At 50.1% G+C, this 268,541-nt stretch overlaps 88 protein-coding genes across 88 annotated transcripts in view, besides 3 other annotated features; 54 read left to right on the plus strand and 34 right to left on the minus strand.

Moving 5' to 3' along the window:
- Positions 1–2,778: 2,778 nt before the first annotated feature.
- On the plus strand, positions 2,779–6,295 carry N7462_009583 (DUF1765 domain-containing protein; the record flags this gene model as incomplete). The annotated part of the gene is made up of 4 exons (XM_057081297.1): positions 2,779–3,394; positions 3,441–3,645; positions 3,701–5,275; positions 5,329–6,295. 4 exons carry the CDS (start codon positions 2,779–2,781, stop codon positions 6,293–6,295), a joined length of 3,363 nt encoding a protein of 1,120 aa, XP_056930134.1.
- A 659-nt stretch (positions 6,296–6,954) lies between these two features.
- N7462_009584 (alpha-keto acid decarboxylase family protein) lies at positions 6,955–8,682 on the minus strand (the record flags this gene model as incomplete). Its single annotated transcript, XM_057081298.1, has 1 exon — positions 6,955–8,682. One exon carries the CDS (start codon positions 8,680–8,682, stop codon positions 6,955–6,957), a length of 1,728 nt encoding a protein of 575 aa, XP_056930135.1.
- A 224-nt stretch (positions 8,683–8,906) lies between these two features.
- Positions 8,907–9,312, plus strand: N7462_009585 (Zn(II)2Cys6 transcription factor domain-containing protein; the record flags this gene model as incomplete). Its single annotated transcript, XM_057081299.1, has 2 exons — positions 8,907–9,058; positions 9,135–9,312. The coding sequence occupies 2 exons, from the start codon at positions 8,907–8,909 to the stop codon at positions 9,310–9,312; spliced, it is 330 nt and encodes a 109-aa protein (XP_056930136.1).
- A 74-nt stretch (positions 9,313–9,386) lies between these two features.
- N7462_009586 (fungal specific transcription factor domain-containing protein) lies at positions 9,387–11,115 on the plus strand (the record flags this gene model as incomplete). Its single annotated transcript, XM_057081300.1, has 4 exons — positions 9,387–9,849; positions 9,912–10,296; positions 10,374–10,662; positions 10,729–11,115. 4 exons carry the CDS (start codon positions 9,387–9,389, stop codon positions 11,113–11,115), a joined length of 1,524 nt encoding a protein of 507 aa, XP_056930137.1.
- Positions 11,116–11,469: 354 nt separating this feature from the next.
- On the minus strand, positions 11,470–13,277 carry N7462_009587 (MFS transporter; the record flags this gene model as incomplete). Its single annotated transcript, XM_057081301.1, has 2 exons — positions 11,470–12,395; positions 12,458–13,277. The coding sequence occupies 2 exons, from the start codon at positions 13,275–13,277 to the stop codon at positions 11,470–11,472; spliced, it is 1,746 nt and encodes a 581-aa protein (XP_056930138.1).
- Positions 13,278–14,267: 990 nt separating this feature from the next.
- Positions 14,268–15,426, minus strand: N7462_009588 (carbohydrate esterase family 5 protein; the record flags this gene model as incomplete). Its single annotated transcript, XM_057081302.1, has 2 exons — positions 14,268–14,630; positions 14,746–15,426. The coding sequence occupies 2 exons, from the start codon at positions 15,424–15,426 to the stop codon at positions 14,268–14,270; spliced, it is 1,044 nt and encodes a 347-aa protein (XP_056930139.1).
- Positions 15,427–16,998: 1,572 nt separating this feature from the next.
- On the plus strand, positions 16,999–20,029 carry N7462_009589 (hybrid sensor histidine kinase/response regulator; the record flags this gene model as incomplete). Its single annotated transcript, XM_057081303.1, has 2 exons — positions 16,999–17,502; positions 17,555–20,029. The coding sequence occupies 2 exons, from the start codon at positions 16,999–17,001 to the stop codon at positions 20,027–20,029; spliced, it is 2,979 nt and encodes a 992-aa protein (XP_056930140.1).
- Positions 20,030–20,989: 960 nt separating this feature from the next.
- On the minus strand, positions 20,990–23,650 carry N7462_009590 (M28 family metallopeptidase; the record flags this gene model as incomplete). The annotated part of the gene is made up of 3 exons (XM_057081304.1): positions 20,990–21,172; positions 21,246–22,445; positions 22,484–23,650. The coding sequence occupies 3 exons, from the start codon at positions 23,648–23,650 to the stop codon at positions 20,990–20,992; spliced, it is 2,550 nt and encodes an 849-aa protein (XP_056930141.1).
- A 516-nt stretch (positions 23,651–24,166) lies between these two features.
- N7462_009591 (uncharacterized protein) lies at positions 24,167–24,758 on the minus strand (the record flags this gene model as incomplete). Its single annotated transcript, XM_057081305.1, has 2 exons — positions 24,167–24,596; positions 24,643–24,758. The coding sequence occupies 2 exons, from the start codon at positions 24,756–24,758 to the stop codon at positions 24,167–24,169; spliced, it is 546 nt and encodes a 181-aa protein (XP_056930142.1).
- A 786-nt stretch (positions 24,759–25,544) lies between these two features.
- erg13 (hydroxymethylglutaryl-CoA synthase) lies at positions 25,545–27,094 on the plus strand (the record flags this gene model as incomplete). Its single annotated transcript, XM_057081306.1, has 3 exons — positions 25,545–25,604; positions 25,664–25,766; positions 25,881–27,094. 3 exons carry the CDS (start codon positions 25,545–25,547, stop codon positions 27,092–27,094), a joined length of 1,377 nt encoding a protein of 458 aa, XP_056930143.1.
- Positions 27,095–29,236: 2,142 nt separating this feature from the next.
- Positions 29,237–31,264, plus strand: N7462_009593 (uncharacterized protein; the record flags this gene model as incomplete). Its single annotated transcript, XM_057081307.1, has 1 exon — positions 29,237–31,264. The coding sequence occupies one exon, from the start codon at positions 29,237–29,239 to the stop codon at positions 31,262–31,264; it is 2,028 nt and encodes a 675-aa protein (XP_056930144.1).
- Positions 31,265–31,817: 553 nt separating this feature from the next.
- N7462_009594 (uncharacterized protein) lies at positions 31,818–33,482 on the minus strand (the record flags this gene model as incomplete). Its single annotated transcript, XM_057081308.1, has 3 exons — positions 31,818–32,437; positions 32,511–33,218; positions 33,293–33,482. 3 exons carry the CDS (start codon positions 33,480–33,482, stop codon positions 31,818–31,820), a joined length of 1,518 nt encoding a protein of 505 aa, XP_056930145.1.
- Positions 33,483–33,999: 517 nt separating this feature from the next.
- On the minus strand, positions 34,000–35,959 carry N7462_009595 (FAD binding domain protein; the record flags this gene model as incomplete). The annotated part of the gene is made up of 4 exons (XM_057081309.1): positions 34,000–34,538; positions 34,602–34,688; positions 34,760–35,274; positions 35,358–35,959. The coding sequence occupies 4 exons, from the start codon at positions 35,957–35,959 to the stop codon at positions 34,000–34,002; spliced, it is 1,743 nt and encodes a 580-aa protein (XP_056930146.1).
- A 671-nt stretch (positions 35,960–36,630) lies between these two features.
- On the minus strand, positions 36,631–37,689 carry N7462_009596 (SDR family oxidoreductase; the record flags this gene model as incomplete). The annotated part of the gene is made up of 1 exon (XM_057081310.1): positions 36,631–37,689. The coding sequence occupies one exon, from the start codon at positions 37,687–37,689 to the stop codon at positions 36,631–36,633; it is 1,059 nt and encodes a 352-aa protein (XP_056930147.1).
- A 954-nt stretch (positions 37,690–38,643) lies between these two features.
- N7462_009597 (NAD(P)/FAD-dependent oxidoreductase) lies at positions 38,644–39,912 on the plus strand (the record flags this gene model as incomplete). Its single annotated transcript, XM_057081311.1, has 1 exon — positions 38,644–39,912. One exon carries the CDS (start codon positions 38,644–38,646, stop codon positions 39,910–39,912), a length of 1,269 nt encoding a protein of 422 aa, XP_056930148.1.
- Positions 39,913–40,759: 847 nt separating this feature from the next.
- N7462_009598 (imidazoleglycerol-phosphate dehydratase) lies at positions 40,760–41,539 on the plus strand (the record flags this gene model as incomplete). The annotated part of the gene is made up of 2 exons (XM_057081312.1): positions 40,760–41,045; positions 41,121–41,539. The coding sequence occupies 2 exons, from the start codon at positions 40,760–40,762 to the stop codon at positions 41,537–41,539; spliced, it is 705 nt and encodes a 234-aa protein (XP_056930149.1).
- Positions 41,540–41,643: 104 nt separating this feature from the next.
- Positions 41,644–42,980, minus strand: N7462_009599 (uncharacterized protein; the record flags this gene model as incomplete). The annotated part of the gene is made up of 5 exons (XM_057081313.1): positions 41,644–41,776; positions 41,843–42,026; positions 42,076–42,646; positions 42,712–42,809; positions 42,896–42,980. 5 exons carry the CDS (start codon positions 42,978–42,980, stop codon positions 41,644–41,646), a joined length of 1,071 nt encoding a protein of 356 aa, XP_056930150.1.
- Positions 42,981–44,052: 1,072 nt separating this feature from the next.
- Positions 44,053–49,001, plus strand: N7462_009600 (WD40 repeat domain-containing protein; the record flags this gene model as incomplete). Its single annotated transcript, XM_057081314.1, has 4 exons — positions 44,053–44,472; positions 44,633–45,083; positions 45,197–46,753; positions 46,963–49,001. Coding segments are annotated over 4 exons (4,467 nt in total), but the record flags the coding sequence as incomplete, so codon positions are not given.
- A 305-nt stretch (positions 49,002–49,306) lies between these two features.
- N7462_009601 (uncharacterized protein) lies at positions 49,307–50,179 on the plus strand (the record flags this gene model as incomplete). The annotated part of the gene is made up of 2 exons (XM_057081315.1): positions 49,307–49,447; positions 49,775–50,179. The coding sequence occupies 2 exons, from the start codon at positions 49,307–49,309 to the stop codon at positions 50,177–50,179; spliced, it is 546 nt and encodes a 181-aa protein (XP_056930152.1).
- Positions 50,180–50,390: 211 nt separating this feature from the next.
- N7462_009602 (peroxiredoxin-like family protein) lies at positions 50,391–51,068 on the minus strand (the record flags this gene model as incomplete). Its single annotated transcript, XM_057081316.1, has 2 exons — positions 50,391–50,812; positions 50,906–51,068. The coding sequence occupies 2 exons, from the start codon at positions 51,066–51,068 to the stop codon at positions 50,391–50,393; spliced, it is 585 nt and encodes a 194-aa protein (XP_056930153.1).
- Positions 51,069–51,837: 769 nt separating this feature from the next.
- N7462_009603 (Gfo/Idh/MocA family protein) lies at positions 51,838–53,496 on the plus strand (the record flags this gene model as incomplete). Its single annotated transcript, XM_057081317.1, has 1 exon — positions 51,838–53,496. One exon carries the CDS (start codon positions 51,838–51,840, stop codon positions 53,494–53,496), a length of 1,659 nt encoding a protein of 552 aa, XP_056930154.1.
- A 398-nt stretch (positions 53,497–53,894) lies between these two features.
- Positions 53,895–55,714, minus strand: pgmA (phosphoglucomutase PGM2; the record flags this gene model as incomplete). Its single annotated transcript, XM_057081318.1, has 3 exons — positions 53,895–55,204; positions 55,301–55,602; positions 55,662–55,714. 3 exons carry the CDS (start codon positions 55,712–55,714, stop codon positions 53,895–53,897), a joined length of 1,665 nt encoding a protein of 554 aa, XP_056930155.1.
- Positions 55,715–56,205: 491 nt separating this feature from the next.
- N7462_009605 (oligoribonuclease) lies at positions 56,206–56,821 on the minus strand (the record flags this gene model as incomplete). Its single annotated transcript, XM_057081319.1, has 2 exons — positions 56,206–56,721; positions 56,774–56,821. 2 exons carry the CDS (start codon positions 56,819–56,821, stop codon positions 56,206–56,208), a joined length of 564 nt encoding a protein of 187 aa, XP_056930156.1.
- Positions 56,822–57,565: 744 nt separating this feature from the next.
- N7462_009606 (uncharacterized protein) lies at positions 57,566–59,438 on the minus strand (the record flags this gene model as incomplete). Its single annotated transcript, XM_057081320.1, has 3 exons — positions 57,566–57,952; positions 58,022–58,341; positions 58,403–59,438. 3 exons carry the CDS (start codon positions 59,436–59,438, stop codon positions 57,566–57,568), a joined length of 1,743 nt encoding a protein of 580 aa, XP_056930157.1.
- Positions 59,439–60,902: 1,464 nt separating this feature from the next.
- Positions 60,903–63,168, minus strand: N7462_009607 (sugar porter family MFS transporter; the record flags this gene model as incomplete). The annotated part of the gene is made up of 6 exons (XM_057081321.1): positions 60,903–61,155; positions 61,211–61,325; positions 61,398–61,745; positions 61,808–62,841; positions 62,939–63,010; positions 63,065–63,168. The coding sequence occupies 6 exons, from the start codon at positions 63,166–63,168 to the stop codon at positions 60,903–60,905; spliced, it is 1,926 nt and encodes a 641-aa protein (XP_056930158.1).
- A 2,075-nt stretch (positions 63,169–65,243) lies between these two features.
- On the plus strand, positions 65,244–65,855 carry N7462_009608 (uncharacterized protein; the record flags this gene model as incomplete). Its single annotated transcript, XM_057081322.1, has 2 exons — positions 65,244–65,484; positions 65,539–65,855. 2 exons carry the CDS (start codon positions 65,244–65,246, stop codon positions 65,853–65,855), a joined length of 558 nt encoding a protein of 185 aa, XP_056930159.1.
- Positions 65,856–66,858: 1,003 nt separating this feature from the next.
- N7462_009609 (glutathione S-transferase family protein) lies at positions 66,859–67,702 on the plus strand (the record flags this gene model as incomplete). The annotated part of the gene is made up of 3 exons (XM_057081323.1): positions 66,859–66,989; positions 67,058–67,263; positions 67,329–67,702. 3 exons carry the CDS (start codon positions 66,859–66,861, stop codon positions 67,700–67,702), a joined length of 711 nt encoding a protein of 236 aa, XP_056930160.1.
- A 1,374-nt stretch (positions 67,703–69,076) lies between these two features.
- N7462_009610 (uncharacterized protein) lies at positions 69,077–71,809 on the plus strand (the record flags this gene model as incomplete). Its single annotated transcript, XM_057081324.1, has 4 exons — positions 69,077–69,112; positions 69,161–69,283; positions 69,340–71,379; positions 71,450–71,809. The coding sequence occupies 4 exons, from the start codon at positions 69,077–69,079 to the stop codon at positions 71,807–71,809; spliced, it is 2,559 nt and encodes an 852-aa protein (XP_056930161.1).
- Positions 71,810–72,553: 744 nt separating this feature from the next.
- Positions 72,554–74,262, plus strand: N7462_009611 (MDR family MFS transporter; the record flags this gene model as incomplete). The annotated part of the gene is made up of 2 exons (XM_057081325.1): positions 72,554–72,850; positions 72,919–74,262. The coding sequence occupies 2 exons, from the start codon at positions 72,554–72,556 to the stop codon at positions 74,260–74,262; spliced, it is 1,641 nt and encodes a 546-aa protein (XP_056930162.1).
- Positions 74,263–75,515: 1,253 nt separating this feature from the next.
- N7462_009612 (uncharacterized protein) lies at positions 75,516–75,837 on the plus strand (the record flags this gene model as incomplete). The annotated part of the gene is made up of 2 exons (XM_057081326.1): positions 75,516–75,518; positions 75,589–75,837. The coding sequence occupies 2 exons, from the start codon at positions 75,516–75,518 to the stop codon at positions 75,835–75,837; spliced, it is 252 nt and encodes an 83-aa protein (XP_056930163.1).
- A 910-nt stretch (positions 75,838–76,747) lies between these two features.
- On the plus strand, positions 76,748–78,928 carry N7462_009613 (uncharacterized protein; the record flags this gene model as incomplete). Its single annotated transcript, XM_057081327.1, has 9 exons — positions 76,748–76,910; positions 76,984–77,023; positions 77,088–77,570; positions 77,627–77,751; positions 77,804–77,998; positions 78,050–78,288; positions 78,350–78,406; positions 78,464–78,547; positions 78,605–78,928. The coding sequence occupies 9 exons, from the start codon at positions 76,748–76,750 to the stop codon at positions 78,926–78,928; spliced, it is 1,710 nt and encodes a 569-aa protein (XP_056930164.1).
- A 109-nt stretch (positions 78,929–79,037) lies between these two features.
- On the minus strand, positions 79,038–80,765 carry N7462_009614 (putative MFS transporter; the record flags this gene model as incomplete). The annotated part of the gene is made up of 3 exons (XM_057081328.1): positions 79,038–79,964; positions 80,023–80,256; positions 80,337–80,765. 3 exons carry the CDS (start codon positions 80,763–80,765, stop codon positions 79,038–79,040), a joined length of 1,590 nt encoding a protein of 529 aa, XP_056930165.1.
- Positions 80,766–81,903: 1,138 nt separating this feature from the next.
- Positions 81,904–83,393, plus strand: N7462_009615 (OSBP family protein; the record flags this gene model as incomplete). The annotated part of the gene is made up of 4 exons (XM_057081329.1): positions 81,904–81,975; positions 82,073–82,404; positions 82,474–82,528; positions 82,605–83,393. The coding sequence occupies 4 exons, from the start codon at positions 81,904–81,906 to the stop codon at positions 83,391–83,393; spliced, it is 1,248 nt and encodes a 415-aa protein (XP_056930166.1).
- A 1,343-nt stretch (positions 83,394–84,736) lies between these two features.
- N7462_009616 (putative RNAPII degradation factor Def1) lies at positions 84,737–87,409 on the minus strand (the record flags this gene model as incomplete). Its single annotated transcript, XM_057081330.1, has 2 exons — positions 84,737–87,027; positions 87,121–87,409. 2 exons carry the CDS (start codon positions 87,407–87,409, stop codon positions 84,737–84,739), a joined length of 2,580 nt encoding a protein of 859 aa, XP_056930167.1.
- Positions 87,410–88,038: 629 nt separating this feature from the next.
- N7462_009617 (uncharacterized protein) lies at positions 88,039–89,307 on the plus strand (the record flags this gene model as incomplete). Its single annotated transcript, XM_057081331.1, has 1 exon — positions 88,039–89,307. One exon carries the CDS (start codon positions 88,039–88,041, stop codon positions 89,305–89,307), a length of 1,269 nt encoding a protein of 422 aa, XP_056930168.1.
- Positions 89,308–90,115: 808 nt separating this feature from the next.
- On the plus strand, positions 90,116–91,038 carry N7462_009618 (uncharacterized protein; the record flags this gene model as incomplete). The annotated part of the gene is made up of 2 exons (XM_057081332.1): positions 90,116–90,161; positions 90,329–91,038. The coding sequence occupies 2 exons, from the start codon at positions 90,116–90,118 to the stop codon at positions 91,036–91,038; spliced, it is 756 nt and encodes a 251-aa protein (XP_056930169.1).
- A 485-nt stretch (positions 91,039–91,523) lies between these two features.
- lys1 (saccharopine dehydrogenase (NAD+, L-lysine-forming)) lies at positions 91,524–93,213 on the plus strand (the record flags this gene model as incomplete). The annotated part of the gene is made up of 9 exons (XM_057081333.1): positions 91,524–91,584; positions 91,684–91,764; positions 91,835–91,851; positions 91,932–92,375; positions 92,438–92,534; positions 92,594–92,616; positions 92,683–92,729; positions 92,790–92,864; positions 92,928–93,213. The coding sequence occupies 9 exons, from the start codon at positions 91,524–91,526 to the stop codon at positions 93,211–93,213; spliced, it is 1,131 nt and encodes a 376-aa protein (XP_056930170.1).
- Positions 93,214–93,687: 474 nt separating this feature from the next.
- On the plus strand, positions 93,688–93,934 carry N7462_009620 (uncharacterized protein; the record flags this gene model as incomplete). The annotated part of the gene is made up of 2 exons (XM_057081334.1): positions 93,688–93,717; positions 93,743–93,934. The coding sequence occupies 2 exons, from the start codon at positions 93,688–93,690 to the stop codon at positions 93,932–93,934; spliced, it is 222 nt and encodes a 73-aa protein (XP_056930171.1).
- Positions 93,935–94,412: 478 nt separating this feature from the next.
- Positions 94,413–96,315, plus strand: N7462_009621 (putative ubiquitin C-terminal hydrolase; the record flags this gene model as incomplete). Its single annotated transcript, XM_057081335.1, has 2 exons — positions 94,413–95,896; positions 95,994–96,315. 2 exons carry the CDS (start codon positions 94,413–94,415, stop codon positions 96,313–96,315), a joined length of 1,806 nt encoding a protein of 601 aa, XP_056930172.1.
- Positions 96,316–98,096: 1,781 nt separating this feature from the next.
- Positions 98,097–99,579, plus strand: N7462_009622 (fructose-bisphosphate aldolase FBA1; the record flags this gene model as incomplete). The annotated part of the gene is made up of 4 exons (XM_057081336.1): positions 98,097–98,204; positions 98,370–98,480; positions 98,654–98,956; positions 99,019–99,579. 4 exons carry the CDS (start codon positions 98,097–98,099, stop codon positions 99,577–99,579), a joined length of 1,083 nt encoding a protein of 360 aa, XP_056930173.1.
- Positions 99,580–101,791: 2,212 nt separating this feature from the next.
- Positions 101,792–104,719, plus strand: N7462_009623 (putative DUF221 domain protein; the record flags this gene model as incomplete). The annotated part of the gene is given in 3 exon segments (XM_057081337.1): positions 101,792–101,878; positions 101,937–103,514; positions 103,529–104,719. The coding sequence occupies 3 exon segments, from the start codon at positions 101,792–101,794 to the stop codon at positions 104,717–104,719; spliced, it is 2,856 nt and encodes a 951-aa protein (XP_056930174.1).
- Positions 104,720–105,589: 870 nt separating this feature from the next.
- Positions 105,590–107,336, plus strand: N7462_009624 (Efflux pump; the record flags this gene model as incomplete). Its single annotated transcript, XM_057081338.1, has 2 exons — positions 105,590–105,739; positions 105,864–107,336. The coding sequence occupies 2 exons, from the start codon at positions 105,590–105,592 to the stop codon at positions 107,334–107,336; spliced, it is 1,623 nt and encodes a 540-aa protein (XP_056930175.1).
- Positions 107,337–108,480: 1,144 nt separating this feature from the next.
- Positions 108,481–110,665, plus strand: N7462_009625 (uncharacterized protein; the record flags this gene model as incomplete). The annotated part of the gene is made up of 8 exons (XM_057081339.1): positions 108,481–108,803; positions 109,049–109,483; positions 109,550–109,627; positions 109,681–109,913; positions 109,977–110,088; positions 110,159–110,263; positions 110,337–110,518; positions 110,592–110,665. The coding sequence occupies 8 exons, from the start codon at positions 108,481–108,483 to the stop codon at positions 110,663–110,665; spliced, it is 1,542 nt and encodes a 513-aa protein (XP_056930176.1).
- Positions 110,666–111,214: 549 nt separating this feature from the next.
- N7462_009626 (uncharacterized protein) lies at positions 111,215–111,705 on the plus strand (the record flags this gene model as incomplete). The annotated part of the gene is made up of 2 exons (XM_057081340.1): positions 111,215–111,280; positions 111,340–111,705. The coding sequence occupies 2 exons, from the start codon at positions 111,215–111,217 to the stop codon at positions 111,703–111,705; spliced, it is 432 nt and encodes a 143-aa protein (XP_056930177.1).
- A 599-nt stretch (positions 111,706–112,304) lies between these two features.
- On the minus strand, positions 112,305–113,478 carry N7462_009627 (homoserine dehydrogenase; the record flags this gene model as incomplete). The annotated part of the gene is made up of 2 exons (XM_057081341.1): positions 112,305–113,380; positions 113,445–113,478. The coding sequence occupies 2 exons, from the start codon at positions 113,476–113,478 to the stop codon at positions 112,305–112,307; spliced, it is 1,110 nt and encodes a 369-aa protein (XP_056930178.1).
- A 319-nt stretch (positions 113,479–113,797) lies between these two features.
- Positions 113,798–114,892, plus strand: N7462_009628 (CCDC174 family protein; the record flags this gene model as incomplete). The annotated part of the gene is made up of 1 exon (XM_057081342.1): positions 113,798–114,892. The coding sequence occupies one exon, from the start codon at positions 113,798–113,800 to the stop codon at positions 114,890–114,892; it is 1,095 nt and encodes a 364-aa protein (XP_056930179.1).
- Positions 114,893–115,963: 1,071 nt separating this feature from the next.
- N7462_009629 (NRPS-like enzyme) lies at positions 115,964–117,673 on the plus strand (the record flags this gene model as incomplete). Its single annotated transcript, XM_057081343.1, has 1 exon — positions 115,964–117,673. One exon carries the CDS (start codon positions 115,964–115,966, stop codon positions 117,671–117,673), a length of 1,710 nt encoding a protein of 569 aa, XP_056930180.1.
- Positions 117,674–117,877: 204 nt separating this feature from the next.
- Positions 117,878–118,578, minus strand: N7462_009630 (uncharacterized protein; the record flags this gene model as incomplete). Its single annotated transcript, XM_057081344.1, has 3 exons — positions 117,878–118,224; positions 118,303–118,365; positions 118,428–118,578. 3 exons carry the CDS (start codon positions 118,576–118,578, stop codon positions 117,878–117,880), a joined length of 561 nt encoding a protein of 186 aa, XP_056930181.1.
- A 1,137-nt stretch (positions 118,579–119,715) lies between these two features.
- Positions 119,716–121,507, plus strand: N7462_009631 (Multicopper oxidase type 3; the record flags this gene model as incomplete). The annotated part of the gene is made up of 2 exons (XM_057081345.1): positions 119,716–120,640; positions 120,702–121,507. 2 exons carry the CDS (start codon positions 119,716–119,718, stop codon positions 121,505–121,507), a joined length of 1,731 nt encoding a protein of 576 aa, XP_056930182.1.
- Positions 121,508–122,893: 1,386 nt separating this feature from the next.
- Positions 122,894–123,427, minus strand: nhp6 (high-mobility group nucleosome-binding protein; the record flags this gene model as incomplete). The annotated part of the gene is made up of 4 exons (XM_057081346.1): positions 122,894–122,923; positions 123,008–123,132; positions 123,208–123,303; positions 123,376–123,427. The coding sequence occupies 4 exons, from the start codon at positions 123,425–123,427 to the stop codon at positions 122,894–122,896; spliced, it is 303 nt and encodes a 100-aa protein (XP_056930183.1).
- Positions 123,428–127,642: 4,215 nt separating this feature from the next.
- N7462_009633 (centromere protein H) lies at positions 127,643–128,581 on the minus strand (the record flags this gene model as incomplete). Its single annotated transcript, XM_057081347.1, has 3 exons — positions 127,643–128,012; positions 128,101–128,272; positions 128,404–128,581. The coding sequence occupies 3 exons, from the start codon at positions 128,579–128,581 to the stop codon at positions 127,643–127,645; spliced, it is 720 nt and encodes a 239-aa protein (XP_056930184.1).
- A 142-nt stretch (positions 128,582–128,723) lies between these two features.
- atg11 (autophagy protein ATG11) lies at positions 128,724–132,832 on the plus strand (the record flags this gene model as incomplete). The annotated part of the gene is made up of 3 exons (XM_057081348.1): positions 128,724–128,791; positions 128,872–128,983; positions 129,086–132,832. The coding sequence occupies 3 exons, from the start codon at positions 128,724–128,726 to the stop codon at positions 132,830–132,832; spliced, it is 3,927 nt and encodes a 1,308-aa protein (XP_056930185.1).
- Positions 132,833–134,186: 1,354 nt separating this feature from the next.
- N7462_009635 (uncharacterized protein) lies at positions 134,187–135,239 on the minus strand (the record flags this gene model as incomplete). Its single annotated transcript, XM_057081349.1, has 1 exon — positions 134,187–135,239. One exon carries the CDS (start codon positions 135,237–135,239, stop codon positions 134,187–134,189), a length of 1,053 nt encoding a protein of 350 aa, XP_056930186.1.
- Positions 135,240–135,793: 554 nt separating this feature from the next.
- Positions 135,794–138,241, plus strand: N7462_009636 (uncharacterized protein; the record flags this gene model as incomplete). The annotated part of the gene is made up of 1 exon (XM_057081350.1): positions 135,794–138,241. The coding sequence occupies one exon, from the start codon at positions 135,794–135,796 to the stop codon at positions 138,239–138,241; it is 2,448 nt and encodes an 815-aa protein (XP_056930187.1).
- A 937-nt stretch (positions 138,242–139,178) lies between these two features.
- N7462_009637 (isopenicillin N synthase family dioxygenase) lies at positions 139,179–140,321 on the minus strand (the record flags this gene model as incomplete). The annotated part of the gene is made up of 2 exons (XM_057081351.1): positions 139,179–139,870; positions 139,934–140,321. The coding sequence occupies 2 exons, from the start codon at positions 140,319–140,321 to the stop codon at positions 139,179–139,181; spliced, it is 1,080 nt and encodes a 359-aa protein (XP_056930188.1).
- Positions 140,322–142,183: 1,862 nt separating this feature from the next.
- Positions 142,184–144,898, plus strand: N7462_009638 (ankyrin repeat domain-containing protein; the record flags this gene model as incomplete). Its single annotated transcript, XM_057081352.1, has 1 exon — positions 142,184–144,898. The coding sequence occupies one exon, from the start codon at positions 142,184–142,186 to the stop codon at positions 144,896–144,898; it is 2,715 nt and encodes a 904-aa protein (XP_056930189.1).
- Positions 144,899–145,797: 899 nt separating this feature from the next.
- On the plus strand, positions 145,798–146,517 carry N7462_009639 (flavin reductase family protein; the record flags this gene model as incomplete). The annotated part of the gene is made up of 1 exon (XM_057081353.1): positions 145,798–146,517. One exon carries the CDS (start codon positions 145,798–145,800, stop codon positions 146,515–146,517), a length of 720 nt encoding a protein of 239 aa, XP_056930190.1.
- Positions 146,518–152,708: 6,191 nt separating this feature from the next.
- On the plus strand, positions 152,709–153,092 carry N7462_009640 (alpha/beta-hydrolase; the record flags this gene model as incomplete). Its single annotated transcript, XM_057081354.1, has 1 exon — positions 152,709–153,092. One exon carries the CDS (start codon positions 152,709–152,711, stop codon positions 153,090–153,092), a length of 384 nt encoding a protein of 127 aa, XP_056930191.1.
- Positions 153,093–154,894: 1,802 nt separating this feature from the next.
- N7462_009641 (Zn(II)2Cys6 transcription factor domain-containing protein) lies at positions 154,895–156,438 on the plus strand (the record flags this gene model as incomplete). The annotated part of the gene is made up of 2 exons (XM_057081355.1): positions 154,895–154,961; positions 155,072–156,438. 2 exons carry the CDS (start codon positions 154,895–154,897, stop codon positions 156,436–156,438), a joined length of 1,434 nt encoding a protein of 477 aa, XP_056930192.1.
- A 297-nt stretch (positions 156,439–156,735) lies between these two features.
- On the plus strand, positions 156,736–158,178 carry N7462_009642 (uncharacterized protein; the record flags this gene model as incomplete). The annotated part of the gene is made up of 1 exon (XM_057081356.1): positions 156,736–158,178. One exon carries the CDS (start codon positions 156,736–156,738, stop codon positions 158,176–158,178), a length of 1,443 nt encoding a protein of 480 aa, XP_056930193.1.
- An 862-nt stretch (positions 158,179–159,040) lies between these two features.
- Positions 159,041–161,365, minus strand: N7462_009643 (uncharacterized protein; the record flags this gene model as incomplete). Its single annotated transcript, XM_057081357.1, has 1 exon — positions 159,041–161,365. One exon carries the CDS (start codon positions 161,363–161,365, stop codon positions 159,041–159,043), a length of 2,325 nt encoding a protein of 774 aa, XP_056930194.1.
- An 8,231-nt stretch (positions 161,366–169,596) lies between these two features.
- On the plus strand, positions 169,597–171,525 carry N7462_009644 (hydrogen/calcium exchanger domain-containing protein; the record flags this gene model as incomplete). Its single annotated transcript, XM_057081358.1, has 4 exons — positions 169,597–170,551; positions 170,643–171,184; positions 171,277–171,419; positions 171,513–171,525. The coding sequence occupies 4 exons, from the start codon at positions 169,597–169,599 to the stop codon at positions 171,523–171,525; spliced, it is 1,653 nt and encodes a 550-aa protein (XP_056930195.1).
- Positions 171,526–178,285: 6,760 nt separating this feature from the next.
- Positions 178,286–181,186, plus strand: N7462_009645 (putative C6 transcription factor; the record flags this gene model as incomplete). Its single annotated transcript, XM_057081359.1, has 1 exon — positions 178,286–181,186. The coding sequence occupies one exon, from the start codon at positions 178,286–178,288 to the stop codon at positions 181,184–181,186; it is 2,901 nt and encodes a 966-aa protein (XP_056930196.1).
- A 1,578-nt stretch (positions 181,187–182,764) lies between these two features.
- N7462_009646 (fungal specific transcription factor domain-containing protein) lies at positions 182,765–184,636 on the plus strand (the record flags this gene model as incomplete). Its single annotated transcript, XM_057081360.1, has 5 exons — positions 182,765–183,159; positions 183,254–183,498; positions 183,566–183,700; positions 183,761–183,842; positions 183,916–184,636. The coding sequence occupies 5 exons, from the start codon at positions 182,765–182,767 to the stop codon at positions 184,634–184,636; spliced, it is 1,578 nt and encodes a 525-aa protein (XP_056930197.1).
- Positions 184,637–184,814: 178 nt separating this feature from the next.
- On the minus strand, positions 184,815–186,554 carry N7462_009647 (cytochrome P450; the record flags this gene model as incomplete). The annotated part of the gene is made up of 2 exons (XM_057081361.1): positions 184,815–186,346; positions 186,401–186,554. The coding sequence occupies 2 exons, from the start codon at positions 186,552–186,554 to the stop codon at positions 184,815–184,817; spliced, it is 1,686 nt and encodes a 561-aa protein (XP_056930198.1).
- Positions 186,555–186,963: 409 nt separating this feature from the next.
- Positions 186,964–188,471, plus strand: N7462_009648 (Cytochrome b5; the record flags this gene model as incomplete). Its single annotated transcript, XM_057081362.1, has 2 exons — positions 186,964–187,194; positions 187,251–188,471. The coding sequence occupies 2 exons, from the start codon at positions 186,964–186,966 to the stop codon at positions 188,469–188,471; spliced, it is 1,452 nt and encodes a 483-aa protein (XP_056930199.1).
- An 846-nt stretch (positions 188,472–189,317) lies between these two features.
- N7462_009649 (uncharacterized protein) lies at positions 189,318–191,302 on the plus strand (the record flags this gene model as incomplete). The annotated part of the gene is made up of 2 exons (XM_057081363.1): positions 189,318–189,967; positions 190,042–191,302. The coding sequence occupies 2 exons, from the start codon at positions 189,318–189,320 to the stop codon at positions 191,300–191,302; spliced, it is 1,911 nt and encodes a 636-aa protein (XP_056930200.1).
- Positions 191,303–191,990: 688 nt separating this feature from the next.
- Positions 191,991–193,095, plus strand: N7462_009650 (D-mandelate dehydrogenase-like dehydrogenase; the record flags this gene model as incomplete). The annotated part of the gene is made up of 3 exons (XM_057081364.1): positions 191,991–192,139; positions 192,249–192,298; positions 192,356–193,095. 3 exons carry the CDS (start codon positions 191,991–191,993, stop codon positions 193,093–193,095), a joined length of 939 nt encoding a protein of 312 aa, XP_056930201.1.
- A 2,490-nt stretch (positions 193,096–195,585) lies between these two features.
- Positions 195,586–195,639: a sequence feature (Protein overlapping with rRNA (N7462_009651, KAJ5674212.1) was converted to a misc_feature.).
- A 165-nt stretch (positions 195,640–195,804) lies between these two features.
- Positions 195,805–196,027: a sequence feature (Protein overlapping with rRNA (N7462_009651, KAJ5674212.1) was converted to a misc_feature.).
- Positions 196,028–196,089: 62 nt separating this feature from the next.
- Positions 196,090–196,127: a sequence feature (Protein overlapping with rRNA (N7462_009651, KAJ5674212.1) was converted to a misc_feature.).
- Positions 196,128–197,031: 904 nt separating this feature from the next.
- Positions 197,032–198,246, plus strand: N7462_009652 (uncharacterized protein; the record flags this gene model as incomplete). The annotated part of the gene is made up of 1 exon (XM_057081366.1): positions 197,032–198,246. One exon carries the CDS (start codon positions 197,032–197,034, stop codon positions 198,244–198,246), a length of 1,215 nt encoding a protein of 404 aa, XP_056930203.1.
- A 1,235-nt stretch (positions 198,247–199,481) lies between these two features.
- On the minus strand, positions 199,482–200,114 carry N7462_009653 (ankyrin repeat domain-containing protein; the record flags this gene model as incomplete). The annotated part of the gene is made up of 2 exons (XM_057081367.1): positions 199,482–199,573; positions 199,634–200,114. The coding sequence occupies 2 exons, from the start codon at positions 200,112–200,114 to the stop codon at positions 199,482–199,484; spliced, it is 573 nt and encodes a 190-aa protein (XP_056930204.1).
- A 125-nt stretch (positions 200,115–200,239) lies between these two features.
- On the minus strand, positions 200,240–205,759 carry N7462_009654 (uncharacterized protein; the record flags this gene model as incomplete). The annotated part of the gene is made up of 1 exon (XM_057081368.1): positions 200,240–205,759. One exon carries the CDS (start codon positions 205,757–205,759, stop codon positions 200,240–200,242), a length of 5,520 nt encoding a protein of 1,839 aa, XP_056930205.1.
- Positions 205,760–208,988: 3,229 nt separating this feature from the next.
- Positions 208,989–209,347, plus strand: N7462_009655 (uncharacterized protein; the record flags this gene model as incomplete). The annotated part of the gene is made up of 2 exons (XM_057081369.1): positions 208,989–208,999; positions 209,071–209,347. The coding sequence occupies 2 exons, from the start codon at positions 208,989–208,991 to the stop codon at positions 209,345–209,347; spliced, it is 288 nt and encodes a 95-aa protein (XP_056930206.1).
- A 3,006-nt stretch (positions 209,348–212,353) lies between these two features.
- Positions 212,354–212,998, minus strand: N7462_009656 (uncharacterized protein; the record flags this gene model as incomplete). The annotated part of the gene is made up of 2 exons (XM_057081370.1): positions 212,354–212,782; positions 212,960–212,998. 2 exons carry the CDS (start codon positions 212,996–212,998, stop codon positions 212,354–212,356), a joined length of 468 nt encoding a protein of 155 aa, XP_056930207.1.
- A 3,199-nt stretch (positions 212,999–216,197) lies between these two features.
- Positions 216,198–217,034, plus strand: N7462_009657 (uncharacterized protein; the record flags this gene model as incomplete). The annotated part of the gene is made up of 1 exon (XM_057081371.1): positions 216,198–217,034. One exon carries the CDS (start codon positions 216,198–216,200, stop codon positions 217,032–217,034), a length of 837 nt encoding a protein of 278 aa, XP_056930208.1.
- Positions 217,035–220,524: 3,490 nt separating this feature from the next.
- On the minus strand, positions 220,525–222,596 carry N7462_009658 (H(+)-transporting V1 sector ATPase subunit B; the record flags this gene model as incomplete). The annotated part of the gene is made up of 9 exons (XM_057081372.1): positions 220,525–220,841; positions 220,904–221,091; positions 221,153–221,183; positions 221,258–221,846; positions 221,902–222,063; positions 222,120–222,155; positions 222,237–222,256; positions 222,345–222,429; positions 222,498–222,596. The coding sequence occupies 9 exons, from the start codon at positions 222,594–222,596 to the stop codon at positions 220,525–220,527; spliced, it is 1,527 nt and encodes a 508-aa protein (XP_056930209.1).
- A 3,536-nt stretch (positions 222,597–226,132) lies between these two features.
- Positions 226,133–227,743, plus strand: N7462_009659 (glycoside hydrolase family 72 protein; the record flags this gene model as incomplete). The annotated part of the gene is made up of 1 exon (XM_057081373.1): positions 226,133–227,743. The coding sequence occupies one exon, from the start codon at positions 226,133–226,135 to the stop codon at positions 227,741–227,743; it is 1,611 nt and encodes a 536-aa protein (XP_056930210.1).
- Positions 227,744–228,726: 983 nt separating this feature from the next.
- On the plus strand, positions 228,727–230,994 carry N7462_009660 (tryptophan synthase; the record flags this gene model as incomplete). Its single annotated transcript, XM_057081374.1, has 3 exons — positions 228,727–228,862; positions 228,954–229,257; positions 229,320–230,994. The coding sequence occupies 3 exons, from the start codon at positions 228,727–228,729 to the stop codon at positions 230,992–230,994; spliced, it is 2,115 nt and encodes a 704-aa protein (XP_056930211.1).
- Positions 230,995–231,304: 310 nt separating this feature from the next.
- N7462_009661 (Major facilitator superfamily domain general substrate transporter) lies at positions 231,305–233,067 on the minus strand (the record flags this gene model as incomplete). The annotated part of the gene is made up of 4 exons (XM_057081375.1): positions 231,305–232,030; positions 232,100–232,642; positions 232,728–232,874; positions 232,954–233,067. The coding sequence occupies 4 exons, from the start codon at positions 233,065–233,067 to the stop codon at positions 231,305–231,307; spliced, it is 1,530 nt and encodes a 509-aa protein (XP_056930212.1).
- A 1,824-nt stretch (positions 233,068–234,891) lies between these two features.
- On the plus strand, positions 234,892–239,501 carry N7462_009662 (transcription factor domain-containing protein; the record flags this gene model as incomplete). The annotated part of the gene is made up of 9 exons (XM_057081376.1): positions 234,892–235,389; positions 235,469–235,510; positions 235,646–235,816; positions 235,866–236,216; positions 236,328–236,435; positions 237,069–237,155; positions 237,201–237,311; positions 237,415–238,125; positions 238,176–239,501. 9 exons carry the CDS (start codon positions 234,892–234,894, stop codon positions 239,499–239,501), a joined length of 3,405 nt encoding a protein of 1,134 aa, XP_056930213.1.
- Positions 239,502–240,093: 592 nt separating this feature from the next.
- N7462_009663 (putative C6 transcription factor) lies at positions 240,094–242,649 on the minus strand (the record flags this gene model as incomplete). The annotated part of the gene is made up of 4 exons (XM_057081377.1): positions 240,094–241,159; positions 241,242–241,879; positions 242,081–242,204; positions 242,264–242,649. The coding sequence occupies 4 exons, from the start codon at positions 242,647–242,649 to the stop codon at positions 240,094–240,096; spliced, it is 2,214 nt and encodes a 737-aa protein (XP_056930214.1).
- A 2,510-nt stretch (positions 242,650–245,159) lies between these two features.
- N7462_009664 (uncharacterized protein) lies at positions 245,160–245,753 on the plus strand (the record flags this gene model as incomplete). The annotated part of the gene is made up of 2 exons (XM_057081378.1): positions 245,160–245,333; positions 245,358–245,753. 2 exons carry the CDS (start codon positions 245,160–245,162, stop codon positions 245,751–245,753), a joined length of 570 nt encoding a protein of 189 aa, XP_056930215.1.
- Positions 245,754–247,183: 1,430 nt separating this feature from the next.
- iml1 (GTPase-activating protein IML1) lies at positions 247,184–252,691 on the plus strand (the record flags this gene model as incomplete). Its single annotated transcript, XM_057081379.1, has 1 exon — positions 247,184–252,691. One exon carries the CDS (start codon positions 247,184–247,186, stop codon positions 252,689–252,691), a length of 5,508 nt encoding a protein of 1,835 aa, XP_056930216.1.
- A 710-nt stretch (positions 252,692–253,401) lies between these two features.
- Positions 253,402–255,921, plus strand: N7462_009666 (putative sugar hydrolase; the record flags this gene model as incomplete). The annotated part of the gene is made up of 5 exons (XM_057081380.1): positions 253,402–253,434; positions 253,498–253,612; positions 253,669–253,732; positions 253,795–254,728; positions 254,782–255,921. The coding sequence occupies 5 exons, from the start codon at positions 253,402–253,404 to the stop codon at positions 255,919–255,921; spliced, it is 2,286 nt and encodes a 761-aa protein (XP_056930217.1).
- Positions 255,922–256,258: 337 nt separating this feature from the next.
- N7462_009667 (uncharacterized protein) lies at positions 256,259–259,888 on the minus strand (the record flags this gene model as incomplete). Its single annotated transcript, XM_057081381.1, has 1 exon — positions 256,259–259,888. The coding sequence occupies one exon, from the start codon at positions 259,886–259,888 to the stop codon at positions 256,259–256,261; it is 3,630 nt and encodes a 1,209-aa protein (XP_056930218.1).
- A 648-nt stretch (positions 259,889–260,536) lies between these two features.
- N7462_009668 (pre-rRNA-processing protein ESF1) lies at positions 260,537–262,789 on the minus strand (the record flags this gene model as incomplete). The annotated part of the gene is made up of 2 exons (XM_057081382.1): positions 260,537–262,638; positions 262,723–262,789. The coding sequence occupies 2 exons, from the start codon at positions 262,787–262,789 to the stop codon at positions 260,537–260,539; spliced, it is 2,169 nt and encodes a 722-aa protein (XP_056930219.1).
- Positions 262,790–263,142: 353 nt separating this feature from the next.
- N7462_009669 (uridine kinase family protein) lies at positions 263,143–264,919 on the minus strand (the record flags this gene model as incomplete). Its single annotated transcript, XM_057081383.1, has 8 exons — positions 263,143–263,626; positions 263,688–263,919; positions 263,975–264,016; positions 264,071–264,184; positions 264,241–264,283; positions 264,341–264,485; positions 264,553–264,680; positions 264,749–264,919. The coding sequence occupies 8 exons, from the start codon at positions 264,917–264,919 to the stop codon at positions 263,143–263,145; spliced, it is 1,359 nt and encodes a 452-aa protein (XP_056930220.1).
- Positions 264,920–265,354: 435 nt separating this feature from the next.
- Positions 265,355–266,593, plus strand: N7462_009670 (glucose-induced degradation complex GID8; the record flags this gene model as incomplete). The annotated part of the gene is made up of 3 exons (XM_057081384.1): positions 265,355–265,434; positions 265,651–265,846; positions 266,054–266,593. 3 exons carry the CDS (start codon positions 265,355–265,357, stop codon positions 266,591–266,593), a joined length of 816 nt encoding a protein of 271 aa, XP_056930221.1.
- A 729-nt stretch (positions 266,594–267,322) lies between these two features.
- N7462_009671 (putative NADH-ubiquinone oxidoreductase 64 kDa subunit) overlaps positions 267,323–268,541 on the minus strand; it is a gene marked incomplete at both ends in the record, with an annotated part of 2,297 nt that continues 1,078 nt past the window's right edge. The window contains 4 exons of the mRNA XM_057081385.1: positions 267,323–267,339; positions 267,400–268,131; positions 268,186–268,336; positions 268,392–268,541. The exon at positions 268,392–268,541 is cut by the window's right edge and continues 191 nt beyond it. Of these exons, the coding sequence (XP_056930222.1) occupies positions 267,323–267,339; positions 267,400–268,131; positions 268,186–268,336; positions 268,392–268,541 (1,050 nt within the window). The remainder of the gene's footprint in view (positions 267,340–267,399; positions 268,132–268,185; positions 268,337–268,391) is intronic.

The raw sequence follows: 268,541 nt of genomic DNA on the forward strand, positions 1-268,541 counted from the left end.
CCTCGTCCCGCTTTTGTGTTTAAGGTTTGATTCGGGAAGGGGTGAGCTTGTTGTCATGATCGTATACGGAATGCCCGAGGGGGGAGGGGTTAATCCGTCCGAGTCAGGTGTCACCACTACGGGGGCTCGCAATTCCTCTCCTGGTTTCTGGGGGAGGGAGGGGGCACGTCGTCTTTAGGGCTGACGAAGGTATCATCGGGTCGGCCGAAGCGACATTCCTGGGTTGCATGGCGTGCATCGATACGAGGGTCTGGAATGTGCCTTGTGCCTGACGGTGCCTTACTGAGGCAGCGAACGGGCGAGAACGAGAGGTCCCCAGAGTCAGCCGGTCCAACGCGGACACTGAATGTCAAGAGCCTGCGAGAATGCGCGGATTGGCGGTGGAGACCAGTGTGGTTATTGAGGTGCGTGTTCATCATCGCGATCCTCATCAGCGCCCTGCATATATTCCTTGTACCTCTTTGTGCCTGGGACCCAAACGCAAAGAATCCATGGATCGTCGGATGGGCGGATGTGGCGGATCAGGGAACATGTCTTATAGAACTCTTTCTCCAGGGGACATGATCTTGAGGAGCCGGTGTTTTGTACATCATCAACATATACGGAGGACATGGAGAGGCTCCTGGGAGGGTAAGATCGGCCTGATTGGACAGATCGGTCAGAAGCATCGAACCGGGTTCTTCAATCGATGTCCAGTCGTTTTGTATACCCGATGTATAAAAATTCTATACTAATTTCCGTCCGGGGGAAGGGGGGGGATATCACCACCACAACAAGCGAAAAAGCGAACCTGCAGATATACATCGTCCCTGCGATCGGTGTTCCTCCCCGTGTCCAGCAGCACAATGCTCCCCCCTGTAGATTCCCTAATCTTCCGGAGCGGCCGCGATTGGTGTTAGGGCTCGTCATCGGGGCTGAGAGTGCGACCGAGATGAATCAGACTTTGTTTATGCACCAGCTCTGCAGAGGACCATGGGCGCGGGGTGATACAGAAAATACTCAGCCTCCCCGGGATGGACAGGAGGGACAGGAGGGACCGGATTACGCGAGCCTGATACCTACTGCGCGCGCGGATCCGTGGATGGGCTGATAGGGGTGGAGAGTAGAGAGGTGAGAAACGTTGGGGGGGGGGGGACGTGGGGCGACTGGAAGCCCGATGTCCCAGAAGGGGGCAAAATGGGTGGACTGGATGTCTCACCTGAGATCAGGCTATGAATGAGATCAGATTCTTGTGCAGAGGTATGGCTCTCGGGGACTGCGAGTCGTGGTGGCCGCGGCTGTCGAGGGTCTGGGGATATGTGATAACAACGTAGGCATCGTGAATGAGGCGCAGAGAGGCTGGAGATGTGATCTTGGACCGGCATTCATGGGTGCTTGTCAGGAGGGGATCCTGGCTCGAGGATACTGGAGGAGAGCATAGAATAAACCGTCACAAGTATGACGTGCCAGTCGAGGAAATGAAGTCGTAGTTCGTAGTCGTCGACAAGGGCGAGTGGGAGAAGATGGAGTCGTCCAGCGCAGCCAGCGCAGCCAGCACATGCGGAAGAAGCATGAGAAAAGCTTTGATTGTTATGATTGAATGGCCTTCTTTTCGCATTGCCTTCTTTTCAGCTCTTTTCAGCTCTTTTTTCTTATTTGTCCTTATTTGCCTCCAGATGCTGCGTGCTGCATTGGGTATTTTATGTTGGATAATTCAATGATGTATGGTTTTGCCTAATTCGTCCTCACACGAGAATTCTCCGTCCCGCTTGCTTTTCCTCTTTTCTTTCCCATCTTTTTGCTTCTTCTTCTGCTTCTGCGTCGGCTTCAGCTTTAGCTTCAGCTTCACTGTGCTTCGCTACCTCCGGACGACCGTGAGAGATTTGCCTGTCCAACGAATTGTTTTCCCGCGCCCCCCGATTTGCCGGTGGATACACACCCGCATCCCTTCCTAGCTTTGGGGCCAGCTCGCAAGCCGCAAGCCGCAAGCCTCCAACGACTTCACTAGTCCCGGCGTCTAAGTGGGCGTGCTTGGGCTCACTGGCTCACGAGAACCATCTCAAACGAGCTGGTAAACAGGCGCGACGGAAACCAACTTGCCAACTCGCCAACTCGCCAACTCGCCAACTCACCAACGCACTGGCGATTCCCCCCTCTCCCCAAACCCCCTTCCATCCCCAGTTCAATTATTTCCTTCCCTGATACTCCCTCACATCCGTTCCGCTCTCCCCCGCCGCCTCGGACGCGCCCCAAAGAAACGGAGACCCTTGTTCACCCTGAACCCGCCCGTTTAACCCGTTGTAGTCTTTCCAGCCGCCGATCGCTGGCTACTTCGGTGGCGCCCTTCGAAAAGTTGCAGCTGCAGAGGCGATCGATCTATCGTTCCTAGACCGACTCGGACTCTCGGATGTGTCTGCGCTGCGCTCCTTCAAACTTGCCTCGATCCACTTGCCCTTCTCCCCCTCCCCCTTCTTCTTCCCCCAGCTTCAGACGGCAGACAACCCTTAGCGGCCACCGTGTGACGGGTCATCCGGTGACGACAGTCTGATTGATCTGATTTGATCTGCCGGGCTCCGAGAATAGTGTTGTGGCTGGCCTGCATTGTCTCCGCCCTTCCGCTTTGCCATGCAGCGCGTCTGAAACTGTCACCGGGATTTCCACTGGCTGTGTATGGAGGAGCTGGTCTTCTTCGACACCATTTTCGTCCCAGCCTGCGCAGTCTCCCTGAGGGAAATGTGCGCTTGTCGACACCTGTTTCCCTGACCGCGTCTCCCTCCCCTCCCCTCTCCCCGCAAGACAATGTCGTCGCCCTCCCCCGGGACCACCGAGACGACGACCAGCAGTTACCCGAACGACGATCCGAACGGCGTGCTTTCGCGGGCGGCCAGCTATACCGACCTCCCTCGGCAGAGCTCCCGAATCCGGTCTCCCAGCCCTCCGGCGAACCTTCTCAGACCACGCCGTGCCCACCTTGGCCGAGTCGCCGACGAAAGAAACCGTGGCCGCTGGAAAGGACATTCTGCGCCGAACCTCCCTTCGCTCGAAGCACAAGGCCGACAAGTCGCCAACCGCCGTCTCGCATTTCACCCTCTCCTCCTCGGAAGATCTGAAGGATCTCGGCTCGCAGGATGCCGCAACCAAGTACCCCGAGACAAGGGCACCAGAGCCTGTGGCTCGGCCCTCGAAAAGCCGGTCGATGTCCGGACGAATAGTCAGCCTGGCACGGAAACCGTGGGGCTCGTCATCTCGATCTCCATCCCCGGCCACCGCGAAGAGGGCAAAGCAAAGGTTGGAAGAGCAATCTCCGACCCGGCTCGGACAACAGACGGATGGGACGGACTCGGACTCGTCACAGCCCTCGCGCAAGCGAACCATTCTATACAAACGACCCCGGCGTCCAATGGTTGCCGTGGTGGTAAAGGGGCACTCGGACAACCCAGATTCACCAAGTAGCCCGTCAGGCAGCTCGCTACGGCACCGATCCTCCTTTGAGAAGTTCACAGCATCCCTCTCCGTGTCCACACCGGTTCTTCCACCAATGCCGAAAGGTGCAGCAGCAACAGCCGCGTCCTTTTCTCAGAATGCTCACAGTGCTAATGATCACTCTCCGCGAAAGAAAGATGAGCTCTGGGGTATCTTTCGGGGCCTCGAAGCAGACTTCCAAAAGTATGCATGGAAATCTACCTTTCTCCACCTTTATTTGCTAATCGAATTCCGACAGATTCCAATCTAAAACGAGCTCGTTGAAAGCAAATGTCATTCGCTCCTCCCTCCTCCCATTTCTCGGCCGTCACCATTTGCATGCATCCTGCAAGAATCTCCGGCCAGAAGATCTAGATCGGCGGGTCAACATTCTCAATAGATGGTGGATTGGGATGTTGGAGATGCTCAATGGCAAGAACAATCAATCGATTTCGGGCACGGACCGAGCGGTCTTTTTGGAGGCCGTGGTGGGCATTATGACCCGCCCAGAATGGCGTATCCCGTTCCCAACAGCGCAACAAGATGGTGGACCTACCGACTCCTTGAAGTATGCTTCAACCTCAGTTTCAGAAACCTCCGAAGGGTCAGGCTCCTCCGGATCGGACTTTTTGGTTGAATCGATCCATCACAACATCCGCAATATCTTCGTTCAGAACCTGATCTCCCAGATGGCCTTCGTAGTGGAGCGGATGTCTATGAGAAATGCCCCCGCTAGCCTGGTGGTATTTTGTGGCAAGGCTTGTGCGTACGCCTTCTTTTTCTGCCCAGGAGTTGCAGACATCTTGGTCCGTCTGTGGAACACTCCACCCACTATGTTCCGCCGTATCTTCGCAGAGTCAGCAGAGTCCCGCGCTGGCAACATGCGAGCCTACACCCACGAGCTTGCCTTGAGCTTTCCAGCATCACTTCGCCCGTTAGGATTTCACTCCCATGCGCCTTTGCTGCGATATTTGCGTCAAAAGCCAGATGCGCCGTTGAATACCACCAATATTCCTTGGCAGGGTCCATGGATAGCCCGCTGGTGTGGACGTGACAAGGATCTGTTCTTCGTGTTTGTGAAATTTATCCACATCCTGTACGCTGAATATCTACCCGCAGAAACCCCCAAAGCGAAACGAATCCTAGCCCCTGGTCTGCTCTTGATCCACGCACAACTGCTTGTGGCCTTGGAGGATACTATTTACAAACAGTCTTCGCACCAACCCGAGCCTTACACAGCTGCATCCATCACATTCGACGACCTAATTGAGTCCCCAGATGCTTCTGCCTCATCCCACCCGCTGGGAGCGGGCAGAAACAGTCACCGTTCGATGGCAGAGAATCGGCTAATCATGATTTTACGGGACTTACTTTCCGAATCGTCCTCAGAGCCCAACCGGGCGCGTTTGCTGTATGCCGAGACGTTCTGCGGTCTGTTGAAAGTTGCTGCTCAGCGGATTTCTCTTTTTGATCACAATGCATGCTTCCTATTGTGTGACTTTGTGGAAGAAGTGATTCCGATCATCACACGATACGCGCATTCAATTGAGACGGAGTTGTTTGATTGGGGCTTCTGGCTGGAGGTTTGTCGGCAGATGATGCAGAGCCATAACTCACTGACCGAAGTGCGAGTGTTTTCTTTCATCTATTGTCTTTGGGGAACCTGGACGTCCACAGAGAAGCGGAAAGCAGAACTATGTTTAGACTTCCTCTTGCACGAACGGGTGTTCTACTATTATTTCAACCACTGGAGTCCGATGGTGCGCGCCTACTTTCATCGTGTCCTGTGCTGGAGAGTGGGTCGGTTCAATGGCGATCCCTCACCGTTCGACTCGTAAGTATAACTCGGCCCTTACTGTTGATTTTTCTTCTAACAAATCCACTCAGAATCATATATGAGACTCTCTCTGACCGACTCCTGCGAGTGTGGGAGTATTATATCGGATTTCAGTCGAAGGCCGAAGAGGGGCTCACGGCACCATTGTCTTCTGCCCCCTGTACGCCAGCGCCAGGCCGAAGAATCATCATTATTCGATGTGATAACCAACTCTCCCCAACGGATCTCTTCGTATCCTTTGATAGAGTCATTCCTCCAACTCCACCTGATCAGGTCCGGTCCCATCGAAGATCTAGTTCGTCTGATTCAACCAATTCCGACGGCCAACCATCTAAGCGCCGGTGGGGCCTCTTACGTGCTATGTTTGGCACCTCATCTGCCAAATCGGGGGATAGTGCGGGGGCAGATAGTAGCTCTGATGAGTCTGATAGCGCCACTACCGATCTGATCGTGACTCCCGCTACCCGATGCCTGGATGACCATGAACCAACCCCGAACAATAGCTCGGACGACCTTGTCCGGCCCAAAACACCACACCAACCGTTTTTCTTCAAATTCTCTCTGGAGTGGATGGACCGGCCACAATGGCCGACAAAGAATAAGCGTCTCTTTACCCCTTGCTTGCCTGTCGCGTCTCAGCTACATGTGCAGCACCGTCGATCCCCAACCAAGTCTACTGAGTTTGATGATGCATCCGAAACCATAGACGAGTCTGACAACACCGGCCACAGGAATGGGCCTGACGATTCGAGAGCTGCGACAGACCCAGCGCCAGAAGCACTCTCCGAGAACCAGACCAGACACCCAACTAGCAAGGACTCTCCGCTCCCAGAGCTGCCTTACAAAACTTCTCATAGCCACCTTGTGGCCAGCAAGTACGCTGGCCGCGCTCTGGCTGAATGGGCACATATTGTTTCCGAGTGCGATAGCTTCTTCGCACGCCGGCGCGATGAAGGTGTGCCTACCGATCGCATGGTCGAGACTCCAACTCTGGGAGTAGAGAGCTTCCGGAAATGAGAGGCATGCCAGTCCTCGCCCTCTGTTTTCTTTGATTCGAAATTCGTTTGGAATTTTTGATCCAAAAATCACACATAAATTTCCTCCTTTCCCTATGACATCACACCAAAAAAATTGACTTGTCCTTTACCCGAATCGAATATAGACGCCTCGTGGCTCTCGCGAACAGAAAGGAGAAGCCGTGTTTAATAATCTGGTTGGCTCTTATTTCCTTTTGTTTCCCATTCTCATCCGGTTTTTTCTTTTTGTTCTTTCTACTTCGACACTGCACCGTGTGCATGGCAGGATTTGGGGCATAGGGCACCGGCGTTTCTTCAAGCTGACTACTTCTTTCTATTCTCTTCCTGGGCTGGGCTATTTTCTCTTGGTTTTTTGTTGTTTTCTTCTCCCTTTTTTTTCTCTCCCTACTGAGGCGTTTTTTTTTCTCTCTTTTGTTCTTTTTATTGGAAGCGAAAGGCGTGCAATGCCATGGTGATAATCATTAGTGAGATCACTCAAATCACTTGAATTCAATTGGAAGATTACCCTGATGGCTATATTGCTGTATTCCCAACCCTCACACTAAAACGAAAACCATTATGCATCTCAAATTTTCTCTTGTCTAGACTCTGGTGATCACACTGCTCCTCCTTGTACATGCTCCCGGACTTGGGTATACATTATTGCCCTTCTGTTGCTGCTGCCTCCTCTGCTTTCTGCTTGTTGAGGAGATACAATAGTGGGCCCTGCACATCTTCCCGCTCCATCAAGACCTCCACCAACCGAACTCCGCTTCCACTGTGCACGCGCTCGTTCTCCAGAACCTCTTGTAGTTCGCCACACGTCCGCACCGTGAAGATGTTGTTCGCGACAGCATCCTCGTCCGCACCGAAGTAGCGCAGCGCCTGGGTGTGCCGCCAGAACGGCACATCGTTATATGCCTGTTTTCGGCCGTGGATGACCCGCTCGATGGTGTAGCCCTCGTTGTTGATGATAAAGATGAGGATGTTCAGCTTCTCCTTGATCATCACGCTGATCTCCTGCGCGGTCATTTGCAAACTGCCGTCGCCGATGATCAGCACCGTCTGGTTGCTGGCACCGCTGGCCTGGTTGTGTTCTCGCTTAGCAAGAGCTGCGCCCAGCGTGGCGGGCAGCATGAAGCCAATGGAGAGCCAGGTGACGGCGGTGAAGAAACGGGATCTCGGGGGGAGTTTGAAGGAGCGGCCGCCGTAGGAGGCGGTACCTGTTTCGGCGAGGATGATGTCGCCTTCGCGGAAGAGTGGGTTGACGAGGCGGTAGAAATTGGTTTGCATCATGAGGTCGGTGCTCTTGATGTCGTCTGTAGTGACTTCTACTTTCTCTGGACCGGACGCTTTGCATAGACGGAGGGAGTCTAGGGCTTCTAGTACCTTGTCCAGGACATCCGGGGCGCACATATCCCGGTAGATATCGTTTTCGATCTGGATGGTGTGGTCTTTGAAAGAGATTGCGGCTGCTGATTTGGGTACTGTTGTGTAGAAGTAACTGTTGGTATCGCTGTAGTGTGGGCCGAATGTTAATATGAGATCTGCGGACTCAAAATAGTCCTTCGCAGGCTGGTCGCCGAATCCTGCGGCGTAAAGACCGTATACATTAGGGAGCTGTTCATTGACAAGGCCCTTTCCAAATACAGTGACCCACGTTGGCCAATTGGTTGTCTTGACTAGCTTCTCAATTTGATCCAGGATACCGAGAGACCGGCTCTCACCATCTACCAAGATCAGTGGTTGCTTCGCACTGTACAACCGTTCTAGAATACGGTCGATGACCTTGGGCTCGTGGGAGGGACTGGGCACCACTGGAACCCGGATTGGGGTTGCCAAATTGGCCCCGGAGACAAGAACATCAGGCATGTCATCTGGAATCTCGAGATACACAGGCCGGCTGTGGATCAGCGCCTGCTGGAGAATCTGATCGATCTGATCCGGCGCGGAGATGGAGTTCATGATGTTGGTCTGGGCGACAGTGATGTGTGTCGACATGGCTGCAAAGCGGCGGTATTCGCCATCTGAGAAGGTATGATGCATCAAGGCGCGCGAGCTCTGAAGGGGTCGGGGCGGAGTCCCGACAATATGAACAACGGGAGATCTCTCGGCGTATGCGCCAGCGATGCCGTTGGCTGCCGAGAGCTCTCCGACACCGAAGGTTGTTACAACCGCAGAAAGCCCGTTCATACGGGCATAGCCATCGGCCGCGTACGCCGCATTCAATTCATTGCAGTTGCCCACCCAGTGTAGACCCGATGGGACGACGAAGTCCAGCAGGCGCAAATTATAATCACCCGGGACGCCAAAGACTGAGTTCACCCCAAGCTGGCGGAGACGCGTGAACAGATAGTCAGCGAGCTTAATGGAATCCGAGGCAGCCATAATGGGATGTTGGTATAGTTGGATATGGGACCGGGGGGAGGAGGATGCAGGTTGTCGATCTTCTTTTATACCAGGCTGTGTTCTGTCCCCGCTTCGGGCCCCGCCTTATCTCTTATCGCCGACTGGCCGATGCGGGCACGCGGGCCCCGCTGGTAGCCGCCCCTCTTTTTCTCTTCTTCACCGGACAATACTCCGACGCGCGCGCTCCAGGCTGCTAGTCCTCAATGGCATCGCGCCTGGCAGCTTGCGAGGCTTGTCGCAAAGCAAAGCTCGCCTGCGATCACCAGCAGCCGGTGTGTTCGCGTTGCCGCAATACCAAAGGGGTCTGCATTTACCGCACAGCGCCGTTCAAGCGGCGGCGGGTCGACAAACCGAGGTTCGTAAGGCGTAAGGCGCATAAGGCGCAATGCAACACTGAAAGCTCATACTCATGCTCATTGCTCGAAATATAGTCTTCCATCCCCAGATCCACCGTCAGCATTTGAGCCTAGACGCAATCCATACCCCAACCCGGGGTATCTGGGCTCTTCCAGCCATGCTGCCATCTTTAAACATATCACTCCGTCGGCGGACGGCGATCTCGGGACGGGCAGCCAGCATGCTGGCACAGAAAATGCGACCCCCAATTGATAGGGGATAATTATCTTCTTCTACAAGGTGCAGATGTCTTGCGGCATCTGCTAACCAATTACACTCTGCCTGCCATGAAGGACTTAGTTCAATTTTGGCTGGACAAGGGGACCAATCTTGCGCTCGCCGAGCCGTTTGTTGCACAATGCGCAAACAGCGTCAGCCAGTTGTTCATGTCCCACGACGAGCACTGGCACCTGGTCTATGCGCGACGCTTGCTGCAGAACTCGGCCCAACCGCTCGATATCACCGAATGCTCAGATCTCGCGAGTTTCTCGACGCAATTCTTAGATCATTGCTCTCGATGGGAAACTCTCGGGGTCTTCTTTACAGCCGTCAGTCGGGCCACCATTGACATCCCGTTCTTCCCTCTTCTCTATCATACGGAAGTAGAGCAGTACGCTCTTTCACGACTGGCGACGAAGTTGAGTGATTTTGCCCTGGAAATTTCGCTTTCTCTGGATTGCTTGAATGACCTGCAGCTCATTCTGCAATACGAAAATTTTATCCTACACTCCTATGTGGATGGCGACCAAAGTGCATATTCTCTGCATTTTCCTGAACAAATCAAAGCATTCATTGACTAACCCTTTTCATAGGCTATCACTCATGGCGCAAACTGGGGGACGTAATATCTTCCATGTATGCTTTGGGCTACCACGAAAACCTCGAGGCAAAGTCTGATATCTCGCCGTTTCTGGTGACATTGCGCAAGAGCGCATTTGCTCGAATATACTCGGCTGACAAGAATATTGGGATATTCCTCGGTCGACCGCCGCGTATGAACAGGCGTTTTTGTCATTTCCAGATCCCCTCATCCGAGAAATATGAGCATTCTCGTGGTAAAACTGAGGTTTGGAGCCAAGACTCTAAAGCTGGCTATCGAGCAGACACGATATGGTCTGCTCTTTGTGCATCACTGAAGGAAGAGGTTTGGGAGCTGCTTCAAGATAAACAGAATGGCGACTGTGCACGAAAAGCGAGGTAAGATTCTTCCTCAAATCTATCCGATCTCCAATCGAGAATAGAGAGAAGGAAAAAAAATTAACACTTCTCCTTAGCGCTATAGAGAAGAGAGCAATGCAGCATTGGAAAGATCTCCCATTCCATTTTCGGTTAGAAGGGAGTTTGAAACAGACCGCATCAAGTCCGTTCGATCGAGACTTTTTGGCCCATGTTCGATTGAACCATCTCCATGTTCTCTTCTTGCTGCGTCTTCTATTATTGAACACGCTCACGGAGCCAGATATTCCTATTATAGAAACGGCGGGCCAAATGCTTGCCTTGGTGGTGGAATGCATCCTTCTTCGTGAACAACTAACTAATTCCGGTACTGGTCTTGTCTGGAAGGTATGCGCTCCGAGCCCAATCGTCTGAGATAAACGGCCCGCGATATTGATAAAAGTCATGAACTAGGTTGCCTACTACGGACTACCCGCTGCTGGGATCATCCTCCTTGCCCTCCTGAAACAGCAGACACACGCCACAGCAGGAGTATCACGCACGAAAATGCTTCGCGACCTTAGCGTTTTTGTCGCCGAGGTGCAGATCGGCACGATCGTTCGAACCGGGGACCCTAATTATGCACTGCTCTCCAAGGCCACGCAAACCATTCAGCGATTCCTGGATTCTTTTAATTCCGATGCAGTGCAGCCCCTGATCGATGCAGGACATGATGAGGGTGGTGACGACTGGGCTGCACTTTTAAGGCAGGATTTATGGGATTTCGAGGCTGGATTTTGGCAGAGCCTGGCAGACCACCCGTCTCTTTTAGCGTTGGATCCCCAACTGCCGAATGTATAGTAAGGTATTTGCATAACTTGAATATAATTTTTACTTGCAAGTGAGCAGGGCGTGGATGCTGTGGTAGTAACAGGGGATGTCCCCAGCTTTTATATATCATACTCAAAAAGAAAGACTGTCCCATTAGAAACTAATGCATCGTTTAGGGCAATTCTTATAGGCCAATTGATTAATATCATTAACTATATTGTATTGTTATCGCCAATAAAATCGTAAAAATCGCTAGATGTTCTTCGGGCCTGTTCAAAAATACAAAAATCAAAACATTGCCACCCCCTTGTATGACTGTCTAGCCACAACGCCCTATCCTTTCATTTTGTTCGTTTCAAATTGGAGTCATACGAGAGACCACGTTCACTCAGCCTCCGTTGAAAGCGCAAACTTGCTCAACGCCCGGAGACGGGCCCCGTAGATGTAAAGTAGCCAAATACCCACTATGCCGATAACACTCAAGCCGCCGAGGAGACTCACACCCCGTGCAACGCCCAGGTTGTTGAAGAGCGGGTGTGCAAACAGCACACTGCCGCATGCAAGCGCACTGCGGAAGAAGTCGTTTGCTGCGAACAGGCTCGCCGCGTACATTGGATAGCTGAGCGGGATATAGACGAATAGACATTGCATGACGATGAAGACAGTGGCACCGTAGATGGTAATGCCGATGGTGGGTGCAATCCAGTGGATAGAGGCGCGCGCGGTCCAGGCGAAGAGGAAGAGGCCAATCGTGGGACCGACAGCGGCAGGCAGGGCAGGTATGAGGCGGGATTCTTGGACAGGGAAGCCGAGCCGTTCGATGCGCGGGTTCATCCAGAAGTAGAGGTAGGAGAAGTAGATGGCGATGCCGATGATGCACGAGACCAGGATACAGAGGAAGACGAGGCCAATCTCACCGAGGTTCATGTCGTAGTAGACTGGGTAGACCAAGGGGAAGACCTCGAAGAAGGAGTAGTAGATACCGTAGATGATGGCTGTGTAGATCTGAACAAACAGCACAGCTGGGTCTTTGATGGTGATCTCGAGTGGCTTGATGAGGGCGTCAACGGCGACGTCAGAGACCTTCATGTTGTGCTGATTGATCTCAGATTGGGACATAAAACGGTCATTATTGTAGATCTTGCGTAGGCGTTCAGCGCGGCGAAGCAGGATGGTCGCGCTGCTGGTTTCGGGGAGGAAGAAGAACATAAGAAGAAAAACGGGGGCGGATGCCCAGATGGACTCGTAGAGCGACCAGCGCCAGCCCTCGACAGGGACGGCGAAGCCACTGAGGAGCGGACCCAGGGCAGCTGAATTGACAATGTTAGTATTTGACAACAAGATGGTTGGATGAGATTAGAGGTCGACTTACGTCCACAGTAAGCCGCCGACACCCACGCCATCATGGCATACGGCAAAGACATGAGGCTATACATGTCGCCAATCGACGCACCGCCAGAGGCGAGACAGGGTGAGCCGAAGAAACCTTGCAGGAATCGTAGGACCATAAGACCGGGAAAATTACCCACCAGGGCAGTGGGAATGGAGATAATGACGAAGAGAAACATGGTGATGATGTACACCGGGTTGCGGCCAATGACGGGGATCTCACTCAAGGGCGAGAAGATCAAAGGCCCAGTCCCGTAGCCCAGAACGTACAGAGATAGACCGAGTGTGGCCAACAGGTCGCTCACTCCGAATTGTTGCATGATACCCTGAACGGAGGAAGTATAGATCGCGGATGTGGTATAAACAACGAATGTGTATAGACAGATAAGCGTCGCCATCAGCGCACGCTTGGTATTCGACCAGTTATGGGGGTTCTCCGAATCGTCGGTATAGTACCAATCGACGAGGATGACACCATCTTTAGTCTTCTTGGGAGCGATGGGAATTGACTTGACTTTCTCAATCTCATGTTGTTCGTCGGCCTCCAGACGGGATTCGGTGAATGGGAGAGTATTTTGCGTGCTGGCTCGGCTAAGGGGTTCGCTGAGAGGCTCACTGCTCTGACCGGAGTCGTTCCTAGGTGTCTCCTTCTTCTCGTCCGAAGTGACTGACTCGTTCATGATTTGAATCCATGGTTCGGGAAGTTGGAAGTCGGGCTTCTCTTCAGGATATTGGAAGTACTTTTTCTTGGTCAAGAACCGTACGAGCTGCCCGAACGGGGCATCTCGTAGAACATCTGCCATGATGAATATAATATATAATAGAAAGGAATTGAGAAGTTTGACCCGCGTCTCGAATGTTGAGAATTGGAGACTAGTTGGGGGTTGTTCCGGCGATACTTTTTATACTTCGGAGCTGTCCACTTAGGGCTGAGTCGTGGCAGGAGAAATATCAAGGTAGCACGGGAATTGCCAACAGCTGCTTGTCGATATCGACCCCAGGAAGACCCTGAAGAACCAGAGAGAGGGTTTTTATAGCCTCATCTTCCATGGAAAATATCAATCACATCACGCCCTTAACGCCGTGGAATCTCTCCGAGTAGCCTTAACGTTATGCGGCGCGTCATTCTACATTACCAATCGACAACCATTTGCCAGATTTGGGGGCTATCCGCTGCTCAGGTAAGCGATCCTCAAAATCCACATCCTTTTTAACGGAACTCAATCTTCTGGCGAATGATAAATCCCCATCCATGCGCATCGCACCTTCAGTCTGGTTCCTTCTCGTTCTCAACCAACGCCGACCGCGTGTCGTGAAGCTCTTCGCATTATTCATCCCCATTATAAATCAGGCCTTCCGCCAATGAAATCTGTTGTTCACCCACGGCTGGCCTAAGCCGCCCCACATCTGTCAAGGGTGCATCATCGAATTGTCCCGACCCCGAGCCGCGCTGTTGGAACCACTTGAAATCCGTCTTAAATCCGGACAAACTTAATCTACGCTCTGGACGAAATACACGGATGAAGCTTAAGACGGGAAATGGCATTAACACGAGCTCTCATCCATGATTCATCGCACGCCATCCTCGCCTATCTCGCTCTCTTACCTCGCCCGAGCCCATCACTCTCCCGATTCCCGGTGATAACGTGTAAGGCCGACAGCCGAAGATGTCGGAAACAAAACCACAATCAGATAACTAAATGGCCCATTTGACTCATTCTGTACGTCGCCGCTTGGCAGCTCGCCTGGCCATGGCTTATCGGAAACCACTTATGACCTGATGTCCAATTATTTCAGGACGAGGCGGAGATGCCGGCTGCCTGAATCAAGAACTGCGCGGCTTCATTCGCATCAGAACCATAGCTCAAGTGCGCCATCACATTAAATCCGTTTTCACAGACGGGATCTCCCGACGCGCAGAATTCCTTTACTTTGCTGCTTGAGAGCTTCCCGACCGCTTCCGCCTTGAAAGGGTCCCCGAAGAGCACGGCGCCGGCCACCTGGGTCGCGGTTAATCGGTTCGCCGCATTGTGCACGACCATCGCGCCTTGGGAGTATCCACCAAGGACAACCTTGGTATCGGGACATTGCTTGAGCGCCTGCTCGACCAGGTTCGCCATGATTGGTCCGCCGTTCGAGCCCATCGCAACGTTGCTCTAAAGGATGTGATTGTGGTTAGTCGGACCTCACCACGAATAACAGCTGCACAGATGGGGGCCAGATCGTTCACACACAGTGGCGAGATGACAAGGCAATTATTGATCAACTCACCTCTGCAGTCGCGGTATAGGTCACGCCTTGCACAGTGACCTTGTTACCAGTCAACGAGTTCAGCTGGGTCGCGACTTCTGGTCCAACAACGGACCCCATATTGCCCATCTCATCGCTTCCACGGGCGAAGATGAAGGTCAACTCCTCGCAGCCCGAGTTCTCAGTGACACCATTTTGGGTTATCGAGCCTGATTGGCGCTTGGTAAGACTCCCAACGCTGGGGATGAGAGAGGATAGCGCACCAAGACCGCTGCTACTGCCACTTGATCCGGTAAGGCCCCCAAGACCCTCGAGGCTGCTGCTTCCAGAGGGAATAAGAGACTCCAACGCTCCAATACCGCTGCTACTACCAGATTCACCTAGCCCGCTACTGCTGGAGGGGATGAGGGACTCTAGAGCCCCGAGACCGCTGAGACCACTCAGCCCGCCACTGGAGCTCGGAATTAACGACTCAAGAGCGTCGAGACCACTGCCACCAGAGCTCGGAATGAGAGAGGACAGGCCACCAAGACCGCCGCTGCTAGAGCTCCCCAAGTTGCTGAGTCCGCCCAGTCCGCTGCTACCAGAACTTGGGAGGAGGGAAGACAAGGCACCGAGATCACCCAGCTGGCGCTTCTCAATGGTCCTCGTGGGTGCCGCCAGAGCAGCACCCGCGAGGTAAAGCAGGACAGTAGACTTCATGATGTAAAAACGAAGGATTTGACTGTAGATAAAAAGAACGACGAGAGACAGAGACCAGCTCTAGAGCGTATAGGAAGCGAATGAATGAAAATTTGATTGAAGCTGAACGGTGAACAGATGTCGTCTTTTTATATTGAATTCCTAGTCCTCAATGACGATCGCTGATCCAAGTTTTCTCTTCAATTTAGTCTTTTTGATTTCTCTACCGGCTCTGAGTTGCCCCAAATTTGTTGTATACTCCCACTTTGACCAATCGGGCATTTGGCAGGGCTGTTGAAACGATGGACCCTGTTTTATGGACCCGATGTTTCACCGTGCGACAACGACAAAGTTTGTCGAGATTCTCACAATCCGTCATAAGCCTATGCATTCCTCAATTTTTGGGAACGGCTTTTGATCCTTTCTCGTCTGAAGGATGTTGCAAGTTATTGAGTGATTGTCCTTGGCGATAATTTGGTCTTGAAGGGAGCGTGATTGAGTATCGTGGGGGCTATCGTAAAATGCTACTGACAGGCATCATCAATTCTAAACTAGGAACAATGAACATTAAAATTCTCCCAAAAGCATTAAAGGCATTTTTAACAGATCAGAGAATGTTGAAGATTTTGGACCTGCAGATGCAGGGTGATGTTTCCTCTAAATGAAAGGGTCTACACAGAACGACTCAAAATTGAGTTATTCGTGCCAAATGGGGAAACCCGGCCGACGGCCCTAAGCCCGAGGCTTAGGCCCGTTGGGCTAGTTGGTGATCAGTCACAACACTCAAGAAACCGAGGAGTCCGGCAGTTCGAAATTCGGTATTTGGTGAGCCGAAAGTTGACCCTTAATTAGCTTGTTCCAAATTTGAGATGCTATCTGCGAAACTTACCTGTGAATTCAATATCAGGACTATCTAGTAGGACTGGTAAAATATAGTTGCGGGCGATCTATAGCTAATAATTTTTCAGGATGTTCACACGAATAGGATATTTTTGCATGTGTTGAGTACTCTGGCTCTTGTGCATTGTGGTTTATGAAACAGTTAAACACGATCTGCTTTCGCTTTGTGTATTATCTTAGCATGGGCCAGATAGGGAGAACATGCTGGACCTCAATAAATTGTCGGGCAAGAGGCTAATAAATATGATATGTAATCATCCACACTCCGTTTTTTCATGATGGTAGAGACTTCGCACTATCGAGAATGGGGTCTCATGGAAATATCATTGGCTGTATTGCATTTTTCTTCTGTAGGCCTATCACTTGCTTGGATGAGACCCTGCATTCTAGGGTTACGCTTCAGATCGCCTCGCACGCGACGGTCCAGTTTTGTGGAACTTTCGGACGTCAGATAGCTCGCAAGATTTATACACACTCAACTATACAAAATGAGGATTTTGTAGTTACATTGCGTGGCCCTCGCTAAGCTATCACACTAATATACCATAGCTGTGGCGAACTCCCGAATCACGTGCCAATGCAGGAAAGTTGGCCACAGTTGGCCGAACCTTGGCACTGCAGTTCAGAGACACCCCCGCGTCTTCCATTTTGTCTCAAGACTGATGTTTTCCATCCCACTTCATTATCTAAAACATGGCGCGCAGTGGCCGCCAGGCATTATTTTTTCCCAAGGTAGATGAAGCGATCCTGACATCAAAACACCCGCCTCCACTTTCGCGGCCACAGACGATCGCGCCGATCTTTGATCGTAAGAATTTTGATCGACCAATCAGATCATGGTCTTCGAACATCGCGAAGACATTTTATCCTGAATCGGAGGCCTATGGGCCCTCCTTGGCCCCGGAAAAGCCTCTTAGCTTCACCGATAGATATTTACGTGCTTTCCTTGCTGATAACGAGAGACTCAGGCTCTCCGTCCTTTGGTACTATACTCGCGATGTCCTCAAGGAAGCAGAATTCCTCTCTGGGCTACAAGAAAAAGCATATCTTGCCCAAGAATCCTTAGGATGGGAATTCGCTGTTATCGGAATTCTTGATTTGGATGTCTATATACGTTTGGCCACAGTTGGGCTTGAGCTGGGCATTCTTCCACGAGGTGAAACTATTTGCGCCCATACAGTTACTCAACCACCTGGGGTAAGATTTAGACCCGATGCCGCTCATTACACTCTGCTGAACATTTTCTTAGAACGTGTTCCTGTTACCAGACCTCATGGAAGACTGGAGATTCCAAGAGTGTCCTTATCTCGAGAGTGGTGGACTGAAAGCCTATGCCGGCGTTCCACTTCGAATACAAACGGAATCTGGTGAATCTGTTTCCCTCGGATCACTTTGCGTGGCATCGAGCAAGAGTGAGCAGCCTATTTCAAAAACCCAGCATCAAACGCTAGTTCAGTTAGGCGATTGGGTTATCTCTGATCTTGTGCAATGCACAAGAGCCAGACGCCAGCGAGAGCGGCGTCGTATGTCTGAGTTGATCACAGTAGTCCAGAAAACAGCAAATGATACAGGCTCTGCGGAACCTGTCTTGGATATTTTGAGAACTGTATATCCCGATGCAATAATTTGCTTGCAGCAATCTAGCACAACTCATGTCGAACTCAACGGATCGTATTCTGTTTTGGTCGCTGATCTTCAGGATAGTATATGGGAAGACGTCGAATATATTGATGAATTCATTGCAAACTCAAACCACCTTGCGACTCCATCTGACAGACCTGTGCGCATTCTTTCTGCCGAGTGCGAAAGCATATCTGGATCTTCTCTACTTGTTCTGGCATCGAACGATTTTCATCTTGTGTTCGATGATGTCGATCTATGGTTTGTTCGAACCTGTGCCGATGTGATTTCCCAGGTATGGCGCCAGAGTCTTTTGACAGAGGCATTAAAAGCAAAAGACAAATTCTTGCGAGCATTCTCGCATCAACTTCGAACTCCAGTACATGGAATTCTGGGCTCCGTGGAACTTCTGGGAGAGGAACTCAAGTCGCGGATTCTCAACAGAAATACAGCCTCGACCTCTGTTGTCGAGAAGAATACGTCTACAATTAATCACAGCGAGCCTTTTACCTACCTAAATATGATTAAGATGGCAGGCCAAGATCTCACATCAATGATCAACAACTTGGTTAGTCTGAATAAGTGGTCCGATATTGCCTTGGCAGAACGACACTATGGCATGCATACTTTTAACGATCTCGAGGCAGAGTTGGAAAGCGAAATTAGCAAGTTCATACTGTGTGACTCACGGTACACGACACCAGTGTTCTTCACTCACAATCTATCATCACCATGCACGTCCTTCCGCACTGACCTTCGACTGCTCAAAGACACTCTACTTCCACTGCTCATCAACGCGATTCAACACACGTCAGAAGGTACTGTATCGGTTACCACATCAATGGACTCTGACTACAAACAAGTCATTGTTGACATCGAAGACACTGGCTGTGGTATCCACCATGATTATCAGAAGCGTATCTTTGAAGCTTTCGAGAAAGTTGATTCGCATTCGGCAAGTGCTGGACTTGGTCTTACACTTGCATTGAAATTTGCATCACTTATTAACGGCTCAATTGATTTGATTTCTTCGGAAGTTGGCCGTGGCTCTCATTTCAGGGTCACATTCAACGTGCTTGAGTGCGATTGTCTTTCGACGCCTCCTCAGTCGCTACCTGCACGGCTCAGTCTGTTGCCTTCTCAATTCTTCACGATGAAGGGAGATCAGGATAACGTATCACTGATAAATCCCTTCGAGTCTTTCCTAAGAAAGAACGATTTCATTAAATCAGATAGTATAGAAGACTGCTTGGTTATTTTTGAAGCCGCGTCCGATCTCGAACAGCACCGTGCAAACCTGTCCCGAATCCCCGCCGGACAAGTTGGCATATGCCTCGTTGCAGATCCAGAGCAACAGTATGACCTCGAACAGCCAACGAGCAACATTATCTATCTCAACAGCCCTTTTACAACTTCAACACTTCTTTCAGCCCTCGAGAGCGCACAGAATTTTTTCATAACAAGGCATTCCGTGTCACCTTTACTACAACCTCCCTCAGAAGATACCTCCCCTACACAATCAATCGACCACCAAATTACATATACGGACGAAAAATTCCAATCGCATGAATTGAATTCCAGGCCAAATGGCTCAAGTTCAAATATGACTGTATCGCGCACATCACAACCCGATGTATCTATCCCTGTGGACCTGAAAATAACCGTGCGATCACTCTCAATTTCTTCTCGGCCCTTGACTTTAATTGTCGATGACAACGTGTTGAATCTCCGCGTCATGGAGAAATACTGCAAACGAAGAGGATTGCCATATCTTTCCGCAACTGACGGCTCAAAAGCCGTTGATATTTTCACTCAGCATCAATCGCGATCCGCTGCAGGCGACGAAAGCGCGATCGAACTAGTATTGATGGACCTGCAAATGCCAGTGTGCGGGGGCATTGAAGCAATCCGGCAAATTCGGCCGCTGGAGCAGCAAAGAAAATACGCAAAGAGCTCTATCTTTGTCATGACTGGCCAAGATAGTGTGGCGGACAGAAACGCTGCAGATGAAGCCGGAGCCGACGAATACTTTGTGAAACCGGTCATCCTCACGCAGCTCGATCGCCTTATCCAGCAATATTTTCCTGCCTTCAAGTCACATTAGAAAGAACACGTACACGAATCATGTTTCACGATATTTTTGGGGGTTATTTCACAATATGTACTTACCTACACACTACATGGAAGCTAGGATGATAATCTACGCCACTGAAAAAGCGAACCACTAACCCATACTGGAAAGTAAAATGACAAACCGTTTCCATTCTTTTGCTACTTTTGGATACGATGATCCACGAATTATTCCTTGCAAAAGGACATTGAATGACCAAAGAAGAGCGCATACTGGGACGGCTGAGCGGGATTGCCAATATGATGACTATTTCTGCACGGAGAATTAACTAGCAAGCATATATACTTGAATACTTTACCGCATATTCATCAGCGTACGTGTCGATGTCCCCTACGTATTATCGTGGAATGGACCCAGCCAGTTCTGTGGGACCCTCCTGAGAGCTCAGAGACGTGCTAAAAAGTTGTTGCCTTATTCCTGTCTTAATTTTTCCTTCCCACCTAACGTAGTTCCTTAGTTACTTAGATACTTAGCGAGCCTGAGCGCGCTCACAAAAGCGACAACAACTGAAACAAGTAAGCCCCATTTGCCAAGGGAGAGAAAAAAAATATGTAGAGTGACCTAGGTTCACCTAGGAGTGAGTCTAATCAGAGCATTCCCGCTACAGAAGCCATCCACCAAAAAAAATTGGAGAAAAAAAACAAGATGCCTGGGTGGTATATGACAGTGCAGAAGAACAGATGAGAGCTTCCCAAATATGCAGAGAGAGAGAGAAGAAATGTAAGACGGCCAACGAGTATTAATCAACATCCAACCAGAGCCAGACTGTACAATGCTCGGAATGGATGGCAAGAGAAAAAAAAAGATGAGATGCGGGAGGCAGGTGGCAAGAAAAGCGTGTTGGGTATGCGTGATGATGGTAAATAGGCGGAGAGGAGATAGCGAGGTATAGAGAGGGGCGGAGGAAGAGGTGGCGCGTGAAGTAGATTACATTTAGTACAGGAGCTTGTTGCTGGCGTAGTGGATGGTGTTGGCAACCCGTTCGATCCAATGCTGGGCTAGTGACCAATCGCCAGTGTTGATGCAGTCGCGAATCGCAGGAAAGATTGAGGCATCGTAGCCAGACCAGAGTTCTGGACCAAAAACTACATGGCGAAATTGAGTGCGATTGGGAATCTGAAATAGCAAAGCAGTGGGTATTAGTCGGAGAGGGGGTGAAAAGGCCTGGGAGAATTAATAGATGACTTACACCGCCACCCTCTTCCAGATCCAGGAGATGGGTATCAAAACTGGTCATTCGGACGTTGTGATTGACTCGCTGGATTGCCATGACGTTGCTTTCGTATCCACCTGAGCCCCAAACACTGTCGTGCCAGACGTCGTTCCACGATTGAAACTGAGCTGTGTTCGCCTCGAGCTCGGATGCAGCATTGAACATAAGCTGCATATCCACTTGGGCTTTCTTGGACTTTGCGAATTCATCCAATTCGTTCACCCAGGCAGTCACGTGCCTGGCATAAGCCTGCATATCGAACGGCATCATGGGATTCTCGGAGACATCCAGCAAGAGAAGACCCCAGAACTGAGCCAGCAGCTTGTGGTAAACGAAGCCAGGGTCGCCAAACCTTTCCATCCAATCGTAGGATTCGTAGCAACTGTGATAAGGGTAAGGCTCGCCTTCGAATCCAAAGTCGATGCTCGATGTGCCCGCAATATCCTGAAACGCCACATAATCACTGCCTGCGCCAAGAGGGTCAAGTTTTTGGCCCTTCTGGTCCCAAATCTCCTTCAGAGTCTTGTTCGCGAATGGGTCTGAAAGACGGCCCAAAATTTGGTGGACTGTGCGCTCGAAGACAGGAGATCCCGCGGCGCGAAAATTGGGACCGGAAACACCCACGTCCACGTTCAAGTAGGCGTACGCGTTGGCCCGAAGGCTCTCAATTTCCTTTTCCACATGCTCTGTGGAGCCGATCAGGTTGTATTCCTCCCCATCCCAACTGACGAACTCGATGGTACGGAGCGGCCGCCACCCATAAGTGAGCAGTTCGCCAAAGACCCGAACGATTTCCAAAAATACAGCAGTGCCACTACCAGGATCAACACTTCCTAGGCACCATGCATCTCGGTGGTTACCAACAATGATCTTCTTGTCGCGCTCCTCCAGCCCGATGATGGTCCCATGGACATTGTAAATGGGCCGTCGTTCCACCTCGTCTTGCAGATTCATGAGGTGGATGGTGGGTGAACTTTGATCGCCTGTCCACCACTGTTGAACCTTGGGTACTCCACCAACCCACTCCTTCGGAACCTTCGAGCCATGACCCTCGAGGGCTTGCAAGAGTCGCTGTGCATCGCGCCAGGCGATCGGGAGACTTGGGATTTTAACCAAGCCAGGACTTTCCTCTGGAGGGATTCTCTTTTTTCGTCTGGGGTCGATGCAAAACCGGGGCTGAGAACATCACCCACGACATGGGACATCAGACTCACACCACCTCTTTGCACACCGTCCGAGGGCATAAAGCGGCCCTTGGGATAAGCGGGGCCATGCACGAACCCATCTTCTGCTGGATCGGAGTATATAATGCAACCGGCAGCTCCAGCAAGCTCCGCAGCTTTGATTTTCAACGCCCGGTCCGACTCAGTCCCGTAGTAACGTACAAGAGCAATGGTACCGTTGAGGGCAATTCCTCGGTCCGCGAGGAGTTGAAAATCCTCACGAGATCCGAAATTCGCATAGACGAGAGGGCCTGTGACGTTTCCCGACTTGGAGTGTCCATGGAAGACCGGGTACTGTGCGCCGTTCTCCTCTAGCGTGGCTTCCCACACCAGATGAGGCGGATCCACGATGGCCACCTTACGACCATCGTCTCGGGGATAATTCAGATACACCTGAAACTCTTCTCGCTTCACCTCATCAAATCCCGCCTTGTGGTATTCATGCTCGATCCATTCGCCCAGCACGAAGCTCCCTTCGGTCCCTGCGACTCGAGTGTTACTGGAGACGAGTCTAAGGTTCTCGGCGATATTGGTTTCGTTGATATGAGCCTGGATGAAGTTCTCCACCGAGGAGGCACTGTAGGATTGGCCCATTACCATGCGACTGTTGAGGTTGAAGATGTCGCCGATGAAGAAGACATAGACCAGAGAGACGACCAGCAACAACGCAAAAAGACGGAGTAACATGATACAGCCATGATCCTTCAAGCGGGCGCGGGTTTCGCTCAGATTGATGGTGAAACGGAAGCTTGGCATGCGTGGGAGGTACCGCTGCAGGGGTCGTTGGATGGCGGAGAGAGTGCGGGTGAGACTGGAGAGTCGCTTGGAGAAGCGATGGCGTAGTCGGGGACGAGCGTTGCTGGAGGATCCGAGAGCCGAGTCGTCCACATCCATCTGATCGAGTTCCCGGCGCAACTCGTCCGTGGAGCCCCGGGTCGAGCCCGATGCGGAGGAGGCGAGGCCATCGAGACTCCCGCGCTCCGATTCTACCGTCGGCGGTTGGTAGTTGGAGGCCTCGCGACCGAGGAGCCCTTGCCGTTCAGCGTCGGTGCCATCGCCCAGGTCCGATCGCGAGGAGGAGGAGGGTTGCGCATATGCGGTGGCTTCTTCGTAAGAAGGAATGGGAAGGGATTGGTACTCGAACTTATCGTCGCCCATGGCGGTACGGGGTCGGCTAGGAGCCGTGGCAAGTGGAGGGCACGGAGGCGATCTGGAAGGTCATGATCTGGCTAGGAACGCAAACGAATGTCCAGCATCGTCTCCGGGATGGAGAGAGCCGTGGGAGATGGAGTAGAAGGGGGGAGGTGGGAGCGTTCGAGGGGGAGGGGGGAAGTTGGGAGTTGGAAGGTCGCTATCGCCGGAAGTTTTGGCTGCCTGGTCCATTTTGTCCCCTTGTCCCCCGGACTTCGTGGCGCAGTGACCCACGCTTCGGCCACTTCTATCAACGCGCGTCGTCAGTCACGAAGACGCCATCTCTCTGGACATTTGGCAAAGGGATATCTATTCTGTCTATCTTGACCACGCTGGAAATCATGGGGTATGCAGCGAACATTTGGGCCGATCATTCCCCGGAATCCCTGCCCAAGGGGTCCACACCATTGCCTGACGGCTGAATGCTTCTATATAAGGAGCGACCGGGACTAACCAGGGCAGAGGCGGCCTCCCGAGATTTGCTCAGTTCCCGATCCGAAGGACGGAGGACGGATTCGTGTCCATGGGCCTGTTCATGCCCGGCCCGACCTCAGCACCCATTACCCCATGAGCCATGGCAAAGGGAAGTCCCCAGGGGACACGGACATCCGGCGTGAGGCCACTCGGAGGATCCCAACTGATTAGAGCCGAGCCAGACGCTTCCGTTCTGACCGCGACCTCTGCCACCGATTCAAGGTCAAATGTTGCACGGAGCGTAGCGGAATGGCTCGATCCACCCGGAGAGGTGGATTGAGTCGTTTCCCTGGCCACCAAGGACACTCCAGCAGCCAAGTGGATACACGATCCGAGATAAGATGGCAGACTGAATTGTACACGGTAGCCATCAGCGACGGACTTGCACGAGCCATTGACGATCAGCCATTTATGCGAGATGCTCGAGGACAGAGAGCCGCTGAGGTCAGCAATCTACAGATTCTGCTCAGATGACGGAAACGGACAGACCAGGATAGGGCGCATTCACAGTGATGTTAGAGCAAGTGGGCGCACCGAGGCGGTCGAGAGTCGCAACAGAGTCATCCTCACGACAGGACCGGGGCCAGCTCAGGATGGACATCTGGGACTGAAACGTTGAAATGCGGATCAGGATCAGCTCTAAATGGCGTTTAACCCCCAATGATTCCGCGCACTAGCACCTGCTGTACCCCTTTGGACCGGGTTTATCGCCCTACCTGTACTTCATTGCATTATATACTTGGACTCTGGGTCGATCGATCGGGGATGTCCGTGGCGACATGCAGATGTACAAGCAGGTACCGGCTACCAGGCATCCGGGGACAACCACCCATCTAACACAAGTCGAGCGACCTGGCTGGACCTGGCTGAACCCTGGCCGAAGTATAGAAAGACACGAGACCCGGGTACCTCAGTAAGCGTGAACGGATATAGCAACACCCGCAGACATGGAACCACCAAGGATGTGCAAGTAGTCCCGCAAAAACACCACTCGAGATTTCCGGTCCTAGCCAGTCCGAGTCAGTCCTTGTCATTTTCCATCGTCATTGTCATCGTCAGATTCGGTCAGACTGCGACAAAAGTCTCTCGGCCTAATGGAACGAACGAACTGTGCCTGGCGCTGGTCCGCCACGGCTGGTCTCCACTCTCAAAAAATAAAATAGGGTGACTGATCGTACACGGTAGATCCGAGTACACAACAGACCTCCTTTTCCTTTTAATCGGCACCTCGTCAACCCCGTCGTCTCTTCAAGGACTTTTTCGTCGTTCAATTCTGCACTTGTGGTGTCTGCTTCTCTATCTCTCCCCCTGAATCTTTCCACCTGCCGATTCTCCCTTATTCCTATACCCCTCCATTCCCCTCCATCCCCCGCCATTTCCCCCCACCATGGCCGCTCGTCCTCAGAACATCGGCATCAAGGCCATTGAGGTCTACTTCCCTACCCAGGTAAGTCTTCTCGGTTGCCTCCCGCGATCTGGATCACCGGATGCTCACATTTCCCCCAGTGCGTCGACCAGGTCGAGCTGGAGAAGTATGACGGTGTCAGTGCCGGCAAATACACCATCGGTCTGGGTCAGACCAAGATGAGCTTCTGCGATGACCGTGAAGGTATGTGTTGAACCGCAATTGCACTCGCAACAACGGAAATGAAAAATAAAGAGAGGGAGAGAGAGAATAGAGAAGAAGAGACAAGAAAACTAACTGCGTTTGCCCCTCTGCTAGACATCTACTCCATGGCCCTCACCACCCTCTCCTCCCTCATGAACAAGTATAACATCGACCCCAAGTCGATCGGTCGTCTCGAGGTTGGCACCGAGACCCTCCTCGACAAGTCTAAGTCCGTCAAGTCCGTCCTGATGCAGCTGTTCGAGCCCTCTGGCAACACCAACGTCGAGGGTATCGACACCGTCAACGCCTGCTACGGTGGCACCAACGCCGTCTTCAACAGCATCAACTGGGTCGAGTCCTCCGCCTGGGACGGCCGCGATGCCATCGTCGTCTGTGGTGACATTGCGCTGTACGCCGCTGGTGCCGCCCGTCCCACCGGTGGTGCAGGCTGTGTGGCCATGCTGATCGGTCCCGATGCCCCGATCGTCTTCGAGCCCGGTCTTCGTGGCTCCTACATCACCCACGCCTACGACTTCTACAAGCCCGATCTCACCAGCGAATACCCCGTGGTGGACGGTCACTTCTCCCTCAAGTGCTACACCGAGGCCGTCGATGCCTGCTACAAGGCCTACGGTGCCCGTGAGAAGGTCCTTAAGGCCAACCAGAACGGCACCAACGGCGCCGTGGAGGAGTCCAAGACTGACCTGGACCGCTTCGACTACATCCTTTACCACGCCCCCACCTGCAAGTTGGTCCAGAAGTCCTACGGTCGTATGCTCTACAACGACTTCCTGACCAACCCCACCCACCCCGCCTTCGCCGAGGTTGCCCCTGAGCTGCGTGATCTCGACTACACCACCTCGCTGACCGACAAGGCCGTCGAGAAGACCTTCATGGGCCTGACCAAGAAGCGCTTCGCCGAGCGTGTGCAGCCCGGTCTCCAGGTTGCCACTCTGTGCGGTAACATGTACACCGCTACCGTCTACGCCGGTCTGGCCAGTTTGCTGAGCCACGTCTCGTTTTCGCCCAGCGAGCCCAAGCGCATTGGTCTCTTCTCCTACGGCAGTGGTCTGGCTAGCTCCATGTTCAGCGCCAAGATCGTCGGCGATGTCTCCGAGATGGTCGAGAAGCTGGACCTCAAGAACCGTCTCGAGAGCCGCACCGTCCTGGCCCCTGCGGCCTACGATGAAATGTGCAAGCTCCGTGAGCATGCGCACCTGCAGAAGAACTTTAAGCCCTCCGGCAACCCCGAGACTCTGCAGAAGGGCACCTACTACCTCACCGAGGTCGACGACATGTTCCGCCGCAAGTACGAGGTCAAGGCCTAAATGGGAGCAGCCGGGCTGTTTCCCTCGCTTTCTTTTGCCGTTGGATATGATCCTTTTTTAGACGGTTCCAGAAAAAGATTCCCCCCGAGCGTTTTTATTTGTTTCTGCTTCTCTGCTTCGGTATAGATCACGCAAAGGCCTGAGTGCGGATAACAAGCGTCCCGACCTTTTGCTAATTTTCCTTTCGCTCTCCCATTTACTCAGGTTCTTTTTTTACGCTCTTATTTCGTTCTATGTCGAGAAAACTTTTTAATGTCCTGTGCTACTTTTGTTGCTTCGGCGATGACGAATGTGATGAGATCGGCTGGATTCTTCTTCTCCAGCCCAACACCAAAATAACACTAAATCCAATTCAATCATACAAATTCTGATCAATGCATGATTTCGCATTCTCTCCTAAGCGTAAAGTTATCTGCTATTGCTTCTTTCCCCTTAAATGATAGTTCACCCACGGCTTCCGCCCGTAGTCTCGCAACCTCTCATGTATTCGCCCCCCACCTCTTGCCCAGGGAAATTACCACGCGTATTTGATCTAGGAATCTAAGCGTCGGGGTATCTAGATTCATGGACAGTTTGAAGGGCAGCGGAGGGGAGAGAGGGCATGACGGATATTCACGGAGGTAATGAAAATGACGAAGTTTGTTTAAAAGGGAAAACAAGCTTAGTTAAGGCTCTGTTGGATCTTGTGGGGCTCCCAAATCTTATCGCATGGTTGTATGCATACATCTGATCAGGGTGCATCGGACGCCGAGGGTCAAACGTCTTATAATCGGTGTTTGGCACCGATGGGCTCAGGTGTTGATCGGTACTGCATCCAGCGTAGAGTCACGGACGGAGGACGCCCTCCTCTGTACCTTAATCTATGATTCGCACGGGCTGAGACTTCGGCAAGCCAAGTCGGGGATGATGAAATGATCAACAATCTCCTAATTATGGCACATTTTCGCCCGTTTCGGCCCTCGTGGGCCTGATTTAGGAACCAACGGATTTAGGGTAGTAGGGTCTTCCGGCGCGAGAGAAGGGTACTTGTTGTGCTAATTGTGCTAAATGTGCCTATTCCTTGCTTAGTCTTTGCTTATTCTGCTAATTATGGGACATTCCTGTGACGAGCGATCGCCCGGGCGCTACCTGAGACTGCACGTACAGACTGTAAGCGCCGGGCTCGCGATATCACACGGACCGCGTCTTGGACGCTGTCTCTGCCCCGGATCAAGATTCCTCTGTGTTTGCGCGTGGGTTTCCTCAAACAACCCCTGGAAGCTCCCTGGATCTCCCTGCGTTGTCAGAGCATATGCCGAACCATCTATTTTTATCCGGCTTCCCCTGGTTCCTCTGTTCCTCTATGCTCCCCTGTTCCCCATCCTTGTTTCTAGCCGCCGGCCAGCCGATTTTTGGAGGCATGGCGCTTTCCCCCACTTGCCCCCCTGTCTCCCTCACCCACAAAGACCGCCTCATTGCTCAATTGCTCCTAAAATACAACCTTAGGTTGCTGAATTTAGAAGCGGTCGCTTCCGTGCATCTCACTAACCCCAATATGGAATCTGAAGAACGTCGGTGGAAGCCGATGCACCGCATCGCAAATAGAGCAACCTCCATACGCGCGACTGTTCGTTCTGAAACGGCGCCATTCCCCTCTGGTAGTGCCCGGAACCTCCATCGTGCCTGGCCTTGAACTCTTCGTGCCGCCGCCCATATGCATGCTGGCTCGGCAGTTTCGCGTTTCATCGCGTGGCCCTGGCGCTTTCCCTCAAGCGGAGCCAAGATCCCAAAAAAGACTGGAGAGCCTCCGTCACGATGCTTGCTGCCATGTTTCATCCCTTTTAGATGGGTGGAGGCGCATCGGTGGACCCTGCTGCTGACCCCGGCGCGTTCTTCTCTGCTGGTGTTTATATATGAGCCTACGGCTCATCTGGCTCGGCATCAATTCCTATTGTTGACTTATTTAATATCCCAATCGTGCTCGCCTCATTCCGATAATGCCTTTGTGGCCTGTCGATCAAGTGCTGATCTTCTGAGCGCCTCCACACTTTCCTTTTCTATACGTTGACCTTGGACCTTTTCGGGACATTGGTCGTGAAGTGCTGGTCACTTCCTCACTATATACGACTCTACGAAACATCAGTCGAACCAACCTAATTCGCAATGGCTCTGGAATACGCTCATTATCAACCGGCCACCCCACCAGGGGCATCATTTCAGATGCAGACTGGCTCTGTGCAAAGCCGGAATGCCTCTATCTCCCCCATCTTCACCAATGACTCCTCACCCTGGTCGACTATGACGGGCAACACAAGTCCAACCACGTCCCCGGCCCGGTATCATCATGGACCGGCTCTTCTGCCCAAGATCCGGCCCCAAGATGTGGTAATCGAGCCCACCTCGACAAGCGGACCAATGCAACAGCGTCGAGTCTTGTCAAATACACGAAACCCACCCGGCTTTGTTCCGTATACCAGCAGACCTCCCGTTCAACGGAGAAACGGGATGAATCCCGCACGTCGACTGGCCTTGGCCATTCCAAATTCTTCCACGGTCTCTCCTGGCCCCCAGAGCGTGTCTGCCATCCCTACCAGCCATTCGACCCTTTCACCCATCGTCCTCACAGGCAGCGGCAGTGTTTCCGCCATCTCGTCCCCAGTCGCCATTATCCCTCAAAAGCGAAGGGGGGCGAGGGGTCATTCTCGCTCTGTATCAACCTCGAACATTGATGAGGCGACGCTGAGCCGGTATGGCTATCCAACTTACCGACAGCTCCCCAACTTCATGCCCTATATGCAGCCGCAGACAGTGCCAAATACGCCCTGTACACCGGTGACTCCAGCCACACCCAATGTTGTGGTTCACCCATCTTATCCCCAGCAACAGCCACAGACGCCCGATGTCCTGCAGTCTGCACCAATGTCTGCTTTGCCCTCTCCGCACCCATTAGTGGTGCCCAATATTCAGTATAACTATGATCAATCCGCCGTGACTCATCAAATTTCCGACGGTTCACTCAGTCCTGTGGAGGACTCATCTCCACCTTCAACCAATTTAATCACCTACCTCACTTCCCCCACACAGGCAATCAATCTAGTCCGCAATGTCAGCGTGGTCCCGACTCGCGGCATGCACGACTATTTTTGGTGGGACATTCGCAATCTCCGTTGCTGGACCACGTTCTCCATGTCCACCTTTGATTCCATCCGTGGTCTGACCCAACTCCTGAAGACCGAGATCGCAGCATCGCTCGCCCCTCCAGTTGCCGTAAATCCAGGACGCTTAGCCCCAGAATCTGAACCCGCCCTCGTTAACCTCATCCGTGATCTGTATGCACCACGCGTAAATGCCGCCTTGGCCGTATCCCAGGGTGCCGAACATCTCCAACTCTATGCCGCGCCGGACATGCGGAATACCGGTCATAAGAACCACGGCCACCCACATTTTCTAGCCAACTATGCGACTGACCGGGAGCGTACTGGCTCTGGGCTTCCTCGTGGCCGACTCGTCGGCATTGTCAAGAGTTTCGACCGCTGGAACTCCGGCATGCGCAATGAAGGGCCGCACCGCCGTGTCGAGTATCTGAATGGACTCGCCCATCTGCAGCGCTGCATGCGCGAGCACTCCTGTCGCTATGGGTTCATAATCACCGAGATCGAGCTCGTCTGCGTCCGCGCCGGCTGCGATCCCGGCGACGATGTGCCCTATTTTGGCTTCCTCGAAGTCGCCGCACCCATTCCTCTCAAAACCGCCGGTGGAGAAACCCACGATCCAGTCCCCCCTGCAACCCCCATCAGCAATCGCTCATTCTCTTCCTCTTCCCACAATTCTCTCTCTCACTCCCTTCCAGACATCTCAGACACAGCTGACGACGTCATGGACCAGGGCTTCGCCCCCATGACTGCCAGTCTAGCGCTGTACTTCCTGCTCATGCTCTCTAAATCGGTCCCGCTTCCATCTCAACCATCTGCTCACCTCAATGTCGGTGGACCAGGAGCTCTAACACGGCAGCGAGTCCTGCCCGAGCCCAAGGACAAGTGGATTCCGGAGCCCCAGATTGGGGAGAAGCGGGATGCCAAGCGCGTCCGTGGATGGATTATGCCTCATGATGCCTGGCACCGTCGAGAAGGGGGCGGTGCACCTCGTCGAAGTGCCGAGGGTGTGAAGATGACGAAGAAGTGGCATAAATAGGTGTTCTTTTTTCTTCCTTTTGTTGTATAAGAAGGACTCACGGCGTCGGCTGGCCATGGAAGCAATTTTTTCTCTTTTAGCGGCTGGAGTTTATGACGGGGGGGGGGGGGGGGGGGTCGACTTTGTTTCTTTGGACCTTTGATCCGAGTTGGCAATCTACTTGGCTTGCGTGTTACTGTTCCCTTGTTTTGAGAATCGGGCGGTTTGCCATTTGAGCGGGTTTTCCTCATGGCTATTTGGGGTTATTTTGGGGTTTCTTGTTTATTTAGGGTTGAGTTTTTTTCCTCCCTTGGCGGTGGTGTTATTTATTGGCTACTTTTTAGCTTCTTCGCTTGAGACTTTGGGTTTGACAGTAATATAAAGTTTATGCTACATACACGTTAAATTGTCCCTCTCCTCCCTTCATCTCGCACTCGCTCCTATGTCGTATCCCGTGATATTTCCTCCCACTCGAGCGTCACGTTCAATTACAAAATCCTATGCTGGCGAGCCTCTGATGTCTCGCTAGAAGCACAAGTATATCAGCCCTCGGGGGCTCGTCTTTTCTTTCCTTTCAATCTTTCGCCTCAGTTTCCACCCGTGTGTCGCTGGACTCTTCACTGCGTATCTCCCTGCGATTAAAGATCCGAGAGACCTCCTCAAGAGACCTCCCCTTCGTCTCCGGGAAGAAGAAATAGACCATTGCCAAAAAGAAGATCAGGCAGCCGATGTAGACGATGTAGTATTTCCATTGCATCACGGAGAACGCCACCGGATTGACGTACTGGTTGAAGAAGCATGCGACGGCATCAGTGGACAATGTAATGGCCATGCCCTTGGCGCGCAGCTGAAACGGCAGGATCTCGGCCGGATACGCGATGAAGAGTGGAGAGTAGGCGAGATTGAATCCTGAGAAAAAGAGGAAGATCATGGGGACGACGGCCAGGCCGGCGGCGGTGATGTGCTTCTCTTGGAAGAGACCCGCGACGATCGTCATGATGGACAGGAAGAACAGCATCAGACATGTGCCAAGCAACCAGAGAATCCGTCGCCCGTACCGCTCGGACGCAATGGCGCCCCCAGACGAGAGCAGCAGATTCCAGATCTGGAGGCCTACGTTGACGGCCGACTGATCGGCAGCACGGGTGATACCGACAGAGCCCAGGATTGGGGGCAAGTAGTACGAGATAATACCTGAAAATGAAGGTGAGCACCACTTCGTTTGGAGAGACATTGAGAGAGAGGAGGGGTTTCTGCTTCGACTTACCGTTTCCAGCCCATTCTTGCATCAATCCAACCATCACGCAGATCACCAGTCGGTGTATATCGCCTCGAGACGAGAAGAAGGTGCTCCAGCTCCCGGGGTTCTCGGACTCGAGAATGATCGTTTTCCGGATCTGGTGAAATTCGTGCTGAACCAGTTCATCGTCCTGATTTCCATTGGCGTGGTACCTTGCGAGAATCGCCAGCGCCTCGTCATCTCTGTTTTTCGAAACCAGCCACCGCGGACTCTCGGGGACAATCAAGAGGCCCACTAGCTGGGTTAGCGGATAGCAGGCTTGAAGGAGGCATGGGATTCTCCACGACCAACTGCTCTGCAGAGAGAGCGTGGCAAAAGCCACCGAGGCTGACGCAATGGATCCCAAGCACCAACATGCGTTATAGAGCGCCGTAGCCGTCTGTCGTTGGCGTGGATGCGCAATCTCCGTGGCCAACAACGGCGCCGCCGTCTGGGCTGTTCCCACACCTGTGCCGGCCAGCACACGAGCCACGAAGAAGATCCAGTGATTCTGCACGGCGACTTGCATGATCGAGGCCACAATCACCAAGCAACATCCAATCCCCACGCACCATTTCCGGCCCATCGTGTCGGCAATATAAGAGGCCGGGGTAAACGCCATGAAGGCGCCCAGCGATGTCGCAGCAATCATCAGCCCGACAATATTCGGGTTCAGGCCGCCGATTATCATGGAAACTATGGGAAAATCACAAGTCCGATCTTCAGTAGGAGCTTCATTGGGGGCTGATTGATGCAAAGGACCGGCATACATTCGGGCAAAACAAGCAAACCGTTAATCAGACTTCCATTATACCCTGTTCCCGCCGATGAAGCGAACATAAACGCAATGCCCAGATTGAGCTTCCGCAGACCTTTGTCCTTGAGCCAATTTGAGTGCGTATTGTTCGGCAAATACTTCATCTCTTCCACCGGCACATCGGCATCCGTCTTGGGTGCCATATCGTGGAACTATACGTATCAGTTTCCTCTACCCTCGAGGACCCGGCGAATATCATAAGAAAAAAGAACAAGATCATAAGGCCTTTTCTCCATTGAGGTTCTGATTAAGCTTTATATTGCAGCGTGATCTGCAGTATCTAGCTGCAAAAGCTACGGAAGCTTCAGAACAAGGGATTCCTTCACATTCTTGCCAGTCTTTTTGCCCGTGAAACGCCCCGAGCGGCGTGGTCAACCGGTGATCGAATAGCGCGGAGAATGAAGGGAGGAATGGATAACCTCATCCGCCGGCCCTCGAGCATTGACTGCCAATAGATTTAGTTTCCGACATCAGCGATAACCCGACCGATTCGTTCACATGATAAGGAGAATTATTCTTGGAGAGCTAGGGCGGCTTCGAATGTGGGCTCGGAGCACATGAGGGGCTAATCGGGACAGGAGCTATACATTGTACTACAAGGGAGTATGGATATCACATCATACTCGATCGAGCTATGCAGCCCAACCCCCGTCGCGCTTATCACTCATCGCTATCAACCAGTGAGGCATACCGATTCCCCAGTCCACAGAACCCTTCGCAACGATTCCCAACCTCCCGGTCCTTCTCAAGGATCTCTTCCAAGCTCCAGGCAATGCGCTCCGCGCCAAGCCTGGCGCCTTCGAGATTTGGGGCCCCAGGACCCAATCGCAGGGCTCCGAGTCGCCCTGTCATGTATAGCGGCACATCTTCTCGCCACATGAGATCATCGGTCAGGCAGGGTAAACCTTCTTTGATCTCGATTGGGTATTGGCGGTTGATGTTGTTCATCAGAGGCATCTCGCGAACATCGGCGCCGGCCCCTGTTGCAAAGTAGATGTAGTCAATCGAGGGCAAGTCCGGGATTGGTGGGTCGGTGGTCAGGGTCCAGGTTTGGCTGTCAGGACTATACTGGTGTGATGTGATGACAGTCCGGGGGTGGATTGAGGCGCGGTGATGCGCGGCATGCTGTTTGACGATGCGGGCGTAGCGAGGCGTGATGCTGCCGCCATTACGAGCAGTCTTGATCATTTCAAGGCGTTCTAGGGTTGAAAAAGGTTAGAGTGGAGAGGTGGATATATCTTGCTTTAGAGTATCTGTTTTACCTTCATCAGTGTCCGCAGACCAGAAGGCTGCTTTTTCAAAGTTCTTGTACTTGCCCATCCAGGGGAGGCCGATATCGAAGTGCTTGACTGTTGGAGAGTCATTTTTCAGCACTTACGCTTTGTATGCGCGTGACATAAAGCCAAGAAACATGTCATACCTTTAAAATCAGAGCGCATCAAAAACCATACTTTGGTTACCCCCTTTCGCACCGCCATGTCAAGGATTTGAGCCGAGGAGAGTCCCCCTCCCACCACAACCACGTTTGTTTGCTGGCGTCGTTGGATTTTACTTCGCACATTCGAACTAGGGAAGGATTTGATCTCCATACTATGACAGCAAGCACTGGCACCTTCTTCCTCGCTGGATGGCTTCCAGGGGAATATCTTGGAGATGCCAGCACCGCCAGCACCAATTGCCATGACCACCGATCGGCTGTAGAATATTTGACCAGTTGAAGTCGCCAGTGTAAAGATTTTGGAGTTTGGAGCCGCGATCTCCATATTGTCGGGTAGGAAGTCATATTTAATATCAATGACCTCCTGTTTTAGAATCCGATTTGGTTCATCAAGGCCATAGCGCTGAATAATAGACGCGCAATAATCGGCGAAGAGATCGGTTGACGGAGAAAAGTAGTCTTTGCGGTCTCGTTCATCAATATCAACCCCAATCATCCTGGATGTATATTACAGGTTAGGCCGAAGATTCAATAATCATGTAATTTCTTCTCCGGTACATGGGACGAGGTCCACACTCACTGTTTCTTTCCTCCCTGACGTCTCTTCTTCTTCTTGTGCTTGCTCATCTCATGCCCTACACAGCCAGAAATCTCCCACAGATCATCCTCCCGACCCATCTCCTGGGTATATGCCAGCATCCCGTCTCGGTCTCCAGGGTCAACGTGAAAGAACATCGGACTCCGTAGCTGCTTGATCTCAAGCGTTCGAAACGCGTTGTTCCACCGCTGCATCCACTGATCACCCGATCCATCCAGAACAAGCGTTGAGATTGATGTTGATGACGCTGTGGAGGCAGATGAAAGCGATGGCACGGACGATGATGAGTCTGTTGAGCCTCGACGGTCTTCGCTGACCGACTCGATTTCGCATGGGCACTGCCTCTGTCCGCGATTCCATTTTTCGGCTCGTACCCCATTGATCTTACTACTTCCGGCCTGAACTAGCTTCATCTTTCCAGCGTGCTTTTTGATCCAATGGTAGCGCTGGTGTTCCTCGTCGGTGAACATCGCAGACGGCGTTTCTTCGTTAATGCGAGCGGCGACCGCAAGGCCGCAGGGTCCAGCGCCGACAATGATCACATCATGAATGTCACTTCCAGGAACTGGCCGAGTGGACATCATTGGCTGTGTTTGTATTTTTGCGGTAAATAGTAGGGTGCGGAACTATAGTTGATTCGGAGGGGTATATATTGTTCAACATCCGACGAGGAGGAACGAAATATTCAAGTTTTAATTTCTAACAGGGAAGAGGCGGCTTAATAGGCTGGGCGACGTCTTCACCTCCTAGTTTCTTACAATGTCCTCAGTGTCTGAGCACTTGGCCATCGAGGTACTCTTCCCCAAGGTCCTTAGTGTTGGATACTACCGTATAGGGAATAGCCGGATACTCCACAGCGGGAGGCGCTGATCGGATTACGGCTTGCATGGTGTGAAGGGAAATAGGGACCTTAGCAGCTGCTTCTCCATTTTTTTGTTGGCCTTTGACTTCTCACATTGTATTTTCATGATCTCTTATTTTTGGATTGTGAACTAGAGATTGCAAATTAGAGCTGCACGTCGCTGCACATTTTTCGCAATTCAATTGCTTAGAGGAGAAATGTGGCGAAATGCCGTACTGATAATTAATGTAGCAAATAAAACATTTACTTTGAAGTATCTAGTTTATCTTTGGGATAGAAAGGTCACAAAAAGAGGCGGACTTGTCCCCAGATTTTCAGCTCTGAGATAGAAAAATAAATCCATGAAGGGGAAGGGGAAACCCAGCATCAGTAGGAAAGATTGAGATAATAAGATCAAATTCTCGTCAAGGCAGCCTCCTGCGCTTCTAACGCCAAGAAAGCCCTACCAGCGTCAACCACCGACTCTTCAAATGTACGGTAGCTCATCCCGAGGACCTGCTTAGACTTGGAGTTATCAATTCCATAGACCTGAGCGCCGCCTAAACCAGATCCAGGCAGTCCAAGTGGTACTCGTTCTTTGATATCCAGAATTCTCTCTCGCAAGACATCTGCCATCATTTGGTAGCTATATCTCCCCTCGGATACAAGAAATCTTTGACCTCCCGCTTCCGGCAGCTCAAACGCTCGTAAATGAGCATTCGCCACATCACGCACATCAGCCCAAACCCAAAAGACATTCGTTGGTACAGGGTCACTTGATTTGGAAGTCGGAGACATCAGTCGGTATAAGTCTGCGGAAGACGTATTCAAATGTGCCAGATTAGCCGTCAGGTTTTTGTTCGGGCCGTACACCAAGGGAGCACAGATTGTAGTCAAATCCCATGATGGACATTCTCTTTCAACAAAATTCCAAGCTTCACGCTCCGCAAGTGTCTTTGAAGCACAATAAGCAACAACGGGTGATGTTCCAGGAAATGCGGCTTCTTCGTAAGTGACTGGGTTCCAGTCCGTCTCTTTATACAGATATCCCGCTCTGTTGCCCTTGTACAGATCAATTATAGATGCAAAAGACGAAGTGAGAACTACCCTCTGCACGCCAGGCGCGTACATTTGAATCGAATTCAAGAGATTTTTGGTTCCTTCAATTGAAGGTTTCAGAAGGTCACGTTCATTGTCCTCGGTTTGAAACTGGAATGGCGCAGCGGTGTGAATCACCCCAGTCACTCCTGTGACGGCTTCATCAAAAGTATGGGATGAAGTTATGTCTTGCACAATCGCAAAAGTCAACCTCCCGTCTTGGACATACTCTGGGAAGGTCTGGCTGACTTTTTCCGCTGTGGATGGGGATCGTACTGTTCCACGAACTAAATAACCAGCCCGAATGAAAGAATCAACAATGTGAGTGGCAATAAATCCGGAGACCCCGGTTATCAAAATCAATTGGTTATTCATTCCTGGATGAGATGCAATGAGCTGTCTTGAATGATAGATAGAATGTCGCTACCATTTAAATAGTTTTGATATCGACAATCACGCTCCATAGCGGATGTGATGATAAGCCGTCTTCACACCATCCTCTCTGCAAAGCGCTCTTTGTATTTATGTGATCAGCAATTGGCGACAGCTAATTTTTTCCACTTTTGGAGCTCAATGCTTCTAGGGTCTGTGCGAGCAGTCCGTTGTTGTCGAAGGGCTTGATTGACTGATCCCTCCGTGCTGGTATGACCAGAATGCATTCCCAATAATATAAACTATATAAGAAACCGCTCCATATAGAAATGAAAAGAAAAAGCTTATGGAAAGAAACTTTCCAGCCAATCAAGGAGCTTTTTCTTGGGTGCTCAATGGGTTGCGGGTTATTTAGTGTTGCGAGTATTTTGGCCCCTCCAATTCCCGAGAGCAGCAAGACTTTTAAACTAGGTCAATGCGTCGAGTATCCATTCATGTTGTACAACCCCATGAACTGCCGAGAAAATGGCTATGTATTCTTTTAGCGATGAGCGCTTCTATCCCTTTTCAGCAGGATGCGCCGGGATGTGACGTATTTTGATAGAAAGGGTCACACGGAGCCTTTTGCACGTTATTGGGATTTAAGCACAATTGAAACTTTATGATGAATCATTCTTAAATCAAGAAATCCAACATTTTGGGAACAGTACTATCCAACTATCTTTTAATGTGTATTTGATCGCTTTGATCCGTCGGAATTAGCTCCCTAACATGTCCAGACCGTATCCGCTAGCTTCGGCTAGAGACGGTTTGTTTAGGAATCATTGAGATAAAAATAAACATCGCTCCGACATCGGCACTGTCTGTTCGTCCTATCTATTTATTATGATTCGTGGTCATTTCGGGATTCGGGAGAGTCATCTGAGTACGCATTCGATCAGTATTACGATTTCCAGCATGACGCCGTCAATTGAACAAATTATCTTTTTTAACAAGCACCCATCTTCCTGCCGCATTTTCATCATCGGAGGCGGTATAGTCGGCGCTTCGCTGGCCTATTTTCTTTCCAAAGAAGAAAGTGATCGTCAGATCGTTATCATTGATAAATGTTTCGAGAAGCTGCTAGGGTCTACGGGCCATGCTCCAGGCTTTGTTGGACAGCTCAATGAGTCGCCCGCATTGACAAGTCTGGCGAAGGATACAGTCTCCGAGTATCTCAAGATTCCGGGTGGATTTAACGTTGTGGGGGGCTTGGAAGTTTCATCAACGCCTTCTGGCGTCGAGACGTTACATCACCGACGAGATCTTGCCCTAACAGCTGGTCTGCCAGCCGAAATCATTACGCCAGACGCAGCAGCCTCCCTTGCTCCCGATTTTATTCGGTCCAGTACTATTACAGCCGGTCTTCATTTCGCATCAGACGGAACCGCAAATGCACAAGTCATTACATCCTATTACCTCCAACAATCTCAGGCCAGAGGCGTGATTCTTCTCGAAGCCACTGTAACCGGCTTTGAAATCAAGGATGGCCTGACAATAGCCATCCAGTCATCGGCGGGGGAAATAGCTCTACATGGCAGCCCCATTGTCCTCGCTACAGGTATCTGGACATCGTCGTTGGCAAGCAGTGCTGTTCAATCACCAGTTCCAATCGTTCCAGTGGCACATCCTTATACCTTTACACCTCCCCGACCTCCTAGATCCGGAACACCATACCCATTTGTTCGGTGGCTAGACCACCACGTTTACGCTCGGGATCATGGAGATCGCGATGGCCTAGGTAGTTACGATCATCCTCCAATCAGTTTGAGCCCGGACAAGACAGCAATAGGAGCCTGGCCATCCGCTTTCGACGGGGTCCTATCAGAAGCTACCATGTGCTTGAAAAATGGGGATAAGTTCCTCGTCAAAGGATACAGTGATGATACGGATGAGAAGCGCCCGTTCAATGGTATATTCTCCGTGACTCCTGACAATCTTCCCCTGGCTGGGAAAGTACCTGGAAACTCTAATCTATGGCTTTGTGCCGCAATTTGGGTTACTACCGCTGCTGGTACGGCGAAACTGGTATCGAGAAAAATCCTCGAAGGGAGCGAGCGTCTGACTCTAGAAGACAAGAAGCTCTTAAATGCACTCAGCCCTGCGCGCTTTCGGGGATGTGAGACAATCACACTTGAAACTCAAGCCTTGGCGAAGTATAACGACATATATAATAGGGAAACTTGAAGCAATAGGAGCTTAAAAGCTTTCTAATAACAGAAGCTGGTGTGAAACAATATTAGATGGAGAAGAGAATCTGCAAGAAGGGCCCCCAAATGGCAATACAGGGAGCTGAGACGTTGGAAATGTCGAGGTTCCATTAAACAGAGGAAGGGTTAGATGAGTTAACTTAAGCTAAGGGGCCATGTGATGTAATCCCATGGTAATACAGAGTGGAAATTAAAGGAGCATCTTAAATAGACCTGGTCGATATAATAGTGGATCAATCTATATCGCGTTCTTCATTAGATCCAAAAGCTTATTTATAGAAGTTCCCGACAAGATATCATAGAGGTCTTAGAAATGGAAAAGGTATATCACAGGTTTTGAGGAAGACTGAGTCTTGGGATTTTCATCTGTTTATAAATATCGATATATCTGCTCTTCACATTCAGTTCGACCCCGTTTCAGAAAAAGCAAATCCAATGTATCAATCTCAAGATTGCTTCTTGGGTTGCTAAAATGTTCCACGTGCTTCTTTGGTGTAGGTGAGAGCTGTCTATTGGCTGCTCATAGTCCAATAAAATGGCGTTTTATGATTCGTATCATGCAGTCATTCTGGATGACGTGGCTACAAGTTTCAGGGATTAACCTGCTCATGTCTCCCTCGATTGGCGCCAAGTCTCCCACGGTGCACGAAGATGCTGCCTATCACTTACGGGCTGACTGGTGGCCAAAATGTGAAATCTGTAATACAAAAGTTAAGCCATGACTTGATGGCTCAAATACCACAAAAAGCGAACTCCACACCTTCGTGTATATCGAGATTTTGTTTCCCCAGCTCTTTCCTGTTCAAAAATCTTCTCCAGTAAAAATGAGTTCTGCACTTACAGCTAGGAAGGTTCTGGTAGAAAGGATTACCAATGAAACCAGCGTTCAAGTGTCCTTATCCCTTGATGGCGGAGAGCTTGACCTTCTACCCTACAACAAGAAGTTCGATTCATTACCCGAACAGACGACAGTCCACCATGCCAGCCAGAACTCGCCAACCCAGAAGATATGGATTTGGACTGGAATTGGCTTCCTGGACCACATGATCCACGCTCTCGCCAAACATTCTGGTTGGAGTTTGAGAGTACGAACTGTTGGTGACCTCGCGAGTAAGTCATGGCGCAACCTAAAATGAATTTCTTTCCCAAGAGTTCTCAAATGTTAATATACTTTTTTTTTCGCAGTTGATGATCACCACACCGCTGAAGATACGTTTCTCGCGCTTGGAGAAGCCTTTTCGAAAGCCCTAGGAGACCGGAAAGGCATTCGGCGGTTCGGCGACGGCCATGCTCCTCTTGACGAAGCCCTGGCCCGTGCAGTGCTTGACATATCTTCACGACCGTACTTTGTTGGAACATTCGATTTTAAGGATTCCAAGATCGGCAGCCTGTCAACTCAGATGATTCCACATTGTCTGCAAAGCTTCAGCCAAGCAGCTGCAGTCACGCTTCATGTGGATGTCCTGCGTGGAGAAAACGATCATCATCGAGCAGAAGCTGCTTTCAAGGCCCTTGCAATCGCTTGCAGGGCTTCTACAGAGAGGATTACGGGTAAGGAAGGCGAAGTTGTCAGTACCAAGGGCGTTCTTTCTGGTTATAAATGAGTTTTTTTTTTTTTTTTTTTTTTTTTCAAAAAAAAAAAAAAAATCAATGTTACTGGTGGCTATCAATTTTCTTAATGCTAGTTCAAAAAAAGTCCAACCAAAAATCACAATTTCTGGTTTTGGGTTATTGCAATCTGACTTGTCGATTTTTGTCCTTCTGATGCGCCCTGTCCTATTTTCCATTCTTCGTAGCCACCCGGAAACTTGTGTACCAGGCCCCTCATTGAAGCGAGAAGCCTGGTGAAGGTCAGTCAGGCCATATAAGACAGCGCAAAAATTTATGAATCCCAGGATATAACTTACATCTCACGATAGCTATCATCGCCCTTGTAGAGTATAGAATCTAGAATGTTGACACGGGTCGCATAAAGCGCATTGCGATCGTCAAAGTCTTCCACCGGCTGAGATCTTGGAAAATGCAGGTAATACTTGGTCCGATACGGCTTCTTAATTTTGTTCCAGGGTTGTCTCCACACGCCGAGCTCATCTAAGCCTCGTTAGGCTAGCAGTCAATGTACCACCAGAGAACAACATACACTCATTGTGCGCATAGAAGCATGCAGCATCGAATATAACAGGTGTATCATTATCTCCATCCATCGTAGCATTCCCATGCCACAAATCCCCATGGATGAGAGCGGGCTGGATAGAACGGCCATCGGTTTCGAGAGGCCGAAGAAGACGCGGCACTACCATTTCTAGAAAGGGTTTTGAAAGCTCAAGAATTTCCTCATTTGGGCCCTGAACTTCTTGCTCCATTTGTAAAAGGACTCGAGTGGTCCTGGTGAAGTATTCTTCCCACGAATCAGACCAACCGTGATCAATGGGAGTGTTGCCATGGTATGTTGTCACGTAGAAGCCGAATTTCCCGTCCGGCGACTTTCCATTTCGGTGTAGCTCTGCCATTTGGACTGGGAAAGTGTCGATATCAGGTAACTCGTCTGTCATGTTGCGGAACTCGCACAAGAAGAAGTGAACGTCTTGTAGAGTTGAGTAAGACCCCCATGCAATCGGCCTTGGAACCAAATGTGGAGTAACGGAGTAGATTGCACTCATTGAAGTGAATTCCCCCGACATCATACCGCGTCCAAGTTCTCTATAGGATGTCTAGCTCTGCTGTTAGAATAAACGAGAGATTAAAGGGGCTCGCTTGCCTTCAGAAAATAATTGACGGGTTTGCTATCCGTGACTGCACTCAGTCTAGCCGTACGAGTCCAAAAGCTAGCTCCATGGGGAGTCACACTGTGAACTGTCGTGTTTGGTGGAAGCTCTAACGGTTGAATATGTCAGTCGAGGTCATCAACATTTGTCACTATTAACAGAGGGCCGAGGAAGACATGGGTAAAATGAGCATACTTTTGACGACCTCTGGATCAATTATTTGAATAGCCTCAACAGGGACATCAGCCTCGCCAGTGTATTCAGTGTGCTCATTTCCCATCCTGATTGACAGGAATCCGTGATCAAGTGCAACAGAATTTTGTATCAAGGCCTCGCAAAATCGGCTTCGGAATATTTTAGCAAAGTTAGCGGGATATATTTCAATAGAATAGCTGATGACAGCTTACGCCCACAAAAGGCACCTGCAGCGTCTCGGTTTGTCCCAGTTCAATTTGATGACAGACTGGATACAAAACGGCCAAGTTTCAAAACCCGAGAATCCTCCCCACTTGCTGCATATGTGCCCTACGTGCCGGAAAACAATGCAAAGCCACAAAGGCCTACAGGCCTACTGCAGGTCTACGTAGTGTCCACATTGTACATTGGTTGGACAACTGATAGCGATTGGTAAATACAGGGGTAGCAGTGATACCCCGGGAGGTTTATCCCATATCCAGAGCGGGGTTTAAGCCACATAACAACCGGCGGCTCCAGAAAAGACCGGCTGACCAGTCATGGATAATCATGACAGTGATATCTCTATAATTGCTCCACTTTTGTGATGGAATCCCGGTAGGTATCTATGTCACATCGCGACAGCGGAGTGGGTGCGCGTAAGCATGGAAAGCCAGTTTTGTAAGCGTTTGCTTGTAATATCATGGGGATGAGATTTCTTTGCCAATTTGATGCGGCTGAACTTGGGGGTCCACCCCACCCATGTTATCAGTCCCCGGGGCCTCGATAGCTTTTCACACCTTACACAACCCATTTTCCAGCAGGTCGTTCTACAAACACCAGGCTTCTCATTGGTTGACATTAAGCCGTTCTTGATTTGTCATTCGGGAGGTAGATAGTGTTTTTGCGGCATCGTTTGCTTCACACCTTTACTTCAAATGTGTGTCCAAGAACTCGTATGGCATCATGGATAGTGCGAGATGAGTGGCCGGCATAGATCGCGATTTTTATATCTTCTCAGACAGCGGAATTATTACTACTACCTGGGGCTCTTTGATCAAGATCGTGACTGATCTGATATTGAAAAATCGCAGGTCTTGGTGCATTTCAAGATGGAAATCGTTTGTGGACCCCTCAAAATGCAATGCAAGACAACTCTACGTCACAAATACTAACAGCCGATAACGCAGCACCGTTCAAACTCCGGCGTCAGTATTCCGCGCGGACTAACGGCGCTGGCTAGAGTTTTCAGCGGGTTGTCGGTCAAAACGCAGAGCGATGAGTCGCCCGAGGAGATACGTGGGCCACTTGGTCTTAACCTTTTGTTCGATTCCGCCGAACCATTGGCTGATCTTATCTTCGTACATGGCCTTGGAGGAGGTTCACGCAAGACTTGGGTGAAAAACAATGACCCTCAGATGTATTGGCCGAGAGAATGGCTTTCGCGGGATCCGGAGTTCAAGCATGTTCGCGTTCATACCTTTGGGTACCATGCAGATTGGACGGAGCGTCGAGAGTCGGTTCTTAACATACATGACTTTGCTAACTCGTTACTTGCACATTTACAAGCGTCGTCGATAATTAGACGGGGTAAACAGGTAAATGCTCCCCGATTACTGTATAGTATCATACAGACTCTAATGTTTGCAGGTGCCTTTGATTTTTGTGTGCCATAGCATGGGTGGATTGGTGGTCAAGAGGGCAAGCACATCTCTCTCCGTTCCTGTAGTTAAATAATTTACTAATCCTTTTGTTTAGGCCTTTATCCTTTCCCAACATGACGAAAATTTTCAGGCGCTTGGCAGGAGATTTGACACCATCTACTTTCTTGCTACTCCACATCACGGCGCCAGCTCAGCCCAGTTTCTCCGTACTCTACTCAAGGCCACTCACGCTGGAGACCGACCCTTCGTCTCCGATCTCAAGCTCGAATCGCCGGCTATCCAGGCCATTAATGATGAGTTTCGGCATTACTCCGACCAAGTAAAGCTTTATTCATTCTTCGAGGCAATGCCGACGTCCATTAGTGGATTTGGCAGCGTTTTCATTGTGACCAAGAACTCGGCCATCATGCAGCTACCTAATGAACGAACCAGCCCAATCCAAGCCGATCATCGTGGTGTTTGTAAATACAAGTCGCCTTCTGATCCAAATTACATAATTGTCAGGGATTCCATAGTTGAAGCCCTCGATAGGATCACTGAGACATGTGGGTAATATCCATAATTTTCATAACTGTTCATTCCCAACCTACTCGCGCATTCAAGGCGCATATTATATTACTGATCGTTGGTGGAAATTATAATTTTAACAGCGATTTAGGGCTTGTCTCAAATGATATCACAATAAAAGCTCAGAAACGTCAACTCCGAGGCTTCTTGCACATTTCAGATGAACTGAGAGAGTGCCCTGTTGACTTCGACGAGCCAAGAATTGAAGGATCCTGTGAATGGCTTAGTAAAGTCCGCACCTTCAGACGATGGTGTGACGCTTCAGACCCAAGGATATTTCTGCTTTTTGGTAATCCAGGTACCGGAAAATCCTTCCTTGCGAAATACGTTATGGACCATGTTAGCGGTCTAGGATTCGACTGCAGCTACTTCTTCTTTCGTGCCGGGGATAAGTCATGCTCATCGCCGACAGGATGCTTATTGTCTCTGGCATGGCAAATGGCCGAGACAAATGTCTTTATTCGGGACATCTTTCTCGAGATGCACGCTTCCGAGATTCAATTCGACCGGGAGAACTTCCAGTCCATATGGAGGACTTTGTTTGTCAGCGGTATTCTTCAGACAAAGCGGGTCAAACCTCACTTTTGGGTCATCGACGGTTTAGACGAATGCTCCAACTATAGCGAGATGTTTCCACTCCTTGCCAAGATCAGCTCAGCCTTTTCTCTGCAAATATTTATTTCTTCAAGACCAAGCCCTGATGTCTATGGCTGTTTACAATCTAACGGTCTGAATGCAACCGTCTACAATATGACGCCGAAGGAGACATCTCGGGATATCAAATTTTATGTCGAAAACAACTTTGACTTCCCGAGCTTGCAAAAACTGTCGGAAAGAGAGAAACTTATATCAACTATTCTGAAAAAATCAGAAGGATGCTTCCTCTGGGTCAAGCTCGTACTCAAGGAGTTAAGAAGCGCCTTTAGCGAAGAAGCCACATGGAAGGTACTCGACGACATACCAAAGGGTATGGACCAGATATATCTGCGGAGCTTAGAGCCACTTGCTGGGAAGGAAATGAGAAAACGATGGGCCAAAGCCATCCTAATGTGGGCGAGTACATCTGTGCGACCACTAGACACTATGGAACTCAAGGCTGCTTTGCGCATTCATATTAATGAAACATTCAACAACCTCCAGAGGCATATCAGCTGGCTTTGTGGCTATCTTGTGACTGTCGATGCCAACTCTGTCATTAAAATGGTACATGAGACCGCACGCAGCTTCGTCCTCAATTTAGAGAACGGTTCAGCTATTGCATTCAATGCAGCAGAAGCACACAAGGCTCTAGCTATTGTATGTCTGAAATACCTCAACGACAAAGAGCTTAAGGCACCCCGTGCTCGACGGTCAAGTGTTTTTCAAGGCCAAAAGATTTCTCGGTCACCCTTTTTCAAGTACGCTTCCATCGCTTGGTATGAGCACATAGAGAAATCGCTGAGCACCAGCGAGGAGATGATAGACCTCGTCTACGAATTTTGCGCTTCTTCAACAGGCAATATTCTTACGTGGATTGAGCATATCGCCTCAACGAACAGAGATCTCACAGTCGTGACTCGTGCTGGCGTGTTGATGAGAAATTTCGCAATACGAATAGGAAAAGACCGCCTGAGACGAACAGAGAAACTAGATCTGATAAACGCCTGGAGTACAGATCTGATGAGAGTAGTTGCTAAATTTGGACGCAACTTGCTCCGTCTTCCAGCGTCGATTTATATCACGATACCGCCACTCTGCCCACGACGCTCAGCTATTTACCGTCAATATGGACACCTACAGCGAAATCTAAGTGTGGTTGGCATTCCTTCCTTATTGGATTGGGATGACTGTCTTGCTACAATCGTGTACAAAAAAAAGGAAGCCGCGCAGTATCTGTTGCCGCTACTGGAAACTATTTTGCGGTGGGAATGTCTACCCCCTTTGTTCGCCTGTACCACGCCAACACCTGCCATGAGTTTGCTGTCCTTCGCCATGGAGAGGCTGTGAAATTCATTGAATTTAGCTTGACTGGCCACTTGTTGGCAACAGGTGGTAATAAACGGCTTTGTGTATGGGATGCTGCAACGAAGGAATTGATCTGGAAGTACAACCTTCCCAGACCCTGTATCGCTATTATGTTCAATTCAGAGAACAATGAACTTATAGTGGCATGTCAAGACAATCAACTTCGCTACTTCAACATCGAATTCGGCCAGCTTAGGGATGAAGTTTCGTGGTTCATGGATGAAAATCATGCTCATGATATTTCAGCAGTACCAGTCACAGCTGCAATGTCATTCCAGCATAAACTTCTCGCCTTCGTGTACCGAGGAAGTCATATATGTCTATGGAACTGGGAGACAGACGAGTTTCTTGGCTTTTGTGAGAAGCCGGATGCAAGAAACAAACGCTGTCCTTTCCACGCCACTTCATTGGCGTTTAGTCCAGTCCCGAACTCCAATTCACTTGCAGCGGCGTATGAACAAGGCGAGATTATCGTGTTTGACCCCATTAAATGCAAAATTAAAGCGAGCTACAAAGGAGATACTGACAATCAGGAACTTGCATGTTCACCAGATGGAAGGACCCTCATCTCAGGGGACTCAGTAGGCATGATTAGGGTCTTCGACTTTCAAAACGCTAATGAATCGGACGGAAAATTGAGACTCCTTTATATTATCTCCGGGTTAGAGGAAAACATATCGGGCTTATCATTCTGCGATGACAAACGCTTTGTCGACATTCGAGGCCCCAAAGTTAAGGTGTGGGAGCCGACAATACTGGTCCGGCCAGAATCTGGAAGCGACGTGGATTCTATCGCGTCAGAGAGTGTTTCAACTCAAGGGCTCGTTGCAGAGGAAACTGATCCGATTACCTCCCTGGCAGTCCACCCAGATGGTAAACACGTCTTTTGCTCTACCCAGAACGGATTGATCAACATCTATGAGATTGACACTGGTACACGTACCCAGACAATTCAAGACCATTTCCATGGCGACACTATCATCCAAATGACCTTCGATAAGACAGATAACATACTTGCAATTGGTGGCGTATCGAGTAAAGTAATCGTTTATCGTCTGTCTCTCAGACAGCAAGAATGGTTCATTGAAGAGAAAATCTTCGAATACTTTATGGACGAGAGAATTGAGCAACTACTATTCAACCAGAGAGGAACCAGGATACTGGTTGTGACCACAGCCTGTGACATCGTTTACTCTTTAGAAGACAAGTCAATGGCATCTTCTTCGTGGGAGACGAGGCTTCCAGGCGTCTGGTGCAATGACCCACGCGATCCAGAAAGACTTCTTCTTGTGGTCAATCAGAAGCTTAGTGTCTTCCTGTGGGATGGATTAAAAGAAATCACCAACTCCAGCGGAATCATCCTAAACTTCGACCTTCCTCCAGACTTCGGGATCCAGAATGTCCATTCCGGCTGGAAGGATAATTTCATCGCAACCGTCTATTCCGAAGTTGACCGATCACGGTCAAGTCTCCAACTTTTCCTTTGGGACTTGGATGAGTTGAAGACAGTCGAGGAGCACAAAGACGAGACTTCGAATTCTGCGCAGATCTCTCCAAGTCACACCTTACAATCTTACGGTACCAAGATAGCCGAGCTGGTGGGTACCCTGGGTATGATAATTGGCTTCTTTGGCAATCGTGTCTTATTTCTGGACCAGGATGGCTGGATATGTTCAATATTTCTTGAAGATACAGCCCCAGAGTCCTATTACCGACATTTCTTCTTTCCTTTCGATTGGCTCAGCACTGACGGCGCTATTCTGACATTTACTACGAGGAGCGAGATCTTACTGGCGAAGGAGGGTGATCTTGCTATCATTAAACGAGGGTTGGAATTCTCCCAGATGGTCCCGTTACTGGCACATTCAGGAAAGTCATCTCCAGGTCCATGAAGCAAATTTGTTGATGGAGGTAAGGCGTTGCAGGTGAGTTGCGATGCCTGGGTCATGGATCAATTCATGCAAAAGAAGAGAGCAAGAGGTTTCTGACATCCTCAACGAATGCTCCATAAGTCACCTTGTGAGAATAGATTGTAAGATATTCATGCCATTCAGCCGACAGTAATGATACGGAAATAATCAAAGAATCAGCTTCGAATCAAGCTGTAAATGGATTTAGGAATATCAAAAATAGGATAGATTATAGCCGATTCTACTGCAAGTTGCTTTACTGTAGAAGGCTAGAACTTGCAGCTGACATGGGGATCTATAACCTCAATTTGCCGCGGTTGATATATGCGTTGGGGGACTTCGATTCTGGATTTTTCCGACACCTGCAGACGCTGGAGCTCAGAAATATCGGTCGTTCAGAAAGAAAGGCTTCCCTAGCTAAATTAGAGGTAAGGTTGCCTCATTTTGACGATATTCTCCTGAACTGACTCAAATCGAAATTTACAGGGAAAAAAGGGAAAGCTCCATTTACTAAACTTCAACTGCGTTGTTTTGTCTTGACCCCCGACGTCTTGGAAGGGCTAGTAAGATGGCCTAGAAAATTAGAAGGATTCCAAATGGAGTTCTCGTAGGGAGATAATTACTGTGAGACGGGGTTGTGGGAGTAATGGAATTTAGCGACTCTGCAGCCGATTCTGGAAATTCACCGAAAATCTCTACTTTCCATCAGAATCAGCGCTCTTAAAAACACTAAAACGACAAGTTTCAATCTATAGGGGTTTGAAAACTTGGAAGAACTGAGTCTTTCATCCACCTTCACTAACCATCAATCGGTCTATGGCCATGCACCAAGACCGACTCGCAACATCTTAGCTCCTCGGCTACGTGTTTTCCGATGGGATTTGACGTATCTAGACCAACAGCACAGTGAGGGCCTAGACAATTTTGGACAGCCGGAAGAGGATTTGCTGCGACAGTTTGTACGAGAGGCATTTGCCTGTGGATGCCCAATCCAGAGGATTGAGATCGAATATAAGCCTTCACCTTGGGAAAGTATTGGAAATGCATCCTGGGTCTATCCATGGGACCGAATGTATCCAGTGAGTGCTGATCTTGGGATTGAGATCCGGTATACCCCCCCTTCGATCAGTAGAGAAGCGTTTCAAGAACTTGTAAACTAGTTTGGATAAGCAGTATATACATTCGAGGGCGACTATGATACATGCCACATGAAAGATCATACCAGGGGTGTTCTGACTATTCTATAATCTGCTCAAATTTGTGAGATTTGGTACTTCTTTCTGGTTAGGGGTATTTGTTTCTGTTCGCGGCGTCTCATTCAACATTTCATTCAAGTTCAAATGATCTTGATCTTGATCCATTTTCAGAATATCAACCAACTGGTCTGCGGTAAGATGGTCGTTTACTCCCTCCATCCGATGTGCATACCGCAGTTTGCCTTGCTGAAAGATCCACTCGCCGCCTTGCTGGTTCCAATTCCCCCCCTTTCAGCCCTGCCCAGCCACGTTTCCATATCTGCTTCAGGCATTTGGAAAGCGCGGTGGGGAATGATTCTGGCGTGTATGGGGGTGGATCCGTGAAGCCTCTTGTGGTTCGATTCATCTGGAGCTTCTCAAAGATCGCACCAGATGGATCGGTGTAGATGGGGAAGGCGTCTGAGGTCTCTTCCATGTAGGGCACAATGAGTGAATGATCGCCACAGCCGATGATGATCACTTGGGCCGGTTTGGCGTGGGCTGGGAGAGTGTCCAGCAAGGTATTGGTGATCTTTTGTGACAATGTTCGTACATAATCTTGCTCGTAGAGACAGAAAAAATGCCGAACTGTGCGCTTTCTTAATCAACTGTGGCTGAGGAGATATTTGATATATTCAAGGCTGTGCTTACCGAAGATTACGACCGTGGTGATCGAGTCTCCCTTGCCCGCCACCAGCTCTCCGAAGCGGACTAAGTCTCCATTCTGTGATTCGATTTCCAGCTCATAAGCCTCATGAAGAGAGTCATCCGTCAACATCCCAGACGAATTGGTTGCGATCGTGTAACCGGACATGTCGGGCTCAGGTGGAATTTGCATCTCGGTGACCGAGGCCGAAATATGTAGACTTGAAGGCAGTCTTAAATGGTCGAGATCAAATATTAAAGCGCTTGATATACGGTTCTCAGTGACAAACCTATGTGGTTCACGAAGTCTAGATTCTGGCAATGACATCACCACCGTCTGCCATCCAACCACGATGGTTTTCTTTTTGATCTATGGAGTTTCCGAGCAAGGAAGTTTCGGATTATCCGACAAATATCGACCGGGGAAATTTTAACCGATCAATTTCAGATTACTCAGAGCGCATTCTGAGGTTTACCCTCTCCTGCTCTTCTCCGTGTCTGGCCCTACAGCGGGAAAGTTGGTGGAGACGGTACTGTGGATGGTGCACTCGCAGGGAGTAAAGGCTAATGCAAATGATACCAACGGTATTCAGGATTTTCTATAGAGACCTGTTGACGGCATACAAAGAGAAATATTTGTTCGCACGGTCCACGCAAAGGAGAAGCGGTGATGGGCCAAATGGAGCTCTCTGGTATACTTGAACTGCGGCCAATGGGGGCCATCCCGAAGCTGCTGATGTTGCTGTCCCTTCTTCCCCGCATGCAACTTCCCAGATGCAACCTGCCCCTCGCCTGATACGAGCTTCGAGAAATTACGTTCGTGTCGTCCAATCCATAAATCCTCTTCCCTCCCTCCCCCTGTCAACCTAAACCGACAGCTAAATCATCCAAATTGGGCGTGAACAAACGCCGGAAGCCCCGATCGCGAAGACGCCGCCATGAAGGAACCCCAGCTTCCTCCAGCAGACATCCCCATCAGCACTTCCAGTTTAGCAGTCGCTTCAACGCGCAAAACACCCCGGTTTCTTATCATTGGTGCCGGATCCCGCGGAAATGCCTATGCCCGTGCTGTGACAACAGCCACGCCTGGCGTCGTCCACGCTGTCGCGGAGCCGCACGAGTTCAAGCGGCGCTCGTTCGGACGGAAATATATCTGGGGCACGGAGGGCTCCCCCCAAGATGGGCAGGATTTTGCCGACTGGCGCGAATGGTTAGAATGGGAAACAAAGCGGCGACAACACGCAGGAAAGGAAACTGCTCACCACAGCGATGAACCTTCGACGACAGAAGGGCTAGATCCTGTGGGCGTTGATGCGGTGTTCATCTGCACCCTTGACGAAACGCACGTCGAAGTGATCCAAGCCATCGCCCCGCTGCAACTACACATTCTCTGCGAGAAGCCCCTCGCGCTTTCCCTCGCCGACTGCCTCACTGCCTACCGCACCCTCCAACCTCCACAAGGCCCTGAGGCCCACCCCCGCCCGGCCTCCGCCATCTTCTCCATCGGCCACGTCCTGCGCTACAGCCCGCACAACATCCTTCTCCGCAGGCTGCTCCTCATCGAGCGCATCATTGGCGACATCATCTCCCTCGAACACTGCGAGCCCGTCGGTTGGTGGCACTTCTCGCACAGCTACGTGCGCGGCAACTGGCGCCGCGCCACCCCGGCCGGTGATGGCTCCCTGCTCACCAAGTCCTGCCACGATATCGACTTCATCCTGTGGCTCCTCTGCTCCCCGCCGTCACTCGAAGATGCCGGCCACACATCGCACTTCCCGCGTTCTATCTCTTCTGCGGGATCTCTGACGCAGTTCCGCCGCGCCCGCAAGCCAGCTGCCGCCGGGACCGCCACCAACTGCCTTGCTTGCCCCGCCGAGCCCGACTGCAACTATAGCGCGCCACGCATATACCGTGATCACCACCTTGCGCGCGGCAACACAACCTGGCCGGTGAAGATAGTCTGCCCGGACATTGAAGATGTGTACAATACTCGTGGGGCCGCGGCTGCAGAGGCGCATCTGCTCGCGTGCCTGGCCGAGGACTATACCGATGCCGAATCCGACGCCGCCATCGCCGCGCGCCCTTGGTACGGGCGGTGTGTATACGAATCCGACAACACTGTGTGTGATGACCAGACAGTAACACTGGCGTGGGATGACGAGGCGGATGGGTCGCGGCTCGCGAAGACGGCGACGTTTCACATGATCGCACCGACAGAAAAGCAGTGCCAGCGCCGGGGCCGGGTGTACGGGACGCGCGGCGAGATCGAGTACGACAGCCGCACGATCTCAGTGTACGACTTTGCTTCAGCGAAGACGACGACGATCGATGTGCCTAACCCGCCGCCGGAGCGGGCAGAGTCGCATGGTGGCGGGGACTATGGGCTGGCAGGGAAGTTTGTGAGCGCGGTGGACGCGGTGCTGAATGCGGAGATGGAAGTCGAGACGGCGCAGGCGCGGTTCATTGGATGTACGCTCGAAGAGGCGGTGCAGAGTCATGCAATGGTGTTCGCGGCGGAGGAGGCGAGACGCGAGGAGCGGGTTGTGCGGTGGGCAGAGTGGTGGGAGGAGAAGCTGAGAGCTTCGGCTGCGACTTAAACGGCTCGACGCTTTTCGCTCTTGGGAATGGAAAGCTTGAAGTGCCTGGTCATGCATTCGTGCACTGCGGTGGCTATCTCAACGACGTGATGATGCTACGAATAACGATATATTTTGGAACGAGAATTGTTGACGAAACAGAGGGAATGGGAAACAGCCCTCCCATGATATCGCACTTACTTGGAGCAGCTAATTCAATTTGATTTTGGCGCATGCATTGCGGGAATGAACATCATTTTTCATATAGAATTAACTGGAAGGAAAATAAGGGAATCCCCTCCTAGCTCTATCGCTTACGTATACGGCAATCGTTCCATCATCATGTTCTTCTCATTTCCTGTTCCATAACCAATGATCCCCTTCCAGCGGGTCACACATAGACCGGATAAAGCGCCAGCCTAGGTCTTGACATCAGGCTCCTCACGGCCGACATACTCCTTGAACTTGAGCAGAGACAGCGCCAGAGAAACATTGTCGGCCAGGTACTCCTGGGCGCTGAGGCCGAACTTCGAGCTGTCGCTCTCGTAGCGCTCAACGTAGAGGCGGATAGTAGCGCCGCTGCTGCCGGTACCGGACAGACGGACGACGATACGGCTGCCGTCGTCGAACTTGGCGTACAGGCCTTGGTTCTTGGAGACACTGCCGTCGAGGTCGGTGTAGGAGAAGTTGCCGGCATCGACGACCTTGCGGGAGGCGATGGTGGAGCCGATGAAGGAGTCGCTGGCGACCAGGTCGGATAGAGTGCCGACAACCTTGTTGGCACCATCGCTATCGACATTCTCGTAGTCGTAGCGGGTGAAGAAGGTGCGTCCGTAGGTCTTCCAGAAGTCGTTCTGGATGGACGCGATGCTGGGGGTCTCGTTGGGCTTCTGCTTGGCGACACCGGCGATGATGTTCAGCCAGGCAACGATGGCCCAGACACCATCCTTCTCGCGAATGTGGTTGCTGCCAGTACCGAAACTCTCCTCACCACAGATGGAGATCTTCTTGTTATCGAACAGGTTGCAGAAGAACTTCCAGCCAGTGGGCACCTCGTAGCTCTGCAGGCCCTGGGCCTGAGCGACACGATCGACGGCGCCAGAGGTAGGCATCGAGCGAGCCAGGCCGAAGACACCCTGCTTCTGGAACCAGGGGATAAGCTGAGCATGGTGCGCGATAATAGCCAAGCTGTCACCGGGAGAGACGAAACTGTTGGCACCGTAGATCATGTTGCGATCACCGTCACCGTCACTGGCAGCACCAAAGTGCACGCCGTTCTTGTCAACGGCTTCCACAAGCTCGTGCGCATATACGAGGTTGGGGTCAGGGTGACCACCGCCGAAGTCCGGCTTGGGCTCGCAGTTCATGGTGCTGCTGGCGGGCAACCCGAGCTCCTTGACGAAGATGTCCACTCCGTATGGGCCGGTCACACCGTGCATGCCATCGAAGAGGACCTTGAAGTCCTTGTGGGTGCTGAGGAACTCCTTGATCAGATCGAAGTCGAAGATCTCCTTCATCATGGTCACGTAGTCAGCCGTCGAGTGGACAACCTCGACCTCGAGGGGGCCATAGCTCTTGGTGCCAATGCTCGAGGTGTCGATATCGGGAATGTCAATGTATTTGTAAGAGGTCAGAGCCTTGGAGGTCTCGTAGATCTTGTTGGTCACAGTTTCAGGGGCGGGGGCACCGTTGGCCAGGTTGTACTTGATACCAAAGTCGGCGTTGGGACCTAAGTCGATTGTCTCAGATTAGCGAGACCGAGCAATTGCATGAATTGTAAGGAGACAGAGCTGCAGTATGTCTTCCCTTCACCCGTTCCACTTACCACCGGGGTTGTGACTGGCAGTCAGAAGAATACCGCCAGTAGCCTTCCGCACGCGGATCAGGTTGCTGGCCGCGGGGGTGCTCATGATGCCATTCTGGCCAACCAGCAGCTTCTTGACGCCGTAGGCGGCCGCGATCTTCCCGATCTTGCTGATCACCTCAGTGTTATAATAACGGCCATCGCCACCAATGACCAGGAAGGAGTCCTCGACACCCTCGGGGATCGACAGGAGGATGCTGGTAATGAAGGACTCGGAGTAGTGGGGTTGCTGGAAGACCTTGACCTTCTTGCGAAGCCCAGAACTACACAGATCGGGTGGTCAGTGAGAGAGCCAGGCATTGACAAGAAAGAAATGACTTACGTGCCCGGCTTCTGATCCGCGAAGGGCTGGATGGAGACCGTCTGGACTGACATGATGAAACTGGGGGACGAGGAGAGTGTGAAGGGAGGAGTAGAAAGGTCTCACCGACACGAGGGGAGGGGCTTCCGTCATGTGTTGATCATTCCCCCACCAACCAACCCAGCTCAGACATGCATGGATCCCGCCAGGACTGGGATTGGCTCTACAAAGCTGCAGGAAGCTGTCAATTGCAACAAGGGATGTGCCATTTGGTGTCCCGCCCGTCAATTCGCCGTCTACAGTCCTTGCCACCGTTTCGCAATGGCTGTCCTACCTGGTCCCGGAGCTTTTTCTGGGCGGCAAAACAAATACTCATCGTGGGGCAACCCTCCAAACGTTCCCGCCGCCACAATACACAGATCCAGAGCACCGAGAATAAGAAGGCTAGCATTAGATCCGGGCCCGACTGGTATCAAATTGAATCAAACCAGAGTAGAAAGCGAAAAACAAAATACACATATAATACAATGAGTACCACCCTCGCATTGAAACGGGGACGCGCCCCTCACCAAAACAGTTTCTCCCGGTAGAAGCGCATTTCCGCAATGCTCTCTAGAATATCGTCGCGGGCTAGATGCACCTCTCGCTTGGTCGGGACCTGCTCGAGCAGCTCATTGCTCGCCCAGCGACGGGCGGCCTCCTTGATTGTACTCACATCCAATATTCGGTAATGCAAGAACTCTAGAATCGGGGCATAGGGGCCCCGGGCCAGGAAGGCCTTATCGGCGTGGACGCTATTCCCGGCCAGTAAAGCCGTGCGCGGAGCGGAGACGTGGCGACGAATGTACGCCATCAACGAGTCGGCGGCGGCAGTCGCACTGGTCGTGGAGGCGCGTACGGCGGCCGTGAGGCCCGTGCGGCCATGGGTGTCGATGCACCACTGCGACATGCTGTCCAGGAGGGAGTCGGGCTGGTGGATGACAACCTCGAAGCCGTCGGGTTCCAACAGTTGCAGCTGAGCGTCCGTAATGAAGCAGCAGATCTGGAGGATCTGGTCGTGCTCCGGGTTCAGCCCGGTCATCTGGTATGGTGGTGAGTTTGGGGCGTTGGTGGATATGGGTGGGGGACCTTACTTCACAGTCAATCCAGACCAAAGGGTCGGTGGAGCGGGCAAGAGGCATGGTGCTTTGGAGTCGGAAGGCTTGTAAATGCTAGACGAGAAGGTCAATGGAAGGAGGGGAAAGCCCGTGCGGGAATGCAGCGATTCATTCCCAAAGAAAAGCGCACAGACTGGAGGCGGGCAGAAAGGGAGTGGGCGGAATCACTGACCTGGTGGAGAAGGAAGGCGGGCTGGCCCAGAAGACGATGCCGGGGCAGGGCGAGGAGAGATTGAAGTTGTCGGGTTCGTCTTGGCCACATGTGTTGGATGAAAAGAAGACGAGGTAAGTGCTGGGTAAAGCAAGGCGGGCGTTCAGCAGATTTTGTACGCGGACCATCGACCTTCCTCCACACCATTCAACATCCGTCGGCAATCGAACGGGGCTTTGGGACTACAAATGACTCTCGAGGAGAATATAAACACAGAAGCAGTGGCTACGGGGATCCTCATTCACAATTCATAAACATGCCGCTCTCAAGCGACCCAGCTAATGTATTTCCCATCCGAATCCATGGATGATTCCTGTAGTGTAGATTGTGGACATAACGGCGTCAAGAGGTAGGTAGAAAGATAAGAAAAGAGTGAACGGCAAATATTCCAAAGGGCCATCGGCAGTAAACGATGGCCAATACAATGTCGCCGCATAGACGACACAATTCCAGCAAGGTCATGCTTCCATGATGGAGGAAGACGGTCTATCAGTTCCGCGACCCACCTCGAACTTTTCCCCCAATACGTATGAAAAGAAAAGAACTAGAGTTCAACGTCAGAGTTCTTCGTCGTTGTTCTGCGAGGCATCAGGGGCCGCCTGAGCATCAATTTTGTCCCCAAAGGACTCGGGATTCGCAGGGTTGGGGTCGTCGCCACTGCCTAGTACCTCGTTGATACGGCCTGACGACTCTGCAATCCTGCGTCGCAGAGCATTCTCGTCTGCCGCCGAGACGCTTGCGCGAGGCTTTTTCAAAGGGCTTCCGAGGAAGCCCCCGGTAGCGTCGAGAGAGGATTGTGCAGGCTCAGAGGGCCCAGCAACAGGGGTGGGCTTTGGCGGAGTAGAAGCGCGTTCAGGAGCAGGAGGCGTGGTTCCGGAAGCCGGCGTACCAGTCGAATTCTCGCCGCTGGCACTGAACGGCTCAGCAGAGTGCTGACGCTTGAGCTGTAACATAATTAGCATAGCTGCACCTCCGGGAAATGAGGTTAAAAACAGATGAAAGGTTGGACTTACCCGGATGCGTTGCACGCCATCCGCCAGCTCTCCTTGACGCTTGATGTCATCAGGGGAAAGAAAGCGGTCATCATCCTTGGCCTCCTCATCGTCAGCCTTGCCAAGAATTGGATTGTCTGTATCATCATCGTCACTATCCATTTCGTCGTCACCCTTCTTGCCCTTCCGCTCGGAGTCGTGGTCTCTGAAATTGAGGAACCCGACTGTTCCACCAGGCTTGAGGGGGCCGAGGTTGGCAAAGTCTGCTTGGATTGACTTCCGCTTCGCCGGAGTCTCCTGCGCTTTGGAATCCTTTAAAATACCCATTTTCTGCAATTGACCTGTGAATGCATGTAATTAGCTATGTTCAACCCAATAGAGCTAGCGCTTAGATTCACGTACGTTCTCCACGGTACATAAACGTAAAAATGGCATAGGGCTTGTCAGTGGGGTCAATGCCGGTAACCGTCTGGGTGCTAATGGACTTAGGGTCCAGGGTCTTGGGTTTCGCAAAGCTCGTCGTATGATCGACATCGGCATCGCCGTTGCCGTTGTTATCTTGGCCGCCCTCGTCGTCGTCATGCGCATCAAACTGTGGCGAATATTCACCTCGCTTGATCTCTCCCGATGCCAATACTCGGAACAATGCGACTTTAATCTGGCCCGCAGTTTCCGGGATAGGATCGTCATCGTCGGAATCAGAAGACAGGTCTTCATCCGATACGTTTTCTAGCGGTGCCTTCTCATCGTTACCATAGCGCATGATGCTCTTGGGCTTTGAAGGGGCATTGGCGTCCATTTCCATTTCGCCTTGGTTCTCGGCCTGTCGTTTTGCGCGGCGTTTCTCCATCTTCTGCCGTCGTCTCTCGATCTTGGCCGCTGCATCTTTACCCTCGAGATCTAATCCGTTGAGCCAGCGCTCGAGACCAACCTCACGGAAAAGGAACTCGCGCTCGGCTATACCGCCACCTTCTGAATCTGGCACACTGACCCAGCGCGAGTTCACCCAGGTCTCTTCCCCTCTACGCAGTAGTGTGGCCACCTCTTCCTTCTGTCTGCCATCGAAGTAAATGTAGGCCGCGACGGTCTCGTTCGGGGAGTTCGTCAATGCTTGGTAGGGCGCGACCGATCCGGAGAATTGACCGCGCTCGCTAGTCTGACCCGGAAGCCCTCCCACAACCTTAGGCTTGGGGGAGGGGCAATCGGATGTCGGCTTCGGGGTGGAGTATGGGACATCCTGGCCGGGGTTCAGGAGGGTGATTGAGATGGCAAAGGTGGACTGTTCCGGCTTGCCCTTGGAGGAATCGGGGACCTTAGGCGGAGGGACCGGGATGAAACACGCTATGCGCGACGCTCGTGACTGCCGCTGGATGGAATATTCGGAGATCGGGCCATCCGGGGTGTGGATGCTCACGGCAAGGCCCTTAAAACACGGCATGACGAAGCCTCACAGGAGATTGAGGGAGGCTGGTCTGTGTCGTGAAAGACAAGGAGGGAAAAGGAGGGGAGGGATGGCCCCGCGTCCGCGATGTGCGTGATCCCCCAGACAGGAAAGCTAGAGAAAGGGTCGAGTCTGACAAACGCGGGGGAGGGAATGGTGCGTTTCGCTCTTTTTTTTTTTGCTTCTGCGTCTCAGAAGAAGTGCGTATTAGCTATAGCCAAGGAGGCGGTCAGAGATAGCGTGGATGTGGGCTGGCTTGGAGCACCCAGCAACCAACTGGGTCTGGACCCCACTTGTTGCTGGTATACGGAGAGGCTGGTCGAATGAAGCTTTTCGCCGAGGAGGGGACCAGCAGGAGAATATGGGGAGGGAGGGGAAGAGCGGGCGAGCGACCGGACCTTGTTGGCTTGCGGATACGATGTACCATCTGCTCAGCGAGACACCCGCATATCCACAGAGATCGAAGGAGGAGTTGCGGGCTCTTTGGGCAGAGGAGGGGCGGAACCTGAGGAAGATGTGGACCAGCAAAACATCGTGCCCGCCGGCTCGGTCGAACACCAGGCCACGTGATGTACTTTAATTGGGACTGAGCCCTAGGCAAACGACGTGCATCTTGGCATCTGCATTCGCCGACTCTACGAGTCTACTTGGGGATCTACTGGATGAGGCAGATGGGAGCATCCTCCTGAGCTGGCAGGTTGATCTCGTCATCCCCCGCCGATACCCACATCACCTGACTCCCGACCATGGATCAGCTGTTGTGCCCGGGGCCCGCTCGACCATGCGGTGGGCACCATGGAGATAAACAAACAAATATTTCTACAATCAGAAAGAGAATCTCGGCTCAAGGGTCAATCTCATGAGAGTAGAGCTAGCGAGTGAGTGGATTCAAAGGAGTCAGATGGGGATTTCGGTCATCCTAAAGGATCTCATGATAACAAACGGCCCCTTGCCGTGGGTCTTGGGATACCCAATCAGACGGGACCAAGTCGAATACAAAGGAAGACACGGAAATCACAGATTGAGAAGAAACGTAATTGGAACTCCATTTTGTCTTTGATTCTGCAGGCACTAAGGATGACGAAAGTGATACCGAGGGCTGTACTCGGGTGTGCCGCACTTGAGCTATTGGGGTCACCATAAGACCCCACCCATTTTGAGGTAACTCTCATGTGGAAGAGAAAAACGAAAGGTAAGTGATTGAATGAATTAATGTACTTTGAAGGCAGTCAAATAATATATCTCCCTCATTCAATCATATGTATTCTATGAGGGACGGACAGAGAGCGAATATGTAAAGCCATAGTTGTAGTCCAGTCCTTGGAAAAGGACCCCCCCTCTCCATCACCATAGAGCCCAATAGTCGTAACAACCATGACGTTACCAAGATAGGAACAAAAAATCAAGAAACATCAAGTATTTCATAAGATCCAGATGTCTGGCAGAGTCTTCACTAGAACATCACGCTTCTTTTTGCACTTCAGGAAAAGCCTTGGAGTCCGTGTTCAGGTGGTCCAGCTTATAGAGAGGTTCAAGCTCCACCTTCATCCGAAAGATGTAGCGCTTGAACCAATACGGCAATGCCTTGAAGATCTGGTAGTGCATGTGTACCCGCGTGGGCACCGCGAAAATGTAGTCCAGCTCCTCGAGGGTGCGCTGTTTGGTCTCGGGGACCCAGAGGAAGATCATCACAAGGGCGGTAACGTTGAGGCCACTAGTATCAAGATCAGCTTTTTGAGTTCACACTAAAAGCTCGATGTGCAACCTACGCATAAAATCCAAAAGCACCGGTGGGTGTCATCGCGACAAGCATGCGAGGGAAGGTGATCGAGAGTACGGCAGCCCAACCTAGACAGGTTGCTACGGCCCAGGACATACCAACCTCTATTAACTTTATTAGGTTTGCTTTTTTTCACATGCATAGCCAATCATGTAGGAAGAGACGTCTATACATACCACGATGAGACAAGGGAAATACCTCAGCCGAATATGTGAAGGGCACAGGACCTTCGCCAGGCGAGTAGAACGCCGCAAACAGGAAGACAAATAGTGCTATAGCACCCAGATGGGCTCCGGTGGTCCCTGGAATCCAGAAGCAAAACGCAGCCGCTAAGAGAGTCCATGCCATTTGTGGGAAGGTAAACAAGAGCAGGGCTCGTCGGCCATAAGTGTCAATAGTCCACACAGCGGGGAAAGCAAAGAGAAAATTAACAATTCCGAATCCCCAGGATGCGAACAGAGCTTGGGTGTCAGTTGCGCCAGCCTTTGAGAAGATAGTCGAAGAATAGAATGCCACGATGTTGACTATAGAGACTCGATTAAACAAAGGCTTGGAGTTGGCAAGGGTCAAGCATAAAGTAACTTACTTCCGCACATCTGCTGCGCAATCATGACAGTGAACGAGGCGAGAGTCGCGCGGCGAACCCGAGGGATAGTGAAGAGCTCCACAAAACGAGTGACATAGTTACTGTCACCAATCATACTTTGCTCAATCTGTATCTGTGAGTGAATATAGTAAAGATCCCGCGCAGCCTGAAGCGACGTATTACGGAGGCGAACAAGAGACTGATACGCCTTGTCCATCTCGCCCCTTCTGATATACCAGCGGGGAGACTCCGGGCAGAAGTAAACTCCACAGACAAGAGGAACCGCGGGAATAAAAGCCGATCCAAGTTGTAGACGCCAGGACAATTTACCAGTGTCTTTCACCGCCAGGTTTGCACTAGTGCCTAGGAAAATACCAAAGGCCGTCCAGAGTTGCCAGCACATCACCAGCCCACCCCGAATCGCTGCAGGTGTGTTTTCAGCACAGAAGATAGGAATTGTTGACGCCTTCAAGCCCATGCCAATTCCGAGAAGCAGTCGCACGACGAAAAGCTGCGGCCATGTTTGAGTGAATGCCGATCCAATTGGGGTCAGAACACAGAAAACCGCAGAAATGAAGATAGTACCACGACGACCAAGGATGCGATTAACCGGATCGGATAGCCAACAGCCGAGGGCAGCGCTCGCGATATACGGAGCTGCATTGATGGCCCCAACAAGCCACTGATTGCGTACACTCGCATCCTCTGGGATACCAAAAGCCGTTGGGAAAGACAGATTGGCTCCGTTCGAGCCAGTTTGGTCCCAACCCTGAACTGCAGCACCAATAGAACAAAGAATGATAGTGAAGTAAAGTGCCTTGGGCTGGCGCCATTTATGGTTGACCTCGTCATGCAGTGCCATGATTTCCGCTTCCGTTAGATCGGGCACGGATTCAAATTCAGTGGGATCGCGAGCAACTAGAGCACCTTTCTTGAGCTCTGGAAGAATTTCAGTGATGTGATACTCATTGGCAAAATCTTCCACGTCATGAAGCACTCGAGATTTGGACAAGCCAGCAAGCGGGTTCTTGATCCTAGGAATGGGTTAGTAATTACTCGTCTATTTAGGGTAGAATACAGCGCAAACAAAAAGATCCTAAGGGACGATGTGGAAAGATTTCAGAAGCATACTTGGCCGACATGTTGTTCTGCAGGCTGACTTGTTCAATATGACCTTTCTCTGCACTATCTTCATCGCTAGAACTGTTCCTTGTCAACTTTGTATAACTGATACATCAGTACATGGAAGAAACTGACTTCTGCAGGAGGTCAATTGTTTCTTTTTCAACCCGAGTGATCGTTTCTTTCCCCACTGGCGCTACCATGTCTTCCGCCACCGGGTTCACGGTGTTTTTGCTCATCTTTAATGGTAAGAGACGGATAGGTGATGGACTAGATAGTTGATCAAGGTGGATAGAGAAAGTATGAAAATATGTCCCAGAATGTATCCCCTGGGGCACCTTCAAATCCAAAAAGATATGAAGATATGCACACCAACTGCACGGGAATACAGGACGCTGCTATACTGGTGAGAGATACGTGAGAAAAAAAGGGGGGAAGATGAGACAGACCACTTGATGAAAATCAGGGAGACAGGCCACCTTTTATCATTCTACGCAAACGAATTCGCTCTGCTCCCCCAATTTGCAGACGAGCCGGGATTGAGAGGAATAGCGGCATTTCATTGGACCTGAGAAGGACGTCAATACACTCTGAGAACAGAGTTAACTTCATTGGTTTTCCTTTCTCGGCAGCCTCATTTCCTATCTCATTCCCGAAACGGATCGTCTACCCCAATTATGGAGTCCCCAGCGTGGGGCAGGGCGTTCTTCGGTTGCCCATGAGGAAACCAACCTCGATTCATTCTTCATTACACTCGTCATCTAGTCATGAAGACCAGAAAGCGGTCCGTCCGCTATTCGAAATATGGTACGCCACGCCATGGGGGACTTACATGGACGGGGCGATCTTTTCGATGCCGAGATTTAACGCCCAGGCTCCGGCTTCCATCAAGTTTGACGTCTATATTTGACCATTGGCTGTGCCTCATTCTATATCATGGTGCTATGAACGGCGCTGGGGGCGTTCTGTTACAGCCTCCTCTTCTACATCAACTTCGCCTGAATAAATAGCTTTATCATTATTGAGCATGTCCAGAAAACCTGCCGTTGTTCAGGTCCGAGAGCTGCGAGGGGCAGGAGGGCATTGTGCGGACTGCAGATGTGGACACGCGAATAGGTATAAGTGACTCCAACCAGCTGGCATCTCGGATTTGGGAAAGTGGATCTTTTTTCCCTGTGCCTTTGGTGAATACGGAGTACGCCGTAGATCCGTCGTATTGGGAATATCCGTTAGGAAGCAGTCAGAGACAGGGAGAAAGCCTTGCTCGGTGCGCGAGCCTATCAGTAGTTCCGGTCAGAGAGATCCCAGGACCCCACTTTATTTACTTTGCAAAGCCAACTATCATACTTCTCGGCCCTTGCTTGCAACCCAGACCGTCTCCATGTGGTCGGTGTCTGGTTGCGGAAATTGAGAGAATATTTCCCCACGGGGAGGGAACTGAACAGAACGCGTCATGTGCGTTCGGGTGGGCCATGTGGCATGGAAGGAATCGCCGGACTCGGGCGCCTCGGACAGTCGACAATCGGCTGGACACCAGGCCACACCAATGCGACACTATTCGGGCCTCAATTGATGGCTGAAACTATGGCAAGTTTGCTTAGGGTGAAAAAAAGGAAACAGGGCCTTTTGCCGTTGTTCTCTCTCCGTCTCTACGGTCAACAAGCCTCTGGGCCACAAAGCAAATTTAGGAGACTATACTGAATCAGGACTAGGCATAGGTTATTTCTGCCGATGAAGGTTTGCAATTGGTAGTCATCGGGGCTGGTCTGACGGCGATCAACTGACGAAGAGCTTGTGCTGACTTGAGTCCGGAGGTTTCAGGGTGGGCCGAAGGGATTGAATCCGGACACAGATTGCATCCGGTGAAAATGCCAGCGATCTGGTCTCCCATGCGCACCAGCAAGGGGTGCAGAACGTTACCCGATGTCTCCGAGATCACGAGGCTGGTGGAGACTGGCGAGAACAGAATCCGGGGCCTCTTGAGATTCTGGAGAAACTGGAGTATAGGGAGTCTTGGAGAAATCGAGGACATCGGGATCGGCCCCAGCTGCCGCTAGGAGGACACTTTAAGCTACCAATTTGTGTTACTCTGGGCCCGACACTAACGCGCGATCCTTCGCGGTTGGCTGCCCAGATCCACTGGCTTATTGGTTGGCCTCTCCCGTCTTCGGCCTAGGATTCCCCTTCACAGAGAAAAAAGGTGTGCCGCTGCGACCCAAGCAAATTCTCTGGATATGCGCGGCGATTCAGAGTTTGAGTCGGGAGATGTGTGAAATACCGAGTGATGTTGGTCTTCGGTCGGCATAGTCCGGAAATGGAAATTCGAAGCCGACGGGCCTCTGCTTCCAGAAAAGGGATTCCTGTCGCCGGGCCGACTGGGAGCAAGCAAGAGGACAACGGTAGCTCGGTTTCTAAACAAATTTCAGATATTGGATCCTACGGTCCACAGAAGCCAGATTCAATTCTGTTGGATGTCAACAGCTTTCTCCAGGCCGGGATGGAGCATCGTCAGTGTAATGGCATCATACACTCTGCACTCATCTTCGGCGTGCACGGTATTTTACAAAGCTCGAGGCTTGAGCGATGTTCTCTCCACTATCTCTCCCCAGTCTCGTTCATCCCGCATATGGTCTGGGACGTTGCGACCCTAGGGAGCTCGTGGCTTGAGTCCATGTGGGGATCGGCTGCTCCGTTCTCCCAATGCGTCGAACCCCGGAAAGGAGGATGTCGTGTTATAAGCTCTACGCGAGTCATGACGCCTGCAAGCCGGGAGTCTAGACGAAGAGACTTGGGGAGTTATCTGGATGATGCTGGGAGCGTATTACTGTGCGCTTTAGGTTTGAGATTCAGAATTCGGATTTTGACGGGAAGTGCGATGAAGGCTGTGATCCAGGTCAAGTATCCGAAGGCCCATGTGCCCTCATAAGAAGTCAAGATATACAGAGTGTCTGCAAGTGACAAAAGCGATACGCTTGAACCTGATGCTTGTCTCCAATCTTTGTCTGGTCCGTCAGAACTTGCTTGTAGATACCTCGAATGCCCGGGGCAAATACAATCGAGTGGCGCTGCCATGGAGTGAAAGAAACCGGTCACCGGGCGTCTTGCCATGTACTGTACGATCAATTTCTTGTAAAGGAGGTTTGCTAGCCATACAGAATCCTAGATCAGAAGTTAGAATTGCGCCCGACTGCAAGGGGGAAACAAAGTCCCAAAGACCGGGCGAGGGTGCTGGTTTCGCGCTGACGAGTCCGCAGGATGGATCGCCTTTTGCAGGATCAGGTGTGTATCTAGATATTTGAGTTGTTCTTGACGGTACATGTAAGCTGTCTTGGCCATTGGATTACGAGAATTGACACTTAAGCAGTGGCTGATAGGTGATCTGCTCGTCTTTCTATGCCTATGTACAAGCCCAAGGCCTCGCCTTTAAGGTTTAAAAAGTTTTCTGTTGCACCTTATATATGAAGGCAAAAACACATACACATCTAGTACTCTTCGGTCGAAGGACAATCAGATAACTTGAGCTTTCCAGTTGGGCATAGTTCCGCCCCCACCAAAGCCTACATCCTTGTACCGCTGAGCTCCGTTACTTCGTGGCAAGTGCGCCGCATATAGAATCTATGAATGAATACATAACTATATTGAAAAATTACTTATCACCTTGGAAACTGTCAGCAACATAAATACGCTGTTCGGGGACTCGGCCTTAGAAACCTGAAGATGACATCATTCACACCGATCGCTCCGGTGGAGCTGACAAATGAGCCCGCGGAGGCCGACTATTGAAGCTCGATATCGAGTCGCCGAGTATATTTTTCGTCCTGCACTCTCCTTTTTTGGCGATGCTCCCTCGTACCTTCAATACTGGCACTTTTAAAGCTGTTTCACGCTTCTCCAATTTATTACCCCCCATCCGTACCTCATCCACCACCATGACGTCCAACATCACGCTCTACAGCTGGCCCACCCCCAATGGTATCAAGGCCTCGATTACCCTAGAGGAGCTTGGTTTGCCATATAAGCTTGAACCGATTGATATCAGTACCAATATTCAAAAGGAAGAGTAAGCATGGCTGCTCGCCTATCTCCATTCAGCGAGTCGTACCAAACTAATACATGGTCAAAACGTAGGTGGTTCTTGAAGATCAATCCGAATGGCCGCATCCCTGCCATCACCGACGGCTCGCAGCGCGTCTTCGAGAGCGGGTCGGTTATGATTTATCTTGTCGACATGTACGACACAGACCGGAAGATAAGTTATGCGCCCGGCACGCCCGAACACATCGAACAGGTCTCTTGGCTCATGTTCCAAATGGGTGGCCTGGGTCCCATGCAGGGTATGTTGGAGAGCAAATTACGAACTTGATTGTCCTGTTCGTCTGACTGGAGAATATCTTTATAGGCCAAGCTAATCATTTCCGTCTCTTTGCGGGGACGCGTTCTGATTATGGTATTAAGCGCTATATCGATGAGACCAAACGACTCTACTCGGTTCTGGAGTCCCGTCTGAGGGAAAGTCCCTACCTCGCTGGCTCCAGATACACAATCGCTGATATCGCCAACTATTCGTGGGTCCGGAGTGCTCCTGGGTCGCTGGAGATCGACCTCTCAGAGTTCCCAGCTCTTCGGAAGTGGGCTGACGAGATTGGCAAGCGTGCAGCGGTACAGAAGGGCGTCAATATTCCGGACACTGGACGCACGGACGAGGAGAGAAACGAATTCTTCCGGACCGCTCGCGCTAAAATTGACAGTATGAACAACTCTGATAAGCATTAAGCAGATTGATCAATAAGCGATCTCATGGGGTTAGGGCAGACAATAACAATTAGTGTTCAAAGGAAATCCCAATCAACTTGTGTACATGAAATACTCAGTGGTATTTTAGGAGAAATATCACAAGAAGTAGAAGCAAAACTTACAATTATCATCAAAGGCAGTGTGCTGGGTATATGTAGGGCATAGCCCCCCTGGTTAACTATCTTGGAACACAATCGTTTCGTCTTACGGGCAAGACTCGGCCTCGAGATTGTGCATTCCACCGTCTGACACCTTGCAAAAATGCCAAAATACGCTGCAACATCGCTTCCATACTCTCGTCAGGCTGGTTCCACTCAACAAGGGCTGCTGCTAGATACATCCATGGCCGATAAAACGGTGGACCCTGATTATCCCGACGGACGACAAGCTCATAGTCAACGTGAGAGAGCCTTTCGAAGAGTAATGCTTGACGATGTTTCCAATACGGCCAATATGCAGTAGTTTCTTCGATATGTGTCGTCCATTGGAAAGGATTCCACAAGATGCAATATTTATTGTTTGGTTTTGGGAGGTCAAACATCCCCACAATATGGTCGATCAGTTGGGTCACCTCCCAGCGAAAGCGAATAGTTGCTTCGATATATGAGCTATATTGCTGATTTTCCCCATGTTTGTAGAATCCGAGTATCATGATGCCCAATCTGTAATTTCGTCCTCCATGCCAGTCTCCTGGGCAGGTCTTGTGGAAGAGCCGAGCTATCTCTTTGACAGGGCCAAGGCGAAGACTTTTCCTCAAGTCCTCCATCAAATCGTCGTCATAAGGAGTTATATTTTGGCAGTCGACTCCATGAGGAAATAAAGACCCTCTTGCCCTTCGATGTTGGCTTAAACTAATGCTATTCATTCCAGATGGGAAAGAGATCTTAAGATAAAGATTGGTTTATTGGTGAGCTCGTCAGGTATTTCGAAGCAAAGAGTTCTTCAATTTTATCTGGTCTCGACTGGCAGTTATACTTTTCCTGTAGAGTCCCAATAAAATCTATTCTTTAAATGATCTAGTTGTGTCGCCCATACCGTGGTTAGTCAATGAGTGCCGCGTCCCAATACGGCAGAGTGAAGCATAGAAATAGGTTTAGGTCGCACGGGAGAGAACGGTTATTCTGCACATTCTAGCATTTGCTATATATCACTCCCCGGTTGTCTTGGTTATCCTAAATTTTATTTGTAGTCCGCTGTAGCTTGCGAATATAATGTCCATGAGACGTTGCATCGTGTTGGAAGTGGATCCCGAGGGAAGCAACGTGGGTGGATGAGCTGTTGGTGGTTTAATTGCACATTCCCCGCGCCGACCGGCGATATTCATCAACCCATCATATCTTTCGAGCGAGAAAAATGGCATCAACAGAGCTTCAGAAGAAAGTTGGCCAGGTGAGAATTCAAGTCGATTATTTGAACATTTGGCTAACCCCGTGGCAGCTGTTTGCAGTCGGTTTTCACGGCCATACACCGAGTCTCGAGATCAAGACACTCATTCACGACTACCATGTTGGAGGCATCGTTCTCTTCTCGCGTAATTTCCAGAATGCCGCACAGCTCCAGGTAAGACATATTAATCAAGACTGTATTGTAATCTGACACTGACCACTCTGTACAAGGCGTTGACGCTTGCTCTGCAAAATGAAGCGCGTCTGGCGGGTCACCAGCAGCCTTTGTTTATTGCAATCGACCAGGAAAATGGACTGGTTACTCGGGTATCACCTCCGATTGCTCCACAAGTTCCTGGTCCGATGGCGCTCGGCGGTACTCACAGCCCAGAATTAGCCTACGAAGCCGGAAAGGCTACTGGTGAAATCCTGACGTTCTTTGGGATCAACATGAATTACGCACCAGTCTGTGACATCAACTCCGAGCCTTTGAACCCTGTCATTGGCGTGCGAAGTCCTGGAGATGACCCGGAATTTGTGGGTAGGTTCGCCAGCGCCACAGCGCGCGGCCTACGAGAGAAGAAGATCATTCCCAGTATCAAGCACTTCCCCGGACACGGCGACACGGCAGTAGATTCACACTATGGCCTACCGGTGATCCCAAAAACAAGAGATGAGCTGGAGCGGTGCGAACTGATCCCATTTCGTCGTGCTGTGGCGGAGCAGATCGAGACTGTTATGACTGCCCATATCTCACTACCGTACATTGACGACAAACTTCCTGCAACGTTGTCGCCTGCTGCCTTGGGTATTCTGCGAAAAGACATGGCTTACGATGGTATGGTCATTACTGATTGTCTGGAGATGGATGGCGTTCGCTCTACATTTGGCACAGAGCAAGGCTCGGTGCTGGCGTTGCAGGCGGGAAGTGACAGTATCATGATCTGCCACACATTCGAGGTGCAGGTAAACTCCATAAGGAAGGTCTGCGAAGCAGTTCAATCTGGAGCCATTGAGCCCACACGATTAGAGGAGGCTTGTCGTCGCGTTGCCCGTGTGAAGAATAATTTTACAAATTGGGATGCCGCTTTACATCAACCCAAAATTGCCGAGATGGATGCTCTGAGTAAACGAATTTCTCTGACCTGCCAGGAAGCATATGAGCGCTCAGTTACACTTGTCCGTGACAGCGCAGACGTTCTTCCCCTATCAAAGAACGCCAAAATCGTGTTTCTATTTCCCGGAGACGAGACTCCCGCAGGCGGTGCAGTGGATGGGCAGGGAACGGGTCGTCGAGGCTCATATGAAGCCACGGTATATCTCGAAACTCTGCGTCGACACAACCCATCTATCAGGGAAATCAGATATGGACAGGGCGGTCTATCTGATGAGCAATTGAGTTCTGTCAAGGCAGCGGACGCTGTCATTCTTGTTACGATCAACGCACGAGAATCGCCGTACCAGGAAGAATTGGGTAAGTTGCTTCCTCAGTGTGCCTCCTCACTGGTTTCCATTGCTGCCTGCAATCCCTACGACTTCCTCGACACTTTGGAGGTTCAGACATATCTTGCTACCTATGAGCCGACCATAGAAGCATTCTCTGTGGCTGCTGATATTATTTTTGGCACCAAGTTCCCCAAAGGATCACTTCCGGTTGGGCCGACTGCCACGAAGAAGCCTGATGTAAGTGTGACCCCTTATAATAGTGAGAAGGATGTCAATGGAATTCTTTCTGCCTGGACGGAGGCTTTGCCCACATATACTCTGTCTGCGGAGCAACTACGCCCCTTCATTACCCGGGACAATGCATATCATTATGTTGCTCGAGTTGGGTCCGAGCTAGTCGGTTTCTGTCTTGCGTATACAAACGCCCATGGAGACCCGAAAACTGTCCATATTGCAGTTTTAGCGGTTGTTCCAAGGTATCAAGGCCAAGGAATCGGGACAGCGCTTTTAACCGAAACACGCTCGAACTTCAGAAAAAAGTTCGGCATCTACCAGGTGAAACTTGGGAGCTCTTTCCCTCGATTTTGGCCTGGTATTCCTCGCGATCTCCCAGAATCAGTTCAGGAGTTCTTTGTTCATCGAGGGTTTCGACTCAGTCCGCCTCAGGCGAGATCAGTTGATCTGTTTCAGGATATTCGGAATTTTCAGTCACCCGAAAAGTATATAAACCGCGCCCGGGAACGAGGTTTTCGGTTTGCACCACTTCAGCCCCAGGACTACGAGGGATGCTTGGTCGGACAGAGAAGAAATTTCTCCGACAAGGCGGTATGATCACACACCCGTTGTGAATTTTCCTCTCATTTGATGAGCTTACGTGCTGACAATATACGTCTAGGGCTGGGTGGAGGCCTATGTCACACTCCATCCCAGTGAATATCCGGACTGCGTCATGGCCGCCTTTGATGCTCAGGGTGAGCAGGTTGGGTGGACCTTGATGCTTCCTCCTTTACCTCAGCTCAACCAAGTCTGGGCATTCCCACAGACCTGCGGTCCTAAGACAGGACTCATTGGTGCTGTAGGCGTTGACGAATCGCACCGCAAATCCGGCATTGGTTTGGCAATGATATGCCATGCGGTGGAGAACATGAAGCAACGAGGGATTCAAGGCGTTTTTGTGGATTGGGTGGCCTTGGACGGATGGTATGAGCAGGTTGGTTTTAAGACTTGGCGGAGCTATCGACCGGGTGAAACTTGAGGTTTGACACGTCGCATTGGCGCTCCAGACAGCATGTACGTGAGATAGATGGATTAGATGACCGTCCGAATTTTGATCCGCAGATTTCGTCCTGGCTTTCCGTCGGGCAAACCCGTAAGTATTAGGCCGATCCGTTTCCCCCCCCAGGCAGCAAGGGGGCAGTAAATGCGCTTGGACACTGTAAACACGGGCGGTCATGCTCTGGATTATCCTCATCTCGCGAATGCGAAAAACCGGATCGTGTGCTTATGTGAGTCATCGGGCCATCCCCTGTCCAACGCAATAGGGAGCTACAATTATTACCATTGACAGACAAGGATGGCGCCAACCTCATAGTTTGGGTGACAAATGATCCCCACATGAAAATGATAGCTCTGTGGTTATTCAAAGTCGGCCCAGATTATGATTGGCCCACCCAGCAATTCCTCCCTCGTATTTACTTCACGCTACTGCACCAGCCGATTCGACTTCCATGTGTCTGAACAAAAGTTTTACCGGGATTCGGTGCGATGGGCCGCCGATGCCCGATATTACCCTCCATCATGTCTGATGAAACATGGACTTAAATATGCCAACAGACTTCACGCGGACCTAGTACGGAGATAACATGTAGCCGCCGTGTACTATATCTATACCGCGCTCTGATCAAATTCCCCTTTTCGATGTAAGAAAATTACACCCTCCTCGGTGGCCCAAGGGGATCCTTATCAATTTCTTCCGCCATTCTACCACAGTTCACTCGACATGACCCAAGCCAGCAGCACCACGGACGTGGAAAGTCCGCCGGAGAAAGATGTCAAAGCTGTGACCGAAACGACAGAACCCGAATACCCCCCCCTCACAAGAGCAATCGTTGTGATCTTTGCGTTGTATCTGGCTGTTTTCTTGGTTGCACTCGACCAAACGATCATTAGCGTGGCAATCCCAAAGATTACGGATCAGTTTAAGAGTATCTCGGATATAGCATGGTATGGCAGTGCATACTTCCTCACATCGACGGCTTTACAACCCTCGTATGGTCGAATCTACAAAATATTCAGCGTGAGCCTCCTTATGCCGTGGTCAAATGGCATTTCGTCAATCTATCATCCGGCTAATTCCATATCAAGGTCAAATGGGGTTTTTTGGTGGCTGTCCTAATCTTTGAGATTGGGTCACTGATTTGCGGAGTGGCGCCCTCCAGTACCGTTTTAATTGTGGGTCGAGCCATTGCAGGAGTTGGAGTCGCGGGTATCTTCTCTGGCGCTCTCGTCATTATTTCCATGACTGTCCCGCTCCCCAAGCGTCCTCTTGTGTTCGGCATGTTCGGCATGGTTTGGGGAATCGCCTCGATTGCGGGTCCCCTGCTAGGAGGTGCTTTCACAGACAGCATCTCGTGGAGATGGTGTTTCTATATCAATCTTCCGATTGGCGGTCTATCCATCGCCGTCATTCTTTTGATTCTCCGTCTTCCAAACAAGAACGAACACTCCGGAACCTCTGTTTGGGGCCGTATTAAGCAGCTGGATCTTCTGGGGGCGAGTCTTCTTATCCCCACTATCATCTGTCTGCTACTAGCTCTGCAATGGGGAGGGAACAAATATCCCTGGAACAACTCGCGGATTATCGGTCTTTTCATCGGGTTCGGCCTGATGGCCATTCTCTTTGCCGTCTCTCAGCTCTACCTTGGGGAGCGGGCAACACTTCCACCTCACATCCTCAAGCAGCGCACTGTTCTCTTTTCCTGCCTCTTCGCCTTGTTCTTTGGTGGCGCATTTTTCCTCCTTGTATACTATGTTCCCATTTTCTTTCAGAGTGTGAAAGGCTCTTCCGCCATGAAGTCTGGCATCCAGCTGCTTCCTCTGATGCTAGCTACGGTCGTGTCCTCCGTGGTGATCGGTGGCTCCATCACTGCCGCCGGATATTACACACCGTTCCTAATCGTGAGCTCTGCTATCGCTGCCATTGGCACTGGCCTGATCACACTGTTCGACGTGGATATTTCCACTGGAAAATGGATCGGCTATCAGATCGTGGTCGGCGCAGGAGTGGGAGCGGGTTTCCAAGTCCCAATGACCGCTGTTCAGACTGTCTTGAAAGCAGAAGATATCCCCGTCGGAACTGCTGCAGTAATGTTCTTTCAGACACTGGGAGGAGCTCTCTTCATCGCGGTCGGCCAGTCGGTATTCCAGAATGGTTTGATTGATGGAATCGTCAAGTACGCTCCTGAGGTCAGTCCGAATGTCATTGTTGGCGCTGGTGCAACCGAAATGCGACATGTCCTCAGTCAAACAGGTCAGTTAGATCAGCTTGGGAATGTCATTAAGGCCTACATGAGTGGCCTGAGGGATGCCTACCGGGTTAGTCTCGCCCTCGCCTGCGTCGCTTTCGTGGCCAGTCTCTTTCTGGAATGGAAGAGTGTTAAGAAAGCCGGGGGTGGCAAAAATGATGAAGTGGCTGTGCCAGCTCTCTAGCCCGCCAAATATAATATATTTGGCTCATTTTTCTCCTTGGATGTGGATAGGTCTTCGTGCCTGTCTCCAATCAATGTAACACTATGTTAAAAGGCGGTTACCTCTCCATTCAGCGATACTTTATCTATATTAATTAGACAACATATTTATTGTGTTACGGATTGAAGCTTAATATGTGATAATTAATTAATTTTCTTCATATCTCTGATCTTCCATTGTGAAACTAGGCCTGAATGTTCCTGAGGGGTGTTGGATTCGATGAAAGGAGAAACGTGGAGGAAATAAATCTGGGGCTGACCGGTAATTCTTTTGGCTAGATCCTAGTAGTGGTGCATCTTGTTTAAATATTGGCTGGAAACTAGGAGAGGCGCAACGCGGAGAAATGCAGAGTTTTGGGAGTTCCAATTGTTTTGGATTTTCACGATGTGGGTTTTCAATAGATGAGACATGAGTGTTTAATATCTCGACAATGGCCAACCTTCTTGTTGTAAAACACCATTTATGTATCACCCAATTCCAACTGTTGGGCCATTAGTGTATGGCCAAGTGACTATATAATCATGATACTTAACTCAATGCTCAATAATATGGATTCTCTATGCGTTCAGGCCGTTATAGTAAGAGTACTAATTGCAAGAGCAATGGGCTTCCGATTGGTCAAGGATTCAATGCATAGGTGTAATAAAATCCTTACTAGGGTAGGATAAAGAAGAGCATGTCTTGTCAAACTAGTCATCGATTTTTTTAGACGATTTCAAAGGGTCGGAGAGTTTCTTTCCCTCACCCATTGTTTACAAAAATAAACAAATGATGAAAAATGACGGGTTAAGCAAAGAAGCTATTCTGGGAATTCTTTATCTCATATTTAGAATATTTCAGACCCTAACAAGCCCTGTGTCAAATAAGGGGGTTTTTTTGAATGTTCTTTAACAATTTCTTGTTGGCTTATGCCCGTGAACTGGAACGAAAGGCTTTAGAATGGTTGTGAATGGAACCTTTGTCTCTTGGGAATATTTACATAATTTGCTAGCACATGAAATGAAAGGTTGCTTACATATTCATAGGTTGTGTTCATATTGCATATAAGGGATCGATGCAGTATCCCAGTAAGTATTTAAGACCTCGAGATATCCTCGTCGACTTCTATTTTCCATACCCCAGATGAGATCTTCGAAAATAGCTCAACTTCAGATATTAACCTCGGGAACTTTCTTCTCTGCTGAGGTAGCGAAGCATATCAAACAATCAACAAGATGGTAACAAATCCAGAATGCTTTAAATGATACTACAATACTTGTGTGGGCTATCACTGACAATATTATGTAGGAGAATCAGAAACTCGATCAGAAAACCTTCAGGAAAGACTATGAGAGAGTAAGTAATGAGAAGATAGAAAAGCTAGAAACAAAGCTTACCGAGGCTAAAGCCGAGCTTCAAGCGGCGAAAATGGACAGGAGCAAGACCCAGGGAGAAATCCATGATCTTGAGACTCTCGTGCAGGAGCGATCGAATAAAATCAAGAAGAACAAAGCCATAAAGTACCTCACAAAGGTTACATGTGGTGCCCCGTTCTAGAAACCATTGTTTCTTTGTCTCCTTCTCTCAAACCACTTCCGCTATTTTTTTTTCAGGGAATTCTTACTCAAGCTCTTGATTAGTTAGATAACCACATGATCAAACTTCGTATTTTTCAGTCTAACAGTTTTGTTTTCCACCAATGCTATTTTCTTTGAGATTCTGTTTTCCACACTATCACAAGATTGTGATTTGATTGATCGTAATGTATATGCCTCCCTGATCTTGAAATTGTGGCTCTAGCAGCTAGATATTCCAACAGCTTGGGGTCTCGAAATAGAGAGGGCTCTTGCTGATAGTTTTCTTGTATCGATGCCTATATTCACCAAGATAAACCGCGTTGTAGGTGCGCCAGGTTTCCCCTTCTTCCTATCACCCATCTTTTTGTCCCAATTCAACACCATCATTAAAATACATGTGACGAAACGAAATTTGATGACTCTCGAATGAATGAAACCTGCCTGGCTGCATCATGCCTTAAGAACCCCGTTGTGCAACGTGAATTTGATACTTTTACCAGTCAATAAGATATAAAGTCCTATTAGACTCCTTACTGGGATCCAATCAATAATAATTATAGGATGCAAAGGATGGGAAATTTAGTAATCAGAAATAAGGTATCGAGGATAGAAAAACTAAAATTAGATTGAGTAAAAAAATCATATGTGGGGCCATGAAAAGGTTCACATAAGGTAGCATAAAGTCTGATCCTACCGAGCTACCGGATGTGACGACGGCACGAGATAAGGAGGAATTCACTGGCTCGTAGAAATGCGGGGTAGGGAGCGCGAGACAGAGAGGAATTTGAGCCTATAAATGCCTCCCTTTTTTGATTCCAAAGGCTTAACTGGAGCTGCCTACGTATCACAGGATGCAGGATCCGATCATTCAAGATCAGAGTGCCAACAACATGGGAGCAAAAGCCGATGTTGCCGTCGGGGTGGCGCATGCGCCATCCCAGCAGCCACATACCCTTGAGGAATATGAGCGGCTGTTCGGAGTCGACGAGGACGCGTATGAGCAACCCACCACCACCCGCAAAGAACTTTGGTCCTATTATCTTTATTACAACGGTAGTTCTATGCCCCCAATGCCCATTTGCATCTTCGTTAGAAACGAATGAGTTCATCTGACACTTCTACATAGGTGACAATGGAGTGGGCCCTGGGTCCTACAGCCAAGCCTTGTACGTGCTCAGCCCGGAACGACATGCCAAAACATCCACTCCAAGTTAACTAAGAATAACCAAGGTTTCAATGGGCCCTCAATGGAGCCGGCTTCCAGCCCGACACAAATCCGCCCAAGGCCTGTACAAACTCGTCTGCTTGTGTCGTGCCTTGGGCGGGTGGTACTCGATCTGTTTCATCAGTGGTGCTGATCGCCAATGGTCTCTGTTTCACCTTTATGACAGTTATTTTTATCTGGCTTGGTAGTGCCGCTGATTACGGTTCGTTTGGCCGATGGCTTCTCTTGGTGCTAACGGTCGTCTGCTGGGCCCTCCAATACGGAATGCTGGCTATCCGAGACCCGAGTCAGTGGCCTGTCGCCATGGGCATATACATCGTAGCATATATTTGCTATGGTGCTACGTTAGTGTTCTATGCCGCCGTTTTCCCTCGGCTAGCTAGGTATATGCCGCATGTGCGCAAGTCCCGAGAGGAGGATCTAAGGGAAGGAAAGATTGACCAGAAAGAATACGATGCAATCGAATCCCTAGAGAGAAACCATATCAGGTAAAGCTCATCCGAGGGTATCACTAGTTTATAACTTTATTGATAAGATCTTTCAGCAACGTGTCGACGGCGCATAGCAACATCGGATATTTGTTCACGTCGGCCATTAACCTGAGTGTTCTGCTTCCAATGCAAAACAATCAATATTCAAACAACTTGGCATTGTGTCTGACAAACTCCTGTAAGAAATTCAAATCATTTGAATATAAAAAGCTCCTAACCATTTGCGGCAGATTGGATTATTCTCGGGATTTGGTGGTTCTTGTTCCAGCAGAAGCGACCGGGCCCCAAAATCCCAAAGGGGTCAAACTATGCCACGATCGGCTTCAAACAAATATGGCTAGCAATGCGCGAAATAAGATCTCTACCTCAGACTTTTCTTTATTTCTTGGCCTACTTTCTGCTCGCCGATGGGCTCAATACCACTGGTAAGCCATTCGCCAACCTTAACCCACCGATTCCGTGCTGACAATATGAAGGAACCCTAGTCAATATTATCCAAAATGATCAAGTTTCTTTCTCGTTTCTCCAAATCACCTACCTCAATATCACACAGGCTGCTTGTTCGATAATTTCGACCTTTGGATTCTGGTATATCCAGCGATATTTCAAGTTCAAGACGAAAACGATGTTTCTTGTCACAAATTTCTTCAGCGTGTTTATTCCATTCTGGGGTATGCTAGGTTTATGGACCACACGGATAGGATATCATCATAGAGTGAGTAGTAGATACAACGGTAACTAGATTGCTGAATACCTGTTTCGCTAACATCAATTAGTGGGAGTTCTACTTCTATAACATCGTTTTTGGGCTATTTCAGGCTCCATACTACGCTGTGGGTACACATATCCGCTAGTTTTTCATGGGCTAATACAAATATGCATTAACAAAGTACGCCCAAACGATGATCAGCGAGCTCATGCCCCGTGGCTACGATAACATGTTCTTTGCGCTCTTTGGGATTACCAATCGCGCCGTGAGTATATTCTTTTGAGACCCGTATCTCTTCGCTCGCTGATTCGGTCATTTGCAGTCTTCGATTATAGGTCCCAATGTCATCCAAGCTATCATAAATGATACCCGAAATAATTGGATGGGATTTCCCTTCTTGTTTTCCGTGTGTACTGCCGCCATGATCGCCATTGGATTTGTCAATGTTGAAAAAGGCCGCGAGGATGCCAGGAAGTTCACCGAGAAGAGAAAAGTGGCTAGAGTAGTGGCAGAAACCGGATTAAGTGCTGATACGATTGGGAAAGGGAAGAATCCTGTGGAAGCTGGTGAATTAATGGAAGAAGAAGAGAATGAAAGGACGCATGGCAATGATAGTGCTTCTGCCGTACCTACGGAGAGGTCATAATAATAAAGTTCAATTCGGAACATTTCATGAATTTATTCAGATCTTTGAGCTCAGAAAACCGTCTGCTTTTAGGAATTTATCTACCCTTATCCAACATAAATGATATATATCACACCTCTCCCGTCTTCTCAGTCTCTGCCGTAATACAAGGAAGCTTGGGTTGCTTTCCCGACTTACGTTGATTCTTAGCATCAACTTTGTTACGCCAAGCGTCACCAAAGATGGTCGTAACCCAAACGCACAGCCCCGATAAAACGAGGAATAAAGCACTGATGGTGCTAAACCAACCCACGCCAATAGCTTCTACCGCTGGAAGCACAACGCCAGAGCCGAGGGCCGCAAAAACGTATCTGAACATGTAATTACCGGCGACGACTTCAGCACTCCGGCCACTGGATTGCATCACATCCAGACAGTAGGTATTTAGGCTAGGAAAGCAGAAAAGCTGGCCCACACCCTGTATAAACATAGCCAGGACGGGAACTGGAATGCCACCGACGGCTTTCTCAACTGTCCAGCCATACACAAGGATACAGCCTGGGATCACAACACCAATGAAAACAAGACACGATTTGAGCCGATCTTCTGGCACACGGATGCCGCCACGCTTACGAATCCACTTCTTGACTTTGTGATCCGCCCATCGACCTCCCATGAACGTGCCTACGAGGTAGCCACACCCTGGAGCAATGTAGAATAAACCCGACTGAATAGGGCTGGTGAGGTGGAAGCGTGGGTTCAGCACGTACCGAATAGGCGTGAGCAGGGAATACTGATTCCAGACCAGCGCACCGGCAGCCAGGCCCGCGAAGAAGAGATTCGGGTATGAGAAGAGCAGCACACCCACGCGCACAGGGTTCACTCGATGCCAGAGGAATTTTGCCTTCTGAACCAGAGTCTTATCGGTCAAATCGGACTTGTCGAGATGGTGGTACGTTTCTGGGAAGAAAAAGAAGACAAGCAGTGTACCACAGCCACCAAGAGCGGTCTGCAGCCAGAACACGACACGCCATGAACAGAAAGTGACGATCACACCCTGCGTATGGAAGAATTAGCAAATCCAATTTCCCTACAGGGTTTGATACGAGACATACACCGATGAACGGGCCAAATGCAGGTCCGATTAGAGTACCCGAAAGAAACCATCCCAGAGCTGTTGCACGCGCTCGGGGCTCATAGATGTCGCCGATGGCGGAGCTTCCCACCACAAGGAAGGATGTTCCTTGAAAGGCTGTTAAGACTCGAAATATATAGTAGCCCGGTAAATTCGGGGCCAATGCTGTGCCGATGCTGAATGCAAAAAAGAGAAATGCGCTGGTCAGAAAAATCTATGGACTTCCGGTTAGCTGCACGATGACATGCATCGTCGAACAAGCAAATATTATATAGATCTCAGTATGCTACTCACCGGTCTTCGTCCCCATACTTGACTAAATGGGCCCCAAAAGGGAGCCGAGATGCCCATGAAAGCCAAATACAAGGCATTGCTTGCATTGATGATGCTACCAGTCGTATTGTATGTCTTTGCAACTTCTGGCACGCCGGATAGAATAGAGGTGGATGAGATTGGAGCCAAAAATGAGCAAAATGCTAGGACAAAGACGATGACAACCTTGCGCTTCGGGGAGAAACGTAGGTACTGCTCGGCATCGACTTCATGGAACTCAGTGGTCGTTACCGGCATATCGTGGTGGGAGATATGACTTCGCACTAGGTGGAGATTATTTGCATTTTCGAGGGGTTGGGAAGACTTGAATTCTTTGCTTTGAGTCTCCTCTATTGGAGACAAAGCCTCCTCGATGCTCTCGATCGAGGACTGGGAATGTGAAATCGGCATGCTGTCTTGTCAATGCGTATATGTAATTTTCGCTCTATCGGAAGGACGGCGATTGAATTTCCACGACCTCGAGCATTTGCCAGCTATTAATTGGGTCTTGTCCCCTATGAATCAGCCGAAGATGCTTTTTACAAGCCAGTGACCACTTTGGAAGAAAATTGCACAGTCAAAAAGTGGTACCTTACACAGATAAGAGATAAAAATTATATTGGATTGGATTCTGAAACAAATATGGAAGATCGATTCTTCATGACATATAAAGCAACGTCAAGGAATGAGTCAGAGAGAGGACAAGAGAGAAAATTCCAAATGACTATTCGGTGTAAAACTACAACTCCCCCTCGGCCCTGGCACTCTTTGGCCGAGGATCGGCGTGGGCGGGGGGCATAGGTTTCGTCCCGAACAGCGTTGCAGGGCGCGGAATGAATATCGACCATACAAATTGCGCGATATGAGAGCTATCCTTAGCCCAGGGTCCCATCGGGCTCTGGCTACCGGCTTGTATCCAATCGATTCGGCCAGAAGGCCGCGGGGGAGCATCGTCGCCACAAGCGAGATAGGGCAGAAGGGCGGAAAAGAATCCGGGCTGAGGCGCGCGACAGCCGAACATGCCCTAAAGCGCCGGCGCTTGTGTCTTAGGTCCGGATCGTTCAGGTCAAGGACCCACGAGGGACCTGATGGATATCAAGGAGGATATTCATGCCGCAGAACAGCATTCGGCGCTATGACCGTAACCCATCCGAGTTAATGTGTTCCTGCCAAGTCAAATAGTCCGGCATCTGGGCAGGCGTAACAGTGGCAAGAGGGGAGAGGTCCACCTGTCGTGTCCCCACGACATGGCTTGTACCTGGAGAGAAGTGTACCAGGTACTTCCATTCTGGATCAGATCAAGCCCATCCTGTATCGTTCTGTTTCTGGAGACCTGTCGACGTGCCCTGTGCAAAGGCCTTGCGATTCAAGACAGGCGGAGGAGAGTGGCTGTTCGAACGATCGACCGCGCCATGACGTTATCCTCTGACCGCCAACCAAGCAACACCAAAACCTCCCTCCCCACCTTCGATCTTGGGGTCAACGTCACTCTATCTTGCTTCTTTCCTTTGTCGCTCACTCCAGATTCAATTTTGTCCTCAATATCACCATGTCGTCCAACAAGGAGCCTCAAAGCCAGGTCCCCGCCCACAGCAAGGGCTCGTGGTCGAGTTTCCTTAAGGTAGGGAGGTCTCGGAGGTCTCGGGTGGTAGCATGGTGGCATGCGTGACCAAGTTTAAACATATTTTTTTGACTAATTCCGGGTCTTTTGTGTCCAGTCGATTGCTTCTTTCAATGGAGACCTCTCATCCTTGACAGCCCCGCCTTTCATCCTGTCCTCCACCTCTCTTACCGAATATTCCGCGTACTGGGCCGAACACCCCGCCGTTTTCGTGGCGCCCGCCAAGGAGGCTGATCCCGAGAAGCGTGCCCTCCTTGTCCTCAAATGGTTCCTTACCACCTTACACCAGCAATACTGCAGCCGCAGTGAGAAGCTGGGTAGCGAGAAGAAGCCTCTCAACCCCTTCCTGGGCGAGCTGTTCATCGGCAAGTGGCTGGCCGATGCCGACCAGGACTTGGGTGAGACCAACTTGATCAGTGAGCAAGTCAGGTAGGTCATCTACAATCTAGATCTCGCTCTTTTAAGCTATAGGTTGCTCATTCGACCTACTCAAAATAGCCACCATCCTCCCGCCACGGCATATGCCATCCGCAACGAAAAATATGGAGTTGAGGTGAGTAGAAATCCGCCACGTACTCAACTGTGCCCTGTTTCCCTTATCCATAATATTAACCGGGTTATCTTTACAGCTCCAAGGCTACAATGCCCAGAAGGCATCCTTCTCAAGCACCATCCAAGTCAAGCAGATCGGTCATGCTCAGTACACCTTGACCCCTCCCGGCTCCAGCGAAAAGGAACGCTACCTAATCACCCTCCCCAATCTACACATTGAAGGCCTCATCTACGGCACACCCTATGTTGAACTGGAGAAGTCAACCAAGATTGCCAGTAGCTCTGGCTATGTTGCGAAGATCGACTACTCTGGAAAGGGCTGGTTAAGCGGCAAGAAGAACACTTTCACCGCTAGCCTGTTCAAGGCCAGCGAGGGTGAGAAGAAGCCTCTGTATACTATTGACGGACAATGGTCAGACACCTTCAACATCAAGGACGCCCGCACCAAGCAGGTCGTTGATACCTGGTCCACCAAAGAGAACGCCACGACACCGCTCACCTTGGCTCCTGTCGAGCAGCAGGACCTGTACGAGAGTCGCCGCGCGTGGGCCGATGTGGCGGCCAACATTCAGAAGGGCGACATGGACGCCGTCTCTGCCTATAAGTCGCGAATTGAAAACGCCCAGCGCGATCTACGCCGTGCGGAGAAGTCCGAGGACCGTGAGTGGGAACGCCGCTTCTTCAACTGCATTGACGAAGCGGACGACGAACCCGAGTTCCAGCATCTGGCGAGCTCCCTCGGTCTCGCCGGAAACTTGGAAGGCGACAAGACTGGTGGAATCTGGCGCTTTGACGCCACCCGCGCTGCGGGTGCTCAACCCCCGTATCACAAGGTTGGCGGGGTTGGACTGGGCCTCACTGAGTAGAGCTCCGTCATCCTAGCCTCTCCGGTTCTAACTCGAGACAAAAGAGGCTGTGATGGTAATTTGCTTCTTCGTATCAAGAGCCTTCTTGGTAGGACTGCCCTTTTGGCTGCGGAGTCCTTTACTGCCCTAACCATCTATCTGCACACATAGAGTTGAATGAGCCTTTTTTGTGAGTTCCTTACTGCTGGGGACCGTGGCCATGCTGCATTTCGATTGTATATAGTTCCAGCCCGAAGCGGGACCGCTAGCTTGCGTTCGAGTCAAGGTCAAGTAGCGAAAGTGCTGCGTATCTAATTATTTGATTTTGGTTTCCTTTGAATTATCCCTCTTCGTCCTTCAAGCTGCTTTGTTCAGCCATTATACTTCGTGGGTGTTAAGTTAAGGTTAACAGCGCAGAGCCTCAAGTCTCCCAAGAAGGCATGTGCATACCAACCCCCCAATCCCACGTAGTAAATTACCCGTAAACTATCGGCAGTACGAGTAGTTCGGATAGTTTCTAGGAAATATTATACATCGGGAGAGTGAGAGGATGTAATAGTGATGCTGAGGATCTTGGAAACATTGTTGGTCCTGGAATATCTGATTGTATAGGCACATAATTCATCACACTTTTAGGCCTGCCGCCGTTAAAGAACCCCTCCCAACGAGCAGAAACCCATCACGATCTACCTCTCTACCAGACCCAGCAACCGTCATCCGATCTTGCAACACGGCAGGAGCACAGGAAATGAAAAAAGGGCACCAGAAACCATGAACCCCATTTTCACAGAATGACACCCCAGACCCGAATTGACACCATGAGCGAGGTTTGGAAGAAAAGGAACACAAGAGAGGTAAAAGGAGGCAAAGGAAAAGAAAACAGAAAAAAAAAAAAAAAAACTTGGAAGGGCCCCTTTGGGGAAAAATTGATGGATTTAATACAAACTGCATCGACGTGAGGCAGTTGGAGCAATTGGAAAGAGGAGAGGGAGGGGGGGGGGGAGGGGGGGGTTAAAGAAGAAGCAAGGACATGGAAAATGAAAAAAAAAGGAAGAAAACCCAGGAAAATGAGAAAAACACGACACAGTTCCCAAGCCCAACCAAAGCTCCCAGAAGAGAGTAGAGATTACACAGATGTTGAGTAAAGAAAGATGAAGAGAAAGTTTGAGTTCTGTTGCCCTTCGAAAGCCATTTGCCGGCCTGTGGAACATGACATGGATGAGCTTCATGCTGTTCGTGAGCTGGCACAAGGAGAACGAAAAACAACAAACCCTCTGCTCTCAAATCACCTGCAAATGCAACGCCATATGTGTTTGAGTGAGGCGAGGAGAGGAAACGTTGGATATAGAAATGGTCCCTCGGCTCTAGTGGCCATAGTTACCACCCCAGCCTCCGGCACCGCCGGCCCCGCGGCCAGTGTTTCCATAATAGTTGCCGAAGCCGGCACCTGCACCTGCACCGTAGTTACCATAGCCAGTCTGGTGAGTCTGCGAAGCAGCACCCTGGTGGTTACCAAGACCACCAAGGCCACCGTACTGAGGGTTGAGGTGAGGGTAGGCGCCGAATCCCTGCTGGCCCTGTTGGCCCTGGGAGAGGGGAAGGCCAGTCTGGGCCTGAGCTTGGCCAGCGGCGTTGTTGGTAGCAGAGCCGGGGCGGTTAGCCTGGGCAAGGGAGGGGCTGGGCCCACCGGTCTTCGAGGCCTCGAAACCCTTAGTTTCCTCGGCGGTCACAGGGGGCTGCTGAGCAACGGGAGGGTTCTGGCCAAAGCCAGCCTGAGACCGACCGAAAACATCCGACATACCAGTGCTGAATGCATTGGCACCTGTAGCGGACTGCTGGCTGTCAGAAGGCTGAGCGGAGCCAGTACGGCCATAGACGGAGTCACGGCCGGGGACGCTCTGGTTGAAGGTACCGGCGGCGGCGTTGGCAGGAGAAGAGGAGTGGTCATAAGAGAAGGCATGAGGTTGGCCGTACATGCCACCCTTGCCGCCATAGGGGCCGTAGCTGCCGTAGCCGTACTGAGACGAATGAGGCATGCCATAGTGCTGCTGCTCATCGTACCGGCGAACATCATCATAGGGGCGGCCGCTACGACCATAGGCAGCACCATGCTGGCCCATCTGGTTCATATATCCGGCATAGTGGGGCTGGTTGTAGTAAGGATAGCCATAGCCATAACCGTGAGCGCTCTGCTGGCCAGGCATGTGCTGAGTAGCAGCAGGGGTTTGGGTAGCACCAGGAAGGGTCGGGTTGGGGGTGTTGTGGCCACTGTTGGTGGCATCAACGGGGCCATATCGGCCTCCGGGCTGAGTGGTGGGAACCTGAGGCTGAGCCTCAGCGGCGGACACGCCGAAGCCGGCGGCACCGCGGGCACCAGCAGTGGCATCCTGAGTCTGGCCATAACTGCCATAGTAGTTATAGGGGAAGCGTTGCTGGTCAACAGCATAGAAGGGAGAGTATTCACTACCGGTGGTGGCAGCGGGCTGGGCCGGAGCCTGATTGGCAAACGGCTCCTGAATTTGCGGCTGGGGCTGGCCGACTTGCTGAGTGAAGGGGTCGAAGGGCTTCTGAGACTCGGAGGAGTAACGAGCAAAGTCGTTGAAGGTAGACTCGGCTGAAGCCTGAGGCACCGGAGGAAGGCCGGGGGCGGGACGAGCAGTGGGAGTCTCAGCATGGCCCTGGGTGGAAGGAGGAAGAGAGGCACGAGGAGCAACAGGCGAGTGCTGAGGAGGCTGAGCACGAGTCTCTGCCTCTTCGCGGTTCTCATCGATGTCGACAGCGTCCCCATTCAAGCCCATGCTGCCAAACTGCACAGCGGCGCGGTCCACAGCATGGTTACCTGGCATAACCACGGCCTGCTGCTGTTCCATAACGCGGCGCTGGAAGCCAGGAGGACGGCTGACCTGCTTCAGTGCACTGGATGGCAGAGCAGACGAAGTCGTGCGAGAAGGTGTGGCATTAGCAGTAGTGGTGGGGTCGAAAGCGCTACCGACGGTGCTGGCAGCTGTAGCAGTCGGGGCAGGGGCGGATACATCAGGGATCTGCTCGAGATTGGTCTCGGTCAAATCATCCTTGGGCGGCTTCACACTGGTCTGGGGGATAGCAGGGACAGGGATTTCGGCAGGCTTCGCAACGGGTGTCTTCTGAATGGCGGCGGGAGCGGGGGCTGGTTCGGGTGCCTTCTTCGGCTCTACTGCGGGCTCTGCAGGCTTCTCGGGGGCTGCAGCTGGGGCAGCTGTTGAAGGCTTCTTCTGCGGTGGAGGAGGTGCAGGTTTGGCGAAGAGGCTGGCCCATCCCTTCTTTGTGCCCTCTGGGATCACGCTGGTCTTGGGCTCAGCCGGCTCCGGAGCTGCAATCGCAGGCTCACTGTCAGCTTCTCCTACCTTCGTCACCACGGGCTCAGTGGCCGGGGTCGTCGATGAAGGCTCTGCAGTAGAGGGGGCGGGAGGGCGAGCTCCATTCGTAGGTTGAGGGCCTGGCCGACCACCACGACCGCCACGACCCCGGTCTCCACGAGCACGTCCACGACCCTCAAAGCCACCACGGCCACGGCTTGCACGAGCAGAGGTCGTCGTGATCTCAGGTTGGGTACTCGGGATTTCCTTGGGCTTGCGGTCTGTCTTCTTCTTGACCTCTCCCCACTGCGATGCGTTGCCTAGCACAGAAAGACACCGTCAGTAAACCCTCCAGGCAAAGGGTACGATAAGAAGATCCCAAATAATGAGATAGAAAGGGTGCCCAAGCTGACCTTCGGAAATGCGCTCAATTGCCTCCTCTAGATCGCCATTGCAGTCCTCGAGTACGAACACAAGGTCTTCATCTTTCCAGTCGGAGAACAACTCCTTCAAAGGGGGCAGAGTATCCGAATATTTCATTTTCATCTGGCCGATCTCACTTTCCTCGAAGGAGGACAAGTCTGAGTGATCAGCGTTCGATCTGCTGCTTCCACCACGGCCACCTCTGTTGCTATAACCACCACGCCCACCCCGGGCGGATACTCTGCCGCGCGCGGATGGTCGGCTCTGAACGTCGGACATTGTGTCAAACGGATGTGTGAGATGAGAGAAGCGGAATCTGGAAGGAGGTCACGATGGCGTCGCAAGGGTTTCGGATGGTAGGAAGGATCTGAATGGAAGAAATCGAGTCGGTTGCACCCTCGCAGTAGAGGAACAGCACCAGGACCACAGGCACGAGGGCCGGAAATGAATCCAGAGACACAGACAGGTGAAAAGATGAGATAATTGGGGGAGGGGAGGAGGGAAGGGAGTTGAATGGGGAAGGCAAAAGCTAAGGTTCTGATGTGTTGCTCGCAGTCGCAGCTGGTCTTGGCGCTGCCTGGCTTTTTAGCGAGTGGCGCCTATTGGTGTGCTGCCACCCTGGGCTTCGGGCCTATGCTTCGTGAACCTCCTCCTGTTTCTCCCCCGAGCCCTTTAAGAAGAAGAACGGTCGAGTCCGTTGATCTCGTCGCCTCGCTCACTCCCGTCTCTCCAGCCTCTTTGCTCTCCACCAGTTCACGTCGTCCCTCCCATCACGGTCGGGTCTGTCTGCTCGTCATCCACTTCGGGCACCTCATCCTGCCTCACCGCCCACCCCTCGCGGCGATCTCCCTGGGAAGACGCACAGGGGTCTGTCGACAAACAGATTGGGACTCACCGACACCGCAATCATGAAGGGGACCTCGATCTTTCAGCTCAAGGCCTGGCCGAAGATCCACCATCCATTGCCGCGGACACCGCGAGAGTCCCAGCAGCTCCTCAACGCCCTCACCTCATCCTTTCGACGACAACTGGACCGCGCGTACCCGGCACCCAACACCTCCACCCCCAGCGACCGTCCGCCCTTGAATACTGATTCCTCTGCTCATGCGACCGATCAGCACTTGCACACCATTCTTGATAATCCCTTGTTTCGAATCATCCCACCGAAGGCGAGAACGGTGTCGCAGGATCATGCCACCCCCCAGGCAACTGAGGAACAGATGCGGCGGGTTCAGGAGCCCATGGTGGTATTTGATGAGGCTGTTGCCTCGGGCTCCGCTTCTGCATCCTTCGTGACCGACTGTTTAAAGTCTCAGTTGCTTCTTGCTCGGTCTTCGGGGGAGCAGGGAGTAAACGAAGCCCTGAAAGCCACCCGGGCAGGCTCGAAAGTAGTCAACTGGTTCTGGGCCTCAGATGGCACATCACGGCAAATGCTTCTCCAATCCCGCGCATCAACTAGTTCCTTGACCAAGTTTCTGGCCGCAGAGGGGCTCCAGAATACGGTGATGGAATGGCTAGGCATGCTGAGGAACGCGGACCTGGGTGGAAGCACCGGCCAGATGTCTGAAGAGCGGGCTCGCCTGGCTTTCAGTCACCTCCTCCACGACTTTGTGGATGCGGAATTTCGTTACGGAGGTGGACTCTGCTCGGCTATGAAGTACTATTTGCGGGCATGTCACCTCCACTTTTCGTCTCACAGCGCATCGAGTGATGCGAAGGCTGCCAAGTCAATGTTGCTAGGAACCGGCGCTCATTTGACCCGCATTGCCATGGAGAACAAGCCGGCGAGTCATCAGATTCCAGGATATCTCTATGACGAATTTTCGGAGACTATGTCTCTATTGTCATCTCCGCGATCATTACTATTCGCCTCAGTGGCACTCTGCCACCCAAGTCATCCTGACCCAACCCCTTTTATACACTTTGTGGATGGACTGTCACCAAGCAAGTTCCAAAAATGGAGTGACTCCAGGCGGGATGCCTTCCTCCGCATCAGTTGTGACGCTCTCCGCACTCTGATTGACCGCCAGAAGATCCGACTGGCGACCAACCTGGGACACCAAATTCAACAATTACTTCCAGAGGAAACAGCCATGGCAAGCATCGAGGGGTCTCGCTCTCGCTCCTCGCCTGAAGATGATTATCTTCTCAGTCGCTTGGATTTGAATTTGACCTGAGGGATCTCGTTCGAATGATGTCTTGGCAAATCTTTATGTCCTCAACCTTACCACTATCGTGGATTTGGTTCAACCTACATGGAGGACTTTGGATACTACGTATCTTGGAAAGCGCTCTGCTCTCCGCGGCATTGGAACCACATATACCCTCGCCTATTCTCAGGTCAATATCCCAGGCTGGCTACCTCGCCCGGGTATCCATAGTTGCCACCTTGGCGTGGGACATGGGAAAGGCTCGGAACGTTGTTCAGTGCCGCAGTTCTTACGGGTTTCTCGGTGTGTCTTCGGACTACTGCGGTGCGATGACGATGATTCCATCGGCTACTCCGCATGAAGACTCCACTGAGGCTGCGCGCACGGAGTACACTCCTCTTCTTGGCATTGCTTACCTTCCTCTGCGACCCATCCCGCTCCGAACGAGTTTTTCTACGAAGGGCAGAGAATTATGGGCGATAGAATTGAAGGAGACCAACCGTGGAAGGATCGGAATCGAGTGTCACTTGGGCCATTCTGTCGTTGTGCAACAACCCCCTCTCAAGGAGAACAGACGGCTGAGGTTGCAGGGGCGAGTCAGCCCCGTCCGTGGATGAATGGGGTTAGCGTCTCCAGCTGCCCTTAGTAAACGTCACCGCGCAACCTCACCTCAACCCCCGAGATCAAGCAATTCTGTTTCAGCTTCAGCTTTTCTTTTTGTACACAATTTTTTAGTCCTGAATTGCAGTCGCATTCCCCTCGCGATTTTATCTTTCTCGTGAAACTCGCCTACCTTGCAAAAGCACGTGCCGACGTCTAACATCATCGATCCACCATGGCCAGTGAGGGTTTCCACGTTCAGAGTGTTCCTTCGGCTTCAGGTGTGTTCTTTCTAGTAGCGACGGCTCTTGTTTAGGTCGATTGGACTTGGTGAGCTCTTTCGAGCAGAAGCTATCGGCCTAGATAAGAGCGCAAGCTTACTATCCCTCGCGCTACCTTCAATCTTCTCCGTACTTCAGCTTGGTAAATGATGACTAATGGGGAACAGCTACACCCGCAGGCCCAGCCCCAGTGGTCAGTGAGCAGCGCGACCAACCGCCCCCGCAGCCGGTTCACAGCGTGTTGAATACTACCCAAACAGATAGTGAACCTGTCTTGCTGGAGAAGGCCAAAGCTGGGGCTCATGCAGATCGTCCTGAAGCCCCTAAGCAGACGGTAGAGACCCGACCGCCTGCGGAGCCCGCCTCAGATCGCTCACTTGGCGGCACCGTCGCAGCTTCAGAGCCACAGGCTCCCGTGGAAGCTCAAAAGGCAGAGTCAAAGTCAGAGTCAGACTCGCACAAGGTCGAACTTCCACTCGGCAAAGAAGAGCCTCAGATTGGCGAGAAACGTGGCCTCGACGCAACCGATAGTACTGCTCCAGCGCTGGGAGTCCCTGCCAAGCTTCCGTCGGAGAAGCCTGACGAGCATGAAGCTAAGAAGCAGAAGACAGATCAAGAAACCGCTGGTGAGACCAACGGCACCTCCACTGGTGCGCCTGCTACGGCCGCACCTCCTCAAGCCACTACATCTACCGACCCCGCTGCCTCCGCAGCTCCCCCAGCTCCTGAGGCTTCATCGGCCCCTGCGTCCGATGCTAATGGGGATCTAAAGAAAACCGGCCGCTCCAAGAAGGAAAAGATCAAGGACGCGGTAAAGAAGGCCATTCCTAGCGATGGAATTGGTAGCCGGACTCGTAGCCGGACCAAGGGTGCCTAGGTGCCCAATGGCGAGATGTGTCAATTCGGATGCGTACGGTCTCGATTTGCCCTCGTGTTATCATCCAGGGTGATGGTATTTTCCTTCCTTCGCATCTCGCGTACGTTCCTGGTCCAAGTGTACACGACTATCCTGGCCGGAAACGCCGGTTACACCCAAAATTCTGTGGGGATGTCTTGATGCGTATGAAACTATAATCAAAAGCAATCGATAGCTCTCTAATAAGTTGTTTTCGGAGAATCGTATATCCCACTGTAAATCAATCGATCCATTCCGGGTTGACCCTAACCCGCTTTATGGATGGCGACGCTCAAGAGGCCGCCGATCATCGGGGGCTGAGTCATTTTCCCCCCGGAACGGAACAACCAGCCCCGCTATCAAAGGGAGATGTGTGTGTCATTGGCAATTATTAGATTGTTATGTCAAGTGCTTAGCTTTTTCTTCTACATCTTCCCCATAAATTCCCAATTGCTTCCTATTTTACAATGGCTGGACAAAAGATTTGGCTCCGCGCTGAAACTAAGCCCGCCGAGGCTCGGTCTGCCTGTGAGTGCTTCCCCTCCCCCCACTATCCCCAGGTTCAATGGCGATTTTATGAATCCACGATACGGAGGGCATTGCTGACTCACAACTGGCTAATCGCAGTGACCCCAACCACCTGCAAGGCATTGATTGATGCCGGATATGATGTGACTGTCGAGCGTTCCACACAGCGTATCTTTGAGGGTAAGTACTCGACCGCTTTCGCCGCGTGCGCATTGCGAGAAATGACTCAACAGACTAACACCTTTGACAGACGAGGAATTTGCCAAGGTCTGCCGATACCTGTGTCGCCCTTCTCTCCCCTACATATGTATTTTTTCAGAAGTCCTAATCGGCGTCAATGGTGATAGATCGGTGCCCCTCTCGTCCCGGAAGGCTCTTGGGTCAAGGATGCGCCCAAGGATGCCGTCATCCTGGGTCTGAAGGAGCTCCCTGAGGATGATTTCCCTCTGGAGCATGTTCACGTCACGTTTGCCCACTGCTACAAGCAGCAGGGTGGCTGGGAGAATGTTCTGAGCCGCTGGCCGCGTGGCAAGGGTCTCCTGCTGGATTTGGAGTTCCTTACCGATGAGGTCGGCCGTCGGGTTGCTGCGTTTGGCTTCTCTGCTGGTTATGCCGGATCCGCACTGGCTGTCAAAAACTGGGCCTGGCAGTTGGCTCACCCCAACGGTGAGGTCCTGCCCGGTGAGGTTCCTTACGCCAACCAGGATCTCCTGATCGAGTCCGTGAAGGAGACCCTGGAGACTGGCAAGAAGGTTGCCGGTCGTTTTCCCAAGATCCTTGTCATTGGAGCGGTGAGTATTGTGTTCTCTTAAATTGAGGAGCGTAGTCTGATCAATGCTGATAACCTTTGAAGCTGGGACGCTGTGGCAAGGGCGCTGTACAGTTGGCCAAGGACGTTGGCATTCCCGAGTCCAACATCATCCAGTGGGACATGGAGGAGACCAAGAAGGGTTCGTTGCTCTAGACTAAAGCGAATATTTGAGTGAGCATACACTAACATTGGACTTAGGTGGACCCTTCAAGGAGATTTTGGTGAGCCTTCGATCTGCCTTCTATAGTAGGCTGAGACGGGAACCATTTTGCTAATTGTGATTCAAGGATGCCGATATCTTTGTGAACTGTATTTACCTCTCTGCCAAGATCAAGTGAGCCCTCCCCGCAATTTCTTCGCCCGCTCGAAGAGCAGCATACTAATTAAGGACTAGCCCGTTCATCGACGTCGCATCACTGTCTGCCCCCGGCCGGAATCTCTCTGTTGTCTGCGATGTCAGCGCCGACACGTAAGCAAAAGCGCCATCTCCCAGCGGCTATTTGGGCTTCACTAACGATGATATTCTTCCCAGCACCAACCCCAACAACCCCATCCCCATTTACGATATCACCACTACCTTCGACAAGCCCACTGTGCCCGTCAAGCTGCCCGCTGGTTCCCAGGGCCCGAACCTGAGCGTGATCAGCATCGACCACCTCCCTTCTCTCCTTCCCCGTGAGAGCTCTGAGATGTTCAGCGAGGCGCTCATGCCCAGCCTCCTTCAGCTGAAGGACCGCGGCACTGCTCGGGTGTGGAAGCAGGCTGAAGAACTCTTCAATGAGAAGGTTGCTACTCTTCCCGAGTCTCTGCGCGCTTAGGTGAGGCGCTTGACTTGGGTGCCGATACCTATGAAACCGAAAAAGTGAGAACGGAAGATATGATTTGATGGTACATTTATAGAGTTTGGGATGGGATCGCAGGAAATGCTTTAAAAGTGTTTGCATGTTTCCCTTTCGTATTTTCGGGACTCTACCTCTCTAGCTACATACTCTATGTTTCTAGGAGTAGTAACTTCACAGACATTTTTGTCTTGAGATCTTTAATCTCTGTCTTTTTAATCTGTGTTGAGAGGTCTGCTGTCCCTCTTCTTAGTGACTTGTCTCCCAGCAGACTCTCAGGAGAGCTCTGTAGACGAGGACCAAGTAACAATTCACTCCAATGCTGTGTCCAACGTTGACGAAGGGATGTATAAAATGTACTAACGAGATGCTGTATTTTCTGGGCTATGTAGATGGGTATTGACGGGTGTTATTTTTCTTTTTTAGACCTATAAGATTGTGTGTTAAGAAAATATGGAACACACGAATGGAATATATATGTTGGTGCGCTAGGCGCTAATACCTCCAGGGCAACGACCATGATGGTGATGCTGCCTGGGCTCGAACCTTACTTTCATCTTCGTCTCAGCCCCGCGAGAATGCTACCCGTACTCTTTTCGCCATGGACGAGCGCAATGCGGGGTTTCATGCCTTCATGCCGGACATCCGAAACATCCGTCGCGGGGAGATGACTGATGCAGGTGCTCGGTCGGACGAGTAACGAGAGGAACCAACTCCCAACAGCCAGACGCCTGACGGAGCAGACATCCAATTGTGTCGCGGAGATTGAAATTATCCGGATTTTTTCCATTGAATCTAAGCGCCCGGGCGTTGCGAGTCTACGAGACCGGAATCCGGTGGCTCCTCGAAGGCCCCCCCCCCGGTTTCTCCGCATGAACCCTTCGGGCCACTCCTGCCTCCCCTCTTTCCCCAGCCGAACCCGTTCAACCTAGCATTCGTTCACCCTCAACGTTCTATACCCATTCTGCAGAGCGGACACCCTGTACACAACTACTGGATCGGGTTGCTCCCCCGGATACTAGGCGCCATTCCCGCCACTACCCGTCATTTCGGCGATCGAGACGGTTTGGACGATTCTGACGATGTGGCGATGAAATTGCAGCATTGATTTGCCTCGATACCACCCTTCACCACCGAATTCCGACCCCTCCCTTTCCTTTCCAACCGCGGTCGACCCTATGCAAGAAAAGCCGACCACAGTGGCCGCGTACGCGGCAGGCGCCTCGCTCGCCGCAGTGGCGCTGTTCTATGTCTTCGGTCCGAACTACACCATCGATGGAGATGAGTCCAATGACAGTAATCGCAAGAAGAGCATCGTGGGTCTGTCCAATCTAGCCAATGACTGCTTCATCAACTCGGTGCTGCAAGCCCTGGCTGGCCTGGGCGACCTGCGAGTCTACCTGATTCGCGAGCTGCATCGGCGCGAGCTCGACGGGCCAGAGGTCTACAACTCGGTCCCAAGCCAGGAGCTATCCCGCGTAGAGCGACCAGATAAGCTGCGGGAGCTGCAGCAGGGGCTAATTACACGTGCATTGAAGGAAATGCTGGATAGCTTGAATGAGCGACCAATTTACAAAAAGACCATCTCGGCGCGGGGGTTCATCCAGGCCCTGGAATTCGCGTTCCGCACGCGCATCAGCCGCAACCAACAAGATGCGCAGGAATTCCTCCAGATTGTATTGGAGCGGCTGTGCGATGAGTACCATGCAGGAGTTCAAGCCAGGCAGCGCACCCTCGGCCCCATTGGCGCGTCTGCTGGTTCAGGCGCGATCGAAACCGTGTCTGACGCCAGTGCAGATGAGATTCCCTCCGAAGTGGAAGTGCGGATTGATGACGGCTCCGCCAATGGACTACCCGCCATTATCGATACAAAGCTCAAGGAGATCGATACCGAAGCCGGGTTTCCGTTCGAGGGCATGCTGGAATCGCAGATTGTCTGCCAGTTTTGTCAATACGAGTATAAGCCGAGTCGAACGGCGTTTGTCAACCTCACTCTCCAGGTGCCACAGAAGAGTTCCGCCACCCTCAATTCGTGTTTCGACGGTCTTCTGAAAACCGAATATATTGAGGACTTCCGGTGCGACCGGTGTCGTCTGCAACACGCGATTGAGGCCAAAATGCAGGAACGGGCTCGCACGCGCTCCCCGAGTGACCAGAAGCGATTGGATCATGAAATCGCTCGCATCCGCGTGGCCTTTGATACCGACCCAGAGAGTGACCTAGCTGGAATCGAGATGCCTCGATCGGAGCTGGCGCCTAAACGACGGATTGCTCGGCATATGCGTATCGTGTCTTTCCCCAAGGTCATCGCTATCCACCTGTCGCGGTCTATCTTCGACCGCAGCAGTTCCACCAAGAATGCGGCCAAGGTCTCTTTCCCAGAGCGATTGCCCCTGGGAGGCATCTTGAGCCAGACCTGGTACAAGCTCCTCGCGATTGTCTGCCATAAGGGTAGCCACCACAGCGGTCACTATGAGTCCTTTCGGCGCAATCACCTGTATGCTCCCTTCTCGACCCCCGATGTCTTCAGCTCGTACGCGCAAAGCCGCGTGGCCAGCGAGAACCCATCTGCAGCCCCCAGTCCCCGATTGGCACCGCGCAGCAGTCCCGATGCCGACCTGGGAGGCGGCAGTCGCAGCCTGTCAACGGCGACCTCGTCCACGTCGCTCTCCAACGCTTCCTCCCCCCCCTACGCAGCAACTCACACCTCCCCAGCCCCGGCCCACCACCTCCAACTCGCGGCCCTCCTTCCAAAGCAGCCACTCCCGATCCTCCACTCCTTATCAGCTTTCAGGCTCGGACAGCAACAGCCCGACTCCCGAGCAAGGGCGATTCAGCACCTCGTCAGGTCCGCGCCCCTCCCGGTCCATCCCTCGCACCTCTGGTGAGGGCTCGTCGGGGGTCAGCTCGCGACTGCGGCGGCGGCGCAAGCCGAACGATCGTTGGTGGCGGATCTCCGATGAGAAGGTCAAAGAATGCAAGACCGCGGACGTGCTGGGCATGCAGAGAGAGGTGTATCTGCTATTTTACGAGATTGAACGACCCGAGTCGAGCCCTGCGGCGGCGGAGGGTCGTCTCTAAGGGAGCAATCTGCATGATGTTTCCTCTTTCTCTGCCTCTCCCTCTCCCTCTCTCTTTCTCCCTCCCTCTTTCTCCCTCCCTCTTTATCCTTCTCTCTTTTTTGTTCCGGGAAGCTATCGGCTTCTGTCATTGAGGGGGGGGGTTTCCCGCACTTGTAGACGATCTTTTTGTGCCGTATATACACCACCTTACATTTCCAACATCGGGCGTGCATTGGGGGCCCGGGGGACCGGAGCCGGTTCTGTTGATAGCCGATAGCCGCACGGAGACGGAGAATTAGAGCCATAGAGGGGGAAGAAAAGATCTATAGATCTGGAGATCCATCGAGACTTGAAAGCTCGAAATTCAAATGATTTGATGTTTAAATGCCTACATATCTCTCCCATACTCTAGATCGGGAAAAGCCGCAGAATATACAAATTTAGAAAAGCAACCTCCCCCCTCCCCATAAAAGAAAATTGATTTCAATTAGTAAGAAAAAGAAACAACAACAACAACCACCACCACCATCAAATCACTGTCTGGTGACAGGACAGAATTCCCTGATCCCTGACGAGAACCTTGTTGAGGAAGCGCTGTTGTTTGGGGCCAACCCCGTCCATCCTGGCGCTGTGACGTGGTGCCGATCCGAGACCCAGTGAGCCCGAGGGAAGTTTGCTGCCCCTCACCCGGATTGGCGTCCGAGCAAAACAGGGGCAAGGATGGCGCAGAACCGGATTGGCAGCCACGCTGACGATGCAGGGACGCGATCGTGTTCTTTCGATGATTGTATGGTGGATCTTGGGATGTTCTTTACTACGGGGGGTTTTTTTTATTTATTTTATTTATTTTTTTTATAATGTTTGTTCATCCTTTTTTTTTTAGTTCTCTGTTTCGCCGAGGGAATGCATGAGAGGGACGTGTGACCTGCAAGGTCGAGCTAAGCGCGTAGTCATAACACAGTGCAACCGATTGCCAACACGCCCGTGTTGGAAGGAAGCACGGCGAATGGCCTCGAATCTCCTCGGTTCCCCGCTGGGGACGAACAAATTACGGAGTCGACGGACGGGAAATCATCGAGTGGTCGCGTCCAAGGGTTATATAGTTCTTTGGGGAGGGGGGACGGCGTCACTATCTGAGGGGTTCTCGATTCTCGATAGTTCTGATTTGACAGTATTCCATGGTATAGATTCCCCCGACTGATCGAGGGTCTCGTTGTGGTCAGTCTTTGAGACCGTCTGGCCTGGTTTCCGTCTATAGATTCCGAGGATGCATGCCGTAGGACCGGAGATGACATACCCCGCCAACGGAGCTGTCGTGGTGATGCAAGCTCGGGCAGGTCGGGCCAGCACGGGGAGATCCGGGAAGCCAGACCACCGATGGCCTCGGGTGATGGGGAGGGGTATATATAGATTGGACAGGGGACGGCCTGCTCTGAACCCTCTGCACCCTAGACTCGACGAGCCTACAAGCGTCCTCCCAAGCCTACTCCAAGCTTCTCCCCGTACGACCATCCCGAAGAGGACGATTTCTGCTGACTTAGCTGAAATCATTGTGACCTCAGCACCCGCTCCACCACCGGTGAGTGTCTCGTTCACCGATGACGAACATGACGCCCAACCAGAAGCAGCAGAACCACCCAGATTCCCCGCCAAAAAAACTGCCCCTCCTCGCCCGCTTTCGTCGCCCGGTAAAGCACTCGTCTTCTATTTGACTGACCTTGTCTTCCTCTTCCTCTCAGATCTTCCCACTTCATTCCTCTCTCCATCGTGTCCCACTATCCAACTTCATATCTCATCAACATGGGTGTCCTCGAGAAGCTCAGCCGCAAGTCCGGTGTCATTGTCGGTGACGACGTTCTCCGTCTCTTTGAGTACGCTCAGGAGAAGCAGTTCGCCATCCCCGCCATCGTAAGTTTGACCTCTTCCCCCTCCCCCTTACTTGGAATCCCTTGGAATCCCTTGATCGCTTTGAATTGCACATCCACACCATCCCTGTCCTATCTTTCCCCCCGTCCCCCGCCTCCCCCGCCACTACTGCCAGAACTCCGTCGACTGACTCCCCCACCCCCCCAGAACGTCACCTCTTCCTCCACCGTCGTTGCCGCCCTCGAGGCCGCGCGTGACCAGAAGTGCCCCATTGCCCTGCAGGTTTCCCAGGGTGGTGCCGCTTTCTTCGCTGGCAAGGTATGTCTCCTTCAATCGATATCCCCCGATCTCAATCGACCCTGGCCTGTTCCACCGCCTGGATCCCCCGCTTCCTCGTCCAATTCCTGGAGGCTGGATGTGGGGGAAGAGATATTTGGGGTCGTGGGACGAGAACAGGATGACCAGATCGGGATGCTAATTGCAATCAATAGGGTGTCAGCAACGATGGCCAGGCTGCCTCCATTGCCGGCTCCGTCGCCGCCGCTCACTACATCCGTGCCATTGCTCCCACCTACGGCATCCCCGTCGTTCTGCACACCGACCACTGCGCCAAGAAGCTCCTGCCCTGGCTCGATGGCATGCTCGATGCCGATGAGGCCTACTTCAAGCTTCACGGCGAGCCCCTCTTCTCCAGCCACATGATCGACCTGTCGGAGGAGCCCGTCGACTACAACATCGCCACCACCGCCGCCTACCTCAAGCGTGCTGCCCCCATGAAGCAGTGGCTCGAGATGGTAAGTTGGGACACCTTTTCCCCGGGGCTTGGATCGAGACATCTCTAACCCTCCATTTGTAGGAGATCGGTATCACCGGTGGTGAGGAGGATGGTGTCAACAACGAGGATGTGGACAACAACTCTCTCTACACCCAGCCCGAGGATATCCTGGCCATCCACAACGCCCTCTCTCCCATCTCCCCCTACTTCTCCATTGCCGCTGGCTTCGGTAACGTCCACGGTGTTTACAAGCCCGGTAACGTCCGCCTGCACCCCGAGCTGCTCTCCAAGCACCAGGCCTACGTCAAGGAGAAGACCGGCTCCTCCAAGGACAAGCCCGTCTTCTTCGTCTTCCACGGTGGTTCCGGCTCCTCCAAGGCCGAGTACACCGAGGCCATCAGCTACGGTGTCGTCAAGGTCAACGTCGACACCGATATGCAGTACGCCTATCTGGCCGGTGTTCGTGACTACGTCCTGAGCAAGAAGGACTACCTGATGACCACCGTCGGTAACCCTGACGGCGCCGATAAGCCTAACAAGAAGTACTTCGACCCCCGTGTCTGGGTCCGTGAGGCCGAGAAGAGCATGAGCAAGCGTACCCAGGAGGCTCTTGAGGACTTCAACACCTCCAACAACCTGTAAAGCGAGAAGAGTGACCCTTCTCTATGATGTCCCACCCCCCCCACTTTCCAACCCTTCTTGTTTCCCTCCCTCCCTCTCAACCTTCACCTCCGCCTCCTTCCAACCCTCTTCATTGAAAGGGTGATCTGAGTCGCTTTTATTTCGTTTCGCCCTCCATCATGCGAAAAAAAGTGGGGCACGCCCGGGGATGCTGGCGTACCGGTTGTATGTAGCGATGTATTTTCGACACGTTTTAATGAGAACTGTCCATATCCGGTCTTGGAACCGTTTTGACGATATGATCAAATTGCCTTCCGTGTCTTCTCCGTATTTCCCTAGACCTAACCCCGTTGGGAGTGTACTTTTTCCGGATGCAGGATTTTCATGGCGCGAGGAAACCATGTCGGATCTGCAAGCTTTGGCCTCGGGAGATTCATCTCGTAGAGTATCAGTATGTGTAGAGTATCAAAAAAAATTGAGGCGCGAGCCGGGCACCTGACCGCAGATTCAAAGAGCAGCAAGTCCGGGTGACTTATTCTGGACTGGAATTTGACCGCCGCCTACAGTGATGAACAGACTTTCCACAGCTCATACCCTACTGGAAGGAGTCCCGGCCGGCACCTTTCCGTATTTAGACTATAGCAACAATGAAACTGAAGTAGTCAGTGATACACTCGCCTTCCTCGAAGTTCGAAGACCCTGAGAATATGCCTAGAGTGTCCGCCAACACTTTCCGTGGCTATTGAGTCATCTCATTGAATGGCCAACCTATGTTAACGGGTTGCAAACTTGTCGCGTGCGCATCAGCTCGATTGCTGAGATCGGGGCGGATGGCACTTCTCGAATCACAACCCCCGGTCTAGCCGGATTTGGTTCAGAAAACACACTTCAGGGCCGTCTCATCTATGAACTGCAGGGGAATTTTTTCGAAATAGTGGTGAAAGGCGGATATCACCTAAATAAAAATGATTACAGGAGTGGAAACGCGAGTTTACGTTCTCCGGTATAACGGGCTATCCACCCATCCCCTCTGACAACTAAACGCGCGGGGTTCTATGTTCTACAAGGGCGGTTATCCATGCAAAATTTCCATAACTACTATACAACGAGATACTCAATAGCATATTTGCTCAAGATGAAGCAATCTCTATATTAGGCAGGTCGCGACCGGCGTGGAGCGTCAATGATAAAGCTCATTTTTGCAGGTACTAAGCTCAATAGAAAATTTTAGGCAGATGATCTAGGCAATATAGTATATAGATTCAGGAGAGAGGTTATATATCAAGTGATGTTATTTACCATATAGTCAGCTGCTCCAAACTAAGACATAATGTCTACGTGACGAAGAATAGTGAAAAAGATGAACTGCCAGTGTTCCAGCCACTGATGACTAACCTCCCAATGACACCTCAGGCTTCATTTTGTCCCCACAGGTCATCCTCCAGCAGGAAATTCAAGGGCCTGCTGAACGTGGATCCTGTGCGAACTTCGCTCCATCTGAGTTCAACCGTGCCTCAGGAGAACTGTGGCTGATTTGGCGTCCTGTCGGTACACCCAGGCCTTTGGTGTCAGTGTGACCCTGGATTTTATCGAACCATCCGTGACAATGTTCCAGATTTCTCCCCACGGGGCGCCTGATTGGCTCGTCGGGCCTCACCCTGCGTCGGTCTGCCAATGATGTGACCTGGAATGGGTCTGAATGGAGAGGCATAACGTGTCGGGGACGCCACCAGGTACGGCGGCCCTGGTCTGTACACACTGCGACTTGTTGACACACAATCGTCGACGGGGCCAGGGCCGCTGCAACCTCCACATTCCCACCTGCAGGGAGCGAGCAACGTGAGCCGAAAAAAAAAAAAAAAACACCCAGAGACCGCGACAGGCTTGGGGTTGCGTCTATCGGCTAGAGATCGGCGTCGCCGCTATCGCTATCGATGACCTTCTAATAATAACCAAGCCAACGCTTTGAACTGGCCAGTCTGGACCCCCAGAACCCACTTTTCTTGCATTCTTGGGCTTGCTTGTCTCACCTGTCCGTTGATCGTCCTTATTTTTCAGACAGCGTCATTCTCCGCTCGTTCATTGCCACCTCTTTCTTCTTTCTTTCCTTTTCACTCTCGTTATACCTGGTCGTGAAGACCGCTGCCTCGATCGTTTCCCTTCTTTTCCCTTCATGTCGAGTCTTCGTTCTTTTTGACTGTGATCTGTTGATCTCCTCGGCTTGTGGGACGTCATGGATCTGCACCAGGGATTACAGTCCCGCGACAACTCTGGGACTGATCAGTTCATCAAACTCATTTCAAATCCCTTCAAATCGGCGGTAAGTTGCAGCTGTGGTGGATAACAGCGCGAGAACCTTTGCTGATATTCTGGATCAGTTCACAGTCACTTCGCTTTGGGCCTCGCTAGGAACCTCTCTCGGCACCACAATCCTCTGCACCCTCCTCTTCTCCCTGTTCCGACCCCGCCACTCGCTCGTCTATGCACCCAAAGTGAAGCATGCCGATCGTAAACATAGCCCGCCGCCCGCGGGCAAGGGTTTCTTTTCTTGGGTCAAACCGGTTATCCAAACCCGTGAAGCCCAGCTCGTCGACACCGTGGGCCTGGATGCAGCGATTTTCATTCGTTTCACCAAAATGTGTCGCAACATCTTTATCCTGATTAGCATCATCGGCTGTATGGTCATGATTCCGGTCAACGTCACTCAAAGCAAGGGAAATAGCTACACCTCTGGGGTCTTTAGCACCATGACTCCGCTCTATGTGACAAACCAAACGGCCATTTGGAGCCAGGTTGTCTGTGCCTGGTGCTTCGATATCATTATCGTGTTCTTCTTGTGGAGGAACTATAAAGCCGTACGAACCCTTCGACGACAATATTTCCAGAGCTCCGAATACCAGCGCAGTCTCCATGCACGAACGCTGATGGTGACGGATATCCCTCCATCAGACCGTACGGATGAAGGGATTTTACGCCTCACCGACGAAGTCAACCCGACTGCTGCCCTTCCTCGTGCTGCTATTGGACGTAACTCACGCTCTCTGCCAAGCATCATTGAAGAGCATGAAGAGAACGTGAGAAAATTGGAGTCAGTCCTAGCCAAGTACTTGAAGCGCCCCAATCAGCTGCCCGCAAAACGACCCTCCATGCGCCCTCCACGCAGTCAGCGCAGCAAGCACCCCGGTGGAAAAGTGGACGCGATCGACTATCTCACGGTTCGAATTCGAGTCCTGGAGGAAGAAATCAAGCATGGCAGGGCCTCGATCGACCGCCGGAATGCAATGCCGTACGGCTTTGCAAGCTGGGAGAACATTGAACACGCCCATGCTGTGGCCTGGACTGCTCGTCGGAAACATCCCAAGGGCACCACTATCTCGCTCGCGCCTCGACCAAGTGATCTCATCTGGGAAAACCTTCCCTTGACCAAATCGTCGCGCAAGTGGAAGCGTTTCATCAACTTCATCTGGGTCACCGCTTTGACAATTGTTTGGATTGTTCCCAACGCCCTCATTGCGGTGTTCCTGTCGAATTTGAGCAACCTGGGCTCTGTCTGGCCGAAATTTGAGACCTCGCTTGAAGAAGACCCCAATTTGTGGGCCGCTGTTCAAGGTATTGCGTCACCCGCGGTTACCTCGCTGGTCTATCTCGTTCTACCTATCATTTTCCGACGTTTATCCATCCAGGGCGGTAGCAAAACCAAGACCTCCCGAGAGCGACATGTCTTGGGCCAGCTGTACGCTTTCTTCGTGTTCAACAACTTGGTTGTCTTCTCATTATTCTCGGCTGCCTGGACTTTCGTCTCCTCGGTCATTGATAAGAGCAACAACGATGAAAACACTTGGCAAGCTATTATCGAGAGCGATCTGGCTTACAAGTTGATGAGCGCGCTGTGCAACGTATCCCCGTTCTGGATCACTTGGCTTCTACAACGGAATTTGGGGGCTGCTCTTGATCTCGTGCAGATTATCAGCTTGGCGTGGGTTTGGTTCTCAAAGACATTTCTCGCCCCCACGCCTCGTCAGGCCATCGAATGGACAGCCCCCCGTCGTTTGACTATGCCAGCTACTACAACTACTTTCTTTTCTACGCAACCGTTGCAATCTGCTTTGCCACTCTCCAACCGATTGTCCTGCCGGTGACCGCATTGTATTTCGGCGTCGATGCTATGCTCAAGAAGTACCTTCTCATGTACGTGTTCGTGACTAAGAACGAATCTGCTGGCGCGTACTGGCGTGTCTTGTTCAATCGTATGGTCTTCGCCAGCATTCTTGCCAATGCTGTTGTTGTGCTGGTTGCCAAGGTTCAGGGCAGTACTGCCATGGCCCTCTGCGTCGTCCCGCTACCTTTCTTGATGCTGGGATTCAAGTTCTACTGTATGAAGACCTTTGATGCCGACTGTGAGTTCTACAACCGCGCCAATCTCACCGACGCCGAGGCGGTTGGTGCTTCCAAGACTAGTAAGAAAGCTGCAGAGCGACTGAACTCCAAATTCGGTCATCCCGCTCTCTACAAGCCGCTCATGACTCCGATGGTCCACGCCAAGGCCGCTGAAGCACTCAAGGAGATCTACCAGGGACGTCTCGACCACGGCGACATGGCGGGCGAGTACTCCGATATTGCGATGAACCCGATGTTGTCTTCTCAGCCTGGCAAGGCGGAGCCTGCTCCATTCGAGATGGTCCCCGAGAACCATCTCGACTTCTCGTACTACAAGGACCGCGCCGACTTCCGCGACGAGTTCGGTGGCGGCATCTATGGCCGCCCAGAGGATCTGATGACCGAGCGCTCTCAAACACCGCGCAGCACCCTCGGCGGCGAATGGTCTCCCAGCTCCTCCCGTGCCTCCTCCCCTGCACCCTCCCTGCCTTCCATGTCCGGCCTGAAGCTGAATGAGGGCTACCAAGACCCCGAAGGCGGCCTCATTCACCCCGCCTTCCGCGTGCCGCTCTCACGTGGTGACAGCGGTGGTGCGCTCAGCAACAATGGCCTCTACCAGCACCACTCGAACGAGAGTGAGACCCACCTCATCGCCCATGCTCAGACCCCCGCGCAGGTCGACGCCAACCCGATCGACCGATGGCGTAGTCGTGGCTACGGCCCGGTACAGCAGGACGAGGACCCGTACCAAACCTCATACGAAGCATATCGGGCCCCGCGGTAGCCGGTCTCCGTGGGTCTATTGTATCTATCCCTTTTATTCCCTGTTTGTCTCTCTTTTCTGTTTTCTGTGAAAGCTATCCCGTGCATATATCCGTGGTCTGGTCCTACTTACTTCTCTGTTTCATCTTTGACTATCCTTTGAACATTTACTCCTTGGAGAGCCGGGCTCTTGGACAATGGGAATTGGTCGAGGACGGCTCTATCTTGAGATACGAAATTACGACATCTCGTCTGCTTCAACTCCGTTGTATTGAACCAGATTCTGAAAATAATCATATTTTTAACTGTACAAGAAATGAATAAATTCTCGATTACACTTCTCTTCCTAATGGGCCGTATTCTCCAATTTTGTGTAACTTCTTCCCTTCTTCCCTTCTGTTCCATTTGATGTTGTTTTCTTGGACATCCTGCTACCCTTTTGAAGGCCTTATGAATAAAGTAAACTTGTATAGATCAACCTAAACTTGAGGTGGGTGGTCTGATATTCGACATCATGTGAGTGAGAAAACTCGATGAAATTCTATTCGGTGCTGCAAATGCACACCATTTCCCCCTTCATCTGATCGAAAACCCTTTTCAATGTTTCTTGTTCATCATGGCCTCGCAAGCTTATGCACAGCCTGAGGATGATACTACCTATATGACTAATGGCAATATACTGAGCTAGTGAATCCTTCCCTTTGAATTAGCTCCAGTTGCGGCTGAGATTCTCAGCAGGTGGATAAGATTCCTTCATGGGGTTTCAACCTGCTTTCGGCCCCTGATTCGCACTATTTCTGTGCCGCCTCCATGAAAACTGCCTTCCGTTAGTAACCCTGGAAGCGGAGAGCCTATAATTCAGACTGAACAAGACCGACTGATCATTCTACTCATGGGCTCTGGCGACTCCCCCGCAACGCAAACGGCCGTCGATGTGCCTGGCTTCCAGCCCAGCGGCCGCTTCTACGCGGCGTTCAGCAGTCTCTGCATCGTTATTCTGGCTGCTGCCTTAGATGCGACTTCGCTGTCCACTGCTCTTCCGGTATCCTGCCATCAGCTAACTCCCCCCCCTCATGCCTTTGCTTTCCGCACTCCCCCCTCTCTTTTCCGAGCAATATCGCAATCTATAATTCCAGTTCTCATGGTCCTAATTCGGATATCGGCAGATCATCTCCCGGGAGCTAGGCGGCTCCGCCATTGAGGCGTTCTGGGCCGGCACCTCGTTCCTGCTGACGAGTACGGTCTTCCAGCTGACCTTCGGGTCGCTGTCCCAGACCTTCGGCCGCAAGTACCTCATCATCCTGTCACTGGTTCTGTTCACGGCGGGGTCAATTGTGGCCGCCGTCGCGCAGAGCTTCACGACGCTGCTGGTCGGCCGCAGCGTGCAGGGCGTCGGCGGCGGGGGCATCATCAGCCTGACAGAAGTCGTGATCACAGACTTGGTGCCGCTGCGCCAGCGCGGCACTTGGTTTGGATATGGGAGCGCGGTATGGGCGATCGGGTCGGTGACAGGCCCGGTGATTGGCGGTGCCTTCGCGGAGAGTGCGTCGTGGCGGTGGATTTTCTGGATCAACCTGCCTATCTGCGCGGTGGGCTTGGTGATGATCATCGTGTTCCTCAATTTGAACCGCGTGCCCGGATCGTTGGGCTCGAAGCTGGCCCGGTTCGATTGGACTGGCGTCTCGCTGCTAACGGTGTCAGCAACGAGCCTACTGCTCGCTGTGTCGTGGGGCAATGTCATGTACCCGTGGTCATCGTGGAAGACGATTGTGCCCCTAGTCCTAGGAATCCTGGGCCTGATCGGCTTTGTGTGGTATGAGGCGGAAATTCCACTGGATCCTATCGTCCGCATTGCTGTTTTCAACCAGCGTACGGCGTTGGTCAGTTACTTGGGGACGTGTATCCACGGCATCGTGCTCTGGTGTCTACTCTACTACCTGCCCCTCTACTACGAGTGCGTTAAAGGCTACAGTGCCATTATCTCCGGCGTGAGTGTCTTCCCCGAAACATTTACCGTGGCGCCGGCGTCCATTGTCGTCGGCGTCCTGATCACGAAACTGGGGCGTTTCCGGTGGGCGATCTGGGGCGGCTGGACGTTGAGCACGCTCGGCATGGGTCTGCTCTACCTGCTTGACCCGCGAACCTCCATCCCCGTGTGGATCTTCCTCAACCTCGTCCCCGGTGTCGGGCTGGGCATGCTCTTCAACAGCCTCGGATACGCGACGCAAGCCGGCGCCCAGGAAAAGGACTCGGCCTGTGCTGCTTCCATGTACACCTTTGCACGCTCCTTCGGCCAGGGCATCGGCGTCGCAGTGGGCGGCGCCATCTTCGACGCCCAGTTCGCCATCAAGCTGCGAACGTACCCGGCCCTGGCTTCCGAAGCGGCCCAGTTATCGCGGGAGGCGAGTGCACTTGTGGAAATTGTGAAAGCGATGAATCCGGACTCGCCCCGACGGGCAATGATTATAGAGGCCTATGCGGACAGTCTGAGGGTTGTCTGGGCCACGATGGCAGGGCTGGCCTTCGTTGGGCTTGTGACAAGCACGCTGACACAGAAGCTTGATGTCAATCGGACGCATGAATCAGAACAATGGTTACAGAAGGGGGAGAAGTCCTTGAGCTCGGCAACTCCCGCTTGAAGGTATAATCGGATATGGTGGTTGGGCGCGGCTCCCGGCCTTAATGGCCTTGTGTTATAGAAGCTAATATAGAAGCTAGTAATGTGTAATCCGGCATAGTCATAGAGGCCATGTATTATAGATGGAAGGACGGGTTGATCTCCTGGATGGCCGCCTCATATGTCATCCCGTTTTGAAGTATAAGAGTTTTATAGATCTGGTTGGGTCATTTCCCTGCTTGGCTTTCCATTTCTCTTATTCGAGGAACACTTTCCAATCAGAGCCCTTGACTTCAACACAGCCCCAAGGTGCCTCAAGATATGAAAGTCTGCTTATTTTCGGGGATTGACTCATAGACTCTCTCTCGCCGCGGGCTGCACAGCCTCACCGTCAAGACAGACGAAAGGGGGGGGAAGGGCGGGCAACTCGCTCAGGCAGCACTTTTCCTCCTTCGTCTAGTGCAAGGTCTGCTATATCTGCTATATAGTTGCCTGTCCGTTTCTTTTCATCCTGATTTTTTCTATCTTGGTTCTCTTCCTCTCCTTGGAACATTCGCATCTTCGAGGTGTTTAGACGTTCCGAGAGGAAACAACCGCCCCGATGGATTCTCGCCCCCTTCATCTACTGAGATCACCTTCACGCTGTATAGTCGATTGCTTACTTCCGCCTCCGAAATAGCAAGAAACCCAAATTATCGTTGCAATGTCCTGATCTATTCTGCCTCCGTCCTCTCCTGGTCTAGGGATCACTCCACCTCTTTCGGGTGCAAGGTGGAGGTGGAGCCCTCCACGATGGCTGAAAGGATGGTAAGTTGCGGAAGGATCCATGGAATCTCTTGACCCAATGCCTCGAATCTCATCTACGCCTTGCACACCTCCACTCGAGACATCTCATCTCTCCTCCGGTCTGGCCTGGCGACGTATCGAGGCCCTCCCAATCCCTTGCTGCAGGCTCACGGTCCACGCTGCGTTGTCCAATTTCCCCTCCCACCCCCACCGAAGTCCCCGCCATTCCCGCGCGACCACGTCAAGAACGCAGAACGCAAAGGCAGACCAGAGCCGCATCGCACGTGAGAAGGGCTACCTCCTCGCTCGCTTCCGGCCAGCCCTCGTATCACCCCCTCATTGCCATCGAAATCACTCCCTCCGGATGGCCTGACGAGCCCATGGCCATGAGCGTGTCTGCCCTGAGCGTGGCCGCCGAAGAGGCAGAGGCCGCTGCGGCCGGCTTCGACACCTTCCGACCTTTTCTCCCCGAACATGCGTCGGAGGTCACCGCCCTGATCTCGGAATTCTATGCCATCAGCTCATCTCTGTCTAGTCTGGAGACCTTGTCCAAAGATCCTCGTTATCTCCGAAACTGGCCTCGCGCCCTTCCCGATCTGGAATTGGTTCGCTCGAGCTTGAAGTACTCGATCGAGGATATCTTCGATTTTTTGGCCTCCTCAAAGGTGGCGAGGTCGGCCCACGAGAGCATCGGCGGACCTGGGTAGCCATTGATCGGTTCTTCTGGCAAGAGTCTAATTACTCTCTCGCCTCGCGTTTAGCGAAATACAAGGCCTTCCTGAGAGAAATTGGCGACTCTGTGAGAGAGTATGCACCCCACCCCACCCTCTCCCGTCTGTATTACCCACAGACATACTCCGCCCGTTGCAACCAAAGAAACAAAGAACAGGAGAACAACGCAAAGCAGATGATCTCAAAATAGACTAACTTGTTCGCGGTCACATACAGGCGTGGCTCCGAATCCCTGCTCTTTGTCACCTTGCGCAGCAACATTAAAACCCTCGTAGCAGATCAGGAGAAGCGGCTCGCTCCGCGACTCGGACGCATGAATTTTGGTCGCCATTCGTTCCTTGCCCGTGAGTGGCCACCCTCGAGCACCAGCACGGAATCGCCGAGTCCTGCCAATGACTGGAGGCCTCGTCGTCGGTCCTATGACCGATCGCGTCCGTCGCATGCCTCGCCTCAATCTCCTCAATCGCCCTCGTCCGGCACCTTCTCGGATTGGCCCCCGTCTGTCCCGGACGCGCCCAGTTCACCGCTGGGATCCACAACAGCAACTACTACGAGTCGCTCGACTCATTCGGAAGCTGTTCAATACCATTGGGTCAAGGATGTATTCTCAGGATTCGATACCGAGACGCCGCTTCCTCCAGCACGAGAGAGGTGAGAAGATTTGGGCAAATTTGCGTTTCATGCTTCAAAAATGGCTGATTGTCGTGAGCTTTACAGAGCGGGATGTTTTGGCGATCCTTCTCCGAATATCAAACATTGGCTTCAAGATCAAGGATATGAATTGCTTTTCCAATTGTACGTCTCTACACCTGTTTGGCACCACTTCAACATCTAATCTATTAATTTAGAGCATTCAACGATGCTGCCAACATGACTGTTTATTATTACTTGCGCGAGAAAGACCATCGGGTTCGCATTGTCTGCAAAGTCCCCCACCGCACCCGAGCCAATGAATACTATTGCCTGCCTTTGAATTTGCTTGAAATCATCCGAGAAGGGTCGTCCCTTCATCTCTGTCGACGGAAGCATTCTGGCAGTGAGCTTATATTGTGGGCAAGCCTACAATTCACGTCCATCGAAAGTAGGTTTTCCTCCGAGTGTAAATCACCTTTTGGGGCCCCGCCTGACTTTTATTTCTTTCTAGACATGGTTGCATTCTTCGTTAGTTTTCTCGCACTTCGTTCGCAGGATAATGGCCACCCGGTCGAAGGGATTCGTGATTACGAGTTGGAAGGCGAAAGAGAACTATACGGCGGGTAAGCACAATTCTTTCTCTGGTTTCTTCCATCTAGTTATTAGGTTGATGGTATCAACTGATTGTAATAGTCGCATTTACGATGACGATTATTCGCATGCCTTGCGCATATTCCGTGACAAGACAACAAAAGCGGTTCGGCTCCAGGCATCCGTTCATAAGGGCGAGATGAACCGGTGAGTGTCATTCATTTGAACTCCACGCTCCCCTCTAATTTATTCTTGACGAGACTAATTCGAACATCTTCAGAACGCCCGTCTGGACCGGCTTCATCACTACTCACCTAGTGCGCCGTGGCTGGCTGAACCGCGTCAGTGACCGCAGTGTAGTTATACGAGACTTCAAGCCCATCATCTTAATGCTGCCTGACGATTATATGCCGCCACAAACAAGTCGGGGCGACCATGTGCTCAAATTTGCTACTGCAGCTGGTACCCGGCTCTCCCTCTCCCCTTCTATCCGATCATGATGGATTGAACAAAGACTAATGACTTGTTTCTATAGATGCCGATGCCTTTGTGGAAATGATGGAAGATCTAGCTGCAAAATACCAGCGAGACTATGTGATTGCTTCCTAAGTGCGCATGTGTACCTTGCGAGTAACAATTGGTGCCGTGTCTGTCCTAGGCTGTTATGACTGATGATTTACGCTGATATGATGATTATGAGCATAATAAAAAGCTGGATTGAGATTTTGGAGGAAATATTATGAATAGCTTTTGACTCGTTGTCTTTTTTTGGTGGCGCAGGCCGTTATGGTGTCAAAGAGTAGGCTTAAAGCATATGGAAAGGCTGGGAGGTTGCTTGTTGGGCGAATATCATGCTTGTAGTGAACCTCTTGAGTGTATTTGAATATACGACATTTGCATTTGCATACGAGCTTTTAATCTCAGAGCTCAAAGTTGGGGCTTGAAACCATCCACGATAACGAAACGAGCGATTTAGGCAAAGTGATTTAAGACAGGCAATAAGGTTAGGCCGAATCCTCTGGGTTGGTGGTTCGAGGGAGATCCGACCCCTAACACTCCACCGGATCCTGTACCAACCGTTGACGACCCGAGGAAAGGCGGTGCGGAACTCGACACCTTCTCCGCACCTCAACCACTCCTCCATCATTCGTTTCTCCCATGGCGTGGTACTCGATTCTCCCGCCTCAACTCATCCAGTTCGAGAGTTGGGCGGTGCGCATCTTCGTACGTTGGCCCACCCCTCCACTCTGCTTCTTGGCTAACATTCGCGGCGCCCTCCTCAGTTCCTGCTCGGCCTCATCACCATCGTCCCCTGGGCAGCGCTCATCGTCTTTGATGCCGGTCTTTACCTCTACCGAATGGCGCTCTTCGAGCTGCCGTGGATTGGCGGACGCGCGCGCGGCCATCAACACCCTCGTGTACCCGGTTTGAACGAACGAGCGAACGGCCAACGGCGGGCCTTCGGATTGCGCGGGGTAGAGTCACATACCGACGATGGAGCACAGATCAGTTCAAGCGGTATAGCTGAAGACCCACGAGCAGGAAGCGAAGCCCGATCGGAAAAAGAGAACATCGCTCCTACCACCGAAAGTCGCGCATATGCTGGAAACGATCGGAGCCTAAAACGCCGGGTGTCCGGGCGAACGTGATGCTATTCCCTCACCTCCCCCCTGGAGCATCTCTATCCTGTCTGTCTACGGAGTTTATTTATTCGATTCGGGGTGTTCTAAATGCGTTCTGGATCATGTCATGGCGTTGCGGCATTGCTTTTCTTCTTCCTGGTTCTGTCGGGCGATACCCGTTTCTTTTCGATGATATCGATGAAAGGGACAAGGTCTTTTATTTTCCTTTTGATTTCCGGTCTGTTTTATGAGGGGACACCTGGTTATGACTCTGGTGTTTTGTTGTGAATATATCTTAATTTCCTCGTGTTGCTGTTTGTATTGATACATGTTTGAATAGGTATGCTAGAGAACTGCGGAATACCTCGGCTAAACTATGCCTTTTTGGCGGAGGCAGGAGGGAGCAGGTGGTTCTCAATAATATTCCTAACAACAAATGCTGCACATAAAGCCATTGTGATCCCTTTCATGTAAGCACCAGTTATAAAGATTCATGCCTACAGGCACAAGTTGTTCTTACTGCTGGGATCATTTTGGTAGCAAAGTTGGTTTGCTTGATGAGAGATTCGGAGATCTCTGGATATCTGAATACTTTTGAATTTTCTATCTCACAGCAGATCGACTACTTATAGACGCTCGAGAACCTTGATCAAATCAGCTGAGACACCCATAGCAGTGACATCACCCCCAGCGCCAGCACCCTGCACAATCACCGGGTTGGCACCGTACCGCTTGGTGTAGAAGCTGATGATGTTGTCGCTACCCTTCAGGCCAGCAATGGCACTATCCTTCTCGAAGTACTGTAAGCCGACTTTAACGGCCTTGGTAGCAACATCGATGCTGCCAACATAGCGCACGACCTTGCCCTCCTTCTCGGCGGTGGCCTTGATGTTCGCCATCTGGGAATCAAACTCGGGCAGACGAGCCATGAATTGGGCGATTCCATCGGCAGACGAGGGCAGAGAGGCAAGCTCGGCGGGGATGAGCGACTCGATAGGGAAAGAGTCGGGACGGGAGACCTCGAGGCCAGCCAGGCGGGCCAGGATGGTCAGCTTACGGGCAACGTCCATGCCGTTCAGGTCATCGCGTGGGTCGGGTTCGGTATAACCAAGCTCCTTGGCCTGGGTAACGACAGCGCTCCACTGGGCGTCCGAGGAACCCGAGGCCGGGGCGAAGGTGTTGAACAGGAAGGAAAGAGTACCGGAGAAGACACCCTCGATACGGGTAACTTCATCGCCAGTCGCAACCAGGTCCTTCAAGGTCGACAGGACGGGCAGGCCGGCGCCGACGGTGCTCTCGTGGTAGACAAGGGCTTTTCCTTCCTTGGCAGACGCAAAAATATCCTTCCACAGAGACAGGTCGTCGGAGAAGCCCTTCTTGTTGGGAGTGACGATTGACACGCCCTTCTTCAGGAATGTGGGGTATTGGCGGGCGAGGTTGATGTCGGAGGTGTTGTCAACCAGGATGGCACGTCCAGGAGCTGAAGCAAGGTATGTAGCAATCTCCTCAGCGGGCAGAGCGCCGGTTTTTGTCAATGAAGGAGTGGCTGCGGCGGTTGCCCAGTCGGCCGCGGGGATCGCCGGGGAGTAGGCCGGTGTCGGAGCGAGAAGGGTCTGAGAAGAACGGGCGAGGAGGACGAGCTTTGGAGCATTGGGAAGACGAGCGAGCTGGGACAGGAATGCGGTTCCAACACCACCGACGCCTGGAAAATTGTGTTAGGTTAAGACTCCGCAAAGCGATGCTCCAATCGAGGAGGGGTATCATACCAACAACGCCGAGATAGATAGGGCTAGCGGACATGGTGAAGAAGGAGTAAAGACCTCAATTGGACAGGGTTGAACGGTAAAATTGAATGGAATTACCGGAATGGAATAGAGTAGAAAAAAAAACCAATCCTGAAGAGAAAGGAAGGGTCTCTCAAAAGGTATGCAAGGATATAGAAATTGAGTCAAGATCCTCAACCTCGTCATCTCGTGGGGTCCGTGGGGCAACTACCACCCAAGTCAGCAGGTGACTCAGCATTTTCACCCACAGAATCAGGCAGAAAACCTTATCGTTATCGGAACATCTGAAGCTGGCTGGGCTTATTTGTTCGCAAGCCTGGTGCGGAGCTTCGATCATGGCTTCTGATCAGTCCTCGCTATATGGACAGGCTCGTGCCAAGTCAAAGGGCACAAGCGACTTGTCCTCATCGTCTAATCTCGCCTTCAGCAGCCAGCTCTCCTCCCTCATCGCTCAAGGCTCCAATCCCTCAGCTAACGCGCGCCCACGACCATCCAAAACTGCGAAGACCGACATCTTCGGCAAGCAGAACAAAGGCGCCCAGAAGCGCGCTGCGGCTGATCTTGAAGAAGGTGACCATCATGATTCGCAACAAAAGCATAAGCGCAGCCAGGATATTGGGTCCGTTGATGACGCCACCCTCAATCGATCCAAGCGTCGAATGCAGGAGAAGGTGCGCATATACAATGACATGAAAAAGGGACTGTACCTTGCCGGAGATAGCAGTGGTGAAGAAGATACATATGCAGGCTCAGGCTCGTCTCGACAAGAAGATTATCTGGCGCGCTTGCGGCGCAAAGAGAAGGAAGGATTGGTGGATTTTGATCGCAAATGGGCAGACGAGGAGCGTAAGAGGGCAGAACGCTCCGATGAATCTGAGGAAGACGACGACAATGCGTCTATCATATCCTATGAGGATGAGTTTGGTCGGACCCGACGCGGAACCAGAGCCGAGGCAGCTAGAGCTGCCCGCACCAAGGAAGAAGAAGAGAATCGGGACAGAGCGCCACAGGAGCGTTGGCGCCCTTCTCGCCCGGAGAATCTTATCTACGGCGAAGCTATTCAAACTGAAGCTTTCAACCCTGATGCCAAAATCGCATCGCAGATGGCGGATCTTGCTGCCCGACGAGACCGGTCACCCACACCGGAGCATGTTCACTATGATGCTGAAGCTGAGGTGCGCAATCGTGGAACGGGCTTCTACGCATTCTCTCAAGATGAAACCGAGCGGTTGCGGCAGATGGAAGATCTCAAGAATGCCCGAAAAGAAACAGAGCAGGAACGAGAAAAACGGGTGCGTTTAGCCGCAGAATGGCAAGCGCATCTTCAAGATCGAAGACAGCAGATCCAAGAATTACGTGCTCAAAGGCAGGCAGATGAGTTCTTAGGGGATTTATCTATCCCAGCACCTACGATAACTGACGGGCATTGAGGCAGTTTTGTTTATCTATGTCTTTTAGCGATACCCCTTGTTCATATATCTTTCAACCCACCCGTCGGGTACCCTTCAATAAAGCAACGATCCCTTTCGAATATTACCGTAGGATTGAGTCCATAAAGGGGGTTTTAAGCACTTCCTTTTCGATGATATGGGACCCCTGTTTTTCTTACCCCGGCTGGCTCGGATTCTATCATAAGAGAGCATCCGGGGCGGACGGTGAATTGAATTGTAAACACCAATATCCAAGCGTCAATTTAAGCATATTGAATTGGGCGATAAATTTTAGATTTCCAATTGCAGTGTCGATACTCGAGCTTGGCTTGCCTAGCAACATGGGGCGTCGCTGGGACGCGTCATGTCCTGCCGATGTACTGTACATAGCTGAGGATCCGAGGATTTGGGGTCGGGGAGGTGGAGACATCCTCCAATCCTTCGTCAGCTCAGGATCTGCAAGGACAACTAGTTTGTTGGACGCCTCAGGCGACTAACGTGAAGGGTCTTTCTACCAGATATAGTACACACGAGCTCGAATGTTCTCATACGAGGGAAATGCGATGCTGCATTGAATTCGTCGTGAGCAACATTCAATTGATGTTACTAGAATCCTTTTAGAATTCCTACTACATAGCCCACTACCGGACCAGCTGAGTGGGCATCATACTTCGACGTTCATTGTCGCGTAAATCAATTGTACACTAGTCCAAGCCGGTCCACAGCACAGCCCAGCGGGCAAGGCTACCAAGCTTTCCCGCCATTTTAACCACAGCCGTGGCCCCAATTGAACCAGTTCAACTATTACCTTGCCGTTTCAGGACTTAAATTTTCGCGCTTGATTCCCAACTCAGTCCTTGACTCGCATTTTGGCCCCCATGATGGGATTGTAGAATGAGGCCAATCTGGAGGATGACTCCTACTTAAAATCCAGAATGCTCATATAGTTCAGTCATGCCATTCTTTCCAGATACTTACCATCTTCTAAAACATCAGTTCACATAGATTCTAGATCTCATATTCCCCATCCGGTCTATTTTTCGCAACAAAGCAAGAGCTTATTCAAGTACAATGCCTCAAAATCAGGATCGGAAAGCTTATGACCCTGCCGGCAAGCTTATTCCCACCATCCTTGATGAGCTTGCTGCAAATGAGCCAGACAGAGTCTATGGCACACTGCCAATGTCTCAAACCGGATATGAATCTGGAACTCGGACGATCACATGGCGCAAGCTTGCCAATGCCGTCAATGGCATAGCCAGGTGGATGACCGAAAACCTTGGTCCGTGTGAGAATTTCGAGACGATCTCATATATTGGACCCCACGATATGGGCCACCACATTGTTTGTCTTGCCGCTATGAAAGCCGGCTACAAGGGCTTGTTTATATCTCCTCGATATGGAACTGTTGGATCAGTACGGCTGATGAAGGAAACGGGATGCGAAAACCTGTTGGTCTCGCCTCTAGCGGACACTAAAACACGGGATGCCCTTGTCGCCGAACATGGCAATCTACGGTCATGGACTCTTCCGTCTCTCCTCGATCTATTTGAAGTTCATCAAGACTTCCCATATCTCAAGAGCTATGAAGAGGGTAAAAATGATCCTATGTTTGTGCTCCATACTTCGGGCACGACGGGCTTTCCTCGACCCATCTTCTACCCTTACAAATGGGGTGTGGCTCTCGGCCAACAACGGCACCGAACAGCAATTTCAGGATACAAACCTCTAGAGTCCACCTGGATGGGTAAACGGATTGTTAGCACCACGCCTCCTTTTCACATCTCTTTTTTTTTGGTCGGTGTGATTTTGCCATTCTATAGTGAAGCTACCATCATCTACCCGCCAGCCACAATGCCTCCAACCGCAAAGACAATCGCCCATGTTGCCGAGCACCTACCAATAGACATTGTTTCCTTCCTGCCAAACAACGTGGAAGACCTTGGCTCAGATATCAATCTCCAAGAGACGTTTATTAAGGCAGGAATCAAGTCTATCATCTGGGGAGGTGGGCCGGTAGCCCAAAAACCCGGAGCTGCGGTCGCAAAGCTCTTCAATCTGTTCACCACAATGGGCTCCAGTGAGGATGGCATATGGCAGGCGATTCGTCGAGAGAAGAATTGGGACTCGTACCCATTTAATGGCATGACCTTTCATCCGGACCATAACATCGAATTCCGTGATCAGGGTGACGGCTTGTATCTCGCTGTCATAGTGAGAAACTCGGATCCCCAAAAGATACAACCGGTGTTTTGTCTCTTCCCCAACTTAACGGAATACAATACCAAAGACCTATTTCGACGCCACTCGGGCTCTGGAATAGACAGTGTGTGGTTCTATCATGGCCGCACTGATGATATGTTGATCTTCCCAACCGGGTTCAAGTGGTTCCCAGGAACCTCGGAGGAACACATTCAGACAGGCCATCGAGATCTGTTTGAAAAAGTTCTCATTACAGTTACAGGGAACAATGTGGTAGTTTTGTTAGAGCCTACGGCCGCTCTTCGCCAGCAGATGGATCGAGCTCAACAGAGCGAAGACAAAGAAGCACTTAACGAACTACGTAACACGACTTTGGACCAGATTTGGCCCACAGTGGAGGATTTGCAACGAACTTGCCCGTCCGTTGTTTGCTTTACCAGAAGCCGATTCATCTTCACGGATGCCGATCGTCCCTTGCTCAGAACTGCTAAAGGCACTATTCGACGCAAGGTATCGGAGGAACTGTACAAAGACCAGATTGAAGCTGCATATGGTCCCGAGAAGCAAGAGGTATATTGAGTCTATTTCAAACAACGTAATGGGCTCAGCCTCTCCGGGGGCCATTGAATGTAAACCAAAGATCTTCTGTTTACTAGAACGAGCTCTGAGAATCAAACCATTCAAAATATCACTTTCTTTACAAGATCACCAGAACTACCTGTGCCGCAACTGAAAAGTTGTCATAGATCAAAGTTTTTGACCGCTTCAGTGACATGTTCCTATTCATGCATTTGATGGCGCAGCAGAGCGGAGCGAGATCGGAAGAGCAGTATCGTCATCGGAGGCATCCCACAGGAGAGAATAGACTCCTTGTTCTTCGCCGGCCTTCTGAACATAGAAACTGGAAGAGATATCTCCAGAATCAGACTCCACCATTACCCATTGTCCATAGAAAATGAAGCCAGTGGTTGTCTCGTTGGACAGTGCTTTGGCGGTGAATCCCATCTGATGAGAAGAGGAAGAAGAGCTGGGTATGTACAACATTTCGTTAGACCAGCCAGCCGATGCCTTGGCAGTGCCATTGGGGTTTGCGATCCACTCGCTAGAAGACGAGTCTGAGCTACGCTCAACTATGGGAGGCGAAGTCATTCAATGAGTAAAGGACCAAATGATGACATGGCAGGTAGAGCGAGCGGAAATAGACTTACAGACAATCGGGACAGCGTTGGACGAAGTCGAGTTGGATGGGTCACCAGCGAAAGCCTTTCCTACTCCAAGCGTTAGAAACTTTGATGAGATATCCAATTAAAGCGTACACAAATGCTAAGCATACCATCTGCATAAAATATCTGAAGTCCGCCGATTGTGTCTCCGTAGGCATACAAGCCGAAGCTTTCATCCACGTCCGGAGCGGAGCGAGGCACAAAGCCAGAGGCAGAGGCCAGGAGGCACAGCAGTGCACCGGAAAAGAGATGACGCGCCATTTTATGCAACAAAGATTCTTGGAAATGTTCAAAGTAGATTGATCTCGACTGGTGTGCTAGACTTGCGTTTTTATTTTGTCAAGTGCTCTATAAATTCAGCGCGCCGATGACCGGGTTGACGCTCTTCCATATATGGCCACTCCAGGTAAGGTAATAGATAAAATAGAGTATATCAGGGGTACCACGCTATTTTGATGATGGCATATTTGTGGCTTGGACGCATTCGAAGAACATTGGCCTGAAGCTTCGATCCGGAGGTGGACGAACTCCACTGTTCCGGGCCGCGTGGTAGCTGACGTCGATGCTGCAATAATTGCGGGTACCCTCAAAGTATACCAATCAGCCCGAACATTAATAGTGTAGCGGTAGGTCAAGATGCACTCCGGGAACGGTAGATCTAAGGTTGTTCGCGTGTCTTTGGAATCCTGATTTCCGAGCCATTGAGTCTCGCTACCGAATTCCACACAAAACTATAGGCGTAAATACATTTATCTTCAAACTTTGAAAATACGCTCATCTCTTGAATCACAGAAAATCATTCGCCGCCATTCAATGGCAGCGAGTGTGAAACAGATCGACAAAGTAGAATGGCTATTTTTATATACTGTTCCTGGTTTTGTCGCCGCGCAATCTGCCACCATGAACTGTGCACAACAATGGGGCCGATCCACAATAGCGCGAACACCCCTCAATGGGATGCAGGTTTTTGCTGCTTCTTAAGTGGTTTAGCATCTGCCTTATCAATACTGTGCCAATCGCTTCACCTTTCCGGTTGCGTGTCAGCGTTAAGCTTACGTTTTCCCAACCCATGCGGAATGCATCCGATCCAATCAACTTCAGCGGATTTTCTATCCAACTAAAATAGTCTCATATAATTATTTGCTCCAGGGAGTCATCAAAATTCATCAGTCAGCGGGCTGCACCGGGATCTGGTTGAGGTGGATATAGAAGTATGATAAAGCTCGAGGATACGGCAAAAACGAAAATCATTCTCTCATTTTGTGCTTTCCTTCTATACATTCTTTTATTCTCACAATATTGCCTTTTTATTTCTCTTTTGTTTCTATCATTCTTTTTCATATGGTTTGATTGAGTCTTTCATTTCACTCAAATCATTCGTCTTCTACAGAAACTATCATGAAGGCTATACCCATTGTCCTCGGTTTCCTTGGGGCTGGTGCCGTGGCTGCGGTCCTTGACAGCCATAAGTCTAATTATAATCATCATCTCCATCCAAAACTCAAACGAGATGCCTGCTCTGGGAATACAGCCAGTGATAGACAGACATGGTGCAACTACAATGCCAGCACGAACTACTATGACGTGGTCCCAAACACCGGCGTGACCCGGGAATATTATTTCAACATTGAAGAGGTCACTGTTGCGCCAGATGGCTATTCCCGAACAGCGATGGCTGTCAATGGTTCGATTCCAGGTCCGACAATTCAGGCTGATTGGGGTGACCATGTCATTGTGCATGTCACCAATAGCTTGGCTTCGGCAAAGAACGGATCTAGCATCCATTTCCATGGAATTCGCCAAAACTACACCAATCCAAACGATGGTGTTGTTTCGATCACTCAGTGTCCGACAGCTCCGGGGAAAACAACAACTTACAAATGGAGAGCCACGCAGTACGGCTCGTCCTGGTACCATTCTCACATTGGGCTGCAGGCTTATGAGGGTGTTTTCGGTGGCATCTTGATCAACGGACCTGCTACTGAAAATTATGATGTTGACAAAGGCGTTCTCTTCTTGAACGATTGGAGTCATCAAACGGTCGATGAGCTTTATGATTCTGCCCAGTCAAGCGGCCCGCCCACTCTGGACAATGGCCTGATCAACGGAACCAATGTTTACGGCGAGGATGGTTCCACTACCCAGACGGGATACCGTTTCAACACATCGTTTACCGAAGGTACCTCCTACCGTCTGCGGCTAGTGAATGCGGCGGTCGACACGCACTTCAAGTTCTCAATTGACAATCACACCCTCACCGTGATGGCCATGGACCTCGTACCTATCGAACCTTTTGATACCAAAGTTCTTAGTATCGGCATGGGTATGTTTACTAGCTTTTGAAAATAAGGGAATCATCATAACTTACTCGTATATCTAAATAGGCCAACGTTATGATATTGTTGTTCGCGCAGATCAATCTAGCAGCAACGAGAGCTTCTGGATGCGTGCTATCCCCCAATCAGCGTGTTCCGACAACGACAGCTCGGATAACATCAGGGGCATTGTGTACTATGGCAGTACACCATCCACTCCGACAACCTCTGCCTATTCGTACACTGACAGCTGCGATGATATGGACATGTCCGATCTGGTGCCATATCTCTCTCAAAGCGCCTCCCTTCCTTACTATAACGCGAGCGAGCCCGTAACCCTGGGCGAGAACTCCGAGAACCTCTTTCGCTGGAAGATGAACGGCACGTCGATGCAGGTCTACTGGGACAACCCAACTCTGCTCCAGATCTGGAACAACCAAACGTCCTTTGCGAATCAAAGTGGTGTGGTGGAGCTGCCGCGGGCTAACGAATGGTCCTACGTTGTGATCGAAACTTCCCTCACCGTGCCACATCCTATCCACTTGCACGGGCACGACTTCTTCGTACTTGCCCAGGGCTCTGGCTCGTATAGTTCCTCGGAAATCCAAAGCTTGGCCAACCCGCCTCGTCGCGATGTAGCCATGTTACCTAGCTCTGGCCACTTGGTAGTGGCTTTTAAGACTGATAATCCCGGTGCATGGTTGATGCACTGTCACATTGGATGGCATACGGAGGAAGGATTCGCTATCCAATTCCTAGAGCGATATGAGGAGGCGCGCCAATTGATTGATTATAGCACTCTTAACTCTACTTGCGAGCAGTGGGATGAATACGTGCAAGTAAGCAAGGTCGAGGAGGAAGACGATGGAATTTAGACCTGGAAATTGACAGGAGTTAGAGGTGGATAACCGTATACACAACAACGATCTAATAAATCGACGGTAGTGATTATTAGGAGCATTGGAATATATATGATCCAGGATTCAGTATCAGTCATTTGTAGGATAAAGTTGGGGTTCCTCCCAATAAGTAGCGAAGCTTAGTTTAACGAGACAGAGAGCTAAGGAGGCCAAGAAGACTCAAAATGCGCCATCTGCTTTGAACAACTCGATTTCCTCCTGTATTATTTGGCATGGCCTTGCCAGGAAATTTCCAGTGTGATTTTAACAGTCGAGTTGAGCCGACCAGAGAGCGCTCGAAAGTCAGCCAGGAGCTTGAAACTCCAACTCCAGATCATTCCAGAAACCCCCCACCTCCGAAATTAGAGAGACCAACCGGTGAATCTGACATTTCGTCTATGTAGGATTAAAAAGTGTACAGGGAGACAGCCAATTCGTTTGATTAAGTATAGACTAATCAGCAAGTCTCGAAAGGTGCCAATCTATCATTCATCAGCCAGCAAATCTATATATCTACCGGCTAAAAATATATAGGGCAAACCCACCTATGAACATAGCGCGTACGATTGAAAGACCGCTAACTTACGAGCCCAACTCGTCTCCAGATGCCGCCAGGTTATCAAAACCCATCTACATAGATCCAATCACCGCTCATTGCAAAAACACAATGCCATGGCGGAGCCGAGGCTGCCAGCTTCAACCTGTGATCCGAGCAACGGGGAGCGAGCCTCAGGCAGCGATCGGAGATCCCCCCGGACGCGTCAGGGTAAACAAAAGCAAGGAGCTTGGGCCACCGCCGGGGCCGGAACCATGCGGGCTCGCACAAGCCCGCACAGGCGTAGACCGGAGAGCTCTCTGAACCACGGGTCTAGTTCGGAGGAAACGTGATTGCAGATTACGCGGTTTAGTGGGATAAATAGAGATTGGCGACTATGAGATAGAGAGCTAAACAATTGGGGATGAAGAAAAAACAAAGGTGCAAGTTCCAGGGAAAACGGAGTCGTATTGAGTAGACTAGTGTACAATAAACGGGGTTCCCGAAGCTTAGGGATCCCTGTCTCGCACCCCGTCTGGGAATCCCTCCTGCTCATCCCATAGACCGACTCATACAACTAGAGACCTAGACGGAACAAGATCGGGCGGCAGGTCAATCCAGAAGAGAGCCGCGAGAAAAGCCATCTCCCTGAAAAAAGACACATAACACTAGGAGCCCCTCATCCAGGGGCGTCATAAAAAGCAAATAAAAACCACCGAGGTACCATCCTTAAGACCCGTGAGTGAGAAACGTAAAGGAAAACCGGAGACTAGCGACCAAGAACACAAACGCCAGAAGCTGCGCAATTGAGGTTTGCAACACGACGTTTAAGAGGACTCCTCCTCCTCCTCGTCTCGCTGTAAGGTGAGTTAGTTTCATTTGGGGTCCATCGAATGAGAGGGCCGGGGAGGGAGAGGGGGGGGGGGGGGGGGGAGACTTACAGCCTGGTAGGCGGCCTTCTCTTCCTCATAGCGCTTCTTGTCGGCGACGGCCTTCTCCTCGAAAGGCTTGCGCTCAGTGTCGCTAAGAGCCTTCCACTTGTCACCGAGCATCTTGCCGACCTGACCTGGGGTGGGAATGAGTATCACACCGGATAAAAGAGGGAACGATGAGCAATATTGGACGAGTAGCAAAAACATACCGAAGGAGATGCCAGGGTTCTCCTCGCGCACCTTGTCACGGGTGTCATTGGCGAAGAACATGTAAGCGGACAGACCACGCTTGGGAGCGTTGGGGTCTGTGATACAAGTTAGGATCCGTGCCGGACTCAATTGGCCTGTTGGCACTTGATCGCCGAGGCATTACTTACCCTTCTTGCGGCGGGTGGCCTTCTTGGGAGCGGCGCGCTTCTCCTTGGGCATGTTGGCTGTGATTCGAGAGTTAGTGATAATTCGGGAGTCGGAGAGAGTGGTTGGTTCAATGGCACCGGGGTATGTTGGAAGCAAAGCGAAAGAGCGCGAGGCATAAAAGAGGACAGTAAACAAGCACAACGCAAGGATGCGACAGTGCGGCGATGCAATGGGGGAGTGTAGGGATGGGGTCGCGCAAGTGAGAGACGTGATGGCCACTCGCGCCCAAGACGCGACTCTTGCCAAAACGCGCCCGAGGCCTCAAAATGACCACGGAAGAGAAGGAACTTACCGAACTTGAAGTTTTTAAAGTGAAAAGATTCAAAGGAAGCCGATCAGATAGAATCTGAGGAAGAGCTTGAGTTAGCGGTGATCGTCGACACATAGATCAGGCGCATCGCGACCGCGACATCGCGGTCGCGCGAAGAAAATAGCATTGGCAACAAGCTCAGAAAAAGAGATTGGAAGCCGATTTGAGCGCAGAAAAAAAGAATCAAGAGTGGTGGTGGGTGTTGTGATGCTGGGTGTTGGAGCGGGATATAGAGATATAGATATTGGGGGGGGGGGAATATGCAGTACCTGAGCTTGTATGGGAGGAAAATGTATGGGGGAAGCGTTGTTAGGAAGATGGGAGAGAGAGAGGGGGGAACGCCGTAGTAGTAGAAGAGCAGAGTCAGCGAGGGGGGGGAAGGGCCACTGTAGGGAAAGAGGTGGGCAGCACAGCAAGGGCCGCTTGTCTGCTGACTGGTATGTAACGCGTATTTTATTCTGAGGCCGCGCTGACGGTTGCCCGTCCCTACTCCCCACGCCTTTTTGTATGGCGCATGTGGGCTCCCATCCTCTCTCACCTTGGCGTTTCTTTCTGAATGGGACGGGCATCTTCCTGGTGGCTAATGCTCTGGGCCTAATTTCTCTATCTAGGTCCTTCTAATTTTTGGGGAGGGGGTTTTTGGACCGAAAAAAAAAAATCAGAGATGAATAATGGGATGCGAGACTATCACTGTCTGATGGGGTGTGAAGGAGCTGAAAGCTGGGAGAGACCATACATCAAACGGTAACATACCTGGGCCTGCCCATAGTGGAGAATTACGCCTTGATCCATTCTGCTAAAACCGCACATCCATCGTACCGAGTCCGGTGTAAGCCATAGTAAAGTGACCTCCCACACAAGGGCCCCGTACCTGGTCATTACGCCCATGTAATACTAATCCACTATTCCTCGGGCAATCGACACGCGCAAATCCCAGAGCCACTCACTCTTGGTGTCTGCCTCGTCTCGTTGAGCAGCATGGGGCATCAGTAAATATATTTTGCTTCTAGATCATGGATTATTCATCTCTTCTCCTCGGTGGTTCATATCGGTATGACGATGATGAATATCTAATATTGATCAATGAATAAAACAACCAAAATAAAACGGAGTCAACCTCCCAAGTCGACGGCATAACAAAGGCTACAAAGCTAGTGGCTATATCCAATATATGCGGAGTGACAATCTATTCTTGATTAGATATTTCTCCAAGGTAAGATACAGGCCATTCCCGCGACACTCTGGAGGGTCCAAAATGGCCTAGGCGATGGAGCGGAGTAATTCCTATCGTACAAATGCCACCAAGACAGCGTGAGCAACCCGGAACGACACAGCGAAACATACTGTGGGTACAGGCAAAGACCGACAGTCACATCTGGGCATATATCGATACAATTTATACGCCCAAGGAAAGAGTGTGCCCCGGACAGGGGGCTCAATGGGCTGGCTTCGTTGTCGGGGCGAAGTCGAGGTAGAGAGGTACCTTCATATGCATGTACGCCCATGGACGCGTATCTTCAGCAGGACTGGTTTCGATGGGTCGTGTACCATCTTGCCATACTTCACGAAAGGAAGATAAAACACACACGTAAAGCATAATGGAAATAACAGCGCAGAAGAGCCCCGGCGGGCTAAAGGGAAAGGCGAAAGGGGAAGAAGAAAATAAATCGAAGGGGACAGACACGAAGCTATCGGGGCGGAAATACATCTGTGCTTAGGGCCTTTTGCAGGGACTTTGTTCTGCCCAGTCATCCACACCGTCTCGACCGAGGATGCAGATACTCAGTGCGGAGTACATGATTCACTTAGCTCGAGGCAAGGGCCTCAGAGTTGCAACCGTAACCCGGACCGGATTGCTCAGCGTGGCGTACCCTTTTGGCGTAACCGCCGATTGTAAACACGGCCATTACCCTGAGCATCGCGTTATCGCCCGTCGTCCCAATCCTGACGAAGGTAGGAGACAAGACAGAGAAACAATTCGAGGCCGGCCCTCGCAACGATCCATAACGATCAAGGTCAGAAGTCAGTGAGTTTTGGCCTCGTCACCAGTCGATAGTGGCTCTGGCTAGCAATGCGGAGGACAAATTAGAATTACCCGGGGTCATTCTAAGACCATTCATGCTGATAGATGGATTCAGAGAAACGCTCTCGAGCTAGGCCATCTTTACAATCAGCAATACGGCCTTTTCCTGACGATCGCGACCCAGGTCGCCGGGTCGGACAAGAAAGCGGGCATGGGTAGAGACCTTGATATGGGGAAATCACCATGGTCAGTAATAATACATAGGACTAATATAGCCATACTAATATAACAGAGACAGTCAAATCATCATCGTCGATTGGAGCCAGCCCTTTCCTAGTCGAGATCACACCATGATCACAAGCTCAAACGCTCGTCCCATTCGAGAGGGGGCGCCGGTTCAGATACTGTATTTCCCTTTTCCCGCTTGGTGCAGGGGTCTTTTCTCTCGGGACTCGAGGTACTTCTCTCTCGCTCTCTCTCTTCCCCCCCTCCTCCTCCTACTAGTCAGTGGAGAAAGGCCGAGAGGAAAAGAGGACGGTCTGCAGATGATAGACACTAATGCGAAATGGCCTGCGAGGGACCTTGCACAGCTGACCCTATAGTGATAGGTACATCTGGATTGGAGGTCAAGGAGCAGCCGGACGTATGTACCATTTCTCTCTCCCTCTTCCTCACTGGATAGCAGTGCAGCCGTTCTTGTATAGGTCTATTCATCTATACCACTACATCGTCTAGGTGTCGGTCTATAGGTACCAATGGACAGAGAATAGTCCGTACCGCAGTACCGCAGTACCTCCCGTACAGGGATTGTTTGGGACCACATTCCCGCGTTCCCCCATTCCGGTGACAATACTGTACACTGGCCATACAACCGTACGGCGTGAATCCCCTGGTAATGTTACCCTTCCATCTCTTCCGAGAGGCGTCATAGAGTTGTGGGGATTCTGGTTTCCCCCTCTCAGCTTGGGTAATGACTGGGTAATGGGTAAGATTCTCTGAGCCCATTAAAAAAAGTCAGCTCCGAGAGCCTAAAGCATACTAGTCGGTCCCCCTTCAAGTCCGTTGGCCCTGTAACGCGGCATTTCTGCTGTCTTCCCCCCCCCCTCCTCCTGGGTTCTTGGTGTCTACATATGTAGTTCGTGGTACTCCTGTACTACGATCTACTGGTGCGTGCAAGCTCGGAGGCTTGGACACAAGAGCATATAGGTGCAGGACGTCAGGCTAGGAAGAGGGAGAGTGTGTGAGTTGAGGATCTGCTGCCTGTGCGGCTGTACTTCGCTCTCACCGGCTTCGTACCGATGGCGCGTCCATTGTAGGGGTCGTGACCTCCCGCCCGCCAACCAAGGGAGTGCCCGATGATACCAAGCCCTAATCAGGATTGATTATCAATATGGGAGGTTTTCTATGATCTGGAATGGTATTCTTTCGAGGGTCGTATTCCGATGATCATATTCTCGAATCATCGATCGTGATCCTTCGCCTTTTACCTGGTCTCCCCGTCGAACATTACCGTTTCCGAAGTTGCTTTTCGTCATTGCGGGTGCCCAGTGATGTCGTCGTGGGTCAACAGGTCTTGCACGGCCACCCTCGACCCCCGACCGATGAGTATCGGTATTATTTGCCTGTCGGATACACTGATGGTGAAACAAAACAAGCCCTAACAGGCAACACGGGCAAAAAGGGGGAAAGGGAACAGAGCACATATGGCGGTATAGTCAAGTAGATTGCACTATGATAACCCACGATTTCCGAGACGCCCTTGAGCAACACCACAACTTCAACAACAATATGCCATCAAGACCTTTGAACACCATATCATCAGAAGACCGAAAACAAAAAGAAACCCCCTTCCCCCACCCCCCAAAAAATAGAAAAATAGTTCAAGAGCAAGCATTTAGTCATCACTTTCATCCAGAACGAGCCTCCGGAGAGTGTCATCGTCCGCCCAGTTGAGCCCGCTGCCGACCACCATAGCACTAGCAATATTCTTCATTATCTCCCATTTGGCTTTACTCGCTTTGTGCTCAGCTTCTAATCGATTCAGCTGTGATACCATATTGGCATCCTGAAGTTGCTCTCGCCAGGACGAATCTTGCTTCGTGAGTTCTAGCAGCTCGCGCACCAGCGCCTGGTTGTCTCGGTTGATCTGGATATTCTCCACCTCTGCATCAGATAGCTGCTGGAGGACCCGGTCATGAGCCGAGGCTAGATTCTCCTGGGCCAGGGCCAGGATATCGCGGCGATTAACGAGTGGAAGGAGGGCGCTGGATGAAATGATTAGCCGGGATCAACACCACCGCTAGAGGCTCTTGGCAGCATCGGGAATCGGGCAATTAGAGAGCAGATACGTGCCGTTCGGGAGGCGTGGTGGCCTTCAGGTGAACGGCTTTCAAGACGGGGTCCGTCATGAGGATCGTGCGGGCGGCGGTCCTCCTGACGGCGTATGTCGCGCGCGCCTCCAGGAACTCGCGTTCTGCGACCGCAAGCTGTTCGTCCACATGGTCGCCCGAGAGAACCTCCGGCTCTACAGGATAAGCATCTGTATTAGTAGATAGACAATAGAGAGCGAAGTCAAAAGACATGAGCGTTGCAGAATATGAATGCCAGCAGGGTTCCCCCGCGGCCAATGCAAGCATTGGACCTGGACCGTCGTACCTTGCTCCAGTAGTGCTTTTTCGAGCTGCTGTTCGTGGATTTGGCTGGCAAGCTGCAACACCAGCGCCTCTTTGTCAGACAGCGTCACCACATCTCGGACGTCATCTGCGGCGTAGTCCAGCAGGGTCGTCTCTGCTGGGAGCAGGTGAGGCACGGCCTGGCCATTTATGGTCGCCATGAGATCGCGTGGAGGGTGCCTTGTGATATGCGCGGAGGCGGTGGGGAAATCGTCCTCATTTGGGGAGCTTCAGCCTTCCCGCTCTTAAGTCGTCACCCTCGCCTGCGTCTCTTGAGCTTGAGCGGTGGCGAGGAGGGGGATTATGTCGTTGCACGTTTACATTGCTCACTCGGGTGAGCATTTGCTGGTGGATCCAGTGGCCTTTGCTTCGTATGTGCCCGCTTCCCCGGAATCTGAGGCCGGAGCCCAGGTTCCGTCGTGCTGCACGCTGACCATTTATACCATCATAGACCCGACGCGCTGAAATCATGGATTCTTCGAAATACTTCTATTCCTTCCTCGAGACAGATATTGATGACTGCCCGGGGCAAGAACGTCAAGACCCAGACACTGGCCACAGAGGTATGCCCATGCCATTCCCGTGCGATTCTCATCCAATATCCATACAGCCGGACCGCACTCAGGGTAGGAGGAGCCGAGATCACTGACAGGATGCGAATCTAGACCGAAATCTTCGTATATGATCGTCAATATGTGAGCGAACCCGGCGACTTCGAGCTGCCCGAGCTGCCCGCCCCCGAACCATTCCAACCCAGCAACCCTCCAGCCTCCCTCACGGACCAGAACGACCTCCAAGCATGGCAGAACCTCTTCATGACCCGGCGGACGTGGGCACTGGATGTGTCTTCTCGTTGCGGAACGATCGACAAGAACATCCGCGAGCATAGCGAGCGAGCGGATGTCATCAATCGCGCGGTCGGCGTCGCACTAGAGAACCTCAAATCCCACGTGGGGAATCTCGAGCATCGCTTCCAAGAAGCACAGGCTTGGGCGAACAATCTTCTAGAGGAACAACAGGCTGCGCTGGATGGCTGGCAGCGCGCTCTGGCCACACTCGATAACATTCCGGCTCGAAAGGACTTCCCGATGCTGGGACGCCCGTCCACGCCAAAGAAAGATAAGGACCGACCGACAGGGACCCTGCGAGACTTCGTCGATATTGATGAGGTTCAGCAAGCCGGAGTCGAAGCGGCCGCGGTGTCGCCACGCTTCGCAAGTCAGGTACAAGAGATCGAGAAGACCGTCAGCAATATTGCCTCTGATACAGAAGCGTTGATCAATGATGTGCTTCCAACTCCAGCCGAATGCGACGGTGGACTCCTCGAAGAAGTGGAAACGATCGTCAAGAAGATTGGATCTGACTACGAACATGTCCTCGGCCTAGCCAGCCATCAAAAAGTGCTTGCGAACATCTCCCGTCTGGCACTCAACCACACCCAAAACCTGCTTCCATCGCTCCAGGAGCTTGGCAAGGACCTCCAAAGAGACCTGGAGCAAGCAGTACAGCGTCGAGGGATCACTGAGAAGACGGCTCTACAGCATATGCGCATTATTTCGTTCATTGAGTCACGCCTTGCGGAGGCTCACAACCAACTAGTCAACCTAGATGTGGACAGCAATTCATTTGACGTCGTCTACGGTGTTTTTCAGATGCCAATGATCTACGGCTCGATTTTAATTGAATCTGTTCGGCGACGAGAATGGAACGATAAAATCAAGACCGATTCGTTGACTCTCGCAGAGGAAATGGCAGTCTTGAGAGATGAGGAGCAGCGTCGAAGGAAAAAATGGGTCAAGTCTATGGGCGATTTTATCTCATTCGGCGACACCACGACACCCGGTATTGAAGTCAACCTCCAAGGCCAAGATGACGACTGGCCGGAAGTGACACGCAAAGAGATCGATGCTTATATTGAGGATTTAAATTCCAAGCACAACTTATCCAATGTTGCTGAGGACCTGACTCAGCTTTTCAAAGAATTAGATACTCCAACCCGCCAGCAAAGACGACGAGCAAAGGCTTTTAAAAACGGGAGCGTTTTCGACATGAGCCGAAGCTCTATGCTATTACGGGGTGATGATATGGTTCGAAGCCTCCAGGAGGAGAAGACGAAGCTCGAAGAACGGCTTAAAGGGTCTGATAGTCGCATCCGCAAACTCGAAGACTTGCTTCATCGTCAAAGTCACCTCGGTCGTCCTTCCAGTGGGCAATTTGGGCCGGATTTTCCGAGCTCGCCCGCCTCACCGCATCCAGACGCTCTTTCTCGACGTTCGTCCATTTCGTCAAGACGAGTTTCAATGACTCAGTCTCCAGAAGACCGAGCCCTTGTGCAGCGTATTGTATCACTGGAAGCCGAGCTTGCCGTTGAAAAAGATACTGTGCAGAGACTTCATAAGGAAGCCCATGCTGAGCGTCAATCGAACACGGACAAGTTTCAGGAGGCTCAGTCTACCAAGGAGGATCTCATTGGAAACCTCGAGGCGCGCCAACGTGAGTTCGAGGATGAACGTAAATACTTGGAATCGGAGGCCAAAAGGTATAGGCTGCGTGTGGAAGAGGTTGAAGAGGAGCTCGACAGGCTCATGGACAGCCGCGAACACGACAGACACGAGGCTGATGAACGGATCCAACAACTTGAGGCCGATTTACAAAGCGCCCACACGACCTCTGCAGAGGAAGCCCAAAGAGCCATCGATCTGAATGAAAAGATCCAATCTCTGCAGAGCGAAGAACAAGTCCTTCGGTCCAAAGTCAACGATTTTGAACGTCAGCGTGGCGATTGGGATAAAAAGGATCAGGATCACTATCATGCTCTCCAGGCAGCTTTCATGAACTTGTCCCCAGGAGGTTCTGTGCCTGTCGAGCTTCCTGGAATTATCAAAGCTATTGAGATTCTGTCAGAAGGCTTGGCAATCCATGCCAGGAGTGCCGAAGCGAGTGCTTCAAAAGCATTGGCTGAGAACAAGTCTCTCGAAGAGCGCGTGACACAGCTGGAACTTGAGATAGAAGGACAAGCAAAACTGGTCAACGAACGAGGAACTGAAGTCACCCGTCTCACAGAAGAGTTGTCGCAAACGCAGATAGCTTTAACTGCCGCGAAAAATGATCTGGATCAAGAGCTGTCGAGACTGAATACCTTGCAATCCAAATTATCTGCTGGTGAAAGCGGCACCGATGCATTGCGGGAACAGATCGCTGAGGAGCAGCGGAAATACGCCGAACTGTCACAGAAATTGGCAGGAGCGGAATCCGATACTCTAGATTTCAAGAAGAAAGAAGCAGATTGGGAGAACAAGCTCAATGTGGCATCAGAGGCAGAACGACAAGCCGTGACCCGCTATGAAGCCCGAGGTACCAAATCCCATGAACTTTCCAAACAGCTTTACTCGCAAGTCGAGAAGCTAGAGCGGATGCTGGAGCAACTGGGTTTCGCAATCATCCAGCAGGACGGCCACCTTGTTATCCAGCGCGCATCCAAACTCAGCGCCTCCTCTACCCTTGGCGAAAGCATTGCCCAATCTGGTATCGTTTCTGCAAAGCCCGATTCCGCTCTGCTAGATTGGATGCACGCCGAAAGCCCCAGTGAAGAGGAGACCAAGTTTGCAGCCTTTATGGAGAGCTTGTCTCATTTTGACGTCTCTGTTTTCGGGGATGTCGTTGTCAAACGCGTCAAGGACATCGAACTACTAGCTCGGAAGTGGCAGAAAGAAGCTAGAGCCTATCGTGAAAAGTATCATCGGGTTCAGAGCGAAGCTCATGAGAAGATTGCCTATCGCTCCTTTAAGGAAGGAGACCTGGCCCTATTTTTGCCAACTCGAAACCAGGCCATCCGTTCTTGGGCCGCATTCAATGTTGGCGCACCGCATTACTTTCTCCGTGAGCAGGACTCGCACAAGTTGCATACTCGCGATTGGTTGCTTGCGCGCATCAACAAGATTGAAGAGCGCGTTGTTGATCTTTCAAAGTCCATGAACCTGAATAATAATGCGCCAGATCGGCGATCGATCGGAGATGTCAGCGACGGTGCCTCTCTTGATGACGATAATCCCTTCGAGCTGTCCGATGGCCTTCGCTGGTACCTCCTCGACGCAGCAGAAGAAAAGCCCGGTGCGCCCGCAACCCCGGGCATCGCCAAGAGTACCGTCGCTTCGGCGCATGTTGATGCCAAGGGTAGTATCCGACTCAAGCGCCCAACTGAGGAAAGCACCGTCGCTCAGACGCTGTCCAAAAGCCTCGAGAGTCGCCGCAACAGTTCCAACTCCAAACGGGGTACTCCCACACCTTCCACAAAAGCCAACGACTCAGCTTCCGATCTAGTCCGCTCCCCGGATGTAAATGCCGGCTCTCAGCCGCGAGAGACGGCCCCGATTTTCGACGAGGTTCGCCGTGACCTGCTCCTTGGCCCGTGAAAAGTAGGATACCGATCTCTAGCTTTTCCCGGGTCCAGTTTTTGAGGGTTTTTGAAAGAGCTGACCCTGTTTTCTTTCATACCTAGGCTGAGAATCGAGCTCCCGATCCCGGCTTAACATCAATCCCACATCCAAGAGTGAGTGAGGTCAGCATGTCCCCGACATCCCCATCTTCCCGGTCGACCTCGAGCCGTCGTGGTAAGCCGCGGCCTTGGGAAAAGTTGTGGTCCGTTGATTATCGGTTTGAAGATGGCGCGCAATAAAATAGCGCGGTACAGAACCTCAGGAGCATCTGAATTTTTGCAGTCATCGCATACTTTGTCTTTTTTTTTTTTTTTCTTGTTAATTTGCTTTTGATGCTTCCTTCTATCTATTTTGTTCGTATGGTTTATTTTGGTCTCCAGGCAATGCGCATGCCTACGTATGGCCGAGGGACTCCATTTATGTATACCCTTGATGGGGCTTAGTTTGATGAGATACCCAACAGTACAAAGCATATTCATTCTTTTGAATACTCTTGATTGAAATGAGTTCCGATCCGCTTTTCCGTCCAGATAGTGAAAATAAATCTCGTCCGCGTACTCGAGAAGCAGCTCTTCACGATGGGACGACCTGAACTCTACAAACTACAGTGTATTAAATGCGAAAAAAATGGAGAGACAGAAAGACAGCACATGCACCCTTCTTGCTTGATCATCTTAAACTGTCTAAAATTAGTCGTGATATCTGCTTCTTTAAATTAAGCAAACCCGGTTCACACCGGTAGCTGGTGAACCTTTTTTTTTTTTTTTTTTTTTTCTATAAACGAAACGTCTGTTAATTGGACTACAGCAAGGAAATTTGACACCAGGGTACCGGATTTGGGAACTGCGCAGAAACATATCCGTATGTCTCACCTCTTTAGGTAAAATTGAATATCCCTCCTAGTTTACCGAAGTAGTTTGCTAATACTATTATACGATCTCCTGTCTATAGAGGCGTCGAGGATAGCAATCGGGATGTGTATGGCATTTCTTTACAGTACCAGGGGATTCACAAAGAACAATCAATATCAGGATTTCCTTAGAGGGGAGACTTGAAAATGGGTTAGCGACCCTGGTTTGGGTTGCAAAGAGACGATTCGTATCCATAATGGAGCGATTGGTAATTTTCATGGTTATGTTGGTTCTTGGGGAGGACCACCTGATGCTTGGTTCTGTCCTGAGAAGCGTATACTGTACTAGTATCGAATTGATTGTCCTGGGAAGTCGAAGCCCATCAACTTTACAGTAGAACGGAATGCCAAGATTTGCCAGACACTATCCGGTATATATGAATAAAGAGACCGCCAGATCGAAGTATACTAAAGCAAATGTCATGAGGACACATCGTCAACGCCAGCCATGCCACCTAGATCATCCCAGAATTGACCAAACTCCACATTCTCCTCCTCGAACATTTGCTTGGCTTGCAACATCGCAGAACGCTGCCTCTCAGGCGTGAACCCACCGGGTTGTGAGCTCTCCCACTGGACAAGCTCCACCCAGCGGAAGAACAGGTCCTCTTTGCCCATAGCCGTGAGTTTATCTCTGAAGGCGAGGATCTGATCTCTCTGCGCAGAACGTTGAGGCGTGTTCTCGTCCTCGACACGCCAGATCAGCCAGCCATCCGCATCAGTATGGACGAGCACGGCCGTACGGAACTCATCGAGCTGCACGCCCTCGCCCTTGCGAGTCAAATCAACCAGGGCGTGCGCTCGCACCATTGCGCTGTAGTCCAAATTCCAGTCCTCATCCACCAGTAAGTACCCTGTCTTGCCGACGCGCTCCGGCGTAACAGCCGCGACAATCTTGTCGCGCATAGCTTCGTTGTCGCGAATCCACTTGTTGCGCTCGAGCTTGCGGCTCCAGTTGCGGTGGCTGCGGCGAACGATGATCTCACGGTCCCGAAAGCCCACCGCGCGGCGCCAGCGCACCGGTCCTATTATGAAATAAATCGGCCAGGTCAGGAACAAAGTGACGAGGAAGTAGTCGATCAGGACGGCGCTTATCCGCTTGAGGATGATCTTTGCTATTTCGGTCCACGGAGTTATGGCTGTGTCCACGCTCAGGGAACTCTCCATCCCTAGCAGCATCATTAACATGGCTGGGTAGGTGCTGATGCCCATATAGACACGTAGTCCGACCACGATGGCCACCACGACGTTCACCGCAGCGGGAACGATAAAGGTCTGCCATTTCAGATCTGTTGCGGTCGTGTCGATGTGTACCAGGTATACTTCCTCCGAGGACAGAGGCTCGACAAAGGGTTTGAGTATGGCCGGAATCTTGTTGAATGGAGGGATCGGGCCAGTCACTGAGCTGGGGGTTGAAGTTCCCGATGAGGCCGGTGTTGAGCCGGGCGTCTTCCGACGAGAAGACTTCGTCATAGTGGGTGTATCTGGATATGGCCTCAACTCGGAGATACTTTTGCTGAACCTGGTTGTGTCACCTTGGAAGTTTCTTGTGGGGGGCGCACAGCAGCCCGGACGGTTTTATCGTGTTGTCGTCGATTCAAGTAGATGGTCAGTGCAAGTGAACGGGTCACATGTCACAGTAACGAGTCACTTGCTCTGCGGCGGGCGATGCTCGCATGATTCCGCGCTCGCAGACACGAGGGAAAAGACAGTAGCCAGTAGGCAGAGACGGCACCAGTGGCGTCAAAGTGTTTGACCAAGAACCGAGTCTGACGAGTGGGAAAGGGGAGGTGGGAAGACTGAAGTCGAAATTGAAAACACGCAACAAGTGAAGCTGTTGCTGGCCGCTCTAAACCCCTTCGGGAATGCGGAAGCCCGCCGGTATTTACGTGAATGCCGCATCGTCAAAGCAAACATACCTAGGGTAATTTCAGCTCACGATAACTACACTTCCATGTGGGCGCGACATCACCCACTGATATTTGACTTGTTGTGCTAGAGGGAGGGGATCTCTTTCCTCTGTCGCCATGTCAACTCCTCCTCGCAAAACCGACCGAGTCTCTCTCGCGCGTCTCCATCACCCGCAATCTCCCTTTGGTCGCGCGCGAGACGCAAGCTACGAGTTCGACCTTGAGAATTCCAATTTCCCGACTCCATCCAAGCAGAATGCTACGCGTCCCCGACACAGCTATCGGACCGGTACTCTAGCGGGCGCATATCGAGCGACCTCGCGCACGAGCATGTCCGACGAAGCTACTGGACTCGGACTGTCCACCAGCCCACGAATGGGTCGCGATTCCGTTGTCTTGCGCTCGCCCTCCTCGCAGACGTCAAACCCACCCGAAGAACTTGTCGACGCATACAGGAGAATTGAAGAGGATGGGACCCTTGCTGACTTTGTGTCGCTGGATGGCTGGGATGCTCATCTGGATGGGCGCCCGGCAAGTCGCTCGTCGCCAAGGTCAAAAATGAGAGAAAGAGAATACGAAGGACGCGCATTTTCGGAGGCTGGCTTCCTGGAAGATTTTGCAGAACAGTCACCACGCCCAGGGAGAAGGACTAGCGATTACACCAGAGATGAGCAGCGCCTGCGACGTGTCACGGGCAAGGACTCGCCGGTGTTCAGCAAGGGGACCGTCGGCGCACGATCTGCTTTGACAGCAGAACATCTACAACGACGTGAAGACGAGGAGCTGCACCCCGAGCCAGAAGATGATGCAGGAGAGAAAGGCCCATCATTGAACCTCCCGCGTACATGGGGCAGTCGAGCAACCCGCCGGCAAGAATGGCTCAGGAATGTCAGTGGAGGTTCTGAATCGGAGTCACGAGAACTAAAGGGGGAGAAGAACACATCAAGTAAAGCTCCAGCACTCAGGATGAGACCCGAAAACGATTCAGCCCCGAGGCCTTCAGTCCGCCCTTCTAACCGGTCCTCGGAACGAACCCAAATCCCCGCCCGAAGCGCTCTCGGAGAAAGAACGGCCAATTTGTACACTCGCGATGGACAAGAGAACAGTGAGGAAAAGACCTCTGGTCCGGACCAGAACGTAATCACGGATGACGGTGCTGCTATCCCGAACACTCCCATCGTTGTCTACAAGAATTCGAAATTCACTAAGCCGAGTCCGACGAAACGAGATTCACAGGAGCTCCTTCGCAAGCTATCAAGAGCCGAAAGCCCCAAACTCGGCCAGATCCAAACTCCTGATCCACCGAAGCTCTTCGAAAGAAGAATCTACGACAAAACCCCAAGGGTAACTGGCGCATGGATTGATACACCGATGACCGAGCGAGTGGCCGAGAAGGTTCCGGAACTTCCTGCAGATTTGACCAAAAATCTTGGTCCAGCATCGGTGGACCTTCCAAAGGAAACAGAAGATTCGACACGACAAGAAAAGCCGACGGCAGTTGTCACTTCGCAGCCAGAAGAAATTAAGCCTGAGCTAAGCCCGCCAAGCACTATTGAATATCTAGACTCTGAGATGCAACCAGCGAAGAGAAACAGGCCGCTTTTAGCTCGACCGAAACTGCCAAAAAGTGGCCTGGAAACCGTCATTGAAGATGTTAATTCTGGCAAGGAAGCACTCGATCTGGGAGATGATACTCTCGAATCTCTCCAGGCTATCATGGATGACAAGACTGAATTGAAAAGTGAAGAAGAGGAGGAAGTGGCTTATGAACAAGAAGTACTTGAGAGGCTTAGGCTGACTAGTTCGAACGGGCATGACTCGGTTGATCTCGACCGACTGAACGAGAAGCTCCAGTCGTTGATGAGGAACATCAACGAGGTAAAGAATGGTCTTAATAGCCTTGAAGGACATGTTACTAGGGATATCGCCATCGCGGGACGGCCTACATCTCCAATAAAAGAGCGCCAGCAGGGCGTGCACCCTCACGACAGCGAACACTGTGAGAAGTGTGTCCATTCTGACGGTCGTATCTACGCGGCTATCCCATTCCCTCGTCTCTGGAAGCGCAATGCAGCCAGCCGGCGGGTCCAGCTCACCCATTTGGGCTTGTTCACTGTCGTGTCGCTGACCTGGTATGTTATCGAGTGTGTGATGTGCGAGCAGTACTCTCATCCGATCATCTCCGATACATGCGATGGCTATTGCCTCCAGCCGGATGCACCTTGGTTCCCCTTTGTGACTGTGACCATGCTCTGGCGATGGTCTCATTTGTCGGCTGTCCTTGCACCCGTAATGACAATCGCCGTCGCCATCTTCCGACTTGTGGCGCAACTGCTGGGTCTGTGGGATGGCTACGTTGATGAAGGGCCCCGGTTGAGTAACATTGTCGGAGAGGTCCGCATTAACGGTACTCCCGTCGCGTTTCCCTGGCTGTTACCTCCAGGCAAGAGTGGTGCACCCCCTCCACTGGCATCTCCACCGCCCCAGCCTGCATGGACTCCACGCACCGAAGCACCCAATGGAGATGAAGACCAAGGGTCTATGGATGATGACGAATATGTTTAATAACTATATCCCGGGGCTGATGGTGCATTCAAAATGGCGTTCAATTTCTGCTTTTTTCCCTGGCTATTTTCGTAAAGATGGTTCTGCTAGGCAGTTAGGCGCTTATAATTACAGCTATACTTAGTAGCGACATCGAATATGAATAATATCACTCAAAAACTCATATTTGGTTGTCTCATTGATACAAGAATTCTCACACTTTGATAATGGGCGCTGCAGTGAACCAGCCGTTTTAGAGTCGAGTATTCTTAAGGTCAGAAGAGTATATCATCATGGTGCTTCTTTGACCTCCATTTGCGATCTAGGTCGCTCCCATGCCCCCTCACAAATCGCCGCCATTTGGTTGTGATGGTAATTTATCGAACATATGTCCATTTGCAAGATCGAAATCATAAGAGCCTTATGGAAATAGGTTTGTAGCAGCAATTGAAAGATCTAACGACGTCATTAATAGTATCAATGGAAGATGAAGGCAGCGAATCATTCAATGTGGAGAGGATTTCCCAGCTCGACCTGCACAAAGATAAAGCGAGATAGCTGAAATGAGAAACTGAATGATTGGGTCACCGTAGAATTGACGCTGAATTCGCTTTTTTTATCATTGAGCGACTAAATTAAGTTCGAAGGTCGGCCTGACCATTGCAGGGGAACACAGTGTTAAGGTCCTCAGAAGGCCGGTGATTATCCTTGCCTTCCCTTGACAATGAGGTTCGTAGTTGGGTCTATGATCTACGATTTTCGAGTACGCAGTTTTCTTTTCTAACAGTAGCATCCTTAATTATCTCTAAAATTCGGAGATATTCAATTTGATGAACGCTTCATGTCTTCAGATACTACGCAGAACCCCTTTTTCGTCCTTGTGCCAGTGCTAGTCGATCACGATGCCACTGAGTCCATCGTTAGCATCCTAATCAAAAGACCTTTTGGATAAATGCTATCAATTATGAAAGAGTAGCGTTGCACTTACCTCGCCACAAGATATAGGCTCGAAGAGAGCCGGGTGCTCCTCATCAATGCATGTGGTTACAACCTTGCACACGGAATCGGGATTAAATCCAAAGAAAAATGGCATCGAGTATCGCGATGTTGTCTGCCGGTTATATACTCTATGCACGGTGGATCTGAACATATTATTTGAGAGCCGCTGCAAAAAATCTCCGATGTTTACGACCAATGTATTGGGAATCGGCAGCGTATCTAACCATTCATCGCTTGCGGATAAGACTTGTAATCCACCCGAGTTGTCCTGCCATAAGAGCGTAATACACTGGATATCAGTGTGGGAGCCAATCCCAACATCTAGAGTGGCCTCGGAGGCTCCCGACTCAGGCGATCCAGGATAGTGTACGTAAAGACCATCGGCACCAGGGTGCGTGGTTACGGCGTCGAAATAGTCTTCAGGCATATCAAGAGCCAGCGCGAAGATGCGGATTATCTTGCGAGCAAGACTGAGGCGGCGTTGCCAGAACTCGATGGTAATCTCCCGGAAACCTGGGATATGCTGAGTCCCTTCCCATAGAAATTCGTCGTTACCATATGCATATGCTTCATTGGCGAGGAAAGGCCCCGAATCAGATATCCTTGGGTCATGTGCAGGATTATAGCGCATTGAAAAGGTTTCTTTTCGGTCTATATGAAATCAATTAGAGAGTACCAGAGTATTGGAAGTAGCATAGAGGTGCTAGCACGTACCTCTGGTTTCCGATTTATTGATTTGAGTACTCCGCAAGCTATGAAAGCCAACGGCATCTTTGCTCTTCTTGCTCGACACCAGATTCTTTTGCTCATTAGTCTGGTCGAAGAATGCTTGCGCTTTTTCCAGAGCTTTCTGAATCAAATCTTCGGGGATACCATGGTTTCTGATATAGAAAAATCCAGTGTTCTTCGCGGCTGATCTCACCCGAGCCGCAATTAATTTTCTAGCCTCGAATCCATCGTCAATAGTGCTGAGGTCGATGATCGGTATTTCATCTTCGGTGGGCAGTCGAGGGGGTGCAGTTGAAACTCGCCGAAACTCTGCTCCGTGAAGAGTGAGCAGTTCTATCTGAGTGTATTCGGCCACTGGTGTTGCGGCTGTCATATTTGGGTAGGTCGATGAATTCAACTGCGGGGTAGTTCAGGATTGGGTATAAAGTTCTTGATTGTGGTGAGATATAAGGTCAGACCCAAGGACTTGGTTACGGAAGCTAATAGCGGCAGAAAATATCAAGTACCTTCCCATGCATGGCGCATTTTCTAGCTAGAATTCAACGAGTGTAAATAATTGGAAGACACCAACACCTCACAAACACTATATACCGTTTTTGTGAGATTCTGCTTACACTGGTCTGCTACTTTCAAGCATTGAATTCCTCTCTCCTGGTAATACATTTGCCTACACTTAATTTTCAGCACATCATCCGTACCTCATGGAAGCTTTCATAGGTCTATGTAAATTCATCTGGAGCAAGCGCAATGGTGGAGTAAAAGGATAGTAAATGCCGGGGATCAGGAGCTCTTTAAAGGGAATGTATAAGTGTTCGTTGGGTAATTCAAGAATCAGGGTACCTTCCAGAACTGCCTGGAAAGTAATTCAATCCATAGTATATTCTTTGCAATGAAGTCTTGACTGTCAACTGGCTACGAAGTAAAACTCCCCTTTGCAATGCGCCAAGGAGCTGCAGATGTTTGTTTTTCGAGGAACCACAGAGCCAATGGATCTAGGTGTCACAGAATCATTGCGGGAGCTGTTGCTGAAGAGATCTATGAATCTAACATTGCGCCAATTTTATTATATCTCATTGAGGGCATTGTGACCCATCCGGATAGGCTTAGCGTGGGGCGGGAAAATGGCAAAGGGGGAAGACCTCGGAAGATCGGAGGACCATGTTTAGAAGCCCATGATTGTTGTGCCTTTCAATTATCCCTTCTAATAACATTCTGATCCTTTTTTTCCCGCGATTGATTTTCCGAGAAGATCTTCAGAAACGTGTGATGAAGTCTAATGCCACTCCACAAGCGTCCCAGATCATAATAGCTGTTCGTGAATCAATATCCGAGAAGAGGGTCGTGGTGATTCGGTCGTCTCGGTTATTCTTCCATCCAGAACTCATTCAGTTGACCGAACTCGATTTGAGGTAATTTCCGCGTGCAGATAAGGATTGCCCAGACTTTCCAGCAGAGCGTCTGGGCTTCCTGGCTTCGTGGCGCAACCGGGGCCACCCAAACTTAAATCTCCCTTCAATCGAAAGCCCTAGTCAGCACAGGATTTCGGAAGGATCGAGAGAAGCCACCGGCGCAATACTCAGCCGGGACCTTGTCTTGGAATAAACCAATTTTAAGTTTCTGTTTTCACTCTCGGTGGGGGCTTTGAGCTCCTCTTGAATCAACTATTTCAACCGACAAGGATTCGTTGCCCTTAGGGTTTTTAGTAGGAGGGCTCCGGCCCCCCGCTCACACCAATGGCATTGCCCACTCGGCTCCTGAGACAAGCGTCGAATTTATCGCAAATTTGAGCGTCTCAGATGGCTGGCAGATACTGACACTTGCAAAAGAACGCTTCAAGAGCAATTTCGCAGCAGGACAGCCCCAACATATTCGGGCTGACTGTACTCATGAGTTTGTATAGTTCTCTCAGCGGGATCATCCTCTACTAGGCATGATCACCGATTTGCAATCGGCCGGGAATCGAGATCAAAAGTGGAACCGGCCACAATGAATCGTAGATCTTGATACAGTCGAGACGACACGGACTCCTGTGTACAGTAGCATTGCCACATGGCTTGGCCCCCTCCTCGGTCCACTGTTCGTTCTAGCTTGCTGTTAGTGCCCGGTCTAGTGCTCGTTCGAGATGAGACGATCTAAACTAGCTGGACTGCCGCCAGAGTCGTGCTCTCCTCCGCCCCTCCAAGTCCTTTTTCCTTTTCTTGAGATCCTCAGAAGAAATCTCCTGTCCTTGCAATCATGCCTGCTCCGGCAGAAGAAGCCATTCGCACGGTTTCAGCCTTGGCTACGCAACTCGGCAACCAAATTTCGGTTTATATGCTCAACTACCTCAGCACCACCAATGACCTCCCCGACGGCTTCCGCGAGCTTTCACACACTTTCCTCGATACTTGTCGTACTCTCTGGGCCATTGAGGCTGGCGTGACCGAATTAGCTGGCGCCAACCGCGCACTCCCCGAGGTCATCATAAACGAGGTGGAAAAGAAATTCGTCGCTGCCTACCGTGATTTTCAACATCTTGAGAAGGTGATTTTGAAGCTCGTGCAGTATGAGCACCGTGGGACACTTGGCAAGCTCCAGCGAGGATGGCATCGCCCGGGTCACGAACTCAACCGCATTCATGAGTCGCTCAAGAAAACCAATGAAACCCTCCAGATTAGTGGTATGGCTTTTCACTGGTCTCTGGGTGAAGCCCACCCGGAGGAATCGGTCGGCATTGGATACGCCAGTTTGGCTGCTGCGCTCGACCGCATAGCCAAAGGCCGATCGGTGATGGGCATCAACAAGGTTATGGCCATCGAACATGACCAATCTGTATCATCTTTCAAAAGCGTATCGCCCAATTCTATACACTCATCACCATCCGTACCCCCCAAGGAATCGCCCGCCACTCTCCGAAGTAGCCCGAGATATCTTGCGGCCAGAGAATCGAGTCAAGACAATACACACGATCCCGAAAGTATCGCGGACGACATGTCATCGATCCTCTCCCTGAATTGTTTTCTTAATTCTCATCCCAGTCAAGAGGCGGAGACATCCCCCCCCCTTGAGCATCGGCCGTTGCCGCCACATCCAACCAAGACAAGTTCGGCGGCCTCTCTTGCGGAAATAAACACGAGACGGGTTATAGACTTGGATCCTAGTTCAAGGAAATCTGGAAAGCCTGGACCATTGACATCAGATGCGTTTTCAAAGCCGCGTCATGTACCCCACCAGTCGATACCTAGTGGTGGCCCTAAGCCGCGCACTAGCATTGCATCCGCCCTGCGTGGGCGTGATCATACTTTGCTCGAACAGCTACTCAGTAGTGGGATGTCACCGGACAAGCAGGACCATTTTCATCCGCTCAACGAAGCTGTCATCCAACGCGACATTGAGAATATACGGCTCCTATTGCTCTTCAAAGCGAACCCAAACATTCCAGATTCCCAGGGGAAAACGCCGCTTACTTTGACTGTAGAGCAGACATTCGTGGATGGTGCGGTATTATTATTACAGCACGGCGCCGATGCAAACTACAAAGTGAAGGGAGAGCTTGAGTCACTCCTGGCCGTTTCTATCGCCAACAACAATCTTGAGCTAACGCAATTACTTCTTGCACATGGTAGCAATCCGAATGAGGAGACCCGCAATGGCACAAATTTGTTGATCGAGGCCATCCGCGAGCGGACATCGCATCACCTGGTCGAGATCTTGCTAGATGCCGGCTGCGATCCCAATTATAAAGACAACCAAGGCAAGACTGCGCTGTGTGAGGCGGTACAAAGCGACCAGCCAAGCATTGTGAAAGCTCTACTGGACCATCACGCGAATCCAAACCTACCAGGTCCTGAGCATGCACTCTGGTCCGCTGTCCACCACCCAGACTGTCTGCACATCCTGCTCTCACGCGGCGCCGATATACGAAAGACACCTGGTATTATGGAGCAGGCGACAAGTGTCAACAGTATTGATGCCGTTGGCGTCTTGCTAGAGGCGGGCGTTGACCCTAACTGCAAGAAGGACGGAACATATACGCCACTGTGCTCGGCCATCCGTGATGACCGACCAGACATTGTCGCGTTGCTACTCAGCCATGGAGCCGATCCCAATTTAATGGCGTCCGAGTATCCAGCTTGGAAATGCATCACCCACAATCGCCTACACTTCCTTCCAGACCTGGTGACAGCGGGTGCGGACCTCCGCTATCCGCCAGGCATCGCCGAATGCGCCGTGCAGTTTAATAACCCAGAGGCCCTACACTGGGTTGTGGAGCAAGGAGGCGCCAACCCCAATGATCGTAACGACCTAGGCCGCACAGCTCTCACCACCGCAATCCGCGAGAATCGCCCGGAGATGGTGAAGTGGTTGCTGGCACATGGCACCGATCCCAGCATTCGTGGGCAAGACTGGCCCGTGTACATGGCGACCCGGTCGCCGACGTTGTTGCGGCTCTTATTGCCCGCCATCACTGACCTGGCCGCGCACAAGGGCGTCATGGAGAAGGCGGTGCAGGCGAACCAACTGGAGAGTGTCAAGTTACTGCTAGCAGCCGGCGCTAGTGTTGAGTGGAAGAATGGCGGCGTCTTCTCGCCCCTAACAACGGCGCTGCGCGAACGTCACTCGGCTATTGTGCATTTCCTCTTGAGCGAGGGCGGCGCCGATCCCAACGCCCCTGGAGAACATTTGCCAATTGTCAAGGCAATACGGCGGTGCGACGATGGTGATTTTTCAATGATCGAGCTGCTTCTCGAAAAGGGCGCCGACCCGAACAAGTGCTATCGGGGCTGGAATTCGATTATGCAGACCATTGAAAACCGTGATCTCCGGCTCCTGCAGCTTCTAATTGAGAAAGGCGGTCCTGTTGATTTCACACAGAAAGACGAAGCAGGTCAAACGGTCCTTGATATGGCTGAGGCTTCCGGCTGGCCGGAAGGGACTCAGCTTTTGCTCAAGAACGCTCGCTCAGGATAATTTCGTTATCGTCTGGGTAACCTCTTTGAGCCTTCTATGGCATTCAAGCTGTTGGAGCCAAATGCTGTGAATCATCATATATTACCTCCTTGAAAGTCTTCCAATTCTGTAACTATTCAAAACGAATTATGTAATGTTTTATGTATGTGAAGCTAGTTAGTCGGGAGTTTTGGGCCATTTTTTAGCACATGTTTGATGCAGTTGCCAGGGGACATTGAGAATTACATTCAGGGAACGTTCGAAGACAATACCAACGTCAGTGAGCTTTTTTGTGACAGAAATAATTAGCGACGCTACCTTGATTGTTAAAGTACTCATTAGAAAGTCGACCGGATCTAATTTATCTATAAATTTGATAATTCATTCTCGTTAATACATACGTCGTTGTAGAGGAACATTGGGCCCTCTTTCCTTCGCTCTTTATGCACCAGGAACCATTGGGTCATGTGCGACCCAAGGCTCACAAGTAGAATGTGCGGATCTCTAAGACCAATCACACGTGCCTGTAATGGATCCATATCCACCTCTGTTGCCTATAATAGCCAGGTACCAGGTCCGCCTCAGCTTATTGGCTATTTATGGAGCAGTAATTAAAGAAGGCCTAGAATTTGATATCTTCTTTTCAAACTGGCCAATGATGAAGAAGAAAAATGCATAATGAGTGATTTCTGCACTATCGAGAAAACCAGAATCGGGTTGAAACGGCCAATCATTGAGAGATAGTAAGTTATATGCGATAATTATTGGCTAGTTATGCAGCAATGCACTGCACCGAAGGGGGGTTGGTCAACATTATCTAATGAACTAGCTTGGAATATAAATAATCACTAAGCAGGAGTACTTGGAGCTACAAAGCCACAAGAGCTCTCGATATCCTGATACCCTGATTCACGGATACCATGGAACCAATTTCCGCAACTGCATCTCAAACAATTTCCCCGCCTATATTTTACTGGGGTACACCGGTTGTGTTGATAACAACGGAGAATGAAGATGGAACATCCAACATTGCGCCAATGTCATCTGCCTGGTGGCTCGGAAATCGATGCATGCTAGGCTTAGCATCCAGATCGCAAACCACGATCAATTTGATTCGCACTAAGCAATGCGTCCTTAACCTCGCATCGGATAATATGGCCGTGGCTGTCAATGCACTTGCAAGAACAACTGGGTCGAAGAAGATACTGGACGCGACCGAGGAAACAGGCTTCAAACGCCTGAACGGCTACAAGTATGTGCCTGATAAATTTGGACATTCGGGCCTAAATCCTGCGGCTTCCGAGCTGGTCCGACCGCTTCGCATTGCTGAGTGCCCTGCTCAAATGGAGGCCGAATTAAAGGGGGTATATGAAATGATGCAAGACACGGGAGGAAGAAGACTTCTCGCACTGGAGGTGAAGATTCTAAGGACTCATGTTCATGAAAAAATTCGCATGGCTGGGCATGCAAACCGAATTGATCCAGATAAATGGCGTCCCTTGATCATGAGTTTTCAGGAACTATATGGACTCGCACCCTACAAGACTTCCGAGTCAATTCTTGCCAAGATCGATGAAGAACAATATAGGGTATTGTCCAATCCTACAGACGACGAGATAGCAATGGAAAGCCAGGTTTAATACTCTCCGTGGCGTTCCCTTGTCATTTCGTGCATGATACACAACAGAGATGTTCCCCCTGGGTGGGAGAAATGAAATCAAAATCTGATACTCCTTTGATATTGCAGTGGGTAAATAGCCTACAGGGTACTGAGGTTCAATTGGATCATTAGCTCAGCATACGATCGCTAATGTATAGTCTTTTCTTCCGGACAGTCTGCATAACACTTGTTCCTGCACCTTTATAGTCAATGCTTAAACCAACTCGAAATATCTTCTCCTTTCCTGGTGTGTGGTGATTGAGTTGTTTGTCTATTGATGCCACTCGATCCATCGCTTTGTCAGACTTGCCTACGAGGGCCACAGTTTAATATGTATATAGGCAGTAGAATGATGGGAGGGGCCACGTCAAGGCGAATCATAAGATCAAGTGTTGTTCTTCAAAGAAAGGTTTTAGCAAGTTGGAACGAGAGATTTAAGGTACAATGATGATCAAGATGGCTTTCCGTTAAGGGAACTTGCAAGTCCCTATTAGTGCCTTACACCGCCCGCCCCCCCCCCCCCCCCCCCAACCCTTCCAGGTTGTAGGTGCGCCACGTACAGACTGCCAACTAGAAATTACTAATGCCCACACGGGCCCAAGCCTAACCTCACCTGCTCCGCAAATGGATTGGGGTTTAGGCCCGGTCCTTGAGCATATAGTGGGCTGTTATAAAGAATTCCGCAGGGAATACTTCCATGGCGGCCTCAATACCTTATCCCTCCTACCCCGCCTGACCTGTCACATTCCTAGATCATTCATAAGTGTGTCTGGTGTATTTAATCTGAGATCCGAGAGTCCATCTTCTGCATCTTCTGAATCTTTCTAGGATTCAGTCTGTTCAATACAGGGCTTACTACATCTTTATATCTGATTTCTCGTTGATTCCTTACCTAGGCGATAGCCTACTAGGCCAAACTCCCATGGTATATCCTCGGCAGCGCAGGTCTCAGACTTAGAGATGCTTATCACCAGATATTGAGTCCCAAATGAACGCTTATGACGAGCTTAGACGTTTAATGGAAGTGGCAAGTTAACGTTCTATCTCTCAACTATTAGATACTAACCTTTTCAATAGGTACTCGCTTGTTTAATGCGCGGATGTTCTGGAAAGACCACCAGGACGAGTTCACTATCCTTGCAAGCCTAGCGAGATGTTCCTTCCACTCCTGCTACTGGTTCTGGTGTTGAACGGCTATTCAATTATGCTCGTGATATCTGCCACTACCGCCGAGGTTCATTGAAGTCGAAAGCAATCAAAGACCTAATGATGTTAATGTGTACGACACGGTTTGATGATGAACCAGAGCAGTTGACCTTGATTGAATAGTATCTCTATACACAAGAGATTCATGCAGCAAGAGAAGAGAAGGCTTTTCTGAAGGAGAAGGACGAATTTGATCTCATCAGTGACGGCGAAGATGATCCTCTAGATACGAGATCTCAGCATCTACAGCGACCCAGCGAGCGTGCTCTTGGTAAAAGGCCAAGAAAGGAATCAACACCAGCGCCGGCTAATCAAGGGCCATTTATTCAACTAGATAACCAGGATGATGAGGATGATGAGGAAGATGATATAATATCCCTCTTCCTGATAATAGTGGCCTACTTGGAGAGAGTAGTTCTTATATTCGTACATCTGGGAGAGTTTCAAAGCGTGCAAGACGAAACGAAGACCTCTTTGTATATCAAAAGCCATTTAATTAATAAAAATCGAATCTAAAAACCTCCTTGAACTAATTATTGCTAATTTTCTTCACTTTTGACTAGTATATCCTATCTTTGACTAGACGTTTCAGCAGAATACTCAAAATTCAGGCAAAACTGCCCAAATTATGCATATCACGGGTTTCAAGTTGACACGTTTGTGGGACCTGAAGTTCGACTCCAAAAGTCTTGAAGTTGAATCGCAGTTCCAAAAATCTGGAACAGGAGCCTGAGTCTTGGCGGTCTCGATCCGAATCGAACCTGGAGAGTCGCAATTCCTGCCGTGGTCTAGTGGCGCGCTATGCGCCCAAGAATGTCATTCGCCTTGAGGCTTTCGTATCGCCGGAGATGAAAATCTTAGGGAAAGAAGCCTGGCAGGGGCTGTTTGAGGCAGAAGGATCAATGATTGTGAATTTGATGACATACATCGATTGATCAGTTTTTGCAGCGCTGTGGGAGATGAGGCATCTCGCAGGCTTCTGCGAGCGTTTTGTCTACGGCGTTGGAAGGAAGGAAAGGCGAGCTTCTTCGTGAGCTTTGACACGTAGGAAGCTCATAGTACATTTACTTTTGCCGTCAATTAGTAGATTTATAGGAATAAATGTCGGCAACCTCGATCGAAGTTCCTCGTTTCATTAATTTACCCACGGAGTTTGCCAAATGAATCTTTTAATACGGTCGACCCATAAAACTTGGACAGATAACAGAAACTACCCATGTGATCCATCGCTTCACTTTCACCCCGCAACTCTCGTGCATATATCGGCGGGGTGAATGCCCACCCGTGTGGGGCGGTGGGCTACCTGTTACTTCAAATTCCGTATGATTCCGGTTAGGAAGTTGCGAGTGCAAGCCATTTTTCCGCATGTTCGAATTAGTGTGTTTCATGGGAGCCTGCATCACCCGAGGTCAATCTTGCCAAAGACGAAATGGATGTCCTGTCTAGAGGGGTAGATACAAAGCTATCCTTCAACCGGCCGCTTTCGAATCATTTGTCTCGTTTCGACAGACCTTAATAAAAGAACTACATACTTCGTGGCCCTTCTCTGTCATGTGCCTTGACTACCTCTTGCAGGCGAGACATCAGTCTCATTCAAATTATCAACAAATAGAGCGCCAAAAATCTGGCATAAAAACAGCTTATTAATTGCAGATAGGTATATTTTTATCAACCGCTCAGGAATCATGTCTTCTATCTAGTTTCGACACCATGCAATATTACTTATACAGTTGCGTTAGTCTGGCTCCCGGTGAGGAACTTTAAATATAATATTTTGAGATGATTTTGTAGCCATAGTGTGCTAGAAATTTGAAGAAAATATTGGTTCAAAGTGAATTATGCACTTCTTTGCTCATCGACATTGGGCGGCGCTGAAAACTGTTAGAGAATAACTACTTATACAGGGTAGAAAGCCTGTCGACTAGGTAGGAAGATAAACGTCAAGTAAGGAAAGCAAAACACTGTTTCTTGCTATTATAGATCTCTCTATAATCCTTAATTTATGTACAAGCTTCAACACTTTTCCTACATAACCAAGCAAAGACGATGGATTATATTATAATATACGGTCTGACGTGGCCCCTATGTGTTAGAGATAAGCAAAGACTACAGAGAAGAGGGGTTCACGAATCCCTAATAGAAGGGCACCGAACCCTTAGGGTCTTGTAGGTTATATATCCTTATTAGGGAGAAGTAGGGCTGTCATAACGAAGCCTGACCGATAAGGTGTCGAGTTGATACCTAAGGTATAAAGTTAGGAATAGCTTCATATTGCAATATCATATGACAGAAAGCCGCCGATTAGCAAGATATAGCCGTATCGCTTTATTCAACGGCTTCCTAAATATCTTCAATTAGTGCCTACGAATTAGTATACGAAGGAATTAAAGCGAATCCTAGCAGAGGACCTAGCAGAGCTAACGTGTTTCACTAGTGAGCTGCGCACACCAATGAGCTGCGCACCCCATCCAAAACGCGCTTCCCACGCGTCACCTACTATCTTCTACCATACACCATGCCACCAAAACGTTCTGAAAAACGCTCAAAATCACCAGATAGGGAGGGTAGGATACTACTTGCTATCAAAGCTATTCAAAATGATACTACCCTATCTATACGAAAAGCAGCAGCGGTTTATAGCGTGCCAGAGAGCACGCTTCGAACGCGTATAAAGGGCGTTCCAAATCGCCAGGATACACGATCACCACGTCTTAAACTGACACAAGAAGAAGAGGATTCGCTTTGCCAGTGGATCCTATCGCTTGATACGCGTGGTGCTTCCCCTAGGCCTTCGCATATTCAAGATATGGCAAATCTTCTACTAGCAACGCGTGGTAATAACAAGCCTTCTTCTATTAGTGTCAATTGGGTAACACGCTATATTAAACGACGACCAGAGCTCTGTACACGCTTCTCTAGACGCTACGACTATCAACGTGCGCAAAACGAAGATCCTACTAGTCTACGCGCGTGGTTTAGACTAGTAGAGCGTACGATTAATGAAAACGGGATCCTTCCTAATGATATCTATAACTTTGATGAAACAGGCTTTGCAATAGGCTTGATATCTACTACTAGAATCGTTACACGGAAGGATCTATACGGTCGGAAGCCTCTACTACAACCTGGAAATCGGGAGTGGGTAACAGCAATTGAATCTATATCGGCATCCGGCTACTCGCTTCCGCCGTGTATAGTATTTAAAGGGAAGGTTTATATTGCTAGCTGGTTTGATAACCTACCGAAAGACTGGCGAATCGAAGTATCACCGAACGGCTGGACTACCGATGATATAGGCCTGCGCTGGCTAGAAAAGCTCTTTATTCCAGCAACTACTAGTCGTACGCAAGGCAAATATCGCTTATTGATATTAGACGGTCATGGAAGCCATCTAACACCACAATTCGACCAAATCTGCCAGCAAAATAACGTTATACCACTCTGTATGCCGCCGCATTCGTCACATCTTCTACAGCCGCTAGATATAGGATGTTTTGCTATCCTAAAGCGCTCATACGGTCGCTTAATCGAGGCCCAAGCCCGCCTAGGATATAACCATATCGATAAGCTCGACTTCCTAGAAGCCTATACCCTAGCACGACAGGAAGCCTTCCTACCTAGCACTATACAATCAAGCTTCGCTAGCGCCGGCCTAGTTCCGCTAGATGCCGACCGAGTCCTATCAAAGCTTAATATATCGCTTCGAACACCTACACCTACTACTAGTAGGCCTAGTAGTAGGAGTAGTGCTTTCGTGCCTACTACACCACATACGATTAAGCAGCTTAACAAGCAAGCTTCATCTATCAAAGCTCTACTACGCAAGCGCTCGTGCTCGCCAGGAAGCCCTATAGAGAGAGCGCTAGATCAATTAATCAAAGGCACTGAACTAGCGTTTCATAACACTGTTTTACAAGCGGAAGAGATTCGGCAACTACATAGATTCAACGACAAGAAACGTCAAAAACGCACACGTTCTACTCGCCAGATATATAGGCAGCAAGATCCTACGGTCGGCGAATCTATATCTCTAGATTCAACGTTGCCAGCAAGCGTTGAAGCTATTCAAAACGATGATGCAGAGCTTCCTCAGCAGCCTACCGAGGTCGCTAGGCCTACTACTAAGCGTGTATTTCAATGTTCTGGATGTGGGAATATAGGGCATAAGATTACTCGGTGCCCTAGTAAATAGTTGAATTAAATATATGGCGTTTTGGTGGAAAAATAGTGTTTTCAAAAAGTAGTGGTTGGTAGGGTGCGCAGCTCATTGGTGTGCGCAGCTCACTAGTGAAACACGTTAGCGTATTAGTACGATTATGTCATATAATATTGCAACATGAAGCTATTCCTAACTTCACACCTCAGGTGTTAGTTCGACACCTTATCGGTCAGCCCTACTTCTCCCCAACATAGATGCATGACCTACAAGACCCTAAGGGTTCGGTGCCCTTCCATTAGGGATTCGTGAACCCCTCGTCCCTGTAGCCTTTGCTTACCTCTGTTACATATGGGCCACGTCAGACCGCATGTTGTAATGTGATCCATCGCCTTTGCTTTGGTCATATGGGAAAGTGTTGAAGCTTGTACATAAATTGAGGATTATAGAGAGATCCATGATAGCAAGAAACAGTGTTTTGCTTCCCTTACTTAGCGTTTTATCTTCCTACCTAGTCGACAGGCTTTCTACCCTGTACAAGTAGTTATTCTCTGACAGATTAACTAGCTTAAACGATTAAGGAGACTACATTACCACGCCTAGTCTATAACTTTGATAAATACAGCTTCCAACTAGGCGAAGGAAGATCTAGAAACGTTATATCTTTTTAGGTTAAACTATACATCTCATGTGAGGATTTAGATGATATGGACGTCTATGTCATTCTCCGAAAGCTGGACAGCTCTGGGGAGGCACTTCTCAATTACAACATTCCTTGGGAATACCAGAAACCTGGTACAACCGCAGATATGATTCCGGATGAAAACATCTACAAGTATGTCGGACCAAGCGGACGACTCCGTGCCTCCAAGCGAGCTGCAACAACAGATGAACCCGATATCCTTGAAAATAGGAAACAAAATCGAGAGCCTACGGAGTTGTTCTTTCCTCACGACAAATCTGAGAAAGTCCCATATGGTCAAGTCGTGGAGCTCAAAACTCCGATTTTGGCTGGGGGCATTCGCTTCGAGGAAGGGGAGTCGCTGAGGTTGGAGATTAAGGGGCATGATCCAATTCTCCCGGAGTACCCAGCTCTGAGAAAGGGTCCCACAAATCTGAACAAAGGCCGGCATGTGGTATACACTGGGAGCAAATTTTTATCTACTTTGACTATACCATTGACAAAAGTGTGAAGGGCCAAAATCCTTTCTTATGGGGTATGGAAAAGACCGGAAGCTGGAAACATTCTTTCGGAGATATCAGCAATTAAAGCACTGAATATGCAAGATCCGTTTGCCGCTAGTTCTTTCCTCAATCATTTTCTAGAATATACATTGTCTTACACTCGGCCTCTCTTTGGCAGGCCCAGACTGGTTGGGTAGATTGTATGAGCAAGGCTGCTCTCGAAATTTTTCATGCTTACAATAATAGACAGCCAGTCTCAATATATCGATGTGAAGAATTACTAACTGGATTCTCTAGGAAGCCTGGATTGAATGAGACAAGTTTATTATAATTAATGAGAACTATCCGAGGGGATTCCTATTGAAAGCGTCTCCTAATCTAGAAGGCCTGTAATTTATAGTGCTAAATTAGCTAGAAGCCCCCATAGAATAACTTTTTTCTTCCAAATCAGTACATGATTTCTTTTAAGAGCTTTGTTCAAGATTTCTAATCAAAGAAAAGTAAACAATTAGGCAGTGATTGTTAGGGAGCACACTAGGCACGTGCTTCTTACATTGAGCAAAAAAGCCCACAATGTCAATGCGCTTACGCATTAACAGCCTAGGACCCAGATATAGTAACGCACGATCGTGTATTCCCCAACAGTGATAGCGACAAGGCACGCATATATTAAGGATAAAGAAATATATGTTGAGGAAGGCCGCATAATACAGGCGAGACCTATATATATCACTATATGCTTAAGCTTGTTATAGGGACACTCGATTTACTATGTGTTTTATATAGTAATAGGAAGGTGCTACTTGTCAGTGTAGTAGGCTATCGGTTAGGTAATTAATTAACAATGAATCAGGTAGGAAGCTATAGTATATCGTATATATTTAATGGACTCGAGACTTAGATTTAAAGGATTCGCATTCTAAGTTAAAAATAAATAAACTACCTACGCGGATTGTTGCTTTTGGGCTCCGACATGGCTGGTCTGGAGCAAGCCGTGCATCTCCACAGCGTGTGAGATCCATCAGCGACCACGGATTCCAGAACCTTGCTCAGCGTCACCAGGAGTGAGATTGGTCTCCATGCTTTGGCAATGGTGTAGTCTTCCTTAGTCTGCTTTTTGAGTGACATGATATTCGCATGCCTCCACTTTCTTGGCAACGTGCTTTCATCCAGTGATCCAAGGCCTTCGTCGCTATTTTGATAATGGGCCGAATGGATCGGATGGAGGTAGCTGATGATGGCGGCTCAAGCTTGTCCTTTTGGAGCCATCGCCAATGTGGCTGCCTCAGCCACAGCTTCCGCTCGCTGTTGGGACCTGCCCTATCGGGTGCAACCTGCACTCCTGCTCCCCGGATGCCCGGTTCTGGTGTTGGAAAAGGGATCACAGAACAGAGGTAGGACAAGATCAGCTGCCCATTTTATGCAGAGCTCGTGTTCAGCAGCATTGACTCCGGAAATCCGCCAAAGAGACTGAATGACAGCAATCATGAGGCGTGCAATTAACTATGCACATCGCTCGCGGTGGAGGCGGATTTGTGTGTTTGCGTTAGTTTTGTTCGGAAGGAAGGGCAGTATTCCTTGCTTGAACGTTGATGTTTGACTCGATCAGCGAACTGCCTCCCTGTGCCTTTCCCTTCGGGTGTGGTTGCCCTCCATATTTCATGATAAAGAATCAGCGCAAGGGGACAATGAGATCGGTCGCGATAGAGCACGAAGTAAAAAGCGGGGATCCTGCGAGATCATCACGTAATCCACTCTCTTGCTCTTTGCAACTCACGATCGAACCACGTTGTGCTGATCAAGTACCACCATGGGAGCAGCTGACATCACGACTCAGGCCCATGTCTGCAATTTCTGCTTGAAAGCGTACCGGCGGCGTAGGTAATTTCACCCAAGATGCTTTGCCGTCGCTGAACACGCGATAGCAGCAGCGGCCGCAACGGCATTTAAAGCAGAATCGCCAGACTGACGCGGCAGGCATATCTAGGCGACTTGCTCCTCCGGCATCGACGACGATGTCAAGGGCCGAAGAAGCCGGCCACGCGTCGAAAGGCTTGCATAACGTGCGCCCAGGCCAAAGCCAAATGCACCTATTCGCGTCCATGCCAGCGGTGTGCCACGCGGGGAGTTCCTTGCGAGTATGAGTCGGTTCCCCCGCCATCTGACGCGCAGGCGCTGGGGCTGGACCTCGACCTTGACCTCGTCGAAGATCTCGCAATATTTGCAGGGTCTATGCCGTTTGCAGGGGTCGTGAACACCCAGTCGTCGCAAGTGGGGCGGAGCGCCCAAGAAGCTCCGGCAGGCAACAGCACGTCCATGTCCAACCCAATGAACCTAGACGAGTCTGCGAAGACTACCGTAGACTCGCTACATATAGGTAATCCCTTCTCAAGAGCGACATTCGGAGCCTGGGAAGACCCCAGAGCAGACGTCACTTTACGGCCATTTACCCTTGAAGAGTTGACGCAGGTTTTGGAGCAGTACCCCAATTTACTTGTACGTGATGACTTTATTTCGCCTATCCTCCATCGCCTCTTGTACGACGAAGAGGTACCCAATATGACGACGCTTGCGCACACGTCTATGGCGGTTTGCTGCGGGTCTGCCATGGAAACCGCGCATGGGGCACGCTTCGCACGGCAGGCAATGGATATGGAGCGCCAGCGACTCATCCAGAACTACCCCACCTACAGCTGCATGCAGCAGTGGGATGCCCTGCATGCCATGGTTGTGTACGGGATCCTTGAGCTGCGCGTGTCGTACGGTACTGGGAAAGATAGCTGGAAGCAGAAAGTTCACTCCAAGGGCCTCAAAGCCCCTTTCCTTGTGAAGATGACCCAGGTCTTCATCCAGTCCCATAATAGCACCCCAGATTTGTCTCTCCTGTCGGCCAATGACTCTAGTCTCAACTTTGAGCGATGGAATGTCGCTGAAACGGCGCGACGTACCATCTTTCTCGCCAATATCCTCCATTTCCTCAGTCATCACGATCCCAATACGGGCAGTCGCCTGCCATACTATGAACCTCTGGATGATGAGCTCATTTTGAACATGCCATTACCCTGTAGTCATGCCCTGTGGTCGGCGCGAACCGAGCAAGAGTGGAGGCTCACGATAGAATACGGTGCGGCTAACTTGGACCCTACGATCCATGACCTCTCGACGGCATTTCACCTAGTCCCGAGCTACTTGACACTGAAAAACCTACTAGAAAATTTCTCTTCAGACTTTTTGACAACCATTGTCACCCTGAATTTTGGATTCGGGGGCTCTGATGAGTTGCGGAGTTTCATTGTCCTCTGTGCTCTGTTGCAATTTCCTGGGAAACAGAATCAACGGCACCCACCATTCTGACCCGACCTTGACTAATGATTGCTTGGACCGGAACTCAGTACACGAAGGACATCGAGCTCCGTTGATGTCTTTTATATTGCATTTTGCGCTCCCTTGAGTGAACAAGATATCAGGTGTGATCGGAGTTTAATGGTCGCGACCAACCAACTCCGTCCGCGGCGACCAACTCTCTCCGGACGAGAATGTGCCACTCAAGCTATTTAGTGTAGAGGTACGCTCTTGATAACAAGGGTAATTATTTATTTCATTCACAGTTTAGGCTCATCTTATTTCAGTTCTCTTTTCCTAGTTTCTGTCATGGTGTTCTCCGACAGCATCTACCGCATGGCGAGTCTCGGGGTTGCTGTTGGAAAACATTGGAGCTTTCATGCTGACGGCGGCACAATGGATTTTAAGCCCCTGAAAGAGGTTTGGGGTCTACATTCAGGTGTCTACACCCCGCGCCAATTAGTTGAAGCTTTCGCGCCTCTGCTAGATGCCGTTGTATTCCGTCTGGGGAACGATTCACCCGGCGCGAAACCAGCTCGAGTCCAACTGCTGGATAACCTCGCGGCCAACCTGGCCACCGATACGCGAGAGACCACACTGCGACTTATTGAGCCTCTCGATACGTCTCGTCAAGAAATCAAGGATCAGGCTAATCGAATCGGACAGACCTTGGTTCAATGGGCTCGCGACTCTGGCTCTAAATCTTTCGATCCCGAAATGTATCTTCGCAGTCCCTGCGAAGGCCACTTGCTGATTCCAGCCAATGTTAATTTGATGTTTGGTGACAGAGCCGCTCCACATCTGATGCAACTTTTCAACGAATACATGCACCAGATGGTTCTCCTTCGCGACGCTCTCCTACCCTTCCAGAACTTTCAAGATGTACTCATTCCCGTTAGTCGGGAAGCGAGAGGAATTCGCTACCTAGAAACGGCGAGAAGCCAGTTTTTATCCGAGCTGTTGACCAAGCAGACCACGCAGAAGGGCGTTATCTCATATGCCAAGGCTCTTCTCGCACCTGGGCTCTTACGTACCGCCGATCCTGGCTACGGCTTCCAGTATATGCATGGGACTGTGTTGCCCGCATTTCTAAGCGGCGAGCGAACACCGCTTCACTTGTTGCAATATATTCCCGCCAAGCTCAAACCTTCGACCACTGAAATTGTCTTCGATTATCGCTTCGTTGATTATTACACTGCTCCCCGCCTTCAGATCCCTGATGGTATCCAGACGGCCGCAATTGAACTGGGGAACTTCCCCCAAAAAGCGAACCTCCAAGTCAAGCAGTCGAAAGTAGACATCCTGCCAAACTCAAAAGCCGACGGACCCCAGCAGCTTCAAGTGGAACTTGTATTCAGTAATGGCAAGCGTGTTACAGTTGATCTAGGCCAAATTGCCCGCGGATATCGATACTCATACTTGGCCAACGATTCCTCTCCTGCCAAGGAAGAGACTTCTGCGAAAGGAATATCCAATCCCACCCATTTATATGTGGTGCACGATCCAGCCAGTATTCTGGAAACACCTGACACTGGTCTCGTTACCGCAAAGGAGGGAGGTATTCACATAATACCAACTCAGGACCCTCTTGTTGTATTGGCAGTTTTGGGGAAATTATATCCGGAGAATGTCGTTCTTCTTCCCGATGATGAAGGACTTGACCATGCTGCAAATACTGGGAAGGGTTTTGGGCCTAAATTCATTATTTGGGGTGGTATCAAGCGTGGAGGACTCAAAGGTTTCTTTAAATGAGAGTTGAGTATCTGGCACGTGATCAAATCGCTTCGCAGCCATGATCAGGTATAATCTAAAGAGGAAAGGTTCAACATAATCCTTAGAATAATGGGTGCAACTTTTCTACGATAGCATAGATTGCTAAGAGAAATACCGATGACAATAATTAAAAACACGAAATCATGATGTTACGGACTCACCAAGAAACAAGGGGTGCTCTGGAGCAATGGATCTCGCTGGGGCCCCGCAGGCAGGAAATGGCCGCCTGGGCACAACGGGCGAATCTACGCGTTAATTCTATGCATTATTACTCATGTATCTCATTATTTATTATAGAAATTTAATGTATTATTTCGGCTTCAATATAAGGACATACACATAACTAGGAGGAAGACTTAGTAGTTATTAATTCTGTTCTATTAACGAACTAGGTGCTCTACTACTAATAACGTCTTCAGACTACTCTATAGACCTAAGCCTATATAAGGCCTTAGAGATTTAGTAACGGTACAGTTACGAACATAATCCCTACATTCAACGTTACTGGCATATATTGAATCTATCCAAAACGATGCTTCAGAGCTTTCTCAACAGCCTACTATAGGCGCTGAGCCTACCACTAAGCGTGTTCTGGATGTAAGAAAAGAGGGCATAGGATAAACCAGCGCCCTATTAGGCAGATTGAATCAAGTATCGAATGTTATGGTGGCAAAATTCAGTATCTAGGATTGAATTTTCTGATAGGGTAGCGACTCGGTGATGGTGGCAACTTGCTAGTGAAACACGTGAATAAGTTGTCAAGGCATTTGAAATAACTATCAATTTGAACTACAAATATGAATTCAACGGGCAATCTGTGTCCTATATGACCTTCTTCCCCTCAAGCAATGGTCATTGTGCGAAGAGCGATGTTGTTGTCATACGGGACGAGTTTATCGATTTCAATAGGACCCCGGGCACAGGCTAGTCCACTGGCTAGATCGATGTTGGACCGGTCGCCAGCTGCAGTGACTGAGACAAGGAGACGGTCTCGAGAAGAGTTGTGCAAAGGAATCCATTCAAATGGACCCACAAGCCTGCTACCACCGGGTGCAATATTAGTCACAGTAATTGGGCCGGTGGTAGTGGATTCAAATCCTTCTGGCCAGCTCGATATCGCCGCGTCAGCCAGGTGATATGCGTTTACCCTGACCGAAGGCACGGTCACTGTGCCACGATTTCGCACTCGAACATAACCGTAGTTCGCCAAACCCTTCAGCGGATTCTGGTGCACGGTACCAGAATCCGCCGCGCGCCGGTTCCAGACGCCAGGTGCCTGGTCCCAGGTAGATGCGTAATTGTAACCACCGTTCCGTCCATCGTCAATATAAATATCCACGGCAGGAGGTGCACCTCTGGTGGTCACCGGAGTTGGTGCACCCGGGCGTTGATAGAGACCCTGTTCTTCGAAACTCCAGCGGATGACTTTTCTGACAGCACCTCCCGGGAAACCTAAGACCTCACCCCGATCTGCCAACATCATGGCAGTCACGTATGGCACCGGAGTTGGTGTGGGGGTGATGGGGCTAGTTGCCAACGATGCGATGCCCGCAATGATCAAGTAGAGCATGTACCGAGAGGCCCATTTGCGACGTACAATATCGCTAGAGTCACCCCCAAGGCATCGGTAGGCCCGGAAGAGACATGTGTTGAGAATCTGCTCGCTCAGATATCCTCCGCGGTCCTCGGTGCCTCCCCAGGCCCAGCCATTGGCGATCGAACGATCATGACGGCGACCAATCGTGATCCACGGGAAAGAATTAAATCGATCGGGGTGTTTGTTGACCGGATCACAGAAAATGGAGCCCAAGGCATCTCCGGCACTATGGGCAAATCCGAAGTTCGGACTATGGACAGCTTCCCATAAGAGAGCATGACAGAACTCATGCGCAGCAACACGGAAATCCGAGGCCATGCCCACGGAAGTGCCAGAAGCGGCAAGGCCGAATATAAATCCCCCAGAGCCATCTCCTCTAGAGTTGCCGGGCGCCTTGGCGTTCACTGCATTGCTGAACCCGCGATGGTCCACTGGGAGAGGGAATTGAGAGTCGGGAGCGGTGCTATCAAATAGCGATCTCACATCAAAATTTAGCTCTTCTAAGAGCTTGAACAGGCGTGCCATTTGGTAGTAAGCATTGCTTGCAGCAAAGCCATCGGTGGGCACGCTGAAGCGAAAGTGTCCTGTCGCGCTGGTGGGAGGAGGAATCGCCGGAGGGTCGAAATCTCGGACTCGCACATAACGGCCAGCCAGCTGCTGCGGAGAAGATGCTGTAACTTCCGGCAGCTCCTTCCATTCTCTAGCATTATCGAGCTGGGACACTGGGGCCGAAGCCGGGGGTCCGGTAGCACCGAGGCGGGTGAAGGGATCCATGGTGTATACAAAAGCATGGATGGAAGCCATCAATGCACGCAGATAGAGGACGCTTCCAGTGTCCACTTCCACGAAGACTCTCCAGTTAATATCCCCGAAGTTGGGCAGAGGCCAGGTAAATAATATCTCTCTGCAAACAAAGAAGGCCCCGGCTTCAATGCTAGACCGGACGGGTGGGAGCTCCAGTGTTGGGACTGCCACATCCACACCGGACTCTTGAGTCTCATCCTCCTCAGTCTCCAGTCGGCTACTGGGATTGAACTTATATACCATGAGACGCTGTGTATTGATCACAATTTTTGGGCGGGTTTCTTCAATCCCGAGAAGTTTGCGAAGACGCTTTTCATCCAGCTCATTGCGGGCCACGGCATCTCTCTGAGGGCTTCTGGTCTTGACATTCTGCTCAATGGTACTGACAGAGCTGATAACATTCAAGTCCTCATCCAGGGTGATACTGAAACCAGCCTCCCAAATGGGCAAACCAAGAACAGTTTGCTGGTAAGAAACGACGGTGCATTTGTGGCGTGGTCTTGGGCTTCCGGCTAGGTTGAGTGCGGGTGTCGAACGGTCCGTCATTCCTGGCTGCGGGGTGATGCTGGTGTTGAGGTCGTTGAGGTAGGCCTCCGGTATTCCATAGATTGTCGCAGCATCCCTCAGGTACTGTTGGCTGACGCTCACAGCATCACCCTCGATCGATGATACATCCGCCACATATGGGGAATCCAGGTGGTCCAGACTACGGACGACCCCTTTCTCGTCTTTGTCAATGAATGTATCTTCGTGACTGAACATCATTGGTAAAATATAATAAAAATCAATTGATAAGAAGACTTTAGTTAATGTTCGATGGAACAGAGTTAGTGAAGTTTTTGGATCGTCGCAGGCCTCTCCTTTCTATATATAGCCCAAGATCCAACTAATGGGCTACATAACTGCTTCATTTCCTCTTTGTCTGGTCATTCTCACATTTCTGCAGGCTACCAAGCCTGACTGCGCTTAATTTTCCCTGTCTCAGCCCCCATTCATCTCATCATCCCTACGAGAGTTCAAAAACATCAACTCCAGCTGAACAAGCCACTTCGTACCGGTCTCCGTGGGTCAGCTGGCTAGCCCTGCCTCTGGCTCCATTCTCGTTCCACAATTTCACATTAACTTGGAGGCTAATTAACCCTTCTTTGCGGTAAATGAGTGCGAATCTTTAGAAGTGGCGCTCGTCACACTGAGAACGGTTATTGGAGATAAGTAAAAAAGATAGCTTCAGCCCACACATACTTCTAGGCAGCTAGTGTCACTATCATATGACCTTATCTGGATTTTATACTTAAAACCTGATAGTAAAAGACTGTCATCATCTAAATTGATTGGAAAATGCACGCGACTAGCCTCGAAGTAAGCAGCATCCGGTGGCGTGGAGTAAGCCGCATAGCCCAGAATTGTGGCTCGGTTTGGATGCCGTCCTAATGGTTATAATTGACTAACGACCAAAGGCAGATATTTTTTACGCTCTTGGCTCTTAGTCCAATGCTGAGTCCATTTGGTTTATGTTCTAGACTTCCCTCAGCCTTTGAAATGTCTTCAAGGTCACTGTCAGCAGCCACCATCGGAAATAGTTTCTAAATTACTTGAAACTTGATACACTTTCTATATTCCGTTGGAGCCATCACAAATGCTAACAATCTGCCTTATCTGCTCCAAGGGAGCATTGGGATTAGTTTGCCATGTCACATACACATATCATTGGTGGCGTTGTATCTCATTCCAGAACCGGACATATGGTATACGAACTAAAAAGCAAACATAACCGACTAAACACAGTGTCAGCAGCATCGACTACAGAGCCCTATCCACATTTTCAATAGATATAGATTCGGTTCACTATTGACCGGAGCAACAAAGGACTATCCACCACAGCGACACTATCCTGCAGCCTAAGTATTCACCAGTAGGCGTCGCTTTGAGCATTTGGCTATCCGTGCTTCCAATGGACCGTGGCCCACTGACGTAATTAAGGAAGATGGCAGTAACTATCCAATCCCGATACAAAGGATCACCATGACTGACCTTATCCCTTGTAAAGCTGCAGGCAGACAGCAATCTAGACTTTTGGATTTTATTTTGGAGGGACTGGTTTCGACTTCAAGAGACTCTTCATAGTCCCTTTTCGGAGACATAGTAGCAAGTGATACGCGCTAAATTAGTGCCGATCTCAAAGCCTGTCCGCGAGGCCAGGTTCATCTGCCCCGCACATGATCTTCTCATAATAGATGGGGATGACAAAGCCAACAGCTCAGTGGCGTCTAGATCTACCTTTCACCAGGAAGTCTAAATATAAGTAGTAAAAGCCCCACTCGTATCCACTTCGTGTTTAACCAAAAGATCGGGCAAAAAGAGCACCTATAAAGGTGTGTGGCGCTACCCCTCATTTTGAACCCCAAAAGCTGAAGAGTAAGTTTAAGCTGCCAAGGCTGACGAGTTTGGTTCTTCAGTGCGATGCTCTAGAGCGCACGAGGTTAGCATTCTATTGGCCATATGATCCATCCATATACAACTTGAAGACATGATTGGAAGATTTCCCGACTCAAACATAGCTCGCCAAGGATAGCAAGATCACAAGTCAGGTTGAGGGGGCTTTTAAGGCCGTGCTTCTATCGCAGCTCAAGTTCAGTATATCATATTTTGTTTTGTTCCCGCTATTATGAGTCTTATTTGTCTTTGTCATATCGCCCATATTGAGCAAAGATACGAGCCTCAATTATTTCACACCCATTGGACCGAAAACAAAATGCGCACATGATCCTCATTCATCGCCAAAAGCAAAAGCGCAAAAAATTAAATTATTTATTTCCTTTTTTCAATAGTGTCATGAAACTGTAGGTGCAAGGAAATTAAGTGTGCAGAGGACATTTCTGGCGTATCAGTTTTAAACACCAAGGTGTAGTATATAACACTGTCCCCCTTCGTGATGGCGTCAGCGCAAGACCATGCGAAGCAAAGCTTCCTGAACTAATGGATCTTACTACTACTGCAAGAAACTTCAAGTCAATATCTACGCCGATATCAGCAATTTATTGTAGATATCATGCCATCCAAGCAGTAACTTCTTTTTTTTACCTCGTCAAGGGATAGATAGCTAAGAAATCTTCTTGATATAATAAATGCCCTTCAGGATCTTCCATGATCCTTCTACATATTGGCCGATTATGCGTTCTAAAAACTTTCTAATGAAGTGGATTTTATAGAATTATCTAGCGAAATGCCCCATTGACTTCGTTCCTGGAGGGATTTCCTAAATTTATGAGGATGGCGGATGCTAGAATGATGTACAGGACTTCTGGAGCGTCTTGTCGAGAATCATGGACAGAGCTGACTGGAAGTAATATGTAACATATGAGCGAGCTATTTTCATTCGTTCTCAGATTCAGGCTAAGGCAGCGTCTCATTCAAGCGATCATGTGTAGAGCCGGAGTAAGCTAAATGTAGGGGTCAAGTAGATTCTTTGATTTTGGTGAGTAAAAGAGGGGCTTAAAATAGCCACAGAGATAGACTTTTTCGGCTGCCATTGTATCAGCCAACGCTGGTATGGAAGAAATAACAGCACCTTATCCACTCTATCAACCAAGTGATTCGTTCAGACATGTCAACACAGAATTAGTGATTGGACGAAATTGTTGCCCTAAAATACAGGCAGCAAAATTCCTAGAGTTATTTGGATCTTAGGGTCGAAAATCTTCGCGCAGGTTACTAGGTCTTCTTTTTATACACCTTCGAAAATTATAACGTTTCGAGAATTGTATACAAAGCCCTAATTGACGTTGGGCATAGTATATAGCCCAGTACATACTAATAGTAGGTGGTATCAGAGCGAAGATACCACCACATGTTCCTAGGAGAAAATTTACCGTATCAGCAATCACCAAGGACCTAGGGGAAGCGCTAGGTATATCTAGTGGAGAAAATTCATTCAAAAATTGAACGGTTGATTTGCTGTTTTATTTTAGAGTTCTTTGCACGTGTATCAACTCAAAAACCGATCCCATCTAGTCGCCGCTGAAGTGTTGAATTTGCTATATCATAACGCGTATTGATTGTACGAAGCGAATCGGTAAGCCATTTTTGAAAAGTTTGAATGTCAAACAAAATTCAATTCTCTTGTTTAACATTTTTGACCGTTCTGACAGGGTTTTGATGGCATGATAAGTGTTTGAAGATAGTGGGCACTCGTACACACGCAATTTTTGATGGCGGCCCACTCGCTGGCGAAATACGTTAAGATATAGTCAGGCAAAGGACAAAATATTCGACGAGCAGTATATTCTTCTTCGTACCTTATGGTTAGGAGTTTTGATCAATCCTCTAGTGAGAGCATAACATGAATTGCCTATTCCCAGAATCCTACCGCCATGGAAATACTTTGATAGCCATTACCGCGGTTATGCCGTGGCCATTTTTGACCCATTAGACTGTCTTGAATCAAAATTTTAGACATATGGGAAACTGTATCAATTATTATGCAGTGGGTGAGTCAAATTAATAGTTCCTTAAAAAATTCTGGAAAATCCATCCTTAAGAGGTTGAAATCCGACAAAACATCATCTACGTGGATGATGCTGCCAAGACTAATAATCCAGAAAGGTTTAAATAGGCATGTCTCCAGCTGGAGGGTTTGCATCCGGAGCATCTCCCTTTACGTATCTCAATTGAATATATCCCACGAGAGCATGAAGAAAGTCGATATTTTGGTTTTCATGATCGGATAGAAATAAAGCACAAGCAGTGTTCTCACTTTAAAGAAAGCAAAAACTGTAAAGAGCGCCAAGTCAAGTGGCTACATGTAATCTTCATAGTATTTTTTTTATCAATCTATAAAGGGACGGGGGTGAGGTAAGAAAGTCGTTACCCCAGGATCCAGAGCCTAGTACTGCATAGAATCGGAAGCAACACCAGTGACAGGTATCATGCAAGAAGGTTTAAAACTAGTCTCCTCTTCGTGCTGGCGGATCTTGGTGGTTAAAGCTAGGCTAGTTATAACTGGCATTGATATGTCTAAAAGAGAGCGTAATCAAGTTGAATAGGAAACATACCTTGATTGAACAAGAGAGATGATAGTGTGACAAAACTCTGAGCGATCAGTGAGCATTGGGGTCTTTCATATGACGTCACTGCTCTGGTAGAATAACTTTAGAGCATGCAACACTGGAGCAGGTAGGTGGCATTTGCTCGAAAATTGACTTATTGTCCCCCAGGGCCATTGGTAAGATGGTCGACATCTCCGGTCCATATTTCAAGAGACTCTGGGGTAGTTTGATCAACTCGCAGTCAGGCTAAGACCAGGAGTGAGTGTATTGGCAGGTATTGGGACAAACCATTTACTATCTGTAGTAATCAGTCCTCATATCCAAGATCTTTTTCTTATTACTTTATTCTGGATATAGCCTGGTATGGGGGATCAAATCTTTGCTCGAAATTGGAGAACACTGATCACATATGGGATATAGGATCCAAGTAAGAAATCCTGGTGAATCTCTTCGACCTGTCAAGTGACCCCAGGGACAGGGGTAAGGAGGGAATTTTGCACAAGTAAAAGATAGCAAAACAACTTCGAGAATAATCAAGTAAAGAAATAGATCAAACTCTTGGATAACAACAAGCTGTAAGTCCGAGGAAATCAAAAGAATAGATATTGTAATTATGAACCCTGTTTCTGGAGAATGTGGTATCATGAGCGTGATCGGCCCTATATCAATAGGAAGGACTGTACCACCATGGATACTTTATGACCAATTACGGTATATCTAGTATCTCGTAAATTGAATCTTTGTCCTTGGGGATGTTTATAGTGTATTGCAATATTCATCCCTTTACATTTTCTATCACGCTTTCCGCTGTATCCTAGGGCCTAGCAAGTATTTCTGTACCTAGCATTCTTCATCTATCGGCCAGCGCCAAAAGAAAGGGCACCGTTTGGGCTTGTAGAATAGAATAACTTGCTCCTCGCCAGCCCCACTAGTCGTCTTGCTTTTACCGCCTATGGTAGGACAAGCAGGAAAAGCAGGAGTCGATTGGAACGGAGCAGGCAGGTTTGTACGAGCACCGCCCTGCTGGCCCCAGCCAAGACGGGTAAGAAATTACGCTTAGAGTCGCGGCGTTCCGGAGACGTTGTGGATACCAAATCAAGATACGGTCCATTGACCAGAGTGGTTGGGGAAAGGCACCAACTGAAAACTGGTCTGCCGGTGAACATCGAATACCAATACCTGGGGCAAGAACAAGATAGATTAATCCAGCGAGAAAGAATCTCTCCATCTTCATCAGCGTAATCCCATGATGATTCCGAGCAATCGTCTCCTTTTCTCAACCCGCACGGGGAAGGCGGGTCCAGCCCTACGAAGCCCTATGGCCCCGTAGAAGAAGCGTGGGTCGGAATAGGTCGAAAATAGGACCCCCAATAATAAGAATGATCCAATACGAGCAACAAACAAACCCGTTTGAAGGGCCCAGGCAGCAGCGATTTTCAATATGAATAATTAGCCGGTCGCCCGAAATCTGAGTGCAACTCTTTTACCAGGCCGAAATCCCTTATCCTTGTCGTCCGGGGCTTTTCCCCCGTCCCCCTTCCCATTTCCGAGCCTTCACTGATTTGACAGCCCTTCCAGATCGTCTCACATCTGCAGCCGCCCAGCCTTGACAGAGTCGTCCAGAGTCCCCCAGAGTCGAAGTCTAGCAAGCCTCCGGTGGCTTCCCAATGGCTCCTCTCATCAAACGCTGATCCAATACCAGTACTTGCATTCTCTACCTAGTGTGCGTGTCTGTCAGCTATTCGCCAACTATTCCGGAGCCATGGCGGAGAACTTGGACGATCAACGGTCGAATTCAGATCTTTGCGCCCTCAGCTCTTCTCACTTCTTCGGAGTTGGTGTTGGGGCCGGGTTGTAGGGATGCATCCCTGCGGTCCGAATCTGGCACTGAGTGCGCCAATCCGCGTTGTGGCTTTCGCGAAGTATCGGACGGCCCATCCAGCCACCGACGTATCCTCGATATCAGAATTCAGAATCCAGAATCCAGAATCCAGATACGAGATACGAGCCACATGCGCTATGATGCCTTGCGCTGATCGATGACCCTAGCCGCCATGGAAATTCCCCGACTCCGCCGAAGCCACCAAAAGCCTGGTTTCCGGCTGCCACGGCCAACAACCTAGGCGCGCACGTGACAGGAGACTCGCGTTGTGGCTCGGAAATTGGCAGACGTGGCGTCGTCACAGCTTGGACTCTACATCGAAGGTCATCACAGACCAACCAACCATTGACGCAATGTGATTCGGTCCTGAAATTGCCAAGAGCGGGCCATCGAATGAACGCGCCTCTCGAGATGGCCCGTCTCCCCCGGTGGATCCAAGTGTGGCCCGGGGCCCCCCCCTCCTCCCCCCAAATTCACAATGTGCCACACAGTCAACAGGTCGACATCAGCGGCACTGCAGCAATCCTGGATGCCCATCATCTGCGGTGTGACGCGACTCCCGGACCATTGTATTCAACCCGACTATCATAGATGTCAGGGATGATGGAGACATGAAGCAACCCTGCCAAGAAAACCAAGCTCGCGAGCCAAAGCTTTTCCTTGGGCGAAGCCTTCGAAGCCTTTTTCGGGGACCGGCTCTGTTTCCTTGGTTTTCCTTGTTTCGCCAGGCCCCCCCAAATCAAACAAGAGTGCCTGCCCCGAGCTGACCTCCAGCGCATCGCTTAACCCTCGCGAGCCCAACAGACAAAACAACCAGGCGCCTACCCGCCAACCCAACTTGCAACCCCGTCAACCTCCAATTGTGTGAAACCTGCTCTGCAATTGTTTGCAAGCGTACTTTACTTCAAACACCAACCTCCGAAGACCTCACACCAGGCCGGACACCAGAAAACTCCTTGGGTCGGGTCGCGAATCCAAATCTCCCATGCCAAGCTCACCTACTCCACCCCAGCCTGATCGCCCCTGGTCCCGCGAATGTGGCTGTGTTGAAAAGAAAAATAATTGAAGATTGGTCGAAACTTAGTTACCCTTTTTGACAATAACAATCCTGAAAATCTTGGATAGTCTGCCTGGCTTTCTCTCTTCCCCTCTCCTAGCCGATCCTTTTCCTGACCGCTATCAGTATTCACTCCTTTTATTCCCTCTCTTTGTCACCCGCTGCGCGCTCGTTTGGCTGCGTCGCGTCTGCTGCCGCTCGCTTTGTTGATTTCCCGCAAAACCCACCTCCCTTGCTTGGCTGTGCTGCCAGTACCCTTTGACTGTTGCATCTGCACGTAACAAGAAAGAATCCCCAAAGGACAGATACTTCCTGGATTCAGGCTCCACGGGTTCCTTCCTTCAATCATAGTTTCCGCCTCCCTTCCCTAGTTCTTCGATATCATCTGTGGCTACGATATAAGGGGCTGTGCCACGTCACATCCCGCTCAATCTGTGAGAACCGACTCTATTCTCTCCACTGCTGACCTCTGGATGGTCGAACTCGGTTGAAAAACTCTCTTTATTCCTCAACGTACGTGGCTCCCCATGCGTGGATCTAGGCGCCTATTTTTCCAACAGGCCCCGGCGTTCAGGCGAGGCGCAGCACACTGGGTGTTCTCACGAGAGCCCAAGTGTGTCCTAAAGCCCATGCCCTCCGCGCCTGAAAGCCCTGCTCTTCTCTCTTCCTAAACTGTCATAACTGGAAGAAGGCTCGGCGGCGATATAACCCTGCAAGTTCGGTGAAAAGGAATAATATACTCATGGTTCACAGCGCTTCATTCTACGATCTAAATCCGCTACCTATTCGTCAAGGCAATTAATACTGCATTGCCTCTTTAATTCCCATAATGCGTGAGTGCTAAGCCTTCCTATATACCTTACACTCTCATCACTTGATAGGCCCTGCAGGGGCTATACCCTTGATCTAGTGGTCTCTTCATGCAGTCACTGCCACCACCACTGCAGGAGAGAGAGAGAGGGAGGGAGAGGAGAGAAAAAAAGACAAATAGAGAGCTGATAATACTGAAACGATGGCTCTAGATATCTACCGCCGCAAAGCCCGGAATCTAGCTTGGTATGACCAAGACGGCGAACCCGCGTCTCACAATCCATTCAAAAAATTCCGCCGCCGCCCAACTCGCACAGCCTCCATTCCACTTGAAGATCAGGGCCGGCCCCGAGATCCAGACAGGGATGTCGAAAACTCCCCGTACCCGCCAGAGTCCGCAGGCAGCGACTGGCAAACGAATGGGAGCTACGGCGGCCCGGAGCCGTCTAACATCAGCCAAGACCCGATCAATGCCGACACAGTGACCACATCCCGCGGTGGCATCGACTTCGAGGCCGAGATCGAAGGCAATCAGGCGCGCCAGCGCGGACCCAAAAAGTCCGGTTTTCTGGGCAAGTTCAAGCGCCAGCCGAGCGAGGAGCACGGCCCTGAGGATTCGAAGCCGCTTGACGAGGCACCCAGGTTCACTGTGGCGTCGCAGATCCGTGCGACAGTGTTGAATTCGTGGATAAACATCCTGATTGTCGCCGCGCCGGTGGGCATTGCCCTGCACGCGGTCGACGCGAACCCCATCGCTATCTTCGTGGTCAATTTCATCGCGATCATCCCGCTCGCCGCTATGCTCAGCTATGCGACGGAGGAAATCGCTATGCGCACCGGTGAGACGATTGGCGGGCTGCTGAACGCATCGTTCGGCAACGCCGTCGAATTGATTGTCGCCATCATCGCTTTGGTCAAGAAGGAGGTGTTGATCGTGCAAACATCGTTAATCGGCAGTATGTTGTCGAATCTGTTGCTGGTCATGGGTATGTGCTTCTTTTTCGGCGGCCTTGAACGTATGGAGCAGCACTTCAACGTGACCGTCGCCCAGACGGCCGCCAGTCTGCTTGCGCTGGCTGTAAGCAGTCTGATCATTCCTACTGCGTTCCACACCTGGTCCAGCGCCAAGCAGGACCACACCGCAGAACTGTCTCGAGGTAAGTGTCTATCTGATTATATCTGACTGGAAGGGGCCCCGCGTTCGCTGTCTTTGTAGCTATACCTAACTTCTTGTACTTGAATGTCTAGGAACCAGCGTACTCCTCCTTATCGTTTACGGCTGCTACCTCTTCTTCCAGCTGAAGTCGCACACCGACATGTACAACGCCCCGAGTCAGAAGGTCGAAAAGCGCTCCAAGAGCGAGGGCGATGCGAACCGTGGCATTGCACAAATTGGCAAGATGACCGCGACTACTATGGGTGGGCGTGGTGCCGCGCAAGAGGTCCAGTTTCACGATCCGGAAGACGAGGACGAGCAGCCGCAGCTGACGTTGTGGGTTGCTGGATTGACCTTGTGTGTGTCGACTGCACTTGTCGCTGTCTGTGCCGAGTTCATGGTTGATTCGATCGACGCGCTGACGACGACGACGAACATCAGCGAGACGTTCGTGGGTTTGATCCTGTTGCCAATCGTGGGCAATGCTGCAGAGCACGCGACGGCGGTGACGGTTGCATGGAAAGATAAGATGGACCTGGCGATTGGCGTGGCCGTGGGCTCGAGTATGCAGATTGCGCTGCTGGTTTTACCGCTTATTGTGGTGATCGGGTGGATCATGGGAGTGGATAATATGGTAAGCGACTCTATTCCCTATAGATGTGCACTGTACAACTGGGGTTTATCAGTGTCGAGGGGGCTCTTTTTATACTGACGTGTGTGTGTTAGACTCTCAACTTCGACAGCTTTGAGGTGATCTTACTGTTTGTCTCGGTGCTCTTGGTTAACTACCTGATTGGTGACGGTAAATCTCACTGGCTGGAGGGCGTTTTGCTCATGATGATGTATCTGATTATCGCCATTGCTGCTTGGTATGTACCCTGGCTATAGCTCCTTGTGGTTTTCGTTTTCCTCCGTCCCTTTCATGTCGACGAACAATTTCTGACGTTACATTTTCTCATTAGGTTCTTTGATTGATTCTGCGAGTGATCATCCAGGCAGTGCCTTGGTCGGCTATTCGGTGGGTTGCTAATTTGCCTTAGAAATTTTTTAGCTCTCTTGTATAGTGCCTACTTTATTATAATTTTTTTTTTTTTTACTTTGACGTCCTTAACTTCTCTTCCCCCAACAAGTAAGGTAGTATCGGGGTCGTAATGCTTCAATCTATGATAGTTGTTAGTTAATGGAAAGTAGAAATGATCCGACCTGCCGTGCGAAACAGACACTCCCTGTTGGAGGACTCCCTTATTTCTCTCTTTTATCCTTCAACGAATTTACTACTAGTCTTGATATGTATATAGATCGGAATGTATCGACGCCCCGGATTATCTCTATGGTCTCAGCTCGGAATTCGGGTTTCATCGAAGCCATTATATCGACATACGCTTTCCTACTTCTCAATCTACAACCCACCATCCGATGTATTGAGAGCTCAACTGAAAAGCATGGCCATAAGCTCGCTCGCACGAAACTACCCATTTGATCAATAGTCTCTGCAGAGTCAGCCCGCAGGACTCAGCATTATGCCCGAGCGTATCCCCAGACCCCACGCGGAGGAAGCAGGCACCGGCAGCCACTCTCATCCAGGCCGAACAGCCTAAACGTCCACAGCCTAAATCGGTTCTTCTCCCAGCCGCTCCCCCCGCCCCCGAATAGGTTCAAAGGCCGACCCGACCCTAGCTTGCCCCCCACGTCCCATTATTGGCTCCATGTCTGGCAGCATACAGACGAGCCACTAAAGTACTTCTGAATACCACCGTCCTTATCGAGCAGAAGCCCCGCCTAGATCGCCGTGCTCTAAAAAAGTACTCCGTACTACTACCTCGCTATACAGGGAAACTACTATTCCACCGAACCCCACACAGAGCAGCCACCTGTTTAGCACTTGCCCTTCCAGATCTTTCTCAGGGCATGCCTAGAAAGCAGGGGGACCGACCTTGGAGCAGCGTGAACCTTTACTCCAAATGGGCGACGTTTCATCCGGGCATCAGCAAGGAACCACATAAAAAACAACTAAGGCCCATGCCACATGCTGAACGCGCTACTGCTCCCATTCCCCCATTTTCCCCAATGACGCGAAGCAAGACATCATCGAGCCGATGCTTTCTGGTGTGGTGTGCATATACATCCTTGCTCGCCTCCTGAGGGCAGCGTCCCTTGTAAATCTTCACACGCCGACGGGCTAAACGCTCATGCCGCAGGCCCCAGCGATGACAAGACCCGGGCGAGACTGGGGGAGAGAACTCTCGGGATCGGGATTCCATCGGACATAGACCGTAACCCATTTTCTCTGTGCTGTTCTTTCCTTTTACCCGCACCCGATGTGGGGGGTGGATTTCTTCTGGGGGGCCCAGGAGGGCATTGCGATTCATGGAAGAATATTGTGGACGCCGTTTTATTATGGGACGGTTTGTCGCCGGGTCGGGCGGGACAAGTTCGGTCGGGCCGGATGGTTTGCCGGGAGAGTGCGTATTATGGAGGGTAAGCGGACCTATTGCAGCGCAGCGCCTGCTGAGTATATCACTAGATTACAGTTGATGAATTATAGATTAATCTAAATATAGGGAATGGGATATTTGCATCGATCAAGTCATCTCTCCCTCTCGGTGACGAGGGCATCTGTTTGGCGCCCTATATTTGGTGGCTTTGGGGTTAAGAACGGTCGGACACGGCTCCGTGTTGGGACGGGACGTAAGATCCCGATCCCCTTGTTTTTCCCACGAACCTGGGCGCCGGAGAAACGGGGAAACTCTAGATCTGATCATTCTATAGGACATGCGATTTATTTTGCTAGTAAAAATAAATACGAAGTCGGCATTCTAGGTACAAAGGGTAGTCTGCGAGCCAGATCTCGACCGAGAGTATGCGACAGGACCTTGACAGTGGCCGAGCCCGTTTGGCAGACCGATTCGGTAATCCGGAGCGCGGCACGGGAACCCCCGTTGGATCGGGTAAAAGGGGAATCGGGACTGGCAGTACTTGCTGTGTGCGGTTCAGAAGGGGACTTGGGGGACCGTTTGAGGGGCCGGAGTTGGATCGAGGTGATGCAGGTGATTGGACAGGGACTAAGGAGGAATTAGGTAAAAGTCCAGGAGGGGGTGGAGTTGGTCAGCATGAATAGACGGCGGATTTTGGCATAGCATGGAATTATGATCATTCAAAGCCTGTCAGCTGAGCGTTGATCGGAGTACGGAGCCTATACGACGACGAAATGGTAGGAAACAACAGCTTCCTAAGATGATTGGCGGAGGGAGAACGCTTGGATTTGGTGGCGGATGTTCCCCGTGGGATTGACTCGATGTGGAAGTCTGGCGCGCATCCCCAACGCCAAGACCCGAAGAAAAAAAAAAAAAAAAGGGAAACCAGGTCTGGGCTCTCAGATCTCCGGCGACAGCGTTTCTTCTATAGAGTAGAGTGTGGTATTCGTGGTGGAGGCCGTGGTAGTATCTCACCGAGAGGACGGTAGGATTGCGAGAGTTGTGGTCTCAGTCATTGGATCTCAGTCATTGGACCGTGGAGTGGCATTTAAACAGCGAGATCGTGTCACTCTCTACGGAGAATACGGAGTTGATGGAATTTCCGGAGTATAGCCGTCGCTAGGATATACTCTACCTCGTCATGAAGGCCTCGGAAACACGGCATATCCCGGGCCATATTGTTATGCATCACTGATTATACAGTTGACTCGTCGGCGCTAATAGAGTCGAGACATATTTCGTAATGCCTCGGGAAACAAAAAGGCGAGAGAGCAAGCGGCTGCTTAAATTTCCCTGTTAAGCTCACTCTTCTCCGCACCAATTGCTCTCGTGCCTGGCCGAAAAAAAATCCACCGGGCAAAAGTCAAACAAGGATCCACTCGGTTACCCTCACAGGCAAAAGGAATTCCCGTCGCCGAGTCGGGGCGCACATGAACGTCCAGTGATCTCAACCCAGGATTAGTCGGGGTCCGCCGTGGTTAGGGATGCTATGACTTTCGGCAGAATCCTGGGTTGCCGATGCCTGGTCATGGCTCAAACAAGGATCGCAGTACTCCCAATCCTCGACCTCGTTCGAAGTACTCGACAGCTGGACCGGGACAACTCGGTCTATTCTCGATAGCGCCATTAGGGCCAACGCCTACGAACTCCTATGTGATACTACGATGATTGTCTCCCGAGGGTATCCAGCGTCCAGCAAAAGATCCAAAGCATCAGAGGGAAAGGATCCGAAAACCACGTCGGGCCAGGGCCGACTTTACCTAATGCGAATTCAGCGAATGCGGGGTTGCCCGGGGTCGGGTCGCTGGCGCCTCGGAGGTTGGAAGCCAATCAGGGTGCCCGTCGGACGGAACCGAAATGCGACGGGTCTGCCGTGGGGGGAAGGGTGAAGAGAAAGGCTCACGCCAAGTCTCGGTGTATGACTATCCCGTGTGTCACCTTGGGCCAAGCATCGTCATCCGAGGCAAGGGGGCGGACAGGGTGGGCGAGCGGACAACTGGGGGATGTACAGCGTACAGGGTACAGGGGCGGGGATCGGGACAGGCATGCTCCATTCAGAGTCGAGCCTGCATTCTCCTTGCCAAGGATACAAGCACATGATGCATACCCCAGATGATGGTCAACCAGGGCGCTGCGATCGGTCTCTGCATAACCCGCAGAATACAGATCTTTCCTAAGCCCAGCCCAACCTGCAGGAAGAGGGGATTCCCGTTCGTTCCAAGGCCCAGGCCAACCGCGCCCGCGACCATGCAGCGCATAATGTTGGGCCGCGCGATCAACCAGAAACCCAGAGAATGTCGGAATCAAGTTGCTGTTCCGTAATGGGCTCAAATTACGGGGATCCTCCCCGAGAGCAACCCTATGGAGTGTCCAGACAGGAAAGTAGTGGGCTCCCCTCATGGACTTGGAATCTGGGGGGGGACGACCGAGGAATGGTGCGGAGGCTGCCGTCAATGAGACCTAAAACATAGGTACCTAGCCCTTGTACTTCTGCCCGGCTGCCTCCCCGTACTCGACCTGGATAGCGGAGGCGCGGGGGCGGGGAGGGGGCGTAAGTGGAACAGACATTCGCTGCCCAGTTCGTCTGATTCAGTTATCGTCGTAGCGCCATAGCCACGGTCATTCAAGCTCCTTTCTCACTACTCGACCAATGTAACTTCCGGAGTGTTGGAACGAGGATCAATCGCGGATCGGCCTCCCCGCGGGGAGCCCCGGGGGCTCAGGGACCCGCGTCCATTGGGTGACCCCCCGTCCTGGGCCCGGGGTGTTACTCCCCCGATCGTCCCGAGAGTCCAATGTCGCCCCCTCCCAAAGTTGTAGCGCAGCCCGCGAACCCAAACTTCCAGCCCGAAAAAAAAATCAATAAATATCATAAGAGCAAGCGGAAACGAGAAGTGGAGGTCCCCTAGCTCAGAAACGAGCACGAGCCACAGACCGACGAAGGAGTGCTGGGAAATGGGAATACCCGAGGGATCACAGACCCCAACCCGAGCCTATGATGGTCCTCCACCTCAGGTGTGCCCCTCTTTGGACCGACGCCATGTGGGAAAGTGTGGGAAAAAGACCAGAGAATCTCCAAGCCCTACGGGTTCGGCCTAATCAGTCTTCACCGGTGGATCACAATGGTGGAGGCTTGGTCTGTCCCCCCGTCCACCTGCCATTCCTCGCAGAACTGTCCGGACGTCTCGCTTGCCTGTTCTGGAGTTCCCGACAGCGATTGGAAACGTATGGTCCGGGAGGGGGGGAAGAAGAGGTTCTTGGAAAATCAGATCTGTCCACCTGGCGACTTGCCGATCGGGCATCTAGAGGGCAGAGAGAATGGTCCGAGCCTGGCCAGACAGCCTGTGAGATGTCGGTCAGAACGGGATGATCCTGGTCCGAAATAGGGAGGAAAAGAAAAAAAGAAAAGAAAGAGAAACAACAAGCCAAAGAAAAAAAGAAAGTCTCCTGCAAACCCAGACATGCCGGACAATGAGACAATCAGGCCATGTCACTGAGCAGTGCAGGGAACCGAGACCTGAGAACGCGAGGGAGGGAGTGAGGGAGGGCACATCGTTACGTAGTTTCCAGTTCGACGGGGCTGACGGTTCACGGGGAATTGACGGCCTCCGCATCGGATCCCAGAAGCCCTCGTATCCCCCGGAGCACACCTGGGTGTCATCGGCGATTCGCCTATGACCGGGCCACGACCTTCCCGACGGTCACGATCCATTGGAAACATTGGCATCTCGGCTGGGGGATCATCCCATCAGGACTGCTGCCAAATCTGCAATTGGCCTGGAAGTGCGACGGTTGCGCTGTTCCACGGCTGGCTGCTGGCCCGTTCTCGGTCGGGAAAGGACCGGACGAGCAACATTTGAACAGCGTGACGATCATGAGATCATGTGGGTGCTAGACGGGGAATTGGGGACCGATCGGGGTAGCTCGGGCCTCAACGGACTCTCAACCGTCGAGGTGGCAGCGCCATTTTGATTCGAGTGAGTCGGTTGACCGCACCTGTCATGAACGAGGAGGGATTGAGGCCAGCAGCCTCGACAGTTTGAGCGGGAAGAGGATTAGTAGTCCAGTGGGAAGTGTGGGTGGTATCATGCTTATCGTGGGTATCGTCATGGCCCTGGTTGTTTGACAGGCCTCGGGAGGGGGGGCCCTCGGCAAGTGAGTTCAGACGGGGCAGGCCCGGTGCTTGGGCCTTGGGCCTTAAGGGAAGGGGGGGGGGACTTGGGGGCTTCTGGGGTAACGGCCACGGCCGGCTCAGGCACCTTTGAGTTGCCGTGATTATGTACGCGCCGGAGGATCGGTACCCCGGACTTTGGGGTTGTGGGCTCGCTTCTTCCGATCCTCTCAAGTCTAAGACGGGGGATCATATATGGTTTTACTGCGATAATAAGGAGGTATACTGAATATCATATTCATATGGAACGATCGAGGAAGGGTTGGCGAATCCAGGCCCTGATCATATATATCCAGGCCGGGGACCATTTCGGACATCGGGGCGGTTCGCTTTTCTATTTCCAGCTCGGCAGCCGGAAAACCTGGGGGCTCCACTCTCCACGAATCATCCCAGCGCCGCGTCCTTGCATACTTGGGCCTCCGCAATTTCAAATGCCCTGTTCCCCAGCGGCTCTCGGCTCCATAATTTTTTTTTTTTCCCTTTTTCTTTTTTTCTGGTCTCCCCCTTCTTCCTGGTCCCTTGTCCACTTGGCTGTCATTGACCTAAAGTGGACTTATTTTACTTTCCCCCCGTTTGCCGTGTTCTCGACTCCGTTCCCTCCCGACCTACGCATTCCCGGTCCGGTGCCCCGACTGGCCTTCCCCCACACTCCGCCCATTCCCGCACTTCTTGGGCCTTCCCCTTCTCTCCCTCCCTCCATCTCTCTCTCCTCCACACGTCCCCTACCTCGCCCGCTCGGCTTTGATTCAGTGCTGCGCACTGTCGACTCAATTTTGTAAGTACCAAGACCTCGTGTGGGTGCGCGTGCTTCCACGCATTCTCTATGCGCTCGGCATATGCAATTCTGACACGGAGCCTCAACCCCGAAGGAAAACAGCCGAGGACTGCCGCCTAAGCCAAATCTGCCGACGAGAGTCTCACGACCATCACGACCCGTGCATTCCGTTTCCTGTCTTCCCTCCTTCTCCATACACAGTGCGCTCCCGAGCTTTTTCCACCTCCCCCACCCCAATAGATGGGAATCGCCGCGTGAACGAAAGATCCCGAGTTTTTATACGTCCGCAGATTGTGCGTCTGCACCGTAGGCACCATGCGATCCAGCATCGCCTGCGCTCGATGCCGACGCAGTAAGATCAAATGCGTCAACTCCGGCATCGACACCACCTGCCGCGCATGCGAATCCTCCGGCCGAGAATGTGTCTATCCGACCCCCGCGATTGGCGTGAGCGGTGCCAAACGGGATTTGGCCGCCCTGGCTGAGGGCGACGATCGAAATGGAGATTGGGATGGTCCTAAACGACATCGCTCGCGCAAGATGATCGGTGCTTCGGGCACCCCTGGGGCTTCCAAGGCCGGTCTGGATGCCCTCGACTCGTCCATCCTCACGACCAAGGTCTGGGAGGCCGTCTTTGACTTGTTTCAGTCGCACTTCGCCACGCTTCTACCTTTCCTCCACCCAGCAACCTTCTTGGGTCAGATTCGACAGCTCTCAACGCCGGCACCGCCCCCGGCCGTGGCGCCATTGGATGGGCACGATGCACCCCGGCTGCCCGGGTCCAGGTCGGACCCGTCGTCCTCCTTGATTCCTCTCGGGGTCCTGGCCCTAACGGCTCGCTTTCATCCACCCTTGGTCGCAGCGCACTCCACCGCCTCCCCTGGTCACCCATCCAACCCCCTCGCGGCATCCGAATACTATGCGACAGCTTTGCGCAGCCGGCTGGCCGGCCTCGATGGCGCGAGCCTCGCGGTCCCGGATCTGGCTCGGGTTCAGGCCCTCTTGATGCTGGCCCTGCATGAGTGGGGTATGTGCCGCGGCAAGAGCGCTTGGCTGTATGTGGGTATGGCTATCCGCCTAGCACAGGCCATGGGTCTTCCATTCGAACTTGAGAACGAGTTCCCGCCCCGCGATCTTTCTCGATCATCGCCAGGCCTCAAGACCGAGGCGGATCACTTTGGATTGACATCGCGCCGTGTTGAGCCCAAGGAGCAGACTTCAGACGACATCATTTCTCAGGAGACCAAACGCCGAACATTTTGGGCTTGTTTCATCCTAGACCGTTGTCTGAGCAGTGGCAAGTATCGCCCTCGTATGATTCGCGTCAAAGATCTTGGGATCCAGCTCCCGAGTGACAACGCCTTTGCCTTTGGTGAGCGCGTACGGACTGCTCGTCTGAACGAGCCTACTGTTCGTCGCCCACAAAGCTTTGGCTCCCAGGGTGTGCAGATCCCGAGCATCCGTCAAAGCTTTAGTGGGTTCGGGGACGAGAAACTTCCTGCTGCCAATGGTACTCCAGATGGCAAAGCCTGGTCACCGATCTCACGTCGCAAGGATTCCAGCGAGGACGATGTGGATCGATGGGAGGTTGGTGCTGAGGAGTCGGTTCTTAGCCGAGTAATTCGCATCATCCGTATTTGGGGAAGCATTGCGAAGTGGTCGTGTGCCGGTGGCCGGCGAACCGAGCAATATCCGCCATGGCACCCAGAATCACGCTTCGCATCTCTACGCATGCAACTCAATGAGTTCCAAGACAGCCTCTCCCGCAACCTGCAGTACTCTCTACGAAATACCGACACTCACATTATGTATAAGACAACTTTGGCGTCTTATACAGTGATGCATGCCGTCTATTTCTTGTCTGTCATCGTTCTACATCGTGCCTATGTACCCTTCTTACCTCTCCGCTGCAATGAACCTGTTGGTCCTTTGGACGAACCGTTATTCCCTTCCGATAAAGTCAACGGCCCTCCTGAGACTTTTTGGAGGGATAGTGCTCGCGATTTGTTCAAGGCTGCTCGACAGATGATCGATCTCGTGGTCACTTGCCAAGGCCGCGGTGCCCTTGTTGAGAATCCCCTTGTCGGTTTCGCCATCTATAATGCTGCCTTCATTGGCGTTTATGGCTCTCACTTCACTCACATGGATCCAGATGGTCTCATGGGGGCCAAAGCCCCACCGGCAAGTCATGACAGCCATCAAATGGGTACATCCCAAGCCCGGAAAGCACTTGATATTTTGCGAGAGATGCGCCCACGCTTGAGGATGGCAACTGGGTGGTTCCGTACTCTGAATCGCCTGCACAGCTATTTCTCGAAAGTCAAGCGTGAATTCCGTCGGTACTCTCGTAACCGTTTGGACAGCATGTCTGATGCCTCGGAGCATGCTGCCTCGAACGGAGTACGGCCAATTCGTGAAGGCGGTTTGGGCGGCGGTTTGGAGGAGTTCAAGCTCCTTGAAAAGCTTTTCCTGGACTTTGGAAGTCTTGAGGATCAGCTGCCGGATTCTGTGGATGATGATGGCACCGCTATCACCGTGTCTGGTGAGCCGATGCTAGACCGCGCAACCAATCTTAGCGACGCCGGAAGCAATGCTGTGAAGAGTGAGATTGGCGATACGAGCGAGCACGACGGTGCTGGTGGCCGACGTGAATCCTGGGTCCCTGTCAACAGCCCTGGTCTGCCTCTACCTGGCCACGACGGAGATCGCCGCCCAAGTCTCCCTCTTCCAACCACTCGCCCCATGCCCTCACAATCTCCCTACTCCCTGCCATCGTTACAACAGCACCACCCAGATGGTCCGATGTACACTTCATCCCCTCCCAACCTGCCTTCCATTGCTGCGACTACCCAGTCTCCGTCACAGTATCTCACTGCGACAAGCAATCGCCTGCAGCCTATCAATTCATGGCTCCCGTCTCGTCCCTCGGCGCCGCCACCACCATATTCGCAATCCCTGCCACCTATCAACGCCACAGCATCGCATAATGTCCCCGTGCTCCCACCACCAGGCTCGGTCACCCAGCTTGCTCCATCTCCGCCTTTGACCTCAACCGAAGGCCCGGATAGCAGTCTCCTGTCATCTAGTCTGGGCGGGGATGATGTGCTCGCTTTCTTGGATGGATGCGAGTGGGCACAACTATCCCTCAATGCACCATCGGAGATCGGCATTCCCGTCGGTTGGCTAAGCACCGTTTGGAGCCAGTTCAGTCGTTAAATACTTTTTACGCTGATTGAGGCGCACTGCGCTCCCCTGTACTATTATTTTCATGACTTTCCTTTACCCTCTTCCCCCCTTTTCCCCTATCATTATCCTTTGTTACTCCTTCGTCGTCGGATACATGCTCTCGTACTGCATGATGACCCCTTTTCGCTCTTACCCCTACCACCTTCGCTATTCACGAAAGCCGGTGACTGAAAAAAAAAATGGGGCGGAATCGCGGGTCTGATATTTGTGGTGTTGCAATAGCACGATTTAGGCGCCAATCGGCCCGGCAGGGATTCAATGCTTGGCTTCCCCATCGACTGAAGCTCTGAGTTTTCACGAATCATTGTTGATACCCCGACACAAACTGTGAACTACTCGTTGATGTCTGCTTGGCTTCCAGTTGTCTGGTTGTTTCTTTCTTCTAAATATCGCTTCTTGCTCTGTCTCGTCGACGCTGGAGGGGAGTCTGGGTTGTTGTGTCTGGTTGTTTTGCTTGATGGAATCGGATTCGATTTCCAAGAGCTACTGTTTACTCCCTTGCTCTCCGTGTCTATGATGACTCTGGATTTTCACCTTTTTTTATCGGTCTGTTCTTATTGTTACATGCTGTGTTTTTTCGAGCGAGCTCTATCAATTGTCTACGGGTCGGTCGGTCGGTCGGTCGGGATTGGATATGGGCATGTGCCATATCGCCGCTTCCCTTGTCTGCTTTGTCTTTGTTCTGTCTTTGTTCTGGATATGATTACGAGCCACGGCGTTACGCTGAGTCTGAGCCTGACTTAGTCTTTGATTTCGATTTGATTTGAGAGCCCAGCTGTGTGTTGTGTCAATTGATATATGCCTACGGGCGTTGTTGTTTTCTCCACCCAACTTGCCTTGATTCATTGAACTTCTTGATTTTATCCAATTCATCTTCCAAAGGTGCGTTGATAGCACCGGTGTAGATCTCTTGCAGTCTAGAGCGGATAACCTCACCCATACACTCGATGATCATTTCTCGGCATCGAGCCAGGATGACATAATCGCGACCTCCGGCACGCCTCGGCTTCGGATTTGCCAAGTATGAGAAACTCCAAGACCGAATTCAAGTCCCGCCTATCCCCTTCCTGTCTCTTCTCTTAAAATAGAAATACTGTCTGGGATATTAATCCCATGGATCGATCCTCTTTTGCCCCTTCGTCTCCCAATCCCTACCCATATGACACTAGCCGCGTGACCGAGCTGCTTAAGCGCAAGCGACGAAGTCGCGGCATCAAGTCATGTTTTCCATGTCGACACAGGAAAGTCCGCTGCAATGGAGAGAAGCCATGTTCTAGTTGTGTGCAGCGAAATCATCCAGAGTTGTGCTGTACGCCATCTACGAAAGGAGCAACCGAGGCCAGCAGACGAAGGTATGCTTATTGCCGTCTTTCTTTTTGCCTGTATACAAGAGAGCTGGAAGAGTTTCACCCCTCATTTCACAATTATCGAGATTTCATTCAAGCATATAGCTAATACGGCTTTAGCGAAGAACTGGGTAATGAATTTGAAGGGCCAAGGAAAGATCTATCACCTGCGAACTTGGCCCTGGATCTAGCGGTTGATACAATGATTAAACGCCTTGAGAGCATCGAGGAGCAGATCTCTTGCCTAAAGGCTGATCTTCTTCAGAGTCATGTAAAAAATGTCGGAACAGCAGCAGCACATGCAAGTCCGGAATCAACCGCATCATTCAGCCTTCGCGACAAGCCTTCTGTGCCGGCAAAATCATCAGGGAAGCACTTTGTCGAAGACGCCACTGGCGCGACAATCTTTCTGGGTAGCCACTCGGATATTCCTGCTGCTCTAGGATGCCGGCAGGCATCTCGCGACGCGCCGATGCCTGATGCTTTTGTGTTGGATCAGCTCGTGCCGCGTACTTATCCCTTCACTAGCCTGTGGGGGCCTGAGGCGGGCGCTGGAGAGGTTTCTATGACATTGCCTGATGATTCAGATATAATCAGGTGAGAGTGTTTTCTAACATCGGTGACCATCAAATTTGCACTGGTTCCCTGGAAACCTTTTTTTCAAAACACTGGGATGCTTATACATGTCTAGGTATTGGCAAGTTTATAAGAACTGCGCATACCCATTCTATCCAGGTCTCGTCACAATCGAACAATTCGAAACCTCGCTATTCAAGTTTCTAGATCGTCGTGCTGAACTGGATCGTTCGAATGAATTGTCCTCACTGGACGAAATTGATTCCTCCTGGCTGGCTCTCTTGTTTGCCGTGCTCGCCGGGGGTGTGCAATTCTCAGAAGATCCAATTAAAGAACGTGATCTACGATCCAAAGTCTTTGGTGAGTTCTATGAAGAATAAAAAATAGATGTAAAGGGAAGTGAAATTGGCTAACTCGACGATGCTAGTCTGTTCATCTTTTCAATGTCTACGGATCTCGAACTTTTTCAACAATACCAATTTGAATCAAATTCAGGCCATGGCTTTGATTGGCCATTGCTTGCGGAATAATTTGGACACCAATAGCGCTTGGATTCTAATGGGTATGTGGTTTTTTCATGTCTGCCTCTGATCTATTGATATAGCTGATCTTTGTCTCGCAGGTGCGACCATGCGTCTCGCGCAGAGCATTGGGCTCCATGAGGAAGCTGTCTTGCCTGAATCTTCTAGTTCCGTCATAGATAGGTATCAACGCAGACGATTATGGTATTAAAATCTCCAAATATCACCATCTTAAAAACCACTAACCCATTTTCAGGTGGATGCTTCTATGGCAAGACACGTTTCTCTCTTTCACATACGACAGGCCACCCAGCACAATCAACCACAGCAGTACTATTCCCCACAGGGCAGATTCGGGACCGGAGAAGTCATTTGCCGAATGTATCTTCACTCTTTGTCAAGTCCTACTTGACCGTGCTCGCAACTACGACACTGAGATAGTGTCTTCAACACTCACCTACAAACGCCGCGTCGAAGCCGTTTGGGATGATGCTGCTCCGTTTCTTCGCAGCAAGTCCCGATGCCGCACGCTACAAGATCACCTTGAATACCTGGGCCTCCGAATTCATGTCAACTATGGCATTTGCCGCCTCTGCAGACTCATTCTGGACACAACTTCTACTACGAACCCCACACTTGTCGACCTTGATTCATTGCAAAAGGATTGTTGTAATCGTGCCACCGAAGCAATCGAGAGTTTCCTCGATATGCACCGCCTGTCAGCGACTGTATGTCGCTCTTGGGCATTTGTGCATAATGCGGTGAGTTGTGCGTTTACATTGCAGAATATAGACGCCAGGGCGTCCGAGGCACATTCTGCAGAGCTGGTGAAAAGACTGGTCACCGTATTGGGGCATGAAGAGCGCATGTCGTCGTGGCAAGATGCTGACACAAATATTCGGTCCTTTGGTCCTTATTCCAGAGCATTGAAAGCATTGAAAGAGAGTATCTCGAATGGTTCAAGTGATATGTACTGATTCCCTTTGGTCAATAATAAATTGGCGGGGTGGAATCGAAGTGCTATACCTCGCGCTTTATACAAGTGAGAAACTTTTCAAGAGCGTCAATTTATTTCAATTTTCTTTGGACTTCTCATTCCAATGCCCACTATAGACTGCACAGCATCGCACATTATTAACGAAAGGAAGGTATCTCTCAAGACACTTCAGCCCTCTTCTTTGCTCTTACATAAAAGTTCAGCGGCCGAATCAACTGGAATTCCGGATCATACTCTACAGCATCTAGACCCTCCCGGAAGAATTCATATCGCGACACGAGCTCCGACAACAAGATTTTAACCTCGAGCAGCGCGAAGTTGAACCCAATGCATCCTCGCGGACCCGTCGCGAACGGAATGTACGCACAACGGTGCTTGCTTTTCACTTCTTCCCCGGCCCACCGATCCGGGTCAAAACGGAACGGATCGCTCCAGACCTCGGGGTTGGTATGAATTGCGTACAATGCCGGGACAATGACACTGTCTGGCGGTAGGCGGTAGCCACCGGGTAAAACAACGTCAACCTTGGTGGTGCGTCCCGGTTGGAAAGACGCGTTATGCAGCCGCTGGGTTTCTTTGACAAAGCTGTCTAGGTAAGGCAGCCCGTGAGCCAGCTCTGGCGTCCAGTCAACCGGTTTATTGGAACTGGCAATGCCTGCCTCACAAAGCTCTTTGTAGAGCCGGTCCTGCGTGCCTTCATAGTTGACTAGGCAGTAAATAAGCCACGACATCAGGGCTGAAGTCGTCGTGAACCCAGCGCCGGTGACAATGAGCATGTTTGCTAGGATGAGCCCCTCAGGAAACTTCTGGCCGTTTTCATCCACTGTGTTTAAGAGATAGTCGACGACACAGGAGGCATTGATGGCGGCCTCGTTCATTGGCATACCTGCAATTCCTGAGCCTTTGACTCGGTCGATTTGCTCTTGTAGCAGAGAGTAGATCGTCCGCTGGACTTGTTTCAGGCGCGCGGGATCACCGAACGGGAGGTGACGATACCATTCGCCGCGGGCTGTGATCTTTTTGTTCAGGGAAAGCAGGCTGGCGATGTTGGTCACGATGGGATGCAGTGGGGCATCAATACTGTTGAAGTGTTCGAAGTCGGTGCCGAGTGAGAACTTGCCGATTGTTTGCGACGCAAGCTTGACCATGTACTGGTACACATTCCACGACTGGTCTCGAGAATCGAGCTCGTCGAAGACCGCAAAGGACTTCCGCGCACATTCCTGCATTAATGGTGTATAGTGGCGCACGGCCTTGGGGCCCATTGCTGGGGGAAGGAAGTGATGGGCCAAGCGCCAATTTTCGGTCTCAGTGTCGCCGATGAAAATAGCAGTGTTGTCTTTGACACCCCAAAGCGGGTGGCTTTCGTTGATTTTCTTCGTCATATAGACTGACTCGGCCAGCGCGACAGCTGCAACCTCCGGGCTATCGGTCAAGTATGTGGTCTTGCCCATATTGGTCGTTTTGATGACATGGCCGTATTTGCGAAAGAGACGGTAATGGTTTCCGAGATGGTCTGGGAAAATCTCATAGAAACTGCCGACTAGAGGTAGACCTTCTGGTCCCTGGGGGCTCTGAACAGCTTGTCCGTCAACACGAAGTCCAATAAGCTTGCTAGAAGAGCTGGCTAACAAAAGCTCCTCGACCCTTAGAATTTCCTGATCGCCGTCTCCTTCGTGAAAAGACAGTCCTGGTTGTTGTTAGCAATCAAACCCACGTTCAAGGATTGCATCCACCAGCATACCTAAAGGCTGGGCCACATGGAAAACTCCACCAACGGCACGTTTAACATCTTCAAGTTTCCATTGTGGATCAAGTTTTACCGACTGTGAAGTCGAAATATCATCTCCAATCAAGTAAAAAGATGGGCTGTGTGGTATTTCATGGGAAATCGACATCGTGGTGCGGATTCGAGACGATCTCGAGACTGCCATTTCTGCTATTGCATGGGCAATTCTTAAATATATCCGTTTAGTCTGATATCTTATTTGCCATTCCATGTTGTGCCGGTTATCCAGGAAATCTAGAAGAGGTAAATCTATTCCGGATGTGGAATATGTTGGTCTCCGAAGTTCGGGCGAACTTCGTACGAGAGCTGCGTGGGGCAGTGGCGGAACCACCTAAAGGAACCGAACGAGAACTTGGTGCTCTTCGGGCCGTGACGAGAGACAATTTACATCCGAGCGCGTCCGAAAGTAAAATCTTCCACTTTTGTATTGAAGGCTAATCTAATACCTATATATATGTTCTCGCACAATAATAAATCTCTTGCTAGTCGAAGCTACTGTCTGAATCATATACTGCGGCATGTATACACTCGAAGAAGTGCAAAAGCACAAAACGGCAGATGATCTCTGGATTGTTTTACACAATAAAGTTTACGATGTGACCAAGTATCTTGAAGATCACCCAGGCGGGAGCGCCATCTTGATCGAAGTAGGCGGCAGTGATGCCACCGAGGCTTTTGAAGAAACCGGCCACTCCGACGAAGCACGGGATGAACTTGAAAAATATCATATCGGCGACTTGCCAAGTGAGGTATGTATCAAAACCAGCTCCATGAGAAGTCAAATGGCCTGATATCTTGAAATCAGGAGCATGCCGAGACAGTTGAGGTCTACCGCCCAACCTACGAGCAAGTTGCCCAGATAGCCGCTATCGATGTCAGCAAACCTTCAAAGAGCCAATATGGCTCTGCTCTCTATGCCCTTTTCAAATTCGGTCTTACCGGTGCCTTGGGAGTGGCAGCTTTTACTGCTTACAGACATGGTTGGGGGCCGGTCCCCGCCCTCCAGTCGTTGCAAAAGATCGGTGACCATGCTGTGACTCTCTTCTACCGACGACCCAACTCATCTGGTCAATTTTGGTCTGGGTTTGGCATTGCCAGCGTGGCACAGCTGTCGCTCACAATGGGCTTAACAATGTGGATATCTTCCAAATTGGATGTCCAGCAGGAGTTCACCCATTACTCGCCCCATCGAGCGACACGCTCTAATAAGATCATCTTTCGTAAAAGACTTGATGGACTCTCGCATGGCGTTGCAGGCAAAGAGGCTAAAAAGACATCGCCCCTTGATCCCCGCAAATGGGAGAGTTTTCCTCTCATTCGCAAGGACAACGTGTCTCCCAACGTTTACCGCTTCGTTTTTGGCCTCCCAAATGCGGATGATGTTCTGGGCCTCCCGACAGGCCAACATATCGCCTTGCGCGCAACAATCGACGGACAACCTGTGTCACGATCATACACACCCGTCTCGAACAACACAGACCTCGGCCGTGTTGAGCTTCTTGTGAAAGTATATCCGCAAGGTCAAATGACCAAACACCTGGAGTCCATGGAAATCGGCGACACTATCGATATACGTGGACCCAAGGGCGCAATGCAGTACAGCAAGTCATACGCCAAACGTATTGGTATGATCGCCGGTGGAACTGGCATAACACCCATGTATCAGCTCATTCGGGCAATCTGCGATGACGATACCGATTCAACACAGATAAATCTGCTTTATGCCAACAATACAGAGGAAGACATACTACTTCGACAGGAATTGGACGAGTTTGCACGAAAGTTTCCGAAAAAGTTCAATGTGCAGTATGTGTTGTCTCACGCTGCAGAGGGATGGACTGGGCATCGTGGATTTGTTACACAAAATCTGATTCAAGATTATCTACCACCCGCGGATGACAATCACAAGGTTTTACTATGTGGACCACCGCCTATGGTTAATGCTATGAAGAAGGCATTATCAGGGATTGGTTGGCAGGAGCCTGGTAGTTTGTCGAAGGCCACTGATCAAGTATTTTTGTTCTAACATCAACGACGAAACATGCTCGTTGAAAGTGAATTGGATTTTTTTTCGATAAATACGTGTTAGCATAAGTTCGAAATTGGAAATTTATTAAGCATTTTGGAGTAAATACGCACTTCTCATTAAAATCAGACAAATGTTGTCATTTTACTTTCTATCTGAACATATATATATTGTTCAAGATTCGCTGCAGGGTCACATTGCTATTAACGCTCTATCCGGTTCATAAGCTTCTTGCAATAAAACATTACCATAAGATGTACTTTAATAATAATCAAAAACTATGCGGCCTGAACCAAACTATTCCTATGGGTCTCCGCCTGCCGATCCGAAGTGGTTGATTTTTGACCCGAGCTGACTCCGTACTGTGTCCGAGCCGAGTCCGCCCCGGCGTTGTCTGTTGACAGCTGGGGCTCTACTCAGCTTCCAACCACGGAGTGGATATGTATCTGATCAGAGCCTCGGTGTTTTAATTGGTACCACCTAGTTGAAAAACCTTGTCATTTACGCCGATATACCCGGGAACTCCATGTGAGCCACTAAGATGTTGTATGTTCTCGTCACTGATATGTAGATGCCGAGCTCCGGTGGTGAATATTGTGGTATACCTGGTAGAAAAAGTTGTGAGCGATCATAATACACAAGGAACACTTTCCTCTATTCGGAAGCTTCTCCCGGAAACTTCTCAAGAAGAAGAATATATAAAAGACGTTATTTCATTTTTCTTCTGCTGTATCCCTTTCTCGCATCGCTCAACATCTACGTCATAACGACATACTTGTTCATTCCAATTTTCAAATATTATTTCCATAAGTTCTTCCAAAACGCAAGTCCTTCCAGGCAACCACAATGTCCGTCAAGCCTCGAACCGACCGTCCCGTAACCATCATTGGTGGTGGTGTGCTGGGTCGTCGTATAGCCTGCGTCTTCGTGGCAGCTGGTTACAATGTGCACATTCGAGATCCATCCCCAGAAGCACTTCAAAGCTCTTTGGACTACATCGATGCCCACAAGGAGGAGTTTTCATTGATGCCTCGTATCAGCAAGGAGAAGCAGTCCATTGATGGGGCCAAGGGGACCGAGACCGAGACCTCCATTAGGAAAGTTGACCTTGAGGCATACACGCAAGCTCCTTTCGGAAACTACAAAACCTTCACCGAGATCGAGCCCGCAGTTTCGAATTCATGGCTGGTTGTCGAGGCAGTGCCAGAGATACTAGATCTCAAGACGGAGACATTTGCCGAACTTGACGCGCACGCACCGACGGACTGCATCTTCGGCTCAAATAGCTCCTCTTTCAAGTCGAGCTTGATTGTTTCCAAAGTTTCGTCTGAGAGAAAAAAGCGAATTCTCAACACCCATTTTACTATGCCACCAACCATCCGAACTGTTGAGTTGATGACATGCGGAGAGACCGACCCGGGGGTCATAAATTATCTGGAAGATGTGCTGGGAGAGTGTGGCTTGCTCCCTGTGGCTGCGCGGCGTGAGTCAACGGGGTAAGTGTCCTCTTCATACATTCTCAAGTTAAAAATCTTTCCTGCTTTTGGTCTAACCACTTGGGCTGAGATAGATTCATCTTCAATCGCCTCTGGGCAGCAATCAAACGTGAGATCCTAAACATCCTCTCTGACGGCGTGAGCGATCCCAGCGAGATCGACCTTCTTTGGGAACACATGTTTAAGAATGGCCCACTACCATGTCAGCTTATGGATCAAGTTGGCTTGGACACAGTTGCCTATATCGAGGAAAACTACGTGAAGGAGCGTGGGTTGGATCCCAGAAATACCGTCGACTGGCTGCGAGAACACTATCTCAACCAAGGAAGACTCGGAAAGAAAAGCGAGAAGGGCGGCTTATATCCCCCTATCGTCCGATCTGCAACAGCTGAAGCACAGCCAGCCAACCCCCATAGCACTGCAAAGGACATTTACTTGCTTGACGTGGGCCTCGGGGGTAACGCTCGTGATGTCTCACAGGTGCACTCAAACGGCAAAATCTTGCTCCTGAATCTCGCGACACAAAAGTTGACACCTATCGTGGTTGGACAGAATCTCCCAGATGGTGTCGATGTCTCATTGGAGACCCAGCGTATATTCTGGACAAACATGGGTCGCAGCACAGCATCCCGTGATGGGTCTGTCTGGTCTGCCAATATGGATGGTAGCCAGATAAGATGCCTTATTCCACAAGGCAAAACCCACACTCCAAAGCAAATCTCAGTCATCGACTCGCGAAAGCAGGTGTTCTTCTGCGACCGCGAAGGCACAAGTGTGCACCGAGTCAACTTCGACGGCAGCAACCATGAAATATTAGTGCAACGACGTCCAACACCTGATATGATTTTGACTGATCAAATGCGTCTTTGGTGTGTAGGCATCGCGATTGATGATGAGCATGGTGTAATGTACTGGACGCAGAAGGGACCTAGCAAAGGTGGACGGGGCCGGATTTTCTGCGCTGGTCTTGATATTCCGTCTGGTGAGACCGCTGAGAATCGGTCGGACATCCGGTGTCTATTCGATGATCTGCCAGAGCCGATTGATATAGAGATCGATAGCACAACCCAAACGCTGTACTGGACTGACCGTGGAGAGCATCCGATGGGTTGCGCTTTGTATCGTGCATATGTGGGAGGGGAGAGTATTGACATGCACAAGGTTATTCTGGCACGTCACTTTCATGAGCCGATTGGGCTAAAGCTGGATCGGACCAACAACATCGTCTACGTGGCTGATCTCGGCGGTAGCTTATATTCGGTTGGGCTGGACGATGGCATGAAAGTTGAGTTGGTCAGAAATGATGGGTGCTATACCGGCATTACCTTGGTTTGAAAGGACTCATCAAAGAGTACAGAAACATTGGTTTTTTCCCCATAGAAATTATTCTACGTAATTACACAGCCAATAGCAGCTACATCATCTTCAATTTTGTTAGTCACATCTTCGGTATTCCTTTCCTTTCTAGAATTTATTTTAGGCAGATAACTTGAACATAGTTACCATAATCATGAGCACCCGGAACTAAATTTTGATGTGCTGAGGATCGACTCAAAATCAGACGGCCTGGGTTAGGTGAGCGACTGATGATGACAGTGGCTCCAATGACGAATACGTCGATAGCTGTCTCCGTGCTGTCCAGGTCAGTATCAGTTAATCTCTAACACTCTATTAATAAGCAATGGATACCGGCAAATTCTCAAATCCTGAAGATAGAGAATAAATTTGAAAATCTTGCTTACTCGGGCTGACCCGCCGCGCGTAGTGATGATGTTCGGATTTCATTAGCCGAACCCATTCAATAGCCGACAACAGCGTCGGAAGCTGTCACCTTACAATAGCCATCACAATAGCCGTGATTGAAGGAAAACAACATAAAAAGATAATATTTAATTTGGATTACTTGGATTGTTTGGCGGATGTTTTTTTGTGTCCCTTTTCTTCATTGACCACTGAATTTCCCCTACATATGCCCCGTACATAGTTGAGATTGCCTTTCAGACATTTGAGACACAGATTCAAAATGGGCAAACCGATTGTTCTTCAGTTGGGTGACGATATTCGCTGGAATCATGAATTATATGCCAAGTTTAAGGATCATTTTGAGATTCGTCGATCATACAGCATGTCGCGTCCGGAGTTCATTCAAGCCCTGAAGGAGAAAAAAGTTCGGTGATTTTTCAGCGATGTACCGTCCTTTTTGGAACACTGGTGGTGAGATGGGTAATTGGGATGAAGAATTGATCTCCTTGCTTCCCGACTCTTGTAAAGTGTACGCCAGTGCTGGTGCTGGCTTTGACTGGGTTGATACCGCTTGCTTGGCCAAGAAGGGTAAGAAATTCTATTTCGACACATATTGCAAAGGCTCTGCTGATTTTAGCTAATTAGGGATTGTGTATTGCAACGCTGCTGCGGCTTGTACTGAATCAGTAGCTGATGCCGCTCTCTGGCTAATCATTTCCACATTCCGATTGTTTTCTTGGTCGGCCATGGCTGCACGCTCACTTGATGCTGACCAGTTTGTGGATGCAAACCGCAACCTGGCCCCTGTTTCACATAACCCCAAGGGTCACACGCTCGGCATCATTGGCTTTGGTCAGATTGGCCGTCGAACCGCAGAGAAGGCCTATCTAGCTCTGAACATGAAGATTCTCTATCACGATATTGTCCAGATGCCCCGAAATCTGGAACAGGTATCTCAAGCCATTTTTCATAGGAACATGGATACTCTCTTGGCTGAGTCAGACTGTGTGGTTGTGGCCACTCCATTCAGCGGAGAAACTTTACTCAACGCATCTTTATTGTCTAAAATGAAACGTGGCTCACGAATTGTTAACATTGCACGTGGAAAACTACTTGATGAAGCTGCTTTGGTTGATGCGCTCAAGAAGGGCCAGCTTTCTGCTGCTGGACTAGATGTGCACTATAGCGAGCCCCATGTTAATCGTGAGCTCGCTCAAATGAAGAATGTCGAGATTATGTCTCATAATGCCGGTGCCTCATTGGACTCTCACATTGGATTCGAGCGTCTCGGTATGGAGAACATCATCTCGTTCCATCAAAATGGTAAGGCCATTACTCCTGTTAATCAGAATTTGGTGTTCAAGGTATTGAACTCTAAGCTTTGATTGTTGGCAAATATCACATGATATTTCACTTTGTATGTAACATTTTCAAAGATCAAACATCAGGCATAAAGCAATTCATACCACTTTCCGCCAGTGGAACGGGTTACCGTCTTCAACGCAATTAATCTCAATTACAAACCATCTTGGAATATTGTAGATGCTCGTTGTCACCGATCGCAAATTCTCATCCCCCATTTAGCCTATCCCAGGTAGACTTTTCAGTCACCCGAAAACTATAAACATTTTTCCAGTCCAACGGACGCATTCCATTTTGTGGGTGGATACGGTAGGTCAGCCAAAAAAGCGTACTTTCATCCAAAAAAGGATGGACGTCAAAATAGATAACCCTGACAACAGTGCCGGGTCCATTATATTTGGGGATCGTGCATCATGAGACGGATGCAGACAGTTGTGGGATTGAAGTCCCTCTAACGGCTCAACACTGCGATCCTGAACAGCGGTTGTGGTAGCAATCTTAGTCTTAGATTTCTCTCCTCGCAGCTTCCTAAGTAACACTCTTTTCTTTCTCTCTCGCTGTCCCTAGTTTTCTAGCAAACACCAGCGATAAAGTACTAAAAGTGCACGTCAAATCGGTTAAAATACAGAGCGAAGACTGTGTCGAAACGGAGGGGAGGGGGGGACTCCAGCAGTTGTGTGCCATCCATCTCGGACCGCCTGCATAGGTTCACTTCTCTGGGGTATGTTGCTTCTGTCCAGGTTGACCGTTGACAAGGAAGCGAGCGAGAGGGCACCATTGGGCTATAGACAATCCGATCATCTTGCAATACTGGTTTAGGGATGTTAATTGCGTCACCTATCTGCTCTGTTCAGCTGAGTTTGTCTTACGTCAAACTTTCCACACAACGCCATGATCCTTTGATCCAAATTTATTTCAGTCACCTCTGTATCTTTAATGCAGCGACGGGAATTGCACGGTCCACAGAATTGGGTCAAAAATTCTCTGCAAAATGTCGGCTCTCTTACCCAAATGTGCGGGGGAAGATAAGGCTTGTTTGCAAGGCCTTGACATATGGTCGGCTGGCCGATCCAACTGAAATGAACTTCTTCTTCATTAAAATTGGATATAGTGCGTGGATATGACCTTTACTGGAAAAAATAGTAAATCCTGTCAGTGTTTTACCGCGAAGGTCGACAATCACCTGTCTCCCAGGAATACGATATCCGAAAGTTAAAATGGGTATTTGTTTATCGCCACTCAGCAATTCGAACTCAGTAATAACAGTAGTGTTTCCTTTACGTAGAACAGATACTGCTAGGCCGATCGTTGAATCTTGCAGTGGGACGACTTGAACGAGAGGAATGTGTTCAGCCAAGCAGAATCCACAGGACTGGTCAATCTGTCCTTGGCGTGAATCTCTATCGCATTGGGCCCCCGCATAAAACTATTCCCAACTCAGCTTCGAACCAGTAAGCAGATGCTTATAGAGAGAAATCTGTCTGTCAGATGCCCGAGTCATTGTATATATCTCTCCGAGCCACTGAGCTTGCATCCATAGCTCTTTCATCGTATATAGATGCTTCAGGTTCTCCAACTGTTGTAATATTTCTGGGTCTTCGCGCCCGGATATGAGATCATCAAAATCTGCTGTGCGGCGATATATGAGACGCCAGTCCTTTTCCTCATTTTGAAGTTTATTTGTCAGATAGTTCTGATAGCCTCGGCCTTGATTTAAATGAAACCTCGACTTCCAAACCGATTGGATATTGAAGACGCTTCGGAATCTGTATAGGATATTGAAAGATGTGTTGAACATAAGCGAAAGCTTTATTCAGAGTTGAAGGGCTCCTTGCGACGTATCCAGGTCTTGGGATTCTTGGCTGGTTGTTACCATTATCATATTCCTCTAATCACCATATGCAATTAGATGCCTGGCATCTTTCGGCTAATTATCAATTAAAATGACCTACCTAAGTAATGTTCGTCAAGATAAAGCTCTCGATTTTTACAAACTTCAAAATTTCTATCAAGATCAATCTTTTCGCCTTCGAAATGTTGAAGCAAACGCGACCAACAAAGCTCGTGAAACAAAGTTTTGTTGTCGGTCTGATAGCGGCCATCAGAAACCAAGGACCCAGCATTTGTGCTTTAGTGGTCATGTTTCCACCCGAATGAAAGATGTCTTCCCAATTGTGCTCAATTATATCAACATCTGATAGTTTGGCGCCTGCTTCTGTTAAGTAAACTATGAAGAGTTAGACTGGGTGGCCAAATGCTTGTAGATATCTTTATTGAGACTTACGTGCACGATATCTTGACAACGAGGAAGGTTGGGTATTCATCGACAGCGAACAGCAAGCACAACCGCCAAGGGCATCTTCGTCCCAAGATAAGTTGGTATCCATATCCATATTCAAGGCAACAAAGCAGGGCTATTGTGAAGAAAGGACCTGATCGCCAGGAGACTAAATTCACTATATATCTCTGGTCAGTCGGAATTGTGGTGCTCATCATGACATCAAATCCTACTACTAGATGTAGTTACGACTCTCAACGGACTTCTTAGGACTGTACCATTGAGAGGCCTAGATATAGTGAATCGGAGACTTAGCACACGGAGCCCTGATGGTTTCTCAAAACCTAATTATAGTCTGCCGTGGTTGAATAGAGAAAGATCAGTGCGGTGGTCGCGCGACGGAAGGTGATTCTATTCGCTAATACCCAGCTTCTCACCCCTATTGCGCACTCACCCTGCCACCCAAGTCGCGCGACGCTAAATCGGTGCTCACCCAGTTCTCGCTTGGACCACAGTGCTGCACAGCTATATAAGCAGAAGCATGTGATTCTTTTTCAATTAATTCTAGTACATACGACCACAGGGTGTGGAGAACAGGGCTTCCCGTCCGCTCAGCCGTACTTAAGCCACACGCCGGCAGGTTAGTAGTTGGGTGGGTGACCACCAGCGAATCCCTGCTGTTGTATGTTTTTATTTTTTAATTCGTTTAAGTCTTTAAAATGTGCTATTACAGTCGTACTATCCAGTCCCTCCAGCATCCTCAAACTCCGCCTCCATTTTTGCTTTTTTGAGTAGTTTGAGGAGCGGAGGTCCGAAGTCATACTAAGCGGAACTTGACTTGACCAGTCAAAAATAGACATTCTTTGAGGAAAGGCAACCACTAGCGTTGGCTTCTCTTCTCTAGGGGTACGGTGAGTTTTCGACGACGAAAGAACAGAAGCAAATAGTGCGTACTTATAAAAAAAGAAATGAATCGAACATTAAGAGTAAACTAGACCTAGTACTGTTAGAGATCAACCGACTAAAGTCGACTAATTTTTTAGTATATGGTTTGAAATTATAGGATTTAAATCTAGCTTATAATATCTATCTATCCCGTAAATAAGAGTATTAGGGGGAAGCCATGGACCTAGTTACCTATAGCTAGCTAGTCTGCGGCTAAAGCAGGGCTCCCGGGCGACGGTCGCTCGAAGGCTACATTGATCGCCCAGCGGAATTGAGAACCGAAAGCATCTAATTCAATACTTGATTCCATCAAAGCCAGCAGGCCTAGTCGCGGCCAATTTGGCGCCATCTCTCAATAAGTTAGTCGCTCAGCTGACTACCTGACTAATCGGATCCCTCAGGTTCCTAGTTAACGCGTGGCTCTCGCTCGATGTCACATGAGTTCCAAGACGCGGCCCGTTCTGATGGAAATCGGGCTTCAAAGGCCACAGCACGGAAATCCCCAGTTCCTAGCGCTCTTCGCTCACCTTCTCCTCCTAATATGAATGAAACATAGCCCGAGGGACTGCACATCTTGGAAAACTCACATCATTCTCAAAGCCTAGCCTTTTAATTTCAATATTTGCCGTATTTCTACCTCATCTCAGGAGGCTAATAAGATGGTGGGAAACAAGGTAAACAAACCCCTCAGAGCCAGCCATCCACACCTGTTAGGGGTCTATTCATTGTGCTCAAAATGCAGCCATCGGGTGCTGATGTCGTGCAGAACAAACTTTTGAGGCCTCCTTTTTCTTTACACGTACCAATATCAGCCAATTCCTATGGCCATGCTGGTCAAAATCTCACTGCGAATGGGCCACTATTGCCGCTAAAGAATCTTGCTGGTGGTGTCCCCCAAGATCCCATTCGAAATAGCCCCATGACACCACCAGGGGATGCTACTGGCGGTATTCGTCAAGATTTTATTGCAAGTGGCGATGAAGTATCGCCTACTGGTAATATCCAGTCGCAGGAAAAACAAAGCACATCCACAGCTGCTATATCTTCTGTCTTGCCGGTGAGCTTGCCAACTATTTTCCGGGATAAAGATCACCGGGTATTTTTGGTTTCAGAGGATCTAGAGGCATATTTAAAGCAGGATTTGGACCATGCCCGGCTCAACAGGATACATGGGCTCCTCTGGATGGCCGGGAGACCTCTAAATGCCAGGCCATTACAACGACAGAAGATGATGGGTTTCGATATTCTCCTGACAGAGCAAGCGGACCTCCACCTTCTCAAGTTCTCAAATAAGATGTTTGTCAAGCCGCTTCCGGAGTATATGCTGCACATTATGTTCTGGAACACTTATCTCTGCAAATCGGAAGAGCTTTATGAATCCGCTTGTGGAATACTGTTGTCATATATTTGGTTAATCTGCTCTCCTCTCGACCTGAAATTGGCTCATAATTTAGATCTTCTCCCGCATGAGATAACGTGGATCTGGTGGAAGAGTTTTGTGGCAGACTTTCTTTCAAATATTGATGCAAACACGCTCGACCAGGTCAACAAACGCTACCACTTTGGCGAGCTGCGACTAGGAAGAATCAATTCCATATACAGGATTCGATTTTTCTTCACGCACTTCATTCGCGGCTATTTATATGGCTATAACCGCTATGCAGTCTTCTTCCAGAGGAATTTTGCCTGGATGCTCATCATATTGGTTTATTTCTCCCTCGTGCTCACGGCGATGCAGGTCGGCGCTACTGTACCGCCACTGAGCACGAACCACATGTTTCAGCGGGCTTCTTATGGCTTCGCGGTCTTCTCGATGGCAACCGTCGCAGCAGTCGTGTGTTTTGTGGGATTTTTATTCGTCACAATATTTTTTACAAATATGGTCCTGGCTATCTCGCACGAGAAGAAGAAGAGGAGAGACCGGAAATTTCTTGCTCAAGAGAGTAGGTAGGAGACACTCAAAGATCAGATGTATCAAATTTATTCGCTTAGTAGGCAGATCATTCCAACGAGACCCATCGATCAATGCTCGCTTGCCTTGCAGACCCATAGAACTCGAACTCAGCTAGAAATACGGCACTCAATCTTCATTCTTATTCCATTAAACCTCCTTTCCTGCGTAATTCTCATATTTTCACGGATATTATTTTCATCTTACCCTGTTAACAATCATGGAAGAATTATTCAAGCTTCTTTGTATAGCAACGGATTATATCTTCAATACTCCTAGCTTTGGAGTTTCATAGATGCCGAAATGGCGTCAATGGAATTGTTCGTTCGTTACGTTAAAGGCTCAGTACTCCTGGTCTCACCAATCGAGAACCATGATTTCGGTACGATTAGTCTTGCATCCGTGAATGGGCTCAATTGATTTTTTTCAACCTTCTATCGCTTGAAATATTGAATTATGGCAAAGTTCTTTTATTAAACGATTTTGGTTTGGTCCATTGGCGGACTGGCCAACTCCCATTCCAGTCAGTTTTAAGGCATATTCTGGCTACTACTAATAAGAAACCATAGTGCTGATTACTGTAGGGCGGGGGAAAAATTCCTAGGTCAAAAATAGCACTTTAAGCGGCGTCTTGGATGGGCAATGAAGGTATTGTTCAGATACTTCTTGACAGAAGGCTGATGTCAATGCTCAAGGTGGGGAGGGGAATACGGCAATGCCCTTGAGATCGCATCAAATATTCCAGGTCATGAAGATATCGCAGACTGCTTAATGATAATTTTAGCTGATATTCAAGCTGTCAGCGATCTGTATAAACTCTACATACGTCGCGATATAGCTAATAAATGTACATCTTAAAAAAAATTTAATGCGCCCTCGATACGCTGCAGAAAACAAAACAAATTGTCAAAGATATGGCAAACCAGAGCAGATACCATTGCCTGACATCACGTCTGTCATTCCACCACTGCGCCAAAATCGATGGCCGGGACTCGTCAAACTGAATTTTCAGAATATGAATAGTCGATCATACCAGGATTTGTAGCCTGCTGTTCGTTTTTCTGCTTTACCATCATAGTACGTTACCATCCAGATCATCGGGCCCGTTTTCTTCCTACACTGCCTCTCAGACTCTTGCTAGTGTCGGGAGCCAGACACACAACCTAAGCCCGGTGTCACTTAAAGAATTGTCGCTAGATTGGTAGATTTTCCCAATTCTACCAATTAGATTCCTTTTAAGATTCTGTGAACTTGCCGGATAAGATGTACCCGACGAACAAATCGATGGTGCTGTAGAACCCGGGGAGGAAAAGAGTCAACAGTCCCCCTAATGTCCCTCATGCCAAAGGCTGACTCTTAAACAGTCTCAAGATAAGCTCGTTCTCACACGCAGCCGCAATATCAATACTAGTCCTCTGTCTTTCATCCTCAGCCATCGGATCCAACCCCATGTCTATCAACCGCTTGAACCGTGCCACTCCCACGCGCCCAGAATCCGGATACATGTATTGAAATGAATGTCTGAGTTCTATCTTAACCCCAGCAAGGAGATGGAGCAGGGTAGATCCGTCATTACTTCGGGCAGAAACATCTGCACCGCATTCCAGGAAGTACTCGAAATCAGCGCCTTTGTACGTCTGGTCTTCTACGGAGCCATACAAGTCTCCATTGTGCCACTTCAGGAGGTTGAACAATGGCGTCTCTCCGATTTTATTTCGCGCATTGATGTCGACGCCTGCCCTGACGAATCTCTCGAGTAGATCCTTGGTATATTTGTAGTCGAAGTTGACAAGGTGGTGGAGGGCAGTATCTCCATTTTTGTCTGGTTGGAGGGGATCCGCTCCGTTGTCCAGAAGAAATTCAATCATCCCAGTCAGCCTGACACGCAACGCATAATGAAGAGCCGTCTCATTGTTTTTGTCAGTCTGGTGTACGAGACTTGGACTAGTAGCCACGGCGGTCTGGAGGGCCTCTCTAATGAAGCTTGCATCGATCAGGCTTCCGGTGCGATGACTTCCAATGTGATGGAGAATCGTTCTCCCTCGTTGTCTTGCGCCATGACATTTGCGCCACGTTTGATGAGTTCCGGCAAGGACTCCGTGTTGTTCAACTTTTGATTTTGGTTTGAGTCGAAGATACCTTGCCTGCAACTCTTGGATGCGGCTAAGATCAGCGTGCAGCCATTCTCGTCACGGCACTCAATATCCAAAGATGGCAGGTTGAAAATTGGATCAACAATATGGTCTCCACTTAGAAGCTCGTGAACTAAGGTCGCAGTTGTGACTGGGAAGTCTTTGGGCTCCTCACTGGAGCCTCTGCGCAAAATCTGGTATTGTTGTTGCTCAAAGGCAGAATATGGGTCTGCTCCATGCTTCAGGAGGATTTTCATCAGTTGCTTCCTCGCTTCAGGAGCTTTCTTGAAATGGTGGTCTGCAGCTACGAATAACAGTGGCAAGGCTCCGATTCCGACAGTTTTGAAATTTCCCAATCCGTTACTGCGGGAGCTTTCTTTTGGAAGCGGTTGCCTCACTATTGAGCTTCCACTTTGGGAGAGTAGAGTCTCCAAGAACTCTACCTTCATAAGTTCTAAAGCAGAAAGCACAGCGGACGGGCTAACTTCAGCACCATGTGCAATTAAGAGCCTGATTAAAACCATATCGTTTCCAGCAATCGATAGACACGTGTTGCCATCAGTGTCAATTGCATTAACATCCGCACCAGCTTTTATGAGAAATTCGGAAGCCTCCTTGGAAAATGGGTGATGAGACTTGAGCGCAACGATGAGAGGTGTCTGACCGTTTCTGTTGCGAATATTGATATCTGCACCCATTTGGATCAGATACGGAAGGGCTTTGTCCACATGCCACCAGAATTTCCCAGCAGCGAGATCGTGCAAAACTCCGTTGCAAATTGATGGAAAATGCCCTCGATCACGAAAGATACGCTGTGTCCGCTTGGCATTGACGTTGACCCCAAATTCTTCAACAACCAATTTCAGAACCTCCATGTTGGGGAGTTGTCGTTCACAGGCGGACATTACCAGTGGTATACTGCATTGGAGGTCATCTTCATTTGGATTCGTGGTCCAGTCAACACCATCAAGCTGTACCGCTGCTTCCCGTGTACACAGGCGGCCGAGAAGGTCAACAAATCCCCATCGAGCAAGCATACCCAGTGAAGTATTCCCATGATAATCAGATATGTGGAGGCTATCTCTTCCCCCTGAAAGGTTCTCAAATAGATCATAATACCTCAAAGCCAGAGCTTTCTCAGCTGAGCAATGTCGTAAACGTGTAGCATGATCTCGGCCCCACTTTTTTTCTATGCCCTCTTTTGGTTTCCCACTCGTTTTCAGGGTGTCTTTGATTGCTTTCCGGCAATTGTTTGCAATCGACATTTTTAGCTGCTTGTCCGGATCTTCCATCTCCGGATTCCACCCAATATAGATAACAGGGGGCTTTGGAGGTCGGTCCGGCAAGGGTGGAAGACAAGAGAGTGTATATCCATATTCGGGCTGCGCTGCATATTTCCATGCATACTCTAGAGACTTTTCATCACTCTCCAGACCACTCCCATACTTGACAAGCATGTTTATGATCTCGGTCAATCGTGTTGTACCATGTTCTGATTCAATCCTTCCGAAAGGAGCCAACGTATCACTGTCAGCTCGGTCGAAAAATGGACGTGTCTCATCCTTCAGCCTCAGACCTGCTGCATTGAGACCCCTATTTGATTGCTGCCGTCCTGGGTCTTGTGAAGGCATACGGCGATCCCAAAGTGAGGCTTCCTTTTCGAACTCCCCACACATTGCGAGGGGAGAGTGTTTGTGAATGTCAAGAACATCACAGGCTGCTGCGGCCTCAAGCAAGGATTTGACGGTTTCGGGGCGACCGGATCGGCATGCATAATGAAGTGGGGTTCGTCCGTCTTCATCTTTACTGTTTAAAAAATTAAAGCGTGTTTTCTCGGAAAGAGACTTGGCTCGAGATAGTATCATATCGATAATTCCGGACTGACGTGCACGCGCAGCAAGATGAAGGACTGTCATCTTATCATTTGTAGTTGCGGAAAGGTCGACACCAGCGTTGAGAAGTTTATAGAAAAATGCTTCAGAGATTGTAGCAGCAATATGTAGCGGCTGAATACCATTTTGATCAGCAACCGTTAGACATTCGCACTGTTTGAGGACGTAGTCAAAAATTGCGTGAATTGATTCTCCACCACTGTTTATGGGGAGGTCTCTTGAACAAACAGCGTGCAAGACGGTTCGGCCTTGGTTATTGCGTTGGTTAATGTTCATACCCATTCCCACCAATCGTTCCAATACTTCTCGCTTTCCGTGCAATGACTGATCAGAGACAACTTCATGGAGCGGGGTGTTTCCATCGTAGTCTGACACCAAAGGATCAACTCCTAGACTTTCGAGAAGGGAGAGTGTTTTGATACTGTCAGTAGCGCAGTGCCACAGAGTACGGCCCTTGTGGTCACGCGTATCAAGACGTGCACCCTCTCCAGCAAGCTGGCCTAGAATTTCTGCCTTATCACGAAGACCTTTGGTCGATGAAAATTGGGCAAAAAGAACCGATTGGCCCTTGTTATTGCTCAGCTCGAGATCTGCTCCGGCTTGGAGAAGAGCTTTGAGTATCTCGCGGCTGAGGCGGTTGGTTGCCTGGTGCAATGGAGTGTTCCCCGCTGCGTTCCTTAGAATTGGATTGGCGCCTGCAGCCAGCAACTCGTCAATCAGCTCACAGTCGACGTTGCTGCGCCTCAATGCCAGGTGCAATGGTCCATCTCCTTTATAATCTGTGACAGTTATGTCGGGCTTGTAGACTAAGAAATTGATTATGTCTTTGTCATGACTCATGTTGTCTGCAAGACGACAAAGCAGTGGCGTCTTTCCATCCTTTGCTCTAGGTTTATTAATATCCACCTTTTCACTCTTAAGGAGCAAAGCTAAAGCTTCGTTGTCGTGAGACGATGAACAATGAAGGACTGTCTCTCCATTGTCGTCTTCCATGGTAGGATCGGCACCTGCATCCAGTAGAGGCTCCATCCATTTTATCGATGACTTAAACGCGTAGTGTAAAGCTGTTAATCCTTTGAGGTCCTTTGCATGGACATCGGCGCCAGCTTGTAGAAGAGCTTTTACACACTCGCTGGCTTTACTGCGTGCTTTATCTCCGTAGACAGGGATTTTACACAGAGCATGAAGCGCCGTATATCCTCTGTCATCGGAAGAAGATGTTTGCTTTCGTAAGTTAGCAGTGGTAGGGTAAGGATTGAGTCTGCCTCCTTGGTCTTCTTTAACTGTCTCGCAGAACACGGTTGGATCCGCACCAGCTTTGATCAAGGCTTGAATTGTATCCACATTGCCTGTCTTGCAAGCCAGCAGAAGAGCGGTGTTGCCTTGCACCTTGGCGTTGACATCGATTCCGGGTTGCTGAAGGATTAGCTCTACAATGCTCGATCGGCCCTTCTCAGCCGCCCAATGTAGTGCTCGGTGTATGTCTTCTACACTGTTCAAGCATGGAGCAAACTCAGCCACAGTCTCTAGATGACCCGCATGGCACGCATACATCAAGGGAGTGTGACCTATGGTACTAGGTCCAAGCCCGCCAACGACACATCCACGTAAAGGGGTGTCGTTTTTCGTCTTGGGTGTCAGTGGAGTGACTCCAGCAGCAATCAAAGCCTTGACGGCATCCACATGGTTTGATTTGGCAGCTAGATGCATTGGCTTCAGCCCTTCGCTCAGTTCAACGTCCGGGTCAGCTCCGTGATCCACGAGCACCCGAATCACATTTCCGTGATTGTACGATGCTGCCCATGACATAGCCAAACTAGCAGAGTCTGTGCCAATGCCCTCGCTCTTGGATAAGATATATTCAGCAAATCGAGATAACCCTGTCCGGGCAGCGACGACAAGGGGTGTTATGCCCTCGAAATTCGAGCTTGGCCAGACCAGATCTAACCAAACACGGTAACGGTGTGTTTCTGCAAAAAAGGTCTCAAGAGTCTCATGGAATGCTTTTAGATTTTCATCCGACGCTTTAACCAGGCGGCCATGCTTGTACCAGTTGTTCGCGGCATACTCCAAGAAGGGAAATTGTAATCGTACTTCTTGTCTTTTCTTCTCCTTCCGCTCAAGGAATCGAGAGTAGCTCTCTTTCGGTCTTGACTCTGTAATTTCTATGCTGTCGAGACATCCTGCCCGCATATAACGTAGACATTCCATTGTTAGGTGCAAATTGGTGGAGCCAACTTCAAAGACTGGATACTCTGACTTGACTAGGAGTCTAGATCTGGTGTGTCCCTTAAGGAATTCGGTCAACGTATGATGAATGACCGAGACGGTCTCATCCGGCAACATTTCCAGCAGAGGTCCACAGGCATTTCTGACCTGGTCTTTAGTTTCTTTCAAACTCCGATTGCATTCAGAGTGTATATTCAACATCTCAGCAATTTCGAGAAGTCGGAGCGGGCGTGTGGCGTGGGTGACAAACTGAAGGATAAGGCGTTGGAGCTCGAAAGGCACATTCGATCGCCGCGCATGCTCTCGCAGAAGCTCATTATACATCGTGTTGAGATCCATTGGCAGTGCTTTGAGAGCCTCTTGCACATTCGTTCCAGGCTCGAGAAAGACATCCAGGGACATCTTCGCGTAAAGGAATATCCCATTGGCGCGACCGGGAATCGCTTCTTGAATCGCACTCCAATTTTCTTTGGCGACGGAGTAGCTGCGAAGTTGATGCTGAACATATGCTGCAATATCTTGATCCACCAGGCTTTCTTCGAGTCGAATTTGGTGGATTGGAAATGGCCTTAACGTGGTCTCCAAGCGGGATATGGGCCGCGAAGTCATCAAAACCTTGATATTCTTTGGGCACCATTGCCCGAGATCAACCAAGTTTTTCAGGAAACCATCATTTCCGAGATCCATCTCATCCAAAGCATCTGTCACACAAAAGGCCTTCGGTAAATCGCGCAATGCCAGCATGAGATCACTCCACAGATCGGCCGGGGACAAAGAATCGAGAGATCGCTCTTTTGCAATGTATTTTGACAGTTTGGTCTGCAGTGGAGGGCTGTATGTCAGAATCTGACATAGCCAGTCTCGCAATGCAGCAATGGGCTTGTGGTTCGCTTCGATGATCTGTCGGAAGAAGAAGTAGATCACTGGAACATTTTCCTTTTGCAGTTGTTTGATTATAGAAGCTGCCATGACGGATTTTCCGGAGCCGGGTATGCCTTTGATCCACAGCAATCCATTGTCGCCGGAGTGCCATTGCTGATAGACTTGGGTCGCTGTGAGCCAAGTACCCGTCCCAGCCAGATGGGAGGCGCTATGTCTGGAGTATTCGCCTCTTTCGAAGTCGTATGGAGTTGGCTGAAGCCATTTAGTAATTTTGGCAAGCTCGCTTGCCGGTAGTGGGAGAATGTTGCCAGAATTAAAATCATGCACGTCTCCTGTCTCAAGCAGAACAGTATCGCTCTCAGAGTCTGATCCGGACATGATTGCGCGAGCGGTCTTTATTTTGGGTTGGCGAAGAAAAGGGGAGGATGGTCATTAAATGGGAAAGCCCTAGGAGTGACAAATCAGCGCTAAAAAATGGCTAAGACGTGGCCCATGCTCACGTTCAAGCAGCCTCACAGCCTCATCTGCCCACTTCCCATGTGGGTCAGTGATAATGATTAGTGGAAGCTGCGTCTTTTTCCCACAGGAGGATTAAGTGAGTCATTAGATGCAGAGGATGCCGCAGTTTCGCGGTATCTAAGGCCTTCCAACTCGAATCAATATCCTCATGAGACAAGGCTATTGCTCCGGCGCTCGGACATAGTGAGACATGCATACAGATGTGTTTCTGCTATTCCTTTGACCCATTCTAACCAAATTGTCTTTCAGGATATTCATACACACTCCCAATCTTGACAGCCTTCAGAATGAGAGCCACCCCCCCCTCCCTCCTTCTCGTCCGATTGAATGATTGAATGCATCAATCCAATCGGGATTAACACAATATCCGGATCTAGGCAAACGATCGCCGAAAGAAGTCTTTACCTTCCATCAGTCTCCGACTTGTCCATTCATGTCGCTTCGCGCTCCTCAGGAATAGCCAATATCTAACAGTCAGATATCCTGGATGCCTTCCAAGGAGACTGCCTTCCCCTCTTTGCCAAAGCCAACGGTCGATTCATCCGCCCAATTCGTCATTCCGTGATGAGTGAAAGTCTCCCATCTTTCTTCACGGACAACATTGAATAAGGGGATATTGAGTGATGACCACATTGTGAGGAGGTAGGATATGAGTCTGGATGAGGTTTTGGGAAAGGATGAATTCAGACTCGCCAGACTGTATAGAAGACCAAATAAAAAGTGTTCGTTCCTGGGAGATAAGTTGAAAGATTGTCAACGTGCAATGGAAATGTGAGACGATAAGAACTGGGGAAGAATGGGCGAGGATTGACATACCAATGTTGTTGGATGTTTGTCCGCCTTTTTTGGGATCTCGTTGTAATTCTTATTCGTGATAGCCCACGGCCTTTGCTGCCTTACAAATTACCCCTTTCAGCGCGTACCGTGATGCCTTGGCTTCTTTCAAGACTAGCTATATGGAGTACCGCCCTTAGCTAGCGGCTCCCGTAGGCTTCTACTATACATTCTAGGCCTGCCTCCAAATGAACACGGAAGCCAGATTCGCGGTGGTCAAAAGACTTGATCTTGTCTGGTTTGGCCAGTCCTTTTCCGAGGAGCTCGGCAGCGATTGGTTCTCTAAGTCAGGCAGCATTTTACCACCCCTGTCTAGCTGCGTCTCACTGCGTGTTCGTGAGGTTCACGCACCAATCCTCAAGTCACAGGGCTTGACTCAGCCCCTCTTTCAAAACACGAACGAGGGGGCGGTGTGCATCCATGAGGCCTGTCGAAGAAATGCCTTTTCGTGATCGTGCTGCGCCGCGAAACTCCAAATACTCCCTCAAACGCAAGAAGAGGGCATCTATCGCCGGCTTCACTGAGCTGGTTCTTTCACGGAAATGACCCTCCACCACAGGCACTTACCGGGTTCGGGAGCGGAACAAGAGCTCTCGATCCGTTCCACAATCGAGCCTTTTAGTACACAGGATGGTCATGACCTCGGTCCTACTCGAAACCATTCGTCGTCGATCGAGTCGGACAAGTCAGCTGCTGTTAATCTTGACGAAGTGTTTTCTCGCTGCTATTTAAGCCACTGTGAGGTTAGAGGACTCCACGAAGCGCACCGGCGAACCTCCCATGACAATTACAATACGCCTTGCCGACCATCGGCAGACATCTCGGGAAATATGCAGTCTGAATTATCGCATGACATCAGTGCATACAATTAGACCTATCTCTCCGATCCATCAGCTGTCTCTGGGAATACAGCATCTTCTTTTCTTTCATGATACCGGTGCAACGACTTGGTCCCACGACTTAGATCCATCATCAGTTGAACCGGTGTGTGCCTAGATCTCCGAGACAAGTCACAAAGACTTTATTACTAAGACGACTTTCAAGCAATTCAATTCAGATAACATCCCAGATCCTTACACATTCGGACCCGCCGAAGATCTAAATGGAAATTCCAGTAGACACTTTTTGAATGATCTTGATGGTATACCACAAGAGTTTCCCCTTGAAGAAGAAGAAATACTTCGCTTGCAAGAAGAAGCTAGATCAAGATTGAAACTGACAGAGGAAGATATTTTGAAGCCTGGGAGACGTCCAGACAACCTGAGTGATTGTCCTGTGAAAAATCTGTATGTCTGACAGTTGGGAGTGTTATCCGATGAGAATTATCGAAGCAGGTTCTGACTACAAAGAAGATCCCACAACCGTTCCCGATAATGACACAGTTCAAACACTTCTTGCCGGTATAACATCGCTAGCAATTGAGGGGGATGGCGATGACGACAGTGGTGTTGTGAAAATCCGAAGACATGAGTCACATCTTGAGTCCGGACTCATACTATGAGGAGCTAGATAGGCTGGAGATTGAAACCGCAAAGTATTGCGGTACTGATCTAGCCCCGAAAATACAACACTGGTCGCATATTGACTGCCACGAGCACTTGTTTTCTATTATAGCGGCATTGGATACGCTGTGGGAGAATAGGTTTTGAGAGGAAAGCTTCGAGATCTTGGTCGAGGATGAAGTTCGGCCCAACGTCGCACTTGCCATTCGTATTCAGAGAGAGGAGATTGTAAATTTAAAATATAAAATGGAATCATTTCTCAAAGGTGAATGTTGGGCTGAGAATAGCCTTTGCGATCTTTCTCCCCTTTAGGCCAAACAAGGGATTAGGAAGCTAATAGACCTGCTGCTACCGGAGCGATATAGGGACGACCCGGCTTTTCCAAAACCGGACTTCTTTCAGTTTGTGAGCACAATCCTGACAGTCTTGTACCTTTTTCTGGATCACATGCGTGTTAGTTTGATCAAATTCTATGGCAAGAAAATATGCATGAAATTGATTTCGGATATGGGTGTTCTTTTTCCTTGCGGGGATTGGCTTGTCTGAAGGGCCTCGTTGGGGGCCAGTCTGGGTCCTTGGAAAGACAAGAGAGGGGGCACAACAAGGATGTCTGATGGTGTCCATCGAAATTCAATACTTTCAAGAGCTCTGGGGTGCAGTATCGTCCCTGGAAAGAACATACGATCAAGGTCTGTCTGTGCGGACAGAAATGGGGTACCTTGTGTTTGAAGGCAGAATTTCAGAAGTAAATCATGGGGAGGTTGTATGTTATTGGACAAATTCAGAGCATGGGGTTTTTTGCAGACTATCATGGCCCATTATAATTACAACTAGGACGCGATTATTGATTGGGGCAGATGTGACCAGAAGAAGCGGCGATGCCACATCATTTTCAAGCGCAGTCTCAATATCTTCCACTGTAGAATTGACACAGAAGCTCAACTCCAAACTCATCTTGTTGCAGGAGGAGCGTACCGTACAGCATATTCAACCAGCTGGAGCTCACAATGGTTATTACGCTTGCGATGGCCTTGACCTTCTGGCCCAGGGTAGTCAGTATCTCAACGTGGGCATAGTTAAGAAGTACAAGGGAATACCGGCACAAATTTGAAAAAAACCTCCATCATTGACGCATACAAATATCGACCACACAATATTGAACTTGTCCCACTCCTGAAGCATTTCATTGGGTTGAAAGTGAGTATATGGACTGGCAATGCCCTTAGAGTGACACTTTGGGATGCCCTCCATATGTCATATTTCAGCCCAAAAATCCCAGAAGGCTCCCCAACCTTGTGCACATACAATTGCAGATCCAGGTTACATTCAGCCATGCTGGACCCGATGCCACTTTCCTAGTTCGATCGATTCGACGGTTTGGCATATCTCTAAATATAGGAAGATGACCAACTATGATTTGGAAAATAATCGTATTACTTTAGCCCAAGCTGACGGGTCAAAGCGAATTCCCAAAGCGAAATTTAAGGCAGCCTTACCGTCAATTTAGCCAATCCTAGGTAAAGTTTAATGGATGGGATGTACAACCGCGGTCTCAACCAGGTCAATATTAATCACCAATACACTAGGCTCAGCGAAGAGAGTTAGTTCGGTGGTCGCGCGAGGAATGTGAAAATAACCCGCTCTCATCTAGCCTCTCACTCTTTCTATTGTGCACTCACTCTACTCATCCACATTTCATCGAATTTATTGAATTATTATACGAATATAGATGTATATGATTTGTTCTCGTGCTTTTTCTAGTACATACGACCACAGGGTGTGGAGAACAGGGCTTCCCGTCCGCTCAGCCGTACTTAAGCCACACGCCGGCAGGTTAGTAGTTGGGTGGGTGACCACCAGCGAATCCCTGCTGTTGTATGTTTTTATTTCCGTGATCTTTTTAGTCTGTTGGGTGTAACGCACCTGCTGCCCTGCCACCTTAGTTAGCCCTCTACTCTACACCCTGTGTTAGTTAGGGTGCTAATTGCAGGGCTCACAACTCTTAATTTGAAGAGCTTTTCTTTTTAAGCTCTTAGAATTCTATAAAGTTGTTCGAATATATTTTAAATTTTAAAATACTTCTGATAGCTACTAATAATTTACTTAAGGGGTCGTAAGCCTTCTTGCTAAGAGGTAAAAGCCATTAGTAGCGGAACTAGAAGGGAATAAATAGTAGATAAAGACTAACCTGAATCACTCTCTAGTTCTTAAATAGTTGCACTATATAGCACCATTCAGCGGGTCTGTATAAAAGATTAGCAAGTACTTATCACTACTATAATAAGTCGCCTAGATATAGTCTATACGCCCTACTTACGAATTGCGAGGTGAAGTATTACCCCTCACAGCCTCCCAAACGACAGAATTCTGCGAATGGCTGCTTTGCTTATCCTCTGTAGTGCTAGCTGCACTCTCATGAGTAAAACCACCGGACACTTGAGCAAGTGATACAGAGAGGGATGCTAGGGCGGCAATCTTGAAAGCTTTCGCTGCTGTGGCTTTGTCTGTATTTTCAATAGCTGATAAATCCTCGGCAGAATGAAGGCGACCTCTGAGCTGAAAGTAGTTGAACCGACCTACGTAGTGAACCAGGGCGCTCTTCGGCAAGCCTGAGAATGCAAGCAGGATGAGATAGGTCGGCGAACAGACCAACAAACCACCACACACCACGATAGAGGAAGCCTCCCAAAAGGGATAGTAGAAGCAGATGAAGCGAAGAGAGTGTGAAAGTTGATTCTCTCCCTATCGGAGATACGAAGCTATATCCTGCAAATACTGTGTACTAGGAAAGATATCCTCCAACCAGAGACCTCCCTAGTGTTGGCCATTTCCCCACTGCAATACTCAATACTATACGCGCACAATTAACAGTGCATTACACTCAATAGACCAAAAAGATCACGGAAATAAAAACATACAACAGCAGGGATTCGCTGGTGGTCACCCACCCAACTACTAACCTGCCGGCGTGTGGCTTAAGTACGGCTGAGCGGACGGGAAGCCCTGTTCTCCACACCCTGTGGTCGTATGTACTAGAAACATAATAGGAAAGGAATCAATGCTCCAGCGTACATAGCTGTGCGACCGGGGTCTAAGCCAGAAACGGATGAGGACCGTTTGTGTCGCACGACTAGGGGTGATTAGGGTGAGTGCGGAATAATAGTGTGAGAATTGGATAAGAATTAGGTGAGAACCGGAGGAGGATTCCATAGCTGGCACAAAGTCCGCACAGACCGCTCAGCCAGACTAGTGATATATATTATTAGGCATAACGCTTTGAAACAATCGTTTCTAGTATACACACAACACACACAACCATGTCAATGTTTTGTTAGATATGCTACTTTATGGTGCAAACCAACCAAAAAAAGCTTGTTACCTTATCTGCCGCTACATTGAGCATCCTTCATCTCTATATAACTCTGTCATGAATCAATCCTTTAGCTAAGATGCATAGGTCACTTATTGTCATAGAATTATTTATGTGGCATAGGTTGCTTAGGCAAAAAACGAGGATGCATTCGCTTTGTGGTTGATTTGAAACACATGAATAAAAATATACAATTCTGAGTCATATATTCAAGACAAAGAGGGCAAATTTGGTTCATTGTAAGACTACATTGATGCATCACTAATAGAAAAGGAGTTATTTACAGCAGACACGCCCAGATAAATGGCCAAGGGCGATAGTTTTGTTATAGGTCACTATACGGGTACGCCGGTATCCAGGAGCAAGCCATAGACCTTCTTTGTCGTCAAGTTTGATCCACCAGCCATCTGGCGCCGATGTGTCGATGCTGTTCAGTGGAAATCAAGAGGAATAAGCCAATGCCTCTCTCTAGTTTTTATGTTTCATAAGATATATTTGTGACTGGATAGACCCAGCCAATTCATTTTCATTTTTATATGTCCTTTTTTTCACTTTTCCCTTAATTATAAGCAGGGCTGAGGTAAAGACAAAAAATCACCTGGCTAAGAAACTCGTTTTTCGTTCACAACTCCTCGATTTGTGCTTCGGATGGGTTCAGATCACTCTGTTTTAATTAGTAATCCCTTTTTTTTTTTTTTTTTGGATAATTAGACAAATGGTATCGCCACGTCTCTGAGATTCCAGCAATCAAGCCTTCACAGCTTGTCGAAGTCCTCCTCCGATGCCAAGAACTTTATGTGGACCTTTGGACTTCTGATCGGATTTGCCATAGATTATCTGTCCAGTACTCATGGACCAAATTCCATTAGCGCTATAATTGCAAGTCTTAGGCGCAGGATTTGTGTAGTCAATCGTGATAGCTTCACTTGTATCTAGGCTGATCATGGTCCCCGTGGTCACACTCTGCTGGAACCAGACAGCAACAGTGGGAGTTGGCGTTAGGACGTCTTTGCCAGGAATCAGAGTACCATAGGGGCTAATGTAGACAGGCACCATGGCTCCATTGACCTGTTCCTGGATGGCGCAAGATGCCTCGACGGCATTCTGGAAGCCAAAAGAGTTTATAGGAATTTTAGAATCAGCAGTGACCTGGGCATCAGACCAGTTTGCAGGAAGCTAATTCGGGGTTGCGATTATTATTCGTCGAAATTAGTTAAACTTCAATACAGAGAGACTTACGCTGTAGGTTTCGCCAAAATTGATTGGTAGGAAATTGTCCGTAACCTGAAATTGCGCTATAAAAGGTATTGATCATTAAGACATTACCCTTTCTGACTGCTAGTATAAACCTACCTCCTGAACTGAATTCAGTTTTTGTCGCCGCAATTTCATAGTCGTCAGTCCAATTAATAGTAATCGAATCACCAGCAGCTAATATGATCCTTTTTAGCATCTTTTTGCTTTCGCTTATTTGCGCATTAGAAGAGGGCTATGAGACTCACTATCACAGTAGGCAATGACTGTCATCGCATTAGTAGCCCCATCATCGCTAACTCCGCGAGCAAAACAAAGGAGATAATTTCCATCATTCAGCTAAATTTAAAAATTTAGCCTTTGCAGTCCTAACAACTGGCTGGGCTATCCTACCTTTCCCACCATTGTATCATCAACGGTTACAGTCAATTGGTAGGTAGGCATCTTGGGCTTCAGTAATTTGTGAGACAGAAAGTTTAGTTGGAATTGGTACTCATGAAAGGTGAGTGGGTGGTATTATTGAAGGAAGACTTCTGAGTATATATACTTCTGCTCGGGATTGTATTCCTACTTTCTATGGAACCTAAAGTGCCACGACTAAGTCCACATGACGTCAGGAGTACTAAGTAAATATTAAATAAATACTTGCATGTATTCTGGGCTCGAAACTGCATTCAAAGAAATTGTTCTATCATGATCTAGATTTGTGGTAAGCAATGCTATTCAAGTCATTCTTACGTACTTTAACACTGTGGCGAGTGTGTTTGATGCAATTTCAACCAGAGATCTAATAAAGTCTTATGTCATTTGAAAGAAGCACTAACATTTTAAAAGAGTTGAATGAGTGCTATGCAGTTTCCTAAGGAAGCCTAATTGAAAACGGTTGTTCTACCACGATCTAGATTCACGGTTGTTCACTCTATCCAAGTTATCTTTTAGGCTTTCATTCATCAACTGGTTACCATATGTGTTTCAACTACGGGTTTGATGTATATTAGAGTATATCCGCAGCTGATATAGGCTGCATTCGGACAAGGAAACAAAGAAAACCCGAACTATGTTGGTAAGCGGGAATGTGAACCAAAATTAGGCTATTACAATGTTGGAACATGCGAAGATTGCTCAGCTTACCATACAAGAAGGCTTTGAGTCTAGATCCTGGCGCCTTAATCTTAATGAACAAATACAACAGATTATCAACCTAGTTCTAGACCTTCGTGCTCAGGAGCTTCTCTTAGCTCCAGAAAGGCGAATAGATTGATACAGTCTTCATATAGTTGGGATAATTGATTCTTACCCCTCAAAATTCAATACAGAAACATGTCTAGATTGGACTTAGGGTACAGTAAGTGAAAATATGCTGACACTGCAAGTAAGAAACACTGAAGTAAATGACATGGACTCAGCTGAGTTTAGACGTGAAAGGCAATCTAGTGTTTACCTTGCCGCTACTTATTCGATGATATCATGACATTCTTCTCAGCATCGAGATGTTTTTTTTTTCGTTGTGAGCCAGAGTCAAGCTCCGGTATATAATAGAGTGATTCTCCATACCCCTCACAGGGACATCTTTATACTTTAACATTCTTGAAATTGTTCTATAAATTTCCGTACAATAGTCGTCTTAAAAATTGACCGCTATGGCAGCTACCAAATTCATAATTACTGAAATTTCTGCCAGTCCCCCATATAACACTTCAAACTCTCGGGGTGTTATAAACGTGCCAGCTTTAGGTAAATTGACAGCAGTATGGTCACTCAAAGAGCCGCTTGTTGATGATGGTGTTAATGGGTCGATAAATCCTGTTACATTCAATTTTCCGTCCAGTTCTAAGGACCCTGTGCCTTTAGAGCTCTGTGGCACTGTCAACATTGATTTCGAAATGCACCAGGATGTCTCCTATTATATTACTGGAAAATGCGGAAATACAACTATCTTGAAAAGTTCAACTATCCAGGCCTTAGTACCCGGAGTACAAAAACTTTGGGTAGATACTTTTCAGCTTCAGTCACCTACATTCAATCCTCAAGCTGATCCTCGGTTGCCAATCCGTTGGTCTGGGGAATATTCTTTTGAGCTGACTGTCACTATAGATGATAATACTTCTCCAGGTACGTCTCCAAGATAGATATCGATGCCATATACGTTAGCTATCATATATGACATCTAATTAATTTATCATATGGCAGCCATATCACCTGATGAGCCTCCAGTCCTTGAGCTTTCGTTTGTGAAAGGACCACCGAGCAACACACAGCGTACTCAATCACCACTCAATTATGTTCAATGCAACTTTCAGAATACATATCCCATAGGACTCTTCCGGCTATTTCTCCCCACTCAAGATGAAGTGGACCAAATTGACCCCAATGCAGATGCGGGAAATTGGTTCATCGCACGAGCAATTGAGATAATTTGGAATTATGGAACAAATCCAGATGATCCTAATGTTCGTATCCCAGCACCTATTCAATACAACAATATGAATGGGGCACCAGGGTATACAGCAGATGGCTATATCAACACATTTTACCTGAAACGTTGGATGACAGGAATTAATCCTCAAGTTAATTGCTACGGTTAGTTAAGTTCTGGACTTCTAAACCTTTATGATTTAAACTAATTCATCCAATTTAGATCTGACCGCCATCACTCAATTGGCTTGTAACATCCTTGTTGGAAGTCCAGGAGGAGATATGATGATTGCCGGTAGATCGATTTACCAGAGTCCAACAGGCTTTATCACAGAGGGTAAGTCTCAGTTCGTGTTCTAGAAATCAGTGCTAATTAAGTTCTAGGTACCCTCATCGGGTGGCCAAATTATCCACAATGTAATAACCCTTACTGGGGCAGCGGTCAGTAAATCCCTAGAATTCGAAGATGTTCTCCATATGATATGTTTTCTCTTACAGAAGCCAAATTGTTGACAATCTGTTCTAGCAACTCCACCAATTAATATCCCATACATCGCGAACTTCGATGAGAAAACGGGGTCACCTTTGACCTTCTTTGATAACCATACTTGGGTCGAAATTGACTGGCCCACGGGCGGTCAAGGCGTGCTTGATGCTACCCGAAGCATTTATCCAGCTACATTGCCTCTAACGGGGCAGTGGTCTCGAAGTGCATTCCTGAGCAAAGCCTTAATTCCAACAATCACAAGCGGAAATGGAAATGGGAGCGTAAAGACATCGGTTGATCCAAATGGTTGCTGCAGTACGTCGTGCATTATATTTGCACACGGCAACTCTTTACTAATAGCAACTAGGCCAAACTCCAGAGACACCTGGTGTCACCGTTGGTGTAACAAATGTCTCATTCATGGAGCTCCTCCCGATGCCAGTTGTTTTGGGCCCGGATCAAAGGAAGATTGAAAGAACGCTCAATAATGGCAAAAATCACGAAGCGACAACGCCAGGATTTATTGTTGTACCTCTTAACGTAACTTCCCTTCAAAAAATTGTCAACAATGCCCTTGACACTCATGATCTCAGTTTCGCTGAGCATCTAGTTGGTAAGGCTGGCTCGCAGGTACTGATAGGGTTTAATGAAAGATCTGCAGGCAACTTATCGGCAACTATTGGTCGTGTTTATGTGGAGGTCTCTATCTCTAACTCATTGGTCGACACTCAAAGCAGTTTGGCCCATCGTCTCTTAAAGTTTGAGCGCAATCCAGCTGAAATTGCCAACGCAACCCCGGTTCCCCTGGGTTCATTTTCTTTTGCAATCCCAAACGAGGTATTCTTCCTTCATGGCAATGCATTTGCGAGAGTTTTTATAACTACCAGCAAGCCAAGCGATCAACAAATTGATTTACTGATGCGCGTGGCAATTCCGCTTGCCAACTACATGGCTCACCAATCTCCTACATTACCAACAGAACTGATGCCTCACCCGAAGCTAAGTTCTAGCTCTCCACATCGGGTCAAAGCTGGAGAGCGATTCACACTATCTCTTGAAAGTGACAGTATCGCGTCTACACTGGACGAGAAATTTGCCCGAGTTTCTGACCCAACGATCGTCCAGTGGCTTGGCCCAATTCACCAAAATGGCCACTTCGAATTTGCTGCCTTCCAGGAAGGAAGAGTAGATGTTTCTCTTATTGTTGCACACAAGGATAGCCTCATAACAAACGTTGAAGAGACCCGGGTAATTGTGGCAGGACAGGCATAATGGTTGTGCTAAGATGGCTTTTAATGTTGATCTTTTGTTTTCGTTTAACCTACATGTCTCCGATGTTTCTATCAGTGCTTTATTTACTTTGGGATTACCTCAGTAATAAGCATCCTTTAATCATTGTCTCACGTTCAGAACATCTGCCTTAACTAAATCGGGTGGGGAGCGAGAAGTCTCACGCTCCCACCGAGAAGTGAAATTGGTAAAATTAAGACATACAGACTTCTGCAACGGCAAGTTTTGTCTTAAAGTAATGCAATGCTCTGTAAAATACTTTAAGAGCTGCGCGGTAATCGGGTCCCTCTTTGGAGGAGTTAATGTTTGTCGCTTCGTTAAGAGAAGCTCTATCTGTTACGCATTGACAGGCCTTGAAGATCTAATTTAGTATGAGGATAACCTATACTTCCCAACTTAATGCTGGAATCTTCTACCTTTATAGCGTAGCTAGGATGAGCTTCCTGTAGTATATAGCATTGTGCATTTGTACCCACGAGTTCTGATGCTCATGGGAAAATTATATGAGGTGGTTTTTGTGTTCTCCTTGATGAGATCTAGCAATCCCGGAGCACTCAGATAAGGTATGGAGCAAGTAGGAAGGAGGAGGTAGAGCGAAGATCATTACTTGTGGAAGAAGAGAAGATCCGAGCCATCGAAGGGAAAGGCGCTAGGGATACGGCCATATGATCCGTAGTAAATGGAGGATTTCAGATCCCATCACCTCTCCCAAGCTTCTTTTGTATGTCTTTTGGGAGCATCTTCTATCGAGTATGTACATAGGTAAAGGTCAGGAATAGATGACCTGAATTGTGTCCTCAGGATATTATATATCTATCGCTCTAGACTATTAGTGCCTTACACCGCCCCCCCAACCCTTCCGGGTTGTGGGTGCGCCACGTATGAATTACCACCCACACATGAAATACCATTTTTTCCCTACCACCCTATTTTTGCTTCCCTACCCAACACCACCATCTAAATATGCCTAAATTTGATGAATCACGTATGGCAGAAGCCTGCCTAGCAGCTTCACGAGAGGAGAAGCCGAATTTCGCGCGTTTAGCACGCGAATTTGGCGTGCCTAGGCGTACGCTTTCGAATCGAATCAAAAAAGGAGCAAGGCCTAAGACAGCTATATGCAATGCTAAATACGCCCTCGAATCCTATCAAGAAGAAGCTCTTATTCGCTGGATTCAATATATGAACGATTGCTATATGCCTATCACTCCTAGGATACTAGAAGCGTGGGCAAATCGTGTATGCCAACGCGTCGGGAAGCCGCTAGTTAGCAAGATGTGGGCGTACCGCTTTATTAATAGGCTTCCTAAACATCTTCAATTAGGGCCTACTAAGCAGTATACGAAGGAGTCAAAGCGAATTCTAGCAGAGGATCCAGCAGTATTACAACATTGGTACGATCTACTAGCCCAAACTATCAAGAAGACTACGCCTGCACGTCTAGTCTATAACTTTGATGAATGCGGCTTTCAACCAGGCGAAGGAAGGTCTAGAAACGTCATATCTACTACTACTACTACTACTACTACTACTAGTAGGAAGATAGTAGACCTTCCTCAGCCAGACCAAGGCGAAAATATCACGTCTATCGAGTGTATAGCTGCCGACGGGTGGCAGATGGAACCCTGGTTCATCTTTAAAGGCAACGGGGTCTTTATAGAATCTTGGTTTAATCGAACAGACGACCTACCACCAAGAACTACTATCACTACATCGCCAAACGGTTGGATAACCGATAGTATAGTAGTTCAATGGCTTCGATTCTTTATAGAATCAACATGCGACCGTACGAAATCGGGTGAAAAACGTATCCTAATATTCGACGGCCACGGTTCGCATCTTACATTCGAATTCCTACACCTTTGCGAAGAGAACAATATCCTACCTATAGGATTCCTACCACATACTACGCATCTTTGCCAGCCGCTAGACGGTAAGCCGTTTCTAAGCTATAAGCAACACTTCCGCTTAGCGAATAACGACCACGCGTTTTAGGGTGGAAGCCCTATCGGAAGATCCGAGTTCCTTCGAATAATCAGTGATATTCGGAATAGAGCGTTTAGCCAGCGAATCATTCGTGAATCGTTTAAAGATCGTGGGATATATCCAGTCGATAGTAGAAAGGTTATTAATAGCCTTCCTATCCAAGATTACCCAGATCTTATAGCGCTAGATCTACAACCGCTTCATTCAATACTTCATACAACACCTTCACCACCACCTATATCTTCTTCTAGTATCGACCAATCGCCGCCTAGATCTATACAGGATCTAGAGAAGAATCAAAAGAAGATTGCTAGATATCAACAAGAAGATCTTACACCTAGGCAGCAACGTAATCTTGACCGGTTATTTCATCATAACAAGATTGCTATAGAGAATCTGAATCTAGCGAACGATACTATTCGCAAGATTAGGGAAGCTCAACAACCACTACAGCGCCTAATCACTAAGCGCCAGGTTAAAACGCCGCTTAGCAAAACAGGGGTACTCTCTATTAGAGATGCAAATCGTTCTATTGCTAAAAGAAATAAGAAGGAAGCAGAGGCAGAGCGGAAGCGGGTAAGGAAGCAGTGGAAGAAAGCGTATAGAACATCACCACCACCAGATCCTACACAGGAATCCCAGGCATCATTAGATAGAGCAGAGGAAGCACGTCAGGAAGGTAATATTTTCTTTATAGATACTAGTAGTATGCAGTAGTAGATAGGGGAAATATGAAAAAATGGTATTTCATGTGTGGGTGGTAATTCATACGTGGCGCACCCACAACCCGGAAGGGTTGGGGGGGCGGTGTAAGGCACTAATAGGAGTCATAGTGACGCACCGGGGTGGGTATTCTCACCCTATTCTCACCCCCAGTCTCCAGAATTCTTTACTCATATCACTTTCACTCACTCTAACACAAATGGCGACACTGTTTTTCAGGCCCAGGGCTCTTCGAGGATTAACTACGTTTAGTTTGTGGCTTAAGTGTGGCTGAGCAGGCGGGAAGCCCTGTTCTCCACACCCTGCGGTCGTATTTACTTGGTAGTAGATGAGAGTGGGATACATACGCCTACATGGGTGAGCGCCATTTTGGCCTTTGTGCTACACCGGCGAGAGGGGTAAGTGGATTTTTTACTCACTAATAGGGAATGTGCATAACTCTCACACGCCAACCCGCGGTTTTCCAACATCCCGGAGCCATTCTCATGATGGCTATGCAAAAAAAGGTGACTGTTGAATACCCTTTGACGGTTTGAGCTTAAATGAAATATCACGCGGAGTATGATTTATAAGTCGCGGGACTCCTTCTTAGCGATTGGTCCGATGATTTGAGAATTTAATTCAAATAAATGAGAGAAAAGAATTGGTGTGCAAAGCTACACGATGGCTATATAGATTGTAAATCCCTAGAAGAGAGTGAGATTTCCTAAAGCGGGCTAGTCCCATGCTAACCAACAAACACAAAACATGCTGCAACAGAAGATTATGCGTCAATAAGGTTGGTACTTTGTTGCGCCGAGGTATCCTGTCGCTCGCCCGAGTTGTCGCGGGTATCCTTGCTAGCAATCTTGCGAGCGGAGCGGGCGTAGAACTCATCAAGGGTACGCTTCGGGATACGGTTGAGGAGTTCCTTGGGGTAGATGCGAAGTAGGTTCCAAGCAATATCAAGAGACTCGAAGATGGTGCGAGACTCATAGGCAGACTGGCTGATAAAGGTACGCTCGAATTTGTCGAGGAACTCCAGAGAGAGCTTATCTTCAGAGGAAAGGGCCTCTTCACCAACGACGGCCTTCATGGCGGCTATACGGTGGATTTGATTAGAATGATGAACAAGGCGGGGTAGAAACGAGAGGAAAACATACCAGCGTCACGACCGATAGCGTACTTAGCGTAGAGCTGGTTGGATACGTCTGAATGATCTTTGCGCGTACGGCCCTCGCCAATGGCAGATTTCATGAGACGAGAAAGTGAGGGCAGGACGTTGATTGGCGGGTAAACACCCTTGTTAGCCAGTTGGCGATCAATGAAAATCTGGCCCTCTGTGATATATCTGAGAAATATTTAGTAAATTTGAAGGAGTGGCAGGGAAGTAGTAAGTGAGGAGGCAATACCCAGTAAGATCGGGAATAGGATGCGTGATATCTGTTCAAGAAAGAAAGGTTATTAAAGTCAGAAATGAAAATCTGCCCAGGGAAATGGGGGAGATTATTCCATACCATCGTTCGGCATAGTCAAGATAGGGATCTGGGTAATAGAGCCATTACGACCCTCAACACGACCAGCACGCTCATAGATAGTTGACAAATCTGTGTACATGTAACCAGGGTAACCACGACGACCGGGAACTTCTTCACGGGCAGCAGAGACTTCACGTAAAGCGTCGCAGTAAGCTGAAAGATCGGTCATGATAACGAGAACGTGCTTCTCGAGCTGGTAGGCATAATATTCAGCAGTCGTCAAAGCCAGACGAGGAGTAATGATACGCTCAATTGTCGGGTCGTTGGCCAAGTTCATGAAGAGAGTAGTACGCTCCATACTACCGTTCTCCTCAAACTCGCGGGTAAAGAATCGGGCAGTCTCCATGTTCACACCCATGGCAGCGAAGACAATCGAGAAGTTGTCGTCATGGCCATCATGTACATCCTTGGTGGGTCTAACTAGACTTGCTTGTCTGGCTATGCTCGCAGCGATCTCGTTATGGGGAAGACCGGCAGCGGAGAAGATTGGAATCTTTTGGCCACGAGCAATAGAGTTCATGGTATCGATAGCAGAGATACCGGTAGAGATCATCTCCTCGGGATAAACCTGAAGTTGCGTTAGCCCAAATGCGTATGCGTATGAAGTTGACGGGGATATATACTCGAGAATAAGGGTTGATAGGTTGGCCGTTAATATCCAGGTACTCTTCCGCAAGCACTTTAGGGCCTTTGTCGATAGCACGTCCTGATCCATCGAACACACGACCCAGCATGTCCTCAGACACACCAAGCTTTAAGCTATGACCAGTGAACTCTACTTTGGTCTGGGTTAAGTGTCAGCAGCTTTATGATTGAGACACTTTCACACAAAACGTCCTACCTTCTTCACATCGATACCGGGAGTACCCTCAAACACCTAGCAAACCAGTGTACTGTTAACGACATGTCCATCGCGGGGCCGGGGGAAAAATCAGAATGGCTGGGTCTCATTTCGTACTTGCACAACAGCTCGATTTCCTACAATAAATACCACAGTGGTCAGTTCGCCGTTCTGTTGGAAGCTCATCACAAGTACACCACCCCCACAGCTGGTCGGAGAGCTTACCTCTGGCCTCCAACACTTGACCGGAACGCTCCGTGCCGTCGGGCAAAGTCAGTGAGACAATTTCGTTGAAACTGGGGAATTTAACCTGTGTCAAAGCGCAGAGTATTAGCGTAAAGCTCCATTCCCGTGTCAAGCTGTCTCCGAAGGTCTTACATTGTCGAGGACGACCAGTGGTCCGTTAATGCCTCCGATGGTGTTATAGCGGATGCGGGGCTTGACACTAGTCATCCGGGGGTCAACGAACTCGGCCATGGCGGGCGAATCAAATCCTCCACGGGCACAGCGAGAAAGAATGAAGGGTCGGATAGGAGTCGAGTATGGTGGGATGAGCCGGGGGGTTGGTCAAGCTGTCCGCTGGAGCTCGGGCGGTAACGTGTCACGTGGTAGCTTACGACAGCCTAAGGTTGGGGTGTCAGGAGTTAGGTTACTAATCTTCTTGCCTGAGGCTTATACCCATATCCGGCGTATTGTTTTCCCGAAGTAGAAGGGTTCATTAGTGTACATGTACTTTGTTAACTATCATGAATGTTCATGATGAAAATAACACATTTTGCTGGAATGACACTTCGTACCATGCTTTGAATTCAAATCCTTCCTATTCAAGAAAATCAAGGACCGAGGCGTGAAGAGCAGGGCTTCTCAGTACCGAAGGCATATACTATAAGGTGAAGTCTTCAACCATTATTTGTTTTAAAACATGGGACTTGAAATTTCAAAGTAAGTGTAAAAAACGTCTTAAGAACTAGAAAAACGGATATAAATGAACATCCGTAGATTTTGAAGATTTTGCCGCAGTCCAAATATATTATATTGAGAGTGGATATCTTAAAAATACACAAATGAAAACAGTCAATATAGCGACCGTAAGCTATAAATCAAAATTATTTGATAGTGAATTCACTTAAAGAGCATTTCTAGGCACATGTTGCTCGATAATAACAATTTTGTTGTTGGTTGCGCTTGGGTGAAGTGATACCAAGTTGTAACCTACAAAATACCACACGTAGTACATGTAGCCGACCAGTTTCTTCGCGGAGTATTGTAGAGCGAAAGCATTTTCATGTACTCGAAAATGGAAGAAATATCCACAATTAAAAATCTCACGCTGCGCATAATGTTCTATCTTTGAATTATAATCTCAATCCCATAGAAATCCAGACGTCCCAAGGCCCTGCGCTTTGTACTGGAGTAGGGACGGAATCTAGAAAAAATTAATGGAACGAACCAGGAATTTTCAGATACCTTGCCCATTTGCATCTATCATCGATGAATGATTCGCTACTATTTGGGTACTATTCAATGTCTACTCACCCGGGACTTGTATTTATCTGGTCGCTGTTTAGAAGTTGTTCTTAGTCGCTCTCGACATCGACTTATCAATCATATCAAATCTGAACATCTCATGATGTTGCAATCTTTTTGTAGCCAACGCAACCCGAGGTTACACGTATCGCTAGCTTTATTAGCAATTTTTTGGCCGATGTCTAATTCCAACCCTCGTATTGTATACCAAACTCGATGGGCAATGCACAAAAGGGATGCTCCCGATTTTGGGCTGTAGATAGGGGACCAGGGCGCTCGTTGGCAAGTCCGGCAAGCAGACAGGATGATAGGGATCAACGAACAAGCCAACAAACCAGACGCCACACGTTGGAGGACAACCTCTCGGAGAGGAAACAAATGTTGTCTGAGCGAAAGAGTGTAGAAGTTTCATTTTCCTCTATGTATCTGAGATGTGAAGCTAAATTGGCAAGGACAGTGTACCATAAAAAATGTCATCCAATCAGAAATAACCTATCGTAGGCTTTTTCCTTTCTACAGTACAATAGGTGCATCCCCCTCCATGCGATCTGCAAGCGTACCCGCTGGGATTGTCAAGGGTGCCACCCTACCAGTGAAATCACTTGAATTTTCAGAAGGATGCCCCTGATTACGCAACCTTCGCCTTTTGTTATCAAAAACTCCCTACGGAGTACTCTGTACATCAAACCATATATGAGGTTGCCTTGTGTGCCGTCCCTGATGAACAGCAAGTTATAAAGATAGTCCCCTGGACCCACTCGGCGAGGCACGGAATAAACAGGGATGTTCGCCGGTTCCACTATCCCAGAATAATCAATTTGAAGAATCGACTGGCCTAAAGTTCTGAATTGCCGCCGAAAGAGTTTTTGCAGCCACTAATTGACGCATAAATCAACGCATCGATCGATACATCACGACAAACGTGCCGCAGCACCAGCTTTCGAGATGTTTTCCTGTTCATGCGGAGTTAAGAGTACAGTGAAGGGAGTTTCTGAGGGGAAAGTACGGAGTGTGAAACATGAAATTGGGCTCCAGGGACAGTGGCTGGCCATAGATTCTGGAAATGATTGTCTAGACTGTCGGCTTGTTGAGTAGAGAATGATTAGCTTGTGATCCTGGAGAAGCAGTTGAATAGAGCCAGATGCCCCTTGACATCACCGCGGAAAAAAGTCTAAGAATAACCGGGCAGCGCACATTCCCGTGTCAACGACGGAGAATAATTTGGAGTCCACGCCCTTGTCTTGAGAAGGTGTGAGCTGAGACGGGGTTCTCAAGGAACAATCCTCCGGAATATGTACGCGCCAAATAATGTCACGCTTGCTGTGAGGTCCGGGATGCTTGACGACATCATCCCTACCTGGTTCATCTTCGATAGGCAACATAAGCTCTTTCGGTCTGACGCGGATGACAAAAGGGATGGGCGATTGGTTGGCAGCCCATTGGATGGGGTGCGTGTGCCGTGTCTCGACCGACCGCAGTCAAGAATGCGGTCGGATCGCGATGGAGATGTGACCCGGTCCTTTGTTATGCAGATTTCTTTTTTTGGGCGCAGTCCTCAAGTGCGATCATATCCCTAGGTGAGTAAGTCCGGAGAGACATGTGGGCTGGTGGACTCGGTCACTGAAGGGTCATTTAATCCACTCCGTTTCTGATTGCCCAGTAAAAACACCTGGCTGCACTTTCGGTCTTTTGGTCTATAAGCTTTTGTCGGTCCTGTCCGTCTGGCCTGATTTGGTGGACCGAAGGGTGGATTATTGTAGTGGTGGGCGAATCAGAAGATTTTGGTTTCAGGGGAAACCGAGAAAGGCGGAAAGGAGCAGCAGTTTGAGACGAGGCACAACTTTGGTTCAACTTCTGCATTACATCAACTTGGTCCACTTAAACATTGATGTGGATCCCATCGAGGTCCGAAACAATCCACCACCAAGAAGCAATGGACCCCAGAAAGTGGGCCATCAGGGCATCAGGGCCCAATGACCCTGGAGGGTCCCGACGTATGGGGTCTCACGACATCTTCAAGGCCTGATATGCGTTTCTGCATGCCAATGATCTGTGGCCGGTGACAGCATCCGGCTCCAATGATGTGCAATGCATCTACCCACACAGCCCGCCTGATGATGCGTCGTCAAAGATAATGAGGGGGTTCCAGGGGAATATGGGACCTGTCCGGTCAATCTCCTTGCCACGGGGAAGTACCTCGCTCGTACCTTGCCTCGCAAGGATATCGAGGACCTGCGGCGTACACAGACAATCGCCATCTAGCGCCAGGGGTGCATCCACGACATTACCCACTTTCTCTCGGCTGCATCCAATCACTGGCTTTTTTGTCCTCCCCTGCTTCTTCATACTTCCCTTCTTTCCCTCGACCTCCCTCCCTTTTGAATTTATTCATTTTCCTTTCTCTCTCTCTCCCGCGTGTGCCACTTACTTTCAGTCGTTCCCTTGAGTTCTACACATTCGCTTTGAATCGAGCTTTATCGCTCAGTATGAAGTACTCCGTTCTTGCTGGTCTGTCCCTGCTGGGCTCGGCCATGGCCACTGTGCCTACCATTGAGATCAAGGGCAAAAAGATGTTCTACTCTAACAATGGCACTGAATTCTTTATCCGTGGTGTCGCATACCAGGCCGACTACAACGGTGGAGGAGCCTCTGGAAGCGGTTCCGGTGCCAACTCCTACGTTGACCCGCTTGCTGATGTCGAGAGCTGCAAGCGTGATATTCCGTACCTGGTTCAGCTGCGCACCAATGTCGTCCGTACCTACGCCGTCAACCCTAACTCTTCTCATGACGAGTGCATGAACGCCTTAGCCGATGCCGGTATCTACGTCATCAGCGACCTTTCTTCTCCCGGCGAATCCATCCAATCCAGCGAGCCCACCTGGGATGCTGACCTGTTCACTCGCTATTCTGAAGTTGTCGATGCGTTTGCGAAATACCCCAATGTGATCGGTTTCTTCGCTGGCAATGAGGTATCCAATGAAGTTAACAACACCGCTGCCATGGCCTACGTCAAGGCTGCTGTTCGTGACATGAAATCCTACATCAAGGAGAAGAACTATCGCTCCTCTCTGGCCATTGGTTATGCTACCGACGATGACCAGACCGTCCGTGAACAGATCTCAAACTATCTGATTTGCGATAGTTCTGAGGACTCGATTGACTTCTTCGGCTACAACATCTACGAATGGTGTGGTGACTCCTCCTACTCCACCTCCGGCTATGAAGAGCGTACCAAGGAGTTTGCTGACTACCCCGTCCCCGCCTTCTTCTCGGAGTATGGCTGCAACACTCCTCGCCCTCGTAAATTCACCGACGTACCCGTCCTCTTTGGTCCAAAGATGAATGACGTCTGGAGTGGTGGCATTGTTTACATGTACTTCGAAACTTCCAACGAGTATGGTCTGGTCTCCACCAGCGGTAATTCGGTCAAGACCTTGCAAGATTTCGAAAATCTGTCTTCCCAGATACAGAAGGCGACCCCAACCGGTGTGAACAGTGCCAGCTACTCCGTTTCGACCACCGTCGGCCGTAGCTGTCCCACCGTCGGTTCTGACTGGCTTGCCGCTAGTTCTCTGCCCCCCTCGCCGAATGCCGATCTGTGCGAGTGCATGTATAACGAGCTGGAATGTGTGCCTGTTGACGACATTTCGACCAAGAAGATGACCGATACCTTTGACTATCTCGGCGGTATGAAGGGCGCCATGTCCGGTGTTAACCACAACTCCACCTCCGGTGTGTATGGTGCCTACTCCATGTGCAACAGCCGACAGCGTCTCGCTTGGGCCATGAACCGGTACTACCAGCTCAACGGGAAGTCCGACAAGGCCTGCGGCTTTAGCGGTGCCGCCGAGAAGAAGTCTGCCACAACCGCCAGCTCCTGCTCTGCTCAGTCCTCTGCTATGAGCGCCATTGGTTCCGCTGGCACCAACTTTATCAATGCTGGTGTGGCCGCCTCCACTGCCGCTGGCTCCACCGCCACCTCCAAGGGTGCAGCCGCCCTTCCTTTCGGTCCCCAGTACGTCCACATTGGCGCCTGGCAGACTGGTGCTTACCTGGTGGCAGCCGTGGCCTCAGGTGTTTTCATGATCATGCTGTAGACCACTGTTGATTACTACAAAATGGCCCGCCTTCTCTTTCGTTTTTGAGCCCCTTTAGTGGGCATTTTTTTTCATGTGCTATAGTTCAGCGATCCGCGCATTGGCGCATGCTTTTTCTTGTAACTGTGGGAAATTTTTGGATCAGCTTGTTAGACTGTTCATATTTAATTTTCAATTTACCTCTGAACTTGAAATACGTTGCTCAATCTCACACCCAGTTGTCTCGAAACAATGGGTTTGGAATGTATGACTATCCCGACCACCAATTCGTCGACCCATTCCAGCTGAGCAGAATCAATGGCCTGGAACCTCAGAGCGCAATCTATCTAATCTAATCTGCCCTTTTATCCTTATCTATTTTTTTTCCAGAATGTTTCGTTTACCCGGTCTGTCAGCTCCTACAGTCGGCCCCCGGGATAGATGGCTCCAGCCGACCCGACGCCTGCGGGCCGCGTCTGCATCGACCCGATCCGACAGGCGCTCTGACTCATTTATAGCTGCCACCCAGCATAGAACTCGGTGAAATGATGGTTGGATGGACGGCGCGACTGTTGATTCCGAGTTCCAATGTATCTGTCTTTATGGCGATTGCAATGGTACTGTTAGAGAGGTCTTCTGTCAATGGAAGGCTTCCGATGATGGGATACGGAGTGGCATGATTGGATATTTCGGAGCCAAGCCCCCACCTTTGGAATATACAATTATGGTGCACAAACTAATAAACGCCAACCACAAGTAGTGAAGCCGGAATTCTGCTAAACTAACTTAATTGCATAAGCTCAGCAGCCTGTGTGACTCACCATGGCTGCTGAAAACACTCAAGTCGACTATAAAAAGCCGACTCCAAGGCAATCTATAATGCAATTAATTCCATTGCCCAGATTCCCTTCACTGCCTATTCTATCGATTGACAGCATACCTAAATTTCTCAATAACGACCTTTGCTGCACATTTTTCTTGTCCCCAATTTCCCTTGAAAAAGAATGGAAGAAATCAACAGGGTTTTCGCAACATGCAAAGCAGAGAGTCGGGCGGCCTTCATCACCTACGTGACCGCTGGCTATCCCACTGCTGAAGAGACGCCAGATATCATGTTGGCCTTGCAAGCCGGCGGCGCAGGTACAGACTCTTGACCCGGTCGTCATCAAAAACATATGGAGATATATGATCCATGCTGACTTGGAATTTCCATTTTGAATTAATGAAACAGACATCATCGAGCTTGGTATCCCCTTTACAGACCCTCTGACCGATGGTGAAACAATCCAAAAATCAAACGCTCAGGCCCTCCAAAATGGCGTGCGCATCTCCCACATGCTGCAGATGGTCCGAGATGCGCGAGCACTCGGTCTGACGGCTCCTGTGTTGTTCATGGGGTACTATAACCCCGTTCGAGCATATGGGGAGGAAAGACTTCTCCAAGATTGCGCGGCTGCCGGTGTCAATGGGTTTATTCTAGTCGACCTCCCGCCAGAGGAAGCAGTTCGGTTCCGGGACCTTTGTAAAACAGAAGGGTGAGTGCCACGATTCGGCATGTTATATCCAGGAGAATATCCGAGAAATTGACACAGTCAAGGCTATCATATATCCCACTCGTCGCGCCGTCGACTCCAGACTCCCGCATCAAAATGCTCTGCAGTATTGCCGACTCGTTTGTGTACGTTGTTTCTCGGATGGGTGTCACCGGTTCTCTGAAGGCACTGGACAGCGGCCTTGGTCAGTTGCTAGACCGCGTGCAGATTCACACAGAAAACCGCATCCCAACCGCCGTCGGATTTGGCATCAACACCCGCGCGCACTTCGTGGACGTAGCTCGCATCGCGGACGGCGTCGTCATCGGCAGCCAGATCATCACCCTACTGCGCGATGCCGAGCCTGGCACTGGCGCGACCAAGATCAAGGAGTACTGTCTGCACGTTACAGGCCGAACAGAGTCCCGGATGATCCAGCCCCCGGCTGCGAGGGACAAGAAGCCTCAACCCTCTGCTAGCCAACCCCAAGCCGCGAAGGAGACTCCCCGCTCGGCCGTCGCGCCTCTCGATACACATACTCGGTTCGGCCAATTCGGTGGCCAGTACGTCCCGGAAGCCCTGATGGAATGTCTGACCGAGCTTGAAGCGGGCTTCGCTGCTGCCAACGCCGACCCCTCTTTCTGGGAGGAAATTCGCTCCTACGCTTCATACGCTAACCGGCCCTCCTCGCTGCACCAAGCACATCGCCTCTCCGCGCACGCTGGGGGCGCACGGATCTGGTTGAAGCGTGAAGATCTGAACCACACCGGTAGCCACAAGATTAATAATGCGCTGGGTCAGATCGTGTTGGCGCGGCGGTTAGGCAAGACGGCAATCATCGCGGAGACAGGCGCGGGCCAGCACGGCGTGGCGACGGCGACGCTGTGCGCGCTGTTTGGGATGAAGTGCACGATCTTCATGGGCGCAGAGGATGTGCAGCGGCAGGCGCTCAACGTATTCCGAATCCGCCTACTCGGGGCAACGGTGGTAGCTGTGCCTGGGGCGCACCCGGGGGACGGAGGCACGCTGCGCGATGCCGTGAACCAGGCGTTCCGGACGTGGGTGACGGATCTGAAGACGACGCATTTTGTGATCGGGTCGGCTTTTGGGCCACATCCGTATCCGACGCTGGTGCGCACGTTCCAGGCGGTCATTGGCAACGAGGCGCGCGCGCAATTCCAAGAGATGAATGGTGGGCGGTTGCCGGACGCTGTGGTGGCGTGTGTGGGCGGCGGATCGAATGCGGCGGGTATGTTCTATCCGTTCTTGCAAGATCAGGGCGTCGCCATGATTGGGGTGGAGGCCGGAGGCGATGGGATTGAGAGAGGCCGACACTCAGCGACGTTGTCGAGGGGCTCGGTAGGAGTTCTGCATGGGGTGCGCACATACGTCCTGCAGGATGATGATGGCCAGATCACCTCGACACATTCAATTTCGGCGGGTCTGGATTACCCAGGTGTCGGGCCGGAGTTGGCCAGTTGGAAGGAGTCTGGCCGGGCCAGGTTTCTCTCGGCAGAAGACGGAGATGCGCTGAATGCGTTCCGGTTGTTGAGCCAGACAGAGGGCATCATCCCGGCATTGGAGAGTGCGCACGCTATTGCGGGTGCAGTGCGGGTTGCAAAGGAACTGGGGCCTGGAAAAGACGTCGTGGTGTGCCTGAGTGGACGCGGAGATAAAGACGTGCAGACTGTGGCGAATCTGATGCCCGCGTTGATGCCGGACACCAAAGGCAATGAGTGAAAACTGTCAGTTGGGATAAAATGTGTCAATTGGGTTCTTTTCAGGCGTCTTTTCCTTTTCGATTGGGCTTGGGTTGAAATACTGTTCGGCGTCTCGAAGTAAATGTTATATAGTTCATGGCAACAGATCAAACCTTCCTTTACTGATGATCATTCGCTTCAAGTTGAAGGGACATTCAAAGAAAGATTATACACTATGATTATTATCAAGATCTAGGACATTCACACCACAAATTGTAAGGGATGTTTGACAGTCAAGAACAGCTCGTCCAATGCACCCATCTATGCCATATCTTGAGGGGCCAGATCGTCTACTCTTCGACCAGTTTCTCGCCCTCTTCGCTCGATCCCAGACTGGCGAACTGGATCCCCCGAATAGCATGACCCTTCCACATAAGCAGCATCACGAAGAAGAATGAAAAGACTGCGAAAAAGGCCATCATTCCGTAAACCCAGCCCAAATCTACAGCCTCCACCCATGGATCAATGTAGAAGCTAATGGTCAGCCCATACACAATTCGGTAGGCGCCTATCACAATTCCCGCTTCTGCGGGATACTTGGTGAAACACTCCACCACATAGTTCACCGTGACAGGCACACTGGCTAGCGATCCAATCGTAACAATGAACACTGCCAACGCGAGAACCATGTAATGCAAGTGGTACTGCAGGGCGGCGCCAAAGATCCCCAGGCCGATAGGATTCAGGACGAGACTTGGGAGCCACAGGACGTGTAGTCGGTATTCCGGTTTCCAGGCCCCGTTATTCCAGCGGCGGGCGAGAGCGAGTGGAATGCGGTCGTTCAAGTAGTGACCATAGAACTGGACAAAGATGATGCCGATCCAGTGACAGAAAGTAAAAGCGGCATTCTGTTTGAGGGAGAAGCCATATCCGCCAGCAGCGACGGGTTTCTGGAGCCAGACCGGGGTCAGAGCATTGACGCCCACGTAGAAGCCAAAAGAAATCAGGGTGAAGACGCCCATGATGATGGTGACCGGACAGATTCCAATGAGGATAGGGGCAATACCAATCCGAGCCTATGGTTCCGTGATAGTCAGCAATCGCCTCTTCAAGATGTTCCAGCTAGAGATAGAGTGAGAACATACGGTTTCTTTCCAAGTAGTGGGCTGCACCACTCGCTGTCCAAAGAAGAACGTCGCTAATCGACTCGCCACGAAACCGCGGGGGATTTCAGGATTCTTCTCTACCTCCACACGGTTGAATCCCGTTTCTTCCAGAAGGAAGAAGCAGCAGATCAGTGTAAATCCAAGGAGACCAACGGTCCACCAAAACTCGACGGGGAAGAAGGCTCCTGCCGAGATGAATCCCGAGAATGTCGGGCCGGCGATGGTACCGAACAAAAAGGCCATATGTAGTGCCGTGAATGCACGACCACGCTGATGCAGAAAGAACAAATCGGTGACGATCCGCGGGCCCAGAACCGTGGGGACGGCGCCGAAGAAGCCCGAGAACAGCCGCGAAATGATATAGGGGATGTAATCATTGGAATGAGTCATGACGGCGCCCCAGATCTGGCAGATTAGTGTGCACAGCACACACCAAAAGATCACGGAGCTGCGACCCAAGACATGCGCGATAGGTGCGAAGAAGAAGGGGCCGGCGGCCATGCCAGCCAATGCCGCAGAGTTCTAGTATCCAAAGTTAGGGGAATCGGTGATTCACCAACGGTCGATGCGACTCATCAAGTGTGTTTGATGGGGGGAGAGAGCATACCGCGTACGATTCCTGGAGCTTCGTCTTGTGGTACAGCTTCTCCTGGTCTGCAAGGTTCAACTGGCCTGACAGCGGCGCAATGGCGCCGGAGAAAGACGCCAAGCACAGGGTGGCCAGAATGACATATTTGCTTCTTAGCGACCAATTCTAGTCCGTCACCAGTCAGTTTTGAGGCACGTTCCTAGGGTGCGAATCTGGATCGCGCTCCGGGGAGACATGGGCTTACCAAGGGATCTCGCGGGTGGGGACTGGGCTGGGGAATCAGGACGAAATGCGCCTCATGTGGCCCGACCGGCGGCGATTCTATGTCCTTGGTCTCGCTGGGCTCCTTGACGTCCATGATCGACTGGAATTGAGGTTAACACCCGACAGCAGTCACCCTCTGAGGCTCGCCGGAAGAAGGTCGCACGGGCTCTGGGGTAGTTCCCTTTTTGTCTTCCTCGGCTCCAGGGACGACCGTGCTTTTCGTGGCTTGGCGACCCGCTCTCTCATTTGAAGCCCGTCGTTCGGAGACCGGCGCGACGACGCGTCAGCTGAAGCGGCCCGGTGTGATCTTGTATGCGGAGGACAGAGTATGGAGTCTGCAAGACCTGCATGGTATTCACAGTCTAGCCATGAATTTGGGCGCGTTCACGGAGGGAGGACGAACTGTTGATCGTTTCTGTGGTGGTTTCTCTGCCGACTTGGCTTCGAAGCTTGTTTGCTTGTTTGCGGTTGGTGGCGCCCGGCACACGACGCGAATGACGGGCGGCTGAAGAAGGCTCGAGCCCCGGGAATCCTCAACCGAGGAGCAAGATTATCAACTATCAGCTATCAACAGCACCCTGCTGTAGTCGCAGGCATGCATATGACCGTCATACCCAGTGCATCATGCTCATTGCCGAGCAGACATCTCGGGTCCTGGGGCCGATCGCTCTGTCAACGCGATCCCACCACCGAGCATGGAGACCCACGCGGGCTGAGAGAAGGTATGTTGATCTCGTCATAAGAGACATGCTGCTACGGAGGCACAGAGAGTCAAGTTCAAAGGTCGGAGATCGTGGACAGCATTCTGAACTACAGATGAACCTTCTCGATCGAAAGCCCATCCCGCGACTGATGTTTCCGTGGTCTCCTCTTGGTTGCTCAACCGCAATCTCCTCGGCCCAGTCGATCACATTGATCGTCGACTCGCTTGAAGACTGCGAAATTGACAATGCAATCTAGAAATATATGTATAGAGGGAGGGGGAGGAGAGAGAGAGAGAGAGAGAGAGAGAGAGAGAGAGAGAGAGAGAGAGAGAGAGAGAGAAAGCCATGGTGTTTTCAGAGGGAAATCTAAAAATGACGCCGTATTTAGGGGGATTTCGCGAGCAAGAAGACATATTTGCAACACATTATAATCAGACCCGACCGTGCATTCAGAAGGATCACCAATACCAGCAGTTTAACAGGCAACGTCGCCCTAGTGAAATGAAAGAGATCAGGAGCCGGACCGCGAGCCAAAGAAACGCTAGCTATTGGTTGCTATTCTTTGACAAAGTATAAAATATAGTCGGCTTTTATACTTAACCACAATACAACCAGCCCGGTGCTTGATCAAGACAAATGTAGAAGAAAATGAACACACAAAACGTTGCCATGAAGATTCGTGTCCTTCTAGGAGACTCCCATGGGAGTAAGTCAACAAGGGCCTAGTTGCCATCCCATGCAGTCCATGCGATGACACTCAATCTAGCAAGTCTTGATGCAACTCCTGGCGGACCTGAACCCACAGACCCGATTGATTGCCTCAAAACAGAAACCAAAGGGATTGTGATGCTCTCCCTCCTCTTCCCTCTTCATACCCTCACGCTCTCCCCACCTCTCTCTCTTTGACTCATCGAATCGCAATTTGTTTCTTATCTTTCAAATGGATTGAATCCAACGGGCGTGGCTCCTGGTGGCCCGAAGTGGGGGTCCCACTGAGCTTCGCTTCGGCGACAACATCAACACGCCGAGGGCCGCTAAATACAAAACTTGTGCGATCACCACGAAGTCTGAAATGAGTGCAATTCACCAAATCGCCTGAAGTTGAAGTTGAAGTTCTTTTCAGGGGGGAGAGAAAGAAATGTCAAATTTTCAAATACAACAATTGGAATTATTTGTTTCTTCCCTCGACATTTTGATCGTCGTATACAACCAAAATGAGGGCCACCCAGGATCCGGAGGCCCAAAAAGCTTCACCAGAAACCAACTCTCCCCACGACTCCGATACGGATGAAGAGTTGCAGTCGAAACCGCAACCTATCAGTGGATATGATATTCCCACCTGGCGTAAATGCCTCATCCTGTTCGTCGTCAGTTGGATGACCCTGGCGGTCACTTTTTCCAGCACGTCATTGTTGCCCGCGACTCCAGAGATTGCGACGGAGTTCTCGACGACGACGGAGATTCTCAATGTCATTAATGCCGGCGTCCTGATTGCAATGGGATTTTCTTCTTTCATCTGGGGGCCCATCACTGATTTATTTGGCCGTCGAACGGCCTATAACGCCGCTATCATTGTGCTGTGTGGCTGCTCTGCTGGCACAGCAGCGTCGATTAACTTGCATATGTTCATCGCAATGCGATTACTGAGTGGATTCACTGGAACTTTTTTCATGGTGGCGGGACAAACTATAATTGCAGACATCTTCCCACCAGTGAGTCGTCTACCCATCCAATATATAAGGCAGTCACAATGTGCCGCATCCGTGAAGACATTAATCCGTCGAGCCATAGGTCGTACGGGGAACTGCTGTAGGATTTATGATGGTTGGGTCTGTCAGTGGACCAGCTATTGGTGAGTTGTCTCTTCTGTCCCGGGCTGGACAGAAGCATGACTAACCAAGTTTAGGTCCCTGTATCGGTGGTATCATCGTCACCTTTGCTCAATGGCGCATCATCTACTGGCTTCAGTTTGGAATGACTGCCTTGGGGCTTGTCTTGTCCCTTCTTTTTGTTCCAACCATCCACAAGAAAGGCCAAGAGATACCCGTCCAACAACCCATCAACATGTCTCTCGTCCTGCGCAAATTTAACCCATTGCGCATCTTCGGCCCATTTGTCTACCCTAACGTCTTTCTTTGTGTAAGTCGCCCACTCGGCCCGCCATCCAGATTGAAACTTACCCACACAGCATCTGACATGCGGTCTGCTCGCGACTTTTCAATATGCGATCCTCACATCTGCTCGCTCGATCTTTAATCCGCGATTCAACCTGACTACTCCGCTTGTCAGCGGTCTGTTTTATCTCTCCCCCGGAATGGGCTTTCTGATTGGAAGTGTCATGGGCGGCAAGTTATCGGATCGTGCTGTGAAACGGTGGATCCAAAAGCGCAATGGAGTTCGCCTCCCTCAAGATCGGCTTAATAGTGGCTTGATCACTCTATTTCTGGTGCTCCCGGCATCTACGCTGATTTACGCCTGGACCTTGCAGGAAGAGGTGGGCGGCATGGCAGTCCCTATTATCAGTGCCTTCACAGCCGGCGTGGGGTTGCTGGGCACTTTCAATGGGCTCAATACATATTCAGCTGGTAAGCATCTAATAGGTCCTATTCCACAAGGGGTCGAGTTCAAGTTTGACCGTCTTTCTCTAGAGGTTATGCCGCATATCCGTTCAGAGGTGATCAGTGGGAAATATGTGGTCCAGTATATTTTTGCTGCAGGAGCCACGGCGGCCGTTGAGCCTTTGATCAATTCAATTGGCGTAGGCTGGACCTTTACGATCTGTAGGTACAAATGTGAAATTTCGATGCAATTCGAGTGCTGATCAAGGATTAGGCGTCTTTTTTGCCCTTATCGGCGGCGTCTTTGTTTTCATGATCACAAAATGGGGAATTGATATGCAGCGATGGGTTGAGGACAAATATGGTATTGACGCAAAGTCTTGATGATGACGAGCTATATGCTCTTTGGAGTTGCACTCTTTCCTTTCTTTTTGGACGACAAGATACGCATGATAGAGTTCGATTATAGACATAGACAGAAACGAGTAATGACATAAGAAATGAGCGTGAGCATATTATCAAACTCGCGTTTTTCACTCACGACCAAGGACATTCCGTTGATGAATTTTGCGCACAGCGGCTGGAGCCTCACCAAAGTACACCTTACTGTCGGTCTAAGCCGACCACTGCAGAGCTAATGTTGGGTGCTCAGAATCTTTTCCACCCGTCTCCACTTTCCGTGCGATGAACCGGATGATTGGCCCCATCCCCGATACAACTTCGGTTTTAGTCACCGAGGCATCGGCAAAGACGGCGAGATCACCGAGCATTCATTATGACACATTCACGACTTTCCTTTTTCGCATTGGCCAATGTCAAGTGGATTGAACGAGATGGCACGCGGGAATGGGCTGAAACGCGGCGCTTTATTTGCCGAGCAGGACGAACATCGGCAGCAGAGAAGGAAATTTGTCGCGTGCGTTCCAGATGAACCCGGACGGTGACCACCGTGCTGATACTGATAGCCAGATGTCAACGGTGCCATGCCCATAAAATCAAATGCTCCGGAGATCAGCCCTGCAGCAAGTGCATTACGGTCGGTTGTGCCGATGAATGCGCCTACTCCGCGCGGGATCGTCAAGTCAAGGTTAGCGAGAAGTATGGCCGCACCCCAATTGTGATCAGCAGCTCTATTAAAACTCGGAAGCTAATTTAATTTCCCGTAGTTACTTAGACCAGCTGCTGGCGGAAAACCGACGCTTGAAAGAGCAATCGGTTACTTCGGCCGATGCGCCCGAAGTCCCTGGTGAGCCACATAGCGAACAGTATGCCGCCGCCTCTACATACAGCCACAGTATGAGAACAGGACTAAAAGTGAACACTAGAGAACCGTCTCGACCAACAGAAGCCCCTGATGCAACTGGCATCCAGAATCCCATTATCGGAGATCGAGCGTGGTTCCATCGCTATGATCCATCCTCGCCGCCCATCTATATCGGCGAAGCAGCGTGCTCGGCGTTCGCCACACGGTTCCGTCGGTTTCTCACGGGAAACAATGCCACTGCCCACATTGCGCGGACACAGTGGGAGCGTGAAGAAGCCATCACAGCCGCCGCCAATGAAGCCGATGTGCAGTGGCCGACATTGCATCATGCCCGGCTGCTAGTGCGGATTGCTATTCACCAGATCGGGTATCTCTACCACCTCATGATGCGGAAATCAACCTTAGACAAACTCGAGGAGATCTACCAGACAGGTAACTTCAACTGCAAGGCCAATAAATGCAAATTTTTTGCGCTATTTGCCTTTGGCCAGGCGTATTCGATTCGGTCCGACCCCTCCCCCGGGTTACGGGTTCCCGGTACGGCCTACTTTGCTCGGGCAATGAGTTTAGTTCAGATTCTACCGGAGCGGACGAGTATCACACATCTGGAAACACTGTTGTTACTGGTAGGTGGTCCCTGAAGGAGATGCGGACCGTTGAAAGCTCACGTTGATAGTCCTTATTTTCCTATTATCTGAATCGACGCCACTCCGCATACGTGCTGATTGGGAACGCCATGCGTATGGGCCTGACTATCGGGCTGAATCACAATATCCCCGAGTCTCAGCTCATCGATCCTGTGGAACGCCAACATCGCATAGAGATATGGTGGACAATCTACATCTTCGATCGGATGTGGGGGTCGAAGATGGGATTGCCTATGCAGATCCTGGATGAAGACATCCACGTCGACATGCCGACAACCATTTCGCCGCGCTGGCGACACGAGGAAGAACTGTCAGATACAGACTATATGACTGCAAACATCAAGCTCGCTCGGATTGTCGGCGAGACCATCACAAAGCTCTACAGCCGACGGAAGTACCAAGAGACCTTTCTCCAGCGAGTCCAAAAAATTCTCAAGGCCTTGAAAAACTGGGTCGAAACCCTCCCCGAAAGCGTACGCTTGAACATGGAAGACCTGGAATCAAGCAAGAAGCCGGTAGTCTCGCTACATATGGCTTTCAACCAGTGCATCATCCTTACGACCAGACCGACTTTACTCCATCTCCTGATCACCCTCCGCAAAGACAGCGGGACAAAGCCCTTGTCAGAGAACGGTAGTAGAGACCATGTCTCTCAACCCGTTCTAACCCTCAGCGAAGCATGCATTCACGCGGCGCGGCATTCCCACTCGATGATTCTAACCCGCTGGATCAACGGCACCATGCCCACCTTCGGATACTTCCACGCGCACTACCTTTTCTCATCCGCGCTGATCCTCGCCATGTCCAGTTTCGTGCCGATTGGGAACCCGAATGATATGAATAGCTTCGACTCGGCACTCGACCTCCTACGCGCGATGAGCGAGAACGGGAACCTCGCTGCGGCCGAGTTCTACCACAATTTGGAGCAGGTGAAAGTCTGCCTGGACGTATACCGGGGCACCAGTCGGCCCCGGAAGGCCGAAAATGGAGGTCTGGAGACGAGCGACGCGCCGAATACAGCTACAGCGCCAACAGTGCCAGGTCCGATACCCGGACTGGCATCGACACTGACGCTGTCGTCATCAGCGTCGTTGCCGGCCATCCTATCCAGTACGGCTACGGCTCCCATGATACCTACTGAAGCCGATCTCCTGGCGGGCCCATCTGCAACTTCCACCGAGGCATATCCCGTGTCGGCGCGGGACCTGACCGGCGGGTACACGACCGAGATGGCTTTCCTAGAGCCGACGATGCAAGACTTCCTCGCACAGTCGGATATTGACTTAGGGTTGCTGCACCCGGTCGATACATTTTTGAATGAGGCGGAGAATCTTTACACGTGTCATGAAATGTAGGACTACTAATGATTTTTTAATGTTCAGAATTTGTTTGATGATGCTTTTGTTTGATTTCGATCTAGCGGTTAATGATATCTCGGACTGAGTCAAGACTTGATGTTAGTTTCCAGGTATCAATGTTTCTGACAAGAAGCTGCGACCGGAGCGCAAGTAGACTACATCTATTAATAATCGAAAGAAACCATCATCAGTGGTTAGCCGCGGGATGGGGTGTTAGTACAGGCATGGTTCGACTGCACTAGGGGAGTATCACTAGTGAGGCAGAAAGTTACCAGACAGTCTAAGCGACGTAGGTATCAGAGCTAGGATAGGTCCTATATTCCAACTTAGATAGGTCCTACATTCCAATGAATGCGCTTCAATGAATGACTAGATAGGCCACACAAATTGATCTCGATCCACAGTGGTAGCACGCAAGATCTAGAACTTGATAATAAAATTGTTGAAAAGAAAACGATAACCCACTGCGGACACCACAATTCATTAGCACGGAGAGTGTAGAGTAACATGTACTGTATCAACCCAGGAAGGAGGACAGGAAATTCGAGGTGAGTTTTCATAGCGGCATGTACTCATGATGTCCCAGTACCTAGAGCTCAACATCAATCTTGAAGCCAAAATGTCCACCGTGCTTCGATAAGATGTCTACACAGACATGCCAAGCTTTTTCTGAGGAGGGGTCATGGACAGATTTCCTACGCAGCCAAAGAATGGCTTTTTCTAGGTTCCCAACGAGATCGGTAGCTTCGGCAGTTCCGGGTTGAGTGCGGGTGAAGAGTTCGATCAGGAGGATGGTACTAGCCTGCATGATGTAGTGCAGCATACACCACCAAGGGGAAATTTCATAAATCCAGAGCGTGCTTGGTCTGTCTGGAAGCAGACTCAACATCTGGCCAGCTTTCCGGACGCATATTTTTGCCATGAGACCGCAAAAAGCACTAGGAGGGCCGGCGCCGGTTATTGGATAAGCAAGACGGCGCAGACAGGGCTGAGAGATCAGAAGCTTGGTGGCGTAGAAGCGGAAGCCCAGGATACTCCGCTGGCGAGCAAAGGGAAGCACTTTTCCCGACTGTTCGAAGTGGAACTCTGCTGGAAGGCGAGAGAGCCAGTTGTCTGCAGTGTTGTTGAAGTTAGATATCGCAAACTCTACCTCTGGCCAGGATCTTTGGGCTGCTCCGGGAGCATACAAGGTCTCAATGACTTCTCGAGTGAGAAATGCTAGGTCCACCACATACAGAAGGTGCAGAGAAGTATTTGGTGTGAGCGTCTCGGTCATAATAATTTGATCGTTAGCAGGTTTGACCGGGCGTGCGCCTCTTTTCGGGTCTTCTGTATCCGGAGTGGCTTCATTCGAGGAGAGCAAGGAAGTGACGAGGGAATTTCGAACATCTTGGTCTGCGATAAGTTGCCTTACCCATTTGTCCCCAAAATTCTCCTCTTTATACGGGATCGGCAGAGGGGTGGTGCAGAAGCTATCCTGGGTGCTTGGGGACCGGCCAGTTATCTCACACAGCACAGTGTCCAATACAAACAATGCCCACCACACACGATATCGAGTCTCCTTTGAGACTTCCGCGACACTATCTGTCCCGCTCCGTAGGTTGAGGCCCATGGAGACTGCCGATCGAATCGCCATTCCCAATATTCGCCATGATCTAGAAAACACTGATCAGCAAAAGAAAAGTCTCATTGAGAAACAGCAGATCAAGGATAAATGATAATGCAAAGAAGACCCACCTATTGACTTGTCCTATGGAGAGGAGGTAAAATGCAGCCAGGCCTTCAACTTGGACTTGCTGAAGATTCGGATGATCTTCCAACGAGGCGGCACCCATGCTTGATTTCCAGGCACGAGCGAAGTATGCCGTATGACTATAACATGTTTCGTCATGTTGGTTCTTGACCAGTATCGAATGCTTGGCTGCGATGGCAAACACCAGATTCAGAATCGCAATCCATCGGTCCCCTGGTCGCACATTTTGATTCGCGCAGAAATACCGGTATTGACTAAAGAAGAATACCTTTCCGATGATAGGAAACGCAGGATGCACGGCTTGGAAATAGTTATCCACCAGCTGGGCCTCGATGTGTTGTGGTGGTTGGGGAAGAGGGTCATCTTCGAGGCCTGGGAAGTCCAAGTCGTCTTGGAAGTAGTTGAGGGATGAGATCGGGGGTCGACAGGGATTCTCGCCGGCGCGGACATGACCATGGTCGAGGTCACGTTTGAGTTCGTACAACCATGCTATCTCCGAATGGTCGCCCACAAACCCCATAGCCTGGACTTTTTCATCGCGGTTGAAATCCTCCTCGGTGTGACCGATAGTGATTCCGGGATGGGCGGTTCCTGTGGGCTTCAAGGCGGACAGAGCAGCGCCCTGGAGAGATTCATGGTCAGCAGCGTGGCGGTGTAGTGGTGTAGTGGTGTAGTGGTGGTAATGGTGGTGGCTTCTTTCCCTTATGGCGTATATGGATAGGGCCAGGGTGGTAGGGAGAAGGAGTTGATGTACTCCGAAGCAGGAGAGAGAGAGAGAGAGAGAGAGAGAGGATGGGGTGGGAACACGATGGGGAAATCTTACCCGGGCTAATCGGCCGCCGAGTGTCAGGTCAACTAGCTGGGCGGACTCGGCATCGAGTTTCGGGTATAAATCTCGCACCAAAGCTTCATACATTTGCACTTGCGCTGTCAAGTCTTCCACCTGCCTGAGTCTGTTATTAAAAGCCCTTTACAGGTCATGCAAGAAGGCACATCTCTGACACACTTCTGGGTCTTTTCACACTTCCTATCGCTATAGGAGCACTGGACGCCGTTATCGTGACAGCGTTGACAAGGTCTCTGCCCACTGCATTTGGCCTTTTGTTCCCGACAATTCTCACAGGCTCGCCCCACGCGGCCACTGGTCGTCGCGTTGAGAGGGCGTGTGGTTCTGGGGATCGCAACTTTGGCAGGGGTGGATCGGTCGCCTGGAGGAGGACCACGGATGGCTCTGCGGTCAGAGATCGTTTCGCTGTTGGCGGCCAAGTCCAACGGGAGAGAGTGCGGGTATCCAGGGGCTGGCCATTCGGATCGAACGGGAGCCATCCCATTCTCTGCGATGGCCGAGGCCCCCTCGAGATGGGATGGACGACGAAGGGGGTTCCCACTCATTGTGAGATGGTCGTGGGGTCGTGGGCACGCCGTGCGCGAAAGCATACATCCACGGGGGGACTTATGGTTGGAGACTAGTCGATTCGGAATGGAACGCCCTCGTGAAAGAGCCGTGAATAAAGCAGAGCGCTTATTATTTAGGTCCCCCGCAACTTGCGGAAAGTAATGGGAACAACACGCAAGGGCATAGCTTACGCGGGGGTCAAGAGGGTTTGGACCCACGCCAACGCAGCGCGATGGGACGCTGGATGTGAAGGTTCTCTCCCGTTGGCCACCACTTCCCCGAGTCGCCAAAGCCACCCCCAATGACCATTGGCGCCGACACCGGTATGGCTTTTGCACGCGAGCTAGCAGGCAAATCGCAGGCAAACCAAGAGCATCGAAGCGTAGAGGTTTGGTCTGGGCCACGATAGGTAGATAGGAATTGTTTATCCCCCAGGGCCCTCGCTTTGTATCCAAACTGCGCTGGTTTTCCCTCAGGCCAAGGGCCACTGACTGGAGAAGGAAAGGCTGGGGAGTTGGAAGCAGTGGACCGGTGTGGCGTTCGCTGATCTGTGCTATCCGCATTATGGTACGGGAAACTGTCAATGCCGTCACGGCCAGTGAAGAATGCCTACATTCAATCCATCATCTCCGCGGTAGGAGAGGTCCATGGTCGATGCGCCTAGAGGACCGAGCCGCGTCTGGTGCTCCATTGTAAATGAATGTCTAAAGTCGTGACCAGCCATAAACCAAGTCTCTCTGTAGCGTCGATGTCCCTGGTCAGCCTGGGCAGGCTCCTCATTCTGATAGGGCTCTCTTTGCGGCGTTCGGCATGCAGTAAGCTCCTGCGCAGACGTAATCGCCATACTTCGCCCCAACAGCACTGGAAGAAAGGATCGAGTTCTGGCTTCGACATCAAAGTTTGTCTATATCCTTCCAAACAAAGTTGTGCTGGCCTGCTTTGTCCTCAAATCACTGCCCTTGGGTGTGGCAAGGGTGTCGGAAAGGACGGTCAAGACGAGTTAGTGTTTTGTCATCTCCGTTGGGATTTCAGCCACGAAATCCAGGTTCATGATCCTCATCCACATCCTCATCCCTGCTCCCCTTCGATACTTATCATGCCCATCCCATGCACCTCCCCGCTCACTTCAGTCAAATGAACAGCCCTGCCCTCCAAACCGCACCGAGAGGGTAGCAAGCTTTTAGGCTGGCCACACCTTTCTTGCGAACCGGCCCACAGGCGACGGGCGAAGCCGACCATGACGACCTTGAAAGCACGGTTCTAGGGGCCGTGCCCATTTGGTACTCTATTGAATCCATTAGCCAACAGACCGCGGTTTGATACACTTTGGATCGGAAAAATTCATGGGCTGGGAAACGCTGCGGATTCAACAAGTGATACGGGGCCTACTGCGAAGAATCTCGAGTCTGCCGAGTTGGCCACAGTCAGCCGATGGCCTTGATTTACCCCCCCCCCGAAGGCCAGATCTTGACGATACTCTTACTGAACAGGGACACGTCGCCGTGCTAAAATAAGGAACCTTGAGAAAATGGATACCTCGGGCGATGCGGGCGTGGGTGTCAGGTTTTGACGAGAGGGAGAAAACTCATCCGACCTGCCAACAGCTGCGCTGCGCCCATGAAACCAGTCCTGAAATTCGTTTTGAAGTCGACCCAATCCCTTCCAAGTCATGATTACCGTGGTCGAGGACCAGAATTGCGGCGATGGGAGAAGCAGGATGCATGGTGTCCCTGCACCATGGGCACCGATGATGCAGCACTCGTCACCATCAACAGGTCAGAAAGACACAACAGTATCTCTATTAGCTAAAAGGGAACAATATTGACTTAAACCAATATTACCATAGGAGCCAACGATCGCCCCCGAAGCGTTAAAAATACCCTGTTCCGAATCTCAATAGCGGTGTCGCCCTGGGTGCGAACGGGGAGAATTCTGGAATCCGACAAGATGCTTATCAACAGCAGATGCCTGATTGACCGGCACAATACCAGAAAAATAAATTCAATGATTGAATTGGGTGAGAAACCGTGCCATGCCGAAAAATCGCACCTCTGGCATAGTTGACAGCAACAGCCAAGGTGCAGAACACACTCTTGGCATGTCGCAGCTATTTCTATGATACATAGAAGTCGAGCGTACCCTTGGCCGATATACGTTGTCATTTTCCTCCTCGCTGCGCGTCCACTTGACATGAAATGGTGCTATTTCGCCTGAATGCCGTGGCGGCATTGAGAAGGCTTTTGGATGGTACATCTATTGTTGAACCGCCGACCTTGCCAAATTTCGAGGAAACTTTTTGCAGGAAAGGGGGAATAGTCGCACCAGAAAAAGCCTATCTATCTGCTATTATGGGGTGACCTGAGAACCGGGGGGGGGGTTGCTTGTGTTTCTTTTTTTTCACTTGGCCGAGTCACTAGGCAGTGACAGGATTTGGAGTGACCTGAAAAACGTGGAATGAGCAATCGAAGCAGTTTCCCACAAGCTGTCGAGCACTTGACCTTCCAATATGGCAGGCTTTGAAACGGATTTCATGGCTTCGAGCTCCTCCAACCAGCACAGAGCCCGTTGGGCTCTCCGTATTCCCTTGGCGCAACTTGTTGCACTAGAATATGGATTTCTTTGCACAAGGGAGAGCCGTAGAAGGGACCTTATTTCCGCCAATTTGACACTGGTCCTCACGGTGAGTAAAATCGACTTGGATTAGTTTCTTCGTCGGGGCACATGGCGACCGCCCCAAGGAAGTAGGGTTGTCGCCTCGGCCCTGGCTCCAGCCTCAACGCGACCGGGTGGATCTTCGCGGATCCAGAAGAACTATCGAAGTGAGCCCATTTCGATGCAAGATCACTCGTGGCCCTTCATTCATCAGGACAAAAAGGGCACTGAGGTCGAGTGGCGTGAGCACGACCGAGCGAGCACATGGCCCAAGTCATCCCGGGGAAAAGAAAACTGGGAGGTCAGCCAGCGTGGGAACAACCATGATCCACAAGCCCCGAAAATGCCAGACGTACTTCCCAGTCCCGACGGTGTCGAAAGGACGTTTCACGGCCCCAGGCTAGCCCATTCCAAACAGTCCCGGCCCTCGGCGGCCGGTTCTGATTGAATTAAATACGTTCTGCGGGCAACGCCGCGATCACACCGTGAGGAGGAAATATTCTTGTTAGGGCTGTCGAGCGTCACGTCTGGAGGAGGATCCCGTCGACATCTGGAGGCATGGGGGACTAGGACGTGGCGTTGCTCTTGCAAGATGGTGGCGAAGCCTGGAGTATTTGAGGGTCCTGGAGGCGCTGGAGCTGCGACGGGAAGAGGAACTTCGGTCCCAAACCGCATCATTCCTTGTGACCAACCAAGGGATCATTCGGTGACCCGAGGATTCGATCAACTCCGTCATTCTGGCTCGCGGCTCTGAGACCCTTTTGGAAAGGGGAAGGTTCTACCAGCCTCTACTCCTCCTTGTACCTCGAGCTTGACGCCAACTAACGAATTGACGGGAGATCCCTTGCACCCCCCCCTCCCCCAAAATCACTCCAGACCGAGGGAAGAACGGGGAAATTGAAGCTGACATTGCACGCTACAGGGTTGGTGGCCTCCCTTCCCTGCTGGGTTGTCGCCCTGAGGGAAAGACACGTTCAGGCTTCTACCACCCACGAACGCGGTTTCAGGAGGATGAGGACAGCGACGAGGATTGATCGTGGCAAACAAGAGGCCGAACTAAGACCATAAGGTCGATATCAAAGTCGATGCAGACGACTCTTTTCTTGATCTCAGCAAACGGTGGTCGCGTTCAGGACAGATTTTCAGGTAGGTCATGTTTGGGTCATGCTAGCCCTCATCGAATGCTGCCTTGGCTTGTTGAGTGTTTTGCGTCCAGTATGACAGACAACCCGAGGCATTGCTGACTCATTTTGTCTACCGAATCATGGCGTACCCGGTGGGATCTGGGGATTGTCCCCGGCTATAACCTCTCCGAAGCATTGCAGGCAATCGCATGCAATTGAACTTTCTTTCTCATTTATTGGTGACTTGACATATTCATCTGTACATGATCTCATGCGATCCTTCAAATTATTGTGTGCGTTCAGCTCATTTATTATGAACGCTTTCGATGCCACCAAAGCCGTTGAGAGCCTCTACGACAAATTAACCATATATCCACACTCCCAACCCTGCTGCTGCTTTCCTCTGTCGTGACGAGGCCTGTGGACGAATCTCGGTTTTTGAATGAGAGAGATTTGTGGCCGATAGATCTGGCAGATCCTAATTTCAATCCGTAGAGCTTCCCTTCCAAACTAGTCGAGAAGTAAATACCACATAACCACCGAATGGAAGCCCAACAAAACATGTTTCTTGATAATCGCCACCTTGATGCCTGAGGGATAAAGCCAGACCGGAGTACTCACGTGATTACACGTGAGTGTCCCCCGATAGCTTATCGGGCGCGTCCTGAGGATCCGCAATGAGCTCTCCAAATCCACCTCCCCAATTCAAGACCGGAGGAATATGGTCGTTCCTGCCATGCAGGGAAGCTGAAAGATGTCTCTCCGGGGGCCTGTACGGCAGTCTCACCTTAGGCAGGTAAGTGCTGCCAGCTTGGAGACCATTTCAACGGTCCGCTCGGTCGAGGCGTCGCATCGTGAACATGGCCCCACGCCAGACGACCGAGTTGTTCGGCTCTCGTCCGCCAGCTTGACCCGCCGTCAGTGCACCCTTTGGGTCCACGATGAAATGTTCGCGCGAGAGGAGATTCTTCTCAACCAATCGGCATTTGGCGAATCTGGAATCCACGTTGGCGATGTGGTGGAGATCCTTCCCGTCAGGGCATCTGGCAACCCAGTCCACTCCACCCTCAAGCCCGAGGCAGGTGTGAAGGCAGTCCGGGAAGGCCATGGAGATGCGAATCCAAATTCGCAATCGGACAGCACATCTAAGTTCAAAACACCGCTTCAAAGTCGATGCTTATTCGTGGTGAAACCCTTGCCACAAGACATCAAAGCTCGCCATCCCCAGTTAGAGATCTCCGTGACAAACAGCGTCGCCAATATCTTTGGCTTCAAAAACAGAACTCAAGTCCTGGTTGCACTTGTAGATCGCGAGCAATGTGCTGCTTCCCATGTGGACATTGCATTTCGCGATCAGTTCATGGTTCGTTCGGACATGTGGAGGCTGGTCATGTCGGAGCTTGCAAATAAAATCATCTATAAAGGACAGAAGATCATGTTCATGGGCAGTATCAAAGCAACCATTAAAAATATCTTCATTCGAGAGAAGAAGGTTCTATCAGGCTATTTCTCACCGCGTACCATCCCTGTCTTCCGCAGCGAGTCAGCCAAGTATGTCCTTTTCATTCAGATGTCAAGAGAGATGTGGGACTTTGACTCTGAAGGATCCGGTGATATCCTCTTCAGCCGAGTGATCAATGGCTTTTTACCGGAGCTTTTCAAACGCTGGCTTAATTCAGACGCCAAGCACTTGGTCACCATTGTACTTTTCACACGAGTCGAATACGATGCATCATCTAATCCAAGCTTGTCCAAGCTCAATACTGGCCATCTCAGAAGCCAGTCTGCTCCGAATAATGTGCCAACCCGTGATTTTTACCGGGTTGTGGTCAATGATATGGCGAGCGGCCACTGGACTACTATTCTCGACGAACTGAAGAAGAACTTCCGCACATTCCTAAGGGATGTGTCGATCTTGAAAAACGACGATCTAGATGTTGCCGCTGGGACTGGCGTCAGAGTTCCGGGCAAACCGCATACTGCAACGATCGCTGGACGTCCCAGCACTGCTCTACGAGGTAATATTCTCGAAGCCATTCATCTTGCCTCGGCTCATCTAGCGTATGATCACATCGATCGCGATATGGTCCACACGGGTACTTCGATTATTGTAATTACCCCGGGGAGTGGCGTATTTGAAGTATCCTACGAGTCACTCGCTTCCACGACAGAGGCCTTGGCGAATCGTGGGATAGCCATAGATCTTGTGTGTCTAAGCCCTATGCCTCTCCATTCAGTGCCACTATTCAAATATCGTGCCCCTGTTGAAAGACAGACGAGCGCCCTTTCTCCAACACCTGAAACACCCCAGGGTAACATGTCACCTGAGATACATCCCTCGATCTCGAGCCTTGTGAGCAGATCATCTTATCTTTCTCCCGGATCATACCTCTCTGCGAGTCGGATGCGAGAACGCGGCGGAACTCGGCCAGGTGATTGGAGCTACGGTATTCCTCATTGGCTGGATATTTCCTATTGGAACCCTGAAACGTACCGTGAAGCTCGACGTATTCTCAAGAATGACCCCAATGCACCTATTTCGTTCACTGTTACTCGTCCATCGAAAGCTTTCATTCCACGAGTCCGAATGTATGAGATTCAAATGATGGGAGTAATGGAAAGCGAACAGTCAAATATCTCTATTCCCTATCTTTTGGAGAGCCGCGATATCAGAAAATTCCATGGCAGCTGGGCTGGGCCCAGTTCGAACAATCGCGGCCCAACAAGATCCCGCTTTATGCAACCGTCGTCTTTGAAGGTCCAGTATAGCGAAAGTCTCCGACCAGAGCCATTTCTGGAGAACGTTGCGGATCCTAGTGAAATACACACAAGGGGCATGCCGAAGTCCCGAAAAGCTACCATGGCGTGGATGGATCAGTATGATGAAAACATTTTTTCGGCTACCCCTAAACGACGCCAAGGCCAGAAATCGAGAACCAAGCGTCTCAGTGAGCCTGAGATCCAGGGAGCAAATGCACATGAGCGGATATCTGCGCGATCTATCACGCAGATTCGTGAACATCAAACGAGCGCAAATGAAAATAATCCAACTATACGGGTCGGTCCACGGAGAATAGACCCATCAAACACGACTTCGCCGCAAAGCCCTCCTCCAAAGAGCCCCTCTCCGAAGAAGCCAGCATTGAAGCCGGTGGCGGTGTCCCGGACATCACGGATATCTCGAACAATTAGCTTTGCGCTCCGTGGTCTAAGTGCCACTCCACCCAGAGCCCAAGCAAGCACAGGGGTCCATGTAGAACATGCAAATGCGCAACTCATGCCAAACCAAAGAGTGTTGGGCAGCACGTTCTCAGATACGAAGAGCATTGCCTCTTTGAGTCCTTCAGAAACCGCTTCTATACCAACGGTCATTGATGCATCCTCAAGGCCATCGACGCCCCCGACTGTCACAGAGGAAAGTCGACCCACCCCGTCTAAGCCGATTTCCATCAAGGCGCCCGTGAAGAAGTCAGCAGATGATGCAGGACAACCGGAGCGAACAGAAACACAGGGATCTCTTTCCACGTCGGTAGTAGAGGCCCCGTTCAACGATGACAGCCGCGAGAAAATATCAAGTCGGTCACAAGACCATAAGATCGAGATCACTGTCAATAATAGCTCGCGTGATCTCTCAGCCAAAGGCTCCCCGGGTAAAGGGTTGTCTCCTTGGGTACGGTCTATAAATCCCTGCAATACTCCTAAAGATGTGCTACGCAACACCAGCTGGTTTGGTCGTTGGCAGCATGCATATCCTCGTCCTCCGCACGTGGCGGTGGTCAAGTGGAAAAGCCTGAAATCCCCCGCAGTATTGCCGTTGACTACGGAAGAATTCCCCACGGCAGCTGAGCTTGCTTCTGACTACTTGCAAACGCCATACCGAGTCTTCCCGAACGATGATGCAGATGGCATTGAGGCGCCCAAGACGCGAGGCATACTCTTGCGGGAAATGATCTCCCTTCGCCTGTCTCATGGCTTTCAAATAATCATCGGCAAAACTGTAGCAGATGTTTCAGCCCAACCTGCTCTCGAATTTTTAAATGTGTTTGACACTCGAGGTTTGGAACGAGATGGAGCTACAGTGTTTTTGTCGAAGGGCAATGCTATTCATCGTCTCATCTGTATTGACGGTGGAGAGATTGAGGTGACCCGATTCACACATCAAAATTCTGCGATGCTTACTTCCCCAAAGAAGGCGAACTTCACACTGTACCAACCGGCAATGAGAACGATTCTACGCAAGGAATATGAACTGAAGGATTTCAAGCTAGATCCCACCTCTGAGGAATATAACTGGAACTATGCGGACAATTACGTGGCTGGCCACCGGGACTACCTTCACAACCCAGCGCAGCAGTTGCATTTCTGGCGAGTTCGTTACGTGTTAATTCCGATGCAATTACATCCCAATTCGCGACGCCATCTTCAGCCATTTAATGAAGACAATGAGGAGGAAATTCACTTGCTTGGCATCAGCCAGCTGACCCATATCTGGCAGCGACACAAGTACGTGTCGCCTGAGGAAAAACGATTTGAGACATCTACAAAAAAGACCGATGCAAACCCGCTCAATATCATGTATCAGACGCGAAATCCATCCGAGGTTGTCGCGGCGGAGCTTGATCGTGTACTACTTACTGATCCGGGTCTGGACAACCCCCCAGCTCAACTTTTACCCGAATCGGAGCTGTTCGAGAGATCTAGTATCAATCTATCTACATTGACACAAGCCATTCAGGGTGATAAAGGGGTGAGAATGATGGATCGACGGTGGCATTGGAGACTCCATTATAACTGTTTCATTGGGTTCGAATTCACGACCTGGCTGCTTCAAAGTTTCCGCGACATTGATACTCGAGAGGAAGCGGTTGAGTTTGGTAATGAACTGATGAAACACGGGCTCTTTCAACACGTCGAGAAAAGACACAATTTCCGCGATGGCAACTACTTCTACCAAATTAGTGCTGATTATCGTGTTACACGCCCGGAATCTCGAGGCAGCTGGTTCCCTCAGCTTCGCGGAGACAAATCAGTGCCCTCAACACCTGCAATTGGGACCGTGAAAGACTCGCCCTCTAGCTCCCATACTCGGTCTAATAGCTCTGACGAGCGTACGCCGGTCACACCAAATACACCATCCAAGACCAAAAACAAAGTCGCTATTATGTTGTCTAAATCACTGAAGTATGATGTGGATAATCGGAAACGGTCGAATCGACCCGAAGTAATTGATCTCCACTACGATCGGCTACATAATCCAGAAAATTGCTTTCACATCGAACTCAGTTGGATGAACACCACTCCCAAGTTGATTGAAGATACAGTGATCTCATGGGCCTCGACTGCAGAGAAGTTTGGACTCAAGTTGGTGCAAGTGCCAATTGCTGAAGGTTGTGCCATCGACAGGACACAACCTTTCCGGAAACCTTATCGGGTCAAATTGAAGACCCCGCCTCCTAAAGGGCCAGTTCATACGTTCTTCAATAATGCATCATTTGCCCAACCCGGTCCTCCGGACAGTCTCTACTACCAGAAAGCCCTTCTGCGCAAATTTGACTTTGTGCTAGACTTTGAAGCTAGCACTGCATTCCCAGCCGATGTGGAGGTCTCATTTTCCTGGGGCAGGCCCGACTACAAATATCCGCAGTTCATTCACCGAAGCGGTAGCCTCATTGCCCAAATCACAGACGAAGGTGATTTCTTGCTCCTCGCTAACCGACTTGTCAGCACTCGCAGCGCTGCCAGTCGAGACGCGGGCCGCTTTGAGCACCATAACCGAGCAGAATACCGAGGTCGCGCAGCTACATTCGATCCTCTTGACCGTCTCTCGCCACGCCTGTCACCGCTCACGCGACCTCTGCATGAAATCGGCAGTCCGCTACCACAGCCTGGACTGAAGGACATTGATTCTGCAAACCTCTACCGGGCACCGGAGCACATTCTCTATGCCCTACAGGAGTTTTGCGAGGATGCCGCGCAGCTGGATCAATTCTATAGCGAGTCGCACATCCGTCCAGCTTCGACCAAGGTCGAGCCAGCCACAGCAAATCTCATGGATACATCCATTCCGTCGCTTGAGCTTCCTGCCAGTGTTGTCAGCCATCATATCTCTCCTCCTCCCGGCTTGCCGTCCCGTGTTATTCCAGCGTCTCGCGACCCGCGTGACGGGCTAAAGTCGCCGGAAGTTTTGCGAGCTCGGGCTCGGGGAGAAAGTCTGAGCTATAAGGGCAGTCCCCGAAGCGGCAGCTTACGGCCACTCATGTAAGGTTTTATGACCTGTGGCGTTTCGGGAACCCCTCTTTTAAGCATTGAAGGTGTATACCGTGCATTGTCAATAATAATAGTTGTAATGTACCTTAAATTGAGTGAAAAGGATAGCACACCATATACCTGGATTTTTAAATACTAGAACCCCAATGTACTATCACATGCAGAACATACGGATTTATTTGTCTTTGGCCGATTTCATGTTCCCTGTTCCATATTATAATTTTCCCCAGCATCCCCGCTTAACAGTGCGAATACTCGCAATCCCGATTACCGGTAACCGGCCGACGCCACGAGCAAGCCGCATCCCGCTATTTAGCCAAATATCCTGCCAATTCACCCGAAACTAGTTCCTGCAGTCTGGTTGGTGGACGTACCCGATGCAAAATATACCCGAAATGCGAGTTCCAGTGGAATTGTCAATTGCCCCGCCCTACCCAACAACTGACAGCGGAGAAGTTGAGCTACCTGCGCGATCTGGGCTATGTCGGACAGTACTCCGTGTCTAATTTGGAAGCCCGGTTTCGCCGAGGAGCTCTTGAAAACGGAGCTATGGCCTCTTTTCCTTCTGCGATCGGTTTCTCTTTCTCTCATCTCAAGCTTGCAGCTCCTCGTTGCAAGTTGAAGAACAGAGCTCTCTGTTGAGAAATACTTCGCGTCTCGTATAGTTGCCGACTTGTGTTGCGTTGCAACCCCCACTGAGACAAGATGAAGTTCACTGAAGGAATGTGGTGTCTTCAGGTAAGCTATTCTCGCCAATTTATGGATGAGGCAACATAGTAATTAAAACGATTCTCTATATAGGAAGGTGTTAGCATCGAGTGGATGAGCAACGTGGAGAGGCTACGCATCGAACATGAGACCGTTCACCTGCTATTAAACAAGCTTCAAAGACATCGGGGCGATGTTTTAAATTCACGTACATGCCCAAGTTGAAATATGATCCCGTCGAAAAGGGTATTGACAAATGTATAGCCACTGTCACGGCGCAAATTACATCGCCACAGGAGGGAATCATTGGAGTGAAGCTCGTGCATTGGTAAGTTCTCTTTCGATTGAATAACCCCTGTTAGAGGCTGAATATTCTAATATGCTGTGTAGGGCAGGTCAAATTGACAATGGCCCTCACTATCATCTCAACACCAGCACTGGTCATGCCTCTGTCCGCCACGATAAAGAGACGAAGAAACTCAATTATAAAAGCGGCCCCCTTGACCTAGACGTCAACACTGCCACTAATGAACTGGGTTTCGTATTCCGTTCTCCGGATGGCAAGAAGTTGACCGGTCACTCATGGCGCTCTATTGGGTACGTTGCAGACCAGCGAAGCGAGAAGCATCGCTATGAAGACGGAATCTATGCCGAAAAGCAGGGATATATGCTTGCAGAACTCGATATTGGCGTGGGAGAGAAAGTCTACGGCTTAGGCGAGCGCTTTGGCCCTTTCGTTAAAAATGGCCAGCGAGTCGATATCTGGAACGAGGACGGTGGAACAAGCTCTGAGCTTGCATACAAGAATATTCCTTTCTATATGTCTTCGAAAGGATACGGTGTTTTTGTCAACCACTCTGGAAAGATCAGTCTGGAAGTACAATCAGAACGGACGACCCGAGTTAATATCTCCGTGCCAGGCGAAGAGATGGAATATTTTATTGTATACGGTGACTCACCCAAGGACGTTTTACGCAGATATACGACTCTAACTGGTCGACCGGGACTCGTACCATCGTGGAGTTATAACCTCTGGTTGACTACAAGCTTTACAACCAACTATGACGAGCAAACCGTTACAGGATTCTTGGATGGCTTCCGCGACAGAGATATCCCACTCGGTGTCTTCCACTTTGACTGCTTCTGGATGAAGTCTTACCAATGGTGTGATTTTGAGTTTGATGAAGAGATGTTCCCAGATGCCGGTGGATATCTCAAGAGGTTGAAGGACCGCGGGCTGCGTATCAGCGTCTGGATCAATCCCTATGTTGGTCAAGCATCGCCTCTGTTTGAAGAGGGAAAGAAAAATGGATACTTTATCAAGGTGAGAAACACGAGACCAGCCATCTATATTCCACATCTAATGCCATATCCCAGCGTACCGATGGATCCGTTTGGCAATGGGATTTCTGGCAGGCCGGCATGGCCATTGTTGACTTTACCAATCCGGCTGCATGCGTATGGTATAGCAGTTACCTCGAACGACTGATGGATATGGGAGTCGATAGCTTCAAGACCGACTTCGCTGAACGTATACCAGTGAAGGGTATCAAGTACTATGACGGTGCCGATCCAGAGCGCATGCACAACTACTACGCCTTGTTATACAACCGGATCGTCTACGAGACACTCCACAAGCGGGTTGGACCCAATCAGGGCCTTCTCTTCGCGCGCAGCACCGCACCTGGCGGACAAGCCTATCCAGTCCACTGGGGCGGCGACTGCGAAAGCACCTTTGAGGCAATGGCCGAGTCTCTCCGTGGCGGCCTGAGCCTCATGCTTTGTGGGTATATCTTCTGGGCCTCCGACATTGGCGGCTTCGAGGGAACCCCACCGCCAGCGCTATACAAGCGATGGGTGCAATTTGGCCTGCTCTCGTCTCACTCGCGTCTCCACGGCTCATCCTCGTTCCGTGTTCCTTGGATTTACGGCGAAGACTGTTCAGCTGTTTTGCGGGACTGCGTGAAGCGCAAGATTCTGCTCACGCCATATATTCTGCAGGAAGCGCTGCGAGGACACCGAGAGGGGACGCCGCTGATGCGCACCCTTTTCTTGGAATTTCCCAGCGATTTGAACACTTACGCCATTGATACGCAGTACATGTTTGGGCCCAATTTGCTGATTGCTCCTGTCTTTTCAGAGGATGGAGAGGTGACCTTCTATGTGCCCAGATCGGAAGATGATGGGACTGGGAAGTGGGTTTCATGGTTTGATCATTCCAAGACGTACGAGGCTGGGCAATGGTATACTGAGACTCATGACTTTGATACCATGCCCATTTTGATCCGGCCTGGCTCGGTGACGGTGACAAATCCCACACTGAAGGTGCCTGAAGATGATGCATTGTCCGGTATACAATTGTTGGTCAATGGCCCCTTGTTGGCAGAAACTACAATCGAAGTGGTGAATTCGGGACAAACTGATGAGGTTTTGAAGACACTACGGCTCTCTCCTGCTGGGAACGGGGAGGTCGAAGTAGAGGGACACTCGGTGGAAGTTGTTTATGTTGGCTCGTAAGAAAATTCGCTTTACTGTAGTATGGACTGGACGTTTGGATGAATGATTCTATTTGGAAACAACAATTTGCAATGAAAATATTCTAATGGCAGAGCAAAATATCAGATCAGCCATAGCAGAAAGCGTAGCATCAACGAAGAAATGGGTATCATAGTTAGGTAAGGAGGAAATATGCAAGCAAATGAAGAGACAGCAGAATTGAAAATCAGCCCAGGCCATATGCCAAGCAAGGGTTTAGGCGTCACAATGAAAGTGTTAGCGTATGAGGAGGATTAATCGTCAGAAAAAAAGAGCTAGGTGCAAGATCCATCGAACCAAACTGCGATTTTCATTAGAATCACCAGAGTTCTTCGACGTCAAGGAGCCATTTCCGGATTCCTTCACGAAGGGTGTTATCAGCACCGGCCAGGGCTCTCCGACGCTCACGGTCAGCGATACCTAGCTCAGTATCCACATCTTCACGGCAGTGTTCAGCATTGACAATCCGAACCACCTCTTCCAGGGCTCCGAGCACTATTTTGCGGCACTCCGCTCGAGGAACTTCGACTGGAGGGACGTCCTCTCCACGTGGTGTGGTACTGCCCTTGTCTTCGCCACGGCGAGCACGCGAGGGAGATGGGGCTCGAGAATGAGCCATAGAGGAGTAACCGCTCTGGCCGAGGACTCGTTCAACGGCGTCAACTAGAATACCATCGAGATCCATGACTGCCTCTTCAACAAATCGTTCTTCGATGCAGTTCGGATCCAGGCCTTCAATGACGGAGCCTTCAAGAGACTTGCCGTATCCAGAAAAGAAAGTGGGAAATTGTGAAGTGCCTCCACCGGAGCGGGAGCCGCCGGTGTAAAGAGCGCTGGCTGGGGACGGCGGAGTGTGGTTAGAAGCAAAGCTATCACCAACAATGATCTTTCGTCTCAGCCGGAGGCGTTTGACAGAAGAGCTTCGAGTATCCGCAATCAAGGTTGTTGCAACATCCACCCATCTCTCTGACCCTTCCACGTCAGGAGTTGAGGGGAAGTATGGTGTGGGCTCAGCAAGCATTGCACGCTTTATGTCGGCCTCTAAAGCAGCATATGGCCGCACTGCTTGAAGAGAAAAATCTTCATGAAAAAGCTTCAGCCAACCTGCAACATGTGTGCTGGGACCGTCGGGCTCTTTCATGGAATTGTGGAATCCAGAACCACTGCTGTGCGTGGACGCCATAGCATCCACACTGGTTATTGATGTCCGAGTCTTCTTCGGAGATGCAATAGTAGAATCCCCCGATGATGAGAGAGACAAGAATCCGGGCAGTGGAAGGTCAACGTCTACTACGCCCTCCTCCGCTCGGACTGATAATTTCAGAGGAGATTCACGGACCTGGCTGGTAATAGAAGACGGCTCTAGAGGATCGTCCACAGAGCCATGGGCCGCGGAGGTCAGTGTGGCCGGAATAGAAATATTGCCACTGGGCGCTGTCTCGGGCCGATGCTCCGCTTCATCTTCCGTGACCTCCTTGACCATCTGACTCAGCGTAGGCGTGCCACGCATTGGAGGACCAGCTATGGTAGAGACAGATCTCTTGCGGGCGTCTGATGGGGAATAATAATCAGCGCCACCAGTCGATGATTCTTGGCGCGAGCTCCATAATCCAGAGAAAAGACCACCCCAGCGCCCCCCAGCAGAAGGCAGACTGCCATTTGAGCTCAAGGCTGTACTGTCACTTCTTTGCAAGTTCTTCAGCAGATTCTCAGAAGCCAAACTTTCATTGGTATCTGCCACGCTACGGTCAGAACCTCCCTGGCTAGAGCGTGTCTGCTGTGAGGCAAAATGAGGCACCGGAACAGTGCTGCTCTGGGTGGTCATTGAGGTCGTTGCTCCACTGGTGTTTTGAGATCGAAAGTCCTTAGCTTGAACGTTTGAACTTAAAGTTTTAATTGAACGAGCATCGGATCCTCTACGAGCTGAGACAGATGGCACCGGGGTTATTTGGTCCACTGACTCAGATGGACGATGTGCTGTATCTTGAGAAGACACACTCACCGAGCGCCGGTGGTGATCGTGGTCACCCGACAATAATCGTTGCGCACGAGCACGACGCTCAATCGCTCTGCGAAGGGATTCTTGGCGAAGAACAGGAACAGTGGGGGGGCTTTGGGAGATACCACGCACGGAGGCCGACGTACCCGGTCGAAGCGGGGAAGGCAGCGGATCCAGTCGTTGTTTGGAGGGAAGAAATGCAGAAAGTAAGAAAATCAGACGACGGGCAGTCATCTTGTCTGGGCAAACAATGACGGTTCGGTGGATCAAGATAGGCTCACTATCTTGCTGTGCTTTTTGCTGCTGATTGTGCCGCCGGCGGTACCATTCAGGCCCCAGTGCATTGAGCCATTCAGTATGGTTTCCCAGGAATGCAGTCAGCAATACAAGGAAGAAGAAATTCTGCTCCTTGTCTCCGAGACTTCGAACGATAGAACGGCCTTCTTCTCGCCATACACCCCACCGGCTCTGCCCAGTCACCACATAAGGGGTTTGAAGAGCCATGCTGATCCGGCGGGTGCTTCGAAGGGCCTCGTCCTTGAGTTTGGAATTAACAGCAAGGATGTTGGCGGGCAGATGCACGAATGTTTGGTTGGTGCGTTGCATATTAGGCGGCTTTGCAGGTTTTGGGTGCTGTCCAGAATGGGAGTCCACCTTTTTCAAGAGAAAAAGAATCTCGTTCCTAGCGAGCCTCTCCAAATGAGACAAAGTGCGAGTTATGACATCCCAGTGATCGACCAGCATATCCAGACGTTCATCCAGGCTCGCAGGAGGAGACGCTGCTGACAGGCTATCATCAAGAAAGCCACCGGGCCAACGGTAGTCGGAATCCAACGAGCTGGACAATCCGGACCTCGGGATATCTGGTCCAAGGGTGCTGAATCGTGACACAGGCCGTCCAGAGTTTCGCGCAAGTAAAGGTATTTGGATCGTGATAGCGACAGCATACATGGGGGTTTTCTTCTCTTTGATCTTCTTCCGCTTCGACACGTCGGGAAAAGGAAACCCCATTTCAGGCAATGACTCCTGGTATATGGCATTGGCATAGTCATGACGTTCAGCCGACGCTTCAGGTCCCTCTGGTAGGTTGACGCTGAACATGCGGGTTAAGAGAACTGTAACCTTAGCCGGAGGTTTGCCGTCCGGTCCCCGAGAAGATGCCATCAACCCAGAAGGACTGCCAGTGGTGTAGGCTCGTGCCAGTGGGCTTCGGGTAGCGGGCGAGGCACTAGCCACTGTTCCTGGGTCCTCATCAGCCGAGATGATATGCATTTTCGTCGATGAACCCCGGTAGCTGAATGCACTGCTGCCAAAGATGCAGTTGAGTAACCCCGTATCATTGGAGTCAGCTCCATGTCGGGAATGACCCGATTCATTCCATGTCCCTGTCTGTGCCAAAGTTGAGCTCCGGCCTCGGGCTCGCGAGAAGGCACCGGGACCTGCGGGTGAAGATCGTCGCGCGTCAGCAGCGGCAGAAAGGGGGCTCGAATCGACAACGGAGGACTGGGTAAGGAGATTTCGGCGAGAACCACGAGAGAGACTAGATACCGCACGGGAATGTCGAGCACCGGATTGCTCAAGGTCTCGAGAGTCGATGCCAAGGCCGGTAGGGGGTTGTTCGGATGAAGCACGAGTGTCGAGCAGAACGCAGGCGTCGCGATCACCTAGAGCATTCTGAGCCACGATCACTCGAAAGTCTTTGATGGAATCTAATTCCATTCCTCCTCGATCGTCATGTGCACCTGCAGTCGAGGCATTTGGGGAGTGAAATGTTGTATGTAGTGGGTATGCATGGGTATTAGAACGGCGCAGCAAGCTAGCATCGGGAAAGAGAAGCCCGGAAGTGTGTTCTTCCTCCGTGACCGATTCAAGAGGGGTTCCATGATTTCGAGAAGAGTATGCTGCTGGATTCAGGCTCGAGGCAGCAGTGCTGAGAAGTCGGCCCAGCATGATGACGAGCCACGGCGGAACCCGCCGTTAGAAATATACTCGGTAGTGCAAGGGAGACGAAAACGGGCTGAACGAGAAATGTCGTGTAACGATGGGTAGCAGACAGCTAGCTGAAACTAGACTGCATCTACCCATTATCTAATTCCACCGAGCAGAAACCATCATCAACCGATGGCGGGGGAGATTTTGAAGGGTTGTTGGACGAATGGAGGGGGTTGGAGATGGAAAGTGGGATGAACTGCAGGCAGTGGGGCGTTTGGAGAGGGAGCACTGGGGGAATTGGCAGACAATGACCCCACAAACGAAGATATCGAGGTCGAGCAAAAGAAAAGAAGCCCCAGGGCCGGCGTCTTGAACGGTTCTTGAAGAGGGAGTGGGGAGTGGTGGGCTAGAAAGGGTGGAGAGTCGAAAGGGCGGTGAAGATCGGACAACGGGGATGCCACATGATCTCAGCCTCAACGTGACACTGCATCAACAACACTGACTCGGTGAGGACTCTGATCTGTGACCGATCAATCCTAATGCTGGTATAGAAAGCTACTGGATTTTTTGAGGGTCGGCGCCATCTCTGGATTCGTGGAGGTGAATCTATTGTGCTTCATCAAGATGGTATAACTACATACACAACTAAAGACCGACTATGGATCTTCATGCTTTCGATTGTCGTTTCACCTTATCGACCAATCGCTTCAAATCCTCCGATCCAGGGTCCTTGGAGGCCTTCTTCTGCTTCTTCGAGCGGTCCCAACTGTCCGGTACCGTCTCGGGCTCACCGTCATCTCGAGTGCGCCGACGTTTACGACCCTCATCGAGCAGGGCCTTCATGCCGGAAGTTGACTTGAAGCGGGGATTGGTGGGATCGATGGCAAACTCGTGGCTCTCAAACAGGCGAGCAAAACGAGGATCGCTAACATCCACGTTGAAGTCATCTGTGACGGGGACTTCCTTAGATTTACCCTTGCCCTTGCCCTTGCCCTTCTTTCGTCGGGCCTGCTTTTCTGCCTTTTCGATTTCGTTCATGTCAAAGTGCTTGATTGCGGCTTTCTCGTCATCCATCATCAAGAGTTCAAGCTCGGCTCGTTGAGCTGCGGAGGCAGCTTCCTGGGTAGCACGCTCCTCGCGCTTCTTGCGCTTCTCCTCCTTGCGGCGGGACGCAGAGGTAGCCTTGCTACCTGGGTCGTCGAAGAATGGGTCGTTGAAGCCCAAATCTTCATCTGCTTCTTGTGCCGCCTCGGCTGTAACATCTTCTGCGTTGTTGGTTTCTTCGGCTAGTGTTTCACCCAGTTCTGCAGCCTTGGCCGCCTTCTGTCTCTCCTTTCGCCGTTTCTTGCGTTCGCGCTCCTTTCGCACATATCTCTCCATAGTGCTCTCCTCGATTTCGGGCTCGTTCTCGAAGATAGTATCCTTTCCGTGGCCCCCAGCAAGACCTGATGTGAAAGTAACTTCCATCTCGCCAACTGGACCTTCCGACTTGGAAGAGCGAGTCGGCTCCGTGCTTAGGCCCAGTAATGCTCGCATACGCTGTCTTTCGGCGTCTCTCTTCGACATCTTGGTGCTTGCGCCTTCGCCGGCGGTACTATCAACAACCTCAACGCCTCCGTCTTCATCATCCTCGCTTTCGGAGCTGTCACTTCCGAGATAAGCCTTGAGGTCATTCTCATCAATATCTTTCCGAGAGCCTCGGAACGCGCGAGCCTGGGCTTCCTTGCGAGACTTGTCATCAGCATCCCAAGTCAATTTGACTTTGCTGTGCTGAAGGGCGTCCGTGACGAATTCACTGGGCTTGTATCCGTCGGGAATACGAGAACACTCGTCACGAGGCTTGTCGTCGGAGAAATCAGTATCATCGGGAACGAAACGAAGATCGAAAAAATTCGCGCTGGACAAGTACTCCGCCCCATCCACAAGATCGTAGACGTGTTTGGCAGAGTCTTTAGAAGAGAAGGTGAGAATCGCGTAGAAGTAGCGTAGGCGTTCGAGCTGGTATTGCCGCAATTGCGTAGAGTTGAACTCTTCTCCTTCGTCGGCCTTGAGCATGGATTTTTTGATCTCTTCCTCTTCTTCATCGGAATCGAATTCCTCCTCTTCTTCACTCGCTTCTTCTTCTGTTTTGGATGCGAAAATCTCTTTAGGCGGCCCTTCGATCTCTTCTTTCTCCATGCGCTCTTTTCCGAATTCGCTAGGGTAAATTGATACATTCTCGACACGATTTCCGGTGGGCAAGAAACTCGAGAAAACAGCCATCAAGTCTTCAGAACGAATATTATCCCAGTCCAGGTTCACGACCGCTATCCGCTTTGTGACCTCTCCGAGCGGTATATTGGACTGCTGCCTGTCAGGAAATTCGACTTCCTCGTCTTCATCCTCCAATTCTTCCTCTTCCTCTTCTTCCTCACTTGAACTATCTTCTTCAGAAGATGAGGAAGAAAATCCACCGTCGCGAGCGGGATCATATGGACGTTCCTCAACACGTTTCAGTTCCTTCTGCACTTCTTCATCGTCATCCGCACTGATGTTGCTCTGGTCCTCATCCTCATCCTCGTCTTCGTCAAGGCGGTAGAACTTCTTCAACTGCTGCTTTGTGTCGTCGCGAGCCAGTTTGCGCCCATATCGATCAACAGCAGCATTGCGAGAAAAGTCCTTGTCGTCAAGAACATGTGCAAAGCGCTTGTCGAGTTTAACGTGAGTCTGGCGCTTGCTTGGAAGACGGTAGCGAGGATCCGTTTGAATGCTAGCAAAACGAGGGTCGGCTGTGCATATCATCTGTCAGTTAATGGACTTCATCCATTGGAAGCCGGTTTTCATAAAATCGGCTCGGGGTTCTTAGCACATACTGATCACCGAACCGGCGCCTTTGGCCTTAGCTGACTTGTTTGACTTCTTCGTGGCTTGTCCTGCCATTGCAGAATACTGCTGGATGAATCAAAGGACAGGGAAAACAAAGTTAAAACCAGTAACAGGTTTGACACAATCGAAGTAATCGGGAAGAACCACTGTCCTCAACTGCGGACAAATTTCTTTTTTTTCTGCCAGATTTTATGGGGCGGTGTGCAACACGTGAATATTCCCTTAGAAAGGATAGCCTACGACCATTCCACGCCTTGAACTAAAGTGGCCAAAGTCGCGATTCTTGTGTTTGAGTTCCATTATGGTGCTGAGCTTGAAAATTTAAAAGTGGTTTATGTATATATGATTGCTAGCAATGCATGAATGGATGTAAAAAGACTTGACAGATAAGATAGCCGTGGCCGGAGCTAGCAACCAAAATAACGCTTCTCCATCCACCTGGGCTCACCTTCTTCCTCAATCCGACCTACGACAACATTGATCTTGGAGAAAACTGCGGTGAGTCGTTTGATTCCCGTCTCTCCTGCAGCACATGTGACAAAGACAATCCTCTCTTCTTGCACGCCATGATCAATAAGAACTCGCACGGCCATCAGTGCTGCTCCGCCGCTGGACATTTGTGGATCTAGAAGCATGACCATAGAATGCTCTTCCAGCTGCGGTGGCAGTCTCAAGTAGTGCAACTCGGGCTCAGAGCTGTTCTCATCGGTCTGGATCAAGACGCGACCAGTAATACAGTCAGGAATAGTCCGTTTCAATGCCGTCTCCAAGCATGAGCCTCCGCGCAAGATAGGAACTGCGGAAACAATGCCCTTTGGGTTTAACCCCATGTATTTGTTCCCTTGTGGTGTTTCTATATTAGTCGGAACATACACAGTCATGTCTAGAGCCCTGGAATCAAAAGTCAGAAAGGTAGAAGCCAATTGTCATCTGGGAAGCATTGGAACAATACTTTTCGATAAGAATTGATGCAAGGCGATCAAAATAGAAGACAAAATCAACGTGTTCAGTTTCAGGATTTTGTAAGATAGTGTTCATGCCGATAAACTGAGGTGTTGCAGGCATCACATGCACATTTGGTGGAAGTTCGACCTTGGCAGCAATGAGGCCAAGCTTCCGCAGTGCTTCAGTGTGCTGTTCTGACTTCTCCTGGAGTTTACGTTGGATATGCTTGACCACCATGTCTAAAAGGGTCAGTTTTATTCACAAAGGAGAGAAACGGACGTAGGACGCATTCACCAATGGCTGTTTTGTTCTCAATACCACGAGGGATAATGATATCTGATACTGAGTTAGACCTTTTCTGGTGGCTATTTTTCGGTCAGAATTCATTACCAGAGACGTGTCGTTGAGGTTCCACAAATCTTGTATATGATGGCTTCACAAACTGGAACCACTGTTTGATAATGCCATCAATGTCGCGACCTCTTTCGCGAACATCGCGGAGAACTAGGATAAAGCGTAATTAGTGACGCGCAATTGTCTGGAAGAAAGTAGTCACAAACTTCTGCGTCCAAGACAGACATCCATGTCTGCCTCAACGAAAATCTAAGAAGTTTATCAGCCCAGATCTCATCGACATATATCGAGAGTAAACATATGTACCTTAACGTCGAGCATCTCTGCGATTCTAGTATCGTGCAGGGCCAAAATGCCCTCCAAAATAAGCACTCGGGGTGAGTATAAGGTAGTGGTCTGTGTTTGGCGTTGATGATCGGCAAATGAATAGACTGGGATATGGGCTTTCTTCCTTTGAAACAATGTTCAGTCAGGTTAAGACAAAAACACGATAAAGTTCATTTTAAAAGACGAATTACCCTTGTTTCAGATCCCGTAGGGTCTGTACCAAAAGGTCAAAATCAATTGATTCGGGGCAATCGAAGTCATATTCATTCGCATGGGCTTTTTGATGTTCTTCAGAGGATAAAGTCTTGTAGAACGAGTCCTGCGGCCAGCCCATGTTAGAAGCTCCCGCCACTCCGAACATCGAGCTGCATACCGTCCGGGACATACCATGACCAAAATTACCACCCAGGGAAGGTTGAGTGACTTGACAATCTCCATGGCCACCGAGGTCTTACCTGAACCGGAGCTTCCAGCAATACCGATAATGCTCAGATCCTGCCATGGTGGAGAGTACTTGACCTCTGGGGTAAGCGAGTAAAACGGTGAGGATGTTTCCATGGCCGCCAGGGAGAGCCTCACACCGTCACACCTTTGACCGACAGGTACAACAACGCTACAGCGATAGAAAGAGAGCAAAGGTCCCGAAGTCTCCTAATCAAATGTTATCAATTCAAATTCGCGGTCTCGTCTCTCTTGCGACGATTCGGGCTTAGCGCCGGTCCGTTCGCTTGTGGCTGACATAATCGCTTAAGTCGTTTTCTTTCGTCCGCGAACTCCGTTCTTCTTTCTCTTTTACCACTTCCTCTTCAGGGCCTTTCCCTTCCAGCGTTCTGCCTTCCTCCATGGCTGTCGTCTCTCGGGCAGCCCTTCAGCTTGACGGATAGCTGCAGACCAGATCCAAGCTATAGTCTGGCTCTCATAATGTCTTCCGCTAATCTTGTATGCTGCTCGGCGTGTTGACACCCGTGGTTGCAAGTTTTTAACACTGCACAGATGTCTCGCACTTCCTCGTCGGCTTCGCCGATATGGCATCAGTTCGAGCGGAAGATCGACGAGGTCAAGCCATCCAAAACGTGAGTCGATGCCCTCCCTTACCTCCAACCTTCCCCGCCCCTACCCTTCCCGGCCTGCCGTGAAATGATGTATCTTGAAATCAAGTTGGGAATCTCTCTGAAAATTCTTGAGGAGAAACAAATTGACTTGTCTATCTGAATCACTTGTCACATTGCTACATATTATTTTGACCGGTTATCTTGCCTCTTTGCATCCGCTAATATGAAGCCCTCCAGTGATATCAACTACTTGGTTATGGACTACCTCATTACCAATGGTTATCCCGCAGCGGCAAATAAATTTGCTGTCGAAGCCAACATCCAACTCCGGACGGATTCGGAATCCATTCAGGAACGGGTTGATATTCGGACTGCCATCCACTCGGGGGATATCCAGGCAGCCGTTGAGAAAATCAACGAGCTGAATCCTCAGGTAAGATTTTGCCCCATCCTTTTTTTGCCCCACCCCTTCCTGCTACATGATTATATCAAGTTTCATGCACCACTCCTATCAAACCCTTCGGGGAGTTGCGGATAAACAAACATCTTCAGTCCTCAGTATGAACAGCAGTTCACTATAAATCTGCCCAAAACATCACACATTGGTCTTGTCTGTATCAATGCTAACATGATCAATTAGATTTTGGATGAAGACCCATCACTACACTTTTCGCTGCTGCGTCTGCAGCTGGTAGAACTAATACGTACCTGCACAGACACTCCGGATGGCGATATCAGCCCTGCTCTCGAGTTTGCAACCTCGCAACTAGCACCGCGGGCCCCAACCAACCCGAAGTTCCTGGAGGACCTGGAGCGAACTCTTGCGCTACTGATATTTCCCTCCGATAACCTTGCCCCTTCTCTCGCCTCTCTTCTAGACCCAAGCCTCCGTAAAGACATTGCTCAGCGAGTCAATGAGGCTATCCTGCAGAGCCAGGGTGCTCGTAAAGAAGCACGCCTCCGCAACCTTGTCAAACTCCGGGCGTTCGCTGAGAACAAGGCCCGCAGTGCGAAGAAGGACATCCCGGAGAAGTTGGATATTGGTCTCGTTAGCGATTCTCATGAAAGCAACAATCCGACCAGTAACAATAGTAATCAAGACAGCAACGGTGCCAGCCAAAATGGCTCAGGTGATACCGTGATGGTCAATAATGGCGATGCCGATGCCATGGTTGTATGATTCAGTCCTTGATCATCTTCCACTTCTGGACTGTTGTCGGCATGTTCTGTGTACACTTTCTGCCCTCGACGCAGCCCTTTAATTCGTCATTTGTGTATCTTAGCGAGGCGCTCCAGAACATGGTCATTTTTCATCGGTGTTTTGGCGATTCTAGGGGTTTTCGGCTTCCGGGAGCAAGTTCAATATACCATTCATGGATTACATACTTCTTTCCAGTTAAATTTTCAATAATATGATCTCCGTCTTCCGGCCATTTTCGAGACATGATGTATGCCAGTAATTCTTCAACGTGGGCGAGGATATATATAACTGGTCTTCGACCTTACTAATTGTATACGTATATATGGACAGGTCTGTATCTATATATATCTACGTGACAAGTCTATGAGCGAATAATGCATTCATATGTTGACAGTGCTAAACACAAGAACTAGGGGGAAGAAGGAAAAAGACTTTAAAAGTAAGAAATTGTCGAATATGATCAGAATCTCTTCACCCCGCACAACCGTGACAGACAGCCAAAAACTTACGATCTCCGCCCTTTCAAAAAACATTGGACAATCAAAATAGAAGACCTCTCAAGATGGGCTAAATCAAACAAGCAATGGTCTATATGCCTCACACAAAACCAGCAAAGTAGTTAAGACTTCGCCAAGCCGTAGTTTTACAAGTCAAGAGCGGCTGATTCAGTCATCCCTAATTCCACCTGAACACATAATAGAAAGTCGTTTAGAAGCTCATGAGATCTGGACAAAGGTAAATTAGTCAACACGTTGGCATCAGACGAATAAAGTAAAAGCACATACCTCTTCCAAAGAGTGCACGCTTGGCCCAGTCCATTGCCAGCATACACCGGGTGCGGAAGCTGACGCTCTCGGCAAAATAGATGCTACGCCAGAGATACATGGCAATAACGCCACCGCTGAAGCTCATGCCACCAAAGTCAAAGATCGCAGCATTGCTAATATAAGCGAGACTGCCCAGATGTTTGTATTTGAAAGCACGGTAGACAGCCTCATCGAGGTCGCCATAGTCAATCTCGTTCGCCTTGAGGCCAGGCAGAGCGGAGGCAATCTTGGTCAGCTTACGGCCCAAGTACACACCCTGCTGATTCGCACGCTGAGCAGTGGCGGGCAGGGAAGTAAGCTTGGTGTCGATTTGATGGAGCAGTTCGGACAGCTCGCCATAGTCGAGGGTGCCAGAATGGTCTTTATCATACTGCTCGAAGAGACGGTCGAGGCGGCGGAGATGGTTCGATGCTTGGGGGAAACGCTTCTTGACTCGGTTGGCAACATCTCGCCATTCAGAGAAGGTCAGGTGCACTTTCTCAGGATCTTGACCCTTTTCCCAGGCAATGGTACGCAGGAATTTGATAATGTTCTGTGCAACGTTGTTTTGAACGGTGGAGCAGTCGCCAATGGCATATACATCACCCAAGGGGGCTCCGATAACACGAAGATGGGAGTCGGTTTCCAGGGCGTGCTTATTATTCTGGCCTTCAAGTTTGTTGGACAGTTTTTCGGCGATTTCAGCACGAGCTTGGATATGTCAGTTAGAACCAACAAACGGAGTGAAGACAAAACAAAACGTACAAACTCCAGTTGACCACAAACAGAATCCAGTTGGGATTTCCTTGACGACTTGTTTGCCATCTTCCACCTGGCTGAAAAGAACACGATCCTTTTGCACTTCCTTTACACGGGCATTGGTCAGCACTTCAACGCCGTCACGAGCAAATCGGCCCTGCTGAGTGTTAGTAATGAAATCTCTTCGGTATTTAGGGGATGAGATAGCATGCCTCGGCGTATTTGGAGAGTGCTTCATCGTAGGTGTTCAGAATGTGAGTTCGGCTCTGGATAATGTGCACGGAGATCTCATTCCGGACAATACGAGGGAAGGAATGGAGCAGGTCTTCATTGAGCAGATCAAAGAGTTCAGCAGCAAACTC

The sequence above is a fragment of the Penicillium macrosclerotiorum genome, assembly GCF_028827735.1.
Source record: "Penicillium macrosclerotiorum strain IBT 26536 chromosome Unknown utg000009l_segment0_segment0, whole genome shotgun sequence".
NCBI classification, from domain to species: domain Eukaryota; kingdom Fungi; phylum Ascomycota; class Eurotiomycetes; order Eurotiales; family Aspergillaceae; genus Penicillium; species Penicillium macrosclerotiorum.